Here is a 211,806-nt window from a genome sequence, read left to right on the forward strand (position 1 = left end):
ATTGATACCTGTGCTGAGAAAAACTACCGTAATACCTAAAGCAGGTAGTTCCTGCTTTATTATTTCACAGGATTGCACCTGCAAGGCACCCCCTGATTTAAAACAAGATAAATGTGAGGAAAAGGTTGTCTTTGTCATTTCAGGCTCAAGAACTCTCTGTGGCTCTTCCAAGACTCCCAGTGGCAACTTGAGGGACAAAATGAAGCCTTCCGGAACACAATGTTCTTACTTGCTGAAGTGACTCCTGAGAGTACTTGCACTACTTAAAAAGTGTGATGTAGAAAGCAGCCTTTGCTGGGCCAGAAAACAATCCCGCTGCAGGTCACAACAGCCGACCCATTGAGGTCATACCTAACTACTTTGGGGAGCTGACTTGGTGGAACTGGTGGACTTTCAAAGTTTGCATTTTGGGAGTTGTCGCAGTGAACTTTTCAACGCCCCCCCCCCCAGTTCATAGAGGGTTTATTATTATAATTTTAAAAATCACTTTTGTGATCACCTTTGTCTCTGCTTCTCTTTCCTCGCCTCTTCCTCCCCCCATCACCCGCTTTTTCTGATTAACCCCCCCCCCAGCACATTCACATCTGCCTGCCTGTCTTTCATTCTCCCTTCGGCACTGGCAGGGTTAACGCTCAGGAATGCCCCAGCGAGGAATGTGCATGCAGATGAGATGGATGCTAATCTCATGCTAATGAGCGGCTGCTTCTGCTACCGCCGCCGCCGCCGCTCGGGGGGCTGAGCCAGGCTCCCCCCCCCCACTCGACCCTCCGCGCCCGCCCCGGATCGGAACCCAGTCGCCACCTCGGCTCAGCCTGGACCCCCCCTGACCCGCTGCTGCTACGGAATGGGGGCAGGGAGCGGAGACTCCCGTTCAGACATGGTGGACTGAAACTCCGCAGAGTTTCCTGGCCGATTTGCAAAGGCTCTGCCTGCCTCCCTCCACCCGCCCAGGGTTCCCGGGGAGAAGTAAGGGGGTGGGGGGAGAGAAGTAGGGTCGTCCTTCTTTTTCCCGCTTCCCTCCCTTCCTTTCTTGTTTTCTGGTCCCTATGGAGCAGCAGCAGCAGCTGCTACCCCCCGCCCTCGGCCATGCCTAGGAAAGTGGGGAATGGGCAGCTGCCCTTACCCGACGGCTGGGAGGAGGCGAGGGATTTCGATGGGAAAGTATTCTACATCGACCACAACACCAAGCAGACCAGCTGGATCGACCCCAGAGACAGGTGGGTGTGTAGATGGAGGGGGGGGGGGGAAGCATCACAAGAAGCGGGGGCTGAAGCATGCGGGGGGGGGGGAAGAGCACTTGGCACTGGCCTCGCTTGTCCTAACTTTAGAGAGTTTCTTTCCGCCTCTCCTCTCCCCACCTCCTCCTCCCGTGTAAGGGAGGGTCTCTATAGTTATATAAGAATCCGCAAAGAGTAAAAAATTAAAAAAAAGGGGGAGTGGGTTCCTCTCCGGCAGGCATCCCCAAACTTCGGCCCTCCAGATGTTTTGGACTACAATTCCCATCATCCCTGACCACTGGTCCTGTTAGCTAGGGATCATGGGAGTTGTAGGCCAAAACATCTGGAGGGCCGCAGTTTGGGGATGCCTGCTCTCCGGTATTATTTTGGGAGGAGATGAGGGTGTTTGTGTGTGTGTATGCGCGCGCAGTTGGAGACAAGAGAGTGAAAGTGATTCTGCAAGGCTGGGAAATAAAAAGGAGAGTTTGGGAAGAGGAAGGAAAGAACTCTGGGAATGTCTTCAGGCTCTCGTGACCCGCCACAGAATCCCCACCCATTCCTTCCCCCCAATTTAATCTTTTTTATTAAAAAAACGCAAATTCCTTCTACCGTAAACTTTATTGCCTTTAGAACTAAAGTCGGTTGAGGTGCTCTCTTCTTTTTTTAAAACAACAACAACTTTGCAAAAGTTTTAAAGATTTCTTTTTTAAAAAAATCAGCATTCAAATTAGAATAGATTTGTCAGTCTTTTAAAGAATTCCGCCAAGTTGTTTTTACATTCCCCCTTTTCTTCCAAAATCTACACAGTCAAGGTCTTGGGGCTGTGCAAAAAAAAAAAAGGGTGTGTGTGTGATAAAACTGTATGTACTTGACCTCGTTCTCTTTAGCACAAAACTTTTTTGAACAGCCTTTCTGAGGAATAAGTGCTGCCTGGTGGTGGGGAAGTGTAAGCAGTTTGCTCAGTCTGTTTTTGGAACTGCAGGTTTGGAACGTAACAGGTTTGAACTTCCATTGCTTCTGAAATCCTGGATTTTATATATGTATTTAGTAAAATATATGTATTTTATATATGTATGTATATATATATAATAAACCTTGTATGTTGTCTTGATCTCAACCCTAGATGCGTATCCCTTGCTCCACCCCACCTCTCTCCAAAGTGAGTCCTTGTGGAGAATCTTCACAGGCCTCATTCCTGAACCACAAAACTAGGCCTCAACTGACTGCTTTTACCCCCCCCCCCTTCCAGATTATAGGATGCTTCCTGCCTTTCCTAGTCCTCAAACTTGAAGTTTTGAATGTAAACAAGGGGATAAAATTCATGATGAGAGATCCCATAACTAATTATTTACTTTATAAATATTAGTTTATATTTAATCCGTTGCAAGAATAATACTAGTGATCTAAGATGTGTCTTTTGGTTAAGGAACAGTTTCTCCAGTATGTAATTTTATTAAAACATATCCAGTGGCCATTTGTTCACATTTGGAACTAGTGTTGGACTTTATTAAGCCCAATGAAATCCAGTTATCTCCCAACTAATAAGGGGCATTATAAATTTATGGCACAAACGTTGCTGAATTATTCATGAAGGTCTTGGCTTATATTTCCTGGCTGAAATAAGAAAAAGTAGCTGCAGCGACTCCATGGTGCTTGCACACTGAAAAGTTTGACATGCCTCGTGCAAAATGTAGCAGCTGCAATGATAAACATGTTACTGGAATGAAACTGTTTTCAAACTGCTGATCTAACATTCTTATTTGACGTTCTGTGTACTTCAAAAAAAATTCTGAAACAAAAAGTAAATGTTGATAAAGTGGTGGGTTTTGCAGGTTGTGGTAATTGTACTGAGTTCTGCATATATTTGGCAACTTATAATGATAGAGTTTTGAAAACGTCTTACCTGTTTTCTGTTGATTTTACATTTAAATGTTTGTTTATGAATAGATTACAGGAAAAATGTAATGCTTGAATGAAGGATATTGTGCTACTGTCTATCAAGAGTGCTGTAGACTCAAATTAAATATTGTTTTTGTTGTGCGTTGTTAACTAAATTTTGAGTTGTTGTGACACCTTGAACATGTGGCTAGTATTGATCAGATATCTGTTTTTTCTGTTCTGTTAGCCAGAGTTGCAGCTATAACTTTACAATTACATTTCCCCCTGCTAAATTAAGAAAATGAAGTGCAATTTGCTCCTTGTATCACATGAGATTTGAGTTGACTACTGTCCTTCACTTTTCATTAATTTCCTAACTTCTGAAGTGAGAGAAGACTTGGGGCACTTTCAGCCCATAGCTTGACTGTATTTTCTTTCACAAGAGCTAATGAAGTGAAGTCCTTGTTAAACAGTGTAGGAGACAGTGTTTGGGGTAACTCTATTAATGCTTGTCAATCTCATTACTCACTGTTACAGAACAAACAGAAAGAGGTATGTTGCACTTCGTACTTAAGATAATCCATAACTAATGTATGGGTCTCGGCTGTGAGACACAAATATGGGAACAAAGGGGAAAAGGCAGGTAATGTATACCCTGTTATTTGAGTTCAGTATACAGTGCATGATCCGCCTTGTAAAAGGTGAACTTCTCATCTTGAGTCTATCCAGGGTTATAGCCCAGCTACATACTGAAATATGTGACTTACTCCCAAGAAAGTGTGCATAGTATTGCAGCACGATCCTATGCATTTTTACTCAGAAGTAAGAACTACTGTTTTCAGTGAGTCTTGTTTTCAGGCAAATGTGTGTCAGATTATAGCCTAGCCCCAATTATTTCAGTTGACTTCCTTTCCTAGTAAATGTGTTTCAGAGTGTACTAAGGGCTGACCTTAAAAGCTGTTGTGCTTGCACTTGTAGTGACTTGTAGAATCAGATGTAAGGGTCTCAGAATGACAGCTCAAGAGTGAATGATGGGGCCATATCTCAATGCATGCTCTCAATTCAGAAGACCTTAGATTCACTGTCTGACATCTCTACCTTTAAAAGGCATTGAGTAGCAGAGCAGAGAAAAACCTCTCTCTGACAATCAGTCTTGATCTTACCAGAGGCATTTATAGTTAAAACCCCATATTGGAGATGACTTGCAGAGTAGTCGCAGGGCACAAGCATTGCATGTCAAAGTTTCCAGGTTCTGTTCTTGGCATCTCCAGGTAGGGCCCAAATGAAATGATGGAAATCTGCTGCCACCTAGTATAGACAATAGTGAGTCTGATGGACCCAATGGTCTGCCTTTGTGCAAGCAAAAATCTATGTTCCAGGTTTGCCATGGGTTGGGGTAGGTGCTTAACCATTTCTCTGCAAATACCCCAGAAATCTTTTCAAAACATGGGCGTACCCAAGATCAAAACTACCGGTAGGGGGAGGCAAGCCATGGTCGTTTAGGGGCGGGGCCAAGGCACGGGAGGGGAGGGGGCACAAAGTGGGTGGGAATGTGGGCGGGGCTGCAAGGCCAGCGGGCCTGACAACACCATGATCCTCCCAAAGAAGTGCAAACAGACCAGAACTGCAGCCTCCAAACACCCCACCACTCCCCCCCCCCCCCGCTTAGCGTACCGGCAGGTTCCTCTGACCGGCACTTGTGCTGCTCCCAGGGCTGGATCGCTGCCCCATAGCCAGCGGCCGGTGCCTCTTCCCCGGGAGCCACCTCTGCTCGCCGCACCACGCTCTGTAGCCTTGCTAGGAGGAGTTCGTTTCCAAGGCAAGCTCGCACTTGCTCCAGAGCAGTCTCTCTTTCCCGCTTCAAGGGAAACGGGCAGCGGAGTCTCCAGCTAAGCGCGGGGCAGAGGTTTGAGCAAGAGGGGGGGGGTGGGGCAGGCGAGGGTGAGGCAAGGAACAGCTGCAGTCACGACGGCTCCGAGGCGTTGCTGCAGGGGCTGAGCAGGGCCAGCGGGCCCGATGACGCGGCGGCTGCTGCAGCGGCCGTCTTGTGCTTCTTGAGGAGCCGCATGATCTTCATATATATATATATATATATATATATATATATATATATATATATATATCTTCTAGGGGGGCACCTGCCCCCCCGCCCCATGCTGGGTACGCCCATGTTTCAAAACCTTTTGTTAAAACCCTAGATTCACTTGAAATAGAGCCCAGCTGAAAGAAAATGTGTGGGATGCCTTCCGCATAAGTAATCCCTCCCCCACATTCTTCCATCCTTGAGAAAATCTGGGGTTGGGGCCATACACTGGCTGAGATAAAGTCTACCAGTCAATAGTAGACCATACTAAGCTAGATGGACCAGTGATCTGATTCTTATATAAAGTAGTACAGTATCATATCTAATATTGTATCTTCCTAATGATAGGAAGTGTCCAGCACCTGTTCAGTAGCTACCAGGTGCAAAAGCCAATGCTCTTTGTACTTTTATAACATTGTTCTTGTTATTTTTAAGGGCACAGGGTTTTAAGGCATATTCAATGCAATCCTACACATGTTTACTTGGAAGTAATCCCTGTTGTGTCCAGTGAATTGCAGCCTTAGTTTTAAATGGAAAGCAAGAGGAATGTCATGGCCTGGCAGAGGATGCTCTTTTAGCCACTGATAGCTGGTGGCCGTTGAGACTGGTAAGATGGAGGGCAGAAAGTTGCTGGAGACAGTCAATGACAGACCGAGCCGACAAACTATAGTTTTGTCACCCTAAGGCTGGGAAAGGTGAAAGACAGCGCTGCCACCCCCTGGAATGGTTTCAAGTAAGAAGGCAAGCTGGTGGGGACTGGCTGAGGGCAGACGGGTTGAGGCAATGCCCCCTTTGCCCCATAGACCAGTCTCCATTGGTTTTAACTCTTGCATCATCATCAGCATCCTCTGCCTGTGTCACTGCAGGCAAAGCTGTCTGGAGTATCCAGTCCCCCCAGTGGCAGACCTTGGCGTCTCAAATTTCAATGGCGGCCTGTGCAGCACCAAAATCCAGTGCCCTCTCGCCTTCTGTTGGATGTCATTGTGGTGCTACCACACTGGTTGCGCTCCCCTGTATCTGCCTTTGGACCCCCCCCCCCATTGAACCTACTTATATTTCACATAAATTGCTATAAATAACAATAAATACACAATTGGATGATGGGGAAAAGGTAATCTGATCACTTCTGCGGTAAAGATTCAGTGCTAATCTCCTTCCAACCTTTATTGCCTTCCTTTCCTTCCCTAGACTTAGAATACAATTTTTAGAGTGTATTTGAGACCTCACAAGCAGTGCTTGGCTTGAATCCTACAGAGTTATTCCAGCTGAGTTGGAGATCTGGCATTATGGCATACTGTCACACTCCCCCAAAGTAGAGAAGTGGTTGCTGGAAGTAAATGTTATGTAAGCATATAAAGTCAACAATAGGTTGTTCGTGTGCTACCACTGGGGTGCATATCCAGGATTAACTGTTTACTACACGCCTGACAATTAGATATTTCAAATAGATTAACTGTCTAGTTCGGCTGCCAGAACATTGTTTTTGAAGTTTGACAAAAATAAAGTGAGTAGTTTTGAATGAGTGATTTAAATAGCTTTTTAAAAAAGCAAATATGGTTAGTGACAGTCAAAATGTCAGTTACTGACAAAGGTTGCAGAGGTGAGAGTAGATAGACAGGTTTCAAATGCCAAAATCAAGGGGATGTTTGCGTAGCCATAGGACTTGAATCACTGAGGACAGGGTGACTTTGCAATATATTTATTTCTCCTCACTGATCATAATATGTAGAGTCTCTGTATTTGTTATGGAATTGTGTAACAATTCCACCGTGCACAGCTACAAACACCTAAGAATGAAGAGTATAATATATCCATTGGCATGTGTCTGCATGGAAAGAGTTATTAACATCATTCTGCATGCCATACAGTAATATTAAACAGCATTGTATCACCGTATCTGAGTATTCAGGTTCTATCCGGTAGCTGTTAACACTCCTACCTGTACTGTATATTTTAGTGCTAGAAACACCCCCTATATTCTTTTTCCTCTCTGTATGGTAATGTGAGGGCACTTACTATAACCCACAATGAATAGAGCTACTTGTTTTACTCGTTCAGAAGACTTTTTTAATGGAATGAAAGTACACAGTTATAATTGCAGGGTTAAGTGCTAATGCTCTATGATAGCAGTAGGTAACGTTATTATTAAAATAATAATAGCTGCTCTGCAATGAGCTTTCCTCTTGGGTGTAGTAATGGGTTACACCTTTTATAGTTATAATGGGACAAAATTCAACCAATGTTAAGGACTTTGAAGCCCATTTATTTCAATGGGAAAGTTAAGTACATGCTTAAATATCTCCCATTGAAATCAGTTAAATTTCAAAGTGCTTAATGTTGGACGGGTTGGTTTTTTCCCACTCTCGTAAATGAAATTGTCTTCTGATGCAAATTGTTTCGCTTTGCATATTTGGACTAGTGGTGGTATACTTCCCCCTTGGTTTAGCCCCTTCATTGAAAGAGTTGCCTGACCAATGATGCAATATGCTGAACAGAGAGGAAGAAAAAAAAGTTGAAGGAGAGTTGAGACAGTGTTGGAGAAGACCTGAGAAAAAGACTCCATTGGAGAAAAAAGTTGAAGAAGGCAGGGCAGGCGCAGCTTTGAAAGCAGGACAATTAATTGATCAGTGGAAGAGAGCAATTTAGAATGTGCTGCAAATATGACTGAATGAAATGAAAGGCATTTGTTGTTGTTGAAAGTGAGATCTTTATCTTTGACAGCCAGAATAACTCACTTGGAGAAGGCTTCGATGGTGTCACTATGCTATTTGAGGAGTTGAGAGAATTTTTGGTAAATCGTTGGCATTTGCTTCGAAGCACCCACAAATCCATTTATCAGCAAATGCCACCACCCTTCTGATCCCATCCATGGATCCTTGCCCTGGAGGTCCTTGCCTTTATTTCCATTGCAGTTTTCGAACATATACTGTAATAAATAACAGGAGTCTTTCTGAGCAGCAGGAAAGACTCTTGTAGTTTCTTACGCATTCCATACCCCACACAAATGAGATATTGCTCTGGATCTCTTCCAAGCCCCTTTGCACACCAGAAGACACAGGAGAAGGGATTAGGAGTGACCACAAATAATGGTGGGCTAGGAAGCAAAGCCAGTGTTCAAAGACAATATTGTTTGGTTAATTACAGCACCATGGAATACCTTGAAGTTGTCTGGTGACTTCTGTTTCAGTGTATCTGAAGAAATGTGCATGCACACGAAAGCTCATACCAATGACAAAGGTGCTGCTGGAAGGAATTTTTTTATTTTGTTTTACATAGGTATAGATATTAGAATAGTGCTAGTAAAGCAGAATGTTTGGGACACCTCACTTGAGGTGTCATATTTGCGTTCTCAGGGTAGATATAATGCATTCTATTTTGCATGTTCCTTTGAAAATGGATGTGAGGCATCAAGCTAGTAATTGAACTCAAAATGTAGAATTGTGCCCTGAACATATGCATTAAATTTCAGTCTGATACTTGAGTGCTCATCAGAGTGTTACTGCATTACAAGCAGACATATGGAATACTGAATGGGCTTGCTGAACCGAAGGTCTTGTTTCTCTCAGCTAATTTGTTTGATTTGTTGTGTTTATAATTTAATAATTTGAATAATAATTTGAATAGCTTAATGTTCATTTTTGATATAGTTGTACTCTTGCCTTTCTGCACATCCTTAACAAATCACTATATGTGTGCATTACTATACGGTCGTATTGATCACTGTCAGTCTTTAAGGCTGTATTGATCTGTTTGGGGAGAAGTGGAAATGCTCTTATCCTCTTCCTGTTGTGCTCAATATACACATTTATTTGTTGTTGCTGCTGAATTTCCACTACTGACAAAAAGATTGCTCAGAGTTTTCATACCACCTTTGGAGGCGCATGCCAAACTATCAAAGATCTTTGTACTATTCCCTTAAGTGCAGCTAGAGGCATGTATACCGTACTTTGTTGTGTGATGGTCACTGACACTTACTGGGTACTGCATATGAGGCCACTCATATGACACTATTATCACTTCCCAGGGTTGAAACTCTGTCTGGCAGTCTCTCTCTCTCTCTCTCTCTCTCTCTCTCTTATTTGGTGGGACTTAGTTGTTACCCACTTTACCACATGCATTTTTATACTGTATAGGCTTTTAGTAGGAGAAAAATATTATATTCTTTTCCCTCTAGCAATGCAGGTTGAATTCTTAAGATTTCTCCTAAAGGAATCTTTACAGGAACAAACAGCCACAGTGGGTTCATTGAAACACCTTACCTAAAAGATCTGCATCTCCTTCATCTTTGGAGGGGTCCATTGGAAGTTTCCCCTTAGACTCAATCCGCTACTGGAGTCGGACTCCAAGGAGTCCTGGGCAGAAGATTTTGGCTCAAAGTAATTGTCAAAGGAGCCAGTCCTTTAAAATTGCTTACAACAATTATGAGATTAAAAATAAAATGCAAGAGGGAACTTTCGTGTTTGTACATACCTGCAGTCCATATACATTTGATGAGTAATAAATTCTTTAAAGCTAAATGGGACATTAATTTTGAATACCGGTAAACAACATAAGATTGGACTTACCGGTACCTAGCTGCATTAGTTGTGTTCTTTTTTAACCTGTGGGTGGATAATTATTGAGAGCTAGAAACTATAATGAGGGACCCAGGTGGCGCTGTGGGTTAAACCAGTGCTCCCCAACCTTTTTATCGCCGCGGACCAGTCAACGTTTGATAATTTTACCGCGGCCCGCTGAGGGGGGACGTTGATTGTTTATATTTTATTTAGATTGTTTTGATTTAATAATTTTAATTTAATTGTATTTAAATGTTCCTTGGGCGGCCCGGTACCAATTGATCCACGGACCGGTACCGGTCCGTGGCCCGGGGGTTGAGGACCACTGGGTTAAACCACAGCGTCTAGGGCTTGCTGATCAGAAGGTCGGCGGTTTGAATCCCTGCAACGGGGTGAGCTCCTGTTGCTCAGTCCCAGCTCCTGTCCACCTAGCAGTTCGAAAGCACATCAAAGTGCAAGTAGATAAATAGGGACCGCTCCGACGGGAAGGTAAACGGCGTTTCCGTGCGCTGCTCTGGTTCGCCAGAAGCAGCTTTGTCATGCTGGCCACATGACCCGGAAGCTGTCTGCGGACAAACGCCGGCTCCCTCGGCCTATAGAGCGAGATGAGCGACGTAACCCCAGACTCGGACACGACTGGACCTGATGGTCAGGGGCCCCTTTACCTTTACATTTAGAAACTATAATACATTCAAGTTCTCCAGTTTCTGATTCTATACAAAACCTCATGGAGACAACTGGGTAGAGTGTTTTTGGTCACACTGAATTGTCAGCTTGACCCTTGTTCCATGGAAATACCCCCCCCCCCCAAGCAGGGGGCCGTTAACATGCAACAAATGGTGTGGGTGAATAACTTCTAACAATACATAGTGCTATGTGTCTTGACTGGCGTTGAATAAAGAGTGGAATAGTTTTATAACTACTGTAGTTGTAACCATAGAACACAGTCTTGAAGAGGGAGTGTGCTGTATTTTTCACCCGAGATACGTATGGTATTAAACTTCCTTGTTGAAAGCAAACATGCCATTTAGTACAGTGATTTACAGTCATCTGTCTTTATTAAAGGGAAAATCCATAATTCTGTTGTAGAGTGTGCATTATTCATTAGGGTTTGATTAGCTCACATTAAAGAGATTTTACCCTCTTGCATGATTAAAAACCTCCAGTATCCATACAGTGTAATTCAGCTAGCTTTGATAAAAAGCTGTAAAAATGCTGTAAAAATGAGCTAGAAAGTGTGCTGGCCAGCACCTAGTTAAAATCTCAGAAGGTGCAAGGTGGGACTGGGCTGGAATTTCTAGTGCTCAGGGAGTGGGGTTGCAGTAATCCCTACATTCCTTTAACCTTCCCCATAATGAGCAAGATAACTTAAGCAAAAGAAGAAAATAAACACAAATTTGCATAATTTAGGCTTTTAAATATTTTAATAATAATAATTTTAATAATAAAATTAACCTTTCAGTGGCTCAGATTATGTGTTTATGTTAGAACCTTCAGAGTATGGTGTACAAATAACTCTGATTATGTCATGTTATGAAGATATGCCTTTCAGAAATACTGTATCTTCACTTGAGGAAATCCCCCCCAGCTTTGTTTCAAAATGTTATAGCCCTTTTGTTCACACTTGATTTCTGTCCATGAACATTTGATGTGCTTGCACTAAGCTGCCCCTTTTTAAGGATATGTGTGCTGTTGTGTTTTTGTCATTATACTTCATTCTACCTTTAGTTTTGATTACATGATCACTTGTCCTGGGATAAGAATTCCCAAATGGTGTGTATACCTTAATTCATTTCAATGATCAAGCAGTTAATGGGAGGCTGAAGATAGTTCACTTGAGTATAAAAGACCAGAAATAAATATGGGCTCTTTATTGGTCTCAATTTACCTTCGGGCAACCTGATGATAACAGGATTTTTGCCTCTGATATGTGCTATTGGAAAAGTTTGACAATTCACAGATAGCATGCAGTTTACTTGAGAAGATTCGATACAATGAGCAAATATATCTGTTCAAAACATTGTTGTATTTCCTGCCAACATAAATAAACTTGAAGTGAACATACACATTTAAGAACTGAATTAACCTCTGGTATTCCTAATCAGGTACAGTAACTGGTTTATGGTTGATAATGTACTTAAATGGCTCATTTCAATCTCTAGTCTAGTGCAATTACCTTTTACTGGTAGTATATTGAGAAGAACTGGGCAGCTACATTACTGAGATAATTATTGGTTTGCTTTGTAGAGTAGACCAAAACACCATGTAAAACCTATTTTTCCTTATGCTTAGGGATCACTGCTGTGTACAGAATAAACAGTTAATACAGTCATGGTTGTTAGATGAACAAAGGAATGCTATGGAGATTAATAATCATCTGACACGTTTTGTAAAACATTCCTAAAATGATGATTAGAGACTTTATGGGGCACAAAAAGGGGAAGAGAAGCCTTTCCAGTTAGTGTTCTGTGCTATACTGTGCTTACCATTGATGCAATACTTCTGGATCACATTGTAAATAGAAGCCTTTTAAAAATTCATTATTACCTTTTAATATGTAAGCTTTTCTGGCAGTATAGATTCAAATGTGGTTGTTGTTCCTTATTTTAGGAGAGCATCCGTTATTTGCAAAGGTCACAGGATTCTAGAGCAGGCATCCCCAAACTTTGGCCCTCCAGATGTTTTGGACTACAATCCCCATCTTCCCTGACCACTGATCCTGCTAGCTAGGAATCATGGGAGTTGTAGGCCAAAATATCTGGAGGGCCGCAGTTTGGGGATGCCTGTTCTAGAGCATATAGCATGATCCTTAATTTTCCAGCAGCTTAATACTGCTCCTAGATCATATTTTATACTGTAGTCTATTTTTAAAAACATTCACATTTGTTTAATTATTCGAGCCCTTGTGTTATCTGTGGTCTTCTTTCAAATCAACAAAATTCTTGAAGGCAGAAAAAGGAAAGTGTTTCACTGTAAATCTAACACCGAATTAATCTCTCGTTAGCCCAGACTAAAAGCCGCACACCTAGTTTAATATTGTAAATTTATACAAAGCCTCCCCTAGGAATATAGGAAGTTGCTTGTTCTGTGTTTACTGTGATAATTTGTAGATCTCTATAACATTCTTCCAATATAGTTTTTATTTCGTTTATGTATTTACCTTATTTATAATCTGCCCTTTGCACGAAGCTCTCTGGGTAGAAGTACACAGCAAAAATAAAACATTGTTTAATAAAACTAAAACATTATTAAATTCTAGAATGCAATAAAGTAGATCATGGTAGCAAGCTATTAAAGCAACAATAAATGAACATACCTGAATGGATTGAAACCTTATCCCACACCAAAGGCTTGTATAAAGAGGTTCCACTTCAGCTGCTGACAGAAATTACCGTAAATAATGTCACTGCTAGACCCACCTCAGAAGGAAGGTTTGGGGAGCTACCACAGAAAAGACTGTCCTGTGTACTGCTGCCTTCCCACTAGGACTCCCCTAGCAACAGAATCACCAGCAGAGCCTCCCCTGCAGATCTTAATTCACAGGCAGCTTGATTGGAAGGATGTGCACCTTCAGGTATTTGGGCCCTGCATTGTTTAGGGCAGGCTTCCTCAACCTCAGCCCTCCAGATGTTTTTGGCCTACAACTCCCATGATCCCTAGCTAGTAGGACCAGTGGTCAGGGATGATGGGGATTGTAGTCTCAAAACATCTGGAGGGCTGAGGTTGAGGAAGCCTGGCTTAGGGCTTTGCATTGGGACCTTGAATTGGGGTTAGAATTGGATTGTTTTGGCACTGGTGTTATACAAGTCTAGCCAGTCAACATTCTGGCCACTGCATTCTGCCCTACTTCTTGTGCTATATTTTTGGATTCATCTTGTGGCTCATGAGCGGGGACAGATGCAGAGGCATCCTGGTAAGGCGGTTGTGAGATCGCAGAGCCCTGAGGTGGCGGTCTTAGAGATTCCTTGCTCCTGCCTTGCCCCATCCCCATTCCAATGAGCACAGCCAGGAGGGTGCCATTGCCTCTGTTTCAAAGGTTTTCTAGGTTCAAGGAAGTTACTCTCAGGCCAATCAGTTAGCACAAGCACCATTAATTTCCGCCTTTGATGGGAAAGTGCCAGCTAAATTAGTTAAATGCTGGGCTGCAAGTCCAGTTGATTGCAAAGGTTTTCTTTCCCTTTTAGCCCTTAGAGTTCTAACTAGTTTTACCTGTCTTGACTAGTGCATTTCTTCTGATCTTTGGACTGCAGATCTGTGCTTTGCAAATTTGCTAACTTTAGTAGTCTATCTTGGTTCCCCCACCCCCTGAAAGAATAGAAATGTTTCTTTAATGTGATTATTCAAAAGATCACTGATCTAAAGGGGATTTTCTTTCTCTGACAGAGGCTTTTAATATATTTTCTCATGAGTCTTGTAACACTTTCTATAGGAAAAAGATTGATTCAAGTTTTTTGAAACTCAGTACTTCTAAAAACATGTATAAAAGACTTCAGTAGTTATGATATGAAGAAATAGTTCTGTGGCATTCATTTGTATCTCCTGAGTTTGTATGATAAATTACGAGTTCAGCATAAATTGACTTCCACAGACAGAATATTGCATGATTCATTTTTATGGAACCCTTCTTGAAAATAGAATGCCTTTCAGCTGTCATTGTCAAGTGGAGGTTTAATATACCCTTTTGCCATTAAGAAAGATGGAGGTTTAGGCTGCAGTCCCATACACACTTATATCAGGATAAGCACTATTGAATTCAGTGGTGCTTACTTCTGAGTAAACATACCTGGGATTGTATTGTAAATGTTAAACTTAATTTGGGGACTACACTACCATTTCAAGATACAATGCTACTGCTATTTTAAAATTATAATGTGGAATAGAATTTTACCTTGTGCTGTTCCATATATAGATATAATTGTTTATATGGTATACAGTGGTACCTCCGTTTAAGAACAGCCCTGTTTACGAGCGATTCAGTTTACGAACTCCGCAAAACCAGAAGTAGTGTACCAGTTTGCGAACTTTACCTCAGTCTAAGAACGGAAGCCGAATGGCGGAAGGGCACCGGCGGTGGGAGGCCTCATTAGGGAAAGAATGGTTTCAGTTTAAGAACGGACTTCCAGAACGGATTAAGTTCATAAACTGAGGCACCACTGTATTAAGATAATATTTGCTGTGCAAAGGCAGACTTTATTAATACCTAAGGAGCAGTAGTGGTGGTTGGAATATTAGTCATGTAATTGATTTTTTTTTAAAAAGGGTTTTTTTTCTGCATTAAGGGAATGAGACATGGACAAGAGGGAGCCATTTTACCATTCTGTATTTTGGGCAGCCTTTCCCAACTTTGAATCTCTGATCAGAGACTATGGAAGTTGTAGTCAAACAATATTTGGGGGAGGCTGTTCCAGAGTAGATGGGGGAACTTCCAGGTAAGAGCAACACCAGGGCATCACTTATTAGTCTTCCTTTCCTTTCTGTGTTCTCCTTTTCATCACCAGCAATGCACAATCTTTTTTTTATTACCCCATAAAATGTTGTTTTACCAATCCAACAAAACAGGGAGGCAGTAGCAGCAATACCAGTTTATGACTGAGATTTGAATTTTGGAGCAAAGTTTTAAGCTGAGCGTGTCTAATTACAAAAGAGTGCAGACACACTTAGACTATAGCATGTATCAAGTTATCTACCCAGACAACGTAAATGAAGCAAGTTAGGTTCCATAAAGGAAACACAGACATTAAGTTTTCTTGTATTTTTAAATTGGAAATGAAGATATACCTGTATATGTAAACGTGGAGTTAAAAAAGGCAGGATCCAGAACAACCAACCAACTACTACCGGTACCATGTACTCGAGAGGGCTTTGGGTTTGTCTTCAACTGGCCCAATGTCACACAGCAAAATACTGCTTTTGAAACTGGAGGGTCTGACTGCTTTTTAAATAAAACAAGCCAACTGTTATTCCTAAAGTAGTTCTTTGGATCATGGTCACTTAACTACAGCTAAATCAAAGGCCTTCTAAACTCAGACCAGCCGTTACCCAGACCAGCCTCCAGGGACTACATTCTTCTCCTTGCTTTCTCTGCCTTCTGGTGTGTATTTTTTGTTTGTCCTTATTTGTTCTTCAAAACTGAATGTGAGTATAATATAAGTTATGGAATTTAGGCATTTGAAAGTAAACAGGCTTCCACCTTCCAGATGCATGAAGTCCACCGTGATCTCTGGCCATGCAGGCTTATACCACAATAAACCTGTTTGCTAAAGCAGACAAACACAGCCGTACACCGTAACTTGTTAACAGAGATTATTCAGTAATAGAGATTTTTCAGTAGAGTCATTAAGGAGCAATTTAAAAATGAGATGTACAGTATGTAAAAATGAAACCATACTGCACATGTAATAATATATTCCAGCGTATAAGATGACTGGGCATATAAGACGACCCCCAACTTTTCCAGTCAAAATACAGCGTTTGGGATATACTTGCCGCAGAAGAAGTACGACCTGGCGTATAAGACGACCCCCGACTTTTGAGAAGATTTTCCAGGGTTAAAAAGTAGTCTTATACGCAGGAATATACAGTTCTTATTATAGCATCAAAATTAGGAGGCAAATTGCAGTGGAGAAATTTTGGTTTAAGACTACATAGATAGAATAGTTGTTCCCTAATCTGGACCTTGCAGCTACTGATATTGACATGCTTTTTAATATATTGTATATTATTTATTCGTTTGTTAACTGATAAGTAATAAATAATCTATGAATATAACATTGATTTTAACAATTACACTGACATTTTGAATATAAAACAACTATAATATTGCAATAGGTCTGTGTAGGTAAAAAGCAGATAAGCTATCCCCTAATGGTTTTTAACCACTGCTTGGCCACAGAAATGTTGTTGTTTAGTCGTTTAGTCGTGTCCGACTCTTCGTGACCCCATGGACCAGAATGCGCCAGGCACTCCTGTCTTCCACTGCCTCCCGCAGTTTGGTCAGACTCATGTTGGTAGCTTCGAGAACACTGCCCAACATAGCTGAATAGGCTTCCTTGCGAGAAAAGGGAAAACTTGGCAGCTATGCTGCCCAACCATCTCGTCCTCTGTCGTCCCCTTCTCCTTGTGCCCTCAATAGAAATACAGTAGCTAAAGAGGGACCTCAGTCACTCCCAAAAGGTAGCTAAAAGTAGAGGTGTGATCTTGTATTATATTGGTGGCATGATAACTGCTGTAGTGTGACTCCATCCTTTACCACCAAGTAACATGAGGAACACATACTGTGTTTCCTCTTCCTGCAAATGTTGCCGGAGTTTCCAGAGGAGCAATCCTAGCAGGGAGAGTAACTACGCTAAGAGGCCCTCTTATTTGACCCAGAGCTTGCCTTATGACTGGTGACACAAGATGAAGCAATGCATCATCTGAAGCAAGGCATCTCAGATAACTGTGCTTAAATACTAAATAGTTTGAGCATGGAGAGATTGGAATAAAAATTGGTACATGTGTTCAGGGTAACATTTCAAGTGCAAATATCAGTTTTACATGTGCACAGATTTTAAAGTCAGGGAGTAAAACACAAAATACATTGCAGTGTGATAGTTCCCTTAAAAAAAGATGAAGATATAGGAATAAAGGTAAATGTGGTTACTTTAGGTACCATTCTGTGTTTCAGTTTCAAAGCAGCACCTCAGCTCCTGCACCTGTTTTCAAGGGGTCAAGGAACAACGTAAAATGTGCTGCAATGTGGTATCTGCTTTGATGGTTGATAACATAGCTGTCAAGTTCTCCTTTTTTTTAAGGGAAATTCCCTTATGCTGAATAGGGTTCCTCGCGAGAAAAGGGAAAACTTGACAGCTATGGTTGATAAACCATAATTAAACAAGTTTTTGGTGTAGCTTTCACTTTGAAAATAGGGTGGGTATGGGAAATGAAAATGTAAAACATACTGTATTGTAATGCAGTGTTTGCCTTGGAGATCAAAGAGGTTAATGTCCATATTCAGGACACTATTTTAAATGTCAGCTTTATACCTAATAGAGCTCATCTTCCACAACTGTTTTCAAGAGAGCTCGGAGTAAATGAGACCTATTGAGCACTCTGCTTTTTCTAGGCTAATAGGTGAACTCAAGTGGTTTCAGTTCTGCAGGCTTTTTTTGTGTAGAGGTTTTGGCTCTCTGTAGATGTTTCCCCATAGCTGTGTAAAATGCATTGAAAAACTAAATTGTAGAAAGGAATTTAATGGCTATTGACTGGACAATCAGAGTGACATGAGGGTCTCCTAAAATGGGTTGTCTGATGTGAGAGAAGCAAATACATCTAAAGCTGTTGAGAATCTTGTTCTGGTGGCAGTTGGAAGAAGAATTGCTGGCAGCAAGGGAAGGTCCTACCCCCTGCCATTTCTGCCATTTCTGTGCTTAATCTGCATTGGCAGGCAAACTTTACCAAATCACCCTCCTGCAGAGCATTTATGAGAAAAATGCCAGCATTTTGAACTTTTATTGGGCTCAATTAATTTGCCTGTCAAAATGCCAGCTCTGGGAAAGGACTGTTTTACAGTTTGTGGGGAGGGGTTATTTCCCCTTCTGTTATGCTCCCCTGTCTGAGATAATCTATTGCTTGATCCTTGATAACTGCTTCTGGGACCAATAAAACAAAAGGTCAGTGCCTGTGATGTGCTCCCCTAGTCAAGTTAAAGCCCTGCCTCTTTACAGGGTAAAACAGAGCACCCCTTAGGTATACCCAAAAAGTTTCTTTGAACTTTTCTTTCTGCAGGAAGGCAAGGTGGCAAGAAAGGGAGGAAAGGGAATAAGATCGGTAGTGTTGTGCCCATTATGATAAAGGGCACAACGAACATCCTAGAAGCACAGATAATTGATTAAAAGAAGAAGATGTACAGTATTGAAATGTAGGCCTGTAACACAGACTTCTCTCTTCTGGCAGACCTGTTAAGACAGGTTGTATGAGTTGCTCTTAAAGCAATGATAACCTGGTTTGGACATAGTTTAGCATTATGCATCACAAGTGTTCTCTTCTCGCCTTGCATTGCTGTGATGAGGATATTGAAAACAGATGACAAATTATGGTTAGTTTAAAATGGAAGCAGATGCTTTCAGTCGCCTTGGTTTTGGCCCAACTGGAGTAGAAGAGAGGACAAGCAAAAAGTTCATGCACGTAAGTCTATGGTTTAATGTAATGTCTAAATCTTCCCCGTGCTTCACATTGCTTTAGAACTATAAAACTCATTTCAACATCACCAGCACACACAACAAATTGTATAGTATTTGGCCTTGTTCTACTAATTTGTAGACTTCCTTTATTTAAAGGGTTAAGCAGTCTCAAATGTATCTTTTGGCATGTTAGAGTTCACTCACAGGCACAGGTTGTATTGCTTCCTGATTAGTGCTTTCTCTCTTGTTCCTCTGAGTTCATTTTATTATATCTAGTACTGCTAATCTTGTGGTATGCAGGGAATCCTTTATGTTATCAGTGGCTTGGATGCACCAATGGGTCAAAGACTGAAGAGCTTTCAGTCTAAATTATGTGTGTATCAGAAGGTGGTGAAGAAAGGTTTTTGGACGATTGGTCAAGCGGTTACGGAGAAAAGTGCGGCCGACACTTTCAAGATTTTTACATTTTTATATATATAGAAGAGCATATCTGTGCCCTGCAATGCAGATTCTATCCTGACGGGAGCAAAAATGGAATCCATGTGACCCATTTAACTGCTGAGCTGAGGAAGTGACATTTAATTCACTTTAGAGTTATGGCTCCAAGCAAATACTAATAACTGGGCCATACTTTGGTTAGTCACCAGTTGTTACAATGCTAGCTTTGTTTTATTTGTTGAAGTTTTTGTCAGGTTTTTTGAGGGTGTGAAGGAAGGAAATGGCCACAGAACATTTAGATGTTTCCTGTTACATAAATGTTACATGCTTCTTAATCTTTAAGCCTCATTATGAGTGAGGAATGAATTAATATTGAAGCTCAAATGCCCAGGCTGCTCTATAATTAACCACCAGAAACAAAATCATATGGTGCTGCATGAAAATAAGGATATTTGGTTAATTTTTCTTCTTCTGGTAGTTTAAACATTCTGTTTTTCAATGAATCATTCTGTCTTCTTTCCAGTTCAAGGCTTTGTGTGCTCATACAAATGTCGCTGGACGCACAGACCACCTATGTACAAAAGGGAGATATCAGCAGACTTTGTGTAAGCTTAAAATTTGAGGGGGAACCACAAAAACTTGAGTAATAATAATAATAATAATTTATTATTTATACCCCGCCCATCTGGCCGGGTTCCCCCAGCCACTCTGGGCGGCTTCCAACAAAACAGAAATTCTAAAATACAGAAATCCATCAAACATTAAAATACAGAAATCCATCAAACATTAAAAGCTTCCCTAAACAGGGCTGCCTTGAGATGCCTTCTAAAGGTCTGGTAATTGTTGTTCTCTTTGACCTCTAGTGGGAGGGCATTCCACAGGGTGGGTGCCACTACCGAGAAGGCCCTCTGCCTGGTTCCCTGTAACTTGGCTTCTCGTAGTGAGGGAACCGCCAGAAGGCCCTCGGAACTGGACCTCAGTGTCCGGGCAGAACGATGGGGGTGGAGACGCTCCTTCAGGTATACCGGACCGAGGCCGTTTAGGGCTTTAAAGGTCAACACCAACACTTTGAATTGTGCTCGGAAACGTACTGGGAGCCAATGTAGGTCTTTCAGGACCGGTGTTATGTGGTCTCGGCGGCCGCTCCCAGTCACCAGTCTAGCGGCCGCATTCTGGATTAGTTGTAGTTTCCGGGTCACCTTCAAAGGTAGCCCCACGTAGAGCGCATTGCAGTAGTCCAAGCGAGAGATAACTAGAGCGTGCACCACTCTGGAGAGACAGTCAGTGGGCAGGTAGGGACTCAGCCTGCGTACCAGATGGAGCTGATAAACAGCTGTCTTGGACACAGAGTTGACCTGTGCCTCCATGGACAGCTGTGAGTCTAAGATGACTCCCAGGCTGCGCACCTGGTCTTTCAGGGGCACAGTTACCCCATTCAGGACCAGGGAGTCCTCCACACCCGCCCGCCTCCTGTCCCCCAAAAAGGGTACTTCTGTCTTGTCAGGATTCAATCTCAATCTGTTAGCCGCCATCCATCCTCCAACCGCCTCCAAGCACTCACACAGGACCTTCACCGCCTTCACTGGTTCTGATTTAAAAGAGAGGTAGAGCTGGGTATCATCAGCATACTGATGGACACCCAGCCCAAACCCCCTGATGATCTCTCCCAGCGGCTGAATATAGATGTTAAAAAGCATGGGGGAGAGGACAGAACCCTGAGGCACCCCACAAGTGAGAGCCCAGGGGTCTGAACACTCATCCCCCACCACCACTTTCTGAACACGGCCCAGGAGGAAGGAGCGGAACCACTGCATGACAGTGCCCCCAGCTCCCAAACCCTCTAGACGATCCAGAAGGATGTTATGGTCGATGGTGTCAAAAGCCGCTGAGAGATCCAGCAGAACAAGGAAACAGCTCTTACCTTTGTCCCTAGCCCGCCGGAGATCATCGACCAGTGCGACCAAGGCAGTTTCAGTCCCATGATGAGGCCTGAATCCTGACTGGAAGGGATCCAAATGGTCCGCTTCTTCCAGGCGTGCCTGAAGTTGTTCAGCAACCACTCGCTCAATCACTTTGCCCAAGAATGGAAGATTTGAGACTGGGCGATAGTTGGCCATATTGGCCGGATCTAAAGATGGTTTTTTTAAGAAGCGGTTTAATAACCGCCTCTTTCAGCGGGTCTGGGAAGGCTCCTTCATGGAGAGAAGCATTTACCAACCCGCGAAGCCCATCGCCCAGCCCTTCCTGGCTAGCTTTTATAAGCCAGGATGGGCAAGGATCAAGGAGACAGGTGGTTGGTTTCACTCGTCGAAGCAGCCTGTCCACATCCTCGGAGGTAACAGATTGAAATTGATCCCACAAAACTTGACTAGACAGGACTCTAGCACTCCCCCGCCCCGGCCCTGCTCCCACGGTGGAGTCTACCTCTTCCCGAATCTGAGCGACTTTATCTGCAAAAAACTTTGCAAAATCATTGCAGGAGATCATGTGGCCCGTACTGGGCCCGGATGGAGCAGGTGGTTCCGCTAAATTGTGAACCACCTGGAAGAGTCTCCTGCTGCTGTTTTCTGCAGATGCGATGGAGACGGCGAAGAATTCAGTGGCCATGGAATGCTGAGTGACTGGGCTGGGGCAAACTAAGTAGCTGGTAAAGGAGGCTGAAGGAAAAGACTCAGGTATAAAAGAGTAGAAAGAACCACCTCATTGTCCAGATACACATTTTTCTGGTTCACGCTGAGAAGCTATTTTTAAAATGCCCCCAGTCACAGAAGTGAGAGGTGCCAATAGAAATCAGTGGAGCAATCCAATATTTTAAAGCAGCTGGGACTGTGAACACGTGTCAGTCACACACCTGCAAACAAACTAACAAAAACAAAGGGAGGGGTTGCTCCCTCAACAGCCCAATGTGGTGCAATGTTAGTAGGGGGGGGGGAGGAAAGGGTTTTTAAGCATTTGCAAAATATAAGACATACCCCGAAAATAAGCCATATTTTCATGCCGCACGGAGCGAGACCGCCAAGCGCCCCAGCCAGCCACCGGGACCCAGCACGCTGGCCGTGGCAGGAAGAGGAGGAGGCCTGCCGGGTCGGCGCCTGGAACTGGCTACTGCTGCTGCAGCGCCGTGCCGTGCCGTGCTGAGCGCCCCAGCCAGCTAGCAGGACCCAACACACTGGCCGCAGCAGGAGGAGGAGGAGGCTTGCCGGGTCGGCGCCTAGCAGCGCCGCATGGAGCGCCCTGAGCCTCCAGGAGCGTTGCTGCTGCTGGTTTCCGGAGACTCGGGCGCTCCACGTGGCACTGCTGGGCGCCGACCCGGCAGGCTGCCTCCGGTCCTTGTGTTTGTGCCTCTTACTCAGCAACTCATTGCCATTTTCCTTTCTCTTCCCTTTTGTTGTTCCTCAGCCTCCTGTCTTTCCCTTCTGCCTTGCTCTCCTATATACTTTCGCTCTCTGTTTTCCGCTTGTCTTTCCACCTCCTCTTCCCTCTCGCTCTTCTCCTTCCCAGGCTCTCTCTGCGTTCCCTTGCCTTCCTGCCTCTCCCAAGCTGTGTTTTCTCTCCTCCGAATACTCCTCCTTCCTCCTCAGTCCCTCTTGTCCTTCCTTGGTGCGCTCCTGTTTCACTCTTTTTACCACTCTTTATTATCTGTTAGTGTCTATAATGAAAGAGAAAAAGAGCAAGAGGGGGTTTTCTTTCTCTTTGTTCCCCTTTGCTCTTCCCGTACACGTTGCAAGGTTTCTCAGCACAGCTTTCATAAATCGACACAAGGTGAGCCTCCTTATTTGTGAATTCCTTGTAACTGTAAAACATTTACATAAAATCAGCTGTCCCCCAGATACTCTTCTCTTTCACTATTTCTCCTTTGGAGTAGCTGTTTTCGGTGTCAGTTTAACTATTGAGAAACTTGGTGCCAGTCTTTCCGGGTTCTGAGGCGTCTGGCGGGTGAGGGCGCAGCCTCTTTAGCGCTGGGTTTTCTGCTTTCCTCTTTGCCACAAAATGTACGGTATTTGAAATTCGCTTCTGTTAGAGCAGCAGATAAAGCCCCCTTTTGCGCTGCTCGGGCTGTTTGCTGAGAACCTCTTCCTCAGCTTTTTAAGGGGGGGGTTCTTCGCCGACACCCCCCTCTCCTCTCTCTCCGCAACGAAAGGTGTCCTGCTCGACTCACCAGGAACACTTTTCTCAACCTGTTCTTAGAGCGCACCCCGCCGGATGGCTCTGGGCGCTCAGCAGCAGCAACGCAGGAGGAGGCAGGCACCTGGAATCATACAGTACCGTATTTACAGTGATAAAAAAAATAAGACACCCCCCCCCAATAAATATAAGACGGTGTCTTAAAATAGGGGAAACACGGTATGCGTGGGGGAAGGTGTCTGGAATGCTGCAATGAAGCACTTGTTGCAGTGTCTTGTTCTTTAATATTACTTGATCTCCCTAGAGTATAGGATGTCCAGTGTAGGGTAGGTGTAGGGTACATGTTGCAGAATTTCTTTGTAGGCTGGCCATCTTAGATCAGAAAGCTGGTGAATGCTGTCAGTTGCTCATACTTTTTGACATTTGGGGAAGCTACTGGGAAAATTTGGAGACGTGATACATTTCAGAGCATGAAGTGACTTTAGGTAATGATATTCCACCCCTCCCCCTCGTGAATCACCTGTCGGCAAGGGTAAAAGTATGCAAGTAGTAATATCAGACTCATTTAAGGTTCTCTTGCTATGCATTTTACATATACTTAGCAACATAGGCAAAGAAAGATCAAGTTATGTCTGTAAAGGTACAACCCTCACAATGTCTTCCAAACCATTTTGGGAATGGGGGTGTGTGAAATCCTCTTAGGTTGTAGTTTTAGGTCATTACGGTACCTATTTGGCTGAAATGTGGGGGCATTTGCATTTTTAAGCTCTTTAATACATACAGATGAATAATCCAGTCCAGAGTTAATAGTTGGATGGGTTGTTGTTTTTTTAAATAAAATGGTTGCATCCTAATAAGGATTGTATTGAAAACATTTAGTCACAGTTGTGGACCTCTGCTATATGCAGTCATGCATTGTATCTAGAAAGTGAAGTTGTTTAAAACTTTTAAAAATGGCTTTGATCAGTCAAGATCAGATATCCTGCTTGGAAGTGATAACCATGATGATGAATTTCACACTGTATCAGTGAAAGTGATGGTTGAGGCTCTTTTATATTTACAAGAATTAGCAACAAATTTTATTCTTTAGAGAATTGCCCTGTTTTCCCTCATACTGGATACTGGAGAGGTTGATGCTTATGCACTCTCCAATAGGGTGCAGACTGCATCCAACACAGTAGGGTCATGGTAAGTTAAGTCTAGTAGTTCAGTCAGGGTACATGCCACCAGAACTCAGCTAGGACCAGGGAAGGGAAAAGACAAATTCTCAGCACCCTGGAGAGCTCACATCAACCATTGCTGACTACGACTCACTCAAGAGACAGTTGTTGCCTCAGCAGCATGCTGAAGCCTTATGAAGGCTGGCAGGCTTGAACCTCCTTTCCGCCTTCCCTCTGAGGAGTTGTCTTAAGAGCCATTGCCTTATTCTGTAACTGCTGGTTCCTACAACATGGAGGCAGTTAGGAATGAATTAGAGGGGTGTCCTGAGCTGGAGAAAAAGGTAATGCCACACCCTCTGGCCTGGGATGATCTTGGAACAATGGCTTCCCGAGTGATAAAAAATAGTCTTAAGAACAGACGTGCACTTGAAGAAGCACTTTGCACATTAAGACAGTAGTCCTAACCATGGGTAAATGCCTTATTTAAATCTGTGGGACTGACAGCTGCATAACTGCATGGGATTAGGGTCCACTTGTTTTATATTCCTTTTATTTTCACAGATTCCTCCCCCCCCTTTATTTTACCATCACAAGTAGTGTGAAAGTGCATGTTAAATATATTGGAATAGCTCCCAACATAATGGCCTCTTTATAATTCTGCTGCTTCGGAGTTTCCTCTGGAAAGCTCAAAGGTCATTTGGTTTATAGTGCTGGAATGATCCCTGCACAGAGTATGGCTATCAGAAATTCCTAGCATTCCATTTGTCTAATATTTAGACCTTATATGCTCAAGCAGAGCAGAGTGCTTTATCAAAGAATCAGGCAGTAAAACTGTCATGGCAAGAGCTAAAAGAAAGAAAGAAAGAAATGCTTAGCAAAATATTTTCCCCACGTTGAAGCAAGTGCTGTAGTTTAACATTAATCTTCTTTTGTGGTTTTGTAGCCTTAAAATGTTAGTTTGACTTTTGTATGTCTGTATCTAATTAACTTTCAGCTATGCCAACGGCTGAAATGTGTAGCAAAAAGTTATTGTAAAATTCAGGAAGGTGTTTTCTCAAGGGAAGATGATTATAGACAGAAGTTGAAATCTTTTAGACTCTTGTTTTCCAGTAGCCAATATTTAACTCAGCTTGGCACCTACATAAGAGTAAAGATTGAAAGAACATTAAAGATCTTTAAAATATATATTATTGAAATACAGTAGCATTGCTTAGTATTTTGAATCAGCTTCAAAGGATAAAGGAATCAACCCTTTTTTAAATTATGCCATGTTTACGGGAAGTTTCCAACGAATGGGACCAGTTGTGAAGACTGTTGGGTCATTTAAAATAATGCATTTTACCAGGTTTTCCTTAATTCTCAGAGATACAAGTTGTATGACGTCACCATAATTTATTTGGTATCCAGTATACAGGTTATTTACACACAGTGAGACATGCACTGTTTCTAGGTGTTTGACGCCCATGCTGGGCTATTGCAGAAGAAGAGTATGTTGCACACACACCATATAATTAAAGCACATTTAAAGTGTTTTAAATATGTGCTGCATTCATAGCCATAAGCACAATTCTTTCCTGCAAATTGGGATTTTTGGAATGTTGGCTTTTCATCTGGATGGGCATCTTAAAAATGTAGTAGTCCCAGCTGAAATGGGACAGTTGTAGGGTGAGTAAGTAAGTATACATTGGATTACAGCCTGTTTCAGATTCTTGGTGTAATTTGGGCATCTATCATAATTGTCACCCCTTCATGGATCAATGCCTTGTCGTGGCGAAGGGGCTTGAATAACTCAGAGAAGCTATGAGCTATGCCATGCAGGGCCACCCAAGATGGACAGGTCATAGTGGAGAGTTTTGACTAAACGTGATCCACCTGGAGAAGGAACTGGCAAGCCACTCCAGTATCCCTGCCAAGAAAACTCCATGGACAAAGACAACAGGCATATAAAAGTTATGACGCTGGAAGATGAGCCCCTCAGGTCGGAAGGCGTCCAACATGCTACTGAGGAAGAGCGGAGGACAAGTACAAGTAGATTCAGAGCTGATGAAGCGGCTGGGCCAAAGCCGAAAGGACGCTCAGTTGCGGATATGCCTGGAAGCGAAAGGAAAGTCCGATGCTGTAAAGAAAAATATTGCATAGGAACCTGGAATGTAAGAACCATGAATAGAGGTAAGCTGGATGTGGTCAAAAATGAGATGACAAGAATAAATATCGACATCCTGGGCATCAGTGAACTAAAATGGAAGGGAATGGGTGAATTCAGTTCGGGTGACTATCATATCTACTACTGTGGGCAAGAATCCTGTAGAAGAAATGGAGTGGCCCTCATAGTCAACAAAAGAGTGGCAAAAGCTGTAATGGGATGCAATCTCAAAAATGACAGAATGATCTCGATACGAATCCAAGGCAGACCTTTTAACATCACAGTAATCCAAGTTTATGCACCAACTACCGGTGCTGAAGAAATTGAAATTGACCAATTCTATGAAGACCTACAACACCTTCTAGAAATGACACCAAAGAAGGATGTTCTTCTCATTACAGGGGATTGGAATGCTAAAGTAGGGAATCAAGAGATAAAAGGAACAACTGGCAAGTTTGGCCTTGGAGTTCAAAATGAAGCAGGGCAAAGGCTAATAGAGTTCTGTCAAGAGAACAAGCTGGTCATCACAAACACTCTCTTCCAACAACACAAGAGACGACTCTACACATGGATATCACCAAATGGGCAGCATCGAAATCAGATTGATTATATTCTCTGCAGCCAAAGATGGAGAAGCTCTATACAGTCAGCAAAAACAAGACCTGGAGCTGACTGTAACTCAGATCATCAGCTTCTTATAGCAAAATTCCAGCTTAAACTGAAGAAAGTAGGAAAAACCACTGGGCCAGTAAGATACAATCTGAATCAAATCCCTTATGAATACACAGTGGAAGTGAGGAACAGGTTTAAGGATTTAGATTTGGTGGACAGAGTGCCTGAAGAACTATGGATGGAGGCTCGTAACATTATACAGGAGGCAGCAACGAAAACCATCCCAAGGAAAAGGAAATGCAAGAAGGCAAAATGGCTGTCCAACGAGGCCTTACAAATAGCGGAGGAGAGGAGGCAAGCAAAATGCAAGGGAGATAGGGAAAGATACAGGAAACTGAATGCAGATTTCCAAAAAACAGCAAGGAGAGACAAGAGGGTCTTCTTAAATGAGCAATGCAAAGAAATAGAGGAAAACAATAGAATGGGGAAAACCAGAGATCTGTTCAAGAAAATTGGAGATATGAAAGGAACATTTCGTACAAAGATTACCATAATCAAGGACAAAAGTGGTAAGGACCTAACAGAAGCAGAAGACATCAAGAAGAGGTGGCAAGAATACACAGAGGAATTATACCAGAAAGATATGGAGGTCTCGTACACCCCAGGTAGTGTGGTTGCTGACCTTGAGCCAGACATCTTGCAGAGTGAAGTCAAATGGGCCTTAGAAAGCACTGCTAATAACAAGGCCAGTGGAAGTGATGATATTCCAGCTGAACTATTTAAAATTTTAAAAGATGATGCTGTTAAGGTGCTACACCCAATATGCCAGCAAGTTTGGAAAACTCAGCAATGGCCAGAGGATTGGAGAAGATCAGTCTACATCCCAATTCCAAAGAAGGGCAGTGCCAAAGAATGCTCCAACTACCGCACAATTGCGCTCATTTCACACGCTAGCAAGATTATGCTTAAAATTCTACAAGGCAGGCTTAGACAGTATGTGGACCGAGAACTCCCAGAAGTGCAAGCTGGATTTCGAAAGGGCAGAGGAACCAGAGACCAAATAGCAAACATGCGCTGGATTATGGAGAAAGCTAGAGAGTTCCAGAAAAACGTCTACTTCTGCTTCATTGACTATGCAAAAGCCTTTGACTGTGTTGACCACAGCAAACTATGGCAAGTTCTTAAAGAAATGGGAGTGCCTGATCACCTCATCTGTCTCCTGAGAAATCTCTATGTGGGACAAGAAGCTACAGTTAGAACTGGATATGGAATAACTGATTGGTTCAAAATTGGGAAAGGAGTACGACAAGGTTGTGTATTGTCTCCCTGCTTATTTAACTTATATGCAGAATTCATCATGCGAAAGGCTGGACTAGATGAATCCCAAGCAGGAATTAAGATTGCCGGAAGAAATATCAACAACCTCAGATATGCAGATGACACAACCTTGATGGCAGAAAGTGAGGAGGAATTAAAGAACCTTTTAATGAGGGTGAAAGAGGAGAGCGCAAAATATGGTCTGAAGCTCAACATCAAAAAAACCAAGATCATGGCCACTGGTCCCATCACCTCCTGGCAAATAGAAGGGGAAGAAATGGAGGCAGTGAGAGATTTTACTTTCTTGGGCTCCTTGATCACTGCAGATGGTGACAGCAGTCACGAAATTAAAAGACGCCTGCTTCTTGGGAGAAAAGCAATGACAAACCTAGACAGCATCTTAAAAAGCAGAGACATCACCTTGCCGACAAAGGTCCGTATAGTTAAAGCTATGGTTTTCCCAGTAGTGATGTATGGAAGTGAGAGCTGGACCATAAAGAAGGCTGATCGCCGAAGAATTGATGCTTTTGAATTATGGTGCTGGAGGAGACTCTTGAGAGTCCCATGGACTGCTAGAAGATCAAACCTATCCATTCTTAAGGAAATCAGCCCTGAGTGCTCCCTGGAAGGACAGATCGTGAAGCTGAGGCTCCAATACTTTGGCCACCTCATGAGAAGAGAAGAATCCTTGGAAAAGACCCTGATGTTGGGAAAGATTGAGGGCACTAGGAGAAGGGGACGACAGAGGACAAGATGGTTGGACAGTGTTCTCGAAGCTACGAACATGAGTTTGACCAAACTACGGGAGGCAGTGCAAGACAGGAGTGCCTGGCGTGCTATGGTCCATGGGGTCACGAAGAGTCGGACACGACTAAACGACTAAACAACAACATCATAATTGTCATAGCTTCCAACCCTGTGTGTAGATCTGAATCTGTTCCATTGAAATCGATGGGAACTATTTCTGAGCTGTAACTGCATGAATATATTTTAAAAGTTGTGTTGTGATTGCAGACTTGTTTCTGATCCAGGATGAGAGTGCAAAAAGGATAGTGGTATCCTTATAACAGAATTTTTACTGTGCTAAAAGTAATTCTTTTCTTTTTCTTTTTTTGCTTTTTCATCTTCAGTAATATTTGCTTTACTTCCATCTTGTGAATCACGAATTCTTTCTTTAATATTTGTCAGGAAATGTGAGGGACAGGGGATATCGCGAAGTCCCTCCCCTCCTGAGTTCAAGCCCATCCCCGAGCACAGGGGAAAGCAGAGAGAGTTCCGATTCCAATGGGGAAGCAGGAAGTCGTGTCCGAGGCTCAGGCAAGGTAGAGGAGCCAGGGTCCCAGGTGGGACAGGAAGGGGCGAATAAGGGGGGGAGACCCATCCCCCCAACTCCGGAATTACGCAGAAAGAGGAGGGGAAAGAGGATGGGTCTGCCAAAGCTTTTGTGTTGGAGAAAGACGCGCCAAAAGCCATTCGGAGGTTCTGGAACCGACTGACCACATCACTCCGTGTAAATAGCAATGACTTCAGCACTGTAAATACGCAGCACCAATAAAAGAATAAAATGCAGAGCTGCGTAGCGTCGTTACTCTGAAGTAGCCCACTCCGGCCACTGTGACAGGAAAGTATCCCCTCCTCATGCTTATGTTCACCAGTGAAAGGAGTGGTGGTGGTAAATGATCCTTTATTGTGTGCTAGCGGAAGCCATACATGGAGTTATTTCCCTGCAGGGGTGGGGTGAAGCAATATGATGTGTAAACTATTATTGTTTTTAAGGAATAACCTTTTCCCATGTGAAAGACGTGAAAGACTTTGTTTGAAATACCTTGCTGCATAATGAATTATTATATTTACTTAGTAGCCAATTCTATAAGGTTCGGAAAAGGCATTAATGATACCCCCATCCTGACATGCATAGTTAACCTTAAAATCAAATTATAGAGTTCCTTCCCCCCCCTTTTCTTTTTTTACTGGCAAAGGATGATTTCTGAAATTAAGCAAGAATAGTAGCAAAGAATATTTTCATTAATGAGGTTGAAATACTTTGTCTTGACTGAGTGTCCTCCTTGTAAATTGGTCCATTGGGGCCAATTTGCTGCAAAATGTTTTGATCAATTGGGTCACATTTTTCTTTCTAGGTCTTAAACATTATTCTGATGTTAATCAGAACTGTCCTCCATGGTTTATAAACTGTGAATAGGGATCTCATGCCCTACGTCTCTTTGCCTTCTTACCTGACCCCTGCAATTCCAGCCAGACACCTATTAATTTGCTTGCCTTCTTGTTCTCTGTCCCCAACTGCATGTTACTTGACAATGTTATCTGGGTATGTGGTTAAGGAAGAATTTAAGAAGGAGGTAAAAGCAGAACTGCAAAATAAGGCATGTCTCATTTTTTTTCTGTTCCTCATAGCAAGCCTCCCTTTATGAATTGATTTTGTGAAGGTTCCAACCAAGTTTGCACTGATGCAAAAGTTGAGAAAGGAGCACATATCCATGAACAAGCACATGGCAGTATTATTAAACATTTATTTATTACCAGTTATTAGTGATATGCTTACTGCCTAGAGAACAGATAGTGTACAAGAGATGTACAAAGACATTAATATTCTTTATGGAACTTGGGGGAAGTGTACATTTATTTTAATTCAGAAGAATTGATAAACTGTTTAATCGAAGAATTTCTAAGTGATTTTTTTTAAAAAAAAATCAATATACAATCAACATACAGTGTACTGTGCCCAGGGAATCCTGTTATTGCTGCTGCTGTGAAGAGTCATTTTGGATGCATATAAGCTCTACTTGAATGGTCAGTTATTCCATTGCCATTTAATTCTAACCTTTCCATCCCCTCCTTTACACCCACTGACAGGTGAGAATCACACTCACTGCTTCTGATGAGGTGTGATCTCATCCAAAACTCCATATTAAAGTACCTTAGTCTTTAAGCTCATCCCACCCACAACCTGAAAGTACCTAGGCTCCCCTGTGCTCTTGTCAAGGAGCTATATTGGCACCTCTGAAACCGGGAGAGACCATGGACTAGAAACTCAAAAAGTTTGCTTTTTGTCACCTTCTGCAGTCTGCCAGTGATTTCCTCCACTGCTGTTGGGGTCAGGTCTGTTCTGCTGTCCTGTCCTCCATCTGTCTGCTTCTTTTCCCACCCTCACTTTTCTTTCCTTTCCTTTTCCTCCTCCTGCCACTATCACCTGCTTTTTCCATCTTTCTTCCCTCCAAGCCCTGTTGGGTGCTCTGCTCACACTTCTGATAGTGCCATTGGCCGACTGGGGAGAGGCTCCCACAGGGCTGCTGCAACAATCCATGCCAGCATCCGGATTCCTCCTCTGGGGTGCCCAGAGGAGCCTGTGTGCCTCCCATGGTTCCCAGAGCAACTGAGGAACAGCCCAGGGAATGCGCGGGTGGGCAGGAGGTTCCTAGCCACTCTGAGCCAGAGTGGAGAGGCATGATTTTTGCATCTGCTTGCGCCCTTGGTGGGGGCAATCTAACCAACCCCTAGGAACGCCCATGTCTCCAATGTTCCCAGGTATGCCAACTCTACCCCCTCATTCCCGTGTTTAGCAGGGTCTGAAAGGGGCTTTGAAGCATATTTGGATGGATGCCCTTACAGGTCTCCTCATGAGCAAGACACACACACACACACATGCACACACACCCCACCCCCACCATATGTGGAGGCTTCTAAGCATAACCAGCCAAATACCTTTGTGCCAACCCCCTGCGGTTGGAAGGAAATGGACCTGTGTTTAGAGATATTGGGGGCAGGGCCACTGCAAGCACCCCTGACCCCCTGTATACTTTTTGCCCTGGTGTGTTCAGACTCAGTGCCTGAAGAGGATTACCTAGTTAGCACAGGTGGTATGCTAGGCAAGAATACAGTATTGTGAAATATGAAATTCTTATCCCCTTTAGGAATAATTCTTTCTGCTGCCTGGCATTGTAATTCTGTTCAATCTCCCATCATCACTGATTCTTTGTCATGCTGGCTGGGAGCTCAAAGGAGTTACAGCAATGCCTGGTGGCCCACTAGTTGGTCACACCTGAATTCTGCATTTTGTTAAACATTGACCAGTTAGGATACCTCTGAATCTGTGAGACAGTGAATTCAGGTAATGCCTAATCCTTGCTTGTCCTCAGTACAAGGAGTTTTGATTTCTTCTCTCATGGCTAATTACCATTAATTTGCAAATTTCATGGAGCACAGGTCTTCTTCTTTTTGGAAGTCGTTTAAATTAGTGGCTATCGTTGCACCTTGTGGCAGTGAATCCAGTAAGATACGGTACCTATTTATTATGTGATGACTTTTGTCAGTCCTGAACCGAGTCATTTTCATTGGGTGATCTGCTAGGCTAGTAGTATATTAAAAGAGTGGAAAGCAAGAGCTGCCAGCCCCTACACCTTGCATCCTGACAAGGGTACTGGAAAGTTGTAACCCCATAATTTCCACTTAAAATGTCCTGAAACTCTTGTTTCGCTGGATGTTCTTTAGGAGGAAAAATTTCCCTAATGACTTCTTTCTTTTTTTGATCACTTGAACCCAGCTGTTCTGTAGACCCATTCTATTGTACAGTGGTACCTTGGTTGTCGAACGTAATCCTTTCCGGAAGACCGTTCGACTTCCGAAGCGTTCGGCAACTGAGGCACAATGGGCGGGCGGCAAATTCCATTCAGAAAAATGGAGAAACCCATCTTGGAAGCCATTCGACTTCCGAGGTGCGTTCAAAAACGGAAGCATTCACTTATGGGTTTTTGGCGTTTGGCTTCCGAATAATTCTGCTTCCGAGGCGCTCGAAAACCGAGGTTCCACTGTATCTTGCTCTGATGATGATATCTTAAGAAAATAACTTTGTTTCATAAAAGAGACAGCTATACCAGAGCTGATCTAAAATTTCATATTGCTTGACCCACCAGCCTATGTTTTCCTGTTTGTTTTTATCTTTACATTACAGCCTGTTGAAATCCATGTGGGTTTTGTGATCTGAAGGCAACTGGGCATTAGATGATTGTTAATTTCACATTCTTCCTCATTTGTTCTTCCCAATTAATGGGGCCAGACCTCAACCAAATAGACTTTTATCCTGCTTGGGCTATTAGCCATGCTGTTCTCTGACCTGTTTGGACTATCAGGCATGCTGTTCTTTGACCTCCTAACTGCAGTAATAATTGGGAACAAAGGAAGGATTTAACATTTTAGAGCTCCCTTGTGCAAAACAAGGTGAGGAAATGGCTGAAGCTCATCATACGTTCCTTCTCGGAGTGTTCATCCTAATTAAAGTTGCTTCACACTGTTACAGGGAACCCTAGGAGGTAAAACAAAACTGTATTACCACCGCTTGCTTTCATTCGGAAGACGTTTGAATGTCAGAGAATCTGCTCTGCAATCTTATTACACAATCTTTATCTAACCGCCTCCATAAGGGAGAATATGCTGAAATGAATCAAATGCCAGTTAGGTGGTCTTGAGCTCATATTTTTTGTCACTGGCTATTTTCCTGGGATAATGAGTTCTTTATTTATTTGCTCAATTTATTTCATTCCCATAACCCCTCCATGTTGCCACCTTATTCATTTATTTCTTAGTCTCATCAGTTAACACAACACAGAATAACATGGACAAAAAGGCAGGACCTTGTTGCAATTTGTGTTTCAGCAGTAGGGAGTGAGAGGAACAGAACATAGGCCCAGGAAGCTAGCATAGGCCCAATGGCAGACCTAGGTCTTTCACATTTAAGCAGAGCCCTGTGTGAAGCCGAAATTCAGAGCCCCCCCCCCGCCTTCCATTCTGTGCAAATGCTACATCATAGTTACGACCAGTGGCGGAGCTTCATGCTCTGGCACCGGGGGCGGAGAGCAGGCGGGTGGGGCTGGTGCACATTCTGGGGGCGTGGCGCACCACCCGTGGGGGCGTGGCGTGCGTTCTGGGGCCGTGGCGTGGCGCCCAGTGTGGGCGGGGGGCAGCCGCGATGGCACCCTCAGGATTGCGCTGCTCAGGGCAGAGCGCCCCTATCGCCCCCTCTTCCTACGCCCCTGGTTATGACACCCTGCAGTGCAGGAGAACTACCAGTAGTCATCTGCCGCAAATCCTCCTCTGTGACCAGCATACCAAGTGGTAAGGTTTTCTGCCACAAATTCTGTTGTGTGGTAAAGGTTGGGGGCCTTAAGTGGTAAGACTCCACATTAGTCACTTTATAAGTTGATGGTCTGTATACTGATTTTGTGGCGAGTAGAAAGGGGTACATATCTGAGCTGGAGAGCCTCTCAGCTAGAGTTGCTTTTAATGAAAACCTTGTCTCCCCTGATTGTCCCTTTATGTTTTGTAGATTTTAAGTTTTTAAGATTTCTATTCCAAGTGTTCATGTACTGTATTTTTAAAAGGTTTAAATATTTGTAGTTATCAGAAGAACTTAATGTTGGTGTGTTTGACAAGGAGCAGGATTTAAGTAGCAGAGGTGGGTTGGGCAAGAGTTGGACTATAGCTATTTCACAGATTGGCACTTGCCCAAGCCATCTAGTTCATAGGTGACGAAGGATTTTCCAGATTCATGTTGAGCACGCTTTTCATTGCTCCTGTAAGTCTAAGTGGAGTTGGCTTATTAATGTTTATCCTTCTCTGTTGCTATGGTGTGAAATAAATGGGACATGGGAAAGTGCTGTGAGCCTCTGAGAAATATGAGGCACTGCTTTGGTTTTTGGAAGGATAGGTGTCACAGTGGCCGGAGTGGGCTACTTCAGAGTAACGACTCTACACAGACGCTCCAAGGGCGTCTGTGACGACTGAAAGCCTAAAAACTCTGTGCTGTCCGAGCCGGTTGGTGTGAACACCTCTCCCCAATCCCTTGAGCTCCCTCCTTCCGCCTGAGAAGACTGAAATCCCAAGAAGTCTGTGGCGTCAGAGCTGGTGGGGGTAAAAATACGCTGCCAGTCTGCCTCTTCCTCTGACAGGGTGGACCTCGGAGACGCCCATACCTCTTCCTCCGGGTCCTCAAACTCTGCTTCCCATCTCCACGGTGAACTGCTCTCTGCGACCTCCTCCCCCTCCCCCTCCCCCTCCCTTTCCATGTGCCAGGGCTTGGGCCTGTGTGGGAAGAGGGCGTGGAATTCTTCCACCAAGAATTCCTCCTGTATCTGAATGGCTGGGACCCATTCATTCTGGGAAGGCGGGGCATCCTCCCATGCCATGAGGTACTCCAGGCCCCCCACCCCTCTCCGTGAATCAAGGATGGCCGTGGCTTCATTGAGTTGCTCCCTGCCTCCCCTCTCCCCCCCTCCCTCGGGGGTCTGTTCGCTGCCTCGGAGCCTGCTGCTTTCCCTGTACGGCGACAGCAGCGATCTATGAAATACTGGGTGCACCCTCATGTCCTCTGGCAGTGCCAGCCTGAAGGCAACCGGGTTGACCTGTTGCGTGACCGTGAAGGGGCCCAGCCGTCTGGGCGCCAGCTTTTTGCACCGCCCTCTGGTGGGAAGGCCCTCCGAGGACAACCAAACCTTGTCCCCCACCCTGATGACCTCCCCCTGTCGCCTGTGGCGATCTGCCCCCTTCTTGTACGCTTCCTTGGCTCTCTCCAAGTGTTCTCTGAGCTGCTGGTGCACCGTCTCCAGTTCCTCTGCCCAATCCTCTGCCTGTGGGCCCTCCTCCTCCTCCTCCTCCCCCTCCCTCTCTGGGAAAGATCTGAGGTCGCGCCCGTAGTTGGCCTTAAAGGGCGACACCCCTGTGGAGACTTGCACCGCATTGTTGTAGGCAAATTCTGCCAGTGGCAGGCGATCCACCCAGTCCGTTTGTCTCTGGCTGACGTAGCATCTCAGGTACTGCTGCAAAATGGCGTTGACCCTCTCCGCCTGTCCATTGGTCTGCGGGTGTCGGGCCGTCGACAAGCTGACCTCCACCTGCAGGAGGTTCATGAGCCGCCGCCAGAACCTGGAAACAAATTGGCGGCCTTGATCCGAAATAACTCTTAAAGGTAATCCATGCAGTCTGAATACGTGGTCAACAAACAGTTTGGCTGTCTCTTCTGCAGAGACCACCCTGGCACACGGTATAAAATGGCCCATTTTGGACATAAGGTCCACCACCACCAACACTGCGGTCTTGCCCCTGGACGAAGGCAGGTCTGTGATGAAGTCCATGGACACTACTTCCCACGGCCTGTGCGGTGTGTCCAATGGCTCTAGCAACCCTGCTGGTGCTGCTCTGACCACCTTTGCTCGCTGGCAGGTGTCACAGCCCCTTACATAGTCCCGAACATCCTCCCGCACCCCTGGCCACCAGAAGTGTCTCATGACTAGGTGAGTGGTTTTGTCCCTTCCAAAATGACCCGCCGTTGGGTTGTCGTGCATCTGCTTGAGGACCTTACCTCTGAGCTGGTTGGTGGGCAGGTACAGGGCTCCCTTGTAAAACAGCAGCCCCCTGCGTTCTGCAAAGTCTTTTGCTTGCTCCCTCCCCCCTCGCAGCTCTCTGAAGATGCGGGTGGCAAACTCATCTGCTGCCGTCAGTGCTGTGAGTTCTGCCTCGCTCACCACTGCTGCTCCGCAGGACCATGCCGACGGGGGAAACACGTGTCGGGGTGCTGGTGGCAACTCCTCCTCCATGTACTCTGGCTTGCGGGAGAGGGCATCCGCCCTGACATTCTGCTCCCCCGGTATGTAGTGGATGGAGAAGTTGAAGTGCGAGAAGAACTCTGCCCACCGTATCTGTCGCTGGTTGAGCACCCTGGCTGTTCTCCAGAACTTCAGGTTCTTGTGGTCCGTGCACACCTGAATGGGGTGCTTGGCGCCCACCAGGAAGTGTCTCCAGTGTTTAAACGCAGAATGGATCGCCAGAAGCTCCTTATCAAACACCGTGTAGTTGCGCTCTGGCTGGGTCAGTTTTCTGGAGAAAAAGGCACAGGGTCTCCACTCTCTGCTGGCATCCAGTTGCAGCAGGATCGCTCCCACAGCTCTGTCTGAAGCGTCGGTCTCAACGCGTAGGGGCGCATCCTGCACCACGTGGAACAGGTTCTGGTCTGAGGCGAACACCCTCTTGAGGCCTTCGAACGCTGCTTGCGACTCCGGTGTCCACCTGAACTTCTGCTTGCCTCTCAGGCAGTCAGTGATGGGAGCCGTAACCCGCGAGAAGTTCTTGATGAACTTCCTGTAGAAGTTGGCGAAGCCTAGTAGGCGTTGGGCATCTTTGCGCGTCCTGGGGCTGTGCCAGTCCAGGATGGCCTGCACCTTGTCCTTGTCCATTGTTAGCCCCTTGTCTGACAGCTTGTAGCCCAGGAAATCCACCTCTTTGGTGTGAAACTTGCACTTTTCCAGCTTCACATACAGGTGGTGCTCCTTCAGGCGCTGCAACACCTCCCTGACATCCTTCACATGCTGCTCGGGGTCATTGGCGTAAATAAGGATGTCATCTAGGAAGACCAAGCAGTTCTTGAAGAGGAGGGACCCCAGGACGTGGTGCATGAAGGCCTGGAAGCATGCTGAGCCCCCTTGCAAACCGAAGGGCATCACCAGATATTCAAAAGAGCCCAGAGGCGTGAACATCGTGGTCTTCCACTCATCGCCTTCCCGGATCCTGATCAAGTTGTACGCCCCCCTCAGGTCGAGCTTGGTGAAGATCTTGCCTCTGCGCGCTGCTGTCAGCAGATCGTCCACTCTGGGCATTGGGAAAGCCACCGGTTCCGTCATGGAATTGAGCCGTCTAAAATCCACCACCAGACGGCGCTGTTGCGTGTCTTTCTTGTCCACCCAGAAGACCGGGATGCCTCCTGCTGCCTTGCTTTCTCTGATGAACCCCCGCTTGAGGTTCTTGTCGATGAACTCCCTCAGATCCTCCAGTTCCTGATCTGACATGGAGTACAGCTTGGCTGGGGGTAGCGTGGCCCCTGGCACCAGGTTGATCTGACAGTCAAAGGACCTGTGTGGGGGTAGGTGGTCGGACTCCGCTTCGCTGAAGACCTCCTGTAGGTCCCAGTACGGTTTGGGTATTGCCTCACCCCCTGTGATGTGCATGGTGGCCACTGTGGCGATGGGAGGCCCCTCCCCTGGTTGGCGCTGCATGCAATGTTCCAGACAAAAGTCTGATCCAAACGTGATGCATCTCTGGTGCCAACTGATGGAGGGGTCATGGCGCGCCAGCCAGCTCATGCCCAAGACGATGGGGGGGTCTGAGATGGTGGTGATGTTGAATGCCAGTGTCTCTGAGTGCCGTCCCACCGTCATTCTCATGGGGGGGGGTCTGATGGGTGATGGCCCCTCCCAGTAACTCCCTGCCGTCAATGGTGGCGACGTGCAGGGGGAAATCCAGCTGCAGAAGTTGGATCTGGTGCTCTTCTGCAAAGTTTCTCGAAAAGAAGTTCGCTGAAGCCCCCGAGTCGATTAAAGCTAAGACCGTCAGGGGGTACCCATTTGGGAGCGTTAGCGTCACTTCTAGAACCACCCCTGCTCTGGGGGGGTGGGGTGGGCTGGCGCTGCTCCTCGCTGTGCGGGTGGGTGGGTTGGGGCTGTTGTCTGCCGATTGCGCCTGGCTGCTGCCCCTTGTCTCCTGCAGCCAGGCTGTCTCGTTTCCCTGCTGTGGTGCTGCGTCAGTGGGGGAGGGCACAACCGTTCCCGCCTTTCCTTGCCACTCCCTGCGATGTGGGCAGTCTCTGACGAGATGCTGAGGGGAGTTGCAGAGAAAGCAGTTTCCGCCCCTTCCCTCCTTGCGTCTTGGTGCCGCCGGGGTTTGAAAAGCCCCCCCGCGCGCGCTATCAATTTGCATGGGTTCTTGGTCTGGGCTGGCCCCAGGCGTGGCTTGGGAGGGCTGTTGGGGGAGTGGCTTCTCCAGAGACCGCGGGAACCAAGCCCGCTTTGCGCGCGTTGCTTGCTTGTCGTTCCACCGGGATTCCTGTCTCACCCCCACCGCCAGAGCCGCTTTGCTAAGCTCATCCATATTATTGGGCTTTGGACCTCTCGAGAGCTCATCCTTGACATCCTCATGCAACCCCAAATAGAACGCAGCTTCCATCGGAGGCGAGTGCAGTTCCCACCTCAGTTTGTGCACCAGCATGGTGAATTTAGACCAATACTCGCGAACTGTCATTTTTCCCTGGCGTAAATTATGCAGTTCCTCTTTGGTATGGTCCATATGGCTATCAGACGCATACATTACTTTTAAAGCTTCTAGAAACAGTTTGACATTCTTCATGCAAGGATTTTTTGCCGCTATTAACGGTCTAAGCCACTCCCTGGCTGCCCCGGTAAGGTGTTCCACTATAAACGCTACTCTGTGCGCATCATCAGGGAATTCATCGTGGTGCAGTTCGAGGGCATACAAGATCTCAGTCTCAAAGCCATGATACTCCCTCGGATCTCCGTTGAACTTGCTTACTAGGGTCCCCGCTCTCCTTCCTGGCAGCACTTGGAGTTGGGGCCCCCCTCCTCCCTTGTTTCTCTCGGCATCCAACTTGTTCTGCAGGTCTACTGCTACCGCCCTTAACTGCTGCTCTTTTTCCTGTAGCGCTCTCACCTGTTCAGCAAGGTTTTGCCTGTCCTCCTTGACCTTCTCCGTTTCTTGCTTAGCCGTCTTTAATTCTCCCTGTGCCTGCAACGCCAGTTACTGCAGGTCCTGCTGGGCTTTCTCCGCGATCTGCCGCCATTTCTCTGCTTCTGGCGAGCTCATCCCAGCAACTCCAAAGTAGCCCAAAAAAAGATTCGGAGGTTGCTGTCAAAGTGGCCGGAGTGGGCTACTTCAGAGTAACGACGCTACGCAGCTCTGCATTTTATCTTTTTATTGGTGCTGCGTATTTACAGTGCTAAAGGCAGTGCTATTTACAGAGACACATCTTATCCGCTTGAATCAGAATCTCCGAATGGCGTTTGGCGCGTTTTCCTCCAACATAACAACTTGGGGAGACCCATCCTCTTCCCCCTACGTTTTCTGCGCAATTCCGGAGTTGGGGGGACAGGTCTGCCCCCCTTGCTTCCCCCTTCCTGTCCCACCTGGGACGCTGGCTCCGCTACCCTGTCTGAGCCTCGGACCCCACTTCCTGCTTCCCCACTTGAGACGGAACTCTCCCTGCTTTCCCCTGCGCTCGGGGATGGGCTGGAACTCAGGAGGGGAGGGACTTCGCGATATCCCCTGTCCCTCACAATAGGCATGGAGGCTAGTGATATGTAAGGAATAGGAAGCTCGAGTTTGCCATTAAGAAAGGCAAGACAACCATTCAGATAGGTTTCTGAGACAGCTCCCAGAGTTGGAGGGGCCAATGATTCCCTGTGCTGCTGCTTACAGTGACCCAGATTCATTAATGGTTAGGTTTGTTTCTCCTAGAGTAATCCTAAAGACTTGGTGCAAAGTAGTCCCTTTATATTTTATTATCCTTCTCCATGCCCCTTCAACCAAATGGTGAGTGGGAGTCTCTCTTGGAGATGAGCACCAGTTTTCCCCCTCTTGGGTGCACCAGCTACTTGCCTTCCTCCTTCAGAGCACATGTCTTTGTCAGGTTAGTTATTGTAATTGTCTCATGCATTCAATTAGAATCAGGTGTTAGAATCAACACCTAAGAGCTGTAAAGATCAGAAAACCAAAGTTGTTCGGAGACTTCTCACCTTTCTCTCCCAGCAGGCGTTTTCTCTTAATAGAGGTACACTGTGGTCTAAACAACAGAGCCTAGGGCTTGCCGATCAGAAGGTCGGCGGTTCGAATCCCCGCAGCGGGGTGAGCTCCCGTTGTTCGGTCCCAGCTCCTGCCCACCTAGCAGTTCAAAAGCACTTCAAAGTGTATATTCCTGCGTATAAGACTACTTTTTAATCCAGGAAAATCTTCTCAAAAGTCAGGGGTCATCTTATACGCTGGGTCATATTTCTTATACGGCGAGTATATACCAAACTCTATATTTTAACTGGAAAAGTTGGGGGTCGTCTTATACGCCCAGTCTAGGTACTGCTCCAGCAGGAAGGTAAACGGCGTTTCCGTGTGCTGCTCTGGTTCGCCAGAAGCGGCTTAGTCATGCTGGCCACATCTGCAGACAAACGCAGGCTCCCTTGGCCTATAGAGCGAGATGAGCGCCACAACCCCAGAGTCGTTTACACTAAAGTAGATTTGGGTTGAACATTACAATTATGAGAAATAATCCTTATGGTGTGAGCCATTTGACAACAGAACCAGTTACTGGTGGGTGTGGGTGTACCCTTGCTTGGAAGTTGTTAAGTAGAGGTTTCAGAGTAATTTGAGGATGCTTTAGCTCTGGATTTCCTGTAGCAAGAAGGGGGCTGAACTAGAAGATTTGAGGATGCTTTCCAGCTTTCTAAGTGACTCCAAGCAGAATAGATTCATGGGCTAGCATTCCATAGGCAAAGAAAAACAGCTTGGGTTATTTGAGTGTTCAACTGACAGTATAGGAAGTCTTACCATCAGATTTTAAAAGTTCACAGCTCATGGTACACTGATGTGTGGCAGATGAATACACAATAAAAGTAAACCACATTTTTAATTTTTCCTTAATCTGTGTTTTGGGCTTTTTCACAGCCTGGAGTTGTAGGAGATAAGTGATACTGGCAAGGGGCCTTAAGAGCTTAATTTGTGTATGGGAGAGTGATGAGGAATAAAGGAGAGAGAGAAGATTTACTAGAAAATAAGTTTATTATCTTACTTGTAATTCCCAGACCATGCAGATTTCCACATGAGAGGCTATTTTAAGCAAGGGCTTTTAGGGCAATATGTGAATAATTGGGTTGCTATTTCCCTTTGGACCTTCATGTTTTCTGAGAAGAAATCTCAAGCTGGAGAGACAGGCATACTTTCTCCCTCGTTCCCCTTCTACACAGGAAAAGTATCAAACAAGCTGAACGGTATTGCATGCATTTGAACATGGGATCTTTCTGTCCGTGTAGTCTATCCCCAGCTGAAAAGGGAGATGGATTGTGTGGTCAGAGGGGTCTGCATCCAAATCAATGCAATGCTCTATGGTTCACTTGTTTTCCCCCCTGCATGGTGAAGGGGCAGGAGAGGGAGCTCGAAACTCTTAACTGGGTTGAGATTTCTCCCTGGAAAGTAACACATGAACAGGAAATTCCGTCCATTTTTGTTACATTTCCCTTTTATGACTTGCCTCTAGTTACCTTATCTCTCTGATGTCAAAAAACAGATAACCATTGAAATAATAAATTGTGCCCAAAGGCAATTTACACTCAATATTTTCTGGATGCTTAAACTCTACTTCCTACACAGAGCAAAACAAAATTGAAATTCCAATAGTACGCTGTGGCCTGTGGATAGAATACTTGAACTTTTGCTTCTTGTCTTCATAATGTGCAATCTTTCATATCACTTGACACTGTGCTTTTGTAACTAAAATTCCTCCACCATTAGCAAAAACGCCTTCTAAAGGCAATTACTTAGACTATCTGCCACCCTTGCATCCTTTTTGTAGTACTGTAGAGCAATATACAGGGCTGCATATACTCCGCACCTGTCAAAAATTATGCACCATTGTAGCTCAAGAGAAACTGTTGCACAACCACAATGCAGTAGCAGTTCATTCACTGCTAATATGTAAATTCTGTCATATGTCTTGGGTGGTGCTTGCTTGAGGCTCCTACGCTATGTAGGTAATAATTAAATAAGCACTATAAACTTTGCAGAAGCAGAAAATCTAAATAAATAGGATCTGCTTGCAAGAGTTTAGACTTTTTTCAAGATTAGTAGAATAAACATTGCAGACTGTAAGTTTCAGGTAAGTTCACAGCTGAGGTTCTAAAATGCAGTAATGAATTTTTTTAAAAAATGTATTTGGGAAAGTTGTCTGATATAACACAGATATAAGTAGGGTCCTGAGGTGCATGTGTTACTTGAGTCCAGCGCTGGAGTGTGTACTGCTGGTGCCCAGGGTGTGCATGCATGTGCTGGGGGTGGGAGGGAGTGCATGGAGGATGAATGGCGACTGCTGTGCCAGCCCAGTTGGCACTGCTGATGCGATGCCAGCCCCAAGCAGCTTTGAGAGGCTGGGATGATCCCGGACTCCCAGAGTGGTCGGGGAAGGCAGTGTGAGAAGGATGCAACAGCCATATTTCGATCCCATCCTCACAAAGTTGCACAGGGCTAGCCGGGCGGCGTGAGAAGGACCCTCCATAAAAATGTTCCCGGGGCCATTACCCCAGCAGCTCCCCCCCCCCTTTCCGGGTGCTATGCCCCTGCCTGAGTCTGTGGGTGAAAAGGTTGAAAAAAATCTACAAAACAGGGGCTCCTGTCTTTGCACGTAAAGTAAGTCATAAATTGCTATCAAAGTGTGTGTGTTTGTTTTTGAACATTTAAAAGAGCAATGTCAGGGCTGGTTCAGGTGCAGGTTAGCAGTCAAGATGCAGAGACAAGCAGAAAAGCTAGCTCTTAATTCAAGAAAACATCATACCAGGTAGCAATGCCGACATACAGGACTGGCCCCCATGAAACAGTTGCCAGGGCTGAAGGTCTTTGCCTTCTACTTCCCACTAGGTCCTCCTCCCCAGCCAGTTGTCTCCCAAGCAGCCTTAAACTACTTTGGGCAGGGGCCACTTGTGGTCTTTGTTCTGCTACACGCAAAGCTTTCTGTGACCTAGATGACAAGGAGGGAGGGGAGCTTACCACAGTAGGAAAGGCAAGCTCCATGCATGCTTCTGCAGCCTCTGGCTCCTCCGTCTCTGCTGCATGTCCTGAGTCTGCATTGCTTTCTGCATCTCTCTCGCTCAGCCCTGTTGCTTCTTTAGCCTCCAACCATTCTGCCTCCCCTTCATCCTCTGACTTGTCCTCAGTATCCCCCCCCCCCCCCGCTATGAGTTTTCCTCCTCTGAGGCTTCCCTAGGGTGTTTCCCGGCTGGCACCTCCCACTTCTCTTCGTCCACCCAGTTCCTGACATGCAACCAGTCTTGCTGCAGAACAGTTGACCCCAAGGTTTCTGCATGTAGCAGTGCATAGTTTGGTCTGGCAACAGGATTGAGGTGGCAGTTTAAGAAGACTGACCTTTGTTGCAACCTGAAAGGCATTGGGGATTTTTGACTCAGAATCCCAACCAGCCACTGCCCTGCAATATTAACAGTTAACTACATATTTTCTTATATTCCTATTTCCTAGATCCTTTATCCCTCCACCCTACCCACCACCCACCGTGAAAATATGTACAACTTGAAAAAATGTATTATTTTTGTTTTTGTTTCTGTTCGATGTTTCATATTTTGTTATTTATCAATGTCTGTTTTGTTCAATTCTATTTTCTTTGTTTGTACATATAATGTATAGATCATGTTGAATCCTAAATGATTATAATTTTATATATGATTTATTATTATCATTTTTTTCCCTTTTTTCCCTTTCTTCCTTTTTCCCTTTTACTTTTCTTTCCTTTGTGGTTTTTTTCCCTTTTTCTGTTTATGTTATTGTTGATGTTTTGATTTGTAATGTTGTTCGTATTTAAATAAAAAATTGAAAAGAAAAAAAAACAATTTACAGTCTTGTGAATAAAGGAGCTCATATTCCAAAAAAAACCCCCAAAAAACCAGTTAACTACATTGCAGGATTGAACTGTACTGCAGGTTTGTTGTATATTACTCTCTTAGCCCAATCTGCAGCATGAAGACAAAGGCAATGGATAATATTGTATTGTTGTGGGGGGGGGGAGAGCAATAATTTTCATCAGAATTGTAGGAGAGAAAGGCTTAAAACTTACCTCTCACTGGAATCCCCCTTGTGCTCCTCAGCTGACGGGGGAATAGCTGAGAGTGTTGAAAAGAGGGTTGGACTGCAGAAAAAGTTAATCTTTATCTGGAGTCCTCCTGCTGCTTGGCTGATCAGTTGGAGGGAATGTTGGAGGCCATGTTGGATTAGGCAGCGAGCCAGAAGACACATGAAGAGCACAGATTGCACCCTTCTGAACAAGAAATTTAAAACAAAATGTTTCCTGGTGTTTCTTGTGCATAGTGACAAGAGAATACTGTATACAGTTTGCCCAGAGAATGTGCAATGTTCAGCAAATATATAGTATTTGCATTCCCCAAAGTGCTGAGTATTATGCATAATTGCTGAAGAATGTATAAAATTCATTCAATATATGCCCATTTCCCAAGGCTTGTTGAAAATTATGTATATTGACCAGGAAATGTGCAATACCCTCTTTATGGAGTAATTATGTGTGCAGTCTCGATGAGACCTTGTAACAGTTGTTCGACATATAAACCACTCAGTTTACATTGCCATTAAAGTATGTGTGTGTGTGTGAATGATAAAGAGGTATAAGGGAAGGGAAGAATCTCGGATTTATCCATTTATTTCAATGGGCAAATCTTCCTTCTGTTTCAAAAATAGCTTCTTGATCTGAACCAGACAATGAGATGGCTCCCTCAACCTTTTGTACCGTATGTCTGTGTCTCCCGTCATCTAGCCGCCTTTCCAGGATGCTCCCTCCATTCCATCACCATCTGAGCCCCCTGAGCATGCTCTGTCCTCATTTGAGGGGATTCTTCCCCTTTAGGGTTTTTTTTTCTTTTAAAAAATTGCACTTCTGTATACCTTGGGTTTACTCAAGGACCACTACGCATTGATGGTGCTGTTTTGGCTGCATAAGCATGAGTTGAAGGGGGAATTATTAAATTAACAACAACTGACCTTGATTTTATTGGCTTTGCTTTCAACTTTAGGCAAGATATACTAGGATTCGTAGGAGCCTAAATATGCATCCTATATTTGCTTACTCCAAAACATCCTGCAACTCCCAGTGGGGCTTATTCCCAGGTAAATATGCATAGAAATGCAACCTACACCTGCACTCCTAAACCTAATAACTGCACTTGGAAGTATCATCCACTGACTTTACTTCTGAATTGGTATAATGAAGAATTCCCCTTCTGAATAAGAACAAATTCAGTTTATTCCAGGATGCCTCCGGCAGCTTCCTAGCAGAATATGAAACTGCTGCTTTCCCCTGCTCCCTGGGACTTAAATCCTAAAGGTTTTTTTAAGTACCATGTATAATCACACCATTGGTAGAGCTATCCTATTTATAGCTGAATTCCATAAGTCTTACTTCTGTCATGTTGCAATATTAAGGTTTGGATTTCAAAAACTGGAATTTAATTTTGTTTTTTGTAAGAGTTGGCAACCCACAACGTGACATAATTCTAGCAGTTTGTAATAATCCTTAAACAACTGAGACATAAAGAATGTTCCTTAGGTACTTAGAACCAAGCATGTTTTAAGAAGGTTTGCAGAATCAGAACTATTGTTTTTGCTAGCATATGTTAAAAAATGCTTCTGAGATCATTTGAATTTATTTATATGGATACTAAACTTCATAGTGGTCTTTTAGGATTTAGGCTCAGGCTTGCTCATGAATCTCAAGTATGCAATCCAACTTGTTTCTGTCCCAACCTTCATGCAGTGATTGATCCAAAACAAGCATGTTACTTATTAATTGGGACTGCTAAATTAGTTCCCTTCTGCAAGATCTGATAATGAGCACTACCCAAGTGTATAAAAAATAGAGCTGGGACAGATTGCTTGTTGAATACTTCATAAAGTTGGTCAAAGACGTGAATTCTTTTACAGCTTCTCTGTCAAGAATTGGTTATATATTAAGTTGTGATGTAGCTAACTCTTTTTAGAGGATATGTGCATATGGCCTCTGGTTAATGATTTCCTACATTGGAAATACTTATTTTTTTCCCCTTGGCAATTGAACATTATTGATTGGCTTCCTCACTTTTGGCTTACTTTATCAGCTCTGCACTATTTTTTTTAATCTAAAGGCCACTTCATACAGCATAAAGTGGAAGGCACTAGTATTTAGAAATTAAGACACTCCTGCATCTGTGTAGATTGTAATATGTGATGGTCCCACATTTATGCATATTGGACGCTGGCTGCCAGAGGTGCACTAGGGCTACTGTGGCACATCCTTCCTAAGAATCAAGAATTTTTTCAAAAAAAATCCCTTTAAAGCCACAGGTTTTTTTTTATGCTTCTTTTAGAACTCACAGAAGCTCCACAAACATTTCTGCCAATCGGAACTCTGCAGCATTCAACCAATCCTAATAAAAATGATGTCAGATGACCATTTTTCATCTCTTTTTTGGAATAATATTTAAGTTTTCCATTTTAACAATCCAATAAACACCACATTAAAAGCATTCCAAATGATGACCATTTTTTCCTTAGCAGTGTGGATTGAACTTGAAAGAAAGATTCCAGTAGGGCTTAAAGCCACTGTCAATCAGCTGATTTGTGCTGTCTTCAGGTTCTCCTTTCGGCAAGGATTGGCTTCACTTTGAAGATTCAGCTGGGCAAGTCCTGGTTGCCCAGGAACAACCTGGAGCTTATTTTAAGGCTTGTTCCTTTGCAGCTGCATCTTTACCTCTGTATGCCTGTATGACTTGGAGAAAAGGGTAAGGTAAAGGGTAAAGGGACCCCTGACCATTAGGTCCAGTCGTGACTGACTCTGGGGTTGCGCGCTCATCTCGCATTATTGGCCGAGGGAGCCGGCGTATAGCTTCCAGGTCATGTGGCCAACATGACAAAGCCGCTTCTGGCAAACCAGAGCAGCACATGGAAACGCCGTTTACCTTCCCGCCGGAGCGGTTCCTATTTATCTACTTGCATTTTGATGTGCTTTCGAACTGCTAGGTTGGCAGGAGCTGGGACCAAGCAACGGGAGCTCACCCCATCACAGGGATTCGAACCGCTGACCTTCTGATCAGCAAGCCCTAGGCTCAGTGGTTTAGCCCACAGCGCCACCTGGTGTCCAGAGAAAAGGGTATTCAGAGCCAAATTTGGCTCATGATCTGGAGCAGGCACCCCCAAACTTCGGCCCTCCAGATGTTTTGGACTACAATTCCCATCTTCCCTGACAACTGGTCCTGTTAGCTAGGGATCATGGGAGTTGTAGGCAAAAACATCTGGAGGGCCGCAGTTTGGGGATGCCTGATCTGGAGGTTCCCCACGACTGGTTAACCTGAGATTAGCAAGCTCAAACCAGTTTGGTATCATGGTTTCAAATTATGGTTTGTTCTCCCTCCACTGTTCCATGAAGTCAGACATCACATAGAACTGTGGTATCTTCAGAAGTAAAAGTAGCTCTGGGAGAAGAAGAGAAAGAAGGAGCACATGAGCTCAAGATGTACTGTGTCTCTTGCTCATGATGGGAAATGAAAGTACATTTCTAGACCTATAAAGTGGCCTTTTATTTAACAACACACTGTAGCCTTCTTCTTCTTTGGCGATCACTCGTATCTGAGTAAGATTGTCTTCCATAAACACGGTTTTAACAATGGGTCCGTAAGTGACTGTGCAGGCCAATTCTGGATCCACACGTCGTTCCACAGTGGGGACACTGGTTTCCGGGTGGGAGTTGATCACGGTGTGGATTTGCCAAGCGTGCCTTCCTCTTAGCATGTTTCTCCCTTGCGTCCTGTGTTCGAGCGTCTTCAAAGTCCACGACACCTTTGGTAAAGGCTGTTCTCCAACTGGAGTGCTCGCAGGCCAATGTTTCCCAGTTGTCAGTGTTTATACTACATTTTTAAAGATTTGCCTTGAGACAGTCTTTAAACCTCTTTTGTTGACCACCAGCGTTACGCTTTCCGTTTTAAACTTCGGAATAGAGTAGTTGCTTTGGAAGACTATCATCAGGCATCCGCACAACATGAGGAATCCCATGCAGGTGAGTGAATGGTTTAGCAATGGAGGTGATGGCTTTCTCCATCCCTTGTCCACCAGAGTGCTCCACCAAGTTGAGAAGAATGGGAAGGCAATCTTTCAGCTCCACCCCTTCTTTGCCACCTGTGTTGATAGAATACAAAGAGGTTTTACAAGCCTGCTAAGAGGCTAGTATCCTCAATATCCGTACTGGAGATTGAGGAGGTAGTTCCGTGGTAATGCAGAATAGTACTCTCTTAACTAGTAATGTTGTGTGTGTGTGTGCGTGCACATATATTTGCAGGCTATGAACTTTTGTGGGCTTATTTACAAGGATGTTATGTACATTGCTGAAACTGAGACTAGATATGTAGAAGCAACTCCTTGAAATAAAATCAGTTTAGTGGTCAGTGGCGCTGTGGGTTAAACCAGAGTCTAGGGCTTGCTGATCAGAAGGTCGGCGGTTCGAATCCCTGCAATGGGGTGAGCTCCCGTTGTTCGGTCCCAGCTCCTGCCCACCTAGCAGTTCGAAAGCACATCAAAGTGCAAGTAGATAAATAGGGACAGCTCCGGCGGGAAGGTAAATGGCGTTTCCGTGTGCTGCTCTGGTTCGTCAGAAACAGCTTAGTCATGCTGGCCACATGACCCGGAAGCTGTCTGCGGACAAACGCCGGCTCCCTCGGCCTATAGAGCGAGATGAGCGCCGCAACCCCAGAGTCGGACACAACTGGACCTGATGGTCAGGGGCCCCTTTACCTTTACCTTTATCTAGCATTTGCTTTCAGGTTTGTCCATGTTCAGTGCTTCAGAGTCACCAAGATGCTCTCTCTTGGAAAGCTGCCCTTCTGACTCTCCGGAACCCTAATGTCGCCCTGTGAACATGCACGCTGAGTTTCATGCTCCTGCACTGGCACAGCAGTCAGTGCTATGTTTCTGGCGTTTCTGAACATTGCCTTGACCTCTTTCTACTGCCTCTCTTGGTTGGAGCCAGAGGCAGAGTATCAACTCACTGGCTGCCCTATCCTAACCTGTGCCTCTCCCTTTGTGATTTATTGTTAGCGCTGGACTATCAGTAAGGCAGCTCTCTCCCTCTTTTTTTGCTGGAGTTCCTCTCATAAGGACTTTAATGTGCGCTGTAAGCCAGCATGACTCTTCCTCCCTCCCTCTCCCTTTGCTTGCTCACAGGCTGAGGGCAAGAACTGCCTGGTGGAAACATCTGTATTTATACTGATTAGTATCACCAATCTGCAAAAAGGCATGTCTATTTAACATACATTTAAGTGCTAATTATCACTGACTGTAATTGCTGCATCTCGTTGCCCCACCTTACAGTTTTCTCCTTTATATACCTGCCAACTAATGTTTCACTTCATGTACCTGACAAAGTGAGTCCACTAAAGCGTATGCCACAGTACATTTGTTAGTCTTTAAGGTTTTCCCAGTAGTGATGTATGGAAGTGAGAGCTGGACCATAAAGAAGGCTGATCGCCGAAGAATTGATGCTTTTGAATTATGGTGCTGGAGGAGACTCTTGAGAGTCCCATGGACTGCAAGAAGATCAAACCTATCCATTCTTAAGGAAATCAGCCCTGAGTGCTCCCTGGAAGGACAGATCGTGAAGCTGAGGCTCCAATACTTTGGCCACCTCATGAGAAGAGAAGAATCCTTGGAAAAGACCCTGATGTTGGGAAAGATTGAGGGCACTAGGAGAAGGGGACGACAGAGGACAAGATGGTTGAACAGTGTTCTCGAAGCTACGAACATGAGTTTGACCAAACTGCGGGAGGCAGTGCAAGACAGGAGTGCCTGGCGTGCTATGGTCCATGGGGTCACGAAGAGTCGGACACGACTAAACGACTAAACAACACAACAACAAGGCATCACAAGGCTCTTGGTTGTTTATAATGGGAAGGGTGAAATCCTGAACCTGTTTACCTGGGGCTCAGCCCATTGAATTCAATAGGTTTTTTAAACAGGCCTGTTAGTTGTACATGGGATGCCGAGATGTTGTCTGTTGTTGTCTCAAGTTATTGCCATACATTTGATCTGAATAGAGACAATAGTTTCCATTCCTGCTACAGGTGTTACTTAACTTTGCATTGTCAGTTTGATTGTTTTATCACCTACTACTGCTGTTATAAAGGCATACTTTGTTTATTTTGCACACACTCAAGCAGTAATTGAATTATCACTGTCTGTACTATTTGCATTTCATTTCTCTTTGATCTCGCTGCTTACAACTCCTCCTCTTACAACCATGTGAATGTTTATCTGCGTCTGAGGATTACATCTGATGAAGTGAACTCTAGTCCACACAAGTTTATACCATAATAAAATTTGTTAATCTCTAGGGTGTCACAAGAGTTTTTAATATTATTGTCATTTTTGAAGCACTTATTTGCATATGCTGCAAGTTTTAGTCTTGGTTATGCAGCCATCCTAGATGGGTTAGAGAATCCTCATTTTCTTCCATGAAGAAGCATATTGCTTGGACCATGGGTGACCAAACTGAATGAATTCGCAGAGGCAGTGGAGATTTGGGACACATTTGTGGCAAGCCTAACTATGGCACTTGGCTGGGCCAGTGCTCCTGCCTGCTTTTCCAGCTTTGCACTGCTTGCTGTTGCTTCCCAGATCAGTGGACAGACGACACAAATGTATTGTGCATGGAACCATTAATTTTCAAGCATTGTAAAGAAATAACAGATCTCTGCCCCAGAGAACTTGCAGTCTAAAAAACAGGAGTGAAGAAGGTGAGAGTGAGGAGGGGCAACCAACACAGTCTGTGTAAACACTCCAATTTTGTCTACGTTCAGTGAGCTCCCATCGCTGCTTTGGGAAGTGGTATACGCACCACATTAGCCACAATCCATATCTATCCTGTTGTTTCTTAGGAAATACTGTGTTTTGTTGTGCAAACCAGCTACATGAAAAAAATCATGCTTAAATATTATCCGGAATTGCATGAAGACCACCTTCTAAAGGAGAAGGTTCAGTAGATAGTGAACTGTTTCAAGTCCTAGTGAGAGAGGAAGATGTTTGATTTCCTCCCATCTTGGCACGCTGGTTCATAACTGCATCAACCTTTCTCTCTTTTCTGTCCCCCATCCCATTGTATTTTTCATCTTAACTAAGCGGCCCAACCTTACTTAGTTTTTATTTATTTGTTTGTTTATTTTATTGCCACTTAATCATCCCTGTCCCACAAGCTTGTACAGTGGTACCTCGGGTTACAGATACTTCGGGTTACAGATGCTTCAGGTTACAGACTCTGCTAAACCAGAAATAGTACCTCGGGTTAAGAACTTTACCTCAGGATGAGAACAGAAATCGTGCGGCGATGGTGGGAGGCCCCATTAGCTAAAGTGGTACCTCAGGTTAGGAACAGTTTCAGGTTAATAACGGACCTCCAGAACAAATTAAGTTCTTAACCCGAGGTACCACTGTAGTTCTTATCTCAACCACTTTATTCTGAGAACAACCTTGTGAGATAGATAAGATGGAGAGTTAGAAACTTGACCACGATTACCCAGTGAGCCTCATGACTGAATTGAAATTGCACTCGAGGTCTGCCAGCTTTTAGTCAAGCACTTTAAACACTGCACCACTCTGGCTGGCTCTACCTTTTGCCTTTCTCCTGAGAGAAAATCGGGAGATTTTTATTTGTACCCTGTAAGGCTCTATGATATCCACCCTAAGTTAGGGAAAGCAGAAACAACATACTTAGTATTCTAAATGTGAGTTTGCTATAGATTTATATAACGATATTATGATACTTGCTGTTTCATTTTCAATTTATTTCCTGTGAATTCCCATCACTGAATTTTCCTTCTCACTTCCCCAGCACACAGAGCCAATGTCTTCAGTGATCTATTTGCTATCATACCATCCCCAGGTTTTTTCTTGGGGAGTTCCAGCCCATAGACCTGATCAGCATATCATGCTGTTGCATTTTACTGTATAAATTGCCTTTCAGTATTATTTTTATTAAGCCAGATTCTTGGCTTCCATGTCAGTCTTCTATATTCCTCTGAAGTTCCTAACTTTGGTCAGAAATTGAATGCAAGGTTAAGAGTGGCTTCACCCTTTTTGATATCCCTCAGACTCCATCTATTGCTGATAGATCCTGCTCTAGCAAGAAGCAAGCTGTTTCCCTCCGAAGACATCTTTCTGCAATTATTTATTAGATGTTTGGGTTAGGCAGAGCCATAGCTACAGGCGGGCTAGCTGGGTGCTTTGCCCTGGATGAAGCCACCAGAGAGGTGCCATTGAGACTTGCAGTCTCTCTCTCTCTCTCTCTCTCTCTCTCTCTCTCTCTCTCTCTCTCTCTCTCTCTCTCTCTCTCTCTCTCTGCAAATGTGCATGGGGTGAGTGCCAAACTGGGTCTTTGACTGTGGTGAAATAAAGCCTAGTTTTCCGCCTGGGTTAGGATGCTACAACAGAATCTCTTAACAAGAATCCTTAACAAGGTTAATAAAAGGGCAATGAGCCTTGTGTATTTATTATTTATGTATGCTACTGTACTGCAGCCCATGTTTTGTTAGCCCAAAAATAGAAAACGAGCGAGGTCCCAACCAAAGAAGAATGGCAATTTAAGTTGACAGAATTTGCACAACTTGCAGACTTAACATATCGAAGAAGAGAACAAGAAGAACAGAAGTTTAAAGGAGATAGGAAAACGTTTATTGAATATTTGGGAAATAATTGTGTACAGCTGAAAACGCTGGCAGCATTAAGATAAATTCAACAGTGCAAATAAGTTTTGATGGCTGGAATACTTATTGGTATAGTTTTTTTGTAAAATATGCAGGGATTTACGATATGTAAAATGAACCATGAAAAGAGAAGAAGGGAAGTCATTGATATCTTAAGGATGTAAAATGAGTATTTTAAATTGTAAATCAGAAAATTTAATAAAAATTATATATATAAGAAAGGTTGCAGGGTTTGGAAATTTCTACTGTATAGAAAAGGCAAGTAGAAGGCATGGAGAAAGTGGATGGAGAAAAGTTTTTCTCCCTCTCGTAACACTTGAACCCATGGACACCTGGAGAATCTGAATGTTGGAAGATTGAAACAAAAGGACTTCTTCATGCAGTGCATAGTTAACTGTGGAACTCACTCTCACAGGAGGCAATGATGGCCACCAACCTAGACAGCTTTAAAAGAGGATTAGACAAATTCATGGAGAAGGGTATTTATGGCTACTAGGCATGATGGCTATCCTCTGCCTCCACAGTAATGCTTCTCATTGTGAATTACTGAATTCCAAAGGAGGGGAGAGAGTGCTCTTGTGGGCTTTTTGTTTCATTTTTATTTATTAAATTTCTATGTTGCCCTTCATCCGAGGATCACGGGGGTTTACAATATAAAAACACAAATATACATAACATAGTAACAAAACAAAAAACACCCCACAGTTTAAAAGGCCATAGATTGTTTAATTAGCCAAAGGCCTGGGAGAAGAGGAATGTTTTTTCCTGGCACCTAAAGACATGTAACAGAAGCGTCAGGCGAGCCTTTCTAACAGGCATCTGGTTGGCCACTGTGAGAACAGGATGCAGGACTAGATGGACCATTGGCCTGATCCAACAAACTCTTATGTTTTTAACCCTAAGTTAGGCAAATCCTCGAATTTGTCTTCTGGGTTTATATGGGATTATGTCGGTCCAGTTTAATTCCACTGTGCCCCATCAAGGAGGGGCTCTGATTTTTAGAGCAAAGAGGGCACATCATAGCTCTGAAAAATGGGTGTCCCAGAATGGTATCTTGTTTGGTCTTGAGAAAAGGCATATATTGAAGATTTCCTTGATTCTGTTTAGACATCTCAGACATTGGTTTTTTTAGCCTCTTACCCTTGTCAGTTCATCCTAAACAAGCCTTTCTCTCTTCCTCGTTTGAAAGTGGAGATATTGAACAGTGACACTTCTGAATTACTTTGCCTAATTTTCTGCATGTGTATGTCTAGGAAAATTCCATAATCTTAATTCAATTACTTTCTGGTTTTGTTTTTAGGTTAACAAAGCCATTATCCTTTGCAGACTGTGTTGGAGATGAGCTACCATGGGGATGGGAAGCTGCATACGATCCTCAGATTGGTGTGTACTATATCGACCACATAAACCGTAAGTGTTTTCTCTAAGTGCTTTATTGATTATTTAAGAAGGCTTAGCCAGATTAGACTCTGTTGTTAGACTCTTAACAAGAACTTGAAGAGGAGAGATTTCTTATGAGACAGTCAAAACTCCCCATAGCAATTCTTTTAGTGCTTTTCCTTAGAAAATAAATGAATGTCTACCGCTGCTACTCCCCTCCCCACTTCCTTCCTTCCTTTTTTTTAAAAAAAAACTGCTCTTATATCCTTCTGTCTGTCAAGGACACTTAAAACTGAGGTTCTCAAAATGGAGATCAGAATTGCACAGGATTGACTGTTAACCTTAAAACCTCTGTGCCACTAATTAAAACATTCTGTTTTTCTGTTTATACAAACATAAGGAATAACTCCCCATCTTTGTCAAAACTTAACATTCTAATTGGTCTCTCTGTAAGCCAGAAACACAGAATCCAGAAGATGCTGGAACACTATTCAGTAAATATATTCATAGGAAACTGCATTAAATCTAAATATAACCATATATTCATAATTGCTTTTGTGCTGTGGTTTTCAAACCGAGGGATCCTCAAAGTGAAGGTGAGTCATGGCAGGCAGGCTTCCATGAAAGCCAGCTTGCTCACAGATGTCAGTCTTTCCCTGCATTGTGCAACCACAGGGGAATGCTGGGTGTTTTCTGGGATGCATTCTCATTAGGCTCAGGAGACCTGACTAGCACCCCATGTAAGCTGTATGTCTGCCCCTGAATTCTTTGCCATAGGTAGAAGTTTCTCAGTTGGTAAGTTAATGTCCCACATCCAGACATTAGAGACTGAATTGTGCTACAGTGGTACCTCTAGTTACGAACTTAATTTGTTCTGGAGGTCCGTTCTTAACCTGAAACTGTTCTTAACTAGAGGCGTGCTTTCGCTAATGGGGCCTCTTGCTGCCGCTACACCGCTGGCACACGATTTCTGTTCTCATCCTGGGGCAAAGTTCTCAACTCAAGGTAACTCTTCCAGGTTAGCGGAGTTTGTAACATGAAGTGTTTGTAACCTGAGGCGTTTGTAACTCTCGGTACCACTGTACTTCTGACAGCATGGGTGGTGTAAAAACCTCAGAAGTAGCTGATCTAATGACACACAAATGGTCCCAAAATTATTAGTTGGGAGTTGCATGTGGGCTGTACAGAGTGACATTCCATTGCACAAGCAGAAGTTGACAAGCATAGCATTGGATAAAACCCAGTGTAATTGCTTACTACTTTTCATTTAAGAATTTCTGTCATCTGTGCTGCTGAGATGTTACTTGTTAAAAAGTAGTGAAGAGCTTAATCTTCTTGGAACTATCTGAGCTTTGTGTAGCTTGAGATTTCAAAAATTGTTTTTAATAACAATAAAACCAATTTTGGAAGAGTAGACAGCAGAAAAAGGAAAGGAAAAGCCTGAGTACTTCATGTACTACATCAGGGCTGGCTCTACATAGACCCCCGGTGGCGCAGTGCACCATGGCGGGGGGCTGGTAAGCTGGGCGCCGGCCTGGCAACCAATTGCGCCCTGTGAGGGAAACCAATTGCGCCCTGCGAGGGCGGGGCGGGCGGCGGAGCGATCTCCGCCTCTCAGCACCAGGGCGCGCGATCTGCTCAAGACGGCCCTGTACTACATTGGTGTACTCTCAGCCTCGCCACAAAGAGAACAAAGTAACATCCTTCATGTTTGTATACCATAACTTGTGAAAGAGCCTGTATACCGTGTTTCTCCAAAAATAAGACACCGTCTTAAATTTTTCCTCAAAAAACACACGGTGGCTTATTTTCAGGGGATGTCTCATTTTATTTTATTTTATTTTATTGAGTATGGTACACTTTAACCTACAAGGTTAAACTGCCTATCACTATGGCTTATTTTCGGGGTATGGCTTATTTTCGGGGGTATGGCATATTTTCAGGGTATGGCTTCTTTTCGTGAGAAACACGGTATGTATGCTCATAGAGTTTCCCCATGTTATGATGGCCACATGTTGCAGGAACACGTGGAGTCTACTGGCATTATCCCTATTCTCCACCCATATGCACATTTACTCTAAACCAATGTAGTGTGTATAGCCTTGTAGTGATATTTTATCACTAAGCACCAGATATAATAGTAGGGTCTTGCTAACGAATGCTCATATCAAAATAAAACCAGGCTCCAAGGGTCTGCAGCAATTCTTGTCTCTTTAAAATAGAGCACCAGCAGAAGAGGGGTTATCACTTGGGTAAGATAAATATAACAACAACAACAACAACAACAACAACAACAACAACAACAATTTATTATTACGGCCAAAGACCAGTTCAACCTGATAAATATTAAAAGGTGGCTTACTGAAGTCATAATGGTCCATCTAAAGAGCATGCTGTGAAGAAAGGAGAGTCATGGACCAGCTATTTGTTATTATTATCCTAGATTATAACCGGACATGGCTTGTCTGAGAAATAAGATTAAAACTGCATTAAAATCAGAGGTTATGAAGTACTATGTTTTGTAGTGTGCTAAAAATCTTTACAGGGCTAAGATCCATACTTGAGGTGTCAAGGATGAAGAAACAAGATACAACTCTGTCTATAGCAAACCTGAGACAGCCTGTTTGGAATTTGTTTACGCGGCAGGTTTTTACTGGGCATGCTGCACTGGAATGCAACAAAACACACATATTTGTAATGAACTGCCCCTTCTTCTGCTGTGGGCTTTAAAATGTGTGTAGGGGTGAGGTTTTTGAGGGGGTGTTTTTGTAAATGTGTTTTATGGAAGGTGGTGGAATGGGTGTACTTTTGTTTTGCTGAACTGGTTTTACCTCATTGTTTGAAACTGAGGTTTCAGGTACTTAATGCTCTCTTAGTGGTATATTAATCCATGTTGACGGAGCAATTTTGGTGAAACTTTTCTGGAGCGCAGTAGACATCAGGTATGTAGGGTATTGGAGTGGGTGTTCTGAAGAGAGCATTCTTTGTTTGAGTTACTGGATGGTAAACTGCCTGTGATAAGGGTCAGAGGCAGGTCATTTGTCTTACATGCTAAAGTTGAGATTATAGTTTTAATTCTTCTGCCTGGAATGCAACGGTCTGATAATTGCTAACTGCAGCACACAGGAGTTTACCAAAAGTTTCATTAACTTTTAGCTGTAGAACTGGCAGTTTGGGGAGGCATTTGTATACATTATCAGTTGTACAGAAATGTAGATGATTTATTAACAGCTGCAGCACTTGCGTTACTGTTAGTCTTTGTACTGTTGGAAGCAACATATCTCCCTTTTTTCAGCCAATGAGCATTTTGCTCCTTAAAAGAAATGGATGCCAAACAGTCCCGGCTATTATTTTAGGTAGGAGGGTAATGTTGTATCCTCAGCCTTTTTATGTAGCCTGAATTCTTTTGAAACAGCTGGCATGGTGTAGTGGCTAAGACTGTCAGCTGTCAAGCATGGCGTTCCTGGTTCTAGGATTGTCCTTTCCATGAATTCATGAGGAGGCCTTAGTTAAGGCACTGCTTTCTCAGCCTCTGTTCTCTTCAGAAAGATGAGGATGATAATAGTCACTTACCTCACAGGGTGGTGGATTATGGGATGAATGTTCAAATATGCCAACCAAAGCCCCACATAAATGTTAAGTATTATTGTTGAAACCGTAAGAATCCCAAGCAGTGATTTCCACCCCTTAGCCGTTCTGAAGAATTGACTTTCAGTATGTGATGACTGTTGGGTTTGATTTACTACCTCCTTTCCCCCCATTTTGGTATGGTTTCAGTGTTGCAGTTCAATAAATCAAAGTTGCATATCAGCAGCGCTGCTTGGATAAGTTCCCAATTTGTATTGTAGGCTCAGGATCAGAAAGCAAAAACAGTTAAGAAGAATCCCTTGCTTAGTTTAGTCTTTAGCTTGCTCAAAATATATTTAAGTTCACCTAACTCATGTATGCAATTTTCTTTTTGAAAAGGTACCCCAGGGCTTTTCACATAATTTCAGAATTACATCACTAGTACAAAATAAGGGCAGCATGTCTACCAACAGTAGCTTTTTCATTTATGTAGGCTATTGACAGAGAAATGGTGGTTATATGTGTGAGGTAAATATATTTATTCAGAAACTTGTCAGAGAGGTGGCACAGTCACACTGTCACAACCCACTATTGATTAGTTATTGTTTGTGCACAACTTCTGGTTCTACAATTGAGTTACTATAAACAAGAGGGGCTTTGGTAAGCTGTTTGCACAATCAGAACTTACGTGTCCTGTTCTAGCCAGGCAAGGAGATTGTACTGAAAAAATATGGAGCAAGGAAATGCAAGACTAAGGAAGGGCTACCTCCTGGGGTTGTTGCGCTGTTGCATCAACACTGAGCAGCCGGAGACTCAGGGCTCCCCCCCCCCCCCCCACGGAACTTGCCAAAACTTAGTTCCAGCACCTTTCAGGTGGGTGCCATTACCATTATAAGAGAACAAGGGAGGCATTCATGGTGAGTTTTGGCACCTCTTTTTCTGGAAATATAGCACTGCAGAGACTGGTGGTTGTTATTTTGTTTTTGTTTTTAAGTGGACCTATAGCCTCACATCTTTCTGGAGCTTCTCACAGCCAGTATCCAGAGCACATACGGGGTTTATGTTTCCCTCCTTTCCCTCCTAAGTAGTCCAGTTGGATGGTAGGTCTGAGGCTGCTAGTTGAGCATTGAGTCACCATAATGGAACTTCTGTCCAGGCAGAATTGCCACTAGTTCTGAAGTCCTGGAGAGAATGATGGGCAAGCCCAGGTCTGGAATCAAGGTCCCAATAAGGGACAGTGGGATCCCTCATATTGGAGGCCCATGGTGGAAGACTGTTTTTCTGGGGAAGGGCCTCCAGCTGAGCTTCATGAAGCATGGAGTGCCCAGGTCTCCATTTGTGCTAGAGGGCTCTCTGGAACCATGTTCCTCCTCCTCTGCACAGGAGATCTCATTGGGGCTCAGTTCTGAGTCTGGATCCTGATGCTTAGGCAGGAGAAGAGAAAACAGAATCTAATGCTACAGTCACACACACACACAAAACAAGTTGGACCAAACCCCAAGACATATCTAAGCAAACTAGTACTGTTGCCCATATAACATCTGTACAGTTTCCTCCTCAAAAGACAACACTAGGTATGATTGCTGAAAGAACAGGTAATCCTTTTTTCTTTTTTTCTTTTGCACAGGACAGATACAATTACAACTAGAAAAAACACAGCATTATCCTCAAATGTCTTGGGGAAAGACACCTTCTTATAACAGCTTGACTTGTAAATTGCTAGAAATCCTCTCCACTTCTCACAAGCCACCCACAGTGTTGGAACTAATATTTAACCAAGTCAAAATATTTTGCAGGAGCCTGAAGCTGCTAACCGATGTAAGCATCTCACCCATCATGATCTGAAAAGAGTTGTGTAATATGATGTATCATTTGTGGCCATTTCAGCAACACGTTCACATGTTTTATCCACCCCCACCCCGTGTTGCTACTTTTATGTTTCTGGCAGGATTTCCATCCTGTGCCAAATGCATGGAGGCAGATGATGGATTTAAATAGCACATACACATATACACCCCTCGGCTTGAGATCTCAGCATGTAAATGGTTATTTTTCTAAAACATCTACTAACTTCAAATGAAAATGCCGATGCCTGATGACTCTCACTATGATGCAGACTTCATGACCCTTCATCACAATGGCAATTTGTATGTTTGTGTCCATTGTTGTTTTTTTGTAAAGCATTTGTGTCCATTGTTGTTGTTGACTTCCTGCTGCTTATGAATGGTTCCCTTGTAAGGTTCTCAAAGGTTATAGACCGAACAAATGTCTTGTGTCTTGCTCTGAATCAACGGCACACACTGTTCTTTAGTACCTGGAGACATAGGTGAAGTATAATGGCAATGAGAGGATTATTTGCTTCTTTTCTGTACAAGTCCTGGCAGGATTGGGATTGGAGATAGTAAGGAGCACTGGAACAGGAAATGTTTGCCTAGAAGCGTTTATGTCAGGTAATGCCCATTCCCACCAACTTCGAGTGCCGGAAGAGGCGTTGGGATGGATCCTTAGCCGACATGGCCAGCGGGTGCTCACCACTGCTCTGCAGTCATGCGGTATCCCCTTAAGGGAGGCTATGGGTGCCTCATGTCCAGATACCCAGCTCAGGGGTTGACCGTTGCACCCGTGTCATGGTGATCTTGGTGGGTCACCCAGATGTGATGCAAGGTAAAAGGTGACCCTTTACCTTGGTCAACTCTGTTTAATCATCAACCTGCACACGGGCTTGTTGATTTCAGGATACATACCCAATGCCTACGTCAAACCATCTGACATCTGCAATGAATGAAAGTTATGGACTTATTTGATTCCAACCCTGTTGTCCTTTGCACCTGGGACTGCAATGGGGAATCAATGCACTGCCTGAGATGGAAGGGAAGATGCAGTCATGGTGAAGTCAAGAAGGATAATACTATTACTTTCCCTTCTACTTTTTGAAGCTTTAAGAAGCACCAATGTGCTTACCAGCTAGCTTCTGATTGAAGTTTTGGCAGTTTGCCTCTTTGTTTCAGGGTTTGACATATGGACCTTGGATAATTTAATGCTTTAGTATGGAAATGTCTGAGCTCCAAAAGTGACCTGCTTTCTCTTAGCTTCTTCCGTGTTGTCATTCAGCTGTGGGTTAATGACTCCTTTATATAGGGAGCAGATACACACACCCAATTGGGATTGATTGGGATCAATCAGTTTGTGGAAAGGACACCTGTATATACCTAGCTTTCAAGAGATGCCACCTTCACCACCCAGCTAACCAGTAGAGCAGAAATGACATATCTGCAGGAATTCAGTGGGTAAGGCTTGGTGAAGTCTTGGCCCCCCATGGTAACGTTTTTTTGTTAAACTAGTGACCTTCCATGGATCTTACCTAGCAATGCCAACACTAGAACACAACAGGAAGCTTGGTAAATTTAGAAATTCTAGTTTTGCATGCTGTTGTTGGTAAAGAAGGTAAGTAACAGATTGGTAGCCAGTTTCAGGAGTGGGTGTTTAATTATGTTGACCTAGTCTTCGCCGTGTGAATTGTGCACTAATGACTTGCAGTCAAAAAGCATGTTGTAGAAAAGATGCATGGCTCTAATTTTTAGGGTTGATGGAAGCATGCCATACTTTTTGAAGTGTTGATTAGGTGGTTAATCATGCTCGCAATTAATGCAGTAAATCTACGTTGATTGGACTGGGGTTCAGTTCCCCTTTTTGCTTTTTTAGGTTTTGTTTTACATTTGACATTTTAATTGTATGTAGGTAATACACTTTCTCTTTAAGTAGGGAGCAACAGAAGTAAAGCTTCTTCAGTAGATGTTTTGAAAGGAAACCCATGAAAAATAAAAGTACCTGGTGTTTTATGGACCATTTAATTTTACATTAAATGTATGGCTGGCAGTTGGGTTTAATTTCATTTTTCTTGAAGAACAGCTTCAAACTGGGGGGGGGGGGGGACCTGGGTTGTGTTAGCACTAAAATACTGTTTTGTTCAAACACAGCATGCTCTTTCTGCAAATATGCACACTCTGCCTTGGAAGTAAGCCCCATTAATTATAATGTCCCTTCTGTAGGATTCTCCTCTGTCCCTTTAACCCTTTCTTTTTCCAAATAGCATTGCCTTTACAGTGGAACCTCTACTCAAGACCACAATCCGTTCCAGAGGCCACCGTTGTGCACAGGCGCATTTAGCAGCAGCCTGCTTCTGTGCATGTGCAGACGGCGGCAGCCATTTCTGCCACGTGAGCGAATCACGGCAAACCCGGTGTTTACTTCCTGGTTTGCCGCGGTCGCGATTTGAAATGGGCCAAAGTAGAGTGGGACGTAAGTAGAGTTCCTACTGTACATTGATTTGTTTTCCCTCCCTAAGTTATAGCTGGGGTAGGGGGATCAGGATTGGGACTTCACAAGGAGGGAGGGGGTATTTAATGCTTTCCCCTCTCACCATGGTTCTGATAACCATCCTGTCACGGTGGCTGGAGAAGGCTACTTCAGAGTAACGACTCTACACAGCTCTGCATTTTATGGTTTTATTGGTGCTGAGTATTTACAGTGCTAATGGCAGTGCTATTTACAAAGACCCATCTGTTTAGCTTGAATCAGAACCTCCCAGTGGCTTTTGGCGCGTTTTGCACCAACATAATAACTTGGGGAGACCCATCCTCTTCCCCCGACGCCTTTTGCGAAGTTCCGGAGTTGGGGGGACTGGCCTGCCCCCCTTCCTTTCCCCTTCCTGTCCCACCTGGGACGATGGCTCTCTTTCCCTGCCAGAGCCTTGGAACCCATTTCCTGTTTCCCCACTTGAGCTGGAGCTTTCCTTCTTTTCAGCCTCGCTCGGGTCTGGGCTGGAACTCAGGAGGGGAGGGGCTTCGCGATATCCCTTGCCCCTCACACATCCATTCCCCTCCCAGGCCCCCCTTCTCCCCTCCCTAGAGGCTGCTCGGGTGTCAGTGGTGACTGAAAACCTAGAAACTCCGTGCTGTCCGATCCGGTTGGTGTGAACACCTCCCCCCAGTCCCTCTGTCTCCCTCCTTCCTCCTGTGAAGAGGGAAATCCCAAAAAGTCCGTGGCCTCAGAACTGGTGGGGGTGAAAATCTGCTGCCAGTCCACCTCGTCCTCTGACTGAGTGGACCTCGGAACTGCCCATATCTCCTCCTCCGTGTCCTCAAACTCTGCTTCCCATCTCCATGGTGAACTGCTTTCCCCCTCCTGTGTTTCCTCCTTCTCCCATTCCCGTTCCATGTGCCAGGGCTTGGGCCTGTGTGGGAAGAGGGCGTGGAATTCTTCCACTAAGAATTCCTCCTGTATCTGAGTGGCTGGGATCCACTCATTTTGGGATGGCGGGGCGTCCTCCCATGCCATGAGGTACTCCAGGCCCCCCACCCCCCTTCGTGAATCAAGGATGGCCGTTGCTTCATTGAGTGGCTCCCTGCCTCCACCCTCGCCCCCTCCCTCGGGGGTCTGTGCGCTGTCTCGGAACCTGCTACTTTCCCTGTACGGAGACAGCAGCGATCTATGAAACACTGGGTGTACCCTCATGTCCTCTGGCAGTGCCAGCCTGAATGCCACCGGGTTTACCTGCTGCGTGACCGTGAAGGGGCCCAACCTTCTGGGTGCCAGCTTTTTGCACCTCCCTCTGGTGGGCAGGCCCTCCGAGGACAACCAAACCTTGTCCCCCACCCTGATGACCTCCCCCGGTCGCCTGTGGCGATCTGCCCCCTTCTTGTACGCTTCCTTGGCCCTCTCCAAGTGCTCTCTGAGCTGCTGGTGCACCGTCTCCAGTTCCTCTGCCCAATCCTCTGCCTGTGGGCCCTCCTCCTCCTCCTCCCCCTCCCTCTCCGGGAAAGATCTGAGGTCGCGCCCGTAGTTGGCCTTAAAGGGCGACACCCCTGTGGAGACTTGCACCGCATTGTTGTAGGCAAATTCTGCCAGTGGCAGGCGATCCACCCAGTCCGTTTGCCTCTGGCTGACGTAGCATCTCAGGTACTGCTGCAGAATGGCGTTGACCCGCTCCGCCTGTCCATTGGTCTGCGGGTGCCGAGCCGTCGACAAGCTGACCTCCACCTGCAGGAGGTTCATGAGCCGCCGCCAGAACCTGGAAACAAATTGGCGGCCTCTATCCGAAATAACTCTTAAAGGTAATCCATGCAGTCTGAATACGTGGTCAACAAACAGTTTGGCTGTCTCTTCTGCAGAGACCGCCCTGGCACACGGTATAAAATGGCACATTTTGGACATGAGGTCCACCACCACCAACACTGCGGTCTTGCCTCTGGACGACGGCAGGAAGGTGATGAAGTCCATGGACACTACTTCCCACGGCCTGTGCGGTGTGGCTAATGGCTCCAGCAACCCTGCTGGTGGTGCTCTGACCACCTTTGCTCGCTGGCAGGTTTCACAGCCCCTTACATAGTCCCGAACATCCTCCCGCACCCCTGGCCACCAGAAGTGTCTCATGACTAGGTGAGCGGTTTTGTCCCTTCCAAAATGACCCGCCGTCGGGTTGTCGTGCATCTGCTTGAGGACCTTACCTCTGAGCTGGTTGGTGGGCAGGTACAGGGCTCCCCTGTAAAAAAGCAACCCCCTCCTTTCCTCAAAGTCTCTTGCCTGCTCCCTCCCCCCTCGCAGCTCTCTGAAGATGCGGGTGGCAAACTCATCTGCTGCCGTCAGTGCTGTGAGTTCTGCCTCGCTCACCACTGCTGCTCCGCAGGACCATGCTGATGGGGGGAAAATGTGCCGGGGTGCTGGTGGCAACTCCTCCTCCATGTACTCTGGCTTGCGGGAGAGGGCATCCGCCCTGACGTTCTGCTCCCCCGGTATGTAGTGGATGGAGAAGTTGAAGTGCGAGAAGAACTCTGCCCACCGTATTTGCCGCTGGTTGAGCACCCTGGCTGTTCTCCAGAACTCCAAGTTCTTGTGGTCCGTGCACACCTGAATGGGATGCTTAGCGCCCACAAGGAAGTGTCTCCAATGCTGGAACGCAGCGTGGATCGCGAGAAGCTCCTTATCAAACACCGTGTAGTTGCGCTCTGGCTGGGTCAGCTTTCTGGAGAAGAAGGCACAGGGTCTCCACTCTCTGTTGGCATCCAGTTGCAGCAAAATGGCGCCCAAAGCTCTGTCTGAAGCATCGGTTTCAACGCGTAGGGGCGCATCCTGCACCACGTGGAACAGGTTCTGGTCGGAAGCGAACACCCTCTTGAGGCTTTCGAACGCTGCTTGCGCCTCTGGTGTCCACCTGAACTTCTGCTTGCCTCTCAGGCAGTCCGTGATGGGAGCCGTAACGCGAGAGAAGTTCTTGATGAACTTCCTGTAGAAGTTGGCGAAGCCTAGGAGGCGTTGGGCATCTTTGCGCGTCCTGGGGCTGTGCCAGTCCAGGATGGCCTGCACCTTGTCCTTGTCCATCGCTAGGCCCTTGTCTGACAGCTTGTAGCCCAGGAAGTCCACCCCCCTGGTGTGAAACTTGCATTTCTCCAGCTTCACATACAGGTGGTTCTCCTTCAGGCGCTGCAACACCTCCCTGACATCCTTCACATGCTGCACTGGGTCATTGGAGTATATAAGGATGTCATCCAGGAAGACCAGGCATTTCTTGAAGAGGAGGGACCCCAGGACGTGGTGCATGAAGGCCTGGAAGCATGCTGAGCCCCCTTGCAAACCGAAGGGCATCACCAGATATTCAAAAGAGCCCAGCGGCGTGAACATCGTGGTCTTCCACTCATCGCCTTCCCGGATTCTGATCAAGTTGTACGCCCCCCTCAGGTCGAGCTTGGTGAAAATCTTGCCCCTGCGTGCCGCTGTCAGCAGATCATCCACTCTGGGCATTGGGAAAGCCACCGGTTCCGTCATGGAATTGAGCCGTCTAAAATCCACCACCAGACGGCGCTGTTGCGTGTCTTTCTTGTCCACCCAGAAGACCGGGATGCCTCCTGCTGCCTTGCTTTCTCTGATGAACCCCCGCTTGAGGTTCTTGTCGATGAACTCCCTCAGATCCTCCAGTTCCTGATCTGACATGGAGTACAGCTTGGCTGGGGGTAGCGTGGCCCCTGGCACCAGGTTGATCTGACAGTCAAAGGACCTGTGTGGGGGTAGGTGGTCGGACTCCGCTTCGCTGAAGACCTCCTGTAGGTCCCAGTACGGTTTGGGTATTGCCTCACCCCCTGTGATGTGCATGGTGGCCACTGTGGCGATGGGAGGCCCCTCCCCTGGTTGGCGCTGCATGCAATGTTCCAGACAAAAGTCCGATCCAAACGTGATGCATCTCTGGTGCCAACTGATGGAGGGGTCATGGCGCGCCAGCCAGCTCATGCCTAAGACGATGGGGGGGTCGGAAATGGTGGTGACGTTGAATGCCAGTGTCTCTGAGTGTCGCCCCACCGCCATTCTCATGGGGGGGGGTCTGGTGGGTGATGCCCCCCCCCCAGCAACTCCCTGCCGTCTATGGTGGAGACGTGCAGGGGGAAGTCCAGCTGCAGAAGTTGGATTTGGTGCTCTTCTGCAAAGTTTCTCGAGAAGAAGTTCGCCGAGGCACCACTGTCAATTAACGCGAGTACCGTCAGGGGATAGCCATTTGGGAGCGTTAGCGTCACTTCTAGAACCACCCCTGCCCTGGGGGGGGGTTGGCTGTCGCTGCTCCTCGCTGTGCGGGCGGGCGGGTTGGGGCCGGTTAGTGCTAACTGTGCCTGGCTGCTGCCCCTTGTCTCCTGCAGCCAGGCTGTCTCGTTTCCCTGCTGTGGTGCTGCTTCAGTGGGGGAAGGCACAACCGTTCCCGCCCTTCCTTGCCACTCCCTGCGATGAGGGCAGTCCCTGACGCGATGCTGGGGGGAGTTGCAGAGAAAGCAATTCCCGCCTCTTCCCTCCTTGCGTCTTGGCGCCGCCGGGGTTTGAAAAGCCCGCGCGCGCGCTCCACCGATCTCCATCGGTTCCGGCTCTGAGCTCGGTCTGGGCGGGACTAGGGGTGGGCCCTGGGGTGGGGTTTGGTAATGTGGTCTGTCCTGGGAGCGTGGGAACCAAGGCTTTGCTGCGCGCGTCGTTTGTTTGTCATTCCATCTGGATTCCTGTCTCACCCCCACCGCTAGCGCCGCTTTGCTTAACTCATCCATCGTCCGCGGTTTCGGACCTCTCGCTAGTTCATCCTTAACGTCTGAGTGCAACCCCAGGTAGAAGGCTGATTTCACTGGCTCACTGTGCAAATCCCACCCCAGTTTGTGCACTAGCATGGTGAACCTCGCCCAGTAGTCTCGAACTGTCGATTTCCCTTGTGTTAAGTTGTGAAGCTGCTCTTTTGTGGCTTCCATCTCCGAATCACTAGCATACATGCTTTTTAACGCTTCTAAGAAGAGTTTTGCATTCTTTATGCAATTATTTTTTTGCGCGATGAGTGGTCTGACCCATTCTCTGGCAGCCCCCGTCAAATGCTCTATGATAAAGGAGACTCTGTGCGCGTCATCTGGGAACTCTGCCGCATGCAGTTCCAGCGCATAATTTATTTCCGTCTCAAAGCCTAGGTACTCTCTCGGGTCGCCGCTAAACTTGGTGACTAGGCTCTGTCCCCTCCTCACTTGGACTAGCTGGGGCTGGGGCACCTCCCACCTCTTGCAGCCTTTTCCTCATCCAGTTTTTTCTGTAACTCCACCACCATCACCCTGAGTTGCTTCTCAGTCTCATCTTTCGCTCTCACCTGCTCTGCCAGTTTGTTCAGCTCCTCCCGCGTTGCTTGTGCTTCTTCCTGAGCTGCAAGTAATTGCTGGTGTGCCTGCGTTGCCAGGGTCTGTGCGTTCCGCAATTCCTGTGCTGTGGCCTCGGCTTCCAGCCTCCACTGCTCAGCTTCTTGCGCACTCATCGCTGCCGCTCCAAAGTAGCCAGAAAGACTGGGAGGTTGCTGTCACGGTGGCTGGAGAAGGCTACTTCAGAGTAACGACTCTACACAGCTCTGCATTTTATGATTTTATTGGTGCTGAGTATTTACAGTGCTAATGGCAGTGCTATTTACAAAGACCCATCTGTTTAGCTTGAATCAGAACCTCCCAGTGGCTTTTGGCGCGTTTTGCGCCAACATAATAACTTGGGGAGACCCATCCTCTTCCCCCGACGCCTTTTGCGAAGTTCCGGAGTTGGGGGGACTGGCCTGCCCCCCTTCCTTTCCCCTTCCTGTCCCACCTGGGACGATGGCTCTCTTTCCCTGCCAGAGCCTTGGAACCCATTTCCTGTTTCCCCACTTGAGCTGGAGCTTTCCTTCTTTTCAGCCTCGCTCGGGTCTGGGCTGGAACTCAGGAGGGGAGGGGCTTCGCGATATCCCTTGCCCCTCACACATCCCTTTCCCAACATTTGGGGCTGTTGAAAAGGGACTGTCCACCAGGCTACAGAATTTTGCATTTCACAGGTCTGATAGCAGAGTTGCTTTTCCATTTGCAGCTTGAAGCTGAACAGTGACAGTTGGGTGCTTTTAAATTCCTCATTTTTTCAAGCATCCCAAGGCTTTAAAACATGTGATTCGTGGTATTTCAGTTTTTTTTCTGATAGTCTTGGGAACTGTAAGGCAGAGGACTTAATTTTCCAACAAAGTCATACTGACAAAGGGTGCATGTGACAATGTGTGACAGCAGAGGTACAGTCTCTTATATTACAGTGTTGTGCTTGTCTCAAGAAAGATGGGAAACTGTGTTGTCTACAAGCCCTTTAAGTCAGAGGAAGAGAAAACTCTGGTCCCTCACTGCTTTCTTTAAGTGCATAAAATTTTTATTTAAGCCAGCAGCTTAGAAGAGCAAATGGGTCCAAAGATTTGAGTTATTTTTTTTCTCCCTAAGCACAAGAAATTGACAAGCTAGTCTGAAATTGCTTGCTGTTCTCCACTATGGAAGAACAAGAATACAAATGTTCATGATCCCCAGAAACACCGTATGCCTTACACAAAAGGACAGTTAACTCAAAGAATAGAGATCAATTCCATGGTATGACATTTCAATCAAGCCTGACAGAGTGAAGAGAAATGCTCTTTTGTTATGGAATTACAATTGCACTGAAATTTATACAGGTAGATTGCAGCGCAGACCAGAGCTTCATATCTGCATGCAGAATGCTCTCTGAGTAAATATGTTTTTATTGGGAATAAATGGTGTTTATGAATCGAATTTATGGGCTCATATTTAACTGGTGCTCTGAAAATTATTTTTACTGCAAAATATGCTATTTTGCTGTCATCATTTGTCCCAGTATGTTCCAAGTAACAGCAGTTCTGAAGCAGCATATGTGTGCTGCTCTCTTCTGCTCTGCTACCAAAGGCAAGCCTGAATTATGTCTGACCTATTTCAATTGCTCTTATTTGAGGGAAGCAAGGTTGCAGCAAATATTCTGCAGATGCTTGCTGTGTGGTGTATCCAGCTTTGGCTTTGCTACCTTGAAGAGGAAGGGTAACCTTTTTCTTTAATGCAAGCAGGACTGGCTTTCGTTCCGCTGCTTCGTGGATGTAAAAGTACACTGCCCTGCTGTTAGGAATAGATGGCCTGTGAAACCTCCAGTAGGCTGAAATTCACCCACGTAGCCTTAATTTATATACCCGTTTTCCACTTGTCAGACAGTGAATCTTTTCATGCTATTTCTTGTAACAGCCATAGAGTGGAAGCCATCTTTAGAAAACTTAGGGTTTGGAAATCATTCTTCAAAAGGATCTTAATTTTTCCTAAACCTGGAACGTTTCAGAAACAATATTACCAGCTTTTGAGGACTGAGATGATCACAACTGATTTTGTTTTCATATTCAGAAACAAAAATTGTGGCCACATGAGGATTCTTAAAGGTGAAAATAAATAAAATTGCTTGATTTGTGAGACTGTAAGTGCTAAAAAACGCACACCCTGCATTGAAACAGCTTTGTCCTTGTCCTACAGTCACAAGGACAGAATTGCTGTGGGCCACATTTTAGGACTCTGCAGGCTACTCCTTTAGTTTGGGCCACACATTGAGCAATCCTGACTTAAACCTACTGAGCAATTACCTGAAATGTGTTCACAGATATGGCTTTTCTCTCTTGTGAGATTATTTTCCATTACGACTAGTGCTGCTCTCTTAAAGTACAACCGCAGTCATTACATTCATCCCCCGAAGCCCAACAGAACTGCCTTTATCCTGTTTGATTGTAGAATCATTATGAAATCCCATTTGATGCTTTGGGTTTGCTTTCATGATCACTTCCCCTTAACCACCCCAATAATTGTTATTTTTGCATAGATTAGTATGTATGCCAAAAAAGGCACACACAAAAGCAGAAGGAAAAAAGGCTCTTTCTGTCTCAACTAGAATTTCTCCAGAGTTTTTTCTGTCTCATGATGCCCAAGGGAAAGTCTTGCTCCTGGTTCTGAGATTTAAGGATGTATGTTGGTGCCCATAGGGATGATCTCCCCCTTTCTCTGTGAAGGGAGGAAAAAAGACAAGGGCAATGGAGGGAACATCTCCTGTGCTCTGCCTTTGCTTGGGAAACACTTCTTTATTTCTGCTTGTCTTGACTGCATGTGGCTTTTCCCAGCTTTTCTGCATTATATAAAAACTATTCGTATGGGGTGTTAGGGGAGGGGAGGGGTAGTGCCTCTGGTGGGAGACACACTGTGCTCCTTCTGGGGTAGTTTGTTCCCACCTTGCACTGAGCTTTCCCCTGTGGCTTCTAAAAGCTGTCAGCATGTGACAATGGCCACACTCCAGGAAACAGCTTTGACTGCCCGGCTAAACCACGTTAGGGTATACAATGGATCTCAAACCCTCAATGAGTTAGGGACTTTCCCTGCATGTGAAGACAGGCTGCACTGGATTGAGTGGATGAGACAAATAGTGGGTCAAATGGTCAAGAAGGCAATTTCTGCATGTGCTGTAGAGGGAAGTGAGGGGCAGATGGGGCTCATCAACCTGGAGAGGTAGCCCATCTAGAAGGAAAACTCTGATCCTAAACCTCCATTGCCTTGAGGGATATCTTTGGGAGAAGAGAAGGCAAAGGAGTAAACCCTACACAAACCCAGAATGGAGTCCCTAAGATGGTTGGAAGGTGCCTTGTACGACTTATTTCAGCAACTCCTGCAGCCAAGTTGGTGCCAAATGTATTGCTCTGGTTTCCTTTGGAGCAGATCAGCAAGGCCGAGAGGGAGGTCGTCGCCTGAGCAGCCCAGGACCTCCATGCACACATTCCAGCCTTGCACCCCAGGGAGGTCACTTTGATGCTGCTAACAACAGCGGTTTGACTTCACCCCTGGAGGCTCACATCACTGTCCCTTGAGACCAACAGATACCCAAAAATTATTTGGATGGGGAGAAGCATCCTATTAAGCGTATGAGAAATCAGCTGTATATAAAGTTGCTACCTCTTATTTTCCTTCCATATGCTTGTGTAAAAGCAAGTACTATCTATCTCTAGTCTTGTTTTGAGTATATTTGGCAAAACCTTCCATATAAATGTACCTACATAAACTGTATTTGAGTTTAAGGGGGAGCATGGGAAGCATTCTGATTCCTTTTTTTTTAAAGAGCTACTTCCTCATTCACTTGCCTCTTGAATTCACATCAAAGTGTAGCAGTAGGAAGATTAAATGTGTAGGACTATTGAGCATTATTGGCAATTGATACCACTAGGGACCTTCCTCTGCTGCAGCTGAAGCTAACCAAACATATGTTTAAAGTCTATTGTGGTGCATTGGAGTTACTGTTTGCACTGGATAATTTAAGTAGGCAAAAGTAGAGAAAGTGTCTTAGTGAAGCATATGTAACTAATGTTAGAGCTAGGAGAAGCACTTGAACCTAAATCAGTATCTTGGATTAATGTTTTCCTAGAGAGCTTTGAAGATGTAAAATACTGTGCAAGAGTTATACACTATAGCAGGCATCCCCAAACTTTGGCCCTCCAGATGTTTTGGACTATAATTCCCATCTTCCCTGACCACTGGTCCTGTTAGCTAGGGATCGTGAGAGTTGTAGGCCAAAACATCTGGAGGGCCGCAGTTTGGGGATGCCTGGACTATAGCATCTTTCATCAACATAAATTGAATTCATTGACCTGAGATCTTCTTAAAACCTGAATCTTTATCTGAAATGCCTTAAAGGTTTAAACATTCTTTTCTGCCTTTTATATAGGAGAACAGCAGGCTGAAAGTAGTAAAGAACATTTAGCATAACATACATGTTGCATGTAAAAATTGCTTTTTCTCTGAAACTTCTGTCAGTCCTAAGATACTTTGAAAGTTATCTCAGCTCTTAACATGTTTTATACCTAAATATCTGCGAGACAAAAATGTTATTGGATTCATGAGTTGTATTCAATGTTAATCCTTCTCAGAGTAGAGCTATCAAAATTAACTGACTTCCATTATTTTCTTTGGGTCTGCTCCGACCCATTGTATTGCTTGAGTAGGTATGTATGTCTTGCTTGGGTCTGGTGAAAAATGGGTAGATAATGCAGAGGTTCAAAATGTGATTCAGTAAAGATGTCACTTAAAACTAGCAAGGTAACAGAATAAAGCTTTTTAAACAAGTCCTTTGGACATCACTAATTTGAATGTGGCTAAGATTGACCAGTTTTATTTTAGTAAATAAAAGCTTTTACAACTGCATTTCCCCAGAAACCACACAGATAGAAGATCCAAGAAAACAATGGAGGCAAGAACAAGAGAAAATGCTGAAAGATTATCTTACTGTAGCACAAGATGCACTCAGCACTCAGAAAGAACTGTACCAAGTGAAAGAACAGAGACTAGCACTTGCTTTGGATGAGTATGTGAGACTCAATGATGCTTACAAGGAGAAATCAAGCTCTCATACAAGCTGTACGTATCTTAGAAATATGGTGTTTGTTTTTATTCATTTGTTGCTGTAATAGTAGTAGTAGTAGTAGTAAATTTGTACCCCGCCCATCTGACTGGGTTGCCCCAGCCACTCTGGGTGGCTTCCAGCATATATGAAAACATAGTAAAACATTAAACTTTAAAAAGCTTCCCTGTACAGGGCTGCCTTCAGCTGTCTTCTAAAAGTTCCTTAACACCTGATGGGAGGGCATTCCACAGGGCCACTACCGAGAAGGCCTGGTTCCCTGTAGCTTTACTTCTTGTAGTGTGGGTACCACCAGAAGGCCCTTTGTGCTGTATCTCAATGTCCGGGGTGAATGATGGGGTTTGAGATGCTTCTACAGGTATACAGGGCTAAGATCATTTAGGGCTTTAAAGATCAGCACCAGCACTTTGAATTGTGCTCGGAAACGTACTGGGAGCCAATGTAGGTCTTTCAGGACCCGTGTTATATGGCCTTGGCAGCTGCTCCCACTCGCCAGTCTAGCTGCCACATTCTGGATTAGTTGTAGTTTCTGAGTCACCTTCAAAGTAGCCCCACATAGAGCGCATTGCAGTAGTCCAAGCGGGAGATAACCAGTGCATGTACCACTCTGGCGAGACAGTACGCAGACAGGTAGGGTGTCAGCTGCATACCAAATGGAGCTGGTAGACAGCTGCCCTGGACACAGAATTAACTTGTGACTCCATGAAAATCTGTGAGTCCAAAATGACTCCCAGGTTGGGTAACTGGTCTTTCAAGGGCCGTATGTGTTTTTGAACACATATTTTGAGGGTGAACTACATTGCAAGATTCAGACAGGTGCAAATTCTGAAGGATAGTTCTGTTTTATTTTGCATCCTGGTTCAGGAAGTGCAAATTAGCTAGTTTCCTGTTAAAATGCAAAGTGAATGAATTTTTCCTCCATCCCTATTATGGGTGTGTCAAAATGAATTTTAATCTTGGGCCAGTTTTAAATGCCCCCCAAAAGGGCAGTCGCTTGTTCATTTGTGTAACTTTCACTCGTGTATCATCCTCCAATAATTTTATGGTGCTTTTCAGTTGATAGCAAGAAAATGGATTTTAATATTTGTAGTTATTGTGCTGTAGCTTTGGCTGTAATGCAGCAATGTGATGCAATTAAACAGTGAACCATTTCTCAGCTGGTTAAATATATTTTCCATTTTCTTTAAATTTTCCTAATAAGTATTTTCAAGCTCCTCTTCCAGCACTAAGTATGACCCTGATATTCTGAAGGCGGAAATCTCCACTACAAGATTAAGGGTAAGAATGCTTAATTTGAGATCTATGGGGAAATGTGTGTCATCTGTGGTGTTCCTTGTTAGACATTTGCCATCCAGGCACTGAAATCCCCAAGTATCCAAATTCAAATGAAATGTTTGCTGGGTTTTTTATGGCATGCACGTATGAACACATTTTGGGGGGGGGGGCATTGCCAGTTCTAATAATACGAATAGCACTTGACAGTTGTACTTGGTTTAGGGTATATTCATGCTTGATGGTGGTTTATAGAGGCGTGTTGTAACAGAAAATAATGTTGTTGTTGTTTTTAAATGCAGTACATATTGTAGCATGTGTAGATTGACTTCCAGATGGGAACTTCTTGGTTTCTGAGTTAGTGTAGTGTAGACACACACACACACACACACCAAAAAAGTGGCCTTTGGGGATCCTCTCCCGCTTGCATGTTTACTCTCTGTTTCATTCTCTCTCTCTCCAAGCTGTCAGTAGGTGCTATGTCTCTTGAATGAGAACAGGTGGCATGCGCACACACCCAGTGACAAATTAACTTAAGCAAGTAAATGTTAAATTCAACTTTAATTACTATAATGAGGCTATCCAAATAAAGAGGTGTCTTAATCTGGCATGTCTCTTGCATTAGTTGCTTGTTCATGAACATCAAGAGGAAGATAGAATTCCTTTGTGTTCAACAAATACTAACAAGGGCTTATTTATATGTGAGGCTGGTAGTGTTGAAACCACCTATGTCTGCTAGCAAGGTATCTTGAACACTGACACACATGCTGCACTCTTTTTCAGAGCAGTTAGTCCTTTTGTGAACAGTTTTTTCACACCATATTAGTGGCATTAGCATATCCAAGAGTGGAAATTGCCTGTTACTCCTGTAGAAGCTAACGGATTTATATAGTGTGCCAAAACTAATAAGGGCTAACAATTCTAGAGATAGGACACAACATTTAAGCATTACACATAGGTACATGTAAGGCAACCCCCATGTATCATGTATTGTATCATGTGGTTGTAACGTCCAGTCCCTCAACTAACCAAGAGTGAATGCTTGGGGGAAAACCAATTGCTGATCCAAACCATGTGTTCCATTGTCTTAAACAAACGGCTCACTAATTTGTTTTTGCATCCAAGGTTAAAAAGCTGAAGAGGGAACTCTTGCAGATGAAGCAAGAATTACTGTATAAGGAGCAAGGCTATGAAACATTGCAACAGTGAGTATGAAATGATTGAAATTGACTTAAATAATTCAGTCCGCTGGTTAGGACCAAATCAAATAGAATCATTGCATCCGTTTACAGAGAGAATCTTTGGAATAAGAAAGCAGCTGAGATAAATCTATTGCCTACCGGCAATGGGAAAACCTAGCCCCTGTTTTGAAATGTTTTTGTTTTGAAAAATTAACTTCAAAAAAGTCAGGGGGGATGCAAAGCTGATTCAAGGCTTTAAAAAGCACCACTGAATGATTCCATCTGCCACTTGCGGGATGCAGAAGAGCAAAGAATCAGCTGGAAAAGAGAGAGAAGAGCAGCAGTGTTTCATTTTCCTGCTTCATCAGCTATTATAAAGTGGGATTAGACTTTTACTTCATCCTTACCTGTCATGGAGAAAGACATGCTGTAGTGAAGAGGTTGAAGCACAAGAAAGCTGCTGTAGGTTGAAATGCTGCAAGCTGGAAAGATCCCAGGCCCCCCCCCCTTTTTAAACTTGGCTAATTTTTGCATTTCCAAATGCAAATTCTCCCCATGCTGAGTAAAGTGTTGATGGGCATAATACAAGTATCTACAGTGATATCTTGGTTCTTAAGCGTAATCCGTTCTGGAAGTCTGTTCGACTTCCGAAATGTTCAAAAACCAAGGTGCGGCTTCCGATTGGCACAGGTGCTCCAGAAACCATAACCGACAACCGCATCGGACATTCAGCTTCTGAAAAACATTCGAAAACCAGAACACTTACTTCTGGGTTTTCGATGTTTGGGAGCCAATTTGTTCATCAACTAAGCCATTTGAGAACCAAGGTACCACTGTACTTGAAGACCACCGCTTCTCTGAAAAGGAAAAAGCAGCAGTCTAAACTGGCTGTGGGGCAAAATAAAATTAATAATGATAAATAATAGGTACTAAATTTATAGGAACATAAGAAGCTGCCTTAAACTGAGTCCGACCATCCAGCTCAATATTATCCATGCTGAGTAGCAGTGGTTCTTCAGGGTTGGAGATTAGAAACAATGCCAGGGATTGAAGGTGAGGCCTTCTGCACGCAAAGCAGATGTTCTACCTCTGAGCTATGGACCTTCTTCAAGGAACATAGGGTTAGAATTTACAACACACCCCTAAATATGTTTACTTGGAATTAAGTTGAACCCCTTTCCAGTAAGTATGTTTGGGATTGCAACCAATGAGGCAGAGAATTCCTAGTCTGTCTGTTGCTGAACTTTTGATTAAACTTTACAACTAGTTGAGACTTTAGATCTTTTTGTGATGTGGTAGTTAAGGTGCTGGAAAGAGATACCACATTTCACCCATATGTTGGAAGTTCACAAAGTAGAATAGAAGTAAAGTTTGCATGCAATTCACAGTACTAATGCTTTTAAATCTAAGTAAACGTTGAGGGGAGGGAATGAACAGGCACATATTTAACCATATTTAAGCTACCCCTTAAAGCATATAGGTTTTTTTTTGCGGTCGGGGACCTATATCCAAAGCTTAGAAACTTCTGCTACTACCCCAAGATTAAAGCTTAGCCAAACATGCTGGTTTTATTACATTACTGTAACAATGAAGTATTGTTTTAAAGCAACTTGCTTGCAAGCAATTTTGATAGGAATCTAAAACATGTTTGGGAAACTTTCAGCAGCATACCACAAGCAAACAATGGACATTTGTTGGAAAAATTCAGACAGCCACTTTGGGAGGTCAGAATATCTTGTGTGCTGGAGAGCCATTTTATTCATTTTTTGCCATATATGTGATGATATGGCAGCTCCAGCTTAAAATGTGAGACACCATACTCCACAGCAGCAGACATTCAGTGTGCAACATAACCACAGTCAGTTTCACTTGTTTGGGGGTTCGTTTAGCCTAGCTGGGTAAAGATATTAAAATCAAACAAGATTAGGGACTATATGTTCACTGTCCATGGCAGTTATGTATGTTTAAATTGAATCCTGATGTGGTCTTTGGCTAAACTAAGGTTTAGCATTACAAGTCTTGGGCTTAAGTGCCTTTCCTTCTAATGGCCACAAGGAAGGAATGGGAAGAGTTCAATTCCATTTTCAACAAGCCACAGTGTGTTGGGTCTGAACTCAGAACTATGGTTAATCTAAACTGTGGTTTAGGAGAGGGCTGGGAAACCTGTGGCCTTCCAGATGTTGGAATCCAACTCCTACCAACCCCAGACAGCATGGAGAATGGTCAGGGATGATGAGAGCTGTAATCCAGCAACATCTGGAGCAGAGGCAGTTTTAGAGTGGCGCGACTGCTGTGGCAGCACTGAGTGCTGCGCCGCAGGGGGTGCCACAACAAGGCTTTAGAACAGAGTGCAAGAGGCAAGGGATGCCGATTTTTCGTGTTACACGGGGCACCGCTGAAATTTGAGATCCCAAAGTCTGCCACGCAGTGGAGAATCACAGGTTCCCCATCCCAACTTGATTGAAGTTGGCTTGCTTTCCATAGTTAAAACCATCCACAGTTTCAGTTTTGACCAGCTAGGAACCCCTGTGAATAGCAGAAATCAGATGTGTGTCATCTGCATATCCAACCAGAGGAAGTTATAGACTCCTCTGTCTTAGATAAATGGTTTTTTTCTGGTTTTCTTGCTATACTTACACATATCTGGAGAGAGCGTGATTCAACTTGCAAGAATGCACCTATGTCTTGACAACAATAACCCAAGAAGCAGCCAGTCATTATTTTGCTCTGTTTGCAAAGAGCAAATGGCTTTACCCGCAAAGTAACAATTGCTCTCCATATTGCAGTGTGGTGATAAAAGCCTCCTGTAGTGATTGTCTCAGTCAAAAGAGCCTCTGGCCTTGATTGGCTAAGTGCTCTCATCCTACCTGCTAGCAAGGTAGAAGATCATGGGGGGTGAGGGCTAAAAGAATCAGAGCCCTACAAAAATAGCCATGTAAGAGGCACTGACTGCTGCAGGAGAATGCAAGAAGTCAAGCAAACGTCTTGGAGGAAGAGGAAAACTGGCAGAGAGGAAAAGTTCATGTGGCTAAGTGCCACAGAGGCGCAAGAGAGCCTGAGTTTGCATAGTTTGCTATATCTTTGGCTGCAAGCCTCTAGTGCATTTTAATGTGCTACCATGGTTGCATCTTGGCCACAATAGTTCTCATTCAAATCAATTGGAGCTTTGCCATGGATTTCTATAGGAGCCAATTGTCACTCACAGTTTGTGAACTTGTGTTCACCTTTTGGAAAACTTAGCTTCCTATAACAGATAATGTTTAATTTCCTGTGCATGTATCAAGTAGCCATCTGCCTGTCTACCTGTGTTACTAGGTCGGAGGCACTTTTCTTCCATCAATTCTAAAGCATAGCAAACTATGTGTACAATTTTAAACTCTCTTTAACACTGGGAGCTTAATGTCAGGGTTAAGAAAACGTTGCATTTTCAATGCATGTATTCTGTGTAAGATATTGTATGTGTACTTGAAGTTGAAGACTACTTCTTATCTTTGAAGTGTTGGTGCAATTCTGTTGGAAAACATAAATTTATGACTGAAGTTGATAGGTGAAGAAGTGGGGGTAGGGGGAAGGAACCTAGGATTTTCAGAAATGCTGCTTCCTCTTTCCAGTTTGTTGCATCACTTCCTTTTTGTTGCTTCTGTAAGGCTGCTGTTTTCTTGGGTTTGTTGATAATGGTGGTTTTAATATATTTTTCTTTAGATATTTTTATTGTCTTTACCTTTTTAAGCAAACCACTTTGAGAATATTCTTGATGAATGATGGGGAGATAGATATTGTAAATCAATAACAATATTTTTAAAAACTCGTATGGTTATATTAAATTGTTCCTCTGGAAAGTATCCAGTCTGGCTAGAGATGAATATTTTAAAATATTTGCCGAGCACTGGGTCACCGACCTTTTTGGACAAATGGGCTCATTTTGTGTTTTGAAAAAGTGCTGTGGGTGCCAGAAATTGGGTTGGCAAAAATGGAACTCCACAGCACCATCTGGTGTCACAGTCTTAGAAAGCATAAACAACTCATAAAACGCTCTTTTTCTTTGCCAATGTAGCTGGGTCCTTACTGTGCTATGGGAAACAATATCTTTAGCACTACCTATTGTTTTTCCTAATTTGGAGAACAGTATTTGTTTCTCTACAGTTACCCCCAGTGTCTCTGTTTTACAGAATTGACCAAAAAATGTCTGGAGGCCAGAGTGGGTATGAACTAAGTGAAGCCAAAGCCATTGTGAATGAGTTAAAGTCTATCCGAAAGGCAATAAGCTCCGGTGAGAAGGAGAAACAAGATTTAATGCAGGTATTTTTGAATTTCTATCCTACAACTGTAGTGGTAAATGTTCTTGTATTTTGTTTCTTTGTTTTGACCACTCATTGTTTTTGTTGTCCTCTTGAAGTAGTAGCTTATTTTTTTGTGATATGCGTATAATGCTTTTATTCATGCAAATATGATCAACCTTCAGTTGAGTTGATTCCCTAAGTGGATATGTTTAACTGTTGAGGGAGCTCTTTATACTGTGTCTCCTTTTATGGTTTGTCTTTCCCCTGCTCCCCCACCCAATGTATTCTTGCTGTGTGTCAATCTTTTACAGTAAATGAAGCATGGAAGTGCATCATTATTTGCGTTTCCTTTCAGAGTCTTGCAAAGCTGAGAGAGAGGTTCCTCCTCAATCAAAATTTTGGCAGATCAGAACCAGATTTGAGGTGCAGTCCAGCACACTCTCAAATTTCTCTCTTGAGGCAGACTTTGGATGCAGGGTCTCAGACAGACATTTCTGGTGATGTAAGTTTTTCATGCCATTCAAAGGTGGGGAAGAGAGAAAATAGCTGCAGAACATTCTTGAGGGGATTTGAGTCAAATGGTTGGCTGCTGCTATGTCTAATCAAGATGGCTAATATATTCCCCACTAAAATATTTTTTCCCCCGACAGCGAAACCAAGTATTGCCAAAAAGAGGCTTTTCTGTGGTACATTTAGAATTCTGAGGGCTGGGTTTCAAAAGAATAATGTTAAAGCGAGTTTTGTCTTCCAATTTTGTTATTGGCTTCTGAGAAGCTGCAGGTGGGGGAAAGCATAAGAAAATATGATAAGCTAAATATTCCTGCACATGTTTTGTAGTATTTTGTGGGGGAGTAAAATTTTCTAGCTAAATATTTAGAATATAGCATGTCTTGTACCAAAAGAGTACCATCCTCCATTTGGAGGAAATATATTTCAAATTCCTTTAGTAAAAGTAATATTATTTTTTCTGACATTGAAACCAGTTTCTTATGCAAGCCATTTCAAAAGTAGAAAGCATGGGAATTAGCTGGTTTGTACATCACATTAAGCCATGGTTATGGTTTAATGGTTTAAGCTATGGTTTAATGTGGATGAGCAGCATGCTGGGCTGCTGCTGCCCCATTTCTGCTGCTACTAGGGTACAAGCAATGGGCTGCTTCATTCTAGCTTCCAAATCTGATGGTAAGCCAAGGTTTGTTTGAGAAAGAAACCACCAGCCTGGGTTCAGATGACAAAAACCAGGCCATGGTTTGTTTCCTAGCAGTGTGGCAGCAACAGAAGTGAGGAATGGGTGAAGTACAGTGGTACCTTGGTTCCCAAATGGCTTAGTTGTCAAACAAATTGGTTCCCGAATGCTGCAAACCCAGAAGTAAGTGTTCCGGTTTGTGAACGTTTTTCAGAAGCCAAACGTCTGACGTGGCTGACGCAGCTTCCAATTGAATTCAGGAAGCACCTGTTGCCAATCGGAAGCTGCACCTTGGTTTGTGAAAATTTTTTGGAAGCAGAATGTCCAATGCAGCTTCCGCTTGACTGCAGGAAGTTCCTGCAGGCAATCGGAAGCTGCACCTTGGTTTTCGAACAGTTTCAGGAGTCGAACGGACTCTAGGAATGGATTCAGTTCGAGAACCAAGGTACCATTGTACCAATAATTTCATCAGCTTGCAGTAGCATACTGTCCATTCACATTAAACCATTGTTTATCTAGACATATGAACCCAGCCAGTAAGCAGTCATTTGTAATCTGTACCTTTCAAAATAAAAAATATAACTTAAATTATCCCATATTTCTTGAATTTAAGTGATCAGTTTTAGTTTTTTCTCAAAAAGAAAGTAAGTAAGTAAATAAATATAAGTAGGTGATAAAGTAAAGTTGACACCTTTCTAGTTTCAAAAAGTGGTGAGCAAAGATCTCTTCCAATCTCTGTTTTTGTACATCTGAAAGTGACTGATGGAATTACCACTTTAGTGACTTAAAAATCTTTGGCATCTCATTGACCCATATGTCAGCCATAGGTTTACATCCACAAATGTTTTCCAAATGCTGGCATATTTCTTTAAGGTAGCATGATGAAAGGCTGTGAAAGTGATTGTACTAAGATTTTCTGAGAAGAAGCCCAAACTTGAATGTGGTTTTTTAGTAATCTTGATTTCATTGAAGTCCTACCGTACTTTGAACTTCATTGATCTCCACCAAAGTTCTGAGTTCAAAGTAGCAAGTAACAACTTGGGATGTATTAAACGTTACTTCAAAGTAGGCCTTAAACAGAATTGTACTGACTTGTACTAAATTCTGTTCAGAAATGATTTAGCAATTGAGAATGTAAATTCCTTTGAAAAACATTGCGTAATTATGAGTGTTTGTGCTGAAAAATCAATGGTTACTCTTTTGAAATGTGTTTCTACTTATATTTCATTAAATTGCTTTCTCACTTTGTTTAAAAATGATCCATGCAATAAGCTTGCTGGTTCTTTCAACAGGTTGGTGTCAGGACTGTGTCCAATTTAGCTGAAAAGGTCAGACTAAGTCTTAAGTACGAAGAAGCAAAAAGAAGGTAATGACTGGATTCTTTTCTTTTTAAAAATGTGAATTTGTATCAGAGTTCATGAACCTTGTAGCCAATCTAATGCTTGCAGTGACATCTACTGGATGCATCTTCATGAAACATTGCTTATCCACATTTATTTCTATTCTTTCTAGGCTGATTGAACCTTATGTATTGGGCTATTAGTAGATGCTGTGATGTACTCTTACACAGATTTATGAAATATGAAAATACCAGAAACCAAATAATTCTGCTGCTTATAAGCAGCAGAAATTGGACCTAATTGAAGTGCATGTTCAGGAGAAGAGGACATTTATTGCAAGTTCTGTTCCACTTCCTGGCTTGTGTACTCATATTATACTTCAGTAATGACTATAAGGATAGGAGATTCTCATGCACAAAAAAACATAATTTGTATAATTAGTTCCCATAAGATCAGAGCCTTGGTGGCTGTGCTTCAGGACTTTCTAAGACCAATCCACATATTTTAAATGAAGATTAAATTATTTCAAAATATGTGTATGGAAGTGTACTGAAATACCTTGGTGGAAGGTACAAAGTGATCCACATACATGTAGAACAGGAGGATCAATTCAAAGGTAGTTGAAGAATGAATGGAGAATTAGGTATCCATGTCTAGTGAGCATTTGACTTCTTTTTGTGGTTGGAGGGGGAAGCAGGGATTAATTATCAACAACTTCCCAAACTACAAAAGAAGTATTCAGTTTAAGCTAGGGTGTCTGGAAACTGCCATTTAAATGAAAAAATAGCAAAAGCCCTACTGAACACTTCATAACACTTCAGTGTATTTGAAGGACTTCTCAGTATTGATCGCCTATATGGAGACAATCCAATTTCATGTTTATTTAATAGAGCCAGTGCTACTAATATGCAGAGTGAGGCAATCACATCAGGTGGCAAACGCTTAGGGTAGCAATGGCTGCCGTACGCTATTCCCTACTATTGGAGATTAGAGTTATATGTTATCCCTAAATTAACCTGCTGCCCATTGAAGGGTGCTGTTCCATTGCCAGTGTCGAACTAAGATTTAGTTGCCAGTCCAGTCAGCTTCTGTACATGAAATGGAGGGAGGCACCATCTTGCCCTTTGATTCAGGTCGCAAAATGTCTTTGGCTGGCCCTGTTGTTCGATACTAGTCATTTGATAGCTATGGAGTATAGTAAAGGACATTCTTCCTGCCCACACCATAAGTGACAAGAGATCCAATCAAGCACATCTTCCTCACTGACTTGAAAGCCACAGATAGCTGCTCCTTGTTGGTGGATGCATTGCTATGTTAAAGTCTGTGGCACAGAACAAAAATGTTTTGTGCGTGCTTTCAGATCAAAAGCAGCTTAAGTATGAGTAAGGCAGAGAAAACAAAAGGCATGGGAAAGAGAACTATATTTGATAAGGATTAAGGTCAGGGAAGGAATACAAGTTTAAAGAATGAGCAGAAAAATTCAAGTTACAGGTAGGTAGCCGTGTTGGTCTGAGTCGAAGCAAAATAAAAAAAATCCTTCAGTAGCACCTTAAAGACCAACTAAGTGTATATTTTGGTATGAGCTTTCGTGTGCATGCACACTTCTTCAGATACACTGGAAACAGAAGTTTCTAGTGTATCTGAAGAAGTGTGCATGCACACGAAAGCTCATACCAAAATATAAACTTAGTTGGTCTTTAAGGTGCTACTGAATGAATTTTTTTATTTTGCAGAAAAATTCAGGTTGTGCTGGTCCAAGAAAGTATTCGCAGGTGGAATTTGGTGAGAGATTTGGAGGTAGTGTTGAGGCCCGGGCCAGTTATAGTGTGCGGTATTGTAGATGGTGTGTTTTCAATTAGCCATCCTCCTCCCTCCCTCATCATTTTAACAAGTTTGAAGAATAGTTCTTGAAACCCTTAGAGGGGCCTCAAACAAACAGTTCAACATATACAAGGGAAATGGTATTGGATTGATTTAAAACATTAAAATCTGGCTTAAAAATGAAACTTGGTATTGACAAACAGTGCCAGTCAAGAGGCCAGAGACCTCTTCAGAGAGCAAGTACAGTATTAGATGGGAATATTGCGGTATGTATAAATTGACTTTGCACTGTTAAAAAGATGTTCGCTCAAAGGTTGAAAGGGCATTTTAGTGTTCATGTCCTTGTTATCCTGGGCCCCTTTTATGAGACAGCTAACAAGGGTGCCAATTACAATAGCGGATAACTGTCAGCATTGCAGTGAAGAAAAAAGCCCCTGTGAGACTGCCACCTCATCTTGTAAGTCATTGAACAGCTGTCAAAAGCAGCTACTTTAAGATAATACGAAGGTTGGCTAGATTTGAACCAGTGACCCAGAGAATAAAGCTGCTGCATTCCATTATCAATCTTGGACTGTCAGGCAGGCTTCTCTTTAAGATGTCCCATATACATATTCCATGTGGATTTCTTAAACAAAATAATTATCATCCACCTGAATAATCTTCTGAATCAAATTATCATCTTCCAAATCAAAATAATTTTTGGAGGAAAATGAATTTAAGCACTGACTTCATACTCCAAATGATGATCTACTCATTTTAAAAAAGAAATTAAAATACAAATGACTATAACCTGAATTCTATACAGTTTTTAAAGCTGAAGTTTAGGTAGAGTACAATAAATCTCAACAATCTTAAGGCTAATCAAAGGTGTTTATAAAGCAGTTTCCTGCTCGGTTTGTGTTTGTGGTCCAAGAGAAGGAGGCCGTTTCTTCTATCATGTCTGTTCTAGCTTATATTTTCTCTGGTTAATCAAAGTAATGCTTTGCCCATTAAAATGGTTGCTAGTTTTTTTAGTGTGTTGAGGAAATGGTTTATAAACCTGTAATGTTAGTTATCGGAGCTTAAATACCAGGGTGGATTTGATTTAAATCAAACTGATTTAAATCACGATTTAAATCACGATTTAAATCACTAGTCAGTAAGGCTTGATTTAAATCATAGTTTTCTACATAAAGACTAATTCTTGCTCGTATAACTTTAATATGCAAGTAGATGAAGATTTTTAGAATAACAACTTTTCATATTAGTTTTTTATCCCCAGTTTAATGGGATATTCATATTTGGACAACTTTACTGTTGTACTTAGGAAGGAGAAAAATAATCATTACCTTAATAATAACAATTTAAATAGATTTATTCAACTGAAACAATAACATTACAGCATATGTTATTTGCTTAAACAAACATCCATGCTTGTTAACTAATTTGGCTAAACAAAAACAATATATATATATTTTAAGAAATTTAGACTGTCAGCCCAGCCTACACATGAAAAACTTAAATACTGTCCACTCCAAACAATCAGAAAAATATTGTTTCTATTCTATTCACTGAACTTCTTGAAACTTAGCACTGAAGGGGTTGTTTCTGTATTCATAGGTTTGTAGAACAATAGGATTAAGGTCTTTTTCTCAACTCTGTTCATGTTATAACATTTTTGCTGTGAAGAAGAGGCATGTGATCTCTGTTGAGTCAAATTCAGTTTTGAGAACTGCAAAAGTAAACCAAGCATCTGTGATAATATCTTGTAGGCAGAGAAACTGCCCAATCTTACAAAAACCTCTGGAAGAGCATGACATTGTGAATGGATTAATGGAATTTATTTACCCAAAAAATTAAACATATACAACCTTATTCTACATAATTAAAAAACTAATCTTTATTTCATGATGGAATAACCTTTGGATGGTAATTTATTTTCCTCAAAAAGCATTTTATTTAAAAAAAATCAATTAAAATCAAAAAAATCGATTTAAATCAAAAAAATCTGATTTAAATCAAAAAAATCCGATTTTTTTGATTTTTTTAAAAAAATCATTGATTTTTATCCACCCTGTTAAATACAGAGGTGTTGTATTTGCTGGCTAATGTACGATTTCTGAAGACTGCTGAGATGCCTCTCTATATTATTAATTTTACTGAAGGTAGAGTAAGGCATAAAATAAATAATTTTAAAATGTTACAAAACAATAATAATAATAATAGCTTACTACAAATCTCTCATAACAACTGCTTAAACTCAGTATAATTAAAACAAAAACTAGCAGTATTCCTGAATGCAGCCTATATACATAAAAGAACAGGGAAAGACTTTTAGTAAAGGGAGATTGTTACCTGCTGGAGAGAGCTGGTAAGGTGGATCTATTTTGAGAGCAAATTTCATGAAATGATCGCTACAGCTGAAAAAATTGCAAGCCGCAGCTTTTACATTGCAATAATGGGAAGAAAGGTTCCTTCTCAAAATTAGCTGTTTCTTTTTTTTAAAAAAAAGGAATTGATTTGACTCACTGTGTGATGAACCCATCTACCGGTATCAGATGACTAAAACTACCCCTAGGATGAGAAATGCCAGTACTTAAGATACCATATGCTGACTGTTTAAGCCAGTGTTTTATTATTATTAGTTTTACGCATTATTAAGCACAAAGCAAACATTGTCTGTCTGTCCTTTTGTGTGGTGACATTGCAAGATAACTCCATTTCCCTCCTCCCAGCTATTGACTGGGATGACAGAGGGAATCAAATGGGATCAAATGGATCCACTTGGTCTCCTACATAGCATGGGAAATGGGAGTTTTATAAGCAAGCTTTGCCTCCCTAGCCACTCATATGTCTGCCCTCCCTCTGACACAACTAGCCATTCATTCACATGAGGGCATAACATTTGATCAGGGTCTATGTCCATAGGCTTGCTTATATTGCACAGCTGAATTTCCAAATGAAACTTAGGATTTTAACATACTCTTTTTTTTTTACATGAGTTGTTCCTGCTCTAATATTAGGCCCCAGTCTGGGCAGCTAATAGCATTGGTTGTTTGCTTCTGCTCTCCACCACACATAGATCTGTTTCATCCGATCTGGCTCAAGATTGTCCTCCTCTGAAAAGCATCATGGCATACGTTTGCTGCTAAGCCTTCTTAGTTCAGTAGGTTTGATTCTTCCGCCCTGATAGTTGCATCCCATTGGCTTGCCAAGTCTAAATACATGTTCCTGTTCTACCAGGTGTTGTTTTTCACCCTTGGGGGCCTGTTGCTCATCTGCACTTTCTTCTTCTTCCTTCCTTAATGTGTGTGTGTTTTTATGTATATGTGATTAGAATGGCAAACTTAAAGATTGAACTGTCCAAGTTGGAAAGTGAAGCCTGGCCTGGGGCACTGGATATTGAGAAAGAAAAGCTGATGCTGATTAATGAAAAGGAAGAGCTTCTGAAAGAACTTCAGTTTGTCACCCCATGTAAACGCACTCAAGATGAATTGGAGCATCTGGAAACAGAAAGGAAAAGGCTGGAAGAGGAGCTTTCTGTGAAAAGCGCACCTAGTGACGAACTTACAGAGAGGTAAGATTTCCTTTTTTTTTATTCCCTCCTCCTTCCTCCTAACATTAAGATCTACTTTCTTCAGTTTAACCTTTATACTCATTTTAGAGTCAGAGCTGTGCCCTGATGGGCCATTTTCCTTCAGTAGCTGTTCTGTGTAGATTTTAATTAAATTTATTATTAGTCCACCAGGCAGTAACACGAGGAGACCTTCAATCCGTGATAGAACTCACAGAGTTCTTATTATTCCACGCTCTGTGTTTTGCATTTGTGACCAGCATGAGAAAACCTAGAGCTGATGTTAAATAGTTGGAGGAAGTCAGCAGAGCGCAATTCATCATTGGCAGGTTTTGTGATAATAGCCACGACCCGTGTGAACTCCTCACGGCAAATGTTGTCCTGATTGCTTCAGCACTGGAACCTCTTACGCTTGATAGAGATACTAATTCACACATGTGCTTGCATGAGAAAATGAATGAATAAATGTCTTGCTTCAAGTTCAAAAGGGGAGACATGCAACTGGCAGGGTCTGTTCGTTTCCACTGCAAGTCATGCCATAGCTTATCAGTTTCCTGAACTCGGCAAGCATTTAATGAATGATGGGGGTAATAATAATTTCTGCCAATAGGATTTATATGAGAATTTCAGCCTAATTTTTTGTGTGATGTCTAGCAAAGAGTTTTAAGTATACAGGGTATTGGTAGATAGAATCATATAATTGTAGGGTTGGAAGGTACCACAAAGGTCATCTAGTCCAACCCCCTGCAATGGAGGAATATTTTGATGTTGGGTGTGCACCTTAGCTGCTGTAACCCTTCACCCATGATAAATATAATAAGGGACCTTTCTTCCCAGTAATCAGTGCTATTGCCATAGTAAAAGTCTAGGGATTGTGACCCTCTCCGGTTTAGTGGAGTCCTGAGTCTGGGTTCATCCACACTTCTGTTAGGTCTGCAATTTCTTTCGTTTGTCCTGTGACTTCTAGGCACTGGTCTGAGAGGTTTTCCTTGGTCCCACTGCTTTCCCTGGGAAAACCTGTGGTTTAGCACTGAATCAAAACAAACATCCATCCACCCAATTGACATTTGTTCCTGTTCAGTGTTAAAATGTGAGTTTTCCCAGGGAAAGCTGCGGGAGAAAGGGAAAACCTACTGGTTTTCTATGCCTAGAAGTCACAGGACAAACAGAATAAATCACAGACCCTACAGTTGTGTAGATGAGCCCTTAGTGGAAAGGCTAGTGGAGATGTTTTTTGTTGATTCCTTCTTCATTACTTGCTCAAGAGAGTTAGAGAACCCTTTGGAACAGTGTGGTAGGTGACTGGAAAATATGGGAGAAGAAGGGAATAACCTCTTCTCCCCTTTCAGTTTACAGAAGCCTCTACTGGATCAAAGAGCCTTCTGTCAACGGAAGGACACAATTGGGAATAACCCTGTGTCCAGTCGTGGGTGGCAGAGTGGGATGGGGCAGAGTTGCTTCCTCGACTTCCCAATGTCATTGCTGGTAACCAAGACTGATCTGCACAGCGTCTGGGTTTGAGGAATTGTTTGTTGTGTTGCATCAGAGGGATGTTGCTACTGCACTGTCCACCCTGCTGTTCTGCAACCTGCCTGACCAAGCTGGTGTCTTGGATGTGGTGTTGGAGAGCCCTCACTCAGTGGTCTTGGGGGGGGGACTTCAGTATCCATGCTGAGGCTGCCTCCAATGGGCTGGCTTAAGTCTTCGTGACCTCCATGACAACCGTGGGGATGTCTCAGTACAGTACATCAGTGATCCAACACACGTAGCAGGGCATACCTTTGACTTGGTCTTCACCTCAGAGCTGATTGGTAATACTCGGTTGATAGAGGTGGGGTCACTGTGAGTCCTTTGTCATGCACAGACCATTCCCTGGTGAGGTTTGGGCTGAGCAGCTACCTACTCTGCAAGGATGGGGAACCCATTGACATGGTCCATCCTCAGAGACTGATGGAATCTGCTGGATTTCCTGAATGCTCATGTGAATTTCCCTAGGACCACATTGCATGCTGTGATCGGCAGGGGGGCCCTCTTGGTAAATTCTCTGCCCTCAGAGGCTCGGGGTGGTGTCGTAGAAGAGGACATTCTCTGTGGCAGCTCCTAAGCTGTGAACCTCCTCACACAGTTGCTTCTGGTACCTTCATTATAAAGCTTCCTGCGAATGCTGAAGACGCACCTGTTTAAAACACTTGAAGTATATATATTTTAAGACCCACCTTCTTTTTGTGATTGTAAGTTGTTTTAAACGGTTGTTAATATTGTGTCTTAATGTTGTAACACACCCTGAGACGGGTACTTAATAATAATAATATTATTAATAATAATAATAATAATTGTAACCATCACATCAGTAATTGAGTAGTCTTAAGTTCAGTGTCAGAAAGGTAAGGCCCAGTTTTAAGGAGGTATATGCTAACTCTGTAAACCAGCGTTTTGTACATATCAAGCACAAAGTGAAAATGGTCTAGCTTAGCTTTTGTCTGTCACTGAATTTAAGAGCATTAATTAATAAGCTAGCTTGGATTTGCCAGGCAAAAGCTACTATGAGCCTCCTTTATAGGACTCTGCTGCCAAAGATGCAACCATTAAGAATGTTCAGAAAAATCCTTGTTAACCTGAAAGGAAAGAGGATTGAGTGAGCCCTCAATCATTGTTGAAAACCAAGGGGAGAAAAACAGCAATTTTGTTTTTCACCGGACTTAAGCAAAGGATCTATTGTACTTTTTTGCTAGAGCTTTTTGATTTTTTATGCCTAAATGTTCTGGTATATTCAAGAATCTACAGATACAAATGAACCTATTCTTTCCCTTAAGAAAAGATAGTTTAATAGGTGAGTGACTTTCTGCCCCCCCCAGTGTGTATCTACATTTATGGGGATGTTTTAATTTAATGCTTTTCAAATCCAAGCTCTTTGTCTGCTTGGCGTAGTTCTGCCTTTGGCAAGGTATTATCCTAGTTACAGAGGAACAGAAAGCCAAGTAAATACTATTAGGTTTTCTACAAGTTTTCTCTGCATTTTGAGAGGTCTTGATGAGGTCAGATGCACCATCTTGTTTAATTTGGGGGGATCAGTTCCAGCATTTGAGGTCCAAGGATGTGAACAAATTGTTTGTAGCTGTTACGCTGACCTTTTGACCCTGGCGTGAAATGCCTAATTCAGGGGTCCCCGACTATGGCCCCCGGGCCGGATGCGGCCCAATTGGCCTCCCAATCCGGCCCGCGACGCCCCCTCCGCCCGCTGCCGCCGCCTGCTCTTGTGGTGCGCTGCGCGGCAGCGCGCTTCCAGATCGGAAAAAATTGCCGAAAATCGTTTCTGCGCATGCGTATGACCCAGAAGAGGTCATTTCCGGTGCACTTCCGGGTTGGGGGAGGTGCACATCCGGGTCGGGGGAGGCCATACGCATGCGCACAAACAATTTTCCGCGATTTTTCCGGCCTGGAAGCGCGCCACCGCGCCAGTAAATGGGTGTGCGCATGCGCACTGGCGCGCACTCCCCCACCCTCCGGTCCACTGCGCGCGCACTCTCCTGCCCTCCGGCCCGAAGGCGGGTAAGTCTGGGGACCCCTGGCCTAATTCAAGCTACCCAGTAGGGGCTGATGAGGGGTCCAAGGTGTGGTGAGGAGACGGTGTCTGCCACCTTGAAAGAGATGATGATGCATTCCCACTCTGGATCCTGAGGTATTAGAAACCTACTGCCTGATCGCAAATACCCCTTTCCTGAACTAGGTGCTGGAGAGAGTAGTGGCAGCCTAGTTCCAAGCATACTTGGAGAAAAGTGATTATAGACCCATTTCCGTCTGAGTTAATTCGTGGGTTTAGAACAGGTATCCCAGAACTTCGGCCCTCCAGATGTTTTGGACTACAATTCCCATCTTCCCCGACCACTGGTCCTGTAAGCTAGGGATCATGGGAGCTGTAGGCCAAAACATCTGGAGGGCCGCAGTTTGGGGATGCCTGGTTTATAACTTAATCATCCTTGGTTGCCCTAATGGTTTTGCTATATCTCTGAGCAGCTTTTGATAACATTAACCATCAGATTAATCTGGACCAGCTGTGTAAGATGGGAGTTGGAGGTCCTGTTTTGCAGTGATTCTTCTTTTACCTGCACAGCTGGTGACAGAAAGTTGCATTCAATGACTCTGCCTCACCACCTTGGCAATTATGCATGTGGTACGTCAGGAAAGCATCTTGTTCCCAATGCTATTTAACATCTGTATGAAGCTGTTGGGTTCATTCATAAGAGGATTTGCAGTGCAATATCATCAGCTCTGCTTCTCTGTTACATCTGAATCAGGTGGGCTTTGGAAGTGCTGAATTGGTGCCTGGATTTGGTCATGAGCCCAATGAGGGCCAGAAAGTTGAATCTGAATCCTGACAACAGGGTAGTCTTGTGGGTGGCTAGTTCCCAAGTCTGGGAATCAGACAGTATGCCTTTTCTGCACAGGTTTTTGCTGCCTTCAAAGCAGGTGTGTAGCTTTGCACTGCTCCCTGATCCATAGCTGCCAAGTTATCCCTTTTTTAAAGGGATTTTCCCTTATGCTGAATAGGCTTCCTCGCGAGAAAAGGGAAAACTTGGCAGCTATGCCCTGATCCATCTTTGTCACTGGAAGACTTTGACTGTAAAGCAGACATCCCCAAACTTCGGCCCTCCAGATGTTTTGGACTACAATTCCCATCATCCCTGACCACTGGTCCTCTTAGCTAGGGATCATGGGAGTTGTAGGCCAAAACATCTGGAGGGCCACAGTTTGGGGGTGCCTGCTGTAAAGGTTAAAAGGTAAAGGGACCCCTGACCATTAGGTCCAGTCGTGACCGACTCTGGGGTTGCGGTGCTCATCTCGCATTATTGGCCGAGGGAGCCGGCGTACAGCTTCCAGGTCATGTGGCCAGCATGACAAAGCCGCTTCTGGCGACCGTTTACCTTCCTGCTGTAGCGGTACCTATTTATCTACTTGCACTTTGAGGTGCTTTGGAACTGCTAGGTTGGCAGGAGCTGGGACTGAGCAACGGGAGCTCACCCTGTCGCGGGGATTCGAACCGCCAACCTTCTGATCGGCAAGCCCTAGGCTCTGTGGTTTAACCCACAGCACCACCTGCGTCCCTCTGTAAAGGTTAGGAGTTGTCTTTTACCCGCTCCAACTGATAGCTCCTATTGCAATCATTCCTGGACAGGGGTAGCCTTGCCACTGTGACTGTGACATGAAGTATTAGTAACTTCATGATTGGACAGCCATAATGCACTACCCTTAAGCCAAGTTGTGGCTAGTGCAAAATGCAGCAGGCATAGTTTTCAAAAATATTTCATAATTCCACTAAACTAGTTTAAAGTATCTGAGACCTGTGAAGTAATGCCACTGCTTGCTTTCCCTTCAACCCAAAGCAAATCTGAAGATTCCCAGTTCTCATGCCCTGATAAATTTCTTCTACCACCCTTGGCACAAGTCTTGAAAGAGAGCCAAACTCCAGACTTCTGAGATGAAGTTATGCGTGTAGTAGACCTTGCTTGCCAGCAGTGTGTGTTTGATTTTTCTAAATTTCCTGAAAGCTTCTCTATTAACTGGCCAGTAATTTAAACACAGTTCCAAAAATATTTAAATTGGATACTTTACATTTAGTGCAATGTGTTTGAGCAGGCCAACCTATTAAAAAGATAATTTTAAATCAAAGTATTAATATATGAATGAGTGTTACCACACTCTCAGGAACACGAATGTTCTTTCAGCCTATAAAATGAAGAATTCATCCTTTCAGACATAGAAAGTGTTATGAGCAGAACTGAGGAAGCAATCGCTTATTTTTATTTGCTTTCAGCTTCTTAAGAAATGTTAGCTGCCTTGTTAAAACCATTACAATTATAATGCAGGTGTCTCCAGACAAATAAAATAAAGCAGCATCCAGCTCTGACTGCCCTTAAAATCTATTTATTCGAGGAATTGAGGAGGACCGTATCCAAATGGCAGAGCAGGAACTTCCAAGCTAACAAACTCCTCTAATTTCTAGTGTTTTTCTAAGTTTATTTTATTTAACAAAATAATTCCTGTGCCACTTGATTGTAATAAAACTTCTGAGTAGTTTACAAGAAAGTTAAGGCTGTTTTAAATAGTCTTATTTCTTCAAGGGCTTGAGTGCGCCAAATTTAAAAGGCAAAGCAGACAAGTCATAATTAGTAAAATGCAGCAGAACAACTCTTTTCTATGCTGTAGGGATTTGCATCACCAGAACCCTTGTCAAAATCAGACTGCATATCCAAACTGGAACTTCCGAATCACCAAACGCTGTGTTGAAATCTCCCCAAGGACAATTGCTCTTGTTCAAAGATCATTTATATGGTTTTTTATATTGTAGAATAAGAAGCAAACCTTTAATCTATTGAACATTGCTTGATATAAGGGCCAAAGACACTGAGAGGTCTGCGGTTTGATCCCTCTGTTTCTTTCTCCTTAATACAACTGTGAAGAAGGGAGGACCGTTAATTGGATCAGGAAAGTGATGCAGGTGAGGGGGGCGGGTTTGACACTTTCCATCTGTACTGATTTCCACTCCAGGCACTAGGGGAAGGAGGTGCCTAAAACGCCCCCCTATGGATCAAATAGCACCTGGAGGATGCATTTTATATTGGGAAAATAGTCCAACGAAACAGATTAAGCGTCTCCACCCACCACTCTACTTGTCTGATCAAATTAGTGCAGCCCCTTCCTCCAAAGATGTATTGGGGGAAAGTGTGAGAGAAGGAGGGAGATACGAAGGTGAGTTTTAGATCTCCCTGTGTCATGTGCATTTTGCCCAATAAGACATTGCAGGTATACTATAGTCCCTGCCTGGATGATATTTATGTTTGTGGCAGAAAATGGACATTATCCAGAGGACAGAAGTAAGGAAACACATAAACCTAGTATTTTGATCAATTTTCAAAGCTATCCACTGAAACATTCCCTTTTGTCATTTGTCGGCCTCCTCTAATGGACCATTTAGAGCATTATGCTGAACAGAAATAGACTTCAACCTGTATTTAAATGCTGCACTTTAAAAAAGGGCTTCCCTTAAGATGTCTGCATCACAAAGAAAAACCCTAGTGCTAAGCTTCCCCCCACCGTTGTATGTATTTTGCATGCAGAACTGTATCTTTGATGGGGGTCTGTGCATCTGAAACCTTGTCTTCTACCTGACATTTCAGAGAGGAGACTCCCAAAGGAAATTTTTCTAAAACAAGTTTAAAACTTTTCAGGTGAAAGGGGAATAGTGTAATTTTTATTCAGAATATCTTAATATTCCAAGGCAAAGGAGCAGCTAAAAAAAAGAATAGAGTATGTCACAGTGGCCGGAGCGGGCTACTTCAGAGTAACGACTCTACACAGCTCTGCATTTTATTCTTTTATTGGTGCTGCGTATTTACAGTGCTGAAGTCATTGCTATATACACGGAGCTATGTGTTCAGTCGGCGCGTCTTTCTCCAACACAAAAGCCTCGGTAGACCCATCCTCTTTCCTCTCCTCTTTCTGCGCAATTCCGGAGTTGGGGGGATGGGTCTCCCCCCCTTATTTGCCCCTTCCTGTTCCACCTGAGACCCTGGCTCCGCTACCTTGCCTGAGCCTCGGACACGACTTCCTGCTTCCCCACTGGAATCGGAACTCTCTCTGCTTTCCCCTGTGCTCGGGGATGGGCTTGAACTCAGGAGGGGAGGGACTTCGCGATATCCCCTGTCCCTCACATCCACCCCCCTTCCAAGCTCCCCTTCTCCCCTCCCCAGGTCCCCCCCGGGTGTCGGTGACAACTGGAAGCCTAAGAACTCAGTACTTTCCGAGCCCGTTGGTGTGAACACCCCCCCCCCAGTCTTGCGAGCCCCCCCCCTTCCGCCTGGGAGGATTGGAATCCCAAAAAGTCCGTGGCGTCAGAGCTGGTGGGGGTAAAAATGTGCTGCCAGTCTGCTTCTTCCTCTGACTGAGTGGATCTCGGCGACGCCCATACTTCTTCCTCTGGTTCCTCAAACTCCGCTTCCCATCCCCATGGTGAACTGCTCTCCAGTACTTCCTCCCTCTCCCCCTCCCCCTCCCTTTCCATGTGCCAGGGCTTGGGTCTGTGGGGAAAGAGGGCGTGAAATTCTTCCACCAAGAATTCCTCCTGTATCTGAGAGGCTGGGACCCACTCATTTTGGGATGGCGGGGCGTCCTCCCATGCCATGAGGTACTCCAGGCCCCCCACCCCTCTCCGTGAATCCAGGATGGCCGTGGCCTCATTGAGTTGCTCCCTGCCTTCCCTCTCCCCCCCTCCCTCGGGGGTTTGGTCGCTGTCTCGGAGCCTGCTGCTTGCCCTGTACGGCGACAGCAGCGATCTATGAAACACTGGATGCACCCTCATGTCCTCTGGTAGTGCCAATCTGAAGGCCACCGGATTGACCTGTTGCGTGACCGTGAAGGGGCCCAGCCGTCTGGGCGCCAGCTTTTTGCACCTCCCTCTGGTGGGAAGGCCCTCCGAGGACAACCAAACCTTGTCCCCCACCCTGATGACCTCCCCTTGTCGCCTGTGGCGATCTGCCCCCTTCTTGTACGCTTCCTTGGCCCTCTCCAAGTGCTCTCTGAGCTGTTGCTGCACCGTCTCTAGTTCCTCTGCCCATTCCTCTGCCCGTGGGCCCTCCTCCTCCTCCTCCCCCTCCCTCTCCGGGAAAGATCTGAGGTCGCGCCCATAATTGGCCTTAAAGGCCGACACCCCTGTGGAGACGTGTACTGCATTATTGTAGGCAAATTCCGCCAGTGGCAGGCGATCCACCCAGTCCGTTTGCCTCTGGCTGACGTAGCATCTCAGGTACTGCTGCAGAATGGCGTTGACCCTCTCCGCCTGTCCGTTAGTCTGCGGGTGTCTAGCCGTCGATAAGCTGACCTCCACCTGCAGGAGGTTCATGAGCCGCCTCCAGAACCTGGAAACAAATTGGCGGCCACGATCCGAAATAACCCTTAAAGGTAATCCATGCAGTCTGAAGACGTGGTCCACAAACAGTTTGGCTGTCTCTTCTGCAGAGACCGCCCTGGCACACGGTATAAAGTGGCACATTTTGGACATAAGGTCCACCACCACCAACACTGCGGTCTTGCCCCTGGATGCAGGCAGGTCCGTGATGAAGTCCATGGACACCACTTCCCACGGCCTGTGAGGTGTGGCTAAGGGCTCCAGCAATCCTGCTGGCGCTGCTCTGACTACCTTTGCCCGCTGGCAGGTGTCACAGCCCCGTACATAGTCTCTAACATCTTCCCGCACCCCTGGCCACCAGAAGTGTCTCATGACTAGGTGAGCGGTTTTGTCCCTTCCAAAATGACCCGCCGTCGGGTTGTCGTGCATCTGCTTGAGGATCTTACGTCTAAGCTGGGTGGTGGGCAGGTATAGTGCCCCCTTGTGGAAAAGCAGCCCCCTGCGTTCTGCAAAGTCTTTTGCCTGCTCCCTCCCCCCTCTCAGTTCTCTGAAGATGCGGGTGGCAAACTCATCTGCTGCCGTCAGTGCTGTGAGTTCTGCCTCGCTCACCACTGCTGCTCCGCAGGACCATGCTGATGGGGGGAAAATGTGCCTGGGTGCTGGTGGCAACTCCTGCTCCATGTACTCTGGTTTGCGGGAGAGGGCATCTGCCCTGACGTTCTGCTCCCCCGGTATGTAGTGGATGGAGAAGTTGAAGTTCGAGAAGAACTCTGCCCACCGTATCTGCCGCTGGTTGAGCACCCTGGCTGTTCTCCAGAACTCCAGGTTCTTGTGGTCTGTGCACACCTGGGTGGGGTGCTTGGCGCCCACCAGGAAGTGTCGCCAGTGCTGGAAAGCAGCGTGGATCGCAAGAAGTTCCCTATCAAACACCGTGTAGTTGCGTTCTGGCTGGGTCAGCTTCCTGGAGAAGAAGGCACAAGGTCTCCACTCTCTGTTGGCGTCCAGTTGCAACAGGATCGCTCCCAAAGCCCTGTCAGAAGCATCGGTCTCAACGCGTAGGGGCGCATCCTGCACCACGTGGAACAGGTTTTGGTCCGAAGCGAACACCCTCTTGAGGCTTTCGAACGCTGCTTGCGCCTCCTGTGTCCACCTGAACTTCTGCTTGCCTCTCAGGCAGTCCGTGATGGGAGCCGTAACCCGTGAGAAGTTCTTGATGAATTTCCTGTAGAAGTTGGCGAAGCCTAGGAGGCGTTGGGCATCTTTGCGCGTCCTGGGGCTGTGCCAGTCCAGGATGGCTTGTACCTTGTCCTTGTCCATCGCCAGCCCCTTGTCTGACAGTTTGTAGCCCAGGAAGTCTACTTCCCTGGTGTGAAACTTGCACTTCTCCAGCTTCACATACAGGTGGTTCTCCTTCAGGCGCTGCAACACCTCCCTGACATCCTTCAAATGTTGCACTGGGTCGTTGGAATAGATAAGGATGTCATCCAGGAAGACCAAGCAGTTCTTGAAGAGGAGGGACCCCAGGACGTGGTGCATGAAGGCCTGGAAGCATGCTGAGCCCCCTTGCAACCCGAAGGGCATCACCAGATATTCAAAAGAGCCCAGGGGCGTGAACATCGTGGTTTTCCACTCATCGCCTTCCCGGATCCTGATTAAGTTGTACGCCCCCCTCAGGTCTAGCTTGGTGAAAATCTTACCCCTGCGTGCCGCTGTCAGGAGATCGTCCACTCTGGGCATGGGGAAAGCCACTGGCTCTGTCACTGAATTCAGTCGTCTAAAATCCACCACAAGACGGCGCTGTTGCGTGTCTTTCTTGTCCACCCAGAAGACCGGGCTGCCCCCTGCTGCCTTGCTTTCTCTGATGAACCCCCGTTTGAGGTTCTTGTCTATAAACGCACGCAGATGGCGTACAGCTTGGCTGGGGGTATCGTTGCCCCTGGCACCAGGTTGATCTGGCAGTCAAAAAACCTGTGTGGGGGCAGGTGGTCGGACTCCGCTTCGCTGAAGACCTCCTGCAGGTCCCAGTATGGTTTGGGTATCGCCTCACCCCCTTTGACGTGCATGGTGGCCACCGTGGCTATTGGAGGCCCCTCCCCTGGTTGGTGCTGCATGCAATGTTCCAGACAAAAGTCCGACCCAAAAGTGATGCATCTCTGGTGCCAACTGATGGAGGGGTCGTGGCGCGCCAGCCAGCTCATGCCCAAGACGATGGGGGGGTCTGAGATGGTGGTGACGTTGAATGCCAGTGTCTCAGAGTGCCTTCCCACCGTCATTCTCATGGGGGGGTTTTGATGAGTGATGGCCCCTCCCAGCAGCTCCCTGCCGTCAATGGTGGCTACGTGCAAGGGAAAGTCCAGCTGCAGAAGCTGTATTTGGTGCTCTTCTGCAAAGTTTCTCGAGAAGAAGTTGGCAGATGCACCACTGTCAATTAAGGCGAGGACTGTCAGGGGATAGCCATTTGGGAGCGTTAACGTCACTTCTAGAACCACTCCTGCTCTGGGAGGGGTGGGCTGGCTCTGCTCCGCGCTGTGCGGGTGGGCGGGCTGGGGCTGTTGTCTGCTGACTGCGCCTGGCTGCTGCCCCTTGTCTCCTGCAACCAGGCTTTCCCGTTTCCCTGCTGTGGTGCTGCGTCAGTGGGGGAGGGCACAACCGTTCCCGCCTTTCCTTGCCACTCTCTGCGATGTGGGCAGTCTCTGACGAGATGCTGGGGGGAGTTGCAGAGAAAGCAATTCCCGCCCCTTCCCTCCTTGCGTCTTGTCGCCGCTGGGGTTTGAAAAGCCCGCGCGCGCGCTGTATCAATTTGCATGGGTTCCTGGTCCTGGCTGGTCCCAGGCGTGGCTTGGAAAGGTTGTTGGGGGAGTGGCTTCTCCTGCGACCGTGGGAACCAAGCCCGCTTTGCGCGCGTTGCTTGCTTGTCGTTCCACCGGGATTCCTGTCTCACCCCCACCGCCAGAGCCGCTTTGCTCAGCTGATCCATATTACTGGGCTTTGGACCTCTCGAGAGCTCATCTTTCACATCCTCATTCAACCCCAGGTAGAACGCCGCTTCCATCGGAGGCGAGTGCAGTTCCCACCCCAGTCTGTGCACTAGCATGGTGAATCTCGCCCAATATTCGCGAACTGTCATTGTTCTTTGCCTTAAATTATGCAGTTCCTCCTTGGTCTGGTCCATATGACTATCGGACGCATACATAGTTTTTAAAGCCTCTAGAAATAGTTTGACATTCTTCATGCAAGGATTTTTTGTCGCTATTAACGGTCTTAGCCACTCCCTGGCTGCCCCTGTAAGGTGTTCCACAATAAACGCTACCCTGTGCTCATCATCAGGGAACTCATCATGGTGCAGCTCAAGAGCATACACGATCTCAGTCTCAAAGCCATGATATTCCCTCGGGTCTCCATTGAACTTGCTTACTAGGGTCCCCGCTCTCCTTCCTGGCAGCACTTGGAGTTGGGGGGCCCCTCCCGCCTTGTTTTTCTCGGCATCCAGCTTGTTTTGGAGCTCTACCGCCACCGCCCTTAATTGCTGCTCTTTTTCCTGAAGCGCTCTCACCTGTTCCGCAAGTTGTAGCCGGTCCTCCTGGACCTTCTTGGTTTCTTTTTTAGCTGCCTTTAATTCCCCCTGTGCCTGCAGCGCCAGTTGCTGCAGGTCCTGTTGGGCTTTCTCCGCGATCTGCCGCCATTTCTCCGCCTCTGACGCACTCATCCCGGCAACTCCAAAGTAGCCCAAAAAAAGATTCGGAGGTTGCTGTCACAGTGGCCGGAGCGGGCTACTTCAGAGTAACGACTCTACACAGCTCTGCATTTTATTCTTTTATTGGTGCTGCGTATTTACAGTGCTGAAGTCATTGCTATTTACACGGAGCTATGTGTTCAGTCGGGTTCAGAACCTCCGAATGGCTTTTGGCGCGTCTTTCTCCAACACAAAAGCCTCGGTAGACCCATCCTCTTTCCTCTCCTCTTTCTGCGCAATTCCGGAGTTGGGGGGATGGGTCTCCCCCCCTTATTTGCCCCTTCCTGTTCCACCTGAGACCCTGGCTCCGCTATCTTGCCTGAGCCTCGGACACGACTTCCTGCTTCCCCACTGGAATCGGAACTCTCTCTGCTTTCCCCTGTGCTCGGGGATGGGCTTGAACTCAGGAGGGGAGGGACTTCGCGATATCCCCTGTCCCTCACAGAGTAGTTTGGATAAATTTGGAAACTGTTAAACAGCACTAGGTAAAAAGAAATAATTTCATATGACATGTGGAATTTATATAAGAACACCATTAAAAACAGGGCTGTGAAACCTTTAGCCTAGATTTCATCAGGGTTCAAAAGCGTGGATGCTAAGTGAAAGGATTCCTTTAGAAGTACATTTGGCAAAAAGACTGCAGCGATCCTACGTTGATAAATAAACATCTTACCCCATATTTAACATTTATATGAATCTTTTAGATATGCATGGGAATGTTTGGATAACAAGCTGAATGTGCAGTGAATCAGAATTTGGATCATGGTTTTGGCAGCAAGTATCATCTGAATCTTTATGAGGCAGCATAAGGTCCAAAGCATTTTCTTAAACATCAATGAATGTTATTTGAATGTTTGTGCTTTTTACAGTCGTCTCCACAGTTATTGTACTCTTCAAAGTAGTGAAAATGTATGGGAGTTGTTTTCTTCATTCGCTGTTGGTTTTATGTTTCAGAGCAACAAAATGCTCAAGAAACAGTATAAAATCCAAAATAGATGCGTTTCATTTGGTCTTTATTTTCTCTTCATGCCTTTCTTCCACAACCATTTTCTTTGTTCAGGTCTCTTTCGCTATTGGTATAATATTTTTTCCTGAACCAGGTTGGGAGTTAAACTGACTATTTTGGTAGGAAGGTGCTGCAGTTTATCTTAGGATTTTTAAGTGTCAGGCGTGACTGCAGCCTGAACACAGCAGAGTTTGCGCAGGTTTTTCCGGAAGCTTCTGGCGGTAACTGAAATGACTAGACGTCTGGACGCAGAATAAACTATTTACAGGATTTATTAAAATAAAAGAAAACAGAGTTTCTATATACAAAGCAAAGCAAAATAAATCCTCTCCTCTCTGTCTCTCTCTCAACCTATACAGCAATTTCTCTCCTACACTACCACAAACATACTTAACTGACTTTCACAGATAACAAGTCTCAGTGTTGAACCTCAACCAATAGAAACACTGTTGCTAAGGTAGAAGCAGACCTTGGCTTTCTGCCAAATGTTATTAGTTTGACCTAGATTAGTTTGACCTAGATTCGATTGTGTGAAGAAGCAATCTGATGGTGTTTTATGCTACTGACTCAGCAAAAACCCGAACACCCCCTCTCAGATTCTTCTGAACCAATTAACTCTTGTGTAGAGACATTTTCACTTGCTTTTTTTAGCAAACCTAAACCTTTACACATTTGTTTGTTCTTGATCTTTGACAACGGTTTAGTTAACACATCAGCAATATTTTCCTCACTAGATACATAAGTACATTTAATCACATCATTCTGTACACAGCAACGTACGTTTTGGTATTTCACTGCAATGTGTTTCGAACGTGATTTCAAACCTTCTGTATTACTCAAAGTTATGCATGCTTGGTTATCCACATAAACTTGTACAGGTTGTTCACAATTTACATTTATATCTGTTAACAACTGTTTGAAATAAATCACTTCGTTGCATAATTCATTAATTGCAGCAAATTCCGACTCAGTAGACGATCCACTTACTACGTTCTGCTTCCTGGACCTCCAACTAATTGGACTAAACCAGTAACAGATTTTCGATCTGGCAGATTTCCCCAGTCACTATCACAGTAACAATACAGTACTTCATCTCCTTCTGAATTTAATTGTAAAACATAGCCAATTGTTTGCTTAAGGTACCTTAGTACTTGTTTCACTGCTTTCCAGGCATTAAGCGTAGGTTTTGAAACCAGTCTGCTTAGTATGCCAACTGCGTAACTAATATCTGGTCTGGACCACTGTGCCAGATATAACAAACTCCCAATAACTGATTGATATAGTTCAGGGTGTTCAAACAATGAGCTTTCATCTGTGTGAAGTGATTTTATAAATCCAGGCTCCATGGGTACTGCAGTTCCTTTGCAGTCTTGCATCCTATAGTTAATTAAAAGCTGCTTGATTTTACTCTGCTGACTTATCAAGCAACTACCATCCTTGGCCCAGCACACTTCCAAGCCTAAATATGACCGAACTGGACCTAGGTCTTTTACTTTGAATTTGCTAGACAGTTGTTTTGCAAACCTTTTTGTGTGTTTGTCTGACCTGCAACCATATAAGACATCATCAACATATATTAGACACAACTCTTGTTCACTTCCAGTTCCACGAACATAGACACAATTGTCTGCTACACTCTGTTTGAAATTTAAAGATACCAATGCTTCGTGGAGACATTTATTCCAGGATCTAGCAGCCTGCTTAAGCCCATAGAGAGCTTTATTTAACTTTAACACTCTATTGCACCCTGTCTCAAAGCCAGGTGGCTCAGTAAGGTAAAGTTCTTCAGTTAAAGATGCATGTAAGTATGCAGCTTGTATATCAAAATGATTGAGTTTCAGCTTTCTTTTAGCTCCTATTGTCAGAAGTAACCTTACACTTTCAGGCCTGACAGTCGGGGCAAAAGTCTCGTCAAAGTCCAGTCCAGGTCTTTGAGTATACCCCTGTGCTACTAAACGAGCCTTGTGTTTGTACCCTCCTGTTACTAGAGGCTTAAGCTTATACACCCATCTGCAGCCCACAACTTTAGCCCCCTCAGGCTTTGCTACTGGTGTAAAAACTTTATGCTCATTTAGAGAAGACATCTCTTCCTGCATAGCCTGTAACCACATGTTAGCCTGCTCTTCTGGCAAACTCAGCACTTCCTGATAGCTTTGTGGCTCCACAAAAACATTAAACACGTTAGCCATATCAGGAGAATAACATTCTGGTGGTACACCTTTGTTTTTCCTCTGAGATCGCCTGGGAGAAAAAGTTTCTGCAGTCTCACTTTCCCCCTCAGAACTTCGCCCCCCTTTCGGTTCTTTAGCAACGGGTGAAGTCTGACTAGTTTCTTGCTGTGAGGATATCTTATTTGTACTTTTCTCCCCTTCATTCTCAGACTCTCCACTCTCAGGCTCTTTTTTTACTAACACTGGGTCCTTGGGAAGATTGAAACCAAATTTCTGTGTTAGCATGTAATTTCTCCCAACCACTATGCTCACAAAAAGTGGCATTTCTGGAAATTACAATTCCATTTGCTCCTTCTGCGAACCTATATCCTTTTCCAAGCTCTTGATAACCCACAAAAATTAGCTGCTTGGTTTTAGGCTCTCCTTTCTTGCGTACCTGTTTGGGAATAAGTACCCATGCTTTTGACCCAAACACATGCAAATGGTCTACTTTAGGTTTCTTTCCAAACAATTTGAAATAAGGAGTTGTACCAATGGTTTGATGGAATAGTCTGTTCTGAAGAAAGCAAGATGTGACCATGCTTTCAGCCCAATAGGACATTGGTAACCCAGCATCCTCAATCATAGAAAACATCATAGTTTGTAAAGATCTATTTTTCCTTTCCACAAGTCCGTTCTCCTCCGGGGAAAAAACGTTTGTTTTTCTATGCCCTATGCCCCGTTTATGCAACCAATCACGGAAAGCATTTGACAAAAATTCTCCACCTTTATCCGTCTGAATCCTTTTCAGTTTGAGAAAAAAAAACCTCTCCACAGACGCCACCCAGCCTTTGAACTTGGTAAACACGTCTCCCTTGCTTTTCATGGGATAAACCCAGGAATAGCGCGTTGCGTCATCCACAATAGTCAAAGAAAAACGCGCTCCACCTCTGCTAACAGCAAATGGACCAATTACATCCATATGAACAAGCTGTAGCGGTGTATCGCTCACTCTATCACTTCTGGGAAATGATACTCTCTGGGTTTTAACTTTTTTGCAAACATTGCAATCCAAAAATTTATTACAATTCTTCAATTTGCACCCATCAGCTAGCATAGGCATTTTTAAAATACTTTTCCAGCCAGCATGTCCCATTTTTCTATGTAATAAATGTGACGGGTATAGGACTCCTTTGAGTTGTTTATGACTCAATTAGGAGCCACTAATTTGCCACCCGGCACGCTTTCACTAGCGCCTCTGCTCCGTAGACCCGGGCTGGCAGTAAAACACACAGCAGAGTTCTTCTTCTTCTCACACACAGCGGAAACTTGTATAGCCGTTGGATAAAAAGCCTCTTAAGAACACACAGAGTCCAAGGTGTTCTAATAACTACTGGAGTTTATTTTAAAGAGAAAATAACAAACAACCTGGTGAGAGCGCAGACATCTTGCGACCGTCTCCCAGGCAAAAACGAAACCAAGTGATACACACAGAAACACTTCTGGCACATTCTGTAATATGATATCTTCCTCAGTGGTCAGGTGGTACACAGTACACAGTTAACCCCTTCGGTTACTTGTTACTCCTCACACCCCCTCTCACCTGAACACTGGGGATAGCGGGTATCCAAACTTACCCCAAAACCAACCCTTCACAGAATTCCCCATGCCGTTGGAAACTCAAGGGTTTTGTGAACCCATCTGCTAGGTTCTCCTGGCTTGGACAATACCTCAACTTTACCAAGCCTACCTGTATGCTCTGACATACGTTTCGGAAGCGGATGTCTAAGTGTTTGGTTCTGGCCTTGAACTGTCCAGACTCCGCCAGTCTCAAAGATGGTTGATTGTCGCCCCAAACAGTGATGGGCTGGCTACAATCACCCCAGATTTCCTGGACCAAACATCTGTAGTACTCCAACTCAGTGCATGTCGCAGACAACGCACAGAATTCTGCTTCCGTGGAAGACATTGCTATTAGGCTTTGCCTGCGCGACCGCCAACCAATCAGGGCATTTCCAAACTTGACTACCAAACCAGTCACTGACTTCCTGTCCTCCTGATTGGCCCAATCAGCATCTGCAAAACAAGTGAGTTGTGGCTCACCTTGCGCTGACATCTCCAAACAATACTCTTTGGTCTCCTGCAAATACCTAAGCACTCTCTTAATGCCATTCCAAGCATGCACGCTAGGTTTCGATGCTTCTCTACTGAGCAAATTGACTGCAAAAGCAATATCTGGTCTGCTCCATTGTGACAAATACAACAGACTCCCTAGCGCTGACTGAAACACTTCAGGACTCTCAAACGCTACTTTGTCCTTCACTTGTGACTCTTTCACAAAGTTTGTCTCCATGGGTGTTCTGACCCCTTTACAATCAGACATTCTGAACTTCTAAAGCAAATGTTCAATCTTGCCTTTCTGACTGAGCAAAAAACTTCCATCCTCAGTTCTGTCTATCTGCACACCTAGATAAACATTCACTGCACCTAGATTCTTGAGTTTGAACCTCTTGCCTAGCTCTTTTGCAAACTTCTGCACTTGCATCTGGCTCTTTGCTAAGCAAATCAAGTCATCAACATAGACAAGCAACAGTTCCTGCTGTTCTCCTTCACCTCTGAGATACAGACAACTGTCAGCTAGACTCTTCCTGAAACCTAGGCTCTTCAAAACAGAATCAAGACATGAATTCCAATTTTTAGCGGATTGCTTCAGACCGTAGATCGACTTGTGCAGCTTCCACACCTGACCTGGCACGTCACTCTCAAACCCTGGAGGAGGCAACATGTACAACTCCTCCTGGAGGTCAGAGTTCAAATAAGCGGTGTCCACATCAAAGTGGTTGACCACTAGGCCTCTCTGCGCTGCAGTTGCTAAAAGCATCCTGAAAGATTCCGCTCTCGAAGTCGGACTAAAGACATCTGTGTAGTGGATTCCTTTCTTCTGAGTAAAACCTCTAGCCACTAATCTAGCCTTGTACTGCGGCTCTCCAGTCACTGTGGGTTTCAGCCTGTAGACCCACCTACAACTGACTGCTTTCTTGCCTTCTGGCAACTGTGTTAGGCTATACACACCAAGAGATTGCATGGAGTTCAACTCTTTCTCCATTGCAACTTTCCACTTACTAGCTTCCTCCACTGACAACTGTTGCACCTCTTCAAAGCTTTCAGGCTCACACACTGCTAGGTTCGCCCATACACTGACAGCTGAAAACCTTTCAGGTGGTTTACCTTTCGTGGTGCGTTTTGAACGCCTTGGTCCCACATCTTCCCCCTCTAAATCCGAACTGCTTGTCTCTGACTGTGGCTCTCTCGGACTAGCAGCACTGTCAAGAGACCTACTACGCTTTGCAGCCCCCTCTGGGCTTGCTTTGGGTGAAGTGGGTGACCTACCACGTTTGCTGTACTTCCCAGGCTTGACCTGGGGTGAAGTCGGTGCGCTTCTGACTACTTGCTTCACTTCCCTAGGAGCTACACCACTTGGACCAGCTGCCTGACCTGGATCTGGTCCTGCAGCACCTGGAACTCCAGCATCAGCCACCTGAGTTTCCTCTTCCTGGTCAAAACCTGAAGACCAGTCAAGAAGAACTTCGGGGTTAGCATGAATGCGTCTCCAGCCCTCTTGTTCACAGAACGTAGCACTCCTGCTAATGTGAACGCGGGTTTGGTCCCCCTCTGCTGGTACAAACCTCCAAGCCTTTGAGTTTGGTTCGTAACCACAGAAGATCATTTTCCTGGATCTTGATCCTCCCTTTCTGCGCTTCTGCTTTGGAATTAGAACCCAAGCCTCACACCCAAAAGTTCTGAAATAGTGCACCTTCGGAACTTTGCCATACAACATGTAGTAGGGTGTGTTTTCCACAACTGAATTAAAAGCGCGGTTTGAACAATAATTCACAAATTTATAACATTCCCCCCAAAACTTCTGGGGTAGTCCTGCATCAAACAACGTTGCCTCTACCAGTTCAGACAGCGTCCTAAATTTCCTTTCAGCTAAACCATTCTCTTGTGGACTAAAAGGGGCGGTTTTTCTGTGCCTAATTCCCTTGCTGCGGAAAAACCCTTGTAGTTCTGCACTCAAAAACTCTCCCGCCCTGTCACTCTGAAAACACTGGACAGTGACGGAGAACTGCAGTTCTACCTCGGCTACCCACTCTTTTATCACTCTGGCAGCCTCCCCCTTCTCTTTCAGTGTTATGACCCAGGAAAAATGGCTGAAATCATCCAAAAGACACAAAACATATTTTGAACCACCTAAACTTGACGTTGACATAGGCCCAGAAATATCCAAGTGCACTAACTGAAATGGCTTTGTGCTCTTCCTCTCAGACCTAGGATAAGAGCATCTCTTCGTCTTCGCTTTCGCACATGCGCGGCATTGCAGGTGTTTTTGACATGGCTTGAACCTGCAACCTTTGACAAAATCAGGGGCTTTTTTCACATAAGGAAAAGACATGTGACAATATTTACGGTGCCAAGCATGAATACAATCTTTATGGATAGCGCCCTCTGTGCCCTTTGGGGTATTAGCACTTTTTGCCTGAGCATCACCAGTGTTACTTCCACCTGCTTGCCCCCTCCCATCTAGGACAAACAGACCATCAGACCCAACAGTAACGCTTACCAGCTCAGCCCCATCTCTGGCAATTTTGCAAACACCATCGGCAAAACTTATTTCAAAGCCCTCACGCAATAAGCAAGACACACTTAAAAGACCATTCTCCATGCCTGGTACAACATAAACATCAAGGTTAGTGTCTAAGCATTGCATATAAAAAACACCCTTGCTTTTAATTGTTCCAGAAGAACCATCAGCAAGATGCAGGCTTTTTTCATCTTCAAGTGGCCTGCAGTTCAGGATCTGTCCTGAAGGCGGTACAAGATGATGGGTGCTGCCTGAGTCGATAACAAAAGTGAAACTGTCCTGTCCTCTGTTTCGAATCGTTGCTAAGGCAGCAGAAAGATGGCTGACAGGCTTATCTGGAGTTTTCCCACGTCCTCTGCCTCGGCGCTGCTGGCTGGTCCCACGACCACGTCCGCTGGGTTGCCTGGCACCTGGCTGAGTGACCTTGGCTGCTTCCGGAGCTGGGCAAAATCTCACTACGTGCCCAGGCTGCTGGCACCGATAACAAAGCCTTGTTGCGCACGCACTCACAGTGGATTCCTCAGTGCTTTTTACTGCACCCCCACTGGCTTCTCTGCGCCCACGGCCCCCCTTCTCAGCCGATTCTTTCTGGCGTCTCTGTTCCTCATCCGCCAAACGCCCAGAAACGTAAGCAATCGTGAGTTCAGCTTCAGGCATGGCCTCAAACGTTAAGCACAAATGCTCATAAGCGTTTCCCAAACTAGACAGCAAAATATAAACTTTTTCCTTCTCTTTGAACACAAGCTCATGCCGCTGCAGCTTATGGAATGCATCAATCACATTGGCAATGTGCTCCTTAATGGGTTGCCCTGGTCTCAGTCTCAACTCAAAGAGATGCCTCATAGCATGCAGCTTAGCTCCAGCTGTTTTTCTCTGATGGACCCTTTCCAAACTGTCCCAGGCTTGCTTGGCATTTTCAGCATTTTGCACATAAGGCAGTTGCGTAGCATCACAGCTCATGGCAATGGCACATAAAGCCTTATTGTCTTTCCTGGTTTCTGCTGCAAACCTCTGTGCTTCAGCTGCTGAATTATCAGCGACAGGGGTTGGAGGATTTAACACACAAGTCCATAAATCCTTTCCTAGCAACCACATTCTGGCCCTTTCTCTCCACTCTGCATAGTTGTCGCCATTCAACCTCTGGAACGGCACGACAAATGACTCCTGTAGCTGCTCCGCCATCTTGTCCACCCCCGGGCTCCGTGTCCGTGTACTCACTCAGAATAGCTGACGTTGCTCCTCCGGGTAGACTGCGGATCCCAGCCTCTGGTTCAGGGTCTTTCTGCTAGCGAGTGCATCTGTTAATTGCCGACTGCAAAACAACAGGTTTCTCCCAGCTAGCTCTTTACACCGGCTTTCTCCAAGGCTTTTACAGCTGCAATCACCTTTTATTGCTTTGGTGATTGATTAGGTTCAGGACCTCTTTACTCCCAGAACCTGTGACAGGTGGGCCCGTGACCTGTGATCCATAACCTGTGACGGGTATAGGACTCCTTTGAGTTGTTTATGACTCAATTAGGAGCCACTAATTTGCCGCCCGGCACGCTTTCACTAGCGCCTCTGCTCCGTAGACCCGGGCTGGCAGTAAAACACACAGCAGAGTTCTTCTTCTTCTCACACACAGCGGAAACTTGTATAGCCGTTGGATAAAAAGCCTCTTAAGAACACACAGAGTCCAAGGTGTTCTAATAACTACTGGAGTTTATTTTAAAGAGAAAATAACAAACAACCTGGTGAGAGCGCAGACATCTTGCGACCGTCTCCCAGGCAAAAACGAAACCAAGTGATACACACAGAAACACTTCTGGCACATTCTGTAATATGATATCTTCCTCAGTGGTCAGGTGGTACACAGTACACAGTTAACCCCTTCGGTTACTTGTTACTCCTCACACAGGAGTTTGTTACCCAACACAGGCTGAGATTCACTGACTACTGCTGAAATTGGAGAACCTGCTTTAAGCATAAACAAACCTCCCTCTGACTTAGCAGTTCCCAGAATCTCACCATTCTTTTTGATAACACAGCTGTTTTCTTCAAAATGTACTTTGAAACCAGCTTTTAGCAAACAATCTACTGACATTAAGTTGCTTCTTATTAGTGAGGGCACACATAACACATTCTCCAGGCACTCACGCAGACAAGGAACAAACACTGAACCCCCCGAATGTACCTCAGAAGTTCTCCCGTCAGCGAGAGCAATTTGGCTACGTTGTGCCACGCTCTTTGAAACAAACAACTCGTCAGAATTTACGATGTGACGAGTGGCACCTGAGTCAACCACCCAGACAGTTTGTTTCTCATTAGCAACCTTGACCACGGCTGTCACAAGATGAGCCGACTGTTTATGCTTGAAAAATTTCTTCTGCCGCTGTTGCTGCCCTTTGTTAAAACAACAGAACTGCACAGAGATTCTGTGACAGATTTTTTTATTCTGTAATTGGAATGATTTATACAGTTTAAACAACTTTACATTGATTTTACTTAATCTAAACTTACACGGTGCACATGATTCTGTTGGATCATTTTTGAAACAAAGCATTTCTAAAGAACAACAGTGCAGGAGGGTGAAAATTGCCCTGAAACTCCTTGTAGCAGGGGCAGCCGATCTCTTCTGCCAGGGGCAGCAGACTCTATAAATACACCTTTGGCCTGGAGCATTGGGTGCTGCTTCCAGGGAGTGTCTAATAGCATGCACCTCCCTCCACACAGCCTTTTCCTTTGAGCCATCCAGCAGGCACAGAGGCAAAGAAGCCCAGTCTGTCTGTGCTGCTCCTTGTCAGCTCTAGGTTGGAGAGGGGTAGCAGAGGTACTTCCTTTGGTCTCTAATTTCATGCTAAATTCCAAAGGTGGAGCATGAGATCAAGGAAGAGACCACACCCTTGGAGCAGGGCCATGTCCTGGTGACCACAAACAAGAGAGAGAGGGTGGGGCAGGGGTGGCTCTTGATGGGATTTCACCATTGGGAGGTCCAGCCGGCAGCTCCCTCTTCGTCTCAGTCCCGGTGATTCCCATGGAACACGAACACGACTCAGGGTCTCAGCAACCTGAGCACGCAATCAGCAGAGATGCCCACGCAGTTTCAGCGGAGATGATAAGGCAGCAGCAGAGAGGCATTTTAAAGTGGTTTATTTACAGCTATATTACAGCATGAAAAGAGAGCGAACGATGCTTTCTCTCTTCCATCAGATCAAACAGTTCAGAACAGAACTCAGAACAGAACTGAAAGTAAGAGTCCATAAAAGGATATACCTAGACATGTGACATATATCAGCAGCAACATGCCTAAGTCTTAAGGTGGAACTGAATCTCCTGACATCACTCCCCCATTCTGTGAAACCTTAAGCTCAGCAGTTCCAAACTGTAGCTTTTGCATATAACTGTGCAACTGTTCTTTATTTACAACCTTGGACAACATATCAGCCGGAATTTCATTACCTGGCATGTATGATATTTGGACCAGTCCTTTCTTTATGCATTCCCTTGCACGATGTAATTTTATCTGCAAATATTTGGTCCTCTGCTTGCAACTCTCGGATGCTAGCAAAGCTAAACAGGACTGATTGTCTTGATATACCTGAATAGGACAAGACACATTAACTCCAATATCCTTGAACAGTTGCAACAACCATTCACAATCCATTAAGGAGAGTGAGAGAGCGTTGAGCTCTGCTTCACAGGAACTCTGACAAACGGTTGTCTGTTTCCTGCACATCCAATCAAAAAGACAATGGTTGTATACATAACAAACACCTGAAGTGCTTTTGCTATCTGTGACATCACTACCAAAACTTGCATCTGCGAAGATTTCCAGACCTCCAGTCTTTTGACTTGTGAAACGCAATCTGTAGTGCATGGTTCCTTTTAAGTACCTACAAATGCGTTTCAAAGCACGCCAATCCTGAACAGTAGGATTGTTGGCACGTCTGCTCAGCAAATTACAGCTAACAGCAATGTCAGGTCTTGAAACTCTTGCGATGAAGTTTAACTTACCTAACACACATCTATACAGTGTAGTGTCGGTAAATGGTTCTGCATCATCATCAACTTTATAACCTTGTACCATAGGTGTGTCAACAGGATTTGCGTCAATTAAATTCAGTTGGTTCAGCACATCAGTAATCTTTTGAGTTTGGTGTACCAGAAAAGTACCTTCTTTGTTTCTCTCAACCTGTAGAGAAAGATAATTGGAAACTTCACCTAGGTCTTTCATATTGAAGTGTTCCTTCAACTGAGCAAGTGCACTCTGGTACAACTCTTTGTTCTTCCAGAAGAACAGCAAATCATCAACAAAACAAATACAATACAGTTTTTGCTCCCCCTCTTGTTTGACAAATACACACGGATCAGCGATACCTTGCTTAAATCCTAAGGAAAGCAATGTTTCTGTAAGTTTGGTGTTCCAACACCTGGCACTCTGTTTGAGCCCATACAGTGATTTCTTTAGTTTGCATACCATTCCCTTTGGTACATCCACACCAGCAGGGGGCAGTAAAAATATATCTTCCTGCAAAACCCCGTATAAAAAGGCTGTATCAATATCATGATGGGAGACCTGAAACTTTTGTTCAGACGCAAATTTAAGCATGAGTCTCACCGTCTCGTATTTCACGGTAGGAGCAAAGACTTGGTGAAAGTCCTCCCCCGGTACCTGCGAAAATCCTCTGGCGACCAACCTTGCTTTGTGTCTCATAATCTTTCCATTCTGGTTAGTCTTGGCTTTAAACACCCACTTGCTGTCAACAAGTCTCATTCCCGGGACAACTGGAACTAGCTCCCAGGTTTGATTTCTATCTAAGGAGTCAATTTCAGCCTTCATGGCTTCCAGCCATGGCTGAGCCTGCTTTGGGTTCAATTCCTGAACCTCTTGGAAACTAGCAGGTTCAAAGATTTTTTCAGAGGTACCAAGAACAGCAACAGCTGTCTTTGCATATTCATCAGCATATCTCTTGGGCGGTTTCCCCTTTGTGGCCCTCTCGGACCTTCGAACAGTCCGTTCTTCATCTTTACTTAACTCCTCCTTTTTAGGAGAAAAGCGACCAATGGTGAACAGAGGTTCTTCTAGTTCAGTGTCAGACGCATCTGATGGTCTGATTGAGGCTTTTGCACTTAAATAATCTGCAGTGTCACTATCAGATGCTGATAGTGCACCTGCGCCTCTTACTGAATCAGAATCAGAACCAGAATCCTGCTCATCATCATCCTCAGCTTGTGCTTCTTCTTCTTCTTCTTCTTCATCAACAGGATGAATCTGAAAAATCCCCACATTTTCCCCCCATTTGGGATTGCACTGGACACTCTTGGTGATTCTTACAGTTTGAGTGTTTTTCATCAACACTCTGTACGCTCCATTTTCGTATCCCAAGAATATACCAGGTTCACCTCGTGTCCCCAGCTTACCACTTTGTGGGGTGTTTACCCACATGTCAGATCCAAAGATCCTCATGTGTTTGATGTAAGGCTGTTTGCCAAACATCTTCTCATAAGGGGTACACTCAATCGCTGAATGCCACCTGCGATTAAGAGCGTATACAAAATTAGATAGTGCTTCGGCCCAATACTGTTCTGGCAAATTGGCATCATGCAGCAAGGTTTTAAGTCCCTGCTGTAAGGTTTGTCCTGCCCTTTCACACAGACCATTTTCCCAAGGACTTCTGGGGCATGCCAGATCGTGTTGAATTCCCTTCTCAGATAGAAAAGCTTCAAATTCGTGAGAAGTGAACTCCCCTCCATTGTCACTGAATAGGCACTTTATCTTTTGGCCCCTGGCATTTTCAAGCCATGCACAGAAACCCTTTGTCACAGTGGCCGGAGTGGACTACTTCAGAGTAACGACGCTACGCAGCTCTGCATTTTATTCTTTTATTGGTGCTGCGTATTTACAGTGCTCAAGTCATTGCTATTTACACGGAGCGATGTTGTCAGTCGGTTTCAGAACCTCCTAATGGCTTTTGGCGCGTCTTTCTCCAACACAAAAGCTTTGGCAGACCCATCCTCTTGCCCCTCCTCTTCCTGCGTAATTCTGGAGTTGGGGGGATGGGTCTTCCCCCCTTGCTTGCCCCTTCCTGTCCCACCTGGGACCTTGGCTCCTCTACCTTGCCTGAGCCTCGGACACGACTTCCTGCTTCCCCACTGGAATCGGAACTCTCTCTGCTTTCCCCTTTGCTCGGGGACGGGCTTGAACTCAGGAGGGGAGGGACTTCGCGATATCCCCTGTCCCTCACATCCACCCCCCTCCCAAGCTCTCCTTCACCCCTCCCCAGGCCCCCCCCAGGTGTCGGTGACGACTGGAAGCCTAAAAACTCGGTGCTCTCCGAGCCCGTTGGTGTGAACACCTCCCCCCAGTCCTGCGAGCCCCCCCCTTCCGCCTGGGAGGACGGGAATCCCAAAAAGTCCGTGGCGTCAGAGCTGGTGGGGGTAAAAATGTTTTGCCAATCTGCTCCTTCCTCTGACTGGGTGGATCTTGGCGACACCCATACCTCATCCTCTGGTTCCTCAAACTCCGCTTCCCAGCGCCATGGTGAGCTGTTCTCCCGTGCCTCCTCCTCCTCCCCCTCCCTTTCCATGTGCCAGGGCTTGGGTCTGTGGGGAAAGAGGGCGTGAAATTCTTCCACCAAGAATTCTTCCTGTATCTGAGTGGCGGGGACCCATTCATTCTGGGACGGTGGAGCATCCTCCCATGCCATGAGGTACTCCAGGCCCCCCACCCCCCACCTTGAATCCAGGATGGCCGTGGCCTCATTGAGTTGCTCCCTGCCTTCCCTCTCCCCCCCTCCCTCGGGGGTTTGTTCGCTGTCTCGGAGCCTGCTGCTTTCCCTGTACGGCGACAGCAGCGATCTATGAAACACTGGATGCACCCTCATGTCCTCTGGCAGTGCCAGCCTGTATGCCACCGGGTTGACCTGTTGCGTGACCGTGAAGGGGCCCAGCCATTTGGGTGCCAGCTTTTTGCACCTCCCTCTGGTGGGAAGGCCCTCCGAGGACAACCACACCTTGTCCCCCACCCTGATGACCTCCCCTTGTCGCCTGTGGCGATCTGCCCCCTTTTTGTACGCTTCCTTGGCCCTCTCCAAGTGTTCTCTGAGCTGCTGGTGCACCGTCTCCAGTTCCTTTGCCCAATCCTCAGCCTGCGGGCCCTCCTCCTCCTCCTCCCCCTCCCTCTCTGGGAAAGATCTGAGGTCGCGCCCGTAATTGGCCTTAAAGGGCGACACCCCTGTGGAGACGTGCACTGCATTGTTGTAGGCAAATTCTGCTAGTGGCAGGCGATCCACCCAGTCCGTTTGCCGCTGGCTGACGTAGCATCTCAGGTACTGCTGCAGAATGGCGTTGACCCTCTCCGCTTGTCCGTTGGTCTGCGGGTGTCTAGCCGTTGACAAGCTGACCTCCACCTGCAGGAGGTTCATGAGCCGCCGCCAGAACCTGGAAACAAATTGGCGGCCACGATCCGAAATAACCCTTAAAGGTAATCCATGCAGTCTGAAAACGTGATCAACAAACAGTTTGGCTGTCTCTTCTGCCGAGACTGCCCTGGCACACGGTATAAAGTGACACATTTTGGACATGAGGTCCACCACCACCAACACTGCAGTCTTACCCCTGGACGAAGGCAGATCTGTGATGAAGTCCATGGACACCACTTCCCACGGCCTGTGTGGCGTGGCTAAGGGCTCCAGCAACCCTGGCGGCGCTGCTCTGACCACCTTCGCCCGCTGGCAGGTGTTACAGCCCCTTACATAGTCTCGAACATCTTCCCTCACCCCTGGCCACCAGAAGTGTCTCATGACTAGGTGAGTGGTCTTGTCCCTTCCAAAATGCCCCGCTGTTGGGTTGTCGTGCATCTGCTTGAGGACCGTACGTCGAAGCTGGGTGGTGGGTAGGTACAGCGCACCCTTGTAGAAAAGCAGCCCTCTGCGTTCTGCAAAGTCTTTTGCCTGCTCCCTCCCCCCTCTCAGTTCTCTGAAGATGCGGTTGGCAAATTCATCCGCTGCCGTCAGTGCTGTGAGTTCTGCCTCGCTCACCACTGCTGCTCCGCAGGACCATGCCGACGGGGGGGAAAATGTGCCTCGGGGCTGGTGGCGCCTCCTCCTCCATGTACTCTGGCTTGCGGGAGAGGGCATCCGCCCGGACATTCTGCTCTCCCGGGATGTAGTGTATGGAGAAGTTGAAGTTCGAGAAGAACTCTGCCCACCGTATCTGCCGCTGGTTGAGCACCCTGGCAGTTCTCCAGAACTCCAGGTTCTTGTGGTCTGTGCACACCTGGATGGGGTGCTTGGCGCCCACCAGGAAGTGCCTCCAGTGCTGGAACGCCGCGTGGATCGCAAGAAGTTCCCGATCGAAAACTGTGTAGTTTCGCTCGGGCTGGGTCAACTTCCTGGAGAAGAAGGCACAGGGTCTCCACTCTCTGTTGGCGTCCAGTTGCAACAAAATGGCGCCCACAGCCTTATCAGAAGCATCTGTCTCAATGCGTAGGGGCGCGTCCTGAACCACGTGGAACAGGTTCTGGTCTGAGGCGAACACCCTCTTGAGGCTTTCGAACGCTGCTTGCGCCTCTGGTGTCCACCTGAACTTCTGCTTGCCTCTCAGGCAGTCAGTGATGGGAGCCGTAACTCGAGAGAAGTTCTTGATGAACTTCCTGTAGAAGTTGGCAAAGCCTAGTAGGCGTTGGGCATCTTTGCGCGTCCTGGGGCTGTGCCAGTCCAGGATGGTCTGCACCTTGTCCTTGTCCATCGCTAGCCCCTTGTCTGACAGCTTGTAGCCCAGGAAGTCCACCTCCTTGGTGTGAAACTTGCACTTCTCCAGCTTCACATACAGGTGGTTCTCCTTCAGGCGCTGTAACACCTCCCTGACGTCCTTCACGTGCTGCACTGGGTCGTTGGAGTAAATAAGGATGTCATCCAGAAAGACCAAGCATTTCCTGAAGAGTAGGGACCCCAGGACGTGGTGCATGAAGGCCTGGAAGCATGCTGAGCCCCCTTGCAACCCGAAGGGCATCACCAGATATTCAAAAGAGCCCAGAGGCGTGAACATCGTGGTTTTCCACTCATCGCCCTCCCGGATCCTGATCAAGTTGTACGCCCCCCTCAGGTCTAGCTTGGTGAAAATCTTGCCCCTGCGTGCCGCTGTCAGGAGATCATCCACTCTGGGCATGGGGAAAGCCACTGGCTCTGTCACCGAATTCAGCCGTCTAAAATCCACCACAAGACGGCGCTGTTGCGTGTCTTTCTTGTCCACCCAGAAGACCGGGCTGCCCCCTGCTGCCTTGCTTTCTCTGATGAACCCCCGCTTGAGGTTCTTGTCGATGAAAGCGCGCAGATCCTCCAGTTCCTGGTCTGACATGGCGTACAGCTTGGCTGGGGGTATAGTTGCCCCTGGCACCAGGTTGATCTGGCAGTCAAAAGGCCGGTGTGGGGGCAGGTGGTCGGACTCCGCTTCGCTGAAGACCTCCTGCAGGTCCCAGTATGGTTTGGGTATCGCCTCACCCCCTTTGACGTGCATGGTGGCCACCGTGGCTATCGGAGGCCCCTCCCCTGGTTGGTGCTGCATGCAATGTTCCAGGCAAAAGTCCGATCCAAAAGTGATGCATCTCTGATGCCAACTTATGGAGGGGTCGTGGCGCGCCAGCCAGCTCATGCCCAAAACGATTGGGGGGTCTGAGATGGTGGTGACGTTGAATGCCAGTGTCTCTGAGTGCCTTCCAACCGTCATTCTCATGGGGGGGGGTTTGATGAGTGATGGCCCCTCCCAGCAGCTCTCTGCCGTCAATGGTTGCCACGTGCAGAGGAAAATCCAGCTGCAGAAGCTGGATCTGGTGCTCTTCTGCAAAGTTCCTCGAGAAGAAGTTCGCTGACGCCCCACTGTCAATTAAGGCGAGGACTGTCAGGGGATAGCCATTTGGGAGCGTGAGCGTCACTTCTAGAACCACTCCTGCTCTGGGAGGGGTGGGCTGGCTCTGCTCCTCTCTGTGCGGGTGGGTGGGCTGGGGCTGTTGTCTGCTGACTGTGCCTGGCTGCCGCCCCTTGTCTCCTGCAGCCAGGCTTTCCCGTTTCCCTGCTGTGGTGCTGCGTCAGTGGGGGAGGGCACAACCGTTCCCGCCTTTCCTTGCCACTCCCTGCGATGTGGGCAGTCTCTGACGAGATGCTGGGGGGAGTTGCAGAGAAAGCAATTCCCACCCCTTCCCTCCTTGCGCCTTGGCGCCGCTGGGGTTTGAAAAGCCCGCGCGCGCGCGCGTTATCAATCTGCATGGGTTCCTGGTCCTGACTGGCCCCAGGCGTGGCTTGAAAGGGTTGTTGAGGGAGTGGCTTCTCCTGCGACCGTGGGAACCAAGCCCGCTTTGCGCGCGTTGCTTGCTTGTCGCTCCACCTGGATTCCTGCCTCACCCCCACCGCCAGAGCCGCTTTGCTCAGTTGATCCATATTACTGGGCTTTGGACCTCTCGAGAGCTCATCCTTCACCTCCTCATGCAACCCCAAGTAGAACGCCGCTTGCATCGGGGCCGACTCCAGATCCCACCCCAATCTGTGCACCAGCATGGTGAATTTCGCCCAATACGCGCGAACTGTCATATTTCCTTGGCGTAAATTATGAAGTTCCTCCTTAGTCTGGTCCATATGACTATCGGACGAATACATCGTTTTCAAACCTTCTAGAAACAGTTTGACATTCTTCATGCAAGGATTCCTTGTTGCAATTAACGGTCTTAGCCACTCCCTGGCCGCCCCTGTAAGGTGCTCCACAATAAACGCTACTCTGTGCTCATCATCAGGGAACTCATCGTGGTGCAGCTCAAGAGCATACACAATCTCAGTCTCAAAGCCCTGAAACTCCTTCGGGTCTCCGTTGAACTTGCTTACTAGGGTCCCGGCTCTCCTTCCTGGCAGCACTTGGACTTGGGGTGCCCCTCCCGCCTTGTTTTTCTCTGCATCCAGCTTGTTTTGGAGGTCTACCGCCACCGCCCTTAAATGCTGCTCTTTTTCCTGAAGCTCTCTCACCTGTTCCGCAAGTTGTAGCCGGTCGTCCTGGACCTTCTTAGTCTCCTCTTTAGCTGCCTTCAATTCTCCCTGCGCCTGCAGCGACAGCTGTTGCAGTTCTAGCTGGGCTTGCTCAGCGATCTGCCGCCACTTCTCCGCCTCTGACACGCTCATCCCGGCAACTCCAAAGTAGCCCAAAAATGATTAGGAGGTTGCTGTCACAGTGGCCGGAGTGGACTACTTCAGAGTAACGACGCTACGCAGCTCTGCATTTTATTCTTTTATTGGTGCTGCGTATTTACAGTGCTCAAGTCATTGCTATTTACACGGAGCGATGTTGTCAGTCGGTTTCAGAACCTCCTAATGGCTTTTGGCGCGTCTTTCTCCAACACAAAAGCTTTGGCAGACCCATCCTCTTGCCCCTCCTCTTCCTGCGTAATTCTGGAGTTGGGGGGATGGGTCTTCCCCCCTTGCTTGCCCCTTCCTGTCCCACCTGGGACCTTGGCTCCTCTACCTTGCCTGAGCCTCGGACACGACTTCCTGCTTCCCCACTGGAATCGGAACTCTCTCTGCTTTCCCCTTTGCTCGGGGACGGGCTTGAACTCAGGAGGGGAGGGACTTCGCGATATCCCCTGTCCCTCACACCCTTGAACTTTAAAAAGGCATCTGATTTCTGTTTTAGCACAAACACGTGAACATATCTGGTGTAGGAGTCTATTAGGATCATAAAATACTTAGATCCACTCACAGATGGTGATAGTGGACCTACCAGGTCTGCATGGACCACCTGATAAGGCTGGGTTGCCTTCCTCCCAGACACTTTCCCTTTGGGTGCAACTTTTACTTTATGTTGTGCACAGGAAACACACTTCATATGATACTTGCAGGGTTTAAGCTTCAGGCCCTGCACAACCTTGGGCATCTTGGACACTGCTTGCCAGCCTAAGTGTCCAAAAATGCGATGGTATTCGTGAATACAACCTGCATGAAGAGGCCTATTAGTTGTGTTAGCAACATAAGCAACATTTTCATCAGGTTCACACTCAGACACTTTTACATCATCAAAAGTCATCAAAAACAGTTCATCAACCTTTTCAGCACGTACGTATTCTTCATTGTTCTTAGTGATAATGGCAATGCCATTCCTGAAAGAGATGTGAAAACCCTTTCTGTCCAGCTGTGGAACTGAAAGTAAATTATCCTTTGCTTTTGGCACATAAAGCACATCAGCAATCTCTAGGTTTAGAGATTCTAACACAATTGTCCCAGTTCCTTGAATGTCCAAAGATGATCCACCTGCCTGTAAAATCTTCCCCTTAAAGGCTTGAAATGAAACAAAAAGATGTCGGTCTCGGCAGATGTGATGAGTCGCACCAGAATCAACAACAAAGAAGTTATTAGCCTTTGAAGTTGCTGTTATCTTAGCCAGCATAGCTTTACGCTGTCCACTTGGCTGCTTTCCACCGCTGCCACCCCCCTTTCCTTGCTTGCCTTTGAAATTTGCAGCAGCTGTCGGTCTCTGCTTATCTTGCTTCTTTCTGCAGTTTCGCTTTACGTGACCCAAACCTCCGCAACCATAGCACCTGATCGTGAAGGCTCTAGCGTTATCAGCTTGAGATTGGCACGTAGCAGCTGGCTCCTGTGATTTGCAACTGGCGCCCTCAGCTCTCCTCCGATCCCACTCATTTTGCAATACAGCAATTACTCTAGCTGCTGTTAAATCTCTTGTGGGGAGGGCTGCTAACTGGCTAGCAATGGCATCAAAGCTGTGGTCTAAAGAGTCCAGAATCAACACTGCAAACACAGCTTCCGGCAAAACAAATTCACGATTCACCAGTTCCTCCCTCAGCCGCTGCATTTCAAGAATGTGGGCACGTAAATCACCTCCCGGCTGGAGTTTCATGTTGTGCAGAGTCCGAAAAAACAATAGAACTGACCCTGCCTGTTTGCGTTCATGGACTTCATGTAGTCCCTCCCACATTAGTTTCGCAGACGCTCTGTTAGCAAGGGTAATTAATTCTGTAGCTGAGACACATCCAATAATCAAACCACGAGCTTGTGAATCACATTGATTCCAAGCATTCGTCACTGGCGTGGGGGGGTTCTCTTCAATCACATGCCAGAGCTTTGCAAGTCTTAACTTGCCTTCTACATATATTTTCCATGTATGATAATTAGTCCCATCCAGAAGAATTATCTGGTTAGAGCTTCCAAGCATATTCTCCATTTTTCCAGCCACCCGTTACAGGCAATCACTTTGGAAAAATGCCTCTGCTCCAGCTCTATCTCACAGTCAATTAATCACTGGGACAGGTTTACGACTGTCTGTTTCAAAGCTTTCTCCGGCAGCAGCCAGCAGCTTGCTGAATAAACATTTTGCTGCCTATCGCTCTCCACACATACCTCTCAATTGCTCCGATGTTTTCAGCACTGATCAGAGCCGCATTCGGAACACACTGCCTGCTCCTGGATCCATAACTGGCTGATCCAGAGACCACCAACCATCTCCTCTGGGCTTGACGACCCTTGTACTTCTGGGCCCGGAACCCTTTTGATGGGATTTCACCATTGGGAGGTCCAGCCGGCAGCTCCCTCTTCGTCTCAGTCCCGGTGATTCCCATGGAACACGAACACGACTCAGGGTCTCAGCAACCTGAGCACGCAATCAGCAGAGATGCCCACGCAGTTTTAGCGGAGATGATAAGGCAGCAGCAGAGAGGCATTTTAAAGTGGTTTATTTACAGCTATATTACAGCATGAAGAGAGAGCGAACGATGCTTTCTCTCTTCCATCAGATCAAACAGTTCAGAACAGAACTCAGAACAGAACTGAAAGTAAGAGTCCATAAAAGGATATACCTAGACATGTGACATATATCAGCAGCAACATGCCTAAGTCTTAAGGTGGAACTGAATCTCCTGACAGCTCTATCCCAGGCTTCCTCAAACCCGGCCCTCCAGATGTTTTTTGAGACCACAATTCCCATCATCCCTGACCACTGGTCCTGCTAGCTAGGGATGATGGGAGTTGAAGTCCCCAAACATCTCGAGGGTCAAGTTTGAGGAAGCCTGCTCTATCCACATGTGACTCCAGCCCCAATTAACTTTTCCTGTGGGTCCATGGCCCTCCATTAAAAAAGCTTCCTTAGGCATCAGTTTCAGTTTACTAACTACCCTGGGGTCCCACAAGCCTGGAGGCCGCAACACATTAAAACAGTCATCTGATGCTGAAGGAGAAGCCATTGTGGAATGTGCTTAGTTGCTTAGTGGAACATATGGAGCCACGATTGCCTAATATGTATAGCCTGAAACAGTATTAATGGTTTTTAATAAATTTTTGCATCATGAAATACTGCATTCAATATTTTTTGTTAATGTCAGTATTCCATATACTTAAATGCCCCTGGACCCAGGTTATCGGTTTTATCCCTGCTTGTTTTTAATGTTCATTTTTGAAAATGGCTTTGAGTTTCCTTTTCTGAAAAAAGTGGCTAATAAATATAAATAATACATAATATCTCCTTGCAGCCCTGCTGATTAAGTTGTTCTGTTCCTTGCTTTTATTGAACACTACTCTCTGCTGCAATGCAACACAAAAAATGAAGTCAGTGGGATTTGAGCAGCTTAACGGAACAAGATTATAGCCTTTATCAGGGGCATATCACAATTATTTGGGCCAGAAACATATTTTTTTAAAAAAAATGAAACCAGTTGCTTTAAGGTACTGTGTAATATGCAAAGAAAATAAAAAAGGCATGGGCCATCTTGCCATAGATCCTCATTAGTGCAAGGTTGCTATTAAACAAATGTGCAACAGCTTGCCATAATAATGACATTGCTATGGAAACTTTTAAAAAAATTCTGATTAACAGATACTGCTCAATCAGATATTATTTGTGCACACATTATCTGTCAATGCAAAGCTGTTTTACAGTTCCTTCAGTTGTTGTCACTTTGACCAGCAATGAGAAGATTAGGGTTCTATGGGAACTTGGTCTGCTGTTTAAACTATTTAAATACAAGGTGGCAGTGAAGCGAGAGTTTTTAGGATTATATTTTATGTGCTTGAAAAATGAAGTCGAAAGAGTTTTTAAGTATAACTATGGTTCTTGTATCTTCTAGGTTAAAACTGGAAGAACGAAGGAATAAATTAGTTAAAAAACTTGAAGAAACTAGTAAACTAACGACTAACTTGCATTTGCAACTTAAAAGGTAAGGTTGCTCTGTTTACACTGTTGTTATTGACAAGAGCAAAACAGGTTTGTCCAACAGAGCTCTGAAAATGTCTAGTTTGAAATAGTACTAGTTTGTTTTGCGTGGAATTTTGTTAACTTGGAAACTACTTTTATGCCCCACAAAAATTTAATGTACCTCCTAATAAATATTTGGCTCCCCACAGCCTGTGTCCCAAACCACAGACTCCACAGAGCAGAAGCAACTTCTGTATGAAACAGCTGTTACAGCTGTCAACACACGTCTTCTCCAAGGCGTTGCAGCTGCATGAGAGTGGGCAGAGGGAAAGGGGAAAACAGATTAGCAGACACATTTTAGCAGAACAAGGTCTTGTGCATGCAGAGGTGATCACAGTGGAAATTTTAAAAAGCTGCTGTTAATTTCTGTTATGTGTACATGTTCCATGTCACCTACCTACCTACCAAGGGGGAACAACGGAGTGTCCCAAATAGTGAACCAAAAGAACTGATAAGGGAAGCTGTCACATAAATTGCAAACAAATGTGAAAGTATGACCATTCTTGGACACAAAACCTCAAAAAATGAGCTTAAGCACTAAAATCCCACGATAATTGGTACGTCCTCATATTGTTACCAATAAGCTGTATAGTTAATTAACTGGCCTCCAAAAACTATTATCAGACTAATAGGCTCTAACCCCCCCCCCAATTGTAACATTTGTCATTTTTTAAGATGTCTTTACACTTGTCACCTTTATGACCTGACTGGACTATATATTCATACTTTATCCTTTATTGTGGGCTGAGACTAATTGGACACATAGTAGTTTGAAATGAATGCTCAATCTTTTTCTTTCTTTTTTTTTGCAGTCTTTCAGCCAGCACATTATCTATGTCTTCAGGGAGCAGCCTGGGGTCCCTGGCATCCAGTCGTGGGTCTCTGAATACATCCAGCAGGGGGTCGCTGAATTCCCTTAGCTCTACAGATCTGTATTATAACCAAGGTGAACAACCTACAGATTTAGACTATCAGTATAAATTGGACTTCATATTGCAAGAGAAATGTGGTTACATTCCTTCGGGCCCTATTACCACAATTCATGAAAATGAGGTGGTCAATTCCCATGGGAGAATGGACTACAGCGATTCTTCCAGCTCTCTGGCAGCAAGCCATGCACCAAAATTAACTGAACCTCCAAAATCAGTGCCATCGCTGTCTTCAAGATCCTCCCTTTCCTCTTTGTCCCCCCCTGGATCACCTTTGGTTTTAGAAGGTGCATTCCCAGTGCCTCCTCAAGACTCTCCATTGCACCATCTTACCACGGACTTTGAGGACTGCGATTTACCCAGTGACTTTGCAGGCATTAGCCTCTGTGGGAACCAAATGTTGTTGGACTCTGAAGCCAGAGCATCTTCTCAGACATCGGTGGATGATAAAGACCTCCATGAAAGTGTTCGGCAAACCATGTCGCCTTCAAGAAATACAGGTAAAAAAGTAGGGTCAGGCCTACCTGTAACATATGGGTATATCTTGCTATTTATACTCACAAATGCCCATTGTTTTTTTCCTCTGGATATTTTTTAGTACTTAAGTCCTGGAAATGTGTGTGTGTGTGTGTGTGTGTAATATGTTCAGAGCAACAAGCTGTCTTTTAACTAGGGGTGTCACAGTTAGCATGGGACTGTAGGGTGCTGAGCATAGACAGGAATTATGAGTTCTGGCAAGATGTGAGGTAGAGTTGGAGTGCAATGCTGGGGCAGATCCCATAAGGGCAACTGGGCAGAATGTGAGAAGTAGGGCTGCATAACAAAGCTCAAGAAAATGGGTGGCAGGGTATATTGTAGGCCAGGAAAAAGCTAGAACAGGAGTGCAGGGTAGAAGTAAATTGAGAGACAGCCAGATAGATGGGCAGTGGATGACTGGAAAAGTAGCAGGCAGAAAAGGAGACCACAGGATAAGTGGACAGGCTGACTGCCAGAATAATCTAGAAAGAAGTACACAACTAATTACTTGGAGTTGCGGGTGAGCAGTGAGGTAGCCACCTTTGCTATTGACAAGAAGTTGTTCAGGGTGGTAAGAACGAAAAGAGATTGCATGGAGCTCTAAAAGGATCTCTCTAAACTGAATAAAGGGGCATTAAGATGGAAACAAGTCTAAAGTGATGCACATTGGGGCAAAAAATCCCCACTTCACATATACACTCTGAACTACCGGTAGTGGTTATTGACCAGCAAAGAAATGCTTGTGGGAGATTGCTCAGTGAAAATGACCCAGTGTGAAATGACTGTGAAAAGGGCTAATTCCATGTTAGGGATCATTAGGAAAGCAACTGAAAATAAATCTGCCAATACCATCATGCCATTATACAAATCTATGGTGTGACGGCACTTGCTGTATTGTGTACTATTCTGGTCATTGCCCCTTCAAAAAAGGATATTGCAGGGCTGGGAAAGGTTTAATAAATGGCAACCCAAACTATATTGACATAGCTGCCAAGTTTTCCCTTTTCTCGCGAGGAAGCCTATTCAGCATAAGGGAAAATCCCTTAAAAAAAGGGATAACTTGGCAGCTATGCATATTGAGGCTAGAGCGACTCCTCATTAAGAAAGTTTGCAATATAGGCTTTTTAGTTTGGGCGCGGGAAGGCAAGTAAAGGAGGATGGGATAGAGGTATAGAATTACGCACAAGGTGGGGAAGTTGATAAAGAGTTTTTCTCCCTTAATACTAGACCTGGTGTCATCCTATGAAGGTGAATGTTGGAAGATTTGGAACAGTTAAATGATTGAATATTGCTATCACAGTATGTAGTGATGGTGACCAACCTGGTGGATAAGGTAAAGGTAAAGGGACCCCTGACCATTAGGTCCAATCGTGACCGACTCGGGTTGCGGTGCTCATCTCATGTTATTGGCCGAGGGAGCCGGGGTACAGCTTCCAGGTCATGTGGCCAGCATGACTAAGCCGCTTCTGGCAAACCAGAGCAGCACACGGAAATGCCAGGCTGCCATTTTTCCAGAACAGGACTGTGCTGGTACCTGAGTTGTCAATATAGAATATGTCCACCATTCTGAGACCTTAAGCAACTCACACACAGGGGTTCTAGAGTGCAGACAGAGAGACTCATAATCCAGGCTGAGCTTGACCATCAAAAGTGGGTGGTACCTTTACTCTTCTGAAATATTCTGTCCTCTAGCATAGGACTCTAGCTTCGGGTTAAGGCAATTTCTGGCAGTGCCTTGACAGTTCTCCCCTGATCCATGCCAAATCATTCGAGACAAGGAGTTAAAACTGTTTTAAGAACACTCTGTGGTGTGCTGTTGTTTTCTTTAGCTAACTGACCAAACCATCTACAGTTTTCCAGCAGCTGACTGTTGGGAACTTAGCAAATGTCTTGTGAGTTTGTTGTGAATGGATTTGTTCTCTGGCATCAAGAGCTTTATTTGTGTTTCCAAGACCAAAATGATTTGCGGCTTTTAGATCCAGAGAGATAAGGTTTCCTTTCAAAGTTATATCTCGGAAGGATAAAGAAGCAGAAAGAGAGGCATGTGTGTGTGAATACACAGACACACAGAGAGATGCTGTGTCTCAGCTCCTGCTGATATCTTTCTTGTGCTTCACTTGCGGTCTTTCCTTGATTCCTTCAGCTGAAGCTACACATTCAAAACCTCTCCTCTCCCACCTCCCCATGTTCTTACATACAGTATTGCTGCCACCTTCTGGTTCATGTGTTCAACTTCACAAGCATTTTGACCTGGTTAGAGAGAATTTTGTTAATACAGTACTGTATTCATTCATCCATCTATTCCTTCTTTCCTTTATAATACCTTCAATGAAGACATTTCCCAGAGTAGTCCTCAACACAATAGAATAATGATCAAATCAGTTACAAAGCAAAAAGAATAAGCACCAGCGATTTCTAAAAGCAGAGTAAAATAGTTAGAACTTAATTAAAAGAATAATAGTATGCTACCTGGTGCTGAAAAGACAGCAAAGGAGGCACCAAGTGAGCCTCTTTGGGGATGCACTTCCATAAATAGGCAACTACCATCAAGAAAGCTCTCTCTCCTGTTGCTTCTGGACTCAACTCAAATGACGGTAGCCCCCATAGCAAAGCCCTGCTCAGCAATCTTAGCGCATGGGCACATTGAAGTGGGAATAGGCATTCCTTCATAGATATTGACATCTCCTACTATATAGTGCTTTGATGCCAATGCTTTGAATGCCAATTCTTATCATTGACCATGCTAGCTGGGGCTTATGGGAGCTGGCGTCCAACAACATTTGGAAGGCACATGGTTGGGGAAGGCAGAATTGTGTTCTGAAGCAGGCATGTTCAAGAAGAGAAGAGTTGCTGGCACTGTTAGTTGCTTTGGGTAGCTGTAGCAAGTTATTTTTATTTATTGCATTCATATAACACCTGTTATCCCAAGTAGCTCAAAGTGGTGCACATGGTTCTCTTTGTTTTGGGATTCGAAACCTGGTCTCCCAGGTCCTAGTCCTAGTCCAGCACTCTAACCATTACACCACACTGGCTGTCAAGTTGATTTGGTCAAGTATTGGATTAATGTGGTAACTGAAGCTTGTTTCATAGCAATAGACCATTGTAGCAAAGAATGCTGGTTGCAGCCCAAGTGCATTCATGACATGCAATATTGATAGCCAGCTGTTATTGCCCAAGCTGGGCTCCCAGAGCTGACTGTCTGCCATCTGCTCAGTTGCCTGAGTAAAGAAAGAAAAATCTATTTGTAATATGAATGACAGTATTTCAGTGCTTAACTCAGGCTTAACACACTTGGCTGAGCTTACTTGATATGAAATAGTACATTCTCTAGCTTATCGCAAACTTGCCAAAAGTGTAAGGACTGCAGATGGCTAAAAGCAGGGTCGGGTTTTGTTTTGTTTTTTGTTTTTTTTAAGATAGCAAGAGGCTTTTCTTCTCACTCAGCTTGTGGAGGGGACGGTTGTATGCGTCTGTTTTGTGCAATGTGAGACTTTTATTGGCAAGCTGTAATCTTCTCTAGTTCTTTCCCAGTGCTGTGGCTATCAAATTCTAATGCACGACACCATACATGTATGCTCAGGAAAACTGGACATCTGTACACCTTCAATTCTCCCTCACTGTGGTTATCTGATGCATCTGTCAGAACCTGGAATAAGTTGTGTTTTATATCTCAAACTTTGTGGATCTTTCAACCCCTCATTAGTAATGGAAGAAATGGTTTTAAAATAAAGGCGTTTATTGGCAATACCATGGAAGTTTTTTGTAACCTGGCTGAGGCTACATGTGGACTTAGTTTCTGATCCAACATGTACCTATTGCTCCCAGTATTCAAAAATCCCATTTATTCTGCTTTCCTTTCCCTATTGCCAGACAAACGGGGAAATATATCCTAGTTCTGTGCAAAGATTCATCCCTAAGTGCATACCTCTTGATCATTCATTTGCATTGAATTTATTCCTGAAATTCTTGTATATATCTAGTTTCATTGTTAGCTGCTTTTAGTTCTGTTGATTTCACTGAGAAATGTAAGCATGTGCTTAGTTCTCTCTCTCTCCCCTCATTGAAATAATCTCTCTCTCCCCCGACACAATTGACTTTGACTTTTTTTTATTTTTGCAACATCCATGTCTGCTGTCTCCTGCATCCTTATATGGTGTGGGGGCTTTGTCCTCACACATAGGTTTTCCCATGCCAAATATCTTTGGGAGTAACAGAGTTAGAATAACCATGAAGTTCTTCCACAGACAGTCTCTGTCATTGTCAAAGTCGATTTCAGACTGCTGCGGTTATTCCTGGGGGTAATCAATAAATCATGTCATCACCTTCACCCCTCTCAAAGTGGTGGAAGAAAAAGCACTTCATCATCAAGGAAAAAGCATCCCCACTGCTACAAATGAAAGGAGAAATGCAGCAATCAATCCTCTAATCTGAAGCCTTAAAATTTAAACATCTTAACAAGATGTAAAGTCATGACTCAGGAGGGGGGCGTAATGCATACCAATACACTTGGCTCCTTGGCAGATGAAAGGACTCCTCAGCCTTGCAACTTATTATATTACAGGATGCTGCTTACAGTGAATGTTTCTTGCTCTCTGCAGGAAACTCTAGCTCATGAATGTGAGCTGAAGATTGAAATTAAGTGGTGGTTGGCCCTAAAGATTCTCCTTAAGTTTTGATAGTAGAGTCATATCACATTCGGCAGAACATATCACTGCTGAAACGAAGGCAGAATTAGAATTAATTTCTTGCAGGGATTTCAGTAGGAAGAATTCTATATGATATTTTAATTCAAGTGTGGCCAGCCAACTAATGTCATCTGACCTGAAGCACTTGAGCAGCCTTCTTCCTAAGGAGAGATGCCTTTTCAGACGTGAATTGCCCATCTGTCATCCATTCTGCAAGCTTCCTTTCATGTGGGAGAGGAGCAACACCTCTGAAAGTGTATATCATCCAGGTGTGACCTGCCCAATGAGCACTTTCAGAGCTTCCTCTTCTCAGGTGTAAGGTTGTCCAGTGCTGGGCAGTCTCCTATCTGTGGTGAGTTTTGGAGAGGCAGATTGGGGCATCTGACATCCAACCCAATCTGCACTTTCAGAGGCATCTCTTGAGCCACTGAGCCACATAAAAAAAACCAATCCCCCAGTTGATTCACCCTGTCTGTGATTTAGTAACCTTTGATAGGGCAACGGATAGGTTCCCCAATCCTGTCCTAATTGCTAAGTGTGGGGACTGGTTCACTTGTTGGCCAAGTTGAATGGGGCCTTTGCTCTAACTTGGCCCTTAGACGTTCCATTTGTAAGGCTCGTCAAGCACACTGCTTTATAGTATTTCTCAAATAGAATGTGGTGGCAAGCTTGAAAGGTGGGGAATATTCATTTGTAGCTAAGGACTTGGAATAATGCTGATGGGAAACTATTTTTGGCAAGTTAATAATGGTGCTTGGCTATGAAGCTGATTACCGGTAGTTTTGCACAAAAACCCTAATGAAAGTATGCAATACATTGGTTTTCCACCAGCATGTTGGAACCTACAAATGGATCATTCGCAGACCTGAGTTTGGTCACATCAAGGGCACCAGCATTCCCATTTTCTTTGTTTGGTGGGGGTATTGTTTTTTGGGGGGAAGAAGTGGGGAGATTGTGATAAGATGCAAAGCAAGATAGTCCTCCTTTACCTTTAATGGTTGTACAAAAGAGAATTGTAGTGGCGGTAGCTTTTTTTCAGCCCTAAACAGCAAGATGCACTTAACACATTCTCTCTTCTATGTAATTGTAGGTTGGGGTTAAAGGGGAGTCCTGGATCTAAAAAGGTGTGATGCTATTTCAGTAAATAACAATACTGTAAATGACTTGTGATGAAACGAGTTACTCTACTTGATGCCCAAGATGCTTTTCAACTTGACTGTGACTTGAGAGCTTTGTGTATATGCTTTTCAGATTGATAGAACCTAAAACAAAGATTTTCTTCCTTCTTACCTACTTAGGTGTTGACTTACCAAGAAGAACAGTAAGTCACCACCTTGAGGAGAAGGCAGGGTGTGTATCTGCTGCAGTATCTGACGAGTCCATGGCTGGAGACAGTGGTGTATACGAAGCTTCTGTAAAACAGTAGGTTTAAGGCAGAATTCCATTTATCCAAAACTAAAATTTGAGCATCTGGCTTTGTCATGTCCAGGCATTTTGCAACAATTTGAAAAATAGTATGTGCGGCTGAGTCGAAACAATTTATCTCATTTTGTATTGGTTTCCCCACTCATTTGGGTAATTGTAAACACCTTCTCACTATTTTGATGATGAGCTTCCCCTGCTGTTTCATTGCCCACACAATCCTCAGCCTCATTTGCCCACACTTACTGGCTATTGAACATCATTTTGTCAATAGCGTCACAATAGCGTCCTCTCCCCCAGCCGCCGATAGGAAGGAGACATCCCGGGGTTCGGAGAAGTGCTTGCGCAGCGCTTCTCCGAACCCCGGGACCTGTCCTTGCTGGACGCACACACGCGCTCTCCCCCCCACCCGCCAACGCTCAGTCCGGCTGGGAGCAGCAGTTGGCGGCCGCAGGGAAACGGTAGGTGGGGGGTGGGGAGAGTGTGTGTGTGTGTGTGCGTGCAGTCTCTGCATCCAATCCCTGTGTCCGTGGGGCACATGAGCAGTAGCGCGGACACAAGGACACAGGGAATCTGGACGCAGAGACACTTGCACTTTATTATATAGGATGATGACCCTTCAAGGGAGGGTCCTCAAGTAATTAGCCATTAGTGAGATCAACCTTACCAATACTTCCTTCCTAGATCTACAAGGAAGTAGCTGTTTTCTGCCATCACTTTTTGACATTACATATGAAACTAAAAAAATCCTAAGCATTGACTTGAACAGTGCATTTGGAACAATCTTACAGTTTTGGTATAGAATAGAGTATATTACTGTTCAAAGGTATAAATGTTGGTCTGCTGTGACTATTCAACCTCTTTTCCTCTCTCCTCTAGACCAAATGATAGTGAAGAAGTTGCATATAGTGAAGATGATACAACAGTTCTAGAGGCACCTCAAGTACAAATAGGACTCCGGTAAGTGTGAAAAGTGAGGCTATTCCTTGACAACTGCAAATCTCTCTCTCTCTCTATATATATATATATATAAATGTTCCCACTGCGTTCGCGGAGGTAACACCCTTGCTCCGTAACCGCTGAACCAAATTGCATCAAAATAGGAGAAAGCGTACCTTGCCCATCAGGGAGGGATCTGGCATAATTTTTTTAAAAAAAAAAAACCCACACCTTTCATACCTAAAATAATGATTAAACACAAAAATATGACGCGCAAATTAGACATCACCAGCAGAAACTCTGAAGACTCCAGCAGCATCCAATAGAAAGGCAGATCACGCACTGTCACCAGCAAAAGCTCTGAAAAGTTGATGATGTCATCAACCGAGCAACTGAAACCACCAAGGCGGCCATTACCAGACAACCCACAGAGTCAGGCCAGGGCCAAGGAATGGAGGGGCCCAAATAGGTCATGGGCTGACGTAGGCTGGGGGGAGCCACAGGGTGGGGGGGATACCTCATGGGTCACTACAGGATGGGAGTAATCACAAGGATGAGACACAACCACGGGGACAGAGGGAGGAAAAAACACATAGTCCAGCGGGAAAGGGACACATCCTCCCCCTTTCCTGGGAAACAAGGACCCTGAGTCAGGCACAGCAACGCATCATGGATCATCACAGGGTGGGGGCAGCCACAGGGATAACTCACAGCAACACGTGGGAGGGTCAATTTGTGCACTATAAGTTCCTGATGCAGGGTTTTGTTTTGTTTTTGTCTCTTCTTAACAGATACGATACAAACAGCTCAAGTTTTGTGGTCATTGTGGGGCAGTTACAAAATCTTCATGCTCTTTCTGTATCCCCTGGCTCCAAAGTGTAAGTAAAGTAATCCTTGGATTGTGGTTTATCACATTTTTTGGATCCATAGGCATATTTGGAATTGGGGAAAAGTGCTGTGGGCACCCTGCTTTCTGGTTGCTTATGTTTCATCGCCTCCCCACAAACATACTCCCCACAGACATACCAAAAGTAAATGATCTTTGCTTTTCTGAGGAATCTGGGTAAATGCTGGATCCTGTAGAATTATTTAAGGGTTTTTTATTCTGTAAAGGTTGATGTCTTATTTCTGGACTGGATAAATACTCACATAGTCTTTAAGAAGATGGCGGTGGGAGGGGGAAGGAGCCTAACGGTTGCAAGATTACACTTTCCCCTTCGCACCAAAGCCCTGCTATGTGACCCCGTCCTTATTTTTCCATTCCATTTCAACCTTAAGGTTGTGTGCTCCTTCTCTGCGTCACAGAAGCACCCATCTTCTTTCTTCGCCAAGCAACGAACAATGCCCTGCCCCACAAATAAACAGGAATATAGGAAGATATTTTTAATACCTGTGAGGTTTCAAACTGTGCTATACACAACTTTTTCAAAAGGTGATCACAGAGCTATAGGTGAACCCAGCCAAGGTGTCCCAGCACCTTTTAAGTTCCTGTTGCTTTTTGGCCTTACCTAAAAAGGACACAAGTGTCTATAGTTTAGCAAAGCCCCATTTATGATATATGCCTGGATTTTTCTAACTATCAATTTGACAGGCAAGCAGAAAGTCTTCTCCAGAAGGACCTGACCTTAAACTGACTATACCTTTTGAGTTGTATCTGAGATTCATATGCTACCTGGAGACCATTTTAAACATTCATTGTATGTGTGTAATGCATTTGCATTTCAAAGGGAATGGGGTTTCACCTTCTCACTTGATAAGCAGAGCAGCACCTTTTTGCGAAAGCATGAAATGCCTCTTTTACTGGGAGCACTTGTTTCCGTCAAAGTAGCTTAATTTGTGGAAATATTTATGTACTAAAAGGCTGCTTTCTACATCACAATATGGTCTGGGAGTGCTCCCACAAGACTTAGGCTGTATACACTCTTGCTCCAGCTCATTCCCACTACAGTGGTACCTCTACTTATGAATTTAATGCGTTCCAAACGCACATTCGTAAGTCGGAAAAATTGTAAGTCAAATCCCATAGGAATGCATTGGGAGAAAAAATCGAAGCAACCCTATCTAAAAATTCGTAAGTAGAAAAAATCCCATCTAAAGATGGCGGACGGAGCTCCGTTCGTAAGTAGAAACATTCGTAAGTAGAGTTATTCGTAAGTAGAGGTACCACTGTACTGGGAAACTGAGTAAGCATGACAATAAGCCACAGTTCGTAGGTATCTAGTAGCTTCATAAGAAATATTCCCAGCTTGATTCACTCTCCCTCAAACCAGCTTTCACCCAATTAGAAAATGGTAGCTGCGGTTTAGGGGAGATATGTACAGTTCTGGGTGCCATTGCATGTGCACAGATAACAGCTTTGGTGAATTGGGAGTTCAGCATGGGGAAACAAACCAGGTAATAGGCATCAAGTGACGACATCCCTTCCCCCTCTCTGGTTTGTATAGAAAAGTAAGAACAGGACTTGAAACACAGCGGGGAGAAACAACCTCACTGCGTTTCAAGCGACTAATGCAGTGTTTCCCAAACTTGTGTTTTTGGACTACAACTCCCATCAGCCCTAGCTATCGAGGGCAGTGGTCAGGGATGATGGGAATCGTCGTCCAAAAACAGCAGGAGATCCAAGTTTGGGAAACACTGCACTAATGTGTACATAGCCTTAGGAAGCACAATGTGTAATAGAGAGGAAGAGAGTGCTCCAGCTTGGTTTCTGTTTTATCCCTCCCTGCTTTGTTTTCAAGCACGCAGTGTTGTTCAAGGAGCCCTCCCAAATTGCTGAGCTGTATTGTGGGATGAAGCAATATTATGAGCGTTTCTTTAAGCTTTAATTGTATGCTTGTGGCAAATCAACAAAAGCAGCTGTTTGGGGATAGCAGCACTAGCTATTTTCCGAACTGTAGGTGTGGATGGGGTTGATAACTGTAAAAAAACTGGACCATAAAAAGATTGGTTGACATGATTATATGAGTTGAAGATACCCGAGGAAAAGTCTTGGGATTTTTAAAATTTTATTTTAAATAATTCCTTTGCCACTTTTCATTTAAAAATAAATCCCAAGGCAGTTTACAACAAAATAATAGTTATAAGACCATAGAAATGAAATAGTGAAACTCCACAGTTACAGTCCCACAGTTGCTAAAAGGTGGCATCAGGAAACGCTTGTGCAAAAAGATGGGTTTTTGGTTTCACATAAGCTAAATAATAAAGTGTCTGTGAGAAAGGCAGTATTTGTAAATAACTTATTTTGTAGCATGATCAACAGAATTGTTCCAGAGGTCTACATTAAAAAACAATAATAATCCAAGAGCAATATGAAGAGAAAGTGGCTTTTGAAGTATATTACTGACCTACATGATTTCAACTGGTCATTGGGGTACAGGACCAATAACAGAAATGTTAGTGGGAATTGGACAACTTTATATGAAGGATTGAAGATTGTGGAAACTCCTGCTGGCTATTTGGGATTGTATTCACATGCAGCTGGATTTACACTGACATTTCATCACCTGTCATTGTAAATGGTCAAAAGGGATTGTGTGGAGGGAGAAATGGCAATTTGTATGTGTGAACCAGCACTCAGAACCTGCTAAACACTCTTAATATTTCTCTCATCTCATCCATTTTCTGTCACTTATTCTCCTTTACTTCTGTATTTTAATCTATGTATCAGTATTCTGTTTACAATTCGCAACGTTTCATTTCACTATTTCTTATTTCATTTCAAGCTCTCAAATTTCTCTGCTTTATTTTCCTTGCCCTTTTTGCATCTTTAAAAGACTTTTCCAACTTTCTAGCATATCACTAACAGGATAGTATTTAAAATAAAAAAATTCCTTCAGTAGCACCTTAAAGACCAACTAAGTTTTTATTTTGGTATGAGCTTTCGTGTGCATGCACACTTCTTCAGATACAGTGAAATAGAAGTCCCCAGGCACTTATGTAGAGAAGGGGTGGGGAAGGGGGGGATCATTCAGAAGGGTGGTGGAAGTGGGTGATTGACTGACTGATAGCTGTTGATGACCGAAAACGACTGCAAATGGTTTTGCATGAAAAAGCAAGGGTTGAGATGGCTGAAGATCGCTTATCATGTATAATGAGATAAGAATCCGATATCTCTGTTCAAACCAGGTCCCTCCATGGTTTTGAGCTTGGTGATAAGTTGTAATTCAGCAACTTCTCTTTCCAGTCTATTTCTGAAATTAATGTTAGAAATTGCTCATCTTCTAACATTGTGTATGCTATCAAATGCCAACGGTGCCCTTCAGCTCTCTATATTGGACAAACAGGCCAAACCCTACGCCAAAGGATAAATGGACATAAATCTGACATCAGGAACCAGAAGACAGAAAAACCAGTAGGAGAACACTTCAATCTCCCAGGACATTCTATACAAGATCTCAAAGTAGCTGTCTTACTACAAAAGAATTTCAGAAATAGACTGGAAAGAGAAGTTGCTGAATTACAACTTATCACCAAGCTCAAAACCATGGAGGGACCTGGTTTGAACAGAGATATCGGATTCTTATCTCATTATACATGATAAGCGATCTTCAGCCATCTCAACCCTTGCTTTTTCATGCAAAACCATTTGCAGTCGTTTTCGGTCATCAACAGCTATCAGTCAGTCAATCACCCACTTCCACCACCCTTCTGAATGATCCCCCCCCTTCCCCACCCCTTCTCTACATAAGTGCCTGGGGACTTCTATTTCACTGTATCTGAAGAAGTGTGCATGCACACGAAAGCTCATACCAAAATAAAAACTTAGTTGGTCTTTAAGGTGCTACTGAAGGAATTTTTTTATTTTACTTCGACCCAGACCAACACGGCTACCTACCTGTAACCAGGATAGTATTTAGCATCCTAGCATATTCCCCGCTATTTCCAGTAGGATAACAGACTCTACAAATTCCATCTGTGATTTGTGAGCTCTTCTTAACTCCCACCCACTCTTGAGTTTCAGCATTTCCATTTCTATTTTCACTATTCTTTCTTTTTTCCCCTAGTTTTCCCAATTGCCAGGTTAGGTGACACACCTTTACTATTGACCATCTATAAGGCAGTGGGCACTGAAGTCTCTGCAGTTGAACATAAGACTTATCCAGGGATAAGATATTTCTTTTACAAGTGTTTAGCACACGTTTTTTTCTTCCCACCTCCTAGGTATTTTAGAGTTGCAGTTCTTCCCTCTTCCGCTGACATCAGCTGTCTTTTCCGCACGAAAGTCCACTCTGCTGCTGAAACTCTTTTATTTAGTGAGATGTTCAGAGTAGCCATTTCCCAGGCATCTTTGCATCAGAAGACTTTGAGAGTGGATGTCTGCTCCGTCAGTAAAACTCGTTGGGAAGAATGCCTAGTAAGTATTCTTTATTATTGGCTTTATTTGATGTTCTTTTGTTTTTTCTCATGCTGATGGATAGGAGGCTTCTGAGGCATGCATTAGCAACCTCCGCAGGACTTAATATATTCATCTCTGATATGGGATGATTGTGGAATTTAGATTCCCTTTTGATCACAGTATTACAGAGGTAGACAATTTGTTCAGTGCTGAGGGCTTCATTGAAAATGCATCATAAGCCTGAGGGCTGCAGCTAATATACATATTTTAGACACATGTAATAAGCATAATTTGCATATGGTTTTAATCGATGTAGTCAATGGCAAGCTACAATGAGCTTTGCAACAAAATAGTGTGCTCCAAACATGGCAGCCTCTCAACTCAATTTTTTATATTTCAGCAAAGAAGTTGAAAACAGTAAGACTTTTTTGGGGGGGGGATTTGCTACTATTTGCATTTTTTCATCATATTCTTCTACATCTCTCTCCAGCTGTGACAACTAGAAAATTTAATGAAAACCAAAAATCCTTTGTTTATAGCAGATATGCAACCCACATGGAGTAGTTATCCCTTTGGCCCTAAAAAAACTGTGTATCTTTAGTTTGCAGGTAGATGGACAGGGTTCAGTTTTTGTTGCTTTCATTTTGACTTCCAGTCACATTCACAGGGTGGGAGGGGATGATGGAAGATTAGAATTGAACCTACTAAATACTTAAATGCCAAATAGTTGGTGCAATTGTTGTGCTTTCAGGAAGCAAACTTTTGTCTGCTGGACAATGTTTTTGTTCTTTGGCTATGGAGAGAGGAAAATGCCCCTCTGCAACACAAGCTTATTTATTTTGAGAGGGTAGAAGCACTGGAATGTATTTTATGTTTGTGACACCTGTTTTCACTCCATGGCTGACACAATTCTGTCTTACTGTGGCTCTCGAAAGCCCCATTGACATGAACAAGAAACACACGAGTTAAATTCTTAAAATACAATTTTGGTGCTGATGCAATTTCCTGGCCTACCTTTTATGTTGATATCTGACAGCATTGACCCACAACACACATCAATACAGGAATGATGTGCAGCCTAGAAAACTGCAAAGCTAGTAAGCTTCTTCCATTCACCTTTGTGGTGCATCTACTAAAGTGCCTTATACCAAATTGCTCCAGGGAGCCCAATATTGCCTACAGACAATCTTTTTCCAAGACAGAATTTCCCATGCCAGGGAATTGAGCCTGGGAACTTGTGCAAGCAAAGCATGGGTTCTGTCACTGAGCTCTGGCTCCTCCCCTACCTCAGTGGCAAAGGTGCATCAAGCAAAATGGGCACCCTGGTAAGAAGCTGATTGCTCTGTTTCTCATGCTATCATTGCCTTAGTAACCATTCAGTGGATAATAGTATAATGGAAGCATATTGATTAATAACCATGGACACTGCTAGAGTTTAAAATGATGGCGCCTGAGGCATGTTGCGCAATAGGGCTCTTCAAGCCTCCGAATAGGAGCCTAAATTTTCTTTTCTTGCATATAAAGCCACATTCTTTCCTCATGATGGACTGATGCCAGGGTTTTGTTTTTTTGTTTTTGCCCCAGGCACCAACTTAGTACTGTTTCTTGCATGGATCTGTTATATTTGATTAGATTTACAGAATATAAACTACTATATATATTTCTCCTTGTGGGTATGCATTGTCTGGTCCTTAATATTTCTAGATTACAACACACACACACACACACACACCTCTCCTTTAAATCAGGTTGTCCCCACGTTGAGGGAAAACACAAGAGCAGCAAAAGACTGGCTGTTACCAACCAGTGAAGAAGATCTGGGTCCCAGGGCTTAGCTGGGATTCCTTTTGTGGAGTCCTTCTGAATCCCAGTTGCTTGTGGGTTTCCCACAGGTAGTAGTCGCTGTGAGAACAGGATGCTGGGCTACTGTAGATGGGCCATTGCCCTGTTGTTATGTAAGAGGTACGGGAAGTTAGAGGTATTTGAGGAGCCAGAGTAAAACCATGTTGACATATTTGCATTGTTTCATCAGGTAGGGGGTGTTGTATCTATTAAAATTACTGTTATTTTTATTGATTTGATTTTCTCAATAACCAATGAATTATCATTTCACATTTCTATACAGGCTGGAACTCAAATAAGCCTGGCAGACTTGCCCTGTTCGGATGAGACTTCTACTCTCTGGTATAACTTGCTGGCTTACAAGCAGATTCCTAGGAAAAAGAATAAGGAACTAAAGGAGGATCCTGTATTTGTATCAAACAATCAGTCGCCTGGCTCCTTGGACCTGGTGAGCAATGTGTGATGGCTTCTGAACAGGAGACTAGAAAAATAGAAGTGGCAACGGTGAAGCAATTGTACTGTCTAATTATTTGCTCCCTCCTGCTGCTTTTGTTAGCTGACTGCCATATGGCCTGAGTGGAGGTGTGTAATTTGGCTTCTAAGAACCAAATCTACCTTGTAAGGGGGGAAAAACACCTGCAAGCCGCATGTTACCACATTAAAATTTCCCTGTGCATAAAAAGCACAACACTAGCTCATCATGGAGAAAGCTTAGGATACTTTCCACAGTTATTTGTTTTGTTTATTTATTTAACAAAATTTGTATTGTATTGTGTTCTTTTTTAAAAAAACCCACTTGTAAGCAGTTTGCAACAATATAAAATAAACATTAAAAATGGTTGATGGAAAACAGTTAAAACAGGCATTAAGATATTCAAAAGATAAATAAAATCAACCGAAGCTAAAGAAAAGCTCAAAACACATTAACCTCTATGTGTCTGGATAGCCTTGCCTAAACAAAAATATTTTAAGCAGGTTTTTTTTTTTAATTTATTTTTATTTAAGGTTTTCTCAGTTTACAAAGACATGGGCAGTGTCTCTCATAGCATTTTTACAGATCAGTTTCAATTGTTGAGACATTGGGGAGGAAAAGGGGGAGAGCGGTAGATAAGGGGAGGGGGTGGGGGTAGTGTGACAATGTTTCTAGTTTACTTAAAGTGTGTTGGGGGGGTTGTCAGCATCGGTTGTGCAGGTTCTTTGTTGTGCATTTGTTTTCCTTTGATGGTGAGAGTTGTTGGGGTTGGCCTAGGATATAGTTTTCTTTTGTGGTTGGCTGTGGAGGTCTGTTTTATGTGAGTAGGGTGGGCGGGTCAGGTTAGCCATATTGATTTGTATGCTGTTGGTGGATTTCTGTCGTTGTCTTGTTGCGCTGTGTATGTGATAAAGGGGAACCATACTGGGGTGAAGCCGTCTTCTTCTATTTGACCCCGTGTCAATTTCAACTTATTGGTTAATTTTTCTAATAGGGCTGTTTCCCATACCGTCTGGTACCATTGGTCCATGTTTACTCCTGCCAGGTCTTTCCAGTGTCTGGTTATGGTGTTTCTGGTAGCTGAGAGTAAGTGGGTTATGAGTTCTTTGTGATGTAGGTGGGCATTGTTGTCCTGGAAGATGTTTAGCAAGGCCAGTTCTGGGGTAAGTTCTAATGTTTGTTGGGTTATTTTACCTATTTCTCTTACGGTTGTTCTCCAGAATTGTTGGGCTTTGGGGCATTCCCACCACATGTGGAAATATGTGCCTGTTGATGTGCATCCTCTCCAGCATTTTGATGAGGTTCCTGGGCGTATTAGTGCTAGTTTTCGTGGTGTTAGGTACCACCTGTAGATGGTTTTCAGAGTGAGTTCTTTCCTTTTTGCTGATATGGATTTAAATGGGGGTTTAGACCACATCCTGGTCCATTGAGTGGGGTTGATTTCATAGCCTATATCTTCTTCCCATTGTTTTTTTATTGCGTCTGGGGAGTTTGTGGAATTTTGGAGGAGTATTTTATATATTGCAGATACCATCCCTTTGCCGTGACCCTTTGTCGTTAGAAGGAGGTTTTCAAAAGGTGTCAGGGGTCTTGTTGCTGCTAATTTTATTGCTGGCTTGTTTAAGAGGGCATGTAATTGGTGTTGTGCTAGCCAGGGTATTTGGGTGTCTTCTAGTTTATCCTGTATTTCTCGTGTTGTCAGAGGTATGTTATTTTTATAGAAGTCTGTTAGGCGATATAGGCCTTTGGTTTGCCAAGTTTTAGTTTGGATGTTTTGTGCTGCCTGGTGGAATAATGGATGGTAGACCAGGGGGAGTAGTGGGGATGTGGTTGGGGTTAGTTTGTCCGTTTCTGTTTTCCATGCTTTGAACATGGTTTGTGTGTACCTATTAAGTGTTGTGGGGATCCTTCTTAGTTTGTTTGGGAGGAATGGGTATGCTGTGGTGCTGATATTTTCAATTGTGTCTCTCTCTAAGTGTATCCATTGTTTTGTCTCATCTTCCAGTATATACGGGATTATATGTCGTATTTGATTGGCCCTGTAATATGTTTCTATGTTAGGGATTCCCCATCCTCCTTGTGAGGTGGGGAGGTGCAGGTATTTGGTGCTTATTCTTGGTTTTTTATGTGAGAAGATGAAGGAGTGCAGTTTTCTCTGCCATCTGCGGAGTTGAATTGGGGGGATCCAGACTGGGAGGGTTTGGAATAAGTAGGTTAATTTTGGGAGAGTGATCATTTTGATCATTGCCATTTTATCTGAGAGGGTGAAATTCATGTTGTCCCATCTCTTCAGGTCTTTGTTTATTTGTCGCCACAAGGGTTTATAGTTGTGTAGGTATAATTTGTTGAGATTTTTGGTTATTTGTACCCCTAGGTATCTGAACTTGGTGTGGCAGAGTTTTATTTTGGTGATATTAGTGAGTTCTTTCTGGGTGTGGGGAGGAGTGTTGAAGCACATGGCTTCTGATTTTGCAAAGTTTACTCGCAGGCCTGACACCGTTGCAAATGTGTTGAGTTCTCTGGTTAGGGAGATTGCTGTGTTTAAGGGGTCTGATGTTGTGACCATTAGGTCATCTGCAAAGAGCCCTATTTTATATGTTCTGCCTTTTATTTCAACTCCTTTGATGTCTGTGGTTGCACGGATTCGGATTGCTAGCGGTTCTAGGGCCAGTATAAATAGGAAGGGGGATAGTGGGCATCCTTGTTTTGTGCCCCTTTGGATTTTTATGCTGTTGGAGTCTATGTTGTTGATTCTGCATTTTGCTGAGGCTTGGGAGTATATTTGTTTGAGGACTTGTAGAAAGTTTGGGCCAAATTTCATGCTAGTTAATACTGCTAACAGGTATTTCCATTCTAGGCAATCAAAGGCCTTGAGGATGTCTAGAGACATAATTGTCAGTGGGGTTTTGGTTGCCTTGCTGTGTTCGATTAGGTTCAGCAGTTTCCTGATGGGGTCTGTGATATTGCGACCAGGGACGAAGCCAGTCTGATCTGGGGCTACTAAATTGCATAAGAAGTTTTTTAAGCGGTTGGCCAGGATTGATGTGAATATCTTGTAGTCTTGGTTTATTAATGAGATTGGGCGATATGATTCGACTTTGAGATTGTCCTTCAGGGGTTTTGGGATGGAGACTATTTTGGAGTGGGTCCAGGTTTGGGGGATGGGCCCCCCTTTCATGATGTCGTTAAATAGGCGAGTCATGTGTGGCATTAGGGGTTCTTTGAATTTCTTATAGAATTCTGCTGTGAAGCCGTCTGGGCCTGGGGCTTTGTGTGGTTTCAGGTTTTTTAGGACCATGTCTATTTCCTCTGGGGTGATGGGCCTGTCCATGTATTCCTGTTCTTCATCTGTTAAGGTAGGCATGGTCAGTCCTCCTATAAATTCTTTTATTCCCTTCTCAGGTGGGTTGTGGGATGTGTATAGACTAGAGTAAAATTCTGCAAATTCTGAAGTTATTTCTTTGGGGGAGAATGTTGTGTTGCCGTCTTTTTTGGTGATGCAGTGTATTCTTGTTTTGAGTGTTCTTTTCCTGCATCTATTCGCTAATAGTCTGGAGTTCTTCCCCCCATATTCATAGAAGCGTTGTTTAGAATATAGAATGTTGATCATTGTTTTATTAATTTCTAGGGAATCTATTTCTCTTCTCTTTTGTTCTATAAGTTTAAGAAGTTTTTTGGATCCTGTTTGTTTGTAGCGTGATGAGAGGGTTGTAATTTCTTGTTCCAGTTTACTAATCTTTGTGGTGGTTTGTTTTTTAAGGAGTGTTTTCTCTTTTATGCAAGCTCCTCTGGTGACTGCTTTCATTGCGTCCCATAGGAGGGGGGTTGTTATGTTGTCTACATCATTTTCTTTGAAGTAATTTTGGAGGGTTTTTGTGAGACTTTCTCAAATTTGTTTGTTTGTGGTTAGGATGGGGTTAAAGGACCATGATGGGGTATTAAGTGTTCTCTCTCCTATTTTAATAGTAACTTCTACTGGGGCATGATCTGTGATTTTAATGTTGCCTATGTTTGATGATTCTACCCAAGGGATTAGACTCTGTGTGAGCAGAATGCTGTCCAATCTGGACGTTGTGCCATGCCGTCCAGATTGGAATGTGTGGGTAGTGTCTCCCGGGTTTTGTTCACTCCAAATGTCGTAGAGACCCCTGTCTTTTAGCAGTTTTATTAACTTGTAAGAGTCCCTAGTTATTGGGGGTTTTCCACGAAGGAAAGTTGCCCATGGGGTTGTAGATTGGATGTTTTTTAGGGATATGCCTTTCATATTTAGGTTGAGGTCGCCTCCTAGGATTGCTTCCCCTTCCATGAAGGAGAGAAGTTTGTTCAGTGTCTTCTGGAAGAATTCTAGTTGTTTTGAATTTGGGGCATATATAGATCCGATTGTCAGTTTAATTTTGCCATCTAGTGTTCCTTTGATGAAAATGAATCTGCCCTTTTTGTCCTTCAGGACTGTTGTGGCTTTGAAGTTTAGGTCTTTATTGAGTATTACAGCTACTCCGCGGGCCTTTCCTGAGCCTTGTGCCACCCATTGTTGACTGAAGCGGGGGTCGCTCAGAAGTTTGTTCCCTTTGGGGGGGTTGTGTACTTCTTGTAGGAAGGTGATGTGTGGTTTCATGGTGTTTATGTGTGAGGTAATGCGTTTTCTTTTAATGGGGTTTCCCAACCCCCTCACATTTAGTGTAATCGCTTTTAAGCTAGCCATCACGTCTATTTGTTGTGTAAGGCGATTCCTTGCCAACCCGTCCAGGTTGTCCTGTGTCTCTCACTATGTGTTGTTTACTGAACCATTGGGGTTCCGCTGACCTAGGGTGTGGTGGGTAGGGGGCTAGTGGGGTTAGAGTTAGATTTGGGTTAGAGAGTAGGGAGTAAGTTGTATAGAGTTTCCTATGTGTAGTCTTATAGGTGTTCATTTGGGGTATTTTGGGCCGTCTGGCCCTTGGCCGGTTGGCCCTGGGTCTCAGCTGATGTGGAGGGCCGTGTTCAGAGACAGGCCTTCCCCCTTGTCGTTTACAATGGGGGGTGTTCAGCGAGACAATGTAAAGCGTCCTTGCGATATGGATGTCGGGTTTAAGGTTTGGGAACAATGTTGCCAGTATTAATAGCAACATCATTTTTGTGTTGGGGTGTAGGTGTGAGTGTTGGTGCGCTCTCTGGTGCCACCATTGTGCTAATTAGGTAATATCTTTTAGCCTGATCGTAGGTTGGGGTGTGTGGGTTGCATTTGTTATTTTTCCTTAGAGTGGATTCGGGGGGGGGGGTGTTGAGGGTGTGTGTTGTGAGTTGTCGGATTAAGGGGGATGTGGGATGTGGTTGTTTGGACTGGTGTTGGAGTGGCGGTTTCTGTGGGGATGTGGGGCGGGGGGGGGGAATGTTGCTGGTGTTAGTTTTGTTCATAGCCTAGGGGGGGAGGGGGGGAGGGAGGGGGAGTCACCAGTCCTTCAGCTTGCGATGTTTTCCGGCTGCTTCATTTTGCTGTGGTTGTTGTTGCAGTAAGGTCGTTCCTCTGTGCTGTGTTGGTTTCGTCGGTCTTGGTCAGGCTTCTTGTGTCGTATGGTCGGCCGGAAGGTTTCGTGTGTGATGGTGTTGTCTGGTTGTATTGGCGTGCTTTGTGTTTCTCTTGATTCTTTGCCTTTTTCTTCTTGTTGTTCTGGACTTTCGTCCAGCCATTTGCTGTTGTTTCGTTGTCTTGGTCTTGGCTGTCGCTTGGTGGGTCATCTTGAAGCCATTCCGGTGGGATGCTGAGTCCGAGGTCCTTCAGTAATTGCTTGGCTTCCGTTTTGTTGGTAGCTGTGTATTGTTTTGCGTTTTTTGTTGCAATGAGGCGGAAGGGGAAGCCCCATCGGTAGTTGATCCCTGTTTCTTGGAGACGTCGGGTGCATGGGCGTAAGATTTTCCTCCGGTTCAGGGTATCTTGGGACAGATCTTGTAAGGCCAGTATGTGGTTGTTTTTGTATTGAAGGTTGGTCGAATTTCTAAGGTAGTTCCAAATTTCTTCTTTCTTTTTGTAGCGTGCGAAGCACACGATGATGTCCCTTGGGGGGTCGTCGGATTTTGGCATGGGTCTTAGAGCTCTGTGTGCCCTCTCCAGGTCATCTATCTCAATTTTCAGGTTTGGCACTGTGTCTTTTAGCCAGTTTACTATTAGGTTCGCTGGGCTTTTCTCTTCCGTTTTTTCCGGAAAGTTGCGAAAGCGGATGTTGCAGCGTCTATTCCGATCTTCAAGGTCCGCTTGTTTGATTTTCAGTTCTTCGTTTTCTGTTTCCAGTTCGTTCAGTTTCTTTTTTATATGTGTGTTTTCCTCCTGGTGTTGCTCTATTGTCCTTTTTTGTGTTTGGTTCTCGTTCTCCAGAGCTACCAGTTTGGATGTTAGTTCATTGATTTGTGCCTGTAGGGGGGCCACTGTGTCCTCCAGTTGTTTTGTGAACTGTTTTGTTAATTCTTTCGTTATTCTCTCTATTAGTCTTGTTTCCATATCCCTCTGATCTTTTTTTGTCATCGGGTGGTCGTCTTCTTGGAGAGGCGTTGCGTTCTCAGCTCTGTTTGCCATTTTCCTGGCTGGTGTTATCCTGGTTTCCCTGGGGTTTTCGGTTTGCGGTCTGCTTGGTGACTTCTTGGAGTAGGGTTTGTTGTGATTGGGAGTCGTGGTGTTAGATTGTTGGATTGATCAGGCGTTGATTGGTGGCTATTCAGAGCGTTTGAATTAGGCGGTCATTTGTGTGTCACCTGGGTTGTGTTTTGCAGGCTTCTCTGGAGTTCTCGCGTTCTCCTCAGTGGTGCACCCTCGTGTGTTCGGGGGGGGGGGTGTTGGGGTCCAGTTGGGGGTGGAAAGTGGGGTTGTGGAGCCACAACAGGTAATTAAAGGGTTTGAGCTTGGCAGGGTTGTTTTCAGGTAGATTTAGGCAGAACTGTATAGTGTCAGAGGGAGGGAAAGAGGATGGAGAGGGGGTTTAGGAGGAGGGGAAAAGAAGGGGGGAGAGGGGGAGGGATAGGAGATTGGAAAGTAAATGGGGGTTGGAGGGAAGTGGGGGAGTGGGGGGAAGGAAGGAGTGAAAGGACGGTAGAGAGAGGGGGAGAAGGGGAGGAAGGAAGGAAGGAAAGTAGTAGCAGTGATGGTATATTGTATTGGTGCTTTTAGGTTCGGTGTGGGGTAAGGGTTTGCTGGGAGATTGTTGGTGAAAGTGGGTGGGGGGTATAGGTATGTAGTTGTTGGGGATCAGGGGGGAGGGAGCGGGGAACAGGCACACTTAGATTGAGGTATAAAGTGGGGGCTGGGGCCGGGGTGGAGAGCAGTGTATTTGAAAGTGTGAGGGATGGGGGTATTAGCAATAAATCAAAGTTGGGATGACTGCAGTAGCAGAGGTCCCCTTCTAAACTGAGAGGTGTTGGGGTTAGGTATGGGGTGGATTTAAGAAATAAAATAAAATGAAGTGGTCAAGCAGGCGTGGGGGGAGCAGGAAGTGGGGTGGGTAGGGTGATGAGGGGGAGATGCGTAAAGGGAGATGCGTAAAAAGGGGGGATTGGGTATTAGTAACTAAGGGGGGTTCTGTATGTTGAGGGTGGGAGTGGGATGTTATAGGTGGTGTAAAGATGCTGGTGTGGGGGGGGAGGAGAGTAAGGTGGGTTTAAAAAGTAAAATGGAGATAAAAATATAAGTGATATACACACACACACACACACAAGACAGATCCAAAAAGGAGGTATAAAAAGCAAAATTATTTGGAGGAGGTGGCTGCAATGGCAGCGCCTCCCTTAAAAAGGGGTATGTTCAGAAAAAAAAAAAAAGGGAAAAGGAAGAGAAAAGGAAGGGGGGAAATGGGGGGAGGCCTTTTCTGTTTTTATTTTGTTTCCCAAATTAGAAGGACTGGAGAGTGCTGGGGGGGGGGGCTAATGATAACAATAGAGATTGAGAAATGAGGGTAATATAAAAATTGAAAAGATAAAAAAGGTAGTTGGTAAGAATGGGAGAGGCAATACAAAACAAAAACAAGGACAAACAATGAGCAGAGATCTCCTTAGGAGTCCTATCTCACGCTGCCTCTCTCTGGGTCTCGCCCGTTAAGAGCAGCAATTAATATATGTATATATGTGAAACAGCTACAACAACAAAAATAAGGTTAAAAAAAAAGGAATTTTTTTTTATTTATTTAAAGAAAACTAGGGGGAAATAATAGTAATAATAGTAAAAAAATTGGAAGAAAAATATTTTTAAAAAAAAAGAAAGAAAGAAAAGGGAAAAAATGAAAAAATGAAAAAATGAGTAGGAAAAAAAAAAATTCAAGAAGTTGCAAAAGCGATGTCTTTTCCGACAGGCCTCGTTGGTGGGGTGAGAGCTGGGCTTGGGCCTAGTTTTTGCCTCGTGTCTCCCCCACGGCCTTTGTCCTCCTACCTCGCCTCTTCTCCCTTGTTAGTGGCGGTGGCTCTTTGGCAGGGCTGCTAGTCCAGGTTGCGACGGTGTGAACGGCAGGACCGAGGCACCTCGCCTCAGCGGGTCCTTTCTCCTTCTTCTCCCTTCGTCCCGGTGGGGGAGAGGGCGGCTGCAGCCGCGGCCGCGGCGGTGCACGTGGGGACTCTCCTTCCCCTCCGGTATGTTCTTTCTCTCCCTCCTCCCTGTGTCCCGGGGGGGAGAGAGTGGCGGCGGTAGCGGCAGCGCGCTCAGGGGTTTTCCTTCTTCTCCGGAGCGTCGGCGCTCCGGGATGTAGGCTTCAGCGCGCTTGGGGGCTCTCCTTTTCCGCCGGAGCGTCGGCGCTCCGCGGTGTAGCTTTCTCTAAGCCCCCGAGCCACGGAGCTTTGCTCCGCTAGCGGCCGGGTGCCCTTGATGCCGATCCGGCGCGGTCGCTGGGGGGGGGGGCGTCGGCGGCCCTCCAGACGGTCCACCGGGACCGCCGGGTTCCTGTGCAGCAGCTGCTGCGGTCCTGGTGACCCTTCGCTGTCTTTAAGCAGGTTTTGAGAAGAGCACAGTGGTGGTGCCTGTGGAATGTCAATAGGCAGGGACTTCCAAAATGTAGGCCCTGCCCACACTAGAAGTTGAACGTCTTGCAAGGCCGGAATGAGGATTAAGGGGCACCTGTAACAATGCCAGTTCCACAGGTCGAAGCAGTAGAGTGTGTGTGCATATGGCATGAGGTGTTCCTGCAAGTAAACTTTAGGGCTTGAACTGGTAGCAGTGCTATTGTTTTTACATGGAGTTCAGTTGTTCAATACACACACACACACCCCTTCCGCCTGTACTTGGACACCTATTCTCAGCTACAAAGTGTGCAATTATAGTGGGCCAGCTTGGATTATCTTCTTTCCTTGATCTGCTATTCTATGTGTGATAAAGAGTAAGAGTATTTCCTGCCTACCTGGCATGTGTAGCCCTCCTCAAACATGGATAGCATTCTTAAAGGCACATAAAATCCATCGCACGCAGGCCCGATCACATTATTGCTTCCCAGATTTTACCTGGAATGACAGCTTACAAGATCCGGGCCTTCCTGCATTGGATTTAATGAACATGTTGTCTTCTATGAACATTATGCTCATGTACGATTGTCCCGCTTCAGCAGCGTGGGAAGGGAATGAGCATTCCTGTTCGCTACTACAAGTCAGGGAGCAGAGCCAGAAAAAGTTGTAATCTTACCTGGCTGGTTGTCATTTATGAATGTCAGATACTTCTGTAAAGTTTGCTTTTGCCAGCTACGCATAAATGGCAGCTAGTTTTTTTGCAGCATACAGTTAATACGTAATTTTGTACCAAAGAACCACAATCTATTTCCTTTACTATATCCTTTCTGAGAAAATACATTTTGGTAGGGGGTATAATTTTCACAAGGGATGCACAAATTCTGAAGTCACATGGAAACATGGTGTCATGTGAGCTACCAAATATGCTTGGCCCCGAGTTTCTCATGATGTTACCCTGCTTATATTAATGTGTTCCTGCAGATGTTTTTTGTGATCAATACTTTTAATCAACACCTTTTCTGAAAGGTAGATTCCGGTAGAGTGTAATTGGCAATGTCAGTGTAATTGACAAAGGCATTGTCTGTTCCGAAATATTAATACGGCAGGTTTTATAAGTAACATCGCTCAGTATCTCATCTAATGTAGATCTGCTTCCAATGTCTCTGTTAGGATGCCGTGTCAGCATTACTGGAAAGGACATCAGCAGAGCTGCAGGCAGTAGAACAAGAGTTGGCAGAGGAGGAAGATGAAGAAGAAGATGAGGAAGAAGAAGAGGAGGAGGAGGAAAAAGAAGAAAAGGGTGTACAGGAGCCACAACATGTTGAAGAAGACTGGTAGATTGATTTTTTTTTATTTAAAAAATATGTATAAAGCAGCATCAAAAACAAGGCTGATCATTGAAAGAAACCTCTGCTCACCATTTGCTTCTCGTGCACGTAAAATTAACTTCTTACCATTAATTTTACGTGCACGAGAAGCAAATGGTGAGCAGAGGTTTCTTTCAATGATCAGCCTTGTTTTTGATGCTGCTTTTTTGTTTTTGATGCTGCTTTTATTATTTAGACCCCCTTGGTGGAGAACTGCACGTTTCACTTGCTGTTTTCCCTACACCAGTTTCCCCAGTGCTGAAGAGAGAAGCTGTTTTTGTTTGTTTGTTTTAAATATAAGTAGCCTTTTGTGTCTTTAGTGGGAAGTGCAGCAGGAATTATGAATGGCATATCTGCAGCACATGCTTCCACCGCTGAGTCTGCACACAATTAAGATTTCCAGGAGACCCACACCCCTTGGAATCCCAACCCCCATTTCCCCTGCCAGCCCTGCCTGCAATTAGAAGCGTATTTTCAGATGGGAAGCCTGGTGGACGTGCATTGGCTCTCCCCATGAGTTTGTGGGTGGACAGCGATGCAGCCGGAAGGCAAAGGCCTGCTCTCCCTCTCTCCTTAATAGCACAGAAGCTAATGACTGCAGGGACTACAGTCCACTCCCCATGCGTAAGAACCTGTGATACCTGTTGGATCAGACCAAAGGTCCATTTAGTCCAACATCCTATTTCCCTTTGTGACCAGTCAGATGCCTCCAAGAAGCCTATAAGCAGGTTGCGAAGGCAAAGGCACTAGCCTTTTATGCTATTTAATGGCATAAACAATGAAGATGGGTATTATCCCTTCTTTGGAGCCAGCTTTGCATTGTCCACAATAAATGCAGAGTTTGGATGATTCATCTTTCAGTAGAGATGTTATTAAATGTGGATTAATTGCCTTGTGTTAAGATTTCACGTAAAAACAAACAAACCTTAATGCAGGTAGGGTGCCCCCCCCTGCCTCGTTCATGTTAATATAATCTTGATATCTATAGAGAATGTGAAAAGAATTAGTCTGTATTTGCTAGTTCTATATTTGCTGGTTAATAATCATGAGAAAGGTATCGTGCATCTCTCCATTAGAACCATCTGTGGATGTCACACGTACTGCGCTTTTGTCAGAATGTTGTAAGGGAACCGATTTGCAACAGACCTTTCTGTTTTTCTTGGAGCGGATGACTAATATAATGCATTCACATGTCGGATCATGAAAGCGTTGTACTGAAATTCTAATCTACTTCTGGCTGAGATAATGTGTCAATAATAATATATCTTTTGTACAGGGTTCAGATCCCACGCATGCCAGTATTTTTTTCTTTTTCTTTCCTCTTTGCGGGCCTTGTCAGTTTTCAAGGGTAAACTTGGGTTACTTTGTTCTCACAGGCTAGGAATGCTGGCAGAGGCATCCAGTGAGATTGTGACAGAAGAAGAGGGCAATCTTAAAGGGGCAGAGGGAAGCAGATACTCCGACGACAACAGGTTCTGCCTTAAACTGGTAGAGGAAGGTGAAATCAAGCACAGGGAAGACAGAAAACATGAACATGCATGTCACAATGAGCAAGCAACAGCGCCACCCATACTGGTGAATATTTCAGATTGTTTCTCTAATGCACCACAAAGAGGACACTGACATCCTGTGGCTGTACTTGGTCGAGCATGGTGGTGTGTTTAAAGGCAACAATGTTTGTCATAAGGAATCTGTTTATTGTTTTCAGCCCTATGTTAATAAATGAAGGCCTGGTTTGCATGTAACATTAAACCATAATTCAAAACAAACCATAGTTCATAAGCACATAGCCCCACTGGAAAACAAGCACAAACCAGAGTCTTGCTTAATGTGGTGTCTGGAACCTGTCGCATGGTTTGTTTCCTTCCAAACAACGCACAATCGAAAGCCAAGGTTTGTCCTTTGCGTATTGCTCATGGTTCGGGGCAGTGCACCAGGAGTGGGAGGGGTGTGCATGCAGTGAGCACCAACACACTGCCAAAGTCAGCTCAGCATTTAAACTCACCATTGGTTTCTAACAGGTTCTGTTCCCTCCCCCCCCAACCTGACAAAGTGATCCTTTTTTTGTTTTGATATACAGTAAAGGGGGAAAGCAGAAAAGAGATTCTTAAGTCCTCAAGAAAAGCATTCAGCTTGCTAGTTAACATTTAATGTTTATTTGGGAGATTATTCATGTTTAATAATGAATGTATTAAATATTTAATAGGCTATTTTAATGTTTAAGCTATACTTGCATACACGGATGGTTTAATATTTTTGTTTTTGCATTTGTTATGAAGTTTTAATAATAAGGGCTCAGCGCTTCAGAGCAGTGCAGGAGAATTGTGTGTTGTGTGTTTAGGTTGTACGCTTTCGTCAAAGAATTGGTGGAATTAAACAAAGAAAAAGGACTTTTGATCAACTAAAAAGGTGTCTCCCAGTTAAGGAGGCAGTACCTATAGGGTGGGATCCAGACCTGATGTTCTGTGAGCAGAAGGACTCATCCTATGGAGGTCAAGTGGATCTAATGGAGACTCCCACTGTGTGAAGTGGATTCTGCTGTGGGCAAGAGGAGTGGGAAAGTGATTTTCACCAATTTCCCTCTCCTCTGCAGTTCTGAATGGTCCTCCAACCCTCTGGATCAGGTTTTTGTTTTGTTTCGTTTTTTGTGCGAGGGGAGGGGGGGAGAGATTGGAAGGGAAGAGAGAATATCACCCAAAATCAGCTCTGCCTCTTCTGCTAGTTTTCAGAGTTCCACTTTATGCAACTCTGGATCCAACCCACTAAAAACAATTACTTTTAATTACAAAAATTGCAAAGAGGCACTCCTCTTCCTTTTGCATGAAGGAATGGCTTTGGAAGCATGTGAGTACACTATCTGTACTTTGATAAAGCATCTTCTTGCTCTGCTCTTGAACTGCAGCCTGATTTTTACTGCAGCCTGCTCCCCTTCCTCTTATTTTTTATTATTTTACTTTCCATATAAACAAAGTGATCTCCTTTTTAAGTACCAGCTGCTTCTTTGGAAAAATACCAAACAGAAGATCTTGATAAGACCTCTTGGTTATATAGAGTTTTGAGCAATGTCTCAGAATATGTTCATTGGCTAGAACCTGTTTGATACCTCCTTACCACTTATGGCCTAAGTTTCCTACATTTTTAATTGTTCTACAAAAATAATATACACATTTAACAGAAAACCTGAAAGTATGGTCCACATTCTTGTAGTACCCCACTGAGGATTTTAGTGTAATTCACAACAGTAGCCAGTTCTGGTTACTTCCATCAGTTCTTCTAAGACTTGGAATTTAAGTAAAGGGAGGAGTTGTTGTTTTAGAATAGGAAATATGCTTTTTCTCCAGTATTTGTTTGACCACCTCTAGAGAGGACAACAGCATTCCTGCAGCTAGCAAACGGTAGGCCTCGCTATAAGTGTTAGTTTTAAACAGACAATATGACTTCATTTACTTAAAACTTTCTCCAGCTTTCATTCTCCTGCAAGGTTTTTGTTTCCATTAGTAAAATCACAAACTTCTAACCTGAGGTCAGCCCTTTGTCCCTTGTTTCAGCCTGAGTCACAAGCCTTTAATATGAAATACAGTATGAGTAGGGGAATTCGTTGTTAATTAAGATTCACATACCATTCAGGCAGGTGAGTGTGTCATGCTTTGTGTAGTAAGATTCACACATTGAAATAGTACCTTTTGTCTATTATTGCTGAGTGGTACATTGGGTTCTTTGTCTTTATCTTAACTGATTTGTGCCAGAATGGGAGGGAAAGCAAGCTTGGTGGGGAGGTTTTAGTTTTAAGGATTGAAAACAATGCACAATGTCCTCAACAGGTTGATAAGGAAACGAACACAGAAGACAGATGTGAGGGTGTGGCTGTACGACCCAAGGACAGAGCCGGCCTCAAGTCTCAGCAGCATCCCTTTGTCAGGAACAGCATGATAGTGCGCTCACAAACTTTCTCTCCAGGCGAGCGGAACCAGTACATCTGCAGGGTAAGACAAAGAGTGTTCTCCACGAGGTCCCATTAACTAAAAGACTCATTTAACTTCTTTGGCAGTAGCATGCTACTGGCAATGAGCCATCCACTGACAACCCGGCATCCATCTCCCAGCTGCTAAGCTATAGCAAGCTTGTCACTCTTGCCTGTGGACTTTAGAATTTGTTGCTTGCTATGAGCGAGCATGGAGGTTGTTGCTGCTGTTGACATCCCCTCACCCCACCCCACTGGCATAAACACATTCACACACACTGCTACCGTATATAAACAGTACACGCTTAGGAGACAGGCTGCGCCCAGGCATTTAAAGCACAAGACTTCTGCCAAAGAATCATTGGCACTGTAGTTTACCCGTTACAGAGCTACAATTTCCAGCACCCTTCACAAACTACAGTTCCCAGGATGCTTTGGGGGGAGTCATGTGATTTAAATATACGAGCATGCACAAAAGGCCTCAGCCTGAAGTCAGTAAGGCTTGCTTCCAAGTGTGTAGGATTGCACTGTAATTCCATATGCCAGGAGCGGGGGGGGGGGGGGCCTTTTTCAGTCTGAGGTCTGCATGCTCTCCTGGGCTGCCTTCTGGTGTCTGTGTCCCAATGGTTGGTGGTGGTGGGAGGCCCCCAAAATGAATGTAGGATAACACCCCTAACTTCACATGTATACTACTGGAGTGTGAACTGGTGGTGACTGATCTGGAAAAAGAGATTGAGGCTGTGGCAGATAACTCAGTGAAAATTTCAACCCATTATTCAGCACCTGTGAAAAAAGTGGATTCCATGCTAGGCACCATTAAGAAAGGGATTAGAAATATAACTGCCATTATCATAATGCCATTAAACAAAGCTATAGTGCAACCACACTAGGAATACTGTTCCAGCATCAGAGAGTTGGGAAAGGTGCAAATAAGGGCAACCAAAATATTTATAGGGCTGGAACAACTCCCCTGTGATGGAAGACTACAGCACCAGGGCTTTTTAGTGCAGGAAAAAAGCAAGTAAGCGGGGAGGGGCTCGATGGAAGTTTATAAAATTATGCAAGGTGTGGAAAAAGTAGATAGGGAGACAATTTTCTCCCCTCATAATACTGGAATTGGGGGGCTGTCCAAATCAAGCTGAATGTTGGAATACTCGTGGCAGACAAGAAGTACTCTTCACATGGCAGAGATGCCTGCATGGATGACTTTAAGACAAATTAGTGGAAGATAAGGCCATTGAAAGACGCTAGCCACAATGACTATGTGCTGCCTCCAGGATCAGAGGCGGTAGGGTAGAATCCAGCAGGGCTGCTGTTATTTCCTTAATTTAGCAGACCAATGGATGCAGTTCTTACCTCTGCAGAGCAGGTGACATTCCAACCACAGAAAAGCAAAGGTTTCTACACCACATACAACCACCCCACATGCACACATCTGCCTATCCAGGCAGGCAAGCAAGAGGCATTATAACAACATAAAGACACTTCCCAGCCAGGCAAAAGCTTTTGAGAATGGCCCAGATTGTGTGTGATAGAGATGGAGAAGGGCTTGGGAAGAGTCCCAGTGGCTGGATAGAGATGGCTAGATGGCTCCATTGGCCTCCCCTTAAGCCTCAGATAATCTTGTCCTTTTTTTTCCTGTGGCGACCTCTGCTAATGCAATTGTTTATATGCAACATGCTGCTTCTGTGAGATTGCTAGGAGTATGTAATTTTGAAAATAATATGTGCAATGTGGAAATGGCACTTCCTCTGACTGTGCTGTTTCAGAAATACCTTTTCTGGAAGAAGCTGTACCGACACAGTTTCCATGGAGCTCCTTTAGTTCCGAAGCAACAGTTTATACATTATCATAGTAGTGCTTTCAAACAAACTGCTCATGTGAAAACTGAGATGGTAGAGTTACATGAGAGACTTGCAAACAATCAGTGACTGAATGTATGAATATTCAGTTTGGCTTCCATTATTCTGAAAATCGCTCCTTATCCTCCCTTCCAGTTGCTGAGGGTTGAACAATTTCTGTCTGATTCTGAAATGCTAAATATCTAAAAACTGGATGCTAAACAAAGCCTTGTTCTTCACACTTCTTATAATATCATCTTTTTAGCTGTTCTTTAAATCTTTCCTAAATTGAACTGGATCTTCATTTGGTGTGTGGAGGAAAGCTATTGTAATGTATAAATCAAGACCCCTACATTTGAGGTGCTAGTAACTTTCTATCATGGATACAACAATTTCAAAATGGCAGCCATCTTTGTGCTGCAGCATTGTATGGTTGAATTGTGGCTAATTTTTTGTTCAAGCTGTCCCTCCCTATGTCTGCGATGACTAACTGGTCTGGCTTTTCTCGAATAAAACTCTGAAGTCTTGAGCCCCCTCAGTCTCAAATCCAAAGGAGGGACTAGGAGGAAGGTGGCAAATGTGGTTAAAGTAGCTACCAGCATAGCTACTTTACCTAAGAAGTGGGCGCAAACACTTTCACACACAAAATGGTGAATCCTTGAGACAACCCAACTGGAGGCCCAACGTAGATGAACAAGAGGTAGCAAAAGGCCTGTAAAACTCTACATTGCCTTGCCAGAAAGGGACACTTGGCATATATATGCTGATAAAACTCTTGATCTATCTTGGTTGCCTTTACACAATCCCACTAGTAATCTCATATTAGCCTTTACACACACACACACACACACACACACACACACACACACACACACACGTGTGTGTGTGTGTGTGTGTGTGTGTCCGTGTGTGTGTGTCCGTGTGTGTGTGTCCGTGTGTGTGTCCCAATCTTATGCCCTCCTTTAGAGGTTTTGCCCAGATTGGACATATATCTAGCACTTTGGGAACTAGGGCAAAAGTCTCTACTAAAAGAGTTTATTTTACCAAACTGGGAAATGCGGTTGATCTACCATGATTAATTCTTAACAAACCTATGTTGGCTGCTGCTAATCACACCATTTACCATTAGATAATTGCAGGCTGTTTTAATATACTTTTTATTATCCATCTTTCTTTAAAAGTAATAATTCTGCAAATTGTATAATGGGAAACTGAGCTTCTGATTCTGTTTGTACCTCTCCAAATGACATTTAAGCACTAATGTATGGCATTATCATCCATGATCGCTTAGCAGCGTACTTCCTAGAGTAGGAAAACTAATGTCTCTTTGGGGAGAGAGAAACCTAGATCACAAAGCTATTTTTCAAATGCTAGCTACATCAGCATATTTTAAGACTCAGAACTTGTTAATTATTGAAAATTCTGTGGTATAATTCTTGTAAATAATGTTGTTTAATATGCCTTCTAGAAGAACTGAAATGTATATCTTACATGTAGTTTCTTTTCATTTAAAGTTTAATATGACATTTTTGTCTTGGAATGCAACCCGTTCAGGATATACAGCAAGAAAAATGAGATTATTTGAAGGGGGTGGGGGTTAAAGGTGAGACAATCCGCAATTAGTTAACAAAAGTGGAGTTACAGTTCAAAGACATCCAGAAAGTTGTTTGTTGCTCTTGCACTGTGATATCATTCTACGTGGTGTTTCATGGAATAGCATCGGAAACAAAGACAGGATCCTTCTCAGAAGGACCTTTCAATATAAGACAGAAATGTGGAGAAGCAAACAATTCTACGTTTCGAATTGGTTGTAATCTTAGGTCTGAAGAAAATACTCACTGCAGTCAGCTGTAATAATACTAAATCATGGTTTAGCATTCTATTAAATGCAAGCAGCTTTGAGTCTTGGGCTTACATATACTCCCTTTCCCCTCCTTTGGGAGAGATGGATATTGGAAGCTCCCATTCCTTGTTTGCAGGAAACCACAGTTGGCTGTTTTGTCCAAACCCAGCAAATCCCAGCCTTTGGATTGCTACTAAATTAGGAGCAGAAACATTCAGTTACTGTTCCCAAGGGCATGCGGAAGGAGTGTTTGAGCCTATAATGCTACACCAGTGTTCTGCATAATCAGTAGTTGATCAAGCAATGGTCCCAGTTTGGTGCAGAGGGAAAAGTCCAACATTTTGTGTGGCTATGTAAGCTTTAAAAAAAAAAATCTGTTTTCAGTACATAGCTTCTTAATCCATTGTGAACTTTCCTGCTTAGAGCTCTACTGCAATCTGTAGAACCTTAAAAACACAGTAAATGAAGCTTCCTCACGTTAACCAATACCGTGTTTCCCCTTTTTTAAGACGTAATCATAAAGTAAGCCATGGCAGGATTTTTAAACATTTGCGAAATGTAAGACATACCCCGAAAATAAGGCATACCTCCATGCCGTGTGGAGCGAGACCGCCGAGCGCCCCAGCCAGCCAGCGGGATTCAGAACGTCGGCTGCGGCAGCAGCAGCAGGAGGAGGCCTGACGGCTCGGTGCCTGGAGCCAGAACCGGCGGCTGCAGCATGGAGCGTGCCCAGCTCTCCGCAGCACCAAACGGTTGGAGCGCCCTGCTGGGCTGGGCGAGCACCCCAGCCAGCGGCCTCTGCCTGGCCCCGCCGAGACCTGCCACCCCGCCACCCAGAACCGGCAGCTGCAGCGTGGAGCGCACCAAGCGCTCCGGAGCACCGAGCGCTTGGAGCGCTCTGTCGGGCCGGGCGGAGTGCCTGAGCCAGCAGCCTCCGCCTGGCCCCGCCGAGGAGACCTGCCTCCCCGCCACCCAGAACTGGCAGCTGCAACGTGGAGCGCACCGAGCGCTCCGGAGCACCGAGCGCTTGGAGCGCTCTGTCGGGCCAGGCGGAGCGCCTGAGCCAGCAGCCTTTGCCTGGCCCCGCCGAGGAGACCTGCCTCCCCGCTGCCCAGAACCGGCGGCTGCAACGCCGAGCGCTTGGAACGCTGAGCACTTGGAGCGCCGGCCGGGCAGAGCACCTAAGCCAGCGGCCTCCGCCTGGCCCGGCCAAGGAGGCCTGCCTCCCCGCCGCCCGAAACTGGCGGCTGCAGCATGGAGCACGCCGAGCGCTCCGCAACGCCAAGTGCTTGGAGCGCCTTGCCGGGCCGGGCGGAGTGCCTGAGCCTGTGGCCTCCGGATCGGCAGAAATCAGGGGACTGGGTGGGAGGGCGACTGCAGCATCCGGAGGGCTGGGGGGTTGCTCTGGGACTTCTCTCCCTCCCTCCTTCTCCGTCTCTTTCCCCTCTCATCGGACACTCATGTTCTTCATCTGCATTGGGGTAACTTGATGGTAGAATTTGGGCTAGATGACAGGTAATTTAAAAAAAAAGACACCCCACCGAAAATAAGACACCCTGTGTTTTTTTTGGGGGGGGGAGTTATAAGACGGTGTCTTAAAAAGGGGGAAACACGGTATAAGGAGTTTCTTGGTGATCCACTGACCAAGCAAAGTTTCCTTTGAAACTTTCAGATGATTTTCTGCCTTAGACGCTCAAGTTTTGAAACTTGAGGGCAGCAGAGCAGTTGGTGATGGCTTCTATGTAAACATTGTTTAATGTAATGGAATCATGACACTTTTCCGGGTTAATGAATTATTGATAATCAAACAGTGGCTTTTTAGCAATTCTGCATTTATTACTAATAAGACTAATGGTGAGAGTGTAGGCACCTCCATTAGTACATGCAGTAGTTACTCTTGGCAATTTTAACACTAGGAGCTGTTCCATTTCAAACCCAATCTCTTTATGTTATAACTCTCTTGTCTGTTCCTTGTTTTGACAGTTGAATCGAAGTGATAGCGACAGCTCAACCTTGGCCAAAAAATCCCTTTTTGTGAGAAATGCCACTGAACGGCGGAGCTTGAGAGTTAAAAGGGTATGTGGTGTCTGACCATTTGCTGCTAACTTTTCCATTTCATTGCAAACACTTTGCTAAATTAAAGAGTTTCTTCCACAAACTGAAGTTGCTTGCTGTGGTTTATTCTCATTCCAGGAAGCTCTGGCTTCTCATTCATATTTGAATGAAGCCCAAAGGAAGTTGTGGCTCTGATCTCTCCTTTTTTTAGCCCAGTTGTGCTTTAGTTGTGCCCAGATTGGGGAAACAGTGAATTGAGCTAGAGAACAACCTGAGTCAGAAAATCATGGCTGCTGCCAACAAGCTTACAAGTGGTTGAGAAGAGGGCACCATTTGCTGTGGGGTAGTGCCTGGGGGAGTGGGGACTAAATTCCTATTTAATTATTTCTGGGTCAGCCACTTTTTGCCTACAACTTACCCTCCACCTTAGTATTGTACCACTATGAGTAAAACTCCAGGCAATTGCATTTCAGTGCCTAGTAGAGTCAGTCGGCATTTTGGATTTGCCACCAGTGTTCTGCTCACTGATTTGCACTTGGTGGGGAGATGGCCACTGCCACAAAAACAAATTCCAGGGATGTGCTTCTTGGTGTAGTACAATTTAAAAAGGGGGGGGGGGGAGTTGAGCAAGGCAGTTGTTGGGGGTCTCATGAAATGGCACTTTGTCACAGACCTCCTCAACCTGCCCCTTTCCCTGCACCTACTGCTTTTCCCTTCAAGGTGATAAATATCGTCTGGGAATCCCAGATGGAGGTGGAGGCTGCAGGTACAGTAGTGGATGAGAAAGGAGTTAAGGGCCTTCCCTGTTGTGAAATTTGTTCCTAACATGGAATGGTCTTTGCCTGGAATCAGAGTTGGAAGGGACCCTGCGGATCATCTAGTCCAACCCCCTGAAATGCAGGAATATACAGCTGTCCCATATCAGGACCAAACCTGCATCCTTGGCATTATCAGCACCATACTCTAATTAACTGAGGAAAAACTTCTTAATTTTCAGGACAACTGAAGGATAATGGCACTGTAGCATTTAGTCTGACCACAGCTTTGTGTGCATTAATCTGTACACAAAGTACATACATATATTATTTATATAACTTTGTTATTTTTAATGAAATGTAAACTAAAAACGACTTACAACATATTATAAAAATTAAAACCAATATAAAGCTAAAGCAAAGTAAAAACTGAAAACACTGATATATAGGAAAAAGCTGTCTAATACAAAAATATAAATAAACTTGGCATGCTTTATGTAGGTATGCTGACATCATCTTGTGAAGTTTTCATTCCTGGTTTTAAATTCATTCTTATGTTTTTGGAATTCCTGAAAACTGTAGCCTGCCTGCCAGCCTAACATGCGAAGAGCGACGCAAGAGTGCCCTGTTCGCACCTCTCTGGATTTGGAGCTGGACCTCCAGGCTTCTCGCACACGGCAGAGTCGCCTGAATTATGAACTGCAGATGTTGCGTGACCTGAAGCAGAAGCTCGAGGAGATGAAAGCAAGAGGAGAGACAGAGCTTCCTCCACGGGTGTTGGAGGATGAAAGGTTCCAGAAGCTATTGAAACAAGCTGAAAAACAGGTAGAGACATCAAATTGCACATCTCTAAATGAAAGAGAAGCATGCACATGAAGTGCTTTTTTCTAAAAAAATGTTTAGGGGTACTCTCATTTTGGCTGCTCCCCCAACCCCCGGATGAGGGACTTGAGGCGGAGGTGGCACTGAGAAGACAGGAAGGCCCCCAGTGACAATGGTGGCGGGGTCGGCTTGAGCGAGGAGGGGCGAGCGCTTGCCAGCTGGCTCTAGCCCGGCAAGAGGAGGAGGAGGAGCGCCGTTGCCTCCACTGCGGCTGCCCCAGACTCCCCTCCCCAGGCACCGGCAGGGAGATCTACGAAGCTCCAGTCTGCACTGCTACTGCGGAGACAGCTGGCATGTCAATCTGTCTGTCAATGGTCGGGGCAACACAAAATATTTAGGGGTACGCGTCCCCCTAGAAAAAAAGCACTGGATATAGCCAATGGTGTTGCTATGCTGATGGTAAGGCTTCCTCAACGGAATGGGAAGGGAAGCAATTCCCAGCAATTGCCCTGCGCCCCCTGTGCCTCTCCCTTAAATCTGCAAGTGGAAGTTGCTAATGGAAGAGAAACACTGGATGCAGTCCAATGGGCTTAAGCATACCCAATTCTGTTAGATGTGGGCTATTATCTCCCATACATAAGAAAAATGTTCCAGTTGGTATTTTGTCCCCTCACCCCCCACCCTTATTTTAAATATAGTGGTACCTCGGAAGTCGAACAGAATCCGTTCTGGAAGTCCATTCGACTTCCAAAATGTTCAGAATCCAAGGCATGGCTTCCAATTGGCTGCAGGAAGCTCCTGCAGCCAATCGGAAGCCACGTTGGACGTTTGGGTCCCAAAGAACGTTCGCAAACCGGAACACTCATTTCTGGGTTTGTGGCGTTCGGGAGCCAAAACGTTCACAAACCAAGGTGCGACTGTATTAAAGTTCTAGAGTTGATTTCCCCCCCCCTTAATACTAACTGAGTGCATTTTTTATAAGAACTAGAAATGAGAACCTATTCCGAAGTCTATAAAATTCCTTTCTTACTGTTCAAGTCTATGTAATTCTATAGATCTTCAAAAGCTTGCTTGGATCATCCTCTGCAGTTTTGCAGCGTTTACTCCAGAAGGCAAAGCTGTGCTTACTATAGAAATTCGGTGTCCATTAAAATGCAAAAGTCAATAGGCACTTTAGGGCTTTTAGTGTACTAAAGTAAAAAGTTGAGACAGGCAGTAAGATACCAAATACTTTATTAACACAGCAGGGGGGCATTTAATAAAACTAATCAACATCACAGGAAGTAAATAAATGAAAGATGGTTTGGGGTGTTTGAGATATTAGACACTCTTAATTGCCAGAAGGGTTTTCAAAACACTTGGCTGAAGAACATTGCCTGATTATAAAATCCAGACCATACCTGCTTCTTAGTTCATCCTAAGGACTGATTTTAAATGAGATACTGGGTGTGCAAAAACAGGCTTTGCGTGGCTTGGCATCTCATTTAAAAAGCTTTCCATCCATCTGCCAGCCTTTGCAACAGAGAGCTTGCATGCCAATAGAGCTGCCTTCTGGGCCATGAGCTTCAGATGCACCAGCACATGGACTAAAAGCCCTTTAAAGGACATGCCAGGAAGTGTGGAGTCCTTTTCATGCATCTTGTTGAAAAATTGGCCCCAAGTCATTTTAGCTGCGGTGCCAATATGTCTTATTTTGTTAAATGAACAATGCACAACTTCCAGCTGCAGTATGCACACCTCTCCTCTGCTTGCAAGTCCGCCCTATGTCCCATGAGCATGTTGTGTTGAAGACATTTTGTGAGGTGCGCTCGCTCTCTCTCTCTCGCCCTCTGGCTTCTTGAATCCTGTCATATTGTCATTTGGTAACTGTTAGCTGTAATTTTGTTCCCTCACCAGGCTGAACAATCAAAGGAGGAAAAGAAACAGGGTTTAAGTGCTGAAAAATTGATGAGGAAAGCGTCGAAGGATGTGTGCCGGTTGCGAGAGCAAAGCCAGAAGGTGCCGCTGCAGGTGCAGTCATTCAGGTAAAGAGACCCCTGATTCCTTGGAGCTGTAGAAAAATCTGTGACAGTTGGCCTTCCCATCTTATGTATGCACCTTTCTAGAATTAGTTGATGCCGTGGGATTAACTATTCAATAAATGCAATTCGGAGTACTGCATGTTCTTAAAATAAGATGTCTTCAGGGCATGCTTTGTGATGTGGTTTCTGAGCATTGGGAAGAAGGTGCAGTGTTTGGAAGTGGAATCTGCAGCTCCGAGTGCTGGAGCTAAAGGCATTAATGGTTTCAGCAGTAAATCCTCACCCCAGTTTCATCCATTTACGAGCCAAATGACTTCAAATAATCCAGAGGAAACAGCCAACCAAACAGACATAGCCAACCAAATAGACATAGCTCTGTGATTCCCCTTGGCAGAATGCAAGTAGAGGTGTAGTAGAACTGATTTTATTTTCCCCAACTCCAGCAAGAAAACAGATGTTTTTATGTCCAGAGAGCATGGTTGCTGTTTTTCTGCTGGCTGTAAAGTTCCTTCAGCTCATGTAACCTGCAGCAGATAGGACTCTTGGTTTGTAGCAAGAGACTCAGGTGGTCAATATGCATACCAAATGCAAGGGGGACGACAGGTAGGCAGACACAGACATTCAGCTGGCTAAAGAGAGATTTGTCCTGAGAACAAAACCTGTGGATTGACAGCCTGAATACTGTACTTTCCCGTCTATTAGATGCCCCTATGTACCATATAAGACACCCCTCCCTAATTTGGGGGGGACTCAATGGCGTGCTATGGTCCATGGGGTCACGAACAGTCGGACATGACTAAACGACTAAACAACAACAGCAACAATTTTAAGAAAATGAGGGGAGATGGCCCAAAGTTGTTGAGCCTCCCCCCCCATACAGCTCCACGCAGGAAACACTCCCTAGATCAGGCATCCCCAAACTTCGACCCTCCAGATGTTTTGGACTACAATTCCCATCCTTCCCAACCACTGGTCCTGTTAGCTAGGGATCATGGGAGTTGTAGGCCAAAACATCTGGAGGGCCGCAGTTTGGGGATCCCTGCCCTAGATACAGTAGTTTCCCGTGCTCAGGTAGGGAGTGTTTCCCTCGCGCAGCAGCATCAAGGGAAGTTGCGCTCCAGCCAGCCAGCCGGTTCGCCAGAGGGCACCTTTCCCCATGCCGCTGTGCGCAGGAAATGATCCAGGTAGTGCTCCCCGCTTGCTGCGGCATCTCCCCCCCCCCCATGCCACTATCCGTGTATTGGACGATGCCAGTTTTTTTGACATGTGATTTACGGTAAATGCAGCAATGCAGAGTTAGATACCAGACAACCTTCCTTAGTAAGGCATGTGGCCCCAGACGAAGAGATACAGTGGAGAAAGCAGGCAGGAATACCATGGGGCCCTTGATGGAGGGAGGGAAGTCAAAGATTTACCCAGGTAGCCTTATTCAACAGTAGCTAAGGGAGCCATTGCAAAAGGTCGAGAGAGGGCTGGGGCCTCTGTGATTTGAGCCCTGCTCCAGCAGTACAGTGGAATCTCTACTCATGACCACAATCCGTTTCGGAGGCCCATCCAGAAGTCGAAACGGGTCACTGGGAGAGGCGCCGTTGTGCACAGGCGCAGGCGGCAATTGCCCGTTTCTGTGCAGGTGCGAACGGCGCAAACCCGCCGGTTACTTCCAGGTTTGCTGCGGACGTTGGGTGAAATGGACGCAAGCGGAGGCAGACGTAAGGAGAGGTTTGACTGTACAGTTTAATTAATATTTTTTTTAAAAAAATAAAAAATTATACCCCCCCCCACCCCCCATCTGGCTGGGTTGCCCCAGCCACCTTGGGCAGCTTCCATCACATACAAAAACATAATAAAAATCAAACATTAATAATAACAATCTGATCCAATATAAAAAGTCACAGGAACTTTAAAATAGACAAACTTATATCAAATATAGCAATATTCAGTAATCCATTTTAATCTAATAGTACACGGTAAAATAATCAGCAAATAATTAAACAGTTTACACTTATCATTTACAATAAGGAATTACTAATTACTAATTGTCACAGATGGGGTGTTGGCTACTCCCGAGTAAGCACTCCACACATCCTCTGGATTTTCATAGTTTTATTGTGCATGCTATATACAGTGGTGAGATGTCTCAAATCATGTCTGCTCTGCATGGGGCAGAAGCCCACAATGGCGTCTCGTGGGCTCTGACCCCCCTTTTAAGACTCCAAACGCCCCTCCTCCTTGCTCTATGGGTCCTCCGTGGTCCCAAAACAGGCTCCTGAGGTGCCCTTCTACTTACTCCCTCCTTTCCAGCCCCTGCTGAAGCTAGCTCCTCCCCTGCTTCCCTGCTACCAACCTGGAGCTGAGCCACCAGGACTCTGCAGAGCCCTGGACCCGTCTTAACCCTTCCTGTTCCTGATTTGAACTCCCAGACTTGCTGCTGCTCTCCCATCTGATGGAAGTAAGCAGAGTGGGCTGCTCTCTGCAAGCCCTCTCTCTTACACTAATCAATAAAAATAATGGCAAGTTTCAATGCATAACATACCACCAAACAAACAAAACCATGTAAAAGGATCTAATTGAGAAAGAAGGACACACAACTTATAAAATTACTTTTAAAAAGATCCCTGACCTCTTCCCAGCTGCTTCTGCTGTTCTCAAAGTCATGGTCTGGGAAAGGCTCCCAGGGCTGGAGGCTGAGGCAAGGCAGGTGGAACAGGCATATGTTGGCTTGATGACCAACAGAAAGTCTCTCTGCCCTCACAGACGTCAAGTAATCATTTTATTCCAAAGGATTGAATTATGCAGAGATTTGCTTGGGTGGGTGGAAAATTGTTACTCGGTTCTTGCATTGCTTTTCCTTTGCATGTTCACTGTGATTTTCTTTTTCCCCATTTTTTAACCACTTAAAATGTATTCCCTCTTCCTTCTTTTTTAAGGGAGAAGATTGCATACTTCACAAGAGCAAAGATCAGCATACCATCTCTGCCAGCTGATGATGTCTAACTATGAAGCTTTTCCCCACAACCTGTTTTTCTACTCGTCCATCTTTTTTATTTTAAGATGACAGTTTTTTGTAGTATAGTCCCATGATTATAAAGCCTACTGTTTTACATCCAAGCCTAGATACTGTTTGTAAAAAAAAAAATACAGTACATTATGTGGTGGTATATATTATGTGCTGGTAGATTTTATATATGCATATACATATACATATAAATATATATCTATATAAAGGCAAGAGAAAGCCTCCTCTCTCTTCCCCTGCCTAAATCTTCCACACCAGAAAACCAAAGTAGAATATTTCTGGTACATGATGCTAATTTTGTACAGTTTGTATGTATTACAGATACGCTACTTTTTTGTAAAGATGGATCAAGGAACAAAGGCTGTACCAAGTGTGTATATCCTGTTGAACTGCACTGTGTTGAGAAATATTGTGTTCAACAGGCGGTTTCGTTTCACTGTTTTTTCACAAGAGCAGACTGTGAAGATGGCTGTTAGGCCATGCAATATTTTTGTACAAAGTGTGATTTTTTTTTGTAGCTAGCAGCAAGCACGAGCCCTCTTCCAAAACAGCAAGACTGCCTCATACAAACAGGTGCTGTTTATATTTGTGTCACCCACATTGGAACTTTCAATGTTGAACCCAATTCTTTTCCTTTCTGTCTTTGTATGAAGGAAGTGGCATAGGATACTGAGTTGCAGGAGTATTATTTTGCGAATGTACTGGACTTTGGGCTATATTTGGGTTTTTCCTAATGTTCTCTGCATCTATAACCTGGGAGAAGTAATATGGGGCAAGTCTGTAACCCTGAAATGTGTTTATAGACTGAAACTACCCAAAGGGCAGCTGTTTTCTGAAATGGGACTCAGGTTCACGCACAAAGTATTTAAACCTGAGCTGAAAGATAAACTGAAAGATAAAACTAACCCTTGAATAGAATATCGTTTGTTTAGTATTACAGCCAGTAGCCTGTAGGAAAAGTCAAGTTGATAAAGCCCAAACAGACCCATGCAATTTTCAAAGGAGTGGTTCTTAGGAAATTCATTGCTCTTAAGTACCGTGTGTGTGTGTGTGTGTGTGTGTGTGTGTGTGTGTGTGTGTGTGTTCTAAGGAAACTCGTGATATGAAGCACTTAAAATGATGTGTTTAATTAATGGCACAATAAGCATGATCAAGGTATCTATGGAATTGGAACCTTAACTTGATTAAACAGGAATTTGTATTGATAAAAGGTAAAAGACGATATGAATGTGCTTGTCAGAATTCAAACTGATCTGGTTACTTTTAAAAGAGGCATATGTCTGCAAATGTGTTATGTGTATATTAGCACTACCAGTGATGGGCTCTGAATGTCACCAGGAGGCACATTGCTGATCAAGTCTGAGGTCATCACAATGGGCCTTGGCAAAGCTCTGTCTACCTTCAGCTTGACGGCTGCTCTGATGAGCAGCCCAGAGGAGAGCACTTGAGAGAACTAGCAGCAGTGAGCTACTTTTGCTGAATCAGGACTGAAATCCTATGCACGCTTAGTAGAGTGCAAACTCCACTGAACTCGATGGGACTTTTGTGTAGGCATTTATAGGATCAAACTGTAAGCCTCACAAATATTGCTTACAAAACATGGGCTTTCAGACACCATTTTGCAAGTTGGCTGAACTGTTTGGAAGCATTTTGATGAGCACAAACATGACTGGTTATGTATATGAATCATACATGCACACACTATATATGAAATCCAGCAAGGAAACAAAAGGGCTAGACTATTAGAACACTGACCATTTTGCAGCATTATTATAAATTATGTCATATTTTATTTTTGCCAGAATGTAATTGTCTCATTGAAAGATTAGGGGAACATAACTAAAATATGTTTGCATAACTAAAATATGTTTGTTGCCATCTTTGGAAATCCTGATTTTGGGGGAGGGGGGGACTTGTGCCTTAATTTATTTTTGTAAATCTCCCCAAGTGTTCTCTTATTATGCAGAAGTCTGTGTAATTATTCAGAATCTTAAAATATTACTTCAAACCTGGAGGTAGTCAGTAAACTAACTGTACCCCTTTTTCTTTACCTCTCTTTTTTAGGCCTAATCTAAAGACATTCATGCCATGTATTCTGATGAGGTCAATCTCTAAAAGCTAAAGTTTCAAATTGTTTAATATAGAAATAAAGTTTGACTGTTTCAGCTTCTCGGTTTGACAATATAAATGTTTGTAGAAATTATGTATAGAGCTGTTATCTTGTGATTTATTTATTTTCAGTCCTATTTATGTACTGCTTAATATACAGTAGTTCAGTTCTGGCCATTTAAAATTTACGGGTTAAAAAAAAAAAAGCTACTGTGAGAAATGTATACAGCTTTCTGGTTTCTTAGCAGAGAAGCTGTTCATGCATACACACACAGAGAGAGAGAATTTCAGAGGGAACCAAAAAGGATTCTCTGATAAATCATGAATATTGGCAGAAATAATATTGTTGGTAGTTCTGCAAAATTTGCTCATTTATAAAATGAGAGCAACTGTCACTGCAGTAATACATCTTCTGACTTCGTCAGACTACAGTAATATCAACTCATTTTTAGGAATGAATTTTGAACTGTTCTGGGTTTGTTTGTTTGTGTTTTGAACTCAGTTTATATACAGTAATGAAATAACATTGATGAGACACTGATAAAAAAAATACCAGCCACATTTCATGTTATACAGATACTGCTTTTATTGTAGGATTTACCCTTCATAGGATATAAGAAATATAATAATCTTCATGTTCCCATTATCAGTATGTTAGTACAGTTCTATATATCAAATTTTAAGTATTACAGGTACAAAGCAATATTATTATTTTTTAGCCAACTGAACAAAGTATATAGCAAATCATTTATAGAATGAAAATCAAATTTCAACTTTTTGCCTTCTTGTTACATTTAAATAAAAAAATGCTCAGGACTGAACTAAATATTTAATCAGGTTATATCATGAATGTCTTTCTGTGCTAATGTTGTCTGTAAACGTGCATATGTACATCACCTAGATTAACTTTCATCTCTGCACTTTCCATGTGTTTCAGTGATTTGGAAAATACAGTTTTTTTAACAAAGCTTTTGTGCTCATTTGTGTTCTTTTGTTTTTGTTTTTTTACAAACGCAGCCCAGAAGTTTTGATTTTTGCATACAAAAGACTCCTTGGTGTTTTTCTAAGACTTGGACCATGTAATATTGGTGGTAAAGTGATCGATATTATCAATAACAGTTTGAATTGTATTTTGATACTTATCAGCCTATCCCCATGTAAAATGTATGTGACAGTGTCTGCATGATTCTGTTCTGACAGCCCCAACTAAAAAATGGGATGTTATATCAGAAGACAGTGATCTCACGCTAAAATCCAGAGTCATACTTATGTCCTTTTTCTTAGGATATACCGTGTTTCTCATATTTTAAGGCATCCCCAAAAAATAAGCCATGACAGGATTTCTAAGGGTTGGTGAAAAATAAGACATACCCCGAAAATAAGCCATGTCGTGTAGCCCCGACCGAGCGAGAGGCGAAGGCGCGGGACCCAGCAGGAGCTCCCTGCCTGCTTCCCCGAGCCGTCGCGCATCGGGGGACAGAGCCGAAGATCGGCGGGCGCTCCTTGCTGGGCTTGACAAGCCCGGGAAACAGCGCCCGCCGATCTTCGGACCTGTGCTGTGTGACAGACAGGGGTGGGGGGAAGCGAAGATCGTTCTCCGCTCTCCCCCCACCCCCGCCTGTCACCAAAGATCGGCGGGCGCTGTTTGCTGGGCTTGACAAGCCCGGCAAACAGCGCCCGCCGATCTTCGGACCTGTCCTGTGTGACAGGCGGGGGTGGGGGGGGAAGCGGAGATCGTTCTCCGCTCTCCCCCCACCCCCGCCTGTCACCAAAGATCGGCGGGCGCTCCTTGCTGGGCTTGACAAGCCCGGCAAACAGCGCCCGCCGATCTTCAGACCTGTCCTGTGTGACAGGCGGGGGTGGGGGGGAAGCGGAGATCGTTCTCCGCTCTCCCCCCACCCCCGCCTGTCACCAAAGATCGGCGGGCGCTGTTTGCTGGGCTTGACAAGCCCGGCAACCACGCCCGCCGATCTTCGGCCCTGTGCTGTGTGACAGGCGGGGGTGGGGGAGAAGCGGAGATCGTTCTCCGCTCTCCCCCCATCCCCGCCTGTCACCGAAGATCGGCGGGCGCTCCTTGCTGGGCTTGACAAGCCCGGCAAACCGCGCCCGCCGATCTTCGGACCTGTCCTGTGTGACAGGCGGGGGTGGGGGGGGAAGCGGAGATCGTTCTCCGCTCTCCCCCCACCCCCGCCTGTCACCAAAGATCGGCGGGCGCTGTTTGCTGGGCTTGACAAGCCCGGCAAACAGCGCCCGCCGATCTTCGGCCCTGTGCTGTGTGACAGGCGGGGGTGGGGGAGAAGCGGAGATCGTTCTCCGCTCTCCCCCCATCCCCGCCTGTCACCGAAGATCGGCGGGCGCTCCTAGCTGGGCTTGACAAGCCCGGCAAACAGCGCCCGCCGACCTGTGCTGTGTGACAGGCGGGGGTGGAGGAGAAGCGGAGATCGTTCTCCGCTCTCCCCCCATCCCCGCCTGTCACCGAAGATCGGCGGGCGCTGTTTGCTGGGCTTGACAAGCCCGGCAAACAGCGCCCGCCGACCTGTGCTGTGTGACAGGCGGGGGTGGGGGGGGAAGCGGAGATCGTTCTCCGCTCTCCCCCCACCCCCGCCTGTCACCAAAGATCGGCGGGCGCTGTTTGCTGGGCTTGACAAGCCCGGCAAACAGCGCCCGCCGATCTTCGGCCCTGTGCTGTGTGACAGGCGGGGGTGGGGGAGAAGCGGAGATCGTTCTCCGCTCTCCCCCCATCCCCGCCTGTCACCAAAGATCGGCGGGCGCTGTTTGCTGGGCTTGACAAGCCCGGCAAACAGCGCCCGCCGATCTTCGGACCTGTCCTGTGTGACAGGCGGGGGTGGGGGGGAAGCGGAGATCGTTCTCCGCTCTCCCCCCACCCCCGCCTGTCACCAAAGATCGGCGGGCGCTCCTTGCTGGGCTTGACAAGCCCGGCAAACAGCGCCCGCCGATCTTCGGACCTGTCCTGTGTGACAGGCGGGGGTGGGGGGGGAAGCGGAGATCGTTCTCCGCTCTCCCCCCACCCCCGCCTGTCACCAAAGATCGGCGGGCGCTGTTTGCTGGGCTTGACAAGCCCGGCAAACAGCGCCCGCCGATCTTCGGACCTGTCCTGTGTGACAGGCAGGGGTGGGGGGGAAGCGGAGATCGTTCTCCGCTCTCCCCCCACCCCCGCCTGTCACCAAAGATCGGCGGGCGCTCCTTGCTGGGCTTGACAGGCCCGGCAAACAGCGCCCGCCGATCTTCGGACCTGTCCTGTGTGACAGGCGGGGGGGGGGGAAGCGGAGATCGTGCTCCGCTCTCCCCCCACCCCCGCCTGTCACCAAAGATCGGCGGGCGCTGTTTGCTGGGCTTGACAAGCCCGGCAAACAGCGCCCGCCGATCTTCGGCCCTGTGCTGTGTGACAGGCGGGGGTGGGGGAGAAGCGGAGATCGTTCTCCGCTCTCCCCCCATCCCCGCCTGTCACCAAAGATCGGCGGGCGCTGTTTGCTGGGCTTGACAAGCCCGGCAAACAGCGCCCGCCGATCTTCGGCCCTGTGCTGTGTGACAGGCGGGGGTGGGGGAGAAGCGGAGATCGTGCTCCGCTCTCCCCCCACCCCCGCCTGTCACCAAAGATCGGCGGGCGCTGTTTGCTGGGCTTGACAAGCCCGGCAAACAGCGCCCGCCGATCTTCGGCCCTGTGCTGTGTGACAGGCGGGGGTGGGGGAGAAGCGGAGATCGTTCTCCGCTCTCCCCCCATCCCCGCCTGTCACCGAAGATCGGCGGGCGCTCCTAGCTGGGCTTGACAAGCCCGGCAAACAGCGCCCGCCGACCTGTGCTGTGTGACAGGCGGGGGTGGGGGAGAAGCGGAGATCGTTCTCCGCTCTCCCCCCATCCCCGCCTGTCACCGAAGATCGGCGGGCGCTCCTAGCTGGGCTTGACAAGCCCGGCAAACAGCGCCCGCCGACCTGTGCTGTGTGACAGGCGGGGGTGGGGGGGGAAGCGGAGATCGTTCTCCGCTCTCCGCCCACCCCCGCCTGTCACCGAAGATCGGCGGGCGCTGTTTGCTGGGCTTGACAAGCCCGGCAAACAGCGCCCGCGTGCACTTTATTAAAAAATAAGACATCCCTCAAAAATAAGCCATGTCGTGTTTTTTTGAAGAAAAAATTAATATAAGACATGACTTATAATATGAGAAACACGGTAATATAATTGAACAAAGCTCATTCTTTTTCTGGGGGCCGAAGAATTCACTGCCATTTTGCAGAATGGAAAATTATTTTCAGTCAATATCATTCATTTTACTGTTCTTCTGAATGTTGGATACTTTTAGGAATAGATTGGCCAATAGGAACTGTTTAGTTTATAATCTTAAACCCCTAACAGTTTTTCCACTATTCCAGCAGAAACAGGAATTCATTATGTGACAAATAATTTGATGTTATGCATTTAGTTCAATTATATAATATTCTCAAGTTGTGTGATAGGCAGCTAGTTCTGCAAATCGGATTATCATGGAAACATAGATACCCCAATAAACAAACATATAATCACTTAAGTTTTGGGAATTTTCACTCAAAATCTGAACATTTTCTCTCAGGTAGAAGCTTTTTCCGTTTTTTAAAAAAAGAGTTAAAGGAAGCATGCTTTTCCGTTTTTTAAAAAAAGAGTTAAAGGAAGCAGTACTTGTTTATCAACATCCCTCTGTCATCCTTAAGATATTAGTTTACCCATGACTGTATTGTCGATTTCAATGTTCTGATGATATCTTGAATTTCTGCCATGATTGCAGAATTATGATGAATGAATCTCTGATGAAAGATGGGCAGAGAAGCAGGAATCTACTAAAGTAACAAATAAACACTATACCCATCTGGTGGCAATCTTTTGAATAAGTGTCCTACCAAATTTCTGCAATATGGGTACACTAAGTAAACTGGAACAAGACAAACCTTGGAATCAAGCACAATGGCACTTGTGTTGTTTTTTGTCCCTCTGGTGTCCTTTCTTCAAGCAATTATCCATTCATCACAGATGCTAAAATTCTCTAAATTTTGACTTCTTCAGGCAAAGCTAGAGGAAAAAATATTAACATTTTTTTTACACAATTCTTCTTACATAGTTCCTTCTTGGAATATTCACATGGTACTGTTGGCACCTTGCTTCAAATCATATAAAACCCAAGGCTATTCCAGCCTTGCAAGTTATTAAACACCCTAGCTATCATTTCCTATTAAATACTGTAAAGTTTTCATAAATTACATAGTCGGAGTTGTAAAAGCTGTGGCATTAATTTCTGAACTTGCTGCAGTTACATCTTTTGGAAGTTATGTTAATACTGGCTATAAACAGATGTTCATATTCTCACACTGAAATTCTACATGGTTTTGCTAAAGAACATGAAGCCATATTTCATATTTGCTGACATAGAAATACTTTGCACATAAAGGAACAGTGCCAAGGCATTGTTTCAAAGAAAGAAAGCCCATTCTCCACTGAAACTGAATAACGAAGTATGGTGTGGGTTTTTTTGTTTCTATTCAAATAAAAATAGTCAATCCCTTTCTAGAATAGCTTTTCAGTGTCTGGTGGCATTAATAAATTAAAGTAATACAAAGCTACTTAATAAAAGTTAATTTAGATTGCATGGGGCACGAACGAAGCAATCCCGTTCCTTCAAGCTGTAAACTAAAGACGACACTGCCTTCATGTAGTAAAATAAATGTAGAATTTATCAGATTTTAGGAAACATATTGTGATTATGCATGGTTACAACTCAACTATTTACATAGAGAAGAACAGCATTGATTATTTACAAGAACAACATTTAACACATTATCTCACAGGTTGTTTTGTGTTTGCTACTAACTTACATATATAGATATATAAAAATAGGTTGACACTAGAGCGTTCAGATTAGGGAGTGAGTGGGACTTTGCATTTCCCATGTGTTAAGATGAGTCACTTGTTATTCCATAGATGCTATCACTGAAATCATTTAAACATTTTGCCAGTGTTGCAGGGCAATTTGTAACTAATATTAAAAGTCTTTTTGCATGAATTAGATTTGTTTCTTGCAGCAGAAACCTACAGGCAAGACAGTTCCTTGTACTTTTTGACCGTTGAAGAAATTCAGTGGGCCATAGAAATAAATCACTAGCTTTAGTAGTGTGAAGCTGTGTAATAAGAGGTATCCTATTACATTTTTTTCCTGTCTTAACTTGAACTTGGGATGTTTTTTGTTTTTACATTTTAAATGAATCAGATAAAATCTACATAGTGGTGATTTTCTACACAGTCATTTTAATCTCATCCTGTTGGTGAAGTCGACATTCTCAGTTTTGTAATAAGGAGGGTAAAACACAGCTCTTGAAAGAAAAAGCGCAGGAAGAAAATTTAGACGCCCAAGTGTAATGAATCTGCTACGGAACAAAGAGTCCTTTGAATCTTAATTGGAACAAGGTTCTGGCTCGTGTGTTTTAAGTGTCTGAAAATGAAAGAAGAATCCTCTCTGTCTCTCAAACGCTTAGGCTTTTGGGTCTGTTGTTACTTTCCAGGTACTGACAGTTGTCTTGCTCTTCTGCCACTGTATAATGGACCGAGGATGACTGAGCATCAGCAGAACAGACAGTGCAATTTAGCATTGAGCCTCCTAAGATGAGACAGAATCCAGCAAACCAGCCTACAAACAGTGCTTCCCCAAAGTCCCACCTGGGAACGATGTCTGGAATATTCTCATCCCAAAATTCCTGCACAGTGGTGTGAGCAACCCAGGAGACTGGGACTATGGCTGTGACTCCTGATATCCAGAAGAATATTCCTCCCAACAGCAGTAACCTCCTCTTTAGGTCCAGTTGTCGTTCACCAATCTTCAAGCAGTCCAGTCCGAAACATGAGAGCAAGAGGCCTGAAAGTCCTAATCCATTAGATACAAACATCAGAATCCTAGAAATTTTGAGCTCTGGAGGTAAAGCCAAAAAAGAATCGAATTCCTTGCATTGCATCCCCCCTTCTTCTTGAACTACACAGGCTTGCCAGAGTCCCATTGTCCAGATCTCCAATTCATTCAATTCCAAGTTGAGATTTTTCCACTGAGGTAAATAGGTAGTGAGGCAGGATAACACCCATCCCAACAAACAAAATAATATCCCTGCTAACTGCATCATGGTTCGGTACACTAAAGCCATTCTAAAGGCAGAAAACGCCTGGCCGGAAAAAACTTGGCCAACTCTATAAGACTTGCTACTTTATATGGCGGCTGCAGCTCTGATGATCTTTAGCTCTTTCATGCCCTGAATATAAACTTCTGCGTATTAACCCTTTCCAAGCTCTGAAATGTGTTTTTGTTCTTCCTGAATATAATGTTTCTTGTAAAGGACGAAGGACTCTGCTTAACCATGAGTTAGGTTTTGTGATAAGGATTTGATCTGTTACCTTCCAATTTGCTTGGTAAAATTATATCCCAATGCCTGGTGATTACAAGTCTGAGGATGAACAAAGAACGCTCTATGACCCCTAACCTCAAAAAAACAACAGAAATCTTTGTGCTTCAATACGGATTAATTAGATTTTAAGTGGTGATAAAAAACCAGCTCTGTCTGCAACAGGACTTCATTGTAATGGCTAAATCTGAGATTTCAGGGTTGCAAATCAAGGCCTTGTAAAGAAAGGTATACTGTTTTCCTATAATCTGTATTATTAGACTTCCTCAATATATGTATATATACACCCAAAGGCTTTCCTTCATTCTTCCTTTCTTTCACCACCGCAGAGAAGATTGCAAAAGATCTTTTTCATGTGCTTTATATAAAATTAAAATTAAATAGGCTTTGTTATATATCTGACCCTTTTAGAGCACAATGGAGAAGCAGCGATACATAAAGTAGGCTACAGGATCATTTTAGCTACATTCCTGAAATATCCATTGTCAATGAAGGAACATTCCTTGTTTGTTTTAAAAAGTCAATTTTGGTTATCTTATTTTATTTTGTGACAATTTTATGACCAGTTTCCATAGGCAAAGGCCATGATCCATAGTGTTGAATGCACAAGACCAGGCATCCCCAAACTTTGGCCCTCCAGATGTTTTGGCCTACAACTCCCATGACCCCTAGCTAACAGGACCAGTGGTCAGGGAAGATGGGAATTTTAGTCCAAAACATCTGGAGGGCCGAAGTTTGGGGGTGCCTGCACAAGACAATTGACTTCTTGTGCTTCTCTGTGCTTGGCAATGGTACATGAACAATAGTGTACACGAAGACTTAGCTGTGCAAACCAGTTCACATGTGGAACAAATCACCCAGATACAGTTCTTTAAAAAGTTGCAGGCACCCAATGAAAGCAGTTCCTCTGAATTTAAGGGATCTGTTTCCAATCCAGAGAATATTATTTGTATTATGTTGCTCAGTCTATCTGCTTCCAAACAGGGTCTGGAAAAGATTTTGACCTAAGGCTATTGATTTATACCATACACTTACTGTGCTACACCACGAATTCGCACAAAAGCAAATGGTATCAGAAGACTGCATTATAGCATTGTTATTGAATTCATACAAAAAGCTTTACAAATATTATTCAAGGTGCAAGGCTCTGATGGGGGGGGGTTGCAGATACTACCAGGAAAAAAGCATTGACTCCATCCATTTTAGTCCCAAAGAAGAGAAGAAGAGTTTGGATTTGATATCCCGCTTGATACCCAAAGGAGTCTCAAAGCAGCTAACATTCTCCTTTCCCTTCCTCCCCCACAACAAACACTCTGTGAGGTGGGTGGGGCTGAGAGACTTCAGAGAAGTGTGACTAGCCCAAGGTCATCCAGCAGCTGCATGTGGAGGAGCGGAGACGTGAACCCGGTTCCCCAGATTACGAGTACCGCTCTTAACCACTACACCACACTGGCGGGCATCTAAGAATTAAAACAGATAAGAAGTTTCAAGTTCAGGGGAATGTTTGTCTAACTGATGTGTCTTCAAGAGCCAATGGAATGCCAATATTGATGGGGTTGGCATTTCACAACACTGGTGACATGTTATCACAAGCCAATAATCAGGACATAGCAAATTAACTGGGTTCAATTTGTTAGTCTTAATGTCCTTACTGAGCAGTAGAGGGGCAACTATGTACCGGTAAGTAGCAGAACATTAAAACTGACCGATCCTTTAGCACTGCTGTGATATGTGCCCAATAAAGAGTACCACTCACCACCCAGGCTGTGATACTCTGTATCAGCTGTAGCCTCCAGACCAGCTGCAAGGGAAGCTCCACATGGGATGCATTGCACCAGTAATGTCTTCTTTGGACCATTGTTTGTCCAAATTATCCCTGTGCAGGAAAGGATGCAGTTGAGAAAAGCAGCTGAAGCTGATGTTAGATGCTCTTTGCCACAGAGGCCACATGGGCCTCAATGGACAATCATGAATCCAAGAGCAGCCCCAAGCTGCATACCTGCTCCATCAGATGCAACCCCATCTAGAATAGGCAAACTCCCCAATTCTCAGGCCTGGGAACCCAATTCTCTTACCCACCATGTCTTTGACTTGGCAGGGTTTGGCTTCAACCTATCAGCTCTCATCCGCTCCAGCACTGCATCCAGCCACTGGCTCAGCTTTCAGCCTCTTCTGATTCAGATATAATGTGGAAATAGACCTGGGTGTCATCAGCATATGGAGTGCCCCAAACATCTTGAGGATTGCTGCCAATGGCTTCATATACATGCTAGATAACATTGGGGGCAAAATAGTGCCTTGCAGCACCCTGCCAATACAGCTCCCAATATGTAGTTATAGGGTACCCTAAGTACTGTTCTTTGAGACTTAGCCATGCGAGTAGGAGCTGAACCACCGGAAAACATTGCCTCCAACTTCCATCCCACAAGAAGGTAGTCCAAGAGGACACCCCTCAACTTTGGGCATCAAAGGCATCAATGGCTACTGAGAGATCCTACAGCAGACTTGAGGAATGAGGTTATCACCCCTCTTTTATTGTCCATTCCGGATCACCCAACCACTGCCACAGTATCCCTTCTCTTGGCAGATCAAGATGAGCAGGTGACAGCAAAGGTTGCAAGGTTTTTAGCTGGGGCAATTAGAATAAGATCCACTATTTGACTATTGATTCAAAACCCTAAAATATAATTGATTTTTTTATTTCTATTCTTTGTATATTGTATTGTTGTTTTGTTGCTTTGGCCAATGGCTGATGCAAACAAAGATTCATTCAGATCCTACAGCAGCAAAAGCATCACACTCACGCTTTCTCCAGGGAGGTCATCCATCAGGGCAAAGTGAAATGAATACATAATATGTTTCTATAGGCTGAATTAGTTCATTAAAGAAAAAAAGAAGTTGGCGGTTAGAGCACTATTCTGAAAGCAGGGGTTTGAACTCCCCTTCTGGGAAGCCCATGGGATCTTCAGAGATATCTCTTACTCCCCAGGCTGCATAGCTGATTGGGTGCTCTAGTTGGAATAGCATTTCTTCCTTTCCCGCCTGGCTCTATCTTTGCTGGCCAATGGTGATGATTTTCAGGCTGCCTATGTTTCATCTTGGAGTGTGTCGAAGCCCTGGAATGTGTGGCCGTTGCAATCCAGTTGCTGCCCTGCTCCATGGTAGTCTGCTCTTTGTAGCTTTGTGGTTGTTCATTGTATTGGTTGCATATGTACAGGGTTGCATATGATACAGCATATGTTGATGTCATAAGGGAAGCTGACTCACCCAACGGTTCTCACACATCAGTTGGTGTGTCCCATGCCTGGTACAGTAATAAGGGAGACTTGCTGGCATGCAACATCATGACCGGTGGGTAGCAGGGGATATGCTAGGGGTGCCTGTGGGTATTGCTACATTGGCAGAAATTGTGTTGCTTTAGGTCATTGGTAGGCAAACTAAGGCCTGGGGGCCAGATCCAGCCCAATCACCTTTGAAATCTGGCCCGCGGATGGTCCAGGAATCAGCATGTTTTTACATGAGTAGAATGTGTCCTTTTATTTAAAATGCATCTCTGGGTTATTTGTGGGGCCTGCCTGGTGTTTTTACATGAGTAGAATGTGTGCTTTTATTTAAAATGCATCTCTGGGTTATTTGTGGGTCATAGGAATTCGTTCATTACTTTTTTCCCAAAAATATAGTCCAGCCCCCCACAAGGTCTGAGGGACAGTGGACTGTCCCTCTGCTGAAAATGTTTGCTGACCCCTGGGTGCTGGTTCAGCATAGGATTGCAACTATATTCACACTGGTGTGAACCCTAGGATAGTGGCTAGCATCTTAGTTGTACCACTGCTTCACCTGCCTTTAAACAAAGGCCATTCAAAAAGAAAATATTTAACAGCAAGGTGAAAGAAAGCATGGTGGTGCTTTACAGTATATTATGCACCCCTGAAATCCTGTAACAAAACCCAGCAGAATCTTATAAGGAACAAAAGACACAGGAAAGTAAAGATTAAGGAATATGTGAAGTGATGAAAGGTTAGAGTTAAAGCTCTAATCATTTTAGGAATGTTGGTTGTACTTTGCATTAACTTTTTAGTATAGATTCATCAGGTTTCCCCTTCAAAAGTAGGCCACGACATGCTGGAAGTTGTTTCCTCACAAATATCCCATTATACAAAATATAAAATGCTATGTTGCTTAAGAGGGCTACCAAACAGCTCAGTATCACTCTGAAATCCTGAGTGAATAGTACACTCCTGTCATGGAAGTTAATTTAAGCATTTGGACTCGTATCAGTATTTATGGTGTGTATAAAATGTTGCCCAAGAGTACGTTCAAGCTAATGCCTTCAACAATACAACCTGTATTTTGGAGGTTTGTGACAAAACAGTGGCCCCGTTTCTGCACAGTGTATACTTGCTCTGTGCACTCTGTCTGCGAGACACAATTTATCTGATGAGTAAGGAAGGGTTCTTAAGGCAAAATTCATCCTCATTACAGAGGGAGACATATGAAGCCATGGGTCTGTGGGGGCTCTGCATGGCTTTGGGTGGTTTTTTTTGGGGGGGGTCTCACTCTGAGATCCTGGCTAGCCTGCCCCCTGCAGCAGTGCAGCTGCGATTCCTGGTGGTAGGTATTTGTGTCTGGAGTCCTGAGGCAGGCACTTTCTGCAGGGTCCTTAGAAGAAAATTTTCAGCAATATGTATATCCCACTTGGGCATGATCCTTAGCTATTTGAGCACATTGCCCTTTCACTCACATTTAGGATTTTATTGTTCAAGGATTTGCTGCAGAACCCTAAGCCCTTTGCAGCTAAGGGGGCAGAAGGGCAGTATTGGGTGGCACCAGGCGTGGCCCATCCTTTTTCGCCACCTGAGGCAAAACAAGAACATGTCACCCGGCACACGCACAATATCCACCACCTCACTTAATGGGGTTGCTCAGCTGCAGCTTCCAGGTTCTGGTGAAATCTCACAAGAGCCAAAGAGATTTCACAGGACTCTCGCCGGAACCCAGAAGCCGCTGCAGCTGTTTCTCTGGTAGGGGCACCAGTGGAGGTGACTCTTGGATTCTGCCACCTGAGGTGGCTTCCTCAGTCTACCTTATGGATGGCCTTGGCCTTGTATGGCGTTCATGTGTGTCTGCAGGGAAGAAGGGGCTGGGTGCTTGCCAGCTCGCAGGGCCGTCTCAAGCATGTCGGCCGCCCTGGCACCATGGTGCAGAGATCGCTCCGGCGCCCTCACCCTGGCGCCCTCGCCCTGGCGCAGCACGCAGCACGGCTTCTGCATGGCTTCTGAACCACCAGCACTGGGAGGGAAAGGAGTACAGAATGAAGTGTTACTTCCCTGGACTAGCAAAAAAAGAAAGAGGAAATAAATATCAGTGCAAGCCAATATACAATAGGCAAAATGGAGGCTTGTGATCAATGTACTGCTATTATGGTCTCCACAGATCTTTCAAATACAGTGCTACCTCTGGTTACAAACTTAATTCCTTCCAGAAGTCCATTCTTAACCTGAGGTACCACTTTAGCTAATGGGGCCTCCCACAAAGTTCTTAACCCAAGGTACTACTTCTGGGTTAGTGGAGTCTGTAACCCAAAGTGTTTATAACCTGAGGTACCACTGTACAATTCAGGCTGCAGCCACTGGTGGAAATAGGCATGCTTGCAACACTCAGGCTGCCAGAAACAAAATGGCTAGGTTGTGCTCAGGAGAGGAGCAAACGGGTATAAAAAGTGTGAAAATCAATACTACCTACAAAACCTTACTTGAGTGTCTAACCACCCACCTCAAAATATAGGGGTTCAGTGCTAATAAGCTTCCACACCAACACTGCGTAAAATTTGCATTACACAAGCTGCTGAGCTTGTATAACACACACACACACACACCTGGAAGCTCAAAGTCTTTTGTAGTCAGGACTTCAGTATCAACAGGCAGACAGAGCCCTCGAAGAGACTTAGCCTTCAACTCCCCCGTGTGTTTTGCTGCCTAAAGAAGATGAGTTTGGAGACTCTCTGTGGCGGCATAGGACTCTGTAGACACCGCAGAGGGAGTAGCTGGGAGTTTGAGGTGATGTCAAGTAATATTAAATTTCTGTCAGTTTCATTTGATCTTTGACAGCTAGTTCATAAGTAGAAGGCATCACCCAATGGCACCATCATGCCTGTGCAAAATCCCCCCGTGAAAGAGAACAAATATGTTTTGTTGCGTTAGTAAAATGCAAGGGCAAGGGTGGTCAAAAACGAATTTCTCCTTTTATTGTTTACACGTGACACACAATCTGTTGTGTTAGTTTGGCTATACCCCACAGAAGTATGAACGGAAAAGCAAAGTTCACTGGGGGAGAAGTCCTCAAGGGTAGAAGTTCTCAAGGGTAGAAAAAGGGAAAACTTGGTAGCATTTGAAGGCTGATAAAAGGAAAACATGAAAGGCTCAGTGGCAGGACTGACGCTGTTAAGAACTTTGTTGTAACTAGGATTATTTGAAGAACTCAAAAGACTGAAGCCAATTGAAATATTCACTAAGGGAGTGGGGAGGCAGCCATGTTGGGATAGAGCAAGACACTACCTTTCAGATTTCTGCCACAGGTCAGTCAAAGAATGTTAGGGCTTAAAAGATAAATCCAAATGAGATATTCTCAAAGTCCAGAAGCGCCAATAAATAAAGCAAGCTCACATGATGATCTGCTGGGCAAGTGAAAGAAGGAATAGGGTGATTTTTTTGGGGGGAAGCACCTTGCAGAAATGTTGCAAATTGAAACACAAAAAAGATCCGTTGAAATACTAGATACAGTATGTATTAGATAATTAATATTGTGTCCTTGAGATACTGTATGGCCGTGGGCATCAGGTAATAGAAAATATCTAATTTATAAGGACGGTGAGAAAATCTTTAAGGGAAAAAGGGAAAAAGAGAATTTCTGATCACAAAGGAAAGATGAACTCTATTGTTTTAAGACTTTACATAAGCGGCACCACAGGAGCATTATGGGAATAAAGATTGACTTCCCAGTATTTCTGAGCACACCTTGATCTTCTGAGTGTTGGCTTCTTACAGGGGCTTTTTCTTGTCCTTATCTACTTTGGCAGTACAAGACTGCAGTGATGCTACTGAAATGTATGTTGAACAAGCCTCTTAGGTAACTTTCTTTACATCGTTCAATAGACAAGCGTGTTTTATGTGAACTGTTTAGAAAAACGTTGACTCTTGCATTACTCTTCAGTCTTAAAAAGAAACTCTTGTTTCAGGCCAAATTGCTGATCCTTGTGACATGACAGCCTGATTCATTCCAACATGTACACTGAAATTAAAAGGTAATAATATAAAATTAACAATCCATCTCATAGATATAGATTTCCATGCGCCCAGGAACACTGTAGATTGGAAGCATAGAAAATGATAGCTCCCACCACAAAACTATCTACAGTATATTGTGACTCAAGAAAGAACAGGATTGAGAAAGATTTTTAAGAAAACTACCCTCATAATGAGAATGCTCCACAACGATAAGCTCCACTGTTACTTAAGATATCTTAGGATTTTAAATTGTGTATATTAGGAACTGCTGCTTTATTTGGATCACTCAATTTTGGTGATGTTTAGAATAGGGGTGTTTAGACATGCATGATGGGGGAACAGGATTTTGCCTGCTTTGCCTCTGCTCCTAACAATGCACATTTTGTCATAATGGTTGGGGGGTGTGCTATATGTCCTCTTCTGTACAACTCCTAAGCAAGTGGGAAGCCCTGGCCAAGCTCACCGACCTGTAGATGAGTCCTACCTGCAAACATCTTCAGGAGCCCATATGTTTGCTCATTTGCACTAAGCTATGGTTTAGCTTTGAATATTGTGTGTGGTTGGGGCGCGGGTGGCACTGTGTGTTAAACCACAGAGCCTAGGGCTTGCCGATCAGAAGGTCGGCAGTTCGAATACCCATGATGGGGTGAGCTCCCATTGTTTGATCCCTGCTCCTGCCAACCTAGCAGTTCGAAAGCACGTCAAAGTGCAAGTAGATAAATAGGTATCACTCCGGTGGGAAGGTAAACGGCATTTCTGTGCACTGCTCTGGTTCGCCAGAAGTGGTTTAGTCATGCTGGCCACATGACCCAGAAGCTGTACGCTGGCTCCCTCGGCCAATAAAGTGAGCGCCGCAACCCCAGAGTCGGTCGCGACTGGACCTAATGGTCAGGGGTCCCTTTACCTTTACCTTTGTTGTGTGTGGCTAGTAGGAACACAATTCTACTCCTTCCCTTATGCATTTACTGAACATAGAGAGGGGTGTTGTTTAAACACCTTTATTATATGCTATGTGTAGCTAAAAGTGTTAATATGATCTACTAGCACAGAATAGAAATCCTTAGTTAGTGCTCACTTAGCCTATGGGTGACCAACCTGGAGCTCAGATCCTGGTCTGGTATTGGCAGTGACAGTTTGTGGCATTCTTGAACAAGGACAGACGGACACACAGGCTCTGTCATGGCAGAGAGTTTGGCTGGCCGGCCTCTCCATGGTGTGCCTCTACCTGCTCCTGACCTCAGTAAACTAAAGACAAAGCCATCACAATGCATATTTATTGTGTCACACTCTAATGCTTTGAACTTGATATGCAGCACAGCTGCCAGAGGTCTACTATCACCGAACCAACAGTGACTCCCAGTACCTTTGCTTTGTCCTGGTTTTCATAAAATGACCAAACTGTATCAATAAACATGATTTGCATGATATTTATGTTTTAATGCAGAGCTGTAGCTATGGGGGAGCTAGCCAGGTTTTTTGCCTAAGGTGAAACTTCTAGAGGGGTGCCCTTGAGGCTCCCAGCCTGCGTGTGTGTATGCAAATGGCCATGAGTGGGTGGGTGCCAAACTGGGTCTTTGACCTGGGTGAAATAAAGCCTAGTTTTGTCCCTGGTCAATGGTAACTTTTGCCAGAGCTGTGGGCAATTATCACACATGGGACAACTGCACAAGCCACAGCAGTGACCAGAGATGAAAATACTGCTGGGAGGAGCTCAGCAAGAAGGAACAGCCTTGGTGCACCTGCAACACACAACTGGGCACCTCCATCTGCTCCACCTACAATAAAACATGTCTCTCCCATGTCGGTTTCTACAGTGACAGCAGGTGCCATAACTCGCAAATGGTTTGACTTTACCCCCGAAGGTGTACTCATGCTCCCCCCCACCCTGAGACAGATAGATGCTAACAATAAGAATTGTGACTTGCACTGAATCCTAGGGATGAGATGAAAAATAACAATGCTGACCCCAGGCGGAGAACACAGTTGACACATTGATAATTAATTTCAAGGCATCACCAGTTAGTATCTGAATTCAGTCTAGGGGTGATAAGGGTTCGTGTGTCCCCAAAACAAGTCCTTTGTGTAGAAATTCTGATCCAAATGTATGTAAACATGCTGGAATAGAAAAGCTGTTTACATAGAGAGCCACAGCACTCTTCCTAATCCCTTTCTTCGAGTACTTCAAACACTGCATCTTTTTTCCTCCCCCACCCCTTTTAATAAGTGGGCTCAATTTCTTTAAGCATTTCAAGGACATCATAATAACCAGACCTTCTGTGTTCAGTAACAGGTCCACTGGAGTCGCACTTGTTCTGTGAACTGCTTTGCCTCCTGTGGTGCTGCATAATAAATTGCTTTGACAAACTGGGCATTTTTCCATCTGAACATTAATGTTGGTTTTAATGAATCCTTTATTAGTGGAACAAGTTTTTGTTTTTTTAAAATTTCATCTGAAAACAGCCATAAAATTACAAACAAAGGCTAGCGTTTTTGTTTAGAATCAACTTGAGTGGAAGAGATGAATACATGAAGACCTTAACATTGATTTAAAAGTGGGGGATGAGGGACAGAGCACGTTTCATTTGACAACAGTAAATTTTACATTTCTCTCATTTCAAGTGCATAACATTATGTTTGCCTTTAAAACAACAACAACGGTATATCTCTAGCCTAATGCAGCCAGGGTTCTATGAGAACAAGTGAAACAATGTCTTGAGTGCCGCACAAAGCAGTCCATCTGGAATTGGAATCCAGTTTTGTTGGCAATTGATTGCCCTTGTAGGATACAATATGCTCCACTTATTCTGTAGCCATTAACGCAAACGAGTTTTGTGCAATATAAGGACATATCAAGGTGGCAGCTGATTGTATTCCCAGTGAACTGAGGCTGCACAAAGCTGAATATGCAGGCAACATCCTTGCACAGGGAGACAAGGAAGGGACCATAGCAAAATAGCACCCCACCCCCACTTAAATATTTCTGTGCCTGCTATTTAAAATGCACACACATTTTAAGGTGTGGTTGCTAATGACACATATAGAGTCACATCTAGGTCTTCATCAGGACCCCTTCTTTGTGTGCCTCACTTGAGGAAAATGCACAAGGTGATCCTATGATAAAAAGGTGTTTTCAGTTGTGGGGTCCTGTCTGTGGGATGCTCTCCCCTGCGAGATGCTTCTAGCACCCCACCCACCCCAGTACACGAGAACTGCCTATCCCACAAACAAGAACCGTGTGTCTATCTTCTGGAAAAGTTCGCCAATATATAGGGATGTGTAGTGTCCATGTTAACATTTTCCTCTGATCAATCGCCATTAGGATAAATTATCTCAGCAGGGCAGGGGTGTTAGAACCAGACACCTGACCCCAGATGGACAACAAACAGGAAAATACATCCTCCCTGTGAAAAAAAATAGCACACATCTGCCTCAGACTGTATAGAGTGTATAGAGGAGCCCCCACCCAGTGGCTGAGGTAGCTGCTCAGGTGCTCGGAGCAGCGCACATGCTGTGCACCCGGGGGCGGGGCGATCTGCCCAGGGGAGCGATCGGCATGGCGGTGATCCACCCGGGCAGGTGTGTAGCAAGGGAGGGGTGTAGGGGGCGGGCCGCCCCTAGCTCCACACTAGCTCCACTCTGGCGGGGGCAGCGCCACAGGCCCCAAGCCCACCCTTTGCCTCCGCCCGAGCAGGAAGAAGCAGAGCGCACTACGGAGCGGGTTGCTGGGTGGTGGCGCCAACAAACTGCTCCGTAGTGCATTCTGCTTCAGAACGCGCCAGCAGAGCAGAGCAGCAGTGCCAACCCGGACGGACTGAGCATGTGTGGACATGCGCAGTCTGTCCTGGCGCATCGTGTGTCGTGACATCACGATGCATGCGTCATGATGCATGTGTGCTGCGGAGCGACACCCCACCCCCAGGGGGTGCTGCTCCAGGCAGCCAAGCGGCACCATTTGCCACTGCGTCCGGGGGGGGGGGGTGATCGGTGCTGTGGCGATCCACCCGGGGGGGATTTTGTCACCCCCCTCTTGGATGACCCCCAGGGCGGACTGCCCCCGCCCCCAGCCCCCCTTCCTATGCCCCTGCCCCCACCCTCCAGCTTTGCCAAACTGCCCTTGGTTACATTAGCTAAAATGGTGGAGCCACTTGCCCAGGTGGGGCCTGTGATTCTGTTCCCAGGGACCCAGGCTCCAGCTCCAGTGAGGGTTGGAGCAACCCGTCACATATCTTGTCCCCTCGATACCTCTGCAGATGGTCTTTGTGAACAATTTTAGACTTGTGCCTGGGACCCAACTAGATTTGGTATACCACCTCTCACTTCCATCTACAGCACTTGCAAAAACTACCTTCTTGACTTTTGGACTCACTTTTGGTCTCATCTGCTCGATCTGGACAGTCGAAGCCATTCCCGGGGTGTGGCGACTGCCACATGCTGACAGCTTCTGGGAGCCATAGGGGACAGCTGACTGAGTGCAGGGTGGGGACCAAAGTTGGACAGACTACCCCAGAAGAAGCACAATGTGTCTCTTACCAGAGGTACTGCCCCTTCGTTAACACCCCATACACCCCATAAGTATACACACACACAAGTACAGTCAGCGACCATTTTGTGTGGCCAGGGGTGCCAATTTGAAAAAAACATTGGGGGGCCCAGGTAAGCCCTGCCCTGCGTAAACAATCACATGACGTGGCACACATACCATTTGAATGAGAATTCCCCTCAACTTTGCGGGGGTCCAGCCCTCTCAAATATTTTATTGGTGGGGCAAAGGGGCCAGAAGTTGGCTCCTATGTATGTGGGGGTTCTGTTCCTGGCCCTGTGTGCATTGGCAGAACATGCATAAGCCCACCCCGTCCCATTACACCCTGACCTACCCACATTTGCCCCTTTCCACCCTCTTCCGGGTCCAAAAGGACCTGCATGTCAGCGGTCATGTGTCAGTTATATATATTTGTTTAATGTTGCACTCTACATTGTATGCAATAAAATATACAATGAAATCACCTCAGTTAAAATTAACCTTAATATCAGAAAAACATCACTTTAAATTGTCTTCGCTCAGGCTCATTCCTGAGAAGGCTCTCATACTTTGCAAAGTTATATAAAAAGGGCATATCCTTCACCACAGCGCTGCCATGGAAAAGCTCAATTATTCTGTCCTCTGTCATGTCTCTGAGAGCTGAAGCTGGAAGGTCCAACGTAGTGGGAGGATGGAAGGTCCAACTTGATCCGAACAACTTTCTGGATGCAGGTTTCCAAACATTAGTCGTCTTCAGAGAAGACCCACTGAAATGGATGGAAATGATTAACTGAGAGACACTAAGCTAAGTGGGTCTACTCTGAGGAGGACTAGCATTGGCTACAATTCCACATTTGCAGACTTAAGTTGTGCATGTTATAAAAGGGTGCAATTAATATGTTGCTTCCAGAATGTAAGAGAAATGCAAATTAGATGTTGGGAAAAGAGCTTACACACAATTCCCCAACCCCCACTCCTAAAAAACTATTTAGTTTTTTAATATTTATAAGAACACTTGTTTTACTTTGAAATGAAAAAAATAACTGAGTACTCTTTCTGTAAAGTGTGTTTAGAAATAATGAATCTGGCAAAGTTAGTATTCTGGCAGGGAATATAGTCCTGAGGGTTGAAATATCCCATGACTCTGGGAGAACTGATAGCAGAAAAATATCCTTTGATGTTTTATTTAAAAATGTTGTTCAATAATTCAATAAAGAGATCCATTATAATCATGAAACAGTAAAAATGTGCCATGAATACAATGTAAGAGTGAAATGAACTGGTATACACTTAACCAATGTTTACAGTTCACGAACCATTTTCTGTACTGTTATACAATGAGCAGGACCCAACTTACATCGGCTATTTTGTGGGAGGTGTAAGTATTTGGACCAGTTTCTTATATCTGGAGCAAAATAAGGATGAAAAGTGGGGCTCCCCCCCCCCCAGCCATAACTTGCCAGAACTCGAAGCATTCATGGTGAATTCCAGCACCCCTTTTTCTAGAAAAACAGCACCGGTGAAAAGGAAGTATGACAGTGTGTTTATGTTAATAGAAATGAGATATTGTTGTTAGCAGTAGCAAAGCAAATATTTTTCAAATATGCATTCCAATCTACCTAAGGAGGTAGGTGTATGATGAAGGTGGCATATCCCATCTGGAAAGGCTGAAAAATACAAGCAGAGGGGTTGCCTCTTCTCATCCAGTTGTTGGGTGCATATAGGCAAAAGTTGACAATTTCATCACACAGGGGGAATGGGAGGGGGTTGTATCCAGTTCCCTCACTTTGCTGCCCACTAATCCACACACTGGCTATTTTTGATTGGACTACATACTGCCCTAGCAGATGTTCTACTACACAAAGACTTCTGGATTGGCGCTAGAGAGTTTTGCATACCATATTTTTCCTTCCAATTAAGCCCAACCAGTCCAGGCTCCCCTGGGAAGAATCAGGTTGCTATTTTGAGTCCCAGGCAAATGAAAATGTTTTAAAGCTATTTAAATTAAATGGCTTTTCATTGACATTGGTGAAGAAGAAAACAGTCAGCTCTGATTCATCTGTGCAAAAGTGCCACCCAAAACATGAAGGATAGGACTGTCACTCAGTGAAACAAATCAATTTATCAGCATAGAATTCGCATAGAATAAAAGGCCGTTTCAAATTTGCATAGAATAAAACAACAGTTTTGGAGAAAAAAACATTGCTTTCTAGTTTGTTTGTTTTTGCAGGGGATGATCCTAGATTGGAAGTAGATGGCAGGCTTTTTCATACAGAAAGTCCCATATTTAATCTCTGCTAATCTCCAGTCAATAACATTAGTTAGTAAGTGATGGGGGAAACTGCTGCTGTTTTTTCTCAGGAGTAGTCTATAGGTCCCACCTGCTTATTGAAAGTGGGGGTGAAGCCAGTGATAGATGGAACCAGGGCAAAAGTGGTCCATGTTGACACCCCTCCCCACCCCAGTCTGGCTCCTTCCCTGTCCAGAATGCCCCTGAGGAAGGGACAGATTGCTTTTGCAAGAGACCTGAACTGATCGCTTGCAGAGGGCTTTTGAAATGAAGCTGAGAGCCGCATGAAATTAGGCCACAGGCCATATGTGTCCCTCAGGTCACAGGTTGCCCGCTCTCGCCATAGAAAGCCATTGTCAGGCTGGGTATACAGTCGTGGGCTCAATGGTTGAATGGGCTGACTCAACAGGCTATGGGGCAGCATCCTTATTTCTTAGATGATATATGTATGTGCCATCTTCTACCACATCCAAATGTACCTTATATTAGAAGCATTAACATTTTAAAAATTATATTGCCTGATTAATTGGCTGCACCATTTTTATGGATCAAAAGGGTTTTAGTCATTTAACTGATTGAGAGAAATCCTATGGTCCCATGGGTGGGTGGGTGGTCCCAGCTGCCATTAACAGATAATCTCCCTCTCCAACCACAGAGAGAAAGATATTGCAAGCACCCCCTGTTGAGGAAGCAGAGACCTCACTCCTCTAAGAGGGCTCAGCATGGCAGGGGTATATATAGATCAGGAAAAGCTTTGATCATCTGGATTCAAAGCCCTCTCATTCTTCCAATAAGCTCCCACAATGGTGGGGGGGGGTGTGACCAATGGGAGGGAAATATTGAGGGGTTGAACCACTGACCCAGAAAGTAAGTGGGAAGTCCGAAAAAAATACCACTACTCAGCCTTTTGCCTTTAGGGACAGAAGACTGTCAATTGCTATTCTCTCAGTTTCTCGTTTTTTCTCATTTTAAATTCCCTTCTCTGTATTTCTTCAACAAATGGTGAATTTATTTTTTGAAAAAACCTCCTTAAAGTCCTTCAGTGTTCTAGCATGACTATCTCTGAATTAACACATTTTTTACTATTGTACACGTTTCTGCAAGTAATTTGTCATAAACATACTGTTTTCCAAGCTCTGTGACTGCTTCCTGTTCAGTGGCCAAAAAGGCTGTTTTGGGGCATTTCCAGGTACTGCTTTTTGAAGTGCGCTCTTACTGCTGTTGTTCTTTATTCTGTTTTGAACTGCACTGCCATTTTCTTTATTGTGATGTTGATTGTGTTGCTTTTAATTTTTTATAATTGTTAGATTCACTGAGTATTTATTGAAAAAGAAAGGGATCTGGAAAATGCAAATAATATCAAAGAGAAAAGCATCTCAACGCTTGAAGTTGCATGTAAATTAATTCCCACCCATTCTCTGTTTTTACTTAATAATGTTGAAGGAGGAAAGACCTGATGGAAATGTGTTTTGTAGCCAAAATAAGTCATTTAGCCTAGAGCGCTGGCTGCATCGCCAACATCTGGTGCTTTAAATATTCAGAGTAATAAAATACTGTAATGATAATGGAAATATTCTAAAAGAAATGGTGCACATAACCCATCACCTATGTAGAGAAAAGAAATGGACTTGTTGCAGTCTTACAGCTGTGGCAACCACAGGTATAAGTTGGGGGCATAATAAAAATTCCAAGATCAGTATTTGGAATTTATTACCTTTAACAGACCAACTAAAATTTCACCCAGAGTGTGCAAACTTTCAAGTTCTCCCTAACTTTTCATCAGCCTAGATAGTAAACAGAGTAGGTGAGTTGGGGTGTCATGGAGTTTCCATGTGATCAATCAAGATGGAATGTGGGATGAGATAGCAGACATCCAAGGTGTTGGGTGCTATGCAGGTTTCAGGCTGCACCAAAGGCTGAGAAGAAGGAATATAGTGTTGCACACACCCACATTTCCAAGTAGTGAGAGACTTCATGGATGCCGGTGCTTATATCTACATATCCGCATCATGAGCTTGAAGTGGAAGGGCTTACAGCATTGCCACTCCAACAGAACTTGCTTGGGTGTCTTCCCAGCTCCAGATGAGACTAACCCTTGGCCTATTGTTCTCCTACCCCTAGGATGATGTGACCTCCAGCGAGGTGAGAGGGAGGGAAAGTGCCTGCCCCCTACTTCTGAAAGTATTGCTATCTAGGTGTTTATATGGCAACACACCGGTACTCGACCAACCCTTTAGACATGTCAATAGCATGTTTGTTAGGGCCGTTAACAAGGAGACTGGTTTGAGCACTTCAGCAGTCCTTTCTACTGTAGACTCCCATCTTACAGATATAAAAAACAGACTTGGAGGGGTTTCATGACAGCAGGATGTTTTGGGTTTCCCTGCCTGCTCAACATCCCCACCCCCTGGAGCTCCTATTTATGAACCTGTCCTCTGAGCATGTGTGCTCATTTGCACATGCATGAAGGCCGCTGTCTCAAATGATCACATGGCCGCTTATCCTGCATCCAGTTTTCTAGTTGGATTGACGCTCATTTGAGGGCAGGGGAATGCATCAAACAGTATTCGTCAAGAAGCTGCAGTACTGTGTGGGTTGTGCCTAACATTGTGCGAATGTGGCTTCGAAAACTAGCAATAGGAGCGTGCCAGATGTGCAGTAAGGAGTGTGAACACACCCTAATTTTGATGCGCTTCATGCGTCGAACACATCTGTCTTCCAGAATGATGCTGCTTTCACAATGTATCATTATATTTCTCACTGTGGTCCTTTCCTGAGGCAGGTTTTTCTCTCTCCACTACACCCCCAGCTACCATCATATGACTTGCACAGCTGCTTCTAAGAAAGTAGCAGTATTGAGTCATTAGAAAGCACAGCTGGGCATTACACCAAGGCCATTTACATGAAAAGAGGATCTTACTTTAATTAATCTCCTGCTGCTATTCCCGCCTGATCTGAAGTCAAGTGCCAGTGGGCGGATGGGTCACTGGTGCAAATTTATGCTTTCAGTTGCAGAATAAGAAGCCCTTATTTCATTAGTATCCTAACAGAGCTGTGAGAAATCAATCATGTTGTATTAAAAAAGTCATTTTTACAGAAAGAAAATGTTAACTATGAACAGGATCTGAGAATTACACACAATTGCCTTTTATAGTCTGAATTCGGGCAGAACAATTGAGAAATGACAAGAACCTGGGCAATGTGGCAGCCCACCTCTTTCTCAAATGTTATTTTTTTTCAGGGGGAGAAATAGAGGAATGGAAAACCTGTCAAAAGAAATGCAGGAGGTTCCAGCAAGTTCTCTGAAAACAAGACCTCTTTCCCTAGGGCTTCCCTTTGTTTCGTTGCTCACATTTCAAAGACCCAACCACTGGTCTTGCTAGCTAGGGATCATGGGAGTTGTAGGCCAAAACATCTGGAGGGCCATAGGTTTGACATGCCTGCTTTACTGATTCCTGCAAAAGGTCATCATTATTCTAATGTTTCAAAAGCTTGTCTTTTTTTAAAAAAAGAAAAAAAAACAGAACTGGAGTATCCTGCTGTTTGCAGACGCATTGACAACAGACAAAAAAGGAATTTGCTCACTGTTGACATTACTGATCTAGTGACTGAAATGATAGATCTGGGAATAACAAGTAATGCTAGATGACATTCAGCCATGGAAATATTTTATACAATTGGCTATGTGTAAGTGTTTATCATGTGTTCACGCAAAAGAATCCCCACCACCACACACAGAGAGAAACACACACTGGTAGCTGAAATACTGTAGATGTTGATGCTTCTTGAAAATTAAAATGCAGCAATTTACTGATAAATTCATGCTCAAATTATTGTTTATCCCCCCCTTAATTATATTTTAGAGTTCTGTTGCCCATCAGGTCTCTGGATCCAGTTCCAGAATGGGCCTCTTATTTATTTACTTATTAACTTCAATTTTATCCCACCCTCCCTCTGAGGACCACACAGTGTCTACTTCATTCCTCCACATCAGTTTCATCCTCACAATAATCCTGGGAGGCAGGCTAGGACTGTGGGATGCTGCAGTCAAACATGCATGAGTGCTAGTTATGGCATGATGGGATTAAGACCACATTCTTAGCCTCAGCAAGGTCACACCCCCTCTCCTCTGAGAAGAAGGAAGTGAAGCTTCTGTTTCCTTTCCTCACTCTCTGTTTTCACCATGTAATCCACTAGGATGGATGTGTCTGAACTTAATTTAAGTTCAGACCACATGTTTGAAACTATATGCTGTATTTTGCACCCAATAATAATCTACCTGTGTTCTCTTTGCTGCTGCACGGAATAACACATGAACCAGACCTTGGATTATAAGTAAAGCTTTTAAATTTATTTAACAGTGTGTAGTCTGTTCATTGCAAGAGGGTGAGAGGGGGGAGGCAAGAGCTGTAAGCAGACTACATGGGATATGCAAAAAGGCTTAACAGCCTGTATTCCATGCTATGCTGCTGATTAACTCTGAGAGTGTTTTTAATTCTGTTGGGGGCTCTCTCCCGCTGAAGAATGTACAACGGCTGCATTTTGAATCTAGGTGCCCAGCCAAATCTTTTTTTAATTACTCAAATGTGGGTCAGATCTAGTTGCCACCTCCATAAGGATGAGAATGGGGGGCACAAAGGATTGCTCATTGAGCATCCTTGCTGAGTGGGGGGTTTGACCCTAGGTATACCAAGTCTTCCTAGTCCAACAAGGAACTACTTAACCACACCATTCTATGTTAACTCCATGAGCTTAAGGCGGTATCCATATGGCTCCCTAGTGGCTTTTATCAACATACTGAACCTGCTTCAGCAAGGTTACTGCATCATGTGACTTCAGAGCATGCTCCGGTGTGAAAGATTTGAACAGAATTAATAATATCATCAGGTGTGGCTTCTCCCATCATAGGGCGCTTCCAGACTTGCTGTTTGGGGGGACTCAGCCACATGCTGGCAACTTCAGGTTGCAGAATTTTAGCTGACTGGGAAGTCTTGCAAAACAAACCAGGTCCCCCAAATATTGGACTTCTTGCAATAAGGGAAATGAGGGGGGAAATGTGTTGGAAAGTGTGGGATAACACTTGCTTTTAAAACATTTACCAACAGTTTTATTACTGCTGATCATTAAACTACAAAAAGAAAGGCATTATACATTGATAAATGGGAGAGAGAGAAATCAAGTACAGAATCTGGATAAGATTAACAAGCAAGATGGTGTCCATTTATTTTTAATTGAAAACACTTATATTGTTTATATTATATATTATTACATAAATCATCAGGGTGGTTTGCAATGAAAACAGCAACACAGTCATACAAATACAAAAACCTGGCTGAGTTGGTGTGCTTTCTTTTCCCATGTCTAAATGAGAATTTCTTTTCCTTCCCTCCCCTGTCCCATTTCTGTCAGCAGTGCCAAAGGGTGGGGGAAGATGGCGAGTTAAGATGAAGTGGCTGGCTGCATGCGAGAGGGAATGAGTTAGGATGCCATTCTTGGATATCATGTTAAATCAGTGGGTGTGCAATTTAAGATGCATTAGAACCTGGCTGTGTCAAGAGAATAAAGTCTCCTTGCTGATTACAGAAATGGAAGTGTCTCACCACATGGGGTTACCACAGTTGATATTAGATCAAGCAGTGTTCAAAGTGAATAAAACAGTTAAGTCTAAGTATATATTGAGGAATACAGTCACGCAGGGCTTTGAAGTGTGCCATCATCAAAAAGTACAGTTCTCCGTTACTTCTTTTGCTAGTTCTCTTGCTTCTACATGCAGACAACAACTCATTTGTAAACTGTGCCCAGGTTCACCAAACACAAGTACCACATGCCAAATTCTGCCTCGAACCTTGCTGCACAGAATACCGGGTTGGCCTGAAACTTCCCAGGTGGCTCATCAATCCAAGATCTGGCTGGCCAAGCAAGCAAGCAAGCAAGCAAGCAAGCAAGGACTGCTTCTGTTTCTAATGCAGGGAAGGAAAACAACCTGCTTCTCAGAACAGCCATTTCTGTGTATCACTATGAAACAGCCTGATTTTTTTTAATTTGTTGTTGTAAATTATGTCAGATATTTTGTTCATAGCTGTCAACCTCCGGATTTGAAGATAGGGAAATCCTATTGTGCTGTAAACTCCCGGATATGAAAGTAAGGGCGCTGAATAAGGGAATTTCCCCGCAAAAAAAGGAAAAGTTGACAGCACCAATTTTTTTGTGTAAATTATGTTGAAAAAAAATAAAAGTATTATTTAAAAAATGAAACTTTATAGTCAAATATTATATTCCCTACTTCATACTCTTCAACATTTCTCCGATGAAAATAAAGAAATTCTACCGAAAATAGAGAAATTCTACCATACCCTCCAGCATTTCTCAAATGAAAATTTGTTGTTGTTTAGTCATTTAGTTGTGTCCAACTCTTTGTGACCCCATGGACCAGAGCACGCCAGGCACTCCTGTCTTCCATTGCCTCCCGCAGTTTGGTCAGACTCATGTTGGTAGCTTCGAGAACACTCTCCAACCATCTCGTCCTCTGTCGTCCCCTTCTCCTTGTGCCCTCCATCTTTCCCAACATCAGGGTCTTTTCCAGGGAGTCTTCTCTTCTCATGAGGTGGCCAAAGTATTGGAGCCTCAGCTTCAGGATCTGTCCTTCCAGTGAGCACTCAGGGCTGATTTCCTTCAGAATGGATAGGGACGTCCTAAAGAAAAACTACTTTTTATGCCTTTTAATAACAGGTGTGTTGAGATGTGTGTGTGTGAAGCAGGGTCATGCTACTAGCCCAACCACCAATGCCATGTGCCTCCCGGATGTTCATGCATTGAGTATGGATGCCTGATTAAGGGGAGCCTTTGCACTTAGAGCTCTACCCATATAGACTTCCAATTTATCTGAATGCCTAATTGTGCAATGTTCCAGATTGTCTTCTTCAGACATCAGGTGGCCAGCAAAGAGGCATCAAACATCACGATCAAGGACAGCTGGGCAGCCACACTCCCCCTTTCTACTTTTGGAGCACTCTTTCAGTGCTATTTCTCTAGAGAAAGAGGTTCGGGAACCAGGCCCGGCTCTAGGGGTAGTCACGGTGGCGTGGGGCGACAGGGCGCTGGGCCAGCAGGGGGGGCGCTGCGCCCTGCGCCCACCCACCAAGGCAGGGGCGCCGGAGCGATCTCCGCGCCACAGCGCCAGGGCGCCCGACCTGCTTGAGACGGCCCTGTCGGGAACTCACCATGAATGCCTCCCTTGTTCTCTTATAATGCCAATGGCACCCATCTGTTCTAACTTACAGTCAATACAAGAAGTTGCTAAGAACTGGGGTTCAAATTCTCACTCTAAACTCAACTGAGGAGTCAACACTCCATGCAAAAATCATATGATTTGCTGGTATAAAGTCACAGGTTTAATCTTAGCCATATCTATCTAAATATTCTCTGGTAATCAGGTTAGGGAACCGAATGGGTTAAGACCTGTACATGTGCTACTACCCCAATCTCTTTGGAGGATGGATGGGATTCAAGTGTGGTATGTACGGTATATATACAGACATTTATCTATTTATATATAATACCCAAGATATATAATACAAGTAATCCCTGGTCAGCTTTTCTGTGGGAGTAAAAAAGTAGTATTAATCAGATGTTTCATGTCACGCTAAGGGGCGGGGGAACTAATATAGATACTATCACTGGCTCACAGCCTTCAAATCATTCATGGTTATTTAGTTCAGTATGTTTTTTATTTCAAGTCAAAATAAATTGCACCATTTACGCTGGGTTCTACAATGTTGTTTTGTGCTACTTTTATGTGAACTGTATTACCTATTCATTCCTATCCATGCTGTTTTTAGAACAGCCTTTTTTTGGGAGGGGGGGGGACAGGGACCGTGTGGGAAATGTTTTAATTGCTTTGTGTCTGAAAAAGGCTTACTTATAGGAAGGGGGAGGCAAAATACTTCCTTGAAATATAATAAACTGGAAAGCATGATACACACATGCTTAGAGATAACCCTCAGAAAAACCCTCTTATAAACACAACTCTCTTATTGTTAGAGAAGATTTTTTTTAAGTGGAAGTAATGAAGCACTAGGCATCAACTTGTATGAATTCCAAAATCCATGACCAAGAAGAAAGCTGATATATACTGCCTATCTATAGGAAAGGTAATCCCTTCCTCTAAACAAAAACAAAAAAAACCCACCCACCCAGCCCTTGTTAATTGCCCTCAGAAGAGAGAACAGCCTTTTCTCTTTAATGCTCTCCTTGGCGGGGTGGGCATGTGTACATAGTAGTCCTGTCTGAATCATTAGAGATTAGATCAGCAACATGAAACTCAGCCACATGTCCCTCTCTAACTCACATCCACACCACACGTTAAAGCATGTTTAAAGCACATGGCTTCCTCCTAAGAGTCGTGGGGATTGTAGTCTACCCATCAAAGCGCTAAAATTCCCAGCACTGTTAAACAACTACAATTCCTTCACTTGCCGAGTCCACTTCCACACTGACACACACGCTGTAAAACAGTGAACATTAATTCCTGCTCTTAGGTGTTGAAAAATAAACACTATTGTAGGAACAAAAATATGACCAACAAATACATGGCCTGATTTTTCTTTATCTATATATATATAAATGTAAAAATCGTGAAAGGGCGGGATCCACTTTTCTCCGTAACCGCTTGACCGATCGTCTTGAAATTTTGACACAACGTTCCAGGCCACTCCCCGAGCGTTGTTAGAAAAAAAATCCCTCAAATCTCACACCTCCGCAGGTACAAACCTCTTTTTCAACAAAGTAAAACAGCACCCTCAAGTGGATTTCCTCCCACAGTACACCCCCTCCCTTCCTGTGAAATCTACACCACACCCACAAACCCCGCCTCCACCACGAGATCCACCAATCACATCCATCCATCTGGCAGAGATGTTGAAGACCAAACCAACTTAAAACAGGCCTTTTCCAGAAACAAGGCCCAACATTGCCAAGTGGAGGTAGGGGCCTGCCTGGGGGTGGGGTGGGGGGCCGAATAGGGTTCAGGGATACGTAATGGGTCAGAACAGGGTGGGGGGAGACACAGGGATGAAACCTGCCCTCTCCACAGTATCTCGCCTCGACAGGGGGACTCTGAGGCTCAGGGGGATTACCCTCATGGGGGGATTACCCTCCATTTCACAGACTAACGCACAGCAACGCGTGCAGGGCCAGCTAGTAATTAATAAATGACTTCATGCGATTCGCAACCCCAAATCGGTAACAATAGCCCATTCCTGCCGGAAGTGACATCACGTGAAACTAATGTTCACTTGATTTCAGAGTTCTAGACTGTCACTTCCGTGCTTCATGTATCATCATGACCATTGGCCACGCTGGCTTGGGCTGATGGAAGTTGTAGTCCCAACCTTCCAGAGACCATTATCAAGTTGGAAAAGGCTGTTCTAGACCACTGACCGGCAAAATTGCAGAAGAGAAAGGTGATTCTCCCGAACCGTCATTGATTATAGTCTAGGAGAAGAAATGGGTTGTCATTGTAGTACATTGTATTGAGGGTTTTCCTGTGTGGTTGCTTGAGAATTTATCTGGGCATGTTGTTGCGAGTAATGAAGACATTGCACAGTGAATTTGGAAATTTCACTGCGTCTGTCAAAGTTAAGCTTCTTTTAATGCTGCAATTCAATATTTTAGCATTGTTGGTGTCTTGCTGCTTGCCTAGCAGATACAACCCAATACATTTTGGACCCTGAGGCAGAAGGTCAAAATGATGTCCCCAATAGTGTAAAATAGATTGCAAAATAAAAGTAAGTCATAATTTTTCTCCCCAATTAATAGCACCCAAAAAAAACTTGCCAGCTGACACTATCTGCCTCACTGTGCCTAACCATAGAGCTGGCCCTGTAGGTGATTACAGGATAATGACCAGCTTGGAATCATATGAGGAAGGCCATAGTCTCAGCCATTTTAACTGGATAAGAGGAACGGACTGTGAGGAGCCAACTTTGAAAAAACATTGTTGGGTATCTAGTATTAGAATGCAGCAAACACTGAAGGAGACAAGGGAATTAATTTGTGTGTCTGTATGTGTGTGAACAGACACACAGTTTACCCAAACTACTTATTATCATCATCATCATCATCATCATCTCTGGAAATACCCAGGCAGTAGTTAAGGTAAAGCTAGGTTTTTTGTTCGAGAACACTGCTCTACCATAAATATTTTGTTTCACGCTACATCATATAAAAAGAGTTCTTGTCCAAGCTGTCTAGATAGCCAGACACACACAATTAATAATCCAAACACAGAAAAGCCTTATCTGACTGTAAAACAGACAACTTTATTTGCCTTTCATTGAAGACTCACAGGGACTACAATTTATAAGGCCACAAATTTACTACAAGACAGCCCTAATTGCTTGGTACATGTGGGAGAAGATCATACACTATGAAAAGGACTTTCCATAAAATCTGTTTTATTGTCATCAATCAGAACTTTTCATTTTCTTGAAAGTCTCTTTTTGGATTTCCCAGTCAGCGAACAGAGCTGGAATAGAATCCCTCTTTCTTCTGACTTTATTAAACTTGGGGCCCACAGTTGACAACCATAAATTACCCAGCCATGGTGTGTTCTATACAACAAAATTGAATGAATTCAACTTATGCCATTTTCTTGCTTATAATCAACTGACCATTCCTTAATTAACAAAGGAAAATAGTTCCCATTGTGCATTAATATTGTTGTTGCTGTTAATGAAAAGTTTGCAGTCTACGTTTTTAGACATGTTTGTTCAATTAGTGTTATCAGTAATATCATAGATTTAAAACAGAAGATGCCACTGTGAGAGAGTTTGAAGGATAGAATACTGGCTTTATAGCCTTCACATAGGATTGTATATCCTTTGATATCCTTCCTGTCTGCAGTGGCTCCAGCAACTTACCCAGCACATCACCAACAGATGTTCTTTCTTCTCAGTTATCCTGATCTGACTTTGTCCTTTGAACTGCTGTGGAGCAGGGCATACTGTTAAAGACTGATTGGCTGCATTCTGTCTGTGCTAGAGATGCTTGCCTTCTAGAAGCAAGCTGCAGCTCCCAAGTGTCATGTGAAGGTGCCCTAACTGTAAAGCTTTGAAGAGAGTCATCTGCTCGCATAAGTATACCAAGACCACCCGATTTGAGAATCTTCCACCCAGATAGATTCTGGCCCCTCCAGAATGTTCTGGTGCACACCAAAACATATAGGGGTGTGCTCTATATGTATTCATTGATACATGCTTGATTGAAGATGAAGTCACAGAGCTATTATTTATGGCTGTGTATTCACTACACATTTAAAGAACATTTAAAAGCACCCCCCCCCCAAAAAAAATAACATGGGAACTAAAGTTTGTTAAGAGTGCTGGGAACTGTAGCTCTGTGGACGATAAACTACAGTTCCCAGGATTCTTAAGGGTAGGGGGTGTGCTTTAAATGTATTCTATGCACACATCCTGTGATTTCACTCAGAGGTATTAAGAGGCAAACTGAAATTAGCTTGTGGAAAGTTATGAAATCTAAGATGGGGGGGGGGCAAGTAAAAGGTAAAGGGACCCCTGACCATTAGGTCCGGTTGTGACCAACTCAGGGGTTGCGGCTCTCATCTCGCGTTATTAGCCGAGGGAGCCAGCGTACAGCTTCCAGGTCATGTGGCCAGCATGACAAAGCCGCTTCTGGCGAACCAGAGCAGCACACGGAAACGCTGTTTACCTTCCTGTCGGAGTGGTACCTATTTATCTACTTGCACTTTGACGTGCTTTCGAACTGCTAGGTTGGCAAGAGCTGGGACCGAGCAACGGGAGCTCACCCTGTCGCGGGGATTCGAACCGCCGACCTTCTGATCGGCAAGCCCTAGGCTCTGTGGTTTAACCCACAGCGCCACCCATGTCAAGGGGCAAGAGTTTGGTGCAAATATTGTTTTTGACACAGAAACCCAAATTCCATTTTACAAAGGCATAAATATATTCCATCAGGAGTGGGGTAGGGAAGGGTGTCAATTTTTTATTGAAAACAGGGTTTGCAAGCTTTTGTTTGTGCAGTTTGATTTCTCAAACCATGCAGGCAAAGAAAAACCGGTCACCTGATGTCATTGCAATAAGTGGCTGGCGCATGGTGACACCCAACTATGAAAGTTGGCCTGTGAAACAGGTGTGCTTTCGTGAGGTGAGGATTCAGCCTCTTGGCTGGATCCAACTACCCACAGCTGGTTTACTGGAACCCACCCCCCTTTGCCATGTGTCGTTCCAGTAAAGGATGCTAATGAGCCTAGGTAGAGCTTGCCTACATGTTGTAATTTCCTTTCTTCATATTGCAAAACTTCTTTTGCTCCTTTCTCTCACCCTTCACATGTTTGTTATGGTGACTCATGTGGGTCCCCACTTGCCCTGAGAAAAAGAAAAAAGGGCTTCTGAAATGCCATGGTTAATTTCCTGGTAACAGACATTCTACTCGCTAATCACATCAAAAAAAAATTCAGAGTCATAGAAGTGCCCTAGGTTAATCTACAAGCAGGTACTCAAATTTCTTTATTGGGATTTGTCTTGAATTGGGTATTGAATATAAAGTCGAGCTTTATAACAATCTGCAGTTTGGAGCACATGGAGGAAAAAGAATGGTTCACAAAGCAATAGCAATTTTAAATTAATAAACCATAGTAGGCATGTGGAGAATCTTCTCTGCAGCAAAATAACAGTCTTTATAATTCTTTTCACAGTGCTGTTTATGTGGTGCCAATGACATTAAAGTTTGCCTTTTCTATGTTTTTTTTTTATACAAATGCAGAAAACCAAACGTACCCTTTAAGCCTTGGGATGCAATTCCATTTTCGCAGCAATGTTGTACTTTGGGTTCGTAGCTGTGAGGGACAAGGGATACAGGGAAGTCCCTCCCATCTTAAGTTCCAGCCCATCCCCAAGCGCTGGAGAGAGTAAGGAGAGCTCTGCCTCCAGCGGAGAGTCAGGAAGTGGTGTCCGAGGCTCAGGCAAGGTTGTGGAGCCCATGCCCCAGGTGGGACAGGAAGTTGGGCGCACGGGGGGAAGGCCAATCCCCCCAACTCCCGAATTGCGACGCAAACGTAGGGGGAAGAGGTTGGGTCTACCAAAGCTTCTATGCTGGAAGAAAACGCGCCAATCGCCATTCGGAGGTTCTGACACCTCACCTTAAGGATGTATATTAACCGCTCTGAACACTGTAAATAATCAGCACTTAATAAAAGCCTAAAAAGACCATGCTGGAGTCGTTACTCTAGAGTAGCCACATCAGGCCCTCTGACAGCAACCTCCGAATCTTTTTTTGGCTACTTTGGAGTGCAGCGATGAGCGCTCAAGAGGCTGAGCAGTGGAGGCTGGAGGCCGAAGCAGCGAAGCAGGAGCTACGGAACCTCACAGCGCAGGCACAGCAGCAATTGCATGCCGCTCAGGAGGAAGCGCGAGGGGCGCAGGAGGAACTGAACAAGCTGGTGGACCAGGTGAGGACAAAAGAGGAGACTGAGAAACAGCTAAGGGTGATGGTATTGGACCTGCAGAAAAAGTTGGAAGAGGAGAAAGCCGCTAGAGGTGGGGGGGCGCCCCAGCCGCAGCTAGTCCAAGTGAGAAGGGGACAGAGCCTAGTCACCAAGTTTAGCGGCGACCCTAGGGAGTACCTAGGATTCGAGACAGAAATAAATTATGCGCTGGAATTGCATGCAGCAGAATTCCCAGATGACGCGCACAGAGTCTCCTTTATCATAGAGCATTTGACGGGGGCCGCCCGGGAATGGGTAAGACCGCTCATCGCGCAAAAAAATCCTTGCATGAAGAACGCAAAATTATTTCTAGAAGCTTTAAAAATAATGTACGCTAGTGACAGTGAAATGGAGGCCACTAAACAGGAGCTTCATAACTTAACACAAGGAAAATCGACAGTGAGGGACTACTGGGCGAGATTCACCATGCTGGTGCACAAACTGGGGTGGGATCTGCAAAGTGAGCCAGTGAAATCAGCCTTCTACCTAGGTTTGCATGCAGATGTTAAGGATGAGCTGGCAAGAGGTCCTAGACCGCGGACTATGGATGAGTTAAGCAAAGCGGCGCTAGCGGTGGGGGTGAGACAGGAATCCAGATGGTATGACAAACAAGCGACGCGCGCAGCAAAACCTTGGTTCCCACGCTCCCAGGACAGACCACATCACCAAACCCCACCCCAGGGACCACCCCCAGACCCGCCCAGACCAAGCCCAGAGCCAGAACCGATGGAGATCGGTGGAGCGCGCGCGGGCTTTTCAAACCCCGGCGGCGCCAAGACGCAAGGAGGGAAGGGACGGGAATTGCTTTCTCTGCAACTCCCCCCGGCATCGCGTCAGAGACTGCCCTCATCGCAGAGAGTGGCAAGGAAAGGCGGGAACGGTTGTACCTTCCCCCACTGAAGCAGCACCACAGCAGGGAAACGAGACAGCCTGGCTGCAGGAGACAAGGGGCAGCAGCCAGGCACAGTCAGCAGACAACAGCCCCAGCCCGCCCACCCGCACAGAGAGGAGCAGAGCCAGCCCACCCCTCCCAGAGCAGGAGTGGTTCTAGAAGTCACGCTAACGCTCCCAAATGGCTATCCCCTGACTGTCCTCGCCTTAATTGACAGTGGTGCCTCAGCCAACTTCTTCTCGAGAAACTTTGCAGAAGAGCACCAGATCCAGCTTCTGCAGCTGGATTTTCCCCTGCACGTAGCCACCATTGACGGCAGAGAGTTGCTGGGAGGGGCCATCACTCATCAAACCCCCCCCCATGAGAATGACGGTGGGAAGGCACTCAGAGACACTGGCTTTCAACGTCACAACCATCTCAGACCCCCCCATCGTTTTGGGAATGAGCTGGCTGGCGCGCCACGACCCCTCCATAAGTTGGCACCAGAGATGCATCACGTTTGGGTCGGACTTTTGTCTGGAACATTGCATGCAGCACCAACCAGGGGAGGGGCCTCCAATAGCCACGGTGGCCACCATGCATGTCAAAGGGGGTGAGGCGATACCCAAGCAGTACTGGGACCTGCAGGAGGTCTTCAGCGAAGCGGAGTCCGACCACCTACCCCCACACAGGTCTTTCGACTGCCAGATCAACCTGGTACCAGGGGCAACGATACCCCCAGCCAAGCTGTACGCCATGTCAGATCAGGAACTCGAGGATTTGCGTGCGTTCATAGACAAGAACCTCAAACGGGGGTTCATCAGAGAAAGCAAGGCAGCAGGGGGCAGCCCGGTCTTCTGGGTGGACAAGAAAGACACGCAACAGCGCCGTCTTGTGGTGGATTTCAGACGGCTCAACTCAGTGACAGAGCCAGTGGCTTTCCCCATGCCCAGAGTGGACGATCTCCTGACAGCGGCACGCAGGGGCAAGATTTTCACCAAGCTAGACCTGAGGGGGGCGTACAACTTGATCAGGATCCGGGAAGGCGATGAGTGGAAAACCACGATGTTCACGCCTCTGGGCTCTTTTGAATATCTGGTGATGCCCTTCGGGTTGCAAGGGGGCTCAGCATGCTTCCAGGCCTTCATGCACCATGTCCTGGGGTCCCTTCTCTTCAAGAACTGCCTGGTCTTCCTGGATGACATCCTTATCTATTCCGCTGACCCAGTGCAACATGTGAAGGATGTCAGGGAGGTGTTGCAACGCCTGAAGGAGAACCACCTGTATGTGAAGCTGGAGAAGTGCAAGTTTCACACCAGGGAAGTGGACTTCCTGGGCTACAAGCTGTCAGACAAGGGGCTGGCGATGGACAAGGACAAGGTGCAGGCCATCCTGGACTGGCACAGCCCCAGGACGCGCAAAGATGCCCAACGCCTCCTAGGATTCGCCAACTTCTACAGGAAATTCATCAAGAACTTCTCGCGGGTTACGGCTCCCATCACGGACTGCCTGAGAGGCAAGCAGAAGTTCAGGTGGACGCCAGAGGCGCAAGCAGCGTTCGAAAGCCTCAAAAGGGTGTTCGCGTCCGACCAGAACCTGTTCCACGTACTGCAGGATGCGCCCCTACGCATTGAGACCGATGCTTCGGACCGGGCTTTGGGAGCGATCCTGTTGCAACTGGACGCCAACAGAGAGTGGAGACCTTGTGCCTTCTTCTCCAGGAAGCTGACACAGCCTGAACGCAACTACACGGTGTTTGATAGGGAACTTCTTGCGATCCACGCTGCTTTCCAGCACTGGCGACACTTCCTGGTGGGCGCCAAGCACCCCATCCAGGTTTGCACAGACCACAAGAACCTGGAGTTCTGGAGAACGGCCAGGGTGCTCAACCAGCGACAGATACGGTGGGCAGAGTTCTTCTCGAACTTCAACTTCTCCATCCACTACATCCCGGGGGAGCAGAATGTCAGGGCGGATGCCCTCTCCCGCAAACCAGAGTACATGGAGCAGGAGTTGCCACCAGCGCCCAGGCACATTTTCCCCCCATCAGCATGGTCCTGCGGAGCAGCAGTGGTGAGCGAGGCAGAACTCACCGCACTGACGGCAGCAGATGAGTTTGCCTCCCGCATCTTCAGAGAGCTGCGAGGGGGGGGGAGCAGGCTAAAGACTTTGAGGAAAGGAGGGGTTTGCTTTTTTACAGGGGAGCCCTGTACCTGCCCACCAAACAGCTGAGAGGTAAGGTCCTCAAGCAGATGCACGACAACCCAACGGCGGGTCATTTCGGAAGGGACAAAACCACTCACCTAGTTATGAGACACTTCTGGTGGCCAGGGGTGCGGGAGGATGTGAGGGATTATGTAAGGGGCTGTGACACCTGCCAGCGAGCAAAGGTGGTCAGAGCGCCACCAGCAGGTTTGCTGGAGCCCTTAGCCACACCGCACAGGCCGTGGGAAGTAGTGTCCATGGACTTAATCACAGACCTGCCGTCGTCCAGGGGCAAGACCGCAGTGTTGGTGGTGGTGGACCTCATGTCCAAAATGTGCCACTTTATACCGTGTGCCAGGGCGGTCTCGGCAGAAGAGACGGCCAAACTGTTTGTTGACCACGTATTCAGACTGCATGGATTGCCTTTAAGAGTTATTTCGGATCGTGGCCGCCAATTTGTTTCCAGGTTCTGGCGGCGGCTCATGAACCTCCTGCAGGTGGAGGTCAGTTTGTCTACGGCTCGGCACCCGCAGACCAATGGACAGGCGGAGCGGGTCAACGCCATTCTGCAGCAGTACCTGAGATGTTACGTCAGCCAGAGGCAAACGGACTGGGTGGATCGCCTGCCACTGGCAGAATTTGCCTACAACAATGCGGTGCACGTCTCCACAGGGGTGTCGCCCTTTAAGGCCAACTACGGGCGCGACCTCAGATCTTTCCCGGAGAGGGAGGGGGAGGAGGAGGAAGAGGGCCCACAGGCAGAGGATTGGGCAGAGGACCTGGAGACGGTGCACCAGCAGCTCAGAGAACACTTGGAGAGGGCCAAGGAAGCGTACAAGAAGGGGGCAGATCGCCACAGGCGACCGGGAGAGGTCATCAGGGTGGGGGACAAGGTTTGGTTATCCTCGGAAGGTCTTCCCACCAGGGGGCGATGCAAGAAGTTAGCACCCAGGAGGCTGGGCCCCTTCACGGTCACGCAACAGGTCAACCCGGTAGCCTTCAGGCTAGCACTGCCTGAGGACATGAGAGTGCACCCAGTGTTTCATAGATCGCTGCTGTCGCCGTACAGAGAAAGTACTAGGTTCAGGGACAGCGATCAGCCTCCAGAGGGAGGGGGGGAGACGGGAAACGCCCGTCAGCTCAATGAGGCAACTGAGATTTTAGACTCAAGGAGAGGGGTGAGAGGGCTGGAGTACCTGATAGCATGGGAGGACACTCCGCCGTCCCACAATGAGTGGATACCAGCCACGGAAGTACCTGAGGAATTTTTAGTAGAAGAGTTCCACGCCCTGTTCCCCCACAGGCCCAAGCCCTGGCACATGGAAAGGGAGGAAGAGGGGGAGGGGCGGGAGGAAGGGATCGCAGGCAGCAGCTCTCCATGGAGATGGGAAGCGGAATTTGAGGATACGGAAGAAGAGGTGTGGGTTTCACCGAGGTCGACGACGTCAGAGGCAGGAGAGGACTGGCAGAACATTTTTACTCCCACCAGCTCTGACGCCACTGACTTCTTGGGATTCCCGTCTTCTCAGGGGGAGGGGGAAAGATCGCCGGATTGGGGGGAAATTTTTACACCCACAGGCTCGGATGCCACAGACTTCTTGGGGTTTCACTCGTCCCCAGCAAGCAGAGAGCCCCTAGGGAGGGGGGGGAGGAGCCTGGGAGGGGGGTGGATGTGAGGGACAAGGGATACAGGGAAGTCCCTCCCATCTTAAGTTCCAGCCCATCCCCAAGCGCTGGAGAGAGTAAGGAGAGCTCTGCCTCCAGCGGAGAGTCAGGAAGTGGTGTCCGAGGCTCAGGCAAGGTTGTGGAGCCCATGCCTCAGGTGGGACAGGAAGTTGGACGCACGGGGGGGGAGGCCAATCCCCCCAACTCCCGAATTGCGACGCAAACGTAGGGGGAAGAGGTTGGGTCTCCCAAAGCTTTGGTGCTGGAAGAAAACGCGCCAATCGCCATTCGGAGGTTCTGACACCTCACCTTAAGGATGCATTTTTACTGCTCTGAACACTGTAAATAATCAGCACTTAATAAAAGCCTTAAAAGACCATGCTGGAGTCGTTACTCTAGAGTAGCCATATCAGGCCCTCTGACAGTAGCTGAAGTAATTAATTATTTCCTGGCTTCCAGGCCTTTCTTGTATTGCTATTTTCTAAACAACAACCTCCCATTTTTGTATCCTTGTTGATTATTATTTTTTCCCAGGTGTATTACCTTACATTTATCTATATTAAATCTTATTTCATTTACTTCCATCCATGTCGCTCAAAGTTTGCCCTTAGCCATAGCTGCCAAGTTTTCCCTTTTCTCGCGAGGAAGCCTATTCAGCATAAGGGAAAATCCCTTTAAAAAAGGGATAACTTGGCAGCTATGCCCTTAGCACTATTCTTCAGACAGAAGAGATGGTTAGACAGAACTGGTTTGCTTTTGGGATACGTTGCTAGAAGGAGAGTTAACAGCTAAATTAATTGTTTTGCTCTTTTTTTTTTCTTTTATGAAGATTAACATGTAGGCTCCACTGCGTATCCATTTCAGCTTGTCATTGCCTTTGCTGAGCATGTAAATAGAGGCATTTCCGGAGCTTTCCCATATTCTGCCCACTGCTGTTGTTCCATATATTTTACCTGAACCATTGTTTGGATTAAACGTAACATTCTTCTCTCAAAACAGGTGGAGGGTGTAGATAAGGGAATAAGCTGTGTCTTATAACACCCTGAACTTGCAAAAGGGCATAATTCCACATCAGGATTTTCAACTTGTTCCACCTGGATCTATTTCATTTTGAGTCAGGCCAAATCTTTTGTTTAAATGCCTTGTTGCATTCATTGGCGCATCATTCAGTACTGCAGAACATCAATTTTACATACTGATCAAGTAGGATAGGACACTGTTTCTTCCTTGGTTGTTGTTAGCAAAAATAAAGAAGAAGCAGTTTATATTTTGGATTTTGGAAAATGCGCAGGAAAGGTTTTGCTATTCTGGGATTTGCTTGAAATCCTGCTATTGGCAGTCAGTGCATGAGACATTGCAATATGAAAAATCCTTGGATTCTTTGGAGAAAGATACTTTACCCATAGCATTTTCTCTCCACGACAATGTTAAATCACAGATTTGCCTGTGTATACCACTAAGGCTTTACACGCAACCACACCACTGGCTGACTCCTTACATCCAAACTGGCACAAATCCCAAGTCTAGACAAGACCAAAAGCCTGGCCAAATAGGTTATTAAGGGAAATCACTAGCCATGGAGACAGAGGAAAAGCTATGTAATTAATCTGAAAATAGCTAAGCATTGGGTTGTAGCAAATGATCAATTTTCAAGAGATCAGCAGAACTGTGTTGACTGGAGATTTGACAAAAGAAAACGATCAACGGGTGTTGATGAAATTTAGCAATCATTTTTTACCTGCCTACCCTCGGAGGATCTGGAAGGGATACAAAGTATCCAAAACCCAATCAACAAGACAATTTTGAAACACACTCCTTTTAAAATAATATACTTAGCAAAATGCAACATTAAAATCCCTTCCACGTGCATACCCTACATTATCCATTTGGGCTGTTTTCACATCAGTTTGTGCTCAACAGCACAGAAAATCCCTCTCAGTCTTTCTCTGTGCTACTATTAATGCAGGACATGATGCAGAAATGAAATCTAACGCCCATTTTTTGGGCAAGGTAGATCTTACATTCACATTAAAGATCATTTTAAGCAGAAATCGGTGTCATCTTCATAGGTAAAAATATACTTCAGCCTAGCTGCCAAAATGCCAAGCCGAATAAGAAGCTATTCTAACTTCCAATATAAACGTTATCCTTTGTAGGCTGAAGGAGCACCTACCCCAAACTCCTCTTTAGCATACTTTTTGGTATGGAGGTTGGTGCACAGATGGGCAATCAAGAGGGTGCATATGATTTAGCAGATCAGAATAAAAGCATAAGAGCTACTGCAGCACTTCATGCTGCCTGGGCCCTGCAGACATTGGTGGACTACAACTTCCATTGTCCCTGGCCATGCTGACTGAGGCTGATGGGAGTTGGAGTCCAGTAACACGTGGAGGTCTACAGCAGGCATCCCCAAACTGCGGCCCTCCAGATGTTTTGGCCTACAACTCCCATGATCCCTAGCTAACAGGGCCAGTGGTCGGGGAAGATGGGAATTGTAGTCCAAAACATCTGGAGGGCCGAAGGTTGGGGATGCCTGGTCTACAGGTTCCCCATCCTTGTTTTAAGCAAATGCAGTTTTGAAACCATCAAAGCAAAATAACTGCAGTAGGTGGGTTACCTTTTAACTATTTTGTACCACTGCAGATACCACAACCTTAAATTAAACGAATAGACACAGCTAGGATACAAACTGAGCTGTGGCGACTCACAACCCCTAATAAGCAGATAAAGAGATCCCACGCTGCTGTATTTTAAATTCAAATATCCATTTTAATTCAAATATAAATTTGAAAACCCAAAGGCAAGCAATAATTGTCAGGATGTTGGAAGTGGTACGGAACAAGCCATCGCTGCTTCTGATGCAACTGATTCCAGCTCAATTTCAAATGCCAAAACAAGCAGGCGCCATGTATAAAATGGTGTTTTAAAATCAATCCTAACTGTGTTTCCTGAAAGTTTCTAAAGCATTAATTTTAAGTAGGAGTAAGGCACATACACAACATGCTTATAGGTTGCGTTTAAAATTCCTCTTGTAATAGCCAGGCATGAATTTTCCTGGCAGATGCAATGGAAAATAACTAGCTGAAGATACTATCAATAAGGACCGAAGGAAAGAGA

At 44.9% G+C, this 211,806-nt stretch overlaps 2 protein-coding genes and 1 long non-coding RNA gene across 4 annotated transcripts; 2 read left to right on the plus strand and 1 right to left on the minus strand.

The window, feature by feature from the left end:
• Positions 1-672: 672 nt before the first annotated feature.
• On the plus strand, positions 673-169,880 carry WWC2 (WW and C2 domain containing 2). Of its 2 annotated transcripts, none has more exons than XM_060278728.1 (23): positions 673-1,217; positions 55,334-55,443; positions 73,548-73,751; positions 74,957-75,033; positions 76,153-76,232; positions 80,378-80,507; positions 80,844-80,990; positions 82,967-83,040; positions 88,152-88,391; positions 123,910-123,999; positions 124,850-125,466; positions 131,466-131,589; positions 132,469-132,549; positions 133,320-133,406; positions 137,689-137,881; positions 139,989-140,153; positions 150,294-150,457; positions 151,867-152,065; positions 154,312-154,473; positions 160,119-160,211; positions 161,528-161,770; positions 163,664-163,791; positions 166,716-169,880. In XM_060278728.1, exons 1-23 carry the CDS (start codon positions 1,087-1,089, stop codon positions 166,780-166,782), a joined length of 3,606 nt encoding a protein of 1,201 aa, XP_060134711.1. In that variant the 5' UTR covers positions 673-1,086; the 3' UTR covers positions 166,783-169,880. The 2 variants fall into 2 exon arrangements, with proteins under 2 accessions (XP_060134711.1, XP_060134712.1); XM_060278729.1 differs by lacking the exon at positions 673-1,217 and adding an exon at positions 2,130-2,215.
• On the plus strand, positions 29,288-44,854 carry LOC132592645 (uncharacterized). Its single transcript, XR_009558160.1, has 3 exons — positions 29,288-29,883; positions 30,317-35,408; positions 40,821-44,854. It is a non-coding gene; the product is annotated as an uncharacterized LOC132592645 (long non-coding RNA).
• A 5,533-nt stretch (positions 169,881-175,413) lies between the features above and the next one.
• Positions 175,414-176,082, minus strand: CLDN22 (claudin 22). The gene has a single exon (XM_035114094.2). The coding sequence runs from the start codon at positions 176,080-176,082 to the stop codon at positions 175,414-175,416; it is 669 nt and encodes a 222-aa protein (XP_034969985.1).
• Between the last annotated feature and the right edge of the window lie 35,724 nt (positions 176,083-211,806).

This window comes from Zootoca vivipara, chromosome 9 (genome assembly GCF_963506605.1).
Source record: "Zootoca vivipara chromosome 9, rZooViv1.1, whole genome shotgun sequence".
Classification (NCBI taxonomy): domain Eukaryota; kingdom Metazoa; phylum Chordata; class Lepidosauria; order Squamata; family Lacertidae; genus Zootoca; species Zootoca vivipara.

Coding starts and splice junctions, on each gene's coding strand:
- WWC2 (XM_060278728.1), top strand. CDS start 1,087: ATGCCTAGGAAAGTGGGGAATGGGCAGCTGCCCTTACCCGACGGCTGG. Junction 55,444..73,547: donor CTATATCGACCACATAAACC/GTAAGTGTTTTC, acceptor GCATTTCCCCAG/AAACCACACAGATAGAAGAT. Junction 140,154..150,293: donor CGCCTGGCTCCTTGGACCTG/GTGAGCAATGTG, acceptor TGTCTCTGTTAG/GATGCCGTGTCAGCATTACT.
- CLDN22 (XM_035114094.2), bottom strand. CDS start 176,082: ATGGCTTTAGTGTACCGAACCATGATGCAGTTAGCAGGGATATTATTT.